Below are 286,974 nucleotides of genomic sequence, written 5' to 3' on the forward strand. Positions count from 1 at the left end.
GAGTTTAATAGAATAATGAATTGCGCTACGGCAAAGGAAATTTGGGATAACTTGGAAGTAACTTATGAAAGAACTTCGCAAGTCAAGGAATCAAAAATTTATATTTTTACTCATGAATATGAAATGTTTAAGATGAATGATGATGAATCTATTTCTAGTATGCACACTCGTTTTACTAACATCATAAACAGTTTGACAGCTCTTAGCAAAGTTTATTCCAAGGTGGAGATAGTAAGAAAAATTCTTAACTCTTTACCAAAACGTTGGGAATCAAAAGTTACGGCGATTCTTGAAGCTAGAGACCTCAAGAAGCTCGAAATCAATGAACTCATCGGGTCACTTATCACCCATGAGTACACATTGAAAAGAGGAGAAGAAGAAGGAAAGCCAAAGAAGAGTTTAGCACTTAAAGCTATTCCTCATGAAAGTGAAAGTGATGAAGATGAGGAAAATGACGATAAAGATGAAGAAGTTGTGATGATAACAAGAAGAATTCATAGGTTCTTGAAGAAAAATAGAACTCCTCCGAGGAAATCCTTCAAAAAGTTTTCCAAAAAAAGATTCAGGTAAAAATGACACTTTAATTTGTTATAAATGCAATAAACCTGGTCATATCAAGCCAGATTGTCCTCTGCTAAAGAAAGATCGAAACAAGGGCAAGAAAGCAATGAAAGCTACATGGGATGATGATTCAAGTAGCTCAGATAGTGAAGCAAGTAATGAAGAATCAACAAATCTTTGTCTTATGGCTAAATATGACATTGAGGTAACAAATCTTGATAATATTGAAAATCTTTCATATGAAGAATTGCAAAATGTTTTAGAAGAGATTTATGAGGAATTTGAAAAATTGGGTATCAAATATACTGCTTTGAAAAAAAAAATCTTCTTTAACAAACGAAATTGAAATTTTAAGAAAAGAAAGTATCATTTTGAAAGATGAAAATCTTGAATTAAATAAGAAGAAAACCGATTTAGAAAATATTGTTGAAAACTTTACGAATGGAAAAATAAATTTTGAAAAACTTCTTGGTAGTCAAAGATGTGTTTTTGACAAGGCAGGTTTGGGATATATGCCAAAACAAAAATACAAACCTTATAAAAATTTCTTTGATAATCATTCTACATCAAAGACTAATATTCAAAATTTTTTTCATAAAAATAATTTTGTCAAAAACGGATATTATTATAATTATTCAAGTTTTTTATATATGTCACATGCTATTTATAATTTTTGTAATAGAAATGGTCATAATTATCATACTTGTCCTATTAGAAGAAATCATACAATGACTATTAGGGCCATATGGGTACCTAAAAATCTTGTTTTTTCTAATACTAATAAATAAAGGACCCAAAGAACTTAAGTACTAAGAAAAATTATTTTAATTGTTTTTATAGGTATGCATTAAGTCATCCACAAACAAAAATAAATGGTTTTTAGATAGTGGATGTTCAAGACACATGACGGGAGATAAGACTAAGTTCTTTGATTTTAGATCTAAAGAAGAAGGACACGTGACATTTGGAGACAACTCGAAAAGGAAGATCGTGGGAATAGATAAAATTGGTAATGAATCTTCTCTCATAATTGAAGATGTTCTACTTGTTGAAGGTTTAAAACATAATCTTTTGAGTATAAGTCAATTATGTGATAAAGGATTTACAGTTACTTTCAAAATGGATAAATGCGTTATTTTGAATGATCATGATTGTAATATTTGTTTTATTGCTTTTAGAAACAATAATGTTTATACAATCGATTTTGAAGAGACTACCTCACAAGATGCTATTTGTTTTTCAGCTCAAAATGAAACTAGTTGGCTATGGCATAGAAGATTAGGTCATACCAATATGAAACTTATTTCCAAACTTTCAAAAAATGATCTTATGAGAGGTTTACCAAAAACAAATTTTCTTAAAGACAAAATTTGTGATGCATGTCAATTTGGTAAATAAACAAAAACTTCTTTTAAAACTAAGAAACATATTTTCACTACTAGACCATTGCAACTGATACACATAGATCTTTTTGGACCACATATAGTTGCAAGTCTAGGAGGAAAATATTATGCATTTGTTATTGTTGATGATTTCTCTATATATACTTGGGTCATCTTTCTTGCTCATAAAGATGAGGCACATAATGCCTTTACCAAGTTATGCAAGAGAATTCAAAATGAAAAGGGTTATACTATTCCAAGTATTCGAAGTGATAGGGGAAAAGAGTTTGTTAATAAAAATATTGAAACATTTTGTGATGAAAACGGTTTTGTGCATAATTTTTTCTGCTCCTCGAACTCCTCAACAAAATGGGGTAATAGAGAGGAAAAATAGATCTTTTCAAGAGATGGCAAGAACAATACTCAATGAGAACAACTTACCTACTTATTTTTGGGCCGAAGCGGTAAGTACTGCATGTTATGTTATAAATAGAGTTATGCTAAGGTCTAAATTAAATAAAACCCCCTATGAGCTTTGGAATGAGAAAAAGCTCAACATTGGTTACTTTCATGTATTTGGATGCAAATGTTTTATTTTGAATGACAGGGATAATTTAGGCAAGTTTGATGCAAAATCTGATGAAGGTATCTTTCTCGGGTATTCTACTAATAGTAAAGCTTATAGAGTATTCAATAAAAAGACTTTGACTGTACAAGAATCTATGCATGTAGTATTTGATAAATCTGATTCTCCACTCTCCAATAAATCTATTGATGAAGAAACAGGAGGTATAAATAACACAGAAAGTCTCAATCTCAACAAAGAGAAAACAATAGAGGAAGTTCAACATGGAGCCATCAGGAAAGATCATCAAAATTTAATACAAGATGCAACCAAACAGTGAAAATTTGTGAAAGATCATCCAGTGGAACAAATTTTGGGAGAACCTTCACAAGGTGTAAGTACTCGATCATCTCTTAGAAATATTTGCAATCATACTACTTTTCTATCTCAAATTGAACCCAAAAATATTGATGATGCACTTCTTGATGAATCTTGGATTCTAGCTAGCTATGCAAGAATAGTTGAATCAATTTGAAAGAAATGATGTTTAGACACTTGTTCCTAGACCCAAAAATCATACTATTATTGGAACAAAATGAGTTTTTAGAAACAAGAAAGATGAATCTGGAGTCATTACTAGAAATAAGGCTCGACTTGTAGCCCAAGGTTTTAATCAAGAAGAAGGAATTGATTATGATGAGACATATGCACGTGTCGCAAGATTAGAAGCTATTCGAATGCTACTTGTATATGCTTGTTATAAAGATTTTAAACTTTTTCAAATGGATGTTAAAAGTGCTTTCTTAAATGGTTTTATAAATGAAGAGGTATATGTTGAGCAACCTCCAGGTTTTGAAAATCATATTTCCCCAAATCATGTTTTCAAACTCACAAAAGCACTATATGGACTTAAATAAGCTCCTATAGCTTGGTACGAGAGTCTCAGTGGTTTCTTGATTGAAAAAAATTTTTCAAGAGGAAAAATCGACACAACTCTTTTCATTAAATATGAAAATGATGATATTCTTTTGATTCAGATTTATGTTGATGATATAATATTCGGTGCTACTAATGAAAATATGTGTCAAGTTTTTGCTAAGATTATGCAGGAAGAATTTGAGATGAGCATGATGGGAGAACTTACATTCTTTCTCGGATTGCAAATTAAGCAAGAAAAAAGTGGGACATTCATCAATCAATCAAAATATATTAAGAAATTACTGAAAAAGTTTGGGATGGAAAATGCTAAGGAAATTGGAACACCAATGAGCCCATCAACTAAACTTGATAAAGATGAATCCGGTAAGCCAGTTGACTCGAAAATATATCGAGGTATGATTGGTAGCTTATTATATTTAACAGTCAGTAGACCAGATATTATGTTTAGTGTGTGCTTATGTGCACGCTTTCAATCATCTCCAAAAAAATCACATTTAATTGCAGTTAAGCGTATTTTTAGATATTTTAGTGGTACAATTAACCTAGGGTTATGGTACCCTAAGCACATATCTTTCGATCTAATCAGTTACACAGATGCAGATTATGCTGGCTGTAAAATAGATCGAAAAAGTACTAGTGAAGCATGTCATTTCTTAGGTCATGCACTAGTTTCCTGGTTTAGTAAAAAATAAAATTCTGTTGCACTATCTACTGCTGAAGCAGAATATGTTGCTGCGGGTAGTTGTTGTGCTCAAGTTCTCTACATGAAGCAATAACTTGAAGATTTTAAACTCATGTATAATCACATTCCAATCAAATGTGATAATACAAGTGCTATAAATCTTTCAAAGAACCCAATACAACATTCTAGAACTAAGCATATTGAAATAATGTATCATTTTCTTCGAGATCATGTGCAAAAAGGCGATATAATATTAGAGTTCACAAACACACACGATCAGTTAACAGATATTTTCACAAAACCTTTACCAGAAGATAGATTATGTATGATCAGAAGAGAAATAGGTATGATGCATGTTATGAATATCTCTTAAAAGATAGACCAGAGTCAATAAAAATAGAGATAGATTTTTTCAATACTTTTACATAAACTTGAGATTCTTAACCTCATGTTTGAGACGCTCATTCTCTTCATATAATATCATGTCTTTCTTATCCATGGGAACCAGCAAGCGGAATGAAGAATCTAATAAAGATTTCAACTGTTTATTCTTCTGCCGAATGATTCCTTCCCTTGTGTGAGACTCTTGAACAATTCGTTGAAGTACAACAATTTGTTCTTTAAGCTTTTTAATTTCGTGATTTTTGACTTGTAGCCGCTGAGAAAAAGTAACAATAGAGGAAGAGTAGCGAGTCCCAAGACTCACCAAGTCATAAATAGCATCAGAATCTGACTTATTAGTCAGATTATTATTTTCTTGCTGCAACATGGCACCAATGGTAGCTGCAGAAAAAACAGGAGGTTGAGATGCAGAATGCCTCATGGATGGATCTAGAGAAATGTTAGAAGAATGAGCCATTGAGAAAAGAATAGAAGGCTTAAAACGAGAATGTTGAAGGAATGCAGATGAGTTATAGAGATGAGAAGAAAACTTGATGCGGATTGGATGAACTTCAGGACTGATTTTATAGAGATAGCATAAAGAATAAGACAAGCTATCATCCAAGTCAAAGAGCAATGTATTTTTTTCCTGATCGGTGAAAATGACATTTTTTAGAAACTCGGAGCCTTCAATCTCGTTTGTCAACAACATCAGGCAATTTTTTTCAAATCTCCAGCCGCATTTGTCGGGTCACGGACGGATAAAATTTATTTATTTATTTATTTTAACTATCTACAGTGTCTACTAACGCACCGTTTTCTTCAGGTCCATTTACTTGCTGCCGATCCTTTTTAATGATGCCAAAAGGGGGAGAAGTTTTAGACTAGAACATTAACGTTGTTTAAATTACTAAACTTGTTATATATGCTTGGAATTATATTTATACTTTTGTTTGAAAAACTAACGCATATTTTCAGGGGGAGCTTAAGTATTAATACAGGTTTCAAGTTCTATCAAGTATTTGTCATCATCAAAAAGAGGGAGATTGTTGAATCCAAGGTTTCAAGTTTCATGTGATTATAAATCTACACATGGATTTTGATGATAACAAATGAATTCAAAGAATAAAGGAGTTTCAAGCTCAAGTTGTTCACACAATAGAATCGAGCACATCAAAGAACCAAGTATGAGCAAGAAGGAAACAAGTTCACATTAAAGTCATAGAGTAATGTTGTAAATCTCTTAAAATTCAAAATTAGGATTAATGCTCAAAATTAATATTTTATCATAAAGCATTAAAATACATTTTCCACATGTGCATGAATTTTTTTGAAAATTAAATTTAAAAATTTTGAAAGATGATTGATTGTCATCTTTTGCATGTGCATGCCTTGATTAAAGGGTTGAATTTTGAAAATATTAAAGATGATTGATTGTCATCTTTCACATGTGCATGTTTTATTTGAATATTTTCAAAAGTGATTGATGCTTTTTTAGACTTATACAAAAGGTAAATGATTTTGTTTGAAAAATTTGAAAAGTAAAGTGTGCTCATTTTGTCATATGCAAAAAGTAAAAGATTAGATTTGAATTTTTTGAAAATGAAAGTGTGCTCATTTTGTCATATGCCAAAAGTAAAAGATTAGGTTTGATTTTTTTAAAAAAGTAAATGATGTTGTCTTTGACAATTGAAAAAGAAGAATCTTTTATTTGAATTTTTTGAAAAAATGAATAATGTTGTCTTTGACATGTGAATCTTTTTAAATTTGAATATGAAGTCTCATATGCGTATAAATAGATTATTTGAGAGCTTCACATTTACAATACCAAGAGCATACAACATTCATTCAAAACTTTCATTCTCTCTTCTCTAAGTATTGAGCATTAATCATTGTTCATTTTGAGAGATATAGTTTGCGCTGTATTGTTCTTATTTCACTAATTGAGGAGTGTTTTCTGATAATCTACCCACTATCAGCTTTTGTATCAGAAAAATGGTGTGTATAACCCTTGTGCGTGTAGAAAGTATTCTACACGGGGAATAGTTGAATCACCACGTGTAAGGTGATTGCAAGTGTAGATGGTGTTCTACACGGATCCTTTGTAGCGGTGTTGTTGAAAGGTGTAATAGGTTTCTATCTCCACCTGAATGAGGTTGAATAGTGAATTTGGGAATCCTCAAGGGGTAGCTTGAGGCGAGAACGTAGGCAGTGGGGTCGACCCTCGTTAACATACTGAGTTTGCTTCTCTCTTACCCTTACTCTTTATATTTATTGTTATTTCATATTTTGTTTATATTTTATATTATATATTTGATTTATAATTGTTATTTTTTTAATACAACTCAATTCACTCCCCCTCTTGTGTTAGTCATCTGGGCAACAATGAGTTAATTAAAAAAATTGGATTTTTTTTATTAATTATGTAAAGTTATTCAAAATTTATTTTGTAGGAAAATCGACTATATGTTAAAAGCGTTGCGGAGAAATTATCAAAAAAATTTTGAAGATTCAAGTTTATGTAGATTCAAAGAAACTGAAGGAGAAAAAATATAGACATTTTAATGTCCTCTCTATTGAAGCAGTGCAAGATAAGGAAAATGATGGATCGTCATCTTAGAATCAAAATTATCTCAAACAGTTTTCATAAAACTATGAGCGATATTTATTTATAGGACCATGCTATAGATTCTATTAATGCTTTTTTTTTTAATATATCACAATGTATAATTAGTTAGCAATTATATAAACATTACATCATTAGTTATTTAATTAACCAAAAATATTACATGTTTATTAATAAAAAATTAATTCTTAACCAAAAAAATTAAATATAAACTAAGCAAACGTGCATTGCATGTTGCTTTCATCTAGTATATATGATAAATAACTATATTATCAAAAAGTCAAAATTGTTCGTTAAAATTTATACATAAAATTATAACATTTAATATAAATAATTTATTTTATCAACTTGTGAATAATTTAAATTTTCTCAAATATTAAATCAACTTTTTATAAATATAAAACTCAACTCCGTAATCAATTGGGGTCTTGAAATAGTGCTTTTATCTCTCACTATTTGCCCCATTGCTTTTGAGTAAAGGTGGCTATTCGTATTTTTGAATTATGTCCGTATCGTTTATGAATGTTTCGATTTGAACTTGATTTATTAAGTTGAATATGTGAAACTTTTAAATTATAACCCAATTGTTGAAGATGTGTCAAGTTTTTTTTTTTTTTTAAAGTGAATGAGTGTATATGAAGATGCTCTTTATGGAGCCTGACATTGCCGTTTTCATTATATTTGTATTTCAATAATGACACTTTTGTAAATATTTGATTAATGGCAAACTTGTGAATATGTATTTGTATATAAGGCAAGTGTTTGAAATAAAATATGAAATAAGGGAATTACAAGCCATGTCTAAAATAAAATCTGAAGCTGGGAAGGGCTTGATTGTGAGAGGGAGAGTTAAAAAAAGAGATCAAAAGGAAAAAAATAGTAAAAACAATTTGAGGGGTCGGTCTAAGTTTAAAAGGAATCAATTAAAATGCTTCATGTGTCACAAAGAGGGGCATTTCAAAGGAGATTGTCCTAATAAGATATCTAACACAAGAAATGAGTCTAAGGAGGAGGGGGATGCCTTGGTTGTGAGTGATGGGTATGAGAGTGCCGAGGTTCCAAATGTATCCGATGATGATTCAGGAAAAGAATGGATCCTTGATTTAGGATGTTCTTTTAACATGTGTCATAATAAAACATGGTTTGAAACTTTCATTAGTTTAGATGGGGGGTTTGTGATGCTTGGCAACAATAAGTCTTATAAAATCCAGGGTATAGGGCCGGTGAGACTAAGGTTCCATGATGGTATTGAAAGATTCTTAATTGAGGTTAGATACATACATGAATTAAAAAGGAACCTAATCTCACTAAATGTGTTAGACCAATCCAGGTACACTTTTAAATATGAATCTGGATCTTTGAGGGTTGCTAAGGGTTCACTTATCGTCACAAAAGGAGTTATTAAAAATGGCTTGTATACCCTCATTGGGAGAACTGTTATAGGTGAGGTTTCTTCTATCCTAGAGAAGGGTGAGAATATGATTGTTCTATGGCACAAAAGGTTAGGTTACGTGAGTCACAATGGACTTTTATAACTTCATAAACAAGGGTTGCTAGTTAAAAAAAAAAAAGAAAATTTACCTTTTTGTTAGGATTGCATCATTGGGAAAGCAAAAAGGGTAAGTTTTAAAACAGTCACTCATACTACAAAACAAACCCTGGACTATGTGCACTCAGATGGAATGAGAAGTTATTTTCTCTTTATAATTGATGACTATTCCAGAAAAAATGTGGCTGTACATTCTTAAAAATAAGAATGACACTTTTGAGAAATTTAAGAAATGGAAGAAATTTGTAGAAACTCAAGTAGGAAGGAAGGTTAAGAAATTAAGAACTGATAATAGGATTGAGTATCTCTTAAGTGAATTCAATCAATTCTATCAGAAGGAGGGTATGGCTAGGCATAAAACAGTAAGGGAAATCCCTCAACAGAATCGTCTAGTCGAAAGGATGAATAGGACCATATTGGAGAGGGTTAGATGCTCTTAAACTGGGGACTTCCTAAGTCTTTTTGGGCTAAAGCTGCCACAACTGCAATCCATTTAATTAATAGGAGTTCTTCTTTAGTCATAAGGTCCTCAAGAAATATGGACTAGAAAACCTTCTAACTATGACTACTTGAGGGTGTTTGGGGTGTTTGGGTGTGTTGCGTATGCTCATACCCAAATTGACAAACTGAAACCAAGGGCTATGAAATGTATCTTTGTAGGATACCTTGAGGGAGTAAAAGGGTACAAGTTATGGATTGATGAGCCAGAGATACAAAAATATATCATTAGTGGAGATGTGGTCTTTAATGAATATGAAATGGCTCGGGTTAAAACTAAAAGACTTGAACCCGCTCAGGATACTAACCCTAAGAAGATACATCTTGAGGTGGAGCAACCTGACAATAATTTGAGAAAATTAGAAGGTCAGGATGTCGAGACTCAAACTTCGACTTTAGGCGATGAGAACCAAGGTGGAGTTAGTTCATACAACTTAGTCAGGGATAGAAAAGGAAGGGTTATAAAACCCCCCAAGAGGTATAGTCAAGCTGAACTAACTGCTTTTGCTTTGACCATATTAGATAAAGTTGTAGAAATGGATCCTAGATCTTACAAGGAAGCCATGGAAAGTATTAAGTCTCATAAATGGGTACAGGTCATGGATGAAGAAATGGATTCTTTGAAAAGAATAGTACTTAAAAAATGGTTGTTAAGTTGGAAAATGCTAAGTTGGTTGGGTCTAAATGGATCTACAAAATGAAATAGGGCATTCCAGGAGTTAAGGGTCCTAGGTATAAGGCTAGACTAGTAGCAAAGAGATTCACTCAAAGGGAAGGGGTAGATTTTAATGAAATTTTTTCACCTGTTGCTAAATACATTTCAATAAGGTTAATTTTATCATATACTGTTTATGAAGATTTACACTTGGAGCAATTAGATGTAAAAATAGTTTTCTTGCACGGTGAACTAGATGAGACTATTTACATGCAACCCTATGAGGGTTATGTAAATGAGTCTAACATTGATCATGTTTGTTTACTTAAAAAATCATTGTATGGACTTAAATAGTCCCCAAGGCAATGGTACAAAAGATTTGACTCTCATATGTTAGAGAATGGATTTAAAATGAGTCATTATGATAGTTGTGTGCATTTTAGGCATTCCGAGAACCACATTATCTACCTACTCTTATATGTAGATGACATGCTTATAGCATGTTGGGATGCCGATCTAACTGAAGTCAAGTGTATACTGAAAACAGAATTTGAGATGAAGGAACTTGGGCCAGCTAAAATGATATTAGGTATGGAAATAGTTAGAGATAGGAAAAAAAGACATATCTATCTATCTCAGAAAAACTATATCACCAAGATCCTCAATAGGTTTGGTATGTCTAATTTAAAACCTATTAACACATCAATAGGATAACATTCAAAATTGTCCGTAAATCAAGCCCCTAAAACAAATAAAGACATTAGATTTATGCAAAGTATATCCTATGCAAGCATGGTGGGAAGCATCATGTATGCTATGGTGTGCTCTAGACCTGACTTAACCTATGCTATTAGCATGGTAAGTAGGTTTATGAGTAACCCTAGGAAGCCACATTGACATGCTATGAAGTGGGCATTACAGTACTTAATTAGAACACAGTGTCTAGGTTTAAGGTTTGGAGGGGATGTGCAACAGGGGAGTGAGTTGGATACTAGAAAGTCATTGTCTGGGTAAGTATTTACAACATTTGGAGGGGCTATTAGTTGGAAAGCTAATTTACAATCTGTAGTTGCTTTATCAATAATTAAAACTATAGTTGCTTTATCAACAACTGAAACTGTAGTTGCTTTGTCAACAACTGAAACTAAATATATTGTTATGACATAAACAATAAAGAAGGCTATATGGTTAAATGGTTTTTCACATGAGTTAGGCACATTTAAAAGGGTTATCACACTGTGATAACCAAAGCACTATACATCTTACCAAGAATTTAATATATCACGAAAGGTCTATACACATAGACATTCAACTTCATTTTGTGAGGGATGTAATAGCATCTGGAGAGGTTTAAGTAGAAAAAGTTTCAACTGAAGAAAACCCTTTTGGTATGATGACAAAATCCTTGCCAGCTACCAAGTTTAGACATTGCCCAAATTTAATTAATATAAGGCACTATTAGAGCTCGGATTACTTTGCAAGAACAGTTTAGAAGAAGAAGAAGATCACTTTGTAAGAATAACAACTTGTTAAGATGGAGTTTGTTTTTTTTTTTTTTTTTGAAATGGAGCACTACTTCATTGATCATTAAACCATAACACGAGATACATCATACAAGACAGAAGCTTTGACCACAGGAGGGCCATCTTCTAGCCAGACTTTTTCACAAGAGTCCCTAATAGCTACCTTAGCTGCAGCGTGGGCAGCTTGGTTTGCCGATCTATATACAAAAACAAGAGTCCAAAACGGATGAGCCACCATCCATTGCTGAAGGTCCTCAGACTCTTGGCCATGCCACGAACTATCCACCTCCCTTGAATTGATTGCATTGATAACAACTTTGGCATCCCCCTCAAAAACGACTTGCTGCATACCCATCTCAGAACGCAAAAACATAGCCCTCTGCAATGCTGCTCTTTCTGCTTGTGCAGCTGAGTAGACTCGCTCTTTAGGAGCTATTAAACATGCTTGGACCTTACCTTCACTGTCCCTCACAATGATGCCTATCCCCATCCTGTTTAAGGACTTGTCGAAAGCTGCATCAACGTTAACTTTAAGCATAGGCCACTTAGGAGGCTGCCAAACTTGGTTTGATGTTGCTGCAGCTGTTCTTCCTTCAGTTCTGCTGCTGTTTTGCTGGTTAACTTCCCTCTGCATATCAATCTCGGTTTGAGCCCTTGCTAAAATAGATTCTGGGCTACTGAATTGGTCTTTAAATACGAAGCCATTCCTTCTACTCCATATATGATAGCAAATGACTGCGGCCAAATGTAAATCTTCACTTTTTAACCTGTTTGTCATCTCTTCCCATAACTTCAGAAAATCAGGGAAAGAACTACTCCATTTTTTGAGCTTACTACCATCACTTCCCCACACATCCCTTGCTGCTGGGCAATCCCAAAGAGAATGTAAGGAAGTTTCGGCCTCCCTCATACAAATGGGGCATAAGTTGCAATCCACAATGTTTCTTCTGTATAAATTGCCTTTTGTTGGAAGGATGTCTGAGAGGCTTTTCCAGATTAGCATTTTAACCTTGCCCGGTACCTCAAGTTGCCATAGCTCCTTCCATATCCCTTTGTTCATTCCACCTGAAGATGACTCAGCTAACCTTCTACTAGCCAGCTTTGTATCCATAAAGTATGCACTTTTGACAGAAAATATGCCTTTGTCAGTCCCCACCCATATCCTTTTATCTCTGGCCCCTGTACTACTAATATGAATCGAGAGTATGGACTCTCTTTCCTCTTCATTGAAGATAGTACTTACCAGGTTTGCCTTCCAAGTCCTAGAATCTTCATCAATTAAGGCTTCCACTTTGCTATCCGGATCAAGAGAATTAACATGGGTCTGAATCTGAAAAGTTACTGGTTTAGGTACCCATTTATCCTTCCATATTTTTATGTTCCTCCCATTTCCAACTCTCCAAACTAGCCCCTCCTTTACCAAATCCATGCTGGACCAGAGGCTCCTCCAAATGTACGATGGTGACCCTTTTAACTCAGCCTCCATTACATCACAGTGCTGAAAATATTTCTGTTTGTACACCCTCGAGACTAGGGACAGGGGTTCCTTTACCATTCTCCATATTTGCTTGGCTAAGAGTGCTTTATTAAAACTGTTAAGATCCCTGAAACCTAAACCTCCTTGGTTCTTCACTTCCCCCATTTGCTTCCAGGATTTCCAGTGTATGCCCTTCCCTCCCTCTTTATGCTTCCACCAGAAACTGGCCATCATTGCTTCAATCTCTTTAAGAAGTTTTCCAGGCAGCTTGAAGACACTCATAGAATATGCAGGTATTGCTTGCAGCACACTTTTAATTAAGATTTCCTTTCCAGCTATTGATAGGAACTTTGATTTCCAATTGTTTATCCTCTTCCATATCTTTTCTTTAAGGCTACTGAAGGTGTTGTATTTAGATCTTCCCACTAGGGTAGGAAGCCCGAGATATCTATTGTAATTATTACACCTTGCTCCATTAATCTGCTGCATAATGAACTCTTTTGCTTCCTTCTTTGTATTAGAGCTAAAGAACACACTGGTTTTCTCTTTGTTTAAAGTTTGGCCTGAAGCTTCCTCATAAACAGCCAGTAGACTCTTGATTTGATACCACTCAACCAACTTGGCTCTGCAAAAGATCACACAGTCGTCAGCGAAAATGAGGTGGTTTATCCTCAGACCATTCCTCTTCACAGCTATCCCTTCAATAAGGCTACTGTTTTCTGCATTATTCATGAGGGTACTGAGGGCTTCAGCACAAAGTAAGAACAGATAAGGCGACAGAGGGTCACCTTGTCTTAGCCCTCGGGTGGGGAAAATTGTTTCTCCCGGTATCCCATTCACAAGAGTAGAATAGGTTACTGACCTGACACAAGCCATAACAATTTTGGTCCACTTCAAACCGAAACCCATCTTCATCAGAATAGCCTCCAGAAAATTCCACTCTACTCTATCATAGGCTTTTGACATATCCAACTTGATGGCCATTGACCCCTCTCTACCTCTCTTCTTTGAGTGCATAGTATGAAGAAGTTCATAGGCAACCATAATATTGTCAGTTATGAGCCTATTTGGAAGGAAAGCACTTTGGTTCCAGGATATCACCTTTTCCAGCACCCCTTTCATTCTATTTGCAATCACCTTAGATATGAGCTTGTAACCAACGTTGCATAAAGAGATTGGTCTAAAGTCGTGGACCGTGGATGGGGTATTTACCTTAGGGATTAAAACAATATGTGTATGGTTCATGGGCCCTATCATACTCCCTGAGTTTAGAAAAAACAAAACAGCTTCTGAAACTTCCTTTCCCACAGTCTTCCAATGCTCTTGGTAGAATCCTGCACTAAAACCATCAGGGCCAGGTGATTTATAGGGGGACATCTGCTTCAATGCTGTTTCTATTTCCTTGACAGAAAAATCCCTTTCCAGATTAACTCTCATGTCTTCTGTTACCCTTTGCACAACTCCCTGTAAGCATAAACTGATGCACTCTGGGTTAGCTTGAGTTGACTGGTACACTGACTTGAAATATTCTTTAAAACCCGCAGCTATGGCTTCCCTCTCCACTAACTCAGTGCCATGCATGCCAATCACTCTTTTTATGGTATTTTTCTTTTTTCGTTGGTTTACACAAGAGTGGTAAAACTTTGTGTTTCTGTCACCTTTCTCCAGCCAGTGTTTTTTTGCTCTCTGCTTCCACTTTATATCTTCTTGGTTCAACAGGTGATCAATTTCTACTTGGAGCTGTTTTTGTTCTCTTACATTACCAGGCCTTGCATCCCTTTGTAGTAAGTTCAACTTGTTGTATTTACCTTTCAAAGCTTCGAGTCTCTCCCTCTGCAGGTTTCTACTCCAGTGGCTAAGTTTCCTTTGTGTATATTCCAATTTTCTCATCAACCTCTCTAGACAATTACCCCATCCCACCTGTTTACTCCAAGCCTCAATGACTGTCTCGCTGCAGCCTATCTCCTTGTTCCAACTGACCTCATACTTGAAAGAGAAGGATCCTCTTTGACCTGGGCCCCTCTTTGAACTGCAGTACAACAAAATAGGACTGTGGTCTGAGCAAACTGCTGGAAGTGTTTCAACTGAGTGCTCCGGATACATGGATTTCCACCCCTCATTTGCAATTGTTCTGTCAAGTCTCTCTCTTGTAAAAGTCTCATCTTCATGTTGGTTACTCCATGTGTATTTACTGCCTTTCCAACCCAGATCAAACAAATTCCCATCCTCCATCGTGTTTCTAAACTGGCTCATAAGATTTTCACATCTGGGATTACCCCCCTCTTTCTCATCACAGAAGAGTACCTCATTAAAATCACCTATTACTCCCCAACCACCACTAACAGGTTTAAAAGATGATAACAACTCCCAGGTTTTGCTTCTCAAGTGTGAAACTGGGTGACCATAAAAGCACGTCAAAAGCCACTGTTTATTAGTTAAAACATCATTTATCCTCACATTGATATGGTGTTGGGAATAATTTACTAAATCAATCAGACTATCCTACTTCCATAGCAACATAAGACCACCACTTCTTCCTATTGCTCCCACGGCCACACAACCATTAAACTGACATCTTTTTGCGACTCTTTGAGCATTAAAGTATGAAAGTTTGGTTTCCATTAAGAAAACCACATCCGGGTTCTTTTCCTTTACCATAAGGTAAAGGCTTTGGACTGTTCGGGGGTTCCCAAGCCCCCGACAGTTCCAACTTAGGATCTTCATACCCCCTGGTGGGGCTGCCTCGCAGCCTCCACCATATCCAAAGTGATGCTATCCTCCACCCGTAATTCATACAAATGATTCTTTTTAACTCTTTTCGAAAGACTAGAGTTTTCGGAACTTACCTCCACTGGCCGCTTCTCTCCTTGGGAACGGGTTACCATAGATGAAGAAGCTGGTTTCGTTTGGTCCCGGGCTTGCCGTTTCCATCTTCGACCTTCCCTTTGACAGGGGTAGGCCTGTATGGGGTGAATGCCTCTACCATCCTCTGCTGTACACGAGTTAGCCGTTGGAGGGGCTGACCCCGAGTCCTTTGGTTTGAAGCCAAAAAAGTATGGATCCTGTATTTTGCTTTGCTCAGGCCCATCTAAGTTCTCTGGCCCATCCATATCCTCTATCCGTTTTTCCGGCCCATCTGCATTCTCTGGCCCAGTTTTGTTCGTCTCTTTCAGATTACCTTCCCGCTCTTTTTTCCCCCTCTGGTTTCGTACTGTCTCGACTCCCTCCCATCCGGGTTGGTGCACAGCATCCAATACAGCCATCCCCTCCTCTAAATCTGCTGAGCCTTGTACCTTTTCCTTATAGGCTAAGGGACTTCCTACTATGACGGTTGTTGGGGCCTGTGCATGAGGCGAATGGGGTGTTAGAGATCTGATTCTGCCCCTGCCTTGCCGTACACCTTCATCGTTGCCTTCGTCTTCACCCGACTCTGCCTGATTAATGTTTTCCCCTGAACCATGCTCCTTTCTTCCATTGTTTGCATTATAGGAAAACATATATCTTCTATAAACATTTTCCGCCCTGAGCCAAGACCCAAACTGGGCCTCTGTTCCCGCGTCTCCTTTTTCCTCACCATATTGAGCCTGGCATCCCATTTCTTTATGAAGGATCCACCCACATCTGAAGCAAATTTTGGGTAGATTCTCATAACGGAAATGGACCCACTGCTTTGACTGATCTGTATTGATGAATCGACCCCGTGGGATAGCCTTGTACAATGGTAGCTCAACTTTCACTCGGAGACTCCTTCCCCATCCTATGCCGTCCTCTTCTACGTCCACCTCGATAACTTTGCCCACTGACTTACCTATTTGAGTCCCCCAATCCAGCGACATACATCCCAGTGGAAGGTTGTGAATTTGCATCCAGAAAGTTTCCTTATCGAAGACAAAGTTACCTGGCCGTTTCTTCCCTTCATACCGACTCAGAAGGAACAGAGCGGAGTCGAAAGTCCACGGTTTCCCATCTAGGATTCTATACATATCTGCATGTGTTTCAAAAGTGATAACGAAAGTATTTTTCTCCACTTCTAGAAATGTTGCCCTTTTGCTTATTCTCCAAATCTTTGCCATAGTATTGCTTATCAGAGTTTTGCTCACTGATCTGTCAGAGCAGACCTTTCCTATTAAGCTTCTTTCCCCTTTACGATCTATCTCCTCGTCTCCTTTCCAGCTCACCTCCACTATCTCTTCTTCCTCCTCTGTTAACCTAAACTTTTTCCATTGTTCCTCTAACCCCTTTGTGCTATGGACGTTCTCTCTCGACATGGTTTATCCACGGTTGCGAGTGGAAAACCAGGAAGACTGTTATTCACCACCTCAGAGCGTTAACTCACTCTAGAGAGGAGACTCGTTATGAACTATTAGCGTTAACTCAGAGCGTTGACTTCGATTTGTTAAGATGGAGTTTGTTGAAGATGTGTCAATTTTTTTTTTTTTTAATTGAATAGGTATATATGAAGATGCCATTTATGGAGCCCAATATTGTCGTTTTCATTATATTTGTATTTCTGTATTGGCACTTTTGTAAATATTTGATTAATGACAAACTTGTAAATATGTATTTGTATATAAGGCAAGTGTGCATTCGGGAATCAATGAGCGCAAGTCATTTTACCAAATTGAAGCTGCGATTCTGAAAAGAAATAGAAGGGGTTTTCAAACCGTAGTCTTACCAAGATCAAATTGGAGTTTGAGGAAATGATCAATTGTGTTTTATGATATGGTTTTGTTAGAAGATAATAGGAGGAAGCCAATCTATATTTTGTGCGTTGATCAATAGTTGTAAATGATTGTAAACTCAAGTTTTGATGCATTCTTCAATAATAAAGACTCCTAGACTGTTCCTGCCGTGGATATAGACCATTAGGGTCGAGCCACATAATTTCTTGTCATGATTTTGCATTTCTTTTATTATTCTTATTGCATGAGTATATATTGTGATTTCGGGTTTCTAACGTGTTTAAAATAGAAAATTAAATCGGACACGTTACTCATATATTTTCTTAGTGTTTTGGTTGTCTATTGTTCAATATTAATTGCATATTATAACGAGTTACGTTAATTTAATTTTTTGAGTATTTGTTTGTGAGAGATCTTAAATTATATCACCAATTAATTTAGATAATAGATATTGTCGTGTCATTCATTTTAACCCGTTTATTAATTAATTAGAAAAATGTCAACACGAAACGATTTGTTGAACCCAAAGTTTCAAGTTTTGTGTAATTATATATTTACACATGAATTTTGATGATAACAAATAAATTCAAAGAATAAAAAAGTCTCAAGCTCAAGTTGTCTACACAATGGAGTCAAGCATATCAAGGAAACAAGTATGAGCAAGAAGGGAACAAGTTCACATTAAAGTTATAGAGTAATGTTGTAAATCTCTTCAAAATTCAAAATTAGGATTAATGCTCAAAATTAATATTTTATTATAAAGTATTAAAATACATTTTCCACATGTGCATAAATATTTTTGAAAATTAAATTTGAAAATTTGGAAAGATGATTAATTGTCATCTTTTACATGTGCATGTCTTGATTAAAAGGTTGAATTTTGAAAATATTAAAAATGATTGATTGTCATCTTTCACATGTGCATGTTTTATTTGAATATTTTCAAAAGTGATTGATACTTTTTTAGACTTATACAAAAGGTAGATGATTTTGTTTGAAAAATTTGAAAAGTAAGTGTGCTCCTTTTGTCATATACAAAAAGTAAAAGATTAGGTTTGAATTTTTTGAAAAGGAAAGTGTGCTCTTTTTGTCATATGCAAAAAGTAAAAGATTAGGTTTGAATTTTTTGAAAAGGAAAGTGTGATACTTTTGTCATATGCCAAAAGTAAAAGATTATGTTTGATTTTTTTGAAAAAGTGAATGATGTTGTCTTTGACATGTAAATCTTTTTAAATTTGAATATGAAGTCTCATATGCCTATAAATAGATCATTTGAGAGTTTCACATTCACAACATCAAGAGCATATAACATTCATTCAAAACTTTCATTCTCTCTTCTCTAAGTATTGAACCTTAATCCTTGTTCATTTTGAGAGATATAGTTTGCGCTGTATTGTTCTTATTTCACTCATTGAGGAGTATTTTCTAATAATCTACCCACTATCAGCTCTTGTATCAGTAAAAGAGTGTGTATAACCCTTGTACGTGTAGAAAGTGTTCTACACAGGGAATAGTTAAATCACCACGTGTAAGGTGATTGCAAGTGTAGAGAGTGTTCTACATAGATCATTTGTAGCGGTGTTGTTCAAAGGTGTAATAGGTTTCTATCTCTACCTGAAGGAGGTTGAATAGTGAATTTGGGGATTCTCAAGGGGTAGCTTGAGGTAAGAACGTAGGCAGTGGGGCCGAACTTCGTTAACATATTGAGTTTGCTTTTCTCTTACCCTTACTCTTTATATTTATTACTGTTTCGTATTTTGTTTATATTTTATATTGTATATTTGATTTATAATTGTTAATTTTTTTAAATACAACTCAATTCACCTCCCTTCTTGTGTTAGTCATCTGGGCAACACGATTCATTTAAATTCGTTTTATATAAATGAGTTGAATTAATACGCATAATCTATTTGACATGACTAATATAATTTTACATAAAAGTTAAAATTTATATTTATTAATAGTCATATATCTTTAAAAAATATATAAATATTTTTAAAATTTTGACTTATAATAAAATTAATATTACAAATCTGATAATAATAAATATAAGCATAGGTCTAGAATTACAATCCAATAATAAAAATACAAGCATATTAGAAATTACTAATATTACATCTTAACAATAATATCATTTTTTGAAATAAAAATTTAAATTAGTCAAAATTTGTTGATTTTAGATTAAAAAAATTAATCCGTTATTAAATTATATCTTAACGAATTAATCTATTTTAATCTCAATTCATTAATATCAAATCTAAACACACTAATTTTATCTCGTATTCGTATTAAATTCGCATGTAGTGTCACGTGTTCCTACAACTAGTTTCAGCGCCACCCGAATTATTTACACCCGTTTCAGATCCAGCCGAATCCGATACAAATCGATTCGGTTCAAATTGCCATCTCGTACTCTCTCAGTTTCGCTAGGCGTGGGTTTATCTGCTGTCCTTTCAAATCCAAAGCTACCGTCTTAAAACCCTAGGCCTCCGAATGAGCTTCTGCTGGGATCATTAACGAGCTTCACCTTTTTCACTTAAATTCTTTTCCAGTCGCTCTCTGATCAATAACGATGCGGCAAAACGACAACGTGCGGTTCACTTCATCTTCTCTCAAAATTCCTCTTCCTCCACAGCCATCGCCCTTCAATTTCCCATTCCGTTCCCTAGCACTAGCTTCTCAAATGGAAAATACCAGAAACTCGCTCGCTCAGCTCATCGACGCTGTCAAGGCTCGCTCCGATTTCAGAAAATTCAGTCCCGGATTATCTCTTTTCTGGAGTCGGTCAACTGGGTCGACTCAGTTCGCGTCGGTAACTCGGAATGGGCGCTCCGACAGTCGACTGAAGAATGTGGGTGGCGTTGGGGGGTTATCGATCGGAAAATCTTCTCTTCTTTGTTCGGCCTCATTGTCGCTGATTGGGTCTGACGAGTCGACCCGGGAAGATTCCTTGGGAACTCATACATCGCCGTCTACAAGTCAAAAAGGGACGAAGAAGAAAGGATTTTTGATACCAAAATCTCCGCTTCTCTGTTCGGCTTCGTTGGCTCTTACTCGGCCCGAAGAGTCGACGACTCAGGCCGCTGACACGTCAGGGAGGGAGACCTTGCAGAAGGGGCACTCTGCGGGTCGAGCGTATGACGAGGAGAGAGTGCTGATCAGTGAAGTGCTGGTGAGGAACAAGGATGGTGAGGAACTTGAGAGGAAGGACTTGGAAATGGAGGCATTGCAGGCGCTGAAGGCAAGCCGAGCCAACTCGGCGTTGACGGTGCGTGAGGTTCAAGAGGATGTGCATAGGATCATCCATAGTGGGTACTTTTCCTCTTGCATGCCTGTTGCTGTCGACACGCGGGACGGCATCAGATTAATGTTTCAGGTATAATTATTGGTTCAGCATAATGTTCAATGTGATATAGAGAGAGTTATTTATTTATTTTTATAAGTGATGTAGAAAGAGTTTGTTTTTATGAATTAATATTAAATGATGTGGCAATCGAGGCTTTCCTGTTAATGCAGTGCTTGCGAAGTTTGTAAGGCAGAATTTTGTGGTATTTTTGGAAGCAAATAAAAGACTACATAAAGTTAGATGATGCATGTGATGAAGGAATGTATATCCAAAGAATGAACCGTCGCTTTTAGGAGATTGATCTTGTCTTTCAAATGCACTGGCTTATTAGCTTCTATTTTTATCTTGTCCATCTCCATCTTTCTTGAAAGAAGAAAATTAAATCCCACTTTATGTGGGGAGTGTTCCTCTAAGACTTTGGGTTGCTTGATATAGTTGTGGAGTTGAACTCATTTGCTAGTCCTTACGCCCCTATGTTAGAAGCTCGTACATATCCCCACTTCATTAAGAAAATTATTAATTTTCGCTTTTATTTTTACGATGCTTGCTTACTTTAGGTTGCTGGAGATTATCAAAAGGATGTGTTTCGTTTTTACCTCCTCGGTGGAGGTGGGATATGTAAAATCCAACATTATGAAAATATTGCCTTTTATAGGTAAAATGTAGGCGTAGCCTAAGTACGCATGAAGTCTGCGAAATAGAACACCTAATTATAAGTTAGGAGGAAAAGGTGTAGAATATGTATTATGCAGATGCCTTATGATGCAGGACACCTCAAAAATTTGATGCAAAAAAGAAAGAACCAGAATAGCTTTTACATATCCAAAAATAGATACGGGAGAGATTTTACCTATTCAGAAGTATGTACAATCTAGTTTCAGCATCCTAATTTTAACTATTTAGGGTGCTGTGTACTTATTGAAACCCAGAGCTTGCAAGAAGGTTATAAAACTTGGAGAGAGATAGGCTCACTTTAATCAAGAGCAATAGGTGAAGAGAAGGGAATAAGAAACGTAGGCATCATAGCTATGGATCCTAGGCATCTACCTGAGAGACGACGTGTATTGCTACCCATATATTATATTAAGATAATACTTTTAGGGATATTTGTAGTCTTGTAGACATTTGAAGCAACCTTGTTATTGAAGCATAAGACCTAGTAGATATTATGGTGATAGGCTTAGTCAATGACCGGGATGCCATTCATGATATGCATTCAGAAGGTGTTGGGAAGATTGTGAATTGACATCCATTTCGCATTCACGTGTTGAAATTTTCTCCAAATCTGTCTTATTATTTGTAAATTGGTAAGAAACATTTTGATATTTTTTGGGTAATTCCTGTGCAAAATTCGAAAAGAGTATCAGTTTTTGTCAGTGATTAAATAGAAAGGGAGATCATCGGGCCTTCTCTTGAAAAACTCATGCGAGGCATTTTTAGCAAGAAGTGTTTTGTTTGGTTTTGCATGAAATAGAATTTAATATTGATTTTTATTCTGGCATAAGGTAGAACCAAACCAGGAATTCCAGGGATTGGTTTGTGAAGGAGCTAATGTTCTTCCTGCAAAGTTTCTAGAGGATTCTTTCCGTGATGGATATGGTAGGTTTTCTTTGGTCTTTTTATGCATATAGGTCTTTGCATATGCTTACATTTATGCAATACTACTTTTCTTCTTAGGTTAGCCAGTTTTGAAAAGTGCTCATGGGACACCTTTATTGTTTTTGAATTTTGGTGTCAAGTTGTGCAGGAAAAGTGATTAATCTCAGGCGTTTAGATGAAGCTATATCTTCCATCAATGGATGGTACATGGAACGGGGCCTTTTTGCCTTGGTTAGTGCTTGAGCTGTGAGAATTGATCATGTTTACACTCTGTGGAAATAGAAAATTATTTTTCTATGGTCTGATCGCCATGCCAATTTATTATTATAACTTGAGGTTAGCCTTGGTCTGCGAGGACAGTTATGCATATTAATGATTTTTTTTTCTTTTCTTAATCATTCTCAAAGGTTTCAGCTGTTGAGATTCTCTCAGGGGGTATTCTCAGGTTGCAAGTTTCTGAAGCTGAGGTCAATAACATCTCCATTCGATTCCTTGACAGAAAGACGTAAGAGTTGCCTATTTGATTTACATGCATGCATGACTACCACACTCAAAATATGCAATAAAAAGCTTCTAGCAACAACAATAGTGGTAGGACTTCATGGGCTATGCCTGTTATCCTCATCAACATAATCCTTTGTTACCTATAAAAAAAACAGTAGTGGTAGGATTTCATGACTAATTTATTCTTTATTGCTATATCTTCAGTGGTGAGCCAACTACAGGGAAGACAAAACCTGAAACAATACTTCGGCAACTTACAACCAAGAAGGGACAGGTAGTTCATCTATCAATATTTTACTTTTTGCTTGTAGGCTCAAATCCCTCTTCTAGCTGTCCTCCTTGTAACCATTCTGATTTATCCGCCACTTCCTTTGTGCAAATGCCTGGTTTGACTAGTAGATAATTTGACAAGCCAATAATAATAATAATAATAATTTGACAAGCCAATGAATTCTATTATGCTTATTATTTACAAGAAAATAATATTTCTATTGTTATCATTATTATTATTATTATTATTAGAATTATTATTATTAGAACTACTACTACTACTATTATTATTATTATTATTATTGTGTTTTCTGTACTTTTATAGATAATTTTACTCGTTGTAACTTTGTGGAACATGTGTTTTTACTTTTAGAGGAACCAATGATTGGTTGTGTATCAGCTAAAGAAAAATGCTTAGCTGTATTTTTGTCTATTCTTTCCTGTTTTTTACTATTATCATTTCTTAGGAGGAAAATATATCCTTGTTTTCTGTTCATTATTCAATGTTTTTTGAGTGACAAACATTGACCAAATTGGAATATGAACTTAATAATTTCCCTTTGCCATAAATGGGTCTTGCTTACAGATATGCACGAGATTTAGTTACACATAAACTGATCACTTTGAATGATCCTTCTTTAGGTCTACAGTATGCTTCAGGGAAAAAGAGATGTGGAGACTGTATTAACTATGGGAGTCATGGAAGATGTTAGCATTATTCCCCAACCTGCTGGTGGTGAGTAAAATATTTTTCTTACAAATGGATCTCCACTGAAATGTATTTATTGTTAAGAGTGTTATATAAAAGTTATACTATTTGGAATTGGCTTTCTTATGAGTTAACAAATCACTGTTAAACAATTGTCAATTACTACTACTACAAACCATATTTTGATGAAATAGGATGTTACACTAGTACATAGGAAGTATACGAGAGACTTTTTTTTTTTTTTTTGATAAATAAACAAATTGTATTGATCAATGGCAAAGCCAGTATTACAACACTAATGCCCTAACTAGGTAGGCACATTAGAGATAAGAAAATCATGCATGGCCATGCCATTAAAATCCACAGCAATGGCTCAGCTACAAAGTGTTCTAAAAAATAACAGTTTAAGCTCCTCCACTGATCTTTCTTGATCCTCAAAGGTCCTCTCATTTCGCTCCTGCCATACGCACCACATAATGCATAGAGGGATTATCTTCCAAATATATTTGATTGGTTTTCTGCCCCTTATATTTGACCAGCTGGCCAGTGCCGCCTCCACTGTTTTAGGCATCACCCAAACCATATCCAATCGCGAGAATACCTCATTCCAGAGTACCCTTACCGTATCACAGTGTAAAAGGAGATGGTCTACCGACTCTCCCCCTCTTCTGCAAATGCAACACTAGTCGGCTATAATGAACCTCCTTTTCCACAGATTATCTGTAGTGAGTATCTTCCCCAGGGAAGCAGTCCAAACAAAGAATAATACTTTAGGAGGAGCCTTATTTCTCCAGATTTTTCTCCAAAGACATATAGAAGCGGGCTCATTGGTGAGGGCCTTATAGAAAGATCGAACTGAAAAATTACCTTTGTCTGTTAGAGTCCACCACAACATATCCTCTTGTTGGCTACTTGGTCTTATAGAGTATAAGAGGCTATAGAATTCTGCGAAGATACTTAATTCCCAATCTTGTGCAGCCATACTAAAATTAATATCCCAAAGAATCTAGCCCCCCTCTAACTCCATAACATCTTCCACTGAAGCTTCCTTATCTCTGGCCAACTGGAACAAGGGAGGGTACATTTCTTTCAAAGCCCTACTGGCACACCATACATCGCTCCAGAATTTGATCCTTGATCTCGTGCCCATACAAAGCTTAACATGTCGGTTAAAGACTCCCCATCCTCTTCTTATATGTTTCCATAACCCCACTCCATAAGCTCCCCTTACTTCTCTAGTACACCACTCCCCCCATAGACCACCATACTTCTTCTCAACCACCAATTTCCATAGAGAATCATGTTCCTTGGCAAATCTCCACATCCATTTGCCTAATAGCGCACGATTGAAAGTCCTTAGGTTTCGAACCCCTAAGCCTCCCCCTGATAAAGGACGACACACCTGCTCCCACTTAACCAAGTGGAACTTGAACTCCTCCCCCAAGCCCCCCCATAAGAAATCACGTTGGAGCTTCTCAATACGTACCGCCACACTTGCTGGAATTGGGAAAAGAGATAAGAAATAAGTAGGTAAGTTAGAGAGTGCGCTCTTTATCAATGTAATCCTTCCACCTTTTGACAAGTACAACCTCTTCCACCCCGCCAATCTCCGTTCTATTTTTTTGATTACTGAATCCCAGACCGCGGACGTCCTCGAGGTACTCCCTAAAGGAAGTTCCAAGTAAGTCATAGGGAATGAAGATATCTTACATCCCATTGTTCTCACTAGGTGGCGGATATTAGAGACTTTCCCAATCGGCACCAATTCTGATTTTTCCAAATTCACCTTTAGCCCAGAGACGGCCTCGAAGCAGAATAGTACAGTCTTTAACACTTGCATCTGATTTTGTTCGGCTTCGCACAGAATGAGTGTATCATCTGCAAATAGTAGATGAGAAATAATAATTGTATCCCTGTCCGGATTACCGATCTGAAACCCTTTTAAGAGTCCATGTTCAACCAAGACCGAGAGCATCCTACTTAGGGCCTCCATGACTATCACAAACAGTAGAGGTGACAATGGGTCCCCTTGTCGCAATCCACGTGAGCTCTGGAAGAAACCAACTGGAACTCCATTTATCAACACAGAATACTTTACCGTAGATATACACCAGTGTATCCATGCCCTCCACCGTTCCCCAAAACCACATCTTCTTAGCAAATGTAAAAGGAAGTTCCAGTTCACATGATCATAAGCCTTTTCCATGTCGAGTTTACACATGATCCCTGACTTTCCGTCCTTCAGTCTACCATCAAGGCATTCATTGGCAATTAGCACCGCATCCAAGATCTGTCTGCCTTTTACAAAGGCATTCTGGGGTTTTGTAATAAGCTGCCCCATAACCTCACTCAGTCTGTTTGCAAGAACTTTCGAAATTATTTTATATAACCCATTCACTAAACTGATAGGCCGGAACTCCTTTAAATCCATCGCCCCCACCTTCTTGGGTATTAGTGCAAGAAAAGTGGTATTTAGACTCTTCTCAAATTTTCCAGCCATGAAAAACTCCTGAAAAACCTTCATAAGATCCTCCTTTATTACTTCCCAACAATCTTGAAAAAAGCCCATAGAGAAACCATCCGGTCCTGGTGGTTTATCCCTGGCCATCTTCCTTACTACCTCAAAAACCTCCGACTCCTCGAACTCCCTTTCCAAGCGAGAAGCATCATATAACCCAACGGTGTCAAATTCCATCCCGTTTAGGGGAGGCTGCCAACCCTCCTGCTCTGTCATTAGGTTCTCATAAAAATCAACTACATGGTTGTGGAGTACCTGCTCATCGCTGCACTCCACATCGTCCACTATCAGCTTCTCAATATTATTATTTCTCCTATGGAAAGTTGCAATTCTGTGAAAGAAACTTGTGCTTCGATCTCCTTCCCGCAGCCATAGTGCCTTGGACTTTTGCCGCCACGACATCTCTTCTAACAGAATCAACCTCTCAATCTCAGTGACCAACTCTGATCTCCTGTCTTGTTCTTCCTGCGTGAGTGGTTGTACCTCTTCTAGCCTCTCAAACTCTTGGAGTTCCAACAACTTGGCTTTCTTGTTTACTCCAACGTTGCCAAAAGACTCCAAGTTCCATTCTTTTAGGTCTCTTTTTAGGGCTTTCAATTTACCTGCAAAAATGAAACTAGGAGTACCTTGAAATTGATAAGAAGACCACCACTGATTAACCCTCTCCACGAACCCTTCTGATTTTAACCACATGTTCTCAAATTTAAACGGCCGATGACCATTATGAACTCCTCTGCAATCGATCAGAATAGGCCAATGGTCTGAGCCAATACGGGGCAATCGTTTTTGCCAAACATCCTGGAAGTGACTTTCCGAATCTGGCGAGATTAAGAACCGATCCAATCTGGACCAGGACTGACTGTTTGACCAAGTCGCGATGCCCCCAGCAAGTGGCAAATCCACCAAGTTCAGATCAAAAACAAACTCTGAAAAATCCTCCATGGCTGGTCTCAATCTTCTAGTGCCCGAGACTTCGCTCGGGAATCTTACCACGCTGAAATCTCCCCCTATACACCATGGAAGTCCCCATCAGGAGTGAATCCCTGCTAGTTCCTCCCACATAAGTTTTCTTGCTGAATCTAGATTAGGGCCATAAACACCTGCAAAAGCTCATAAGAAATTATCAGAGACACACTTAAATGAGCATGCTACCGAATACTGCCTAATGCAATCCTCCACTTTCTCTACTACCCGTCGATCCCACATTACCACAACCCCTCTTGATGCCCCGTTTGATGCCAAGAAAGACCAATCCACATGAATACCCCTCCATAGGCTCCTCACAATTTTCCTATCAATCGACTTTAGTTTCGTCTCTTGTAAACACACAATATCCGCCTTCCACTCCGGAAGCAAATTCCTAACCTGTAGACGCTTATTTGCCTCATTTAGCCCACGGACATTCCAAGACACAATTTTAGGCTTCATTGAGGAACAGACAGCCCCTTCCTTTTCACACTTCCCCTACTAGCACTACTCTCCGTGTTCATCGACCAATTCAATCTTTTAAGCTCCATATGCTTCTTCGTTTCGCCTTTAGATTTTTGTTTGTGGCCCTCTTCGATTGCTGTAAATAGAGCCATAAATTGCCCCTCATACCCTTCACATTCAATCCTCACAAGTTTTTGAATTTCCCTCACCTTGTGGAAGACCCAATCTGAAATTCCTGGTTGCACTGGTAATTGATAGTTCAATGGCACCGGTTCCTCCATCCTACTGATCTGAAGGCCCAGTAAATCTCCTTCTGCTGGTAAGTCCTCTAGCCCTAACTGTCGACACCCATCTGGGGAGGTGAGATCTTCATACTCTTCTTCCACCGATAGCTCTAAGTCCTCCAAACCTTCCCCCTCTTCTTCCACAGCCACCAGATGAGTGATAGAAGCCTCCATCGAGCCCAAGTACGGTGCTTCTGAGCCTATCGGACTCCTCTGTCCTTCCTGCACCAGAAAAGAGCCATCCCGATGTAAGCTCGGGCTCGATGCTAGGCTTGGTGACGTTGTCTTCTCTCTCTGGGCCTCTGGGATCTCGTCGACGGTCTCCGATATCACCGTCGGCGAGTTCTGTGACATCGCCGTGGCCATAACAGCCGATGGTTGCCTCGGTGAAGCCTCTGTGTCCTCAGAGGAGTCGCGTGATACTGGGTTGAGGAGACCTGACAACGGACCCGGATCTGGGTCTTTAGCAAGTGACCTGGGCTGAGGGGGCCCAGGCCCAAAACGGGGAGCATAGGGTACCGGGTTGAGGAAACCCGGCCGTGTATCCGGGTCTGAGTCTTCCACAAAAGATCTGGGTTGAGAGGGCCCAGGCCCAATACGTGGACCTCCACTTGTGGAGGCCTTGTTCCCTTTTGTTAATGAAAGAACTTGGTTCATGGACCCCAGGCCCTTCTCCAAGCCCGTATCTTGTAATGGCTCCAGCCCTAAAAGAGGCCCAACCTTGATGATTTCATTAAACCCCTCACCCTGAAACGCCACCGTATCAGACTCCTCCTTTTCATCCTCCCCTCTCCTTCCTTTTTCCTTAACCATCCCGACATGCCTTCTGACTTCCTCCAACTCCTTCTGCAACTTCCTCAACTGCCCCTGTAGCTCCAGCAGGCGTTTACTGGACACCCACGTCTCCTGGCCAACTAGCCTGCCAGTCTCTACTTTCTGAAATGGCGTGGGGCTCTAAATTCCCCCCCAGCAACATGACCTGCAGCACCGGCATGCCCCCTCTGCTCCATCGAACCCATCGTGAGGACCTCCTTGAAGGTTCTGGCCGCTGTATTTGAAGGCCTTTCCCCTCTATATCTCTGCCCTCCTTCCCCTGTTCCATGCCCATTTCTAGTTGTCTGAACCATCTCTAAAGCCATATTCTTCACTTTCCTCCATCCCTATCCATCTTCACCTTCTGGAAAACAGAGCAACCTGGTTCTACCTTCCTTTCCGTATTCGGCAATCGACAAATATCGCCCACGTCTATTCGAGCAATGTTGAGCAACAAAACTGCGATAACCCTCTCTGATTACCGAATACACCTCCTTCCTTCCCCCCCTTCAAGCAATCCTCCAACACTTTTACTATCCACAGTGTTGTGTTTCGACCCACCTGCAGATCATACCTCTCCTTCCATCCATATTCTGAAAAACGTAGGTTATTGCCTTCCTTAGTGAGGGTAATCAACTTGGACTCAACTACTACTTCACGTGAAACTACCATATCACCACCCAGAAAACTGCTAAAAACTACAACGGAAAACACCCTCACCACCATGAAAAGTTACATGTGTACGGAGAGAAAAAGAACACCCTCACCAGAAACTTACTCCTTTTTGCATCTCTAAACTTTTAACAAGAGAACGTGCTAGTTCCGTTAAGATCATATAGAGAGAGACATTATTCCACCACCACCACCACTAAATTCTACCTGTTTCAGATCATGATTAACCACTCATCACACATCTGCATCCAGAAAAACCACATAACATTTTTACTGATTTCACTAAGATTCTCTAACTTGGCTTATTGTCAAGTACTTACGAGTGAGCAACTTCTGTCGCCCTCTTCTTGCCAAATATATAGCTGTATACAAGAGACTTAAAAATTAATAATTATAATGAATGTAGAAGAGATAGGATGTAATTAGGTGTCTCATTTTGTATATTTCCTGTGTACATGGGCTTCGCCTAGTTTCATTCATTTCAATAAAGTTTCTTACTTATCACAAAAAGAAATAATGAATAGGAGATTTACCTATTAAAAAATAATGGATAGGAGATTTTGAAGGGTTGGTATTTGTTAGATCAGATGCCTTTTCAAGTGATTCTTTGTTACCTATGTAGCATCTTCCACTCGAGCCATGCCTTTCCTCACCTTACTCTTTACTATATCTTGTAGAAGTGTTCTTGCATTTGGACCCCTTCCTTCACTGCCAAACCACAATATTTGGCCCCTAGTGTTGCTTACTAACCTACACAAGGTTATCTCCCTTCATATAATGCACATATAGCTCATTTATGATGTAATGACTAAGGAAGGCCCGAACCACACCTAGGCTTATATTCCAGAAGGATTTAATCAAGGTTATAAGTGGAGCCCATGGAATCAATATAAAGGGCTTATAATTCTCTCTCTCACACTTCCGGTTGGGATTGGCTCTTATACCGCTTGTAACAATTCAAGGAATGTGTAAGTCACATCTAGGCCCATACTCCAAAAGGACTAGTTAAGGTCACAATTGGAGCCCCTTGGAATCATTATAAAGGACTTGAGCTCATCCCTCTCAGAAATTGGTAGCTGTCACTCTTGTATATGTGTCATGTTGGTGCAAGTGGTTCAGGCCTTGATCATAGTGGTATGCTCCCTCCAAGTCTAAGGTTTGAATCCTCTTGGGTGCAAACAATTTCTAGGGGGTCATCGGATTGGGGGAACTTCTGCTTAAACGACCTGAGGCGTACTTGCGGGTAACTCCTTGTTGAGAGCTTGTGCACCCCTAGAATTAGTCGGGACTTTGTTCTTGGACACCTTGTGCAAATAAAAAAAAAAGTACTTGGGCTATGCCTATAACTATAAAAAAATTTCTTATTTACTGATAAAAAAAAAAAAAGCCCTTGATCATGTTACTTGCCCATATGATGCATTGCCCCCTTCCCTCTAAAAGTAAATGCACATCACCAACATCCATATTGTACAACCTATTGATCTGATATTTTTTCAGTGAACTTTTTTTTTTATCAGGAAAACAACTTTTTTGGATTGTATTTCTTCGATTTTTTTCAGGTTGAAAGCTGACAATTATTGACACTCACCTCCTAATAATGTTGCTTTGTTGATTCTATTTTTATGTCCAATATAATTTCTTATTATTGCTATTTTTTGTTTTTATTATGTTAGATACTGGTAAGGTTGATATGGTAATGAATGTTGTCGAGCGTCCAAGTGGTGGTTTTTCTGCTGGTGGCGGAATATCAAGTGGGTAAGTGTGTTAGTTTGAAGGACAATATCACGCATACAATATAACTAAAAATGGACATTTTTCTGGATGATATCTACTTAGTGATATAAAAATATGATATTTACTTGGTGATATTTCAATTTATAGGATTACAAGTGGCACTCTATCAGGACTCATTGGAAGGTATGGTTACAGACAACATTATCTGTTCGGTATATTTTCCAGTTCTAATTATTCTTTCTTCTTTATCACACATGATAATGTAGATTTTATTTTTTTTAAGTAACCTTTCCTATATCTAAAGGAGCAATGCAGTGTTTTTTTGTGAGGCAATGGGTTGTTTCCATGCATCCATGACTCAAAATGGAAATGACCAGTTTTAAATAGTCTATCTTTAAACCAGAAAAGACTCCTGAGATTATGTTTGGATCACTTTCCTTTAATGTTGGATGGGGGTGGCATTCAAGGGGGTAGAAGGCTGTTCAAGTTTGAGAATATGTGGCTAAAAACGGAGGGGTTTGTGGACTTGATCAGGCAACGGTGGATTTCATACTCTTTTGAGGGCAACCCGAGCAACGTGTTGGCTGGAAAGTAGAAAGCTTTGAAGAAGGATTTGAATGCATGGAATGAACAGGTTTTTGGTGATGTAAGCTTCCAGAAGAAGAGTTTGTTTCAAGAGTTACAAAGATTGGAGGCTGTAGGGGATAGAACAACCGTAAAGACCAAGTAGTTTCTGAACTAGAAAGATTGACTTTAATGGGAGAGATATCGTGGAGGCAAAAGTCAAGGGTTTTGTGGCTTCGGGAGGGGGATAAATGCACAAAGTTCTTCCACTGCGTGGCTAATGCTCATAGGAGGTTTAATTTTATAGAGTTCATGAATATTGATGGTGAAACTTCAACAGATCAGGTTGTGATAAAGGAACGTGACTGGGCACTTCCAACATATGTTGTCGGAATAGCATGCACAGATACCTACTGTAGATGGTTTAGCCTTTGAGGCCATTGACCAAAATAGTAGGGTTTGGTTGGAGAGACCATTTAAAGAGGAAGAGGTACATCAAGTACTCAGGAAAATGAACAAAGATAAAGCTTTAGGCCCGAATGGATTCACTATGGCTTTTTTTAGACTTGCTAGGAGGTGGTGAGAGAGGATGTAATGCTGATTTTTCAGGAATTTTTCACTCATGGCAAATTGAAAAAAGTCAATTGCTACTTTTATTGCTCTCGTTCCTAAAAAGGTTGGGGCAATGGAGGTACTTGACTCCAGACCGATTAGTCTTGTGGGCAGTGTGTATAAGTTACTTTCAAAAGTTCTTGCCAATAGGATGAGCACGGTCATGGAGAAGATCATCTCTAAATCTTAAAATGCCATTGTGAAGGGGAGACAAATTTTAGACTCGGTTCTGATAGCCAATGAATGCCTGGATAGTAGAATCAAGTTGGGAGTCCCAGGTATTTTATGCAAACTTGATATGGAGAAGGCATATGACCACGTGAATTGGGAATTTTTGATATATATGCTGAGTATATGTGGTTTTGGGGAAAGATGGAGGAAGTGGATAAGGCATTGTGTGTAAACGGTGAGATTCTTGGCTTTGGTAAATGTGACCTAGTGGGATTCTTTAATAGCTCGCAGGGCGTTAAGTAGATCCATTATCACCTCTCTTATTTGTTCTGGTAATGGAGGTCCTAAGTAGAATGGTGTCGGCGGCAGTAGGGGGAGGACTTTTTTTCAGGCTTTTCTGTGTGGGATACCCATGGCTTCACCATTATTTCCCATCTTTTGTTTGCAGATGACACTGTTATTTTGTGAGACAGATGTAGGACATATCCAATCTTTGAAGGCTATCTTGCTATGCTTTGAAGCAGTGTTCGGGTTGAAGATTAATCTTGCTAAGATAGAGATGGTTGCGGTTGGTGAAGTAAGCTATATTAGAGGGTTGGCTAATATCTTGGGTTGTTTGGTTTCTCCTTTGCCTTTAAGTATCTTGGTCTCTCACTGGGGGCTTCTTTCAAAGCTAAGGCAATTTGGTAGGGGGTGCTGGAAAAATTTGAGTGTAGGTTGGCTGGGTGAAAAAGGGTGTATTTATTAAAAGGGGGGTAGATCACTTTTATCAAAAGTACCTTATCCAATCTTCCCACATACTACTTATCCTTATTTCCCCTCCCCGCTAGTATTGCAAGGAGGATGGAGAAACTCCAGCGAGATTTTTTATAGAGTGGTATAGGAGATGAGTCTAAGTTTCATTTGGTGGGGTGTGATAAAGTATGTTCTACTCTGAGAGATGGTGGTTTGGGGGTGGGGAATGTGAGGGCTTTTAATAAGGCTCTATTGGGTAAATGGATGTGGTGTTATAATTATGAGAGGGAAGCCTTATGGAATGGGGTGATTGACATGAAGTATGGTGGTGAATGAGGGGTTTGGTGCTCCAAAGAGGGTAGGGGGACATATGGAGTGGGGTTATGGAAGTATATTAAGAAGGGGTAGGGCTCCTTTTTCAGTAATATCCGGTTGTGTTTGGGGGATGGTAGTAGAATTAGTTATTGGACGGATAGGTGGGCGGGGACACGGCCATAAAAGATGCTTATCCTACAATTCTTAGTATTGCTCGGGAAAAAGAAGCTATGGTGGCTGATTTGAGGATAATCAATCAAGGCTCTCAGGAGTGGAATATTAGCCTTGTGAGGGATGCTCTGGTGGATTTTTTAACTTGCTATATAATGTCCCTATTGCTGCCACAACTGAAGATGTGCTAGTATGGAGTCCTTCTAGAAAAGGGAAATTCTCGGTTCGCGCTTTTTATGAAAGTTATTACCTTGCAACAAAGGCACAATTTCCCTTGGAAGAATATTTGGAGAAGTAAACCAAGGCTGCATTCTTTGTATGGACAGCAGCTCTAGGGTAGATTCTAACCATTGGTAATCTTAGAAGAGGTGGCCTCATAATTATGGACTGTTGCTGTTTGTGTAGAAATAGTGGTGAAACAGTGGACCACTTACTCCTACATTGTGAGTTTGCTCGAGATATGGAATTACTTTTTCAGCAAAATGGGAATAGAGTGGTTGATTTTCTAGCAAGCTGGAGAGGGATCTCTGGGACACCACAGATCGAAACGGTGTGGAAGATGGCTCCAATATGTATTTTTTGGTGTATTTGGAACGAAAGAAACGAGGGACTTTTTGAGGATCATGAAAATTCCTCGGAAGAGTTTCGGAGTTTTTTTCTGGAAGACTTTATTCTTGTGGGCTATTGCTCTAGATTTTAATGGCCACAGCTTCCATGATTTCCTTGTAACTATTTCTAGCTCTTAAATAGGTGTATGTACTTGTATACTTCCAGTGTACCAGGGCTATGCCCATCCTTATATCAATAAAATAACTTATTACCTATTAAAAAAAAAAAAAATCTTTAAACCAAGAAATGAATCAGTTGTTGAATTGATTTGAGCCAGAAGTGTTACCTGCACATTTTACTCTTAGAGTGCTTATCTTGACAAGACAACATGGTGACGCCAGTTCTCATACTTGTGTGAATGCAAACTCCTGCATGGGTTCATGTAACACAGGAGCCAACATAAGTTGAAGTTTGGTGGGTTAAGTCTATTCTTAGTTAAGAGATTATGATAAACACATCAATTTGTCAGTCTTGGTTTTATTATGTGCCAATGATGGATACGAACAGAGTGTAGCATGTTTGGATTTTGCAATTTATATCACAGATTGCCAGGGGACTAGTACCATGGAATTATTGAAATAATTATGATTATGGTTATTTTTGAGAAGGGGGTTGATTTCATTATTGTAAAAGAGCTATGTCCTGGATTTTTGCTTCACATTTTAATATTATGTATTCTTAGTTTATGGGTAGATGGGGGTTTCTCTCAAGTACGCCCAGTGTACTTGGGTTTTGCCTTTTTTTTTTTCAATTAATTAAACTTTTTCTTTTGTTACAAAAAAAGGTTTATTAAATGAAAACAATAGGCATAACCCTAGTACAAGGGATGCTTTCAATTAGTAAAAAACATTGATTACTTTTCCATTAATATAAATTTTTTGTGTTATAAAAAAGAAATTTTTTAATTGAAAACAATAGGCATAACCCAAGTACAGGGGACACTTTCAATTAATAAAACTTGTTGATTACTTTTGAGTGTTTTCTTAGTTTATAATTTTTTTTTTTGGTTTGGTTGCATATTTTCTGATCTTGTAAAAACTTCATTGTTTGATTATTTGCATTGGCGGGAAGCTAAAAATGCTTATGTATCCAAACCTTGGTTTGATGTGGATTAGTGCTATTTTGGAGAAACACATGCAATTTCTGGTCATGGTAACTAGTGCACACTAGATTCTTGTGACTTTTCCTAATTATGCCGTCTCTCTTATTGTAATTTTATATGAATTGCAGCTTTGCATACTCTCATAGAAATGTTTTCGGAAGAAACCAGAAGCTCAATATCTCCTTAGAGCGAGGCCAAATTGACTCGATATTCCGCATAAACTACACGGACCCATGGATTGAAGGAGATGACAAACGGACTTCCAGGACAATAATGGTTCAGGTAATCTCATTTTTTTAATGCCCGAGTATGATGAATACCTGTTTTGATAAGTGAGTATGAAGAATATCTTGATGATGGGAAGCTGATTACTGCACATTCTTTTTGGTATTTTTGTTTTTAGAATTCAAGAACCCCTGGAACATTGGTTCATGCTCAAGGTGGAAATGATGGTAGCCTGACCATTGGCCGCGTGACGGCAGGTATTGAATTCAGCCAACCATTTAGGCCGAAGTGGAGTGGAACGGCAGGACTTATTTTTCAGGTACTTACACTAAAAATCACCATCAGCGATGCCTAGCTTATACCAAGTAGAATGAGTTTCCTTTTCAAAGAAAACCTGGCTGACACCAGTGATGGCTGACGCCAGTGATGTTTTGATATTGAAATGGGATTGCTGTTTTTATTCTGTCAGAAATCCATGGTGAAAAGACTAGTATTTATTTCTTGTCTGTATAATTGTCTTTTCTTTTTGCTACTTCCATTTATTAATCTGCATTGTTACTTATCAAAATTAATCCTCACTGTTTTAGCATGCTGGTGTTTGTGGTGATAAAGGAGATCCTGTTATCAAGGACTGTTTTGGCAGTCCTCTTACTGCAAGGTATCCATTTAGAAGTGGATACTTCCAATCTCTTACGAGTTTGTTTCCCAGGTGTTAGGTGTTAATTTATAAAGGGAGGTCCAGTACACTTGGTTTGGATCTAATGTTCTTCTTGTTTTTATTCGGTTGTGCAGTGGACAAAGCCATGACGATATGCTACTTGCTAAGTTTGAGATTGTCTACACTGGTTCTGGGGACCAAGGCTCCTCGATGGTTAGACCTATGACAGTGTTTATAAAGCTATAATTTTTCTTACATCTATGACACTCGTACCTGTTTCCCTTGCAGTTTGTAGTTAACACAGAACAGGGACTTCCTGTTTTACCTGAGTGGTTGTCTTTCAACAGAGTGAATGCTCGTGCTAGGAAGGGTGTAGAAATTGGTCCTGCTCGCGTTCTTTTAAGGCATGGTGCCCACACCGCTCTCTTTCTCTCTCTTCCCTGTATTCATCGTAATAGAAGCAAATGTTGATCTGTTTAGTTTGCTGACATGCTTTGTTTTTCATTGCTAGTTTGTCTGGTGGCCATGTGGTTGGTAATTTCCCTCCGCATGAAGCATTTGCCATTGGTGGAACAAACAGTGTGAGAGGTTATGAAGAAGGTGCAGTGGGATCTGGCCGATCTTATGCTGTTGGTTCTGGAGAAATCTCTTTCCCCTTGGTAAGGGCTACTCTTTTTTTTATTTTTTTGGTTTTTGGGGGGGGGGGGGGGGGGGGGGGGGGTGGGGGTCCGAAGCTCCTAGTGATTGGCATTTTGCAACATTTTAAACTTGAAGGACCTACTTGGAACTTTTTTGTACATTTAAAGAACTAAAATAGGCCTTTAACACAAAATGTAAAATTTTAAGAGTACATTGTTTTGTTGGCAGAATTTGGGAAAGGGGGTGGGGTTCACTTTTAGAACCATAACATTATCGAAATGATAAGAAATTGTTACACACAAGATTCATTTATATGTTTGATATAATCCGTGCATACACCAATAGTTATTACTGTCCCTGGTATTTCCGGTCATTTCTTGTAGGGTTGGGGGTACTTCAAAATGTTTCAGATATATTTTGGTCATTGCATTTGTCCTTATTCATGTATTAAGATCACCAACAAGGCAAACTTCTTCACTTTGACCAACACGACTCTGCTAATGCTAGGAGTATCTGAGAGATTTGACCCTTTGATTGCAGCTTTACTTGGAAACTGTAATTTTGATTTGCCTACATGTTTTGCAGTTGGGCCCAGTAGAGGGAGCCATTTTTGCTGACTATGGAACTGATCTTGCATCAGGCCCTACTGTGCTTGGTACGTATTTTTGTCTCTCATATACTCTTGTAAAATTTTTTTTTCCTTCTCTCATATACTCTTGTAAAATTTTTTTTTCCTTCTTGGTGATTGTCAGATTTCTGGTCATTGTTTGGGGTTGTATTTGCTATTATATACATAATGTTGGTGGGTATGAGATGACTGGTTGTGAAGGTTAGAAAAGGACAGTTTCTAGAAGAGCCAGCTGATTTTCTGTACGCTCAACAGGCTCAGCCGTTCTGCGAGATCTCATGTCTTTAAAGCTTAATGATCTGGCATAAAGCCTCACCATCGAGCAGAAAACAATGGTTGTCTTCTATGCAGGGATCTTTGAACAATAATTTAGGCAATGAAGCTTTTAACATTCTGGCAGATGGTTGGTTAAACATTTTACCTGGAAAGGAATACAACTTGGCAGCAATCTAGACATGCTCCAGTTTCTGAATAAGTGCTGCTAGATCAATTTCTCTGTAGAACTCAATTTTATTTGGACATTTTTAATTGCTCAGATGGTTTCTTCTTAATGCATTTTTAGTTCCCGTTTCTTCTCATCTTTCAGCTTGTGCTACATTTTCAAAATATTTGTGCTTCTTTATCAGGTGATCCGGCTGGAGCAAGGCTGAAGCCTGGAAGTGGATATGGATACGGGTTTGGCATCCGGGTCGACTCACCATTGGGCCCTTTGCGTCTCGAATATGCATTCAGTGATAAGCATGCCAAGAGGTTTCATTTTGGGATCGGTCATCGGAACTGAAGTTCTTTTTATACCCTAATACACCATGGATGCTAGTTGTTATGGTCCTTATAATCTGTACCATTACTTTTTTTTTTTTGTTTTTCTTTTTTGCCAGAGGTCTAGCATTTCTAGGGAATTTATTTATATATTTATTTCAGGTTTTTGGCTGTATAATTGTGGCTATTACCAGATTCAGTGATTCTATAAGTTTTATATATAGCCTCCCCCAATCTTGGCAATCACAAAGATCTCATTTGCGTTTTGTAGAATATAAATTGCTTCTATTTCAACCAAACTGTTCTGGAAATCTTGGTCGTGTGTTCCATTTTTCCTTGTGTGGCATAAGGTCGGTTAGGCTCTCACTTTCCTTGTAACCCAAATTTGGTACTTGAAGATTGTGTTTTCCCATTTTGCCAAGCTTTACCAATAATTGATGCTTATTCCCATGCATGCAATTCTATGTGCATCAATGCGTATATCCACAGCAATGCTCGGTGAATTTCGAAAGGATGAACAGAAAATATATAAGGTTGCTTAAAAGGCATATACGACTCAATTCTTGAGTTATTGGCCTAATAATCATATAATCATAGCTAGGCTTATCTCAAGACTACGACGTTATATTCTCAAAATTGCTTATCTTTAAGTACTACTAGTTCTTAATTATATGACATAATTGCATAGAACCTCCATGTTACTGATCAAGCCCACCATTTACTACTATTTGACCGCTACATCCTTTATATATATATATATTTTCTATTTTTTCAACTTTTCAAGTTGTTTATGAATCAAAATCCATGTGATATTTTTCTTCATAAACAAACAATATGAAAAGTAAAAATCAAGAAAAGAAAAAAAAGAAAAGAAAAGAAATTGGACTGTCAAAATTAGGCGGTTCTAACATTTTCCTAATTGATATAATGAATATCATGTATCCTATTGAGATAGATATTATTTAATATTTACTGATCTCGAAGTATTGCAAGGGGTGTGATTCATAATATATATTTTTCCTAAAGCTGTTTGTAAAATATATTTCTCATCCCCTCACTGATTATAAGTCATGTTTACACTCTAATTCAATACTAACATTGCATTCTCAAATCATGAAAAAAATCATAATGTTCACCATTTGTTAAAATTTGACAATAAAGAAGGTGATACAATATCACTTATTTTAATTTATTTTTCACTCATCTTAACCATCCGAAATATTGGCTGATAGATACTATATTTATAGAGAAATGATACTTGCAATTGTGAGTATGCAAATACCGTGTAATCACTTTGAAAAAAGTGAATAAATATAGGGTTTAAATGAAAAAAATTAATTTTTTTTTATAGTAGACTCTACTCTTTTTCAAAGCTAATGCACGACGTTTGCTCACTCCATGACTCTATGTAATATTTCTCATATTTATTTTTAAGTATTTTTGGAGTTGAAGGATGCAAAATGTTTTATTTTTAAAAAGAAATACGGTACTTCTACTTTTATTATAATAACATCGCTTTCGGCGGAGAAATATCATATACAAAACAAGAACTTTGAGATTACAGAACATTAGTGGTGATACTTTTATCTAATTAATTAGAGGCATTATTTCTGTAAACACAATCTAATCAATCTTTTCTTCATTAAAAGAAAGTGACAACCTAATCCATGATCGATACCTAATTTGCTCGAAAGAAGAAAAAGAGGCAGTAATTTCTTTTTTACTTCTGAAATATTATTTCATTCTTATTTATGCTCATAAATTCTCAGCAAGTACAACCCGAATTGTAGTTTGAACGTTGGATTTTAGGAAGCTCTTATCACACACGCACACACATCGTCTTTAATTTCAAATGTACCTTTCATACACTTTTGAAAGACTGGTTTTAATGTTAAGGTATCCTTAATCTTTTGTAATTATTTTCTCTGTGGATCCGAAATTGATACTGACAGATCAACATCGGATTCGAACTTCGGAGCTGTCAAGATTTGTGCAAATAAAATGTGTTTCGAATTATTGAGTCAAAATTTACGCATGTCAAGGAGAAGAACTGGCTAGGCTGTAATTCCAAATGAAAAAAATAAAATAGAAGTCTGAAACTGAAAGGGATATATAATAAAGATAGGGATATCATAAAGATCAGGGCAGAGTGCAGAGACGTTTATCATTTATTATTTGGAAGCAACAGACAAATTAAAAGAAGTTTTAAAATGTTGCAGAAAGACTAGGTTAATTTCAGCCATTGGCACGCATAGGAGAGGAAGATGGATGCAGCAGATCAGGGAGAAGAATGACAACAATTTCTGTAAATCACTCAGAACTGCACGCATGTACTGTACGTGTGCGAGGGACGACAGAGATGATGGAGATCACCACTGCGAAAACTTTGAAAATGATGTAATCCCTGCAGCCTCAAACAGTGGCTCTAAATTTCCTTTGTTCTCTGAACACAGCTAGCTAGCTGCCCTTTACCATGCATGCTTTTTCCTTTCTTTGTTTTCTTTTTCCTCTGGCATTCCCTTGCGTGTCGAACTCAAAGGACACCCACGTGGTACACTCACATGTTTGATGATCAGCTGCATACTCATCAGCGTGCATGCAACTCGACATGATTTTTGTAGCTTTACCCTAATATTCAACTGCTTTTTCTAACTTGTGATTTCTTGGTCCAGTACGTGGCATGGATTCCTTCTGCAATTTGCAGGCTACATCCATCATTGTCTTACTAAAGCGATTCGCTGTCTGCAATCTCTGTTTTAAAACCTTTTAACCGGGAGTCAACTAACTAGTAGGTAATGGACCATTTTGTTTTTGCATTTCAATCTATACAAACCATATATATATATATATATATATATAGTACTTCCTTTCATTATCGCATTTAGAGTTACATTGTTTAGTTATTTCTCTTGAATCTGGTACGTACTGATCCATTATTGGGTCAATCGACTGCATCATTATAAAAGCAAGCATATTTTCTGATCTTGAAAAGGGGCATATTGTAATTGTTTGCATGGTAGTTTGGGGCCAGGTGCCATAGCTTGAAAGTATGAAAGAAAATTGTAAATTGCATGGTATTTTGTATTTTTCCTTCTTTTAAAAAAAGGACTAACAATTGATGATCATTGAAATATGGACTTATAAACAAGTGCCTAGCCTTCTCAACAATAGGGCAAAAAATGGGCTGGAACAACTATGACCGAAACTAGCTCATGAAAGCAATAGGTTTAAATGAGATCATTGATAGGCTTGCGTACAAGTCTTGAAAGAAAAGAAACGTTATTATTCATTCTAAAAGCATATTCCCAATGCAAAAGGGCTTATAACCATTTGTTAAAAATGTGGTTCCAATGGATCATGCATGCATTTCATCTTCAATTTTCATTTTGCAACAATGATCCCGCTACAATATCTAATGTAAACTATTCGTTAATGTAAGACATTTTTTATTTGTTTCTATGTCGACCTATTCGTCGTCCTTCCCTTCTAATGCCTCTATTTTACTTCCAACCCCAACTAGCTAGCTAGTTGTCGCCATCGTTGATAGAGTTTGGCCGTTGGCGCCTTATTGTGCCTCGAAAATCATCTCTTCCTGCTGCCACCAACCACCATGGTTCATCGCATATCGATGGCTCCAGCTCCAGCTCCACTCAAAGTGGGTTTTTTATATAGTATATATGTTTATTTCTCTACTTCATTGTCTTGTAGAGTATCATGAGTATGATGAGCTCCTGATCATTTTCTTTGTGCCAAAATGATCTTCGTGCTCAGACTGGGGTACTGATCCGTGAAAGAATTAACTTTATCACATGATGCAAAAAAAGATCAATAGCACGTTGTACACAATGAATATGAGCAGTAAATTTGGGAAAAGAGTAAATACACAGAGAAAGAGATCAAATCATCATAAAAAATACATAGAGATCGTAATTAGAAACACAACACTAGCACGGAGCACAAGTAGATTTGTTGGATTGAAAAGCCTAATCGATTGATGGTTGAAGGAGTCGATCCAATATATCTGCTCCCATGAAGCTTCCTCTGCTGGTTGTCCCTGCCAACGGACGATAAGCTCGACTACAGGTAAATTTTTTACCTTTCTCAACCTCCTGCTTATAATTTCTGCTGGTTTCGGTTTGAAAACACCCTTAGAATTTACTGGGGGTAACGTGGGAAGAGGGTTTATATGCTGGCCGATTTTTTGCTTGAGTTGAGAAATGTGAAAAACATTGTGGATCTGTGCTGTCGGTGGTAGATGGAGTTTGTAAGCAACCTCCCCAACTCTCTCTATGATTCGGAAAGGGCCATAGTAACGGGGAGACAGTTTAAAGTTCTGATGTTTATGGATGGAGGATTGCCGATATGGCTGTAGCCGTAGATAGACCCAGTCCCCCACTTGGAATTGATGCTCTTTACGTCTTTGATCTGCATATTTTTTCATCCTGTCCTGAGCTTTGGTGAGATTTTGTTTCAGTAAATGCCAAATGTGGTCTCTTTGTTGCAACGTGATTTCTACCTCTGCTACCCTTGCTATGTTGGGAAGATAACTAGTCAGTTTTGGGGGTTTGTATCCATAGAGGGCCTCAAATGGAGTAATCTTAGTTGAGGCATGTTGGGATGAATTGTAACACCATTCTGCCAAGGCAACCCCGTTAGACCAATCCTTAGGATTATCACTGACATAACTTCTAAGATAGTTCTCAACCCATTTATTCACTGCCTCCGTCTGACCGTCGGTTTGAGGGTGGTAGGCAGTGCTGAAAGCCAGTTGAACACCCTGTAATGAGAATAGTTCTCTCCAGAATTTGCTAGTGAAAGTAGGGTCTCGATCTGAAACAATGGATTGAGGCATTCCATGTAGCTTGAAAATGTGCTTAACAAATAATTGGGCTACCACCTTAGCTGTGTAAGGATGGGAGAGGGGTATGAAGTGGGCATACTTTGTGAATCGATTTACCACGACCCACAAGGCATTAAATCTTTGAGAGGTAGGTAACCCTTCCACAAAGTCCATTGATATATCTGTCCAAGGGCTGGAAGGAATCGGGAGAGGCTGTAGAAGACCACTAGGAAGTGTATTGTCCACCTTAACAGTTTGACACGTGTCACAGCCCTTTAAAAAAACTTTCAAGTCCTTTTTGAATCTAGGCCAGAAAAAATCTTTCATGAGCCTGTGCAGTGTTTTATCAAAACCCAAATGACCCCCTAAAGGGCTGCTATGTACCAAGTGCAAGACTTTGTCAACAAGAACTGAGTTGGCTGGAATGTAAACTCAGTTCTTATAGAATAAAACCCCATCCTTGATCTCATAGGGAGGTGGAAGTTGGTTGTCTTGGTGTTTACGGAATAAGGATTTAACTACTGAATCCAAGTCATATAGACTTTTAATTTCTGTGAGCCAATCCCAAGTATGAAGTGTAAGTAGAGCCAAGGTTACTTCATGATCCAAACCTTATCTAGATAGAGCATCCGCTACCAAGTTTTCTCGCCCTTTTTTGTACTCCACCACAAAATCATATCCCATGAGCTTCAATATCCACTTTTGCTGCATTGGAGTGCCCACTCGCTGGTCCAGCAAAAATTTTAGACTTTGGTGGTCAGTTTTGACGACAAATGAGTGTCCCAACAAATAGGGGCGCCATTTCTGCGCCGCTGAAACCAAGGCCATTAGCTCTTTCTCATAGGTTGACATAGCTAGGGCTCGGCCCTTGAGAGCTTGACTGAAAAAAGCTAGGGGTCTCCCTTCCTGCATCAGCACAGCCCTAATTGCTGCCCCCGAAGCATCACACTCAACTACAAACGGTAATTGAAAGTTAGGTAAGGCCAAGACTGGTGGCTGAGTCATGGCGTTTTTAAGCTGTTCAAAGGCTGTTTGGGCTGTTTCAGTCCAGTTAAAGCTGTCTTTCTTCAGTAGTTTAGTGAGCTTGGATGCAATGGCTCCATAGCCTTTCACAAAACGACGATAATACCCAGTGAGACCCAGAAAACCTCTCAAGGCTTTAATAGATTTGGGCACCGGCCGCTTGGTCATAGCTTGCAGTTTATCCGGGTCAGCTCTAATGCCCTGACCAGAGATAAGATGGCCCAAATATGCAATTTCTTCTTGACCAAAACAACACTTACTTAGCTTGGCAAACAGTTGATGTTGTCTCAACAATGCAAAGGTGATTTTTAAGTGAGCTATGTGTGTCTCAACATCAGAACTGTAGATCAGTATGTCATCAAAAAATACCAAAATAAAGCGACGTAAATAAGGTTTAAAAACCTGATTCACGAGGCTTTGAAATGTTGAGGGCGCGTTAGTTAAACCAAAAGGCATAACTAAAAATTCGTAGTGGCCTTCATGTGTGCGAAAGGCAGTTTTAGGGACATCTTCTGGTCGCACCCTGATTTGATGGTAGCCTGACCTCAAATCAAGCTTCGAAAAAATTTTGGCTCCATGGAGCTCATCCATCAACTCATCTACAACTGGAATAGGATATTTATCCTTAATAGTAACACTGTTCAGCGCCCTGTAATCCACACATAATCGCCAAGATCCATCAGCCTTTCTTACCAACAGGCATGGGGAAGAGTAGGGGCTTTGAGAGGGGCGAATAACTCCTGATTCTAGGAGTTCTTTAACAATCTTCTCAATTTCTTCCTTCTGAAAATAAGGATAACGGTATGGCCGGACAGAAATGGGTTTGGTACAGGGTTGTAGGGTGATAGAATGGTCATGGTTACGGGTAGGAGGAAGGCCTTTTGGAGTGGAGAAGATGTCTTGGAAACCGTCTAGGAGGGTTTGTATAGATGGAGGGATAAGGTGAGGTTTGTGAGAAGGTGAGTCTTCAATTAATTGCAACAACAGCCCTTTAGTCTCCATACTGTTAGCCCCATGTAGCACCCCATTCTCAAGTAAGTGATGAGCATTCAGCCCTTTGAGGGTGACAACACTATTATTGTGTTGGAATTGCATTGTTAATTCCTGGAAGTTCCAAAGAATAGAGCCCAATCCTTGCAACCAGTGGACTCCTAAGACCATGTCACAGCCAGCTAGTTCCAGTAAATACATGTCAACTGGAAAAACAGCACCCTGAATACTAACTTTGACACCCATTACCTTCCCTGCACTTTCAAGTTTATCACCATTAACAACTTGAACCTTCACTTTCTGGTCAGATAAAACTGACAAGGGTAACCTTGATATCAAGGTAGCATCTAAGAAATTGTGTGTACTGCCGGAGTCAATAAGGATAGTGACGCCATGGTTGCCAATTCTACCTTTCACCCTCATTGTTTTAGGATTAATGGAGCCAATAATAGCATGGAGTGAAATTTTGGGTTCTTTATCAGGTTGGGAAATGGTTTTGAGTGGTGCTTTTTCAGTTTGGGATAAATCTAGCCAACATTCAGCCGTGTCTGTAAAGGAATCAGGGGGTTCCTCTATGAAGGTGTTATCCTCAATCACCTCCTCAATGAGATAGAGCTTTGGGTTTTGGCACCTATGGCCTGGGTGCCATTTAGAATCACAGCTGAAACAGAGGCCCTTAGCACGTCTATCCTTCATTTGTGTGGGACTAATCTTGTGGACAGGTACAATAGCTTTTGGGTTGAAGTCAGGTGGGGTGGGCTGAACTGGGAAGTTGGAAGTAAGTTTTAAGGGGTTGGGTTCATATGGGTGGGAATTATGGAACTTGGGAGTAAATTTCTTTCTGAGGGAGGTCTTTTCTTCTTGGATCTTGGCAAGGCCAAATGCAGAGATTAGGTTGGTGGGATTGAACATGCGAACCGTCAGCCTTATTTCATCTCGCAACCCACTTAAAAAACAGCTTAGTTTATACTGTTCAGATAGTGCCCGTAACCTGTTTGATAAGGACTCAAACTGAGCCTTGTAATCCTCAACCGAACCTGTTTGTCTGAGTCGAGTAAGCTGTTCCATTGGATCATCATAGCTACTTGGTCCAAAACGCAACAGCAAAATTTTAACAAACACGTCCCAAGATGTTAATGCTCCAGACTCATCAAGGTCTTGGAACCAAACTAGGGCCTTGCCCTCCATATGGAATGAAGTTAGCCTCAAACGGTGTTGAGGTAGTGTATTATGAAAGGAGAAAAACTGAGTTACCTTATACAACCAGTCATGTGGGTTCTCACCATTGAAGGAAGGAAAATTCAACCGTATAGCTCTTGTGTGTACTTCACCAGTGTGTAACACCATGCCATTGTTGTTATTAGAGCTTTCACCATTAAATGCATCCACTGACTTGTGAGTAACCATTTTTTGCAGATCTGAAGCCATAGTTGCAAACTGGGAATTCATATTTTGGATCATAGCCTCCATTTGCCGTCTAAGAGCTTGCATTTCGACTCCCATAGCTGTGAACTGAGAATCAGTTTGCTGCATATGAGTTTCGGATAGGTGCTTGAAGGAATGGAATTCCTTGTGTAACTCCTGGGAGCGAGTACCTTCAGCCATTGTTTAATAGAGCAGGAAAGGGGCTCTGGATACCACTTGTAACAGATTGATAGAAATAGAAGTAATGTAACTAAGAAGATGAATGAGAAATTGATAGAAGTTTGTATTAAATCTGTAAAATTCAAGGAACTACAGATGCCTTCTTCGAGGGAGGCTCCTCCGATTGTAAGAAAAGAGAATTCTGGAATTGTTTTTGCATAACCGTTCTGTCTGAGATAGATGCTATATACTATGGAAATTGAAAAGACTAAAGTGCCCCTTAACAGTTTATGGGCTTATTACATCATAGAATTGCTATCAAGAAAATAAAGGCCAGCTGTGTTGAGCCCGTGACCCACTTCTTCTCCTACGGCCCATGAGGGCTCAATTCCAATTAAGCTTCAGCTCTCCCGTATACCCCTTTCTCGTAACACACTTCTGCACTTTAACACTTCTGCACTTTAACACTCAGCCACACTGCACTTTAACATTCAGCCGCACGCATGCCCTAAGTCTTCTTCCCCTTACTTCACTCACTACCCAGTTGTGTAACACAAACACATGATCGATCGGTTGAAATTAGAGAACGAGAAGAAGGAGCAAATGATCAGGCCTTGAGTGCTGAACATAGCTAATAAAATATTGCCATTCTGAGATGGAGGAAAATATAGTCGATCAGAGGTCGGGGAGAGAGACGCAGATGGAGAAGGGGGTGGCAGATGAAAATGATGGGGTCGAAGCGTGAGAAAAATAAAGAGATGATATTAGTTTAGGGTTTCGTCAAACGCGTTGTTGTTTAAAGTTGCTTTTTAACCAAACAAGTATTCGGCCTGTTTAGGATTATGGTGGGAGATTAAAACGTGCGATAAAATGGTCTAAGTGCTTAAGTGATAAAATTTGACCGTTTGGTAGTTTTACATCAAAATATTTTTAAATTAAAAAAAAAAACAGAAAATTATGTTTTAACAAAAGCATCAAAGTGTGATACTTTTTGTCGGAAGCACTTCTAAAAAAGTAATCCCTATTTTACTGTACTAAAAATGACCCTCATCATTTTAACATAATGACAAAATGACCCTAAGAAGCACTAAAAGTCATATGCCAAAAAAAGTTGAAGATTCATAACTCTCTGCTTCGAAAAAGCAGCACTAAAAGTCCATTTATATTTTTTATTCTTCTCATATCATTTATTGAAGACTTTGCTTATCAATATTTTTCATTTTTCTCGTATTATAATATTTGATTTCTTTCAAGGATATGGCCTTTTATGTCATTTTTACCTTAGAAAGTGTTTTTTTTTTTTTTAATTTGTTTCCAAACAAATCTAATATGTTTGAAACTACTTTAATTGGACATACAGATCCCAAACAGTAAATAGCTTTCTAAAAATATTTTATTCAATTTTTAATTTTTATTCCAGCTCATTTGATTATCTTAACTCACTATCCAAATATCATCGTAGTGTTTAAAAAAAAACTTTGTTTCTTAGAGTTAAAGCCTGAAAATCAACCATTTTACATAAAAATATAGACAAGCTGCCGTGCGCACTTATGAGTACTTATAAGTGCGCTTTAAATCTTATTATCTTTAATCATGTTTATTGATATGATACATTTTTAAATAATTTTACATGTCAATTATTTAAAGGACAACCAATTAAAATATGTAATACATAGATGATAAGTGTAACCAATTAAGATAAAAAAATAAATAAATAAAACCATGAAAAGGAATTAGATCAGGTCATGACCTCTGTCATTGAATGCATTAATGGCGAAGTGGAATAGTCTAACATAAATATATATATATATATATATATTTATAAATAATTATAATATGATGTTGAGATACTCCATAATCCTTTCCTGATATTCAGCAATCATTTCAAGGATATGTTAAATATGGTGTTTATAAAACCAAAGGTCATATTGTTGATAAATGCAGGTATTGCTACAAACGTTCAGATCCTTCGGCACAACTTGTTGAAGCTTTTCAAAGTTCTTCTCTGTCCGATGGTCCCTCCTCTAATTGGTACCTTGACACTAGTGCCTCTGCTCACATGACACCAGATTTGAAATCTCTGGACTCCTCTAAGCAATATATTGGTAAGGATAGTGTTGTTGTGGGCAATGGGGCTCTTTACCTATCACCCGTGTTGGTACCTCTTAATCCTTTCCCGACTTGCCTTTGCTTGATGTTTTAGTTGTTTCTCACCTTACCAAAAATCTTTTATCCATTAGTAAGTTAACCTCTGATTTTCATTTCCAAGTTACCTTTACTAATTCTTCCTTTGTTGTTCAGAATCGCAACACAAGAAAGGTGGTGGTAATCGAAAAACGTGATGGTGGTCTCTACATACAGGAGTGCGGCAATGCTGCTTTTATTTCTGTCCTCAATAAATCTGCTCTTAAGGTGTCGTATGATTTATGGCATGCACATCTTGGGCATGTTAACCCTTCTGTTATTTCTTTATTGAATAAAAAAGGATAGCTTTCTCTTATATATATATTGCCTAATCCATCTCTTTGTTCTACATGTCAACTTGCCAAGAGCTACAAGCTCCCTTTTTCCACAAATGATACTCGATCTAATGTTATTCTGGGCCTTGTTCATTGTGATATTTGGGGCCCTGCCCCAGTCAAATCAATAATGGGTTTTTCATATTATGTTATTTTTATTAATGATCATTTTCGGTTTACTTCGCTTTATCTTATGAGGTTGAAGTCTGATTTCTATGAAATTTTTCTTCAATTTTAGAAATTTGTGGAAAATCAACTCTCTTGCAAAATTAAAATTTTTTAAAGTGATGGTGGTGTTGAATTTCATAGTCTACGTTTTAAGTCTCATCTTCGCTCTACCGGGATCCATCACCAAATGTCATGTCCTTATACACCATCCCAAAAAGGTCGTGCCGAACGTAAGCACCGTCACGTGACTGAGATGAGTCTTGCTCTTTTATTCCATTCACATGTTCCCACCTCTTATTAAGTTGACGTTTTCAGTATTGCGACATACATCATTAACCGGTTGCCTGCACCGCTTCTTGGAAGTATTTATCCATTTGAACTTTTGTATGGCCCCTCATTACATAAATTTTCATCCATTTGGTTGTCGAGTTTTTCCTTGTTTACGTGACTATACTTCTCACAAATTCTGGCCCCCCCCCCTCTCGTAGTATTTCTTGCATTTTTTTAGGGTATAGTCCTTCCAACAAAGGTTTCTGTTACTTAGATCCGACCACCACGAAAATTTATGTTACTCACCATGCCCGTTTTGATGAAACTCATTTTTCCCTTATTCCCAACTCTCCTGTCTGACCCATAACTGCCTTGGATTATTCCTCCTTCAGTGAGCACAGCCAAGCTCAAACCTCATTTACGCACACTGTCCCACTGCCATACCACATTGTCTGACCTTGTTGCTCAGCCTAGGCCCACTCACTGTTGTTTATGTGCTGATTCTTTTGTTGAGCCTATGCAGGTTTCTCAGGTTGACCTCACTTATGACTGTGAGTCTCCAGCTCCGCAGGATCTTGTTGTTCTACCTGGTCAGCTTGCCAGCCCAGCGCCTCAAGCCCTTGCCAATCCCACACCCGTGGCCCCTCTTTCCTCCCATCCGATGGTCACCCGTGCCAAAGCAGGTGTCTTCTATCCACGCCATCCTGCCTATCTTAGTCAACATGTTTCTGGCCTTCTTCATGCCTTACTCTCCTCTTCAGAATCTCGTAGTTTCAAATCTGCTGCCAAGAATCCTACCTAGCTTGCTGCCATGGATGATGAGATCAAAGCTCTCTGTGCCAATTGCACTTGGGACCTAGTGCCACATCCCCCCAACATGAATATTGTGGGCTCCAAGTGAGTTTTCCGGACCAAATATCTCTCTGATGACTCCATTGATCGTCTCAAGGCTCGCCTTGTAGCAAAGTGTTATACTCAGCTTCCTAGACTTGACTATACTGATACCTTTAGTACGGTAGTCAAGGCATCCACCGTTCGTGTTGTTCTCTCTCTTATTGTCACTCATGGTTGGCCTCTTCGCCAACTTGATATCAAAAATGCATTTCTTAACGGTATTTTGCAAGAAATTGTCTATATGGAGCAGCCCCTGGTTATGTTGACCCTCGCTTCCCTAGTCATGTCTGCAAGCTCAAGAAAGCTCTCTACGGTTTAAAATAGGCTCCTCGTGCCTGGTTTCAGCGCTTCAGCTCTTTTTTGCTGAAGCTTGGATTTTCTTGCAGCTGTGCTGACACTTCTCTGTTTGTTCTTCATCGCCAGTAGCATCTCATTTATCTTCTCTTATATGTTGATGATATTATTGTCATTGGCAATGATTTCTCTCTTCTTGGTGCCTTTATTCACCAGCTTCATGCCGAGTTTGCCACTAAGGACTTGGGCCCTTTCAACTACTTTTTGGGTCTTGAGGTCACCTCTGTTTCTGATAGCCTTTCTCAGTCAAATCAAGTATGCCCGTGACATTCTTGTTCGGGCTCAGCTCTTGGATTGCAAACCTGTCACCACTCCCATGGTTGTTGGATAGTGCCTCTCCTCTAATGGTCCTCCCTTCTCTGATGTTACTCTTTATCGCTCTCTTGTTGGTGCCTTGCAATATCTGACTATCACCAGGCCTGATCTCGCTCACTCCATCAACTTCGTCAGTCAGTTTTTGCATGCTCCCATCGAGGATCATTTTCAGGCTGTCAAATGCATTCTTCATTATGTCAAGGGCACTCTCCACTTTGGTCTCACATTTTCAACCTCTGCTTCTGCCACTATTACTGTATATTTTGATGCTGATTGGGCTGGTTGCCCAGATACTCGCCGCTCCACGTCAGGTTATTCCATCTATCTTGGTGCCAACCTTGTCTCTTGGAGTGAGAAGAAACAGCCCATTGTCTCTCGGTCCAGCGGTGAATCTGAGTACCGTGCTCTTGCTGTCACTGCTACTGAGGTTCTTTGGTTGCAGCATCTCCTTCATGATCTGTGTATCACTACCCCTGCTCCACCACTTCTACTTTGTGATAACAAAAGTTCCCTCTTCCTCATCTCTAATCCCGTCTCTCACAAGCGCTCGAAGCACATTGCTTTGGATTATCATTTTCTTCGTGAACATGTGGTTGCCGACACTATTCGCACTCAGCATGTTCCATCTTCCTTACAGATTGTGACGTTTTCACCAAAAGTGTCTCTCGGCCACTTTTTGTTCTCTTTCGTTCCAAGTTTCGTGTCTGCTCTAATCCCACGCTTAGCTTGCCACTGGGTGGGGGGGGGGGGGGGGTTTGTTGAGGATACTCCAAAATCCTCTCCTGATATTTAGCAATCCTCTCCATGATAGAGTATATGTGTCATTTAATTCCATTTGTATTTTATTCACTGTATGATATATTTCCATTTGTATTTTGTTTCCATGTATAGCTGTACGTATACTCCTCTATAAATACAAATATTTCTCCACCTCTCAGAGTGTGGTGGTCTACAAAACCTTCTCATATGATATATAATAATTGGTAATAACTTTGCATGCTTCGTTAGTTTTATATTCTTTTGGTTGGTCGTGTTGTATAGTATTTACTGGCCCGGAGTGGCATGCAAATGCTATGTTTCGATTCTTTTCTCCCATGCACTTTAAAGCACTGATCATCAACCCCATATATAGCTAGGCTTATCTGCACGCATGCAGTTAGCAATCCCAAAGCATTAATGGTAATAGATATTGCTGGTAATTTACGGGAATAGAGGTAGATGTTTCGATATTTTAGAACAAAACATATATATATAATATGCATGGGCTGGCTGGCCGGGGGCTCCAAGATCTTGCGCAAGATGTACACACTCGATCGTGCTCCTTAGGGTAAGCAAAAAACAAAAAACCAAGCTGCTAAGATCGAAGCCTCATGAGCAGCCTAATTAATATTATATTAATCTTACGTAGACTTTTACACTACTGTATTTAACATTACTTTTTTCTAGTTAGTTCAAGTACTACTAGTAATTAATTGCATGCTAGTATATATATATGAGATCGATGTGGGCACTACAACACATGCTTTTTTGACCGCGAGCTCAATTGTGAGATGGATGTGGTTAATTAATTTGATGTGTTTTGGCTTGGCCATTTATGGGTGGCAAACTAAATGGCCAAAGTCATTTGCCAAAAATGATTTTCATATGGGATGCTAAACATCATTTTTATAATTATATATATATATATATATATAAAGTACTACATGTCCCTTCTCTAATGAATCGAGTTCCAATTGGATCTAAATCAAATCCATTTCATTCATGCCGGCGGACAAATAGATATATTTTGTATAGTTTCGATGTAAAAAAGTGGACCTTACTATAAAAAATGTTAAAAATATATTCTTCTTTAATGGGACTTAATTTTTTATAAAGTGCTTGCACACTATAAGAAAATAAGCAATTTCTGGCGATTTTAAATTAGTTGCAAAATAAATCGCAGCAAATAGCTAGGCCTTATAATTTGCAATTTTTATTTTTTATTTTTTTTTATTTCGTCACTTAATTCCAGCTAGCTCCAAGTTTAGAAAGGCTGGGGGCCGGGAGAACTTGCTGCAGCGTTGCAATAAGCATCACTTATTGCAAATCACTGTTAAAAAGATATCGCAACCGTTTTTTGGCAACCAACCCGCAGCGAAGATGAATTTGTTGAAATAAATTATTTGCAGCAAAATCTGGAGTTATAGCGGCGAATTTGTAGTGTTGAGAAAGAACAAATTCCTTGTAATGAATTGCGAAACTTGTCTAACTTAATTTGAACTGGTCGATCTTAATTTAATTAGTACTATATATTTCTTGTACTGTTAACTTTTTTAATATCTCATTTGAAGATATAAATATATATATATATATAATAAGAAAAATTTTACAAACACTACACACCTGTTGAGAAACAGTCCTACACTATATTCAGGAAGAGATCAGGGAGCTAGCTTTGGTACTGATCTTTTTCGTACTGTTATACAAATTAAGAAAAATTTGATGGTCCCGTCGACTTTGTGCTGACTTATTTGAAATTATATATATACATATATATATATATATATATATATATGAATGTATCTATATATCTACTGTTGCAGGTGTGCAATCACTTTATAAAAAGCATTTGATCTTGTTCTTTTTCTTTTTTCTTTTTCTCAACTAGCTGATGATCAGTAAAGCCTAATTTAATGGTACGTACAATTGTTTTTCACCTGCTAACAATTTCTGAAACTATGCAAATCCTCCAATTAAAATGTTAATTCCCATCCCATGAATCCATAATACTGCATCCATCCTTTTTTTTTTTTTTTTTTTTTTTGTGGTATGCATATATTTCTCTCATTTTCAGCATATTAATTAATTAAATATTTTAATTTGTAGAACACTTTTTTTTTTAATAAAGAGAAGATGGACTCTTGGTGGATTAGAACCATGCAACAACATACATTAATGCATGTCCTTCATTTCTTACTGCAAAGAGAGAATATACGTACCAATTAAGTTACAATTAAATTAACCGATTCTCCCTCCAACTATTTGACATATTACACACACACACGCACATAGCATATAGCATATACATGAGATCGAGCAGGAAAAAGACCTAATTTGGTTCTAGCATTAATAATAGGTTAATTAAAGGGAGTAACGTGGGCAGCCATGCATGCTGGTGATCAGCAGTTGCAGCAAGCTAGTTTCTATTATATATATATATATATATATATATATATATTAACATTTTATGTTGCCTGGCTTCTGTAACATCTCACACCATCCATGTTATGCTTCTGTGATAGCTCCAAGTGCTGCAAAGAAAAAAACAGCTGTATATAGTCGGGCAGGGATCATATAAAACTAAATGCATACATACATACATGCATGCATACTGATCAGGATGATTAGTTCACCTCATATCAATGCAGGCATGTCTGCTATTCTGCCTTTGGCTCTAAAGCCTGCAAAGCATTTTAAACTGTCAGCAATCGAATCCATCCAACTTACTGCTTCTTTTTGTCAAAGATCGATAATCAGATGATCATATCCTCAAAAGACCCATTTACTGGAAGGCAGTTATAACATTAATCACGAAACTTTCTTCTCTGTTTTTTGTTTGTTTGTTTTTTTAAGTTTTTAATTCCAAGGTAGACAAGCGCTCAATATCATTGAGAATTTCCCGTGAAAGATAGATTATAAATATGTATAATATGGTTCCATCATACTATGATCTTAATTTTCTTCTGTTATCATGTTTTCCCACATTTCACTTATTCGAATGATAATTCGATTACGTAAAGCTAAGGATTGTACGTGGTAATATATTTTCGACTTAAATCACAGTCTGATCATAATATGTAACCTAAGGTAGAGACAGGCCTTTTGGACCTTCAACATGCAGAACAAACGAGTTAATTAAAGCCAGATCGGCGGCCCTTGGAGACTTGAAGCATTCAGCCAAGACACGAGAGAGAGAGAGAGAGAGAGAGAGAGAGAGAGATGAAAACATGAAACAGTTTTAGAGCTCAGAACAGTGTGGGGTCAGGTTGGAACAGTATCTCTGCTGGTAAGGAGATAGCTAAGCCGACCAGGGCGCGCCCACCAAAGCAAATGCTGGGTTGGATTGGAACTATTTGTTTCCGAACGAGGAGATCAAAATCACTAGGGGAAAAGATGAACTACAAACGAATGCTGCCAAGCTAGCTTGTACGTACGGTTAACTTAACTAGTCTTATACGAAGTAAAAATGTTCTCTCTCTCTCTCGCATGCCAATGGGATTGCTAATTCGATTTTGGGGGACAACCTCCAATCCAACTTACAACTTTGTCTTTGGCCTTTTTGCTCATTCTTTGAATTGAACTCCATTAATCCTTGGGTGGTCGAGGTAACTTTCTTTTTTAAAAATAAAATAAAATAAAATTTCCGTTATTTTCACACTGTCCCATAAAAATAGCTTGTTCTTTCAAGTCCCAAGATCTTTTATATATTATTCTCTCCCCTTCCACAGTCACACTTTCCACGACTCTCTCTCTCTCTCTCTCTCTCTCTCTCTATAGATATAATGTGTCCATTGTTTAGTCATATAGACCTCACAAGTGATTTCTTGTCTCTCCTTTATGCTCAATTCGCACTTTATCAATCTTGATTTTGTAATTTTTCTTCCTTCTTCTTGTTTTTTTTCCCAGCCCGTTCAGTACCCTTACAATTTACATACAGTTCTTTTGATTTGGATATTTTGTTCCATCTCTACCTTAAAAACTTTTCGTCACCTGTATCTGATCTCTCTCTCTGTCTAACCCATCTACCTGAACTCTTCTCTGATCGATCCCACCTCTCATCATGACCGATCCCTCTTCCAATTACTTCACCGGATGGTTCAACCTCAATTCTCTCCAACACTTCTCATCCTCCGCATCTTCCAATCCATCTCTTTATTATTCTTATAATTATTTGTCAAACAACATCAACAAGACCTCTTTCACTAACTCTGAATCCTCTCCTCCTTCTCCTCCTCTCAAAGAAGCTCTTCCCCTCCTCAGTTTAAGTCCCACTAGATATGAAGAACCAGAATCTTCCTTCAGTGCCATGGAAGTGGACAAGAATATCAAGGAGAAAGAAGAAAGCTTGTTCTCTAGTACATCTGCTGATCATGAAGACACTGTCGCATTGGCTCTTCATTTAGGGCTTCCAAGCCCTACTTCTGCTGATTTGATCTCAAGGTTGTCCTCCACAGAGATCTCTGATAAAGATGAAGTCGCTCTTGCTTCTGGGTATCACTCAAACAGACTCAACAAGGGACAGTATTGGATTCCTACCCCAGCTCACATTCTGATCGGTCCAACACAGTTCTCATGCCCCCTTTGCTTCAAGACCTTCAACAGATATAACAACATGCAGGTTTGTAACTTTAATTATCCGAATCCTCATCCTTCAAAAGGAAAAAATAAATAAATAACCTAAAAGGAAAATGAGTCCATTTCCCTTTTTATTTGATCTCAAGTAAAAGAGAAAACCCATCTTACCCGGAAGGATTAAAGAGGGGGAAAAAAAAAAAACACAAAACCCATTCCTATCTTTGCTTGGACACTTCTTTTCTGGCTTGATTTGAACCTTTTACTTTTATTTTGAGCAGACTGATGGAGTAGATGGGTCCTTAGGGTTTCCTTCCCTTTATTGCTGCTTTATATTCCCTTACTGCTGCTTGATATATGTCTATACACACTCACGCCACACACGTGCGTGAATAAACACCTGGCTAATTTGTAGGTTCATATTTTTTTCTCATCCTCTTCTACAGTTTCGTCCATCCCACTCTCCTTTCATCTTTTTGCATGATTATGTATGGTTTTCGAAGAATAAATCAACCCGGACTGGTCCAACCGAGAATAAGATCTCCTTTATGTGATTGCACTGCACAACCTTATGCTTTTTGCACTTAGAAGTTTGCACATTACACGTAGGCAGGAGTAAAAAACCGAAGATATATATCCTAGTTCTTCCAGGGCTCAGACGATCATGACCTCAGCAAAGTCCAAGAACAAAATCTCAATCAGAATACACAATCTGAAGAGCAAAATTAGTGCATGGAAACCCCAAGCATAGTATTGCTTCATCTGTAAATAAATAAAAGCATCTCTTTCTTTAATCATGCCCCATTTTTGTTCGTTTTGATCTTTTATTGCAGACAATTTGAAAAGTAAGATACCTGTTCGAAAGTAGTATGTAAAACGGGTACTTGATATGAGAATATGAAACAGAAACCATCCAAATTCAGCACGCATGCAGATGGAAAAAAAAAAAAGAACTGCCAAACCCTTTGACCCATGAATGCTCTAGAAAACTAGAATATTCTCTATCTTTCGTATAAGTCCTGATTTGACTCGGGGGAAAAACAGTACTGGAATCTCGATCCTATTTGATTCAGTGGGATATATAGTTTCACTCTTTTATTTTTTATTTTTTAAATTCTGAAGATTTTATAAGCAAAATGATTTTACGATCTAATTAAACAAGGAAACCATCTCCATCTACCCTTCACTACTCCAGATGCCAGTGACATATTATCAATATATAACCCTAAGACATTTTTCTTCTCTCACTTATACTTGATTGTTGCTGCTTATATATATAGATGCATATGTGGGGGCATGGATCTCAATACAGAAAAGGCCCGGAGTCTCTAAGGGGCACACAACCAACAGCTATGCTTAGGCTTCCTTGCTATTGCTGTGCACCAGGGTGCAGGAACAACATTGACCACCCAAGATCCAAGCCACTCAAAGACTTCAGGACCCTCCAAACCCATTACAAGAGAAAGCATGGGATCAAGCCTTTCATGTGTAGAAAATGTGGCAAGGCCTTTGCTGTAAGAGGTGATTGGAGAACCCATGAAAAGAATTGTGGGAAACTTTGGTATTGCACTTGTGGATCTGATTTCAAACACAAAAGATCTCTCAAAGATCATATCAAGGCATTTGGACATGGCCATGCAGCTTATGGAATTGACTGTTTCGAAGAGGAAGATGAAGCAGCCTCTGAATTCGAGCTAGATAATAATGAATCCTCCCAGTGAGACAGATGGAATCAAATTAATGGATATCAAGCTCGATAGATTTTTGATATTTCTAGGCGCTGATGCTTAACACCAGAACATATTATATGTCTGCATTATTCCGAGAGCCGTCTTCGTTCTTTATTCCATCTCTCATTATCACTCCTTTTTCTTTTTAATTAAGTTTACATATATTCCTAGAATTTGCTTGCTTGGTGTTGCAGACTCCTTATAAATGTTAGCTAGGCCCAGGTCGTACAAGCATTTTGACTCTCGATCTCTCTCTTCCAAATTCAAGCTTAAAGTTTAATAGATAGCTCACCTCCCAAGAAAATGAATGAATAGTATGCTGGCCTAAATTCATCAAATATTTCGAATTTAGCAGCTGTTCCATATATGTACACACATATACACGTATATATGTATGTATGTATGTACGTATATTGTGTTGCCTCATTAAGTTATAATATAAACATAATTAACTACTTGTAGAGTCAATATCGTTCATATATACTTGATTAAACGGGATATATAAAGTATGGAGTCAGATATGTTTAAAGTCAAGATGTCTGCTCTTATACTATTTTAATCACCCACCTCTCTCATAAGCTTATAAACAACTAATTATAATTTAACCCATTACATTTCACAAATTTACTGTAATTACTAATGTGGTCCTGATCATCCATATATAAAAGGTTGAAACTGAGATATGAACTTGGGTTTAGTTGATGAGTTAAATTTTTATAAGGAATCTTTCATTCACAAGTACAATAAGAATAATAACAACATCAAAAGGACACGAAGGAGAAGCCAATATTTTCTACTTTTAGAGGGGGATGGTTAATGCGAGGCTGCAGTTTATAACCCCTATCTCAATATTGATCTTAACGTTTTCTCCTTCGATTCTTCCTCTTGTAAAGTCTACACCAGTTATAAATAGGAGGTCTCGGATGCTGATCAAGCATGTTACGTACGTTGGTGCTAGGGTACGTACGCGTTTAATATTATGTATATATACCATATCTGGTCCACATTATATATTATGCAGTTATTGCCATGCATGAGTACTGGCTTTTCAACATGATGTAATTGCATCAGCTTTAATTACGAGTGCATTTGATGATACATTATATATTTTCCCTTTAATTTAGTGGTGGAAACATAGTAGCTATGTTCATGAATTTTGAGGGAGAGAGAGAGAGAGTAAAGAAGCCCATATTGTGTATTATTTTCGTACTACAAAGGTTGGGAGGGATAGAATAATGGATCTTTATGGCAGTTCGGTGAGTTGAGAGAGAGAGAGAGAACAGTCAAAGGGCTTCTTGAAATGTCATTTCAAACCATGACACAATCAGGTATGTACTGTAGCTTCCGTGTGTCACAGATCGATGAACCCAACCAACAGAAGTAGGGCTCTACATTTGATGTCTGATCCGATCCGGCCCTTCGGTCTCTCTCTCACTCTCTCTCTCTGTACGTGTGTCTTCCACTCGGTGATGAGGTAAGTGTGGCAGTCTTTTTTGACAGTTTGGGTTTCATTGTACGTTCAAGAATTAACAGAACAGTGAAAACTGGTGATGAAAACGAGCATTAATTTTATTATTTTATATATGCTTTAACTCTTTTCTTGAATTTTTTTTTTTTAAAGAATTCTTTTCTTGTATTGATCTTTCTTGCCCAGTGTTCTGTCACACGGCCTATTGACCAGTAATGTCTCCCATGTCTCCCCTAAGGCACAAGCTGGGATCACTCATGAGGTGACTAATATCTATCTTCCAAGCACGTATCATGCATGGATCGTATCACTTTTATTATTAGAATTTAGATCTTTTGAAATTTGAGCTCAAACTTTGAGGTTTAAAATAAAAGACAGAAAAACACTCAACCTTAAAGATAACCGTATTTATAATTATTTAAGTAAATTTTATTAGACAATATTAAATATTTAATAAATATAGTCAAATTCATTTTATGTATTTATATCTCTCCGAGAGTTATTCTCAAAACCAGGCGAGTCTAAAGTTCTGTTTGGCCACTGAGAATTCTCAGATGAGAATTTTGAGCTTTAAGATTAAATATTAAAATATTATATTTTAATATTATTATTGTATTGGGATTTGAAAAAGTTAAGAAAAAGTTAAATTGTTTATTATATTTTATATAGGGATTTGAGAAAGTTGTAATGATGAGATGAGAATTTTATATTTGAGATAAAAATTCCTTAAGGCCAAGCAGAACCTTGCCAAACAAGCTCAACTTATGAGGCCCAAAGAGGCCTAAAAACTCGAGAGGATAGGATGGATCAGACTAGGAAGTGAAAGAAGTAGCTAGGCAACACATATTAGTCAAAAGTTGGAAGGAAGATTGTCTGACACCATTATTAGCCGATAGCCCCAGCTCACAAGATCAAAAACAATTTCTGTTCCTAAACCTTGGCGGCTAGATAGACTTTAGGAGTGAGTGCACCTAGATAATCGAGGCCATACCGCATTTAATGGAACACATAGATGAGCACGTCATGACAAAGGAGCCATGCCGCATTTAATGAAGTCTAGGAGTGGACACGCCACGATATGCCTCCTGGGTTGTCAGTAGTAGCCATAATTGGGTCTAGCAGGTCTATTGCACAGCAAAAAGCTAGCAAGGAGACGTAACCCGAGTATGAAGCAACACTCCCATGATTCCCTTTCCAGGAATCGTCTTGACTAGGTATATATATTCCCTCCCTTAGTAAGAGGAGGGTTAAAAAACACTTTCCACACGTAAGTTCATACAATTCCTACACAGTGAACCCACATTAATTTAAGTATTGGAAATTTCCCCCACCACTCTGGAGCTCCTATTTCTCCATAGCTATAGGTATGAGTTTGGTCTTTGTAAGTTGCTCAGGTTGCAAAGCACGATATTAACATCTCACACTTTCATCCTAGAGTTCAAACCATATGTAACTTTTACTTTTATTTCTTGAGAAATGCTGTTTTCTGCTATGGGATGATTATTGGCACAAGTAGCTAGGACCATTTATTAGTGAGTACCTTCTCTGAAAGCACATTAATAATCCAACGGCCGGTTAGGATTCTGAGTACGCAAGCTAGCTAGTGTATCCGCACCTGGCCTCTTGGAGCGCCTTGTTTGTGAGTAATTTCTAAGGAACAACACACTCACTTAGCTTTATTAATTTGAAAGTTTAGACCATCTCAGACTACTTTATTATTATTTATAAACAGTTAATTAATATTTATAAATTATTTATTATTATTTATAAATTATTTTATTATTATTTATAAATAATTTGAAATATTCTTAATATCCAGATGACCCTTAAAGTTCTAACATTTGGATCGCTCAAAGACAAAAATGATCAGGGGCTTTCCATATCTACAAAACATGCATATGTGAATGCTTAATTGGGAGATCAGTATACATATTACCACGAGGCCATGCAATAGTTAGTTTTAAAAATCATGCGTGGGTACTGTTTTGTGATAATTTAACACTGTATTTTCGATTAATATTTGTATGTTGCCGGGGTAGTACTACTGCTGAGTCAACACGAACGTACGGCCTGCTGTTCTGCCCATATTTCATGTATTGTCCTAGTATTACTGCTTTCTTTTAATTATTTACTAGTACTGTCTGCATTAGTGCCCAATTAATTATTTACTTGTTTCCTGTCGATCAGTTTGTTTGTTGGTTTTTTTACATGTTAATGCTGTCTCTGCGGTGTTGCTACGTGTGTATATATGTGTGTGCATATATATATATATATGAGCAAATATATGTGCTTTGCTCATTTTGCTGTTGGTTCTCACTAGTGTACGTAGTAGTACTGTATCAGTTCTTGTAAAACTAATTAAAGATTGACCTATCTAGCTAGCTAGCTAGCTAGGGCTTGATTAAAGTTCATGAGGGATCAGTTGTAAAATGTGAATAATTATAAAGTTTAAGCTGAAAGTTTTCTTTATTTAATTGATCTTTAAAATGAATAAAGCGGCTAGCAGCTTGTTGTACAAAGTACTAGATCAGGTGGCCTGGATGATCAGTAGTAGTACTACTACTGCATGCATATATCTGAAGCATTCTGTTTGCATGCATGTATGCTTTTTGACGAAACGAGAAGAATAGTACCCACAAAAAGCTCATTCCTTTGGATTACATGAACACTAGTACATGAGTACTACTGTCTTGGCTCAGCTCAGGCCTCAGGGTAAGAAATTTTTAACCAACAAAGAAAAAAGAGTAAACTCTCTTTTTAGACAACTAGTTCATATATGGTATATACAGTACTGTACGTAAAATTAGATCATAGCTTGAGGCCTTGGATCTTGTCCCAATCAATCTATTTTGGAATTAGAATAATAATGCATGTTAGAATATAAAAATTATAAAATAAATATAACATTTTACGTCAAATCACGTTAATTTGAATTTTTTTTTTATAATTTTTTTATACACTTTGCATTTCTCATCCGAATTAATCAACTAAAAATCTAAAAGGCCATGCATCTTTACATAAAGTTTTGGACAATTTTAAGGAGCAATTCCAAATAAACCACCTAATATGTGAACTCGACAAATCCATATATGACTCCATGATTAGGTTTGTTTGTTTGTTTTTCTTTCTTTCCTTTTTTTTTCTTTTGAAGGAATTAGACGTTGTCCCTCTCCCAATAAAGCATTTGGGAAAAAATTAAAAAGAGAAAAGAGAAAACTTGGCTTTATTTTTCTTTTTTTCCTTTTTTTCACTCCTTTTGTTGGTGAATCACTTTTTCTTCTCTGTTATTATTATTATTATTATTATTATTATTTTGCTTCCTCCCATTCTCTCTCATTCAAGTTTTAAGAATCCAATCAAAATCTCACTTTTTCCGTATGAGGGAAAGGTGGGACTAGACAGCTTTAACCCATGAATCTCTTTGATGAGATTTTTGTCCCAGCTCCTATTACTTTGCTCGGAGATTTTGTATTGCCCTGAAATTATAAATACTTCAATTGATGGAAATCAGGAAGACACAAGTCAATTAATGAGGTAGAAACGTTCATACCCATAAATTTTAGACGTGTCAATGCATTTCTCTGAAATCCAGAAAAGGGCTCAAAAAGTTATAATCCATATATGCTGTAGTAATTTTCTTTCTTTTCATTTTCGCTTTCCCCACTTTACTTTTTGGTTTACATGTCTCAATCCGTCCTTGCTAGATGCCATAAAGAACAATCTGGAGCCCTTGAAGTGTGAAATTGCTAAATGCTAAGGGGGTTGGTAAGAAATAGACTGGGGGATATGCAAATGAATGTACTTGCTCTAGCACATCTAAAGAAGTGTTTTCTTCCATTGTGGTGCCGGAGCCCCATTGTGCATGATGATCCATAAACCTAGTTTTTTAGCATGCATTTTTGGATGTCTGATAGTTGGATTTTTCATTGGGAATTCTGCAATTCTTTTATGAAACACGTAATATATTACACCTTATTGCATTGATGGATAATGCCACGTCTATGCAATGGGAAGAGGATGCAGTATATATCATTTCCCATTACACAAATTACTGATATAAGATGTGGGGATTCACTATGAAATCCAGTCCTATCAGTTGCCTAAACCTGCCATCCCTTTTAGAACAACAGGCAATAGGAGTCACTGTCATGATGGCACTCATGGCTATGCCTGTTCTTATAAAATCGCCAAGAATGAAAACTACAGGCTTACCTATACCTCCAAATTGGGCTTACTTTTTTTATTTTTATGTGCCAACAAAATTGGGGTAGCTAACAGTCCACTGGGGAATACTTGGGTGACAAATAATTTATTCTTCAATCCAGGGGATAAGAGAAAGTAAAGCGCCAAAATAAGCCTACATATGATCTGAGATTGTGTACACATGCACACAAGCATGAACGATGGATGACAGAAGATATGAAAAGAAAAGAATTTTCATAGAATCTTAATTTTTTTCCCCAATCCAATAATGCAATAACAGTGAAGTACATGTCTCCTATATTAATGATACCAACTGGGATCAGTACAAGGACAGGGCTACCTGGTGGCGGAGATCAAAGTAAGCCAACCTTTAGTGCAGGTCTTCAATGCGAGTTGACAAAAGCAGGCACTATTTGAAAACCCATCATGACAGTTCAGGTATGTACAGCACTGGGAATTATAACAATTGGCTGATCCATGACTACAGGCTCATCTCCTCGGGTAAGCTGATTTCAAGAAAATATAGGCTGCAAAGATGCAGAGAGATATGTATTAGATAAAACAAGGGCAAAGGAGCTAGATGAAAACTAATCGATGCTCCTTAATGTTTGATTTCATAGTTTAATGTGTAACTTTGATGCCACCAGTTCTAGAATGGCAGATGGCAAGAGCAAACTTAAAGAGAATTGTACACAAACAACATATAAAGAGCTGTGTTTTTCTTTAGTCCGGTGGAAGAAAACCCCAGAACAAAAGCTAACGGTAGTACATTCCCAAGACAATTTAAGGTAGTATGTTGGTAATTTATTTTTCTCTATTCTTTTATATACCGTAGGATTATGCCAATGATAATCACCAAGTGCCATCTGGACAAGGCAGCCGAGACATTTTCCCACTGTTGATGATACTTTTTCCACAACAGTAAGTACAACTACTAATTTCCATCACAAACTACGTCCTAACAGACATGAATATGAAGCTTTAAGCTAGTGGTAGTCACTCACCTCCAATCAAATAGAGCACATTAAGATGTGGAATCACCAGTTTCATGTTACACGCTATACAGGATAGGTCTGAGTTCTTATTAGTGGCATGATTTCACTTCAGTGAGCAAAATTTCCTATTCTAGAGCTGCCAGTAGAACTCTCTCTCTCTCTCTCTCTCTCTCTCTCTCTCTCTCTCTCTCTCCATTTTCTAGTAAAACAAAATACTTTTGCTATTTTCATTTGATTCATGAAGAAAGGCTTCCAATTGGCTTCTGAAATGGAATTTCTACTCCATTAATTCTATTAATGTTGAAATAAAAATTTGAGCTGATGAAGAAAATGTGTATTTAATAATATAATTAATATTCTAACAACTACCTTGCAGACATGAAAGCCATTCCAAAAAACACAGCTTTGACAGCTTGCTTCTGCCCTGCATAATCAAATGCCAGCGGCAGCATTTCATGCAGGGTTAGAAAAGCCATCACACCTCCAACTGAAAACAAAGAAACAAATAATCATTATGAGTATCAAGTATATGTTTTTGATCAGCTGGGATGACGAGGAAATGATCATATTGCTAACCTGATCCAAGCAGGCCTTCAAGAATTTCAGGACTCAAGCTGCTTGGGAATAGATAGGCTACAAATAAAACATCTAAGGGTTTAGTTTTCAAGGCCAAATAATAAAATATATATATATATATTAAACAATTTTGCAAATGAGCAATGCACACTGTATCTGGTTCATAACCTTACTTCTACACCGAGATTTAAACCTCACAAACATCTATTAGTTAAAATAAGGCTTTCACTCAAATTTATGTTTTCAATTCTTTCAGAAGCAGAAAGAAAGGCCTTCTTTAGCTTTTATACAATAGAAAGCAGTTGACATACCTACAACTATAACACCCAGGGGCTCAGCAAAACCCGAAAGTGTAGCCAATTTGAATGCTTGCCATTTGCTGCGATTTGTAGAAGAAACAACCATTTTATGATTTAACCACAAAGGTGATTTCTATTAGTTTCCCATAGCTTCATAAATTATTCTTCAATATGCACCAAAAGAATTTAAAAGAAAAAGTGGGACATTGTTAAATCTAGAAACTGTAATGTCCATGGCGTGATCAAGAGAAAATTCTCTCATCACATACTACAAATCCAATTTCTACAACCAATAAGATCCTGTTGGAGCCATATTGAAGCCCTGGATTTATTAGCATGCTTTAGGCAGCATCTCAGAAGCTCTTATTTTACTTTGAAAAGCGAAAAACAATGAACATGTGTTCAGAAGGGGTTACAAATTCCAGAGGCACTTTTTCTTTCTTAATGGAGAAAAAATATAAACAGCAGCAAGTTCTGCCCTTGAAGGGTTACCACTTGTGAAGGAAATACTTTCCCTCCAAAGTGCTAGCACACGCAACCATTGGTACCACAAACAGTACTGCAAATACTGACATTCCAATGAAGTCACTGCTAAAAGGTTCACAACCATAGAGCTAATCTCCTCCAACACCACCAGCAGCCTTACACTTCACAACCAGACTTTACAATAACAGCCAACTATGTGATCACCTCTTGACAACTAACAATTCTGTAACCACATGAAACCAATTTTCACACCATGCTTCCAGCTATGCAATGATCTGCACCTCTGACACTATACAACTTCTGTTACCATCAGTGCTACTCTTTTAAACACTTTTCATATTTCTGATAAAGTATCAAATTTTGCATATGGGATGACCAACCATGGTTTAGTTTATGCATTGCAACATGGGCAAAAAAATAAATATTCAAAAAGAAAAAAGAAAATATATGGCATTCCTGACAAGTTATAAATAGTTTAAAAAGGCTGAACTAAAGGTGCCTTCAAAGATTCTCACCTCTGTGTTGCAAAATAAATAGGAAGTGCAACAGCAACACCCTGTAAAGCCAAAAAAGGGCAAAATGAAATGTATCAGACAAAAATGGTAATTATTCGATGGAAGACAGGTTCGGTTTCCAAAACCAAGGGAAAATGATAATCGATTTTATTGATTTTAGCTTAATATCATGTGTTATCAAATAGTTACTATTGTTAATGTAAATAATTACTACTGTTAGCTGCCTGAGACACTATCAGTTAGAGCTCAAAAATTGAAGCAAATTGTTAATTTTGTGATTTCCGAAATCTTGATCACACAATGAAGTTTTGAATTGCCAGAGATAGGAAGATATGACAACATTGGCCAGTGGATTGAACCTTGTAAGTGACATTCCAATAACTCTACCAAGCTCAGTACCATGATACTACTTTTCATTGACCAATCTAATTACCATTCTAATTCTATATCATAACCGAGAGCACTAACAGACCACACCAATCATAAATGCTTTCTGATAGAGGTTTTTAGGAAGTAAACAATCTTAAAACAGCCCTTTCACGGACCAATCAAATTACAATTATATTCCATAACATAATTGAAGTTTCATCGAGATACCCAAATAGAGGGAATTTAAGAACGATTGAGAACAGTTTACACCTACAGTCCAGAAGAATGTTTTCTAGACAGTGATGAAGAACCTTTAGAAAAAAACTGGTACAATCAAACACATCAAATATAAGCAACTGAGATAGACAATTAGATTGATGTACAGGATCACCACATTCTTAACTTCGTTTGGCTCTTTTTAAAGTTGTTCAAATTATAATATTCTTCCAAAATCTAGTTCTGTGTATCTAGATATAAGTTAAAAATTGTTTCAGTACCTCATATAGGTATTGGAAAAATATTTATCTGAAACAGAATAGAATCGCTGAACTTTTTATATAAGCCGTATTTTTCCTATCCAAAAATAAATGCCAAAGCCATATATGCATGTACTTTAGACTTTTTGATACTGCAGGCCCCTAAAAGGTTACAGAAGGATCTCTATTTTGCCTTGTTCTACTCAGTAATGTTAAAGGAAACTTTTAGCCAATGGACAACCTCATGAAAAAGCTTCTCTTTATTTTTTTTATTTTTATTTTTATTTTTATTTTCCCGCTAAAACTTATCTCATGGAGTTTCTTTGATTAATTTACATAGTCTGATTAATTAGTTTCACAAATTTTAATAATCACGTTGATGTTACATTTCCTTGCAAAAGTTCTCCAGAACCCCAGATATACAGAAGCCCAACTTTAGCCTAAAAATACTTACCCTATTTCAAGTTAAAACCTAATTTCTGAAGCCTAGCTTTAAGCACTGTATCTCACCCATGGCCCAAACAGTAAACCTTTCTTCTCCACTAAAATAAACTTACTATATTGATGAAAGAAGTCGAATGCATTTTAGATTTTTTGAGGTAACCCTTTGCAAGTAATACTTGAAATCTTACTGCAGAAAGTTAATTCTAGTACATGCATGAAAAGGTATGTGAATAAAGATATTCTAAGAGAATTGCATGGCAAATTGGCTACTTATGAAGCCAGAATATAGGCTCAATCAGCTCTTATTCATCTGGTGGGAAGTAAAGGACTGATCCCTTAAGTTATCAATATAACAATACAGAATTTGTGAGCAGTTGGAAATAAGAAATTCCTGTTATTCATGGCAAGTGCAAGCATCCGAAAGAACTAATATCACTTTATGCAATATAAAAAACCTAAAGAAACAGAGAATACACACCTCCGGAATGTTGTGCAGAGCAATGGCCAAGGCCAAGTTGACACCAACACGAAGACCCTAACAAAGAAGCATGGCTATGTTCATAAAAACTAGATTCTGTGAAACTATGCAGTATTAATTCAATGAAATTTGGGAGCACACATTCAAAGTCTTAGCATACTTGCAGATCAGGTTATATACGCATCCAATCAATTCAAACTATTTTACGAACCACAAATGAGCATAGTCTCTAAAGTTGCCCAAATTCAACTAGTCTGAAGTATCAAAAGATAGAAAATCAGGAACAAATGGAAAGATCACAGAAGATTGATTAGTTTCATTTTTTAGTTGGAGGCTTATTGGCTCAAAGAAAGGCCACAATGTCAAAAAATGTAAAGCAAGGATGTCAAAAAATAATAATAATAATAATAATACAGCAACCAACTTGATGGTAGTTCTTAACTTAATCACCTGCCTGCTTGGTTATGCAGAATGAAACACAACATAATACTTCCTAAACAGCTGCTGTGCAATAAGTTAATCCATTTGTAATTGACTTAATTATTTTGCCTTCAATATGTTAACATGAAGGATGAATACATAAGTCTCCCCAGCCTCCGCACCCCTGCTGCCATGCACGTGCAATAGCATAGAATGAAAAGCGGATTCATATAATTCAACATGAAATGCATAAGCACAATGATAAGTGAAAGAACATTCTTTCCCAAAAATAATGTTTTTTTTTATAAGTAAATAAATTATATTATCAAAGAATAGGCAAAAGCCTGATACAATGTTTAGTTGCATGGAACTTCTGATTTACATGGAACTTCTGATTCGAGTAAAAGAAGTACATTCATAATGAAGGCCATAAAATATCACATAAAATTTATCTCAACACTCCCACAACAATTTAAAAAAAATTGCTGGCAATACCTTCATTGACCCAAGGAACACTGCCATTCCTTCAGGAAAATTGTGCAAGCTTATGCCTGCAACTTGTAGGACACAAATTTTTCGTTACACACGACCAAAACAAGCACTTCGTTTACATAGAAATATGGAGTAAATCATAAAGATTGAAGTTTTCAATTTCTCAGTGCCTTGAATTATGAGTTTCTTGGTCTGCAAAGCATCCAAGTCATAAATGTTTAGTTTCATCATCAGGAGTAGTTTTGGCAGCCAGATCTGTCTACTAGTTTATTGGAGTAGCTACTCAGACTAAGTTCTTAGTCTGCCAAGCATCCAAGTCACGAATTCTTAAAACTTCCAAATACGATAATATAAATTCACAAAATCATTTATTCATGAGCGCTGTATTTACATTTGTAATGACCAACATACCTTTGGATACTTTGCTCAGAAAATTATAAACGCTGATAATTTTATTGGATAACATCTCTATCAAGAACATTTGCTACCCTATATGTGCACATTATGGTAAATATCATATAAGCATAACACACAAAGTGTTGGGTTATGAAGCCTGGTTTTGTAAGCTGAGAAGCACTAGGCAGATTATTCGCTCGACCTATAGTCAGACAGATTGTTTGATCAAGGTGCGTGTGACAGTGGACTAGAGTGAAGCACAACCACCCTAGTGTCCGCTCAAGGTGTGCGCGATGGTTGGCTTGAGCCAATGTTGGACAAACTGTTCGCTTGAGGGGCGCTCGACACTCCGCTCAAGCAAATAACCCTGTTTTGCCAGATTAGGATTTTTGACGATGTTTCCTATAAATATGTAACATTTATGTTCAATATGTACGGGATTGAACAGAGAGAGGAATATAAACGGCGTGTAGAGCATTCTTATGAGAGAAAGAAGCCCATCTTTTCTATTTTTTGGGGGGTTAAAGATAAAGAAACGAAAGTGGGAACTCCTTTCTTTATCTTTATTTGATGAGAGAGAGTTGAGATTTTGAGTAGAGGGAAGCTCTTGTAAGTCACTGTGGGATTGTAATCTCCTCTAGCATAGAATTCCCTGCAGCTCTATGGACATAGGCACGTTGCCGAACCACGTTAAATTCTGTATGTCGTGTGTGTGCTTGATTCTTGTGTTTCCATAGTTATTTCACTATTTGTCTCATTATCAATGTTTGTGGGTGTGGTATTATTATCCATAACACAAAGTGGCACTCAATGCATCATCCAAGTTGTAAATGGTCTGGTCATGGAATGCCACCCAGCCACAATATGGCTCAAGTCTCATTCCAGGCTGGAGTGTACCTTCTAATTCTTAAAAATAATAATAAATAATCTTAAGGATATTTGTTCTTGTTAGCCTAATAGGTGATGAAAGAACGTATATTACAATCGGATTCGGCATATTAGCCCAAAAAACATGCCATACCTTACTTCTCTCAAAGAAATTAAATAAAATTTCCAAAAATAGAAAATTTCCATTATCAGGGAAAAAAAAAAAAAAAAACTTTTGAAAGATTGAGCTCCATAAATTCAGGCCTTTAAACCTATGTGTCCTACGTCTTTATTCATAGCCATATCGCTTAAAGAGGGAATAAATCAATCGACTACAGTTTCCAGTTTAACCAGACATATACAATCAATTTTGGAATGATTCACTGCACAATCCATGAGGAACTTAACCATGTCAATGAGGTTACCTATAGCTGTAACAACCCCACTGTATAAGAGTTGGCGGCGATGCTTTTTCACAATGTCCTTGCCACCTTCATCTCCAGATTTCTATGCCCAGGTGAACAAATTTCAACGATTTTAATTTGGTGATCCATGATAGAAATATTCCATCATATAGTACATTGATAAAAGAAATACAAAGTAGGAAACTAAAGCATTCGTACCTTTTTAGTTTTCTCATCTGAAACAGAAGCAAGTGTTGGCTCTGGGATAAAATTGGCAATAACAGCAAAGAACATGACGCCTGCAAAAAACTGCCTTGCCAAAATCTTAGAATTTAATCACAATAATGGACATGAATAAATCATGTAATAAAACTTGATTCATATGAAAGTTAATTGGATTATATAGTTCACCCAAAGATTGCCTTTCAAGAAGCCAATAGAATTCATAGCGTTGTGAGCCAAATCCAGGAATGATATGCTCAGCATCAGACCTGCAGCAAATCCCTGCAAGGAAGAGATAATCATAATACACAAAATATCTATCTCCCAACATTATATTAATTGGGAAAGTCAATATGGAATCAAACCAAAGATAATCGTTCCACAATTCTATGAAAATCTGGAAAATATCTAAATATATAAACTTTATCTAGAAAGCTAAATGACAGTAATTAAGGAAATGAGGGGTATCACATGGCCCAGGCAAGCTATCCAGAGTTTAGGATTAAGAAATGAAGAGGCTCATTACTGATAATTACCTGTAAAAGCCCAAGCATCTTCAAATTGGGAGCCTGATTAACAATCACAAACAGTGCTCCTGTTCAACATTCCAGAACTTAAAATTAGACTAGGAAACAAAAGCAAATGTGTAACTACATATATTTATCACCAAGGCCACAAAGTAACCAGAAAAAAGAACCAGATCCACTGTAAATCACAAACTTTCGAATAAAGATGCTTTAAACATTTGCAGGAATTATGTATGATGTTTGAGCTTGCTAGAGTTGGATAAGTCAAGGAAGAAAGCTATATTACTACTAAAACTTGTATGACTCAGATATCCACACAGACCATGAGTGTTAAAACTTCTCAAATGCGTTTATGAAATCCAGGAAACCTTTATGTAGAATGTATAACGAAAGACTAAACAAATGCTTGCATTAGAACACCTTCTTCTACTGCACTAAGATGCCCTTGACCAGAGGGGCATGTCGATTATGAAAGGTAAGACTATAAATTGAAATGATGTATTATCCCACAATGCATTAGCAAATCGGGTTGGAGATAATATCAAATCAAGAAATATAAATATAAAAGAAATTGAAACAAAGAAGAGAGAAGGAGGAGCATGAGGGAGAGCGACTTTGAAGGCTACATCTTTCTTATTCTCAAGTGTGTTTGAGTACAAAGCATTGGTCCCAATTTATAGGGAAATTACATGGAAATGAAATGAGGTAAATATCTTAATCATTATGAAAATAAAATACAGATAATATCAAAGAGAAATTCTATTCTAAGGCCACTACACCACACTCCATTCACATATCATAATTTGATTTGTAAGATTTAAATTTTAAAAGTTATCTTTCAAATAAATTATGCCATGTGGTGTAAAGGCCTTCAAATAGAATTATTCAATATCAAATCAAATTCTTGATTTGATTTTATCTTCAACATCCCCCCCCCCCCCCCCCCCCCCCCAAACTCAAGGTTGAAAACTTTGAAATCTTGAGTTTGAAATTTAAGTGTAACCTTCATATCCATTGATTGATTGCCAGTCAAATGATAAAAGTGGCATTAGTAACGAAGTGGCTGACTGTTGGAAAATAAAATTTGGAGCTATGGCCAATCATAGGTTGATAATGTGCCAAAGTCAACAAAGGGATAATAATAGGTCGAAAGATTGAGTCGACAATGGGCTACATATGGCCTTGGTCAACAATAGGACCAAAATTTAGGAAAAAAAAAAAAAGAAAAAAAAAAGACTCACAACTAATAAAGATACTCCAAATGTGTGAATTTGAGATGAAACATAGTTAAAATGCAATCAAGATTTTTAGAGAGGTAAAGCTAACAAAATAACTTTAAAATAAATATCCATAGTGTTGAGTCTGGCGTTAACTAAGGGCTCTAATACCACGATATAAAATATAAAAGAAATTGAAATAAAGAGAAGGGGAAGAAACTTTGAAGGCTACATCTTTACTATTCTGAATTGTGATTGAATACAAAGCCTTGGTCCCTATTTATATAAAAATTATGGGAAGATAAAATAAAGTAAATATCTTAATCATTATGAAAATCAAATTATAGTCATTTAATGTTTATGAAAATCAAATGGAGTTGATATCAAATAAAATTCTTGATTTGATATTCTCTCCAACAAATCATAGGAAGGCATGGCCAAAACATGTGGACTTCGATAAGCATCCAACTACTAAACTCCACTCAGCAAGGTCTTGGTCGCAAAGAAGAGCATTAATCACAGATAAGTACTAAAGTAAATGAGCCTAAAATTCAAATTTCTGAACTTAAAAGCCAATTTAAAACAATCCATCAACCAATTCCTTCAATATATATACTAGGTATACACATTCAAATCCCAGAAAAGAGTACAACAAAGAAAGCAAATTCCGTAGTTAACCATACCCAAAAGCACAATTGAATAATCAAATGTAGTAAACAAACAAACCAAAGAATTAAATCGGCGAAATGTTCCTTCACTGGGATAAAAGATTTGAATTTGAAACTCTGGAGGCTTTACCCACCTACAGAATTACTCAGTCCGCCAACAAGTGAGAGTGCAAGGGCCACCAAGAGCTGGGAATCCATAGCGGGTTTTTTCTTGTACACAATAAATTAAATTCAGTAACCTCAAAAATAGAAAGCGAAATAGCGGGAACAGTGGGGGCTTTGATTCGGCGAGATAGAGAAAAAGAGTTGGTCGGTGGGCACTCCATCGACATGAAAGCTATTTAAAAGGCCGTGGGAGAAAGATTTGGGATCTCTACGGAAGAAGAAAGAGATGATTTGCTCGGGTAGTTCAAGAAACGTTTAAGAAAAATGATCTTTTATCAGCTAAAATGGTGGAGTGGAGTCTCCACATTTTCTTCTGCAAGAGTCTATACCAAACTTTGCATTGTTATTCCCGGTTGGTATGACTTTGTTGGGAGTTGGCGGTTAGAAACATTGGGACTGTTAAGAGGGATTGACCCGAGCCCAGACAACAGAGGCCCATATAAGTGGAATCACTGAAATACCCCTAACGTTACTCGACTCGAACGCAAGAGGAAGACGACTCGTAGTGTTAAGATTCGATCCTAACCTCAACCTCTCTTTCGAAAGGAAAAATTTTATTATAAGTATAATTGTATATTAATATATTAATTAAATATGATTGGTTAAAAAATAAATTTTATTAAAAATAATATTAATTTAAATTTTAAATATAAAATAATCAGAATTTATATATAGATTAATATATGACTTTGTTTATAAACAATAAAATTAAGAGAAAAAGGTAAAAAAAAAAAAAATATAAAACCCTCTCGCTTGTGGATGATTATTATATCGCTTGAAGATGCTACAACACCTTGATTGCACAATCTCATCCTATCTTCCAATGTCATCACATTTTAAAAAAATAAATAATGGTGCATTTGTCTAATCAAATTAAAAATTAAAATTAAAAGAAATAATATATAAAATTTTAATCCTCATTTTTTTTATATTAGAAGTAAAAATTTTATTTTATAAAAGATAATAAATATATTTGTAATAAAAATTGTTGAACTCAAGATTTCAAGTTTTGTGTAATTATATATTTACACATAGATTTTGATGATAACAAATGAATTCAAAGAATGAAGAAATCTCAAACTCAAGTTGTCAACACAATGGAGTCAAGCACATCAAGGAAATAAGTATGAACAAGAAGGGAATAAGTTCACATTAAAATTATAGAGTAATGTTGTAAATCTCTTCAAAATTCGAAATTAGGATTAATGCTCAAAATTAATATTTTATCATAAAGCATTAAAATACATTTTTCACATGTGCATGAATATTTTTGAAAATTAAATTTGAAAATTTTGAAAGATGATTGATTGTCATCTTTTACATGTGCATGCCTTGATTAAAGGGTTGAACTTTGAAAATATTAAAGATGATTGATTGTCATCTTTCACATGTGCATGTTTTATTTGAATATTTTCAAAAGTGATTGATGTTTTTTTAGACTTATACAAAAGGTAGATGATTTTGTTTGAAAAATTTGAAAAGTAAAGTGTGCTCATTTTGTCATATACAAAAAGTAAAAGATTAGGTTTGAATTTTTTAAAAAGGAAAGTGTGCTCATTTTGTCATATGCCAAAAGTAAAAGATTAGGTTTGATTTTTTTGAAAAAGTGAATGATGTTGTCTTTGACAATTGAAAAAGAAGAACCTTTTATTTGAATTTTTTGAAAAAGTGAATGATGTTGTCTTTGACATGTGAATCTTTTTAAATTTGAATATGAAGTCTCATATGCCTATAAATAGATCATTTGAGAGCTTCACATTCACAACACCAAGAGCATACAACATTCATTCAAAGCTTTCATTCTCTCTTCTCTAAGCATTGAGCCTTAATCCTTGTTCATTTTGAGAGATATAGTTTGCACTGTATTGTTCTTATTTCACTCATTGATGAGTGTTTTCTGATAACCTACCCACTATCAGCTCTTGTATCAGAAAAAGGGTGTGTATAACCCTTGTGTGTGTAGAAAGTATTCTACACGAGGAATAGTTGAATCAACACGTGTAAGGTGATTGCAAGTGTAGAGGGTGTTCTACACGGATCCTTTGTAGCGGTGTTGTTCAAAGGTGTAATAGGTTTCTATCTCCACTTGAAGGAGGTTGAATAGTGAATTTGGGAATCCTCAAGGGGTAGCTTGAGGCGAGGACGTAGGCAGTGGGGCCGAACCTCGTTAACATACTGAGTTTGCTTCTTTCTTACCCTTACTCTTTATATTTATTGTTATTTCATATTTTGTTTATATTTTATATTATATATTTGATTTATAATTGTTATTTTTTTTAATACAACTCAATTCACCCCCCTCTTGTATTAGTCATCTGGGCAACAAAAATAATTTTACAGTCTAACTTATCATATCAAGTTATTTAAATTTATAAATTTACTTATATAAAAATAATGTGTGACTAAAATATTTATCTTGTTGAACCAAAAGTTTCAAAATTTGTATAATTATATATCTACACATGGATTTGATGATAACAACTGAATTCAAAGAATAAAAGAGTTTCAAATTCAAATTGTCTACACAATGGAGTCAAGTACATCAAGGAAACAAGCATGAGCAAGAAGGGAACAAGTTCACATTAAAGTCATAGAGTAATGTTGTAAATCTCTTAAAAATTCAAAATTAAGATTAAGGCTCAAAATTAATATTTTATCATAAAGCATTAAAATACATTTTCCACATGTGCATGAATATTTTAAAAATTAAATTTGAAAATTTTGAAAGATGATTGATTGTCATCTTTCACATGTACATTACATGATTAAATGTTTGAACTTTGAAAATATTAAAGATGATTGATTGTCATATTTCACATGTGCATGTTTTATTTGAATATTTTCAAAAGTAATTGATATTTTTTTTTACTTATGCAAAATGTTGATGATTTTGTTTGAAAAATTTGAAAAGTAAAATGTGCTCCTTTTGTCATATACAAAAAGTAAAAAGATTATGTTTGAAATATTTGAAAAGTAAAGTGTGCTCCTTTTATCATATGTAAAAAGTAAAAAAATTAGGTTTGAATTTTTTGAAAAGTAAAGTGTGCTCTTTTTGTCATATGCCAAAAATAAAATATTAGATTTGAAATTTTTGAAAAATGAATGATGTTGTCTTTAACAATTGAAAAATAAGAACCTTTTATTTGAATTTTTTGAAAAAATGAATGATGTTGTCTTTGACATGTGAATCTTTTTAAATTTATATATGAAGTCTCATATGCCTATAAATAGATCATTTGAGAGCTTCACATTTCAACATCAAGAGCATACAACATTCATTCAAAGCTTTCATTCTCTCTTCTCTAAGCATTGAACCTTAATTTTTATTCATTTTGAGATAAATATAGTTTGTGCTATATTATTTTTATTTCACTTATTGATGAGTGTTTTCTGATAACTTATCCACTATCAGCTCTTGTATCAGTAAAAAGGTGTGATAATCCTTGTGCGTGTAGAAAGTGTTATATACTGGGAATAGTTGAATCACCATGTATAAGATGATTGCAAGTGTAGAGAGTATTCTACACGAATCTTTTGTAGCAGTGTTATTCAAAGGTGTAATAGGTTTCTATCTCCACCTAAAAGAGGTTGAATAGTGAATTTGAGAATTTTCAATGGGTAGCTTGAGGCGAGACTGTAGGTAGTGGGGCCGAACCTTATTAACATACTGAGTTTGCTTCTCTCTTAACCTTATTCTTTATATTTATTGTTGTTTTGTATTTTGTTTATATTTTATATTATATATTTGATTTATAATTGTTATTTTTTTAAATATAACTCAATTCACCTCCCTCTTGTGTTAGTCATCTGGGCAATATATCTTATTATGTGTTAGTAAAATCATGACTTGACCAAAATCATAAGCTTCCATAAATGTATTGGTTCGATTATGCCACTTCATTAATCACAGTTATTAAACTTTACAAATATTATCTAAGTTTTATATTAAGCAATTATATAATATGAAATTTATAATCTATGTAGGTATATTAATTTAAATAATGCTAACAAATATATCATATCAAACCACTTAAATTTATAAATTTACTTATATAAATTACTATGTGACTAAAATATTTATCTTCCCACGTATTAGTGAAATAGAAGTTCATTCCTTTTAGAGTTTCTCGACTAGTCCAATAAAAAAAACTCCGAATATTCTTGTGCGGAATAATAATAATAATAATTTTAAAAAAAAATGCCTGAAACTTAAATTTCCTCTGAAATAGACATTTTCGCATTTGGCTGCTAGGGAACGGGGTTTCCCAGTTCTCTTTCTCTGCCGACCCTTCCCGACCCTTTGACTCTCTCCTTTCCCCCACCATTTTTCTTTTTCGTTTCCTCCGCTTAGCCGCCCCGCTCTCTTTCTCCCACCCCAAATCCCTCCCACAAAACCCTTTGCGTAAACCCCTATCATCTTACTTTTTCTCACACATTTTTATATCACTTCCCGAAGAAAGTATCCCGCAAAATCCCCCTCAATGGCCGCACGCTTCTCTCTCCGCCTCAGATCCCACCTCCTCCGAGCCACCACCACCTCCACCACCCTTTTCATGTCCCCCATCAAACCCCCATCGTCTTTTTCCTCCAACGATCTTTCCCTCTCCACCCTCCGCTTTCTCTCTACCGCTACCCGGCGCCACCCGACCCGTCCCAAGACCGTGGATATCGGTGCCCGGGCCCGGCAGCTACAGACCCGTCGCCTCTGGACCTACGCCCTCACCTTCAGCTGCGTCGCTGGCTTCGTCGTCATCGTCCTCAACAACTTCCAAGACCAGCTCGTCTTCTACGTCACTCCCACCGACGCACTCCAGAAGTACGCCGAGAACCCTTCGAAGACCAAGTTTCGACTGGGCGGCTTGGTCCTCGAGGGAAGCGTAGTACATCCCGCCTCGTCAGCCGAGATGGAGTTCGTGATCACGGACTTGATCACCGACATTCTGGTCAAGTACCAGGGCTCACTGCCGGACCTTTTCCGAGAGGGCCATTCTGTGGTGGTGGAAGGGTTCGTGAAGCCATTCACGGAGGAGACTAAGAAGGAGGTCTCTGCAAAGAGCGTCTCCGGGAAGGCGAGGAGCGGCGACTGCTATTTCTCCGCTACGGAGGTGTTGGCCAAGCATGACGAGAAGTATATGCCCCAAGAGGTCGCGTCACAGATTGAGAAGAACAGGAAGAAGATCGCGGAAGCGGACCCGAAGGGATTGAAAGCATCGTAGTACGAGTAATGGGTATGGTTCAGATTTCTATTTTTGTTTAATGATATTCAACATTTTTGGCTTGGATATATAGGAATCAGGATATAGTTCGAAAAGAGGGTGCTGGGTTTTATATAATTGGATAGCTGAGATATTGTTCGACTAATTCATAGCTGAGGGACTACTCACATGAGTTGAGAGATGGTTTTGATTATTAATCAAGGCTTTTGAGATTTCGATACTTCATTTGTTGTAGTGCTAAAAACTCATTGGTGATCATTACAGCGTTTTGTCTTCAACGGAAGAATGAATAAACTTTGATATGATGTAATAAATTTTCTGTCCGCAATACCTGGATGACATTGTTGTGTATTTTGCTTTTGTGATATCTCTGAGATGATTCTGATGATGTTGCCAAAACTTCGTTTGTTGTAATGCCCTTTGTTTTTAACAAGTACTTTTTTTTTTTATACATAAACAAATTTTATTGATCAATGGCAAAGCCAGTGTTACAACTCTAACGCCCTAACTAGGTAGGCACATTAGAGACAAGAAAATCACGCATGGCCTTGCCATCAAAATCCACTTTAACAAGTACTTGATTTGTTGTAATGCTAAAAACTCATTGGTGATCAGTACAGCACTTTGTCTTCAACGGAATGATGAATAAACTTTGATATGAAGGTGTAAATTTTCTGTCCACAATAACTGGATGACATTGTTGTGTGATTTTGTTTTTGGGAGATCTCTGAGATGCTTCTGATGATGTTGGAAAAGTTGCAGTTAATGGGATGAAAATGCACCTAGCCTACCAGCTAAATGGCTGGCCTGTTAGCATTTGCCTAAGTTAGAGATTCAGCTTTAGCGAGTAATCTCTTACAAGAGCTTTCCATAGTTGTAGTTCCACGAGGATGTTCTAAGATTTGCTAGGGGATATGACAGAAATGGATTGTAGGACTGCTGGCAAAAAAATGTAGATGAGGATATGATTTTGTGGCCATATGAACATAATGGATTTTATCAGATAACTGAACACATGTAGTTCCCAGGTATGTGTTCTAATCTTTGCTAGAAGTGACAACTGATTGAAACTTCAAAATTTTTTTATGCCCACTTTAATGCTGTGGTTTTCAGCCATTATACTTGATGGAAACAATGTCCATGATTTTCTTTCCTTAGCTAGATGTAATTAGGTGTTTCTTTTGTATACTTCCTGTGTACACGGGCTGTGCCTACTTCATTCGTATGAATAAAATTCTCTTATTAGTAATCAAAAAAAAAAAAAAAAAAGTGACAACTGATTGAAAAATGTAAATGTGGACCTCTATCTTGTACTTTTGTTGGCCTTGTTCGGTCTTTCAGATCATCAAACAGAGTCCTTGATGTGTGTCTGATAGTTTGAAGTATCGGAACATTTGTACTTGTATTGATCATGTAGAGACTAGAGACAAGATGGAGAGAGGGAGAATATTGTTATATTTTTCCTTGTTGCCACATATCTCTACCAATCTTAACTGGATGCTTGTCCAACTGTTCAAATGCTTCTCGAATGCCCCATATTCTACTCAATATGATTTATGACAATCATTCAGGGAATATTCTTCATGCTCTTAAACCACCATAGGTTGGTTTTGATTACTTGTGGGAAATTGTCCCAATCTCCAAAGGCTTTTGTTATCTTTAGCAACACCAACAATTTTCAAGTGTTCTCGAACTGGTTAGGTTTACTATGTAATGTAGTGCATTTACATCATGTCTGTTAACGTTGTGTTTCGCACACCTTTGAGCTGGGTTCCATCAGCATTTCACTTGCACACTTAAAGAAAATATAGAGAGTTGGGGGGCTCTGGTGGAGCTTGGGGAGTCTTCGATGCTTAAGTTAATATCTCCCTAGTAGTTCGTGTGAGAGTGTAAAGGAATCAGAGAGAGTTCTTTGTACTTAGGAATTGGCTTTTATACTAGGTTTTTGGGGGAAATTGCCCATACCCTGTGTCAAGGGTGTATGTCTCTTCAACTGTTCTTTTAGTCAGATTCCTTTAATGCGGCGTGGCTCTTCGGGTGGCACAATTAATGCGTTGTGGTCCTGGGATCAACACCATTAATGCGGCGTGGCTTCCTGTTCCTTTTATCCTACAGGTGCATGTCGTCGGGCTCTTCCTCAATTGCTGTCTAAAGATCAAAGGCTTCCTGCATTTCCTGTCCACCTGTTTGCGCAGGTTCTCTAAGGCTCGATGTCGTAGCGGAGTGCCTGGGTGATGTGTCTCCTCTTTTCTTGCATTGTGGGATTTCCCACATGATTATGACCATGGGTCAACCTCAGCTTTGAGATCGGGGGCCCTCAATGGGCTGAGGGGCTGTCCAGTCGAGTTGGGCTCCCTGTACTTGGGCTTGTCTTTTGGGCCCTCAGCCCGAGGGGAAAAATCCCCTACAATGTCCTTCCAAAATGAGACTTTTTTTAGCATTAGGATGCACTCGAATTAAAATCTTCAAATACAATATAACTTGTGCTTGATGATTGAAGAATGTTTTTAATTGAATTCATTCACTAAAGCCATAACATGCGTTAGGCATGATCAATTTGTTTCGGCTGCTCAAGATTGGGAAATGGACACTTTTGAAGCCTTTTTCAGCCTCTTGTACTCAACCAAACCAAGTGTTCAGCTTCTAGATTCGTTGTGGTGGGTACTGTCGGGAAAAGGTATGTTTTCAGTCCGTGTTTTCTACAAGGCTCTAACACAAGGGCAACCCTCACAGTTTCCTTGGAAAAAGCTTTGGAAACACAAGGCGCCCCTCAAAGCGGCTTTCTTTGTGTGGTCCGCTTCTTTGGGCAAGATCCTCACAACGGATAATTTGAGAAAACGAAGGGTGATCATCGTAGATTGGTGTTGCATGTGCAAGAAGGGGGGAGAATCTGTTGACCATCTTTTATTACACTGTGAGGTAGCTCGAGGGTTATGGAACGAGGTTTTCTGTGGACTAGACTTGGGTTGGGTTATGCCGGAATCAGTTGTGGCGGTTCTTGCTAGCTGGACAGGTCTGAGGGGCAACAACCAGATTAAGACAATTTGGAAGATGATCCCGATATGCATTATGTGGTGCGTGTGGCAAGAGCGCAATGATCGGACTTTCGAGGATAAAGAGAGATCAATGGAGGAGCTGAAAGTCTTCTTTTTTAGAACTCTCTGTACTTGGGCTATTGCTGTTAGTTTTAATGGCCAGAATTTACATGAGTTTCTTATTTCTTTCGATCCTACGTAGTGTAGGACATTCTTTGTTCTGAACGTGGCATTTTGCCTATTCTTTTGAATATATCTTCTTACTTTTCTCAAAAAAAAAAATTTGTTTCGTGCATGTGTCTTGCAGAACAAAATCTATTGGATTTTACATTTTTTTTTTAATATAATGATAAGCGAATGACATAAAAAGGTGGTGAGGGGAAGATTCAAACTGATTTGCTACTTCAATTCTTAATCAAGTGATTGAATTTACATTTTAAGCTCGAATTTTTAGACATTTAACATGAGAGAGCAGTTAAATATTTGCAATTAAATTTCTCCCGTGTTGAAACTTGAGTCTTATTTTAATCTTCACTGGAGTACATTTCCATATGTGCAACCTAATCTAAAACTGAAAAATACAACAAATAAAATTCCCAGGAAAGGGCATGAGCAACATTGTTAATTCAATTTCTATTCAAACACAGTTAAAAGTAATTTCCTGGGAAAAAAGTCTGAAAACTAAACAACATTCTGGAAATGATTTACAATGCGAGTGCAATATGACTTTGGATTTCTTCCTATCAAAGTGTATATAGATGGTTCTTATCAACAAATAAAACTGGCTGAAAAGCCCCACCAGGAAATTTATCACTAACTAGGCTATATTACATAGACTCTTTTCCACTAACAGGTTTGCAGATATTCATTAGGGTCTGAGTCAGCCAAATTGCTGTTTCTCTTGATGACACAGCTTCTTCACCAAAAGGTCTCAACACTCCTGCAAGTTCCTCAAACCTTTCTTGTTTCAGTAACTTTGAACAAATCTCTAGTAGTGACTCTAGACCTTCAGCTCTTTGCCTGATTGGAGGATCCCACCCATGTCTTGTCTCATCACCATGCACCAAAGTCGGCGTAGTCATTGAAGTGAAGTTGCTAGCAACTCCATTCGAGTTGGAAATATCCTCTTTCTGTGTCTTCTTACAAGAGACGAGACTATCTTCTCTTCCTTTGAATTCATTTTCACAAAGATCTGCAATTTTACTTGCTAGTGATTCACTTACTGTGAAAGAATGTGTTGGGATCATTATAGTTTGTGAACAGCTTCTCGGCACCACACCACGCTCACATTTGTTATTTTTATTTGACTGGGATGCCATTTCACAACAGTTGCAATTTGCATATGTTGTTGCCATTATCTTGTGAAGTTTTTCACTAGCATTCCCAACCTTTGTGTTGGCTTCTCTGGCAACTTGCTGTCCTTCATGCATTATTTGGGAGTCCATAGAGGCAGATCCTTGCTTCCTATTTTCATGATAATCTGTTGACACATGCACCGAGGCAGTTTCTGAGTTGGCATTTCCAATTTGTTCAACAAAATCGGAGGTAACTCTAAAACCCTTTTCTACTTTATATGTTGGCTCAGAATTGCCCGTGGTATCAACCACATTTGCCTCAACTTTAGTTTCAATAGAACCAGAGGTGTCAGTTTCACTTGCTGCTTGTTTAATGAATGCATATGTTTTTCCAACCCCAACGCTTTGCAACTCCTTTGATGACCTTGCCTTTCCATCTTTGGTGTCTTTTCCAACACTCAATTTGTTAGACAGTTGGTTTCCTTTTGATCGAATCTTGTTGCTGTGATCAGACTTCACGGGTAAGAAAACAGGGGATATACTGTGGCATTGAGCAAGGTATGGTTGTAAGTGGGGGTGCCTCAGCAGCTCTGCAGCCTAAAGTGTGGAAAAGTGAGAGTTTCAGGACAAATCCGTTACTTTGAGAAAGATAGGACATAGAGTTAGGTCATTTGTACTCACTGTTGGCCTGTGGTCTGGGCTCTTTCTTAGCATGCTCTTGATCATTTGTTTCCTGCATTCCATCTTACATTAGTTGTCAAATATTCGTATTGAATATGTACTCGGTACTTGCTGCAAAATCACAACTTCCACTCACAATGTAGAGGAATACACAACTGGTAGTGGGGACACGGATGAGCGGATTATTTTGTTAACAAGTCTAGCCATATCCTGTTTCATTAAGTTATCAATAATCCCATTCACTGTTTAGCCAGAAATTAAAATATAGTTCAATTTTTAACTCCACTTGAAAATATGGTTACCATAGGTAAAAAAAACAACACTTACGGGAGCTCTAAATGGAGGTTGATGTGCTGCTATTTCAAACATGCAGCAACCTGTGATATTAGGAATTGTTATTTCTGGAGTTGTAATACAAGTGGTTCGTTAGATGAATAAAATGACATATCACCGGATGTTTACAAGTTTACAACCTAATGACCATATGTCCGACTTGTATCCATAGGGTATATCAGCGAGAAGCTCTGGACACATGTAGATGGGAGTGCCCACAACCTACATTCCATATGAAGTACAATCAATAGTTTAATATGAGCATTCAGATTTCACCAAGAACATTTGAACATAGAAAATTACTACATTGAAAACCGTTCTAAAAGGGTAAGGACAAAATCATTAGTGAATTCAGTAGAGGCTCTGCTAGATAGATAGCTAAAAACACCACACCACTTAAAGAAGTTCAGCAATGTGGTGTCTTTCCACATTTGACAATTGCGCAAGGACTTAAGCCTATTTCTCTTGGAAAGCAACCAAGAACTCGATTTAAATGGCTGGCCACCATTATGCAATATGTTATTATGTTTCCTGCTATTGTTGGCTCTTTAACCCAAAAACCAATCCTTTCAGCTATCCACCAGACCCAAGAAAGCCTTCATATGCTACTAAGCACATGAAAGAATAGAACAATCAAATATAATGGTGGTGCCTCAAAAGTGAGACGTTGCAGTAAATTAAATGGTTTTAAATATTACTGGCGTTTATCCTCGATCTATATAGGTGTTGGCTCTAAGAGGAGTGAAAGGAGTAGCCCAAAGCCTCGATCCATCTAGGTTATGATCTCCTATCGGACAAAGTATATTCTTTTAGAGCATATTTCTTCTTGTGATGCGGTAATTGCCAATGCAACCAGTACTTTAATATAGAAGATTGCAGCCAATGCACTAATGCCATTGGATCAAAGAGGCAATTCGACCACTACCGAGGAAGCAAGGTCTTCTTTGTTAAGCAATCTAGCAAGCCCGAAGTCACCTGCAAATATAATGTGAGATGAATATTCTTCGAATATAAGTGACATCATATCCGGTATAGAGAAGATCTACATATATGCCTTCTCACCAAGCCTGGCGTCATTGCTTTTTGTGAGGAATATGTTGGAGCACTGAAAACAGATGATGAAGTTATTTACTGCAGGAAGATATTCTGCTCTCAACAACTGATACTAGCTAGAGGTATGTACCTTTAAATCCCTGTGAAGAACACGGTTGGAATGGAGGTAGTCCACAGCTAGCAATAGCTGGGTCAGCCATTTACAGAGCTTCTGGATGAAGTTGAAGATTGTGAGTATCAAGTGCAAATTATCATACATGCATTAGGGGACTTCCTTTTTCATGCAGTTATTTATGTTCCTTACCTCTTCTGGAAAAAATGTTCCCCTAGCTTTCCTTATCATCTCAGCCCTGTATGATAAGCTTTGCTTTAGATTGTCAAGAGAAACGATTTCAAGAAAGAAGGCAAGAGTAAAAGAAACGCTGGAATGGAATGAAATTCCATGTCAAAGTTCTATCACCAACGAGAAATGGTCCTCAACTTTCTTAGAATCCAGAAATTTAGATAGCTATATTCAAAGTTCTAAATGGTGCTGACTTACATATCTCCTCCCTCACAGTAACTAGTCACAATGCAGATAAAACATTCCTGTGATACAAAAATCATAAAAATCAGCATGACAAACATTCATGGTGTGGTTTAGGTCATGATTTTTCCTTTATACTGTTTCATTAGATTCCAGCATATAACGCAAAAATATGCTTTCAAGTTTTTGGTATAATATTATAGAAGTTGCAAATTGGTAATAGACTACCTTTTCCACCCATGCATCTTTGTACTCCACAATATAAGGGTTACTTAGCTTTGCAATCATATTCATCTGCAGCAGACCAAAGGTTAGAAGTTACTCGGCTTCTCCTCTATCTATCTGTCTAGGATTTCAGTAACCTACCAAAGGAAGTCTTGGATTTTAGTATGCAAGCAGATATTCTTCTGCGATATTTTTATATCTGTCAGATATTCTGTTGCATGGAAATGCCAGATGGAAATGATTGAATCTCAACCTTACTTGAACAGGATCTCTTTTATAAGATCCTACAGGATGGTGGTAGAGGCAGGTGAGCCTCTCCCCATCCTCAATAGGTGTAGTTTTCATGATGCAGGATTATTCACATGCGTATTGGTGGTATAGCAAAACGTATAAACACTTTTGCCATAAATTAAAATGTAAACATTACACAAAGTGTAAAAAGCATGATAAAAAAACTAAATATGGCACAAAGGGTACTATAAAGGATAACCTCTTGATGTGCTGCACGCTTGAATTTTTCTGTTTGTCTAGACAAACGAATCTTCTTCAAAACATACCTAAAAATGCCAATATAAAAGTAAGGATAATGGTTAAGACCTAAACGGAAGTTTAGACTGAAGTATAGAATTTATGTTAGATAGTAGAATAGCTTTCTTTGAGAGACAGAGAGAGAGAGAGAGAGGACGAGGAGGAGGAGGAGGAGGAGAAGAAGATGGAAGAGACCAAAGCAAAACTACACAGGTGCTTATAAAAAGTTTTTGCCTAACTTTCAGGCTTATTCATCAGCAAACAACTAGTGTGACATTTCTTATGCAGACAACTAAACGCAGCTTCCCCATATAATGTTTAATTTCTGAACTCTTCGAAGTTTTTTCAAGTTGTAACCGTATAATATGAGAACTCTAATTTATTCCAAATAACTGTATTATAACCGAAAACATTAACTCTATTTCCAATAACGGTCATTATTTTCATCACCTAGGACACGTCTTTTTAAGTACAAATTGATAACGAAAACAACGAACAGAAGTTTTGAAAGTAATATTCTTACTTTTTTTTCTCCAGCCTGTGTAGAACGAGAAATGCTGCTCCGGATGTTCCTCTCCTAATCTGTTCTATTACTTCGTAAACATCCATCTTGGACACTGTTTCCTTGTTATCCATCTCCATTAGCACCTTTAAAGCTCAAGAAAGTTGCAGAATTCCATGCTATTTACATTGGCTACTCGATACCATGCACAACGAATAAATGTCTACAAGGCCACCATGTTATTAAATTGACTTTAATACCATTTCAGAGTTCCCAACTTCTTGCAGGAAAAGAAGTCACGGTAAAAGTTGAGGGGTACAGAAATCATAAAAGGGATTCATGTAATAACCATGAAAATGATAGAACACTGTATTCTCGATTAAAATATCAGACAGCACTCTTTAAAAAGGTCACCTGGAAAAACATCTGCCAAAAGGATTCTTGATATTGTCCACGCTCAAAAAAACTATATATGATGGTAGGAACTTGGGGAAGACATGGATCGAAGAAAAACAACCAAAAGTAAATGCGATTTAAAATCTGAATGGGAGAGAAGATTTAGAGACAAAGCAAAGGGGAAAAGAAAGAAAGGGTCCAGCGGCAGGTATGGAAACCATTGTCTAAAATTTAAAGGCAAGGATCGGTTTCGTTTTCAGATTTCTGGGATATCATTACTGCAATAGCTGGTATGTCATTGTCTCTCAACCGAAAATCTCCGTTCATATTTATTTTTTATTTTTTGGACTTTTCAACAACCAGAGAGATCTTTAGAATATATCTAGAATATATCGAATGTTGCTGGAAATTGACTAAAGTCCAGTCTGTGGGTAATGAATTATCAAGTACTGTTGCATTAATAATATTGTTAGCTTCTGAGGTGTAACATCATTGTTAGCTCCGATTTGATGGACATTTATAGTGCAACGATTTGATGGACATTAGCTCCAATTCTTTTCAAGGGTTCACATCCAAAATATACCCACAAATCTTGTGACTAGAAGAAGCTTAAAAGATCAATGAATTTGCTTGCTTCGAAGGAAGGGGACTGTTAGCAGAAGACGCTGGTGAATTTCCTTCCCTTCTTTTTTTTTTTTTCTTTTTCCTTCTCTACTTTCTTCTCCGGGACCCATGGCAAGGGACTCACGACGCAACCATAGGTCACCTTCTTCTCACAAACCCATCATGGCCACGATGAGACTGCGGGTTTTAGTCTTAGGTTTGATATGCATATTATCCCCCAATTAAGGTGACATATAGTTGAAATACTATAGTTATTCTCATCCTATTAATCATCATTTTTTATACATCAGTATTAAGTGATTCACATATAAGTAAAGGATAATAAATAATTTTTTTACGCATTTAATGTACCATTAGAAGATGTGTTACGTGTAGATGATAATTAAAAGGATAATAAATAGTATTTCTATGTTTTCAAGGATTGAATCAATAAAAACTACGTCAAAATCAACTGAATCCCAAAGAATTAGGGACATTAATAAACTTACTTATTGAATAATCGATGGAGAGAATAAGAAAATTATTTAAGTAGTATCAATTTTTTTAAAGAACTGCTATAAATACAAAGAGATTATACAAATTAAACCCACAAATTGATGTGGGTTGATGGAATCCATTAAATCTATTTTATAATGAAAGAAATTTTACAATCTGACATAACATATCAAATCATATCAGTTTGTAGATTTAATTTTGTGTAATCGTTTTATGACTAAATTATTTTCTATTTTTCTAGGAAAAATGATATTTAGTCCCATGAATTTGTCTCCTCAAAATTATCATTAGGGTATTTTATTTTTTATTTCATATTTTTTTTAATGATTAAATAAGTAACTATTAGTTAAGTGATATATTTTTTATTTTAAAAAAGTGTTTAAAGATATTTAAAAAATATCTAAAAGAAAAAGTACAATTTGCGAATGGTAAATTTAAGAGGGCAAATTCATATAGTCAAGTAGGAACACCCTTTTTCTAAAAAGAGTGATCCTTCAAATCTCAGAAATAAAACTGATCTATTGGAAGTCAACTCAGTGGAGCCAAAGACCATCTGTGTGCAGCCATCCTTCAGTTTCGACTCAGGGGAGAGTAGTGAGGCAAAGCCAAAGGAGAGTCCAAAGCGTTGTAACAGCTGCAACAAGAGGGTTGGTTTAACGGGGTTCAACTCAGTGGAGCCAAAGACCACCTCTGTCCAGCCATCCTTCAGTTTCGGCTCAGGGGAGAGTAGTGAGGCAAAGCCATCGTCCATCAGTTTTGGCTCAGAGGAGAATGCTGAGGCAAAGCCAAAGGAGGGTCCAAAACGTTGTAGCAACTGCAACAAACGGGTTGGTTTAACAGGGTTCAATTGTCGGTGTGGTGATCTTTTTTTTGTGCAATACATCGCTATTAGGAAAATTTGAGATCATCTTTCATATGAGATCATCCTTCAATTTGAGAATCTTTAATCGGTTATTATTAGGAAAATGATTGTGAAGATACCTTAAAGAACCTGACGCCCTATAGAAGTTGGTGATTGAGAGTAAATACGGCGGTATATGGAGGGGATGGTGTACCAGTGAGGTGAGAGGGGCTAATGGAGTAGGGTTGTGGAAACATATAAGAAAAGGATTGGGGGTTTTCTTTCGCCACACAAGATTTCTTCTAGGAAATGGGTTCAGGATCAAATTCTGGTATGATATGGGGTTTTTTTCAGCCTTTTGTACTCACTCAAACTGAGCAACCAACATGCTGATATTTTGTGGTGAATTCTTACAGGTAAAGACTTGTTATCGATTCGCTAGTTTTATAAAGTTCTTTTACAAGATACTCCTATTCAGTTTCCCTGGAAAAGACTTTGGAGACATAAGGGGCCTAAAAAAGCAACGTTTTTTATGTAGATCGTCTCCTTGGATAAAATCCTCACAACGGATAATTTGAGAAAAAAATGGATGATTATCACAGACTGGTGCTGCATGTATAGGAAGGGGGTGAATCTGTGGACCATCTTCTACTACACTGTGAGGTAGCTCAAGGGTTATAATATGAGGTATTTAGTAGACTAGACTTGGATTGGGTTTTGCTTGAGACAGTAATGACAGTCCTGGCTAGTTGGACAGATCTAAGTGGCAATTAACAGATTCAGGCTGTATGGAAGATGATCCCTATTTGCATCATGTGGTGTGTGTGGCAGGAGTATAATGAACGGACGTTCGAAAACAAAGAGAGATCAATAGAAGAACTAAAAGCTTTCTTTTTTGAGTTTTGCTATATACAAGCAAAGTTGTGTACTAATCTGCATACCAATATTGATTCATTCATATTTAAAATTTAAATTAACACTGTTTTTTATAAAATCTACTTTTTGACCAATCATATTAGATTAATGCACAATTATGCTTACAACTAGATTTTTCCTTCTTTTTTAGAACTCTTTGTACTTGTGTCATTGCCGTTAATTTTAATGGCCAAAATTTTCATAATTTTCTTGTATCTATTGCTCCTACGTAGTTTAGGACATTCTTTGTACTGAATATGGCTTTGCCTATTCTTTTAATTAATATACTATGTTTACTTAAAAAAAAAGTTCTTGTAGGAAGATTTCACCTTTGGTCATGGCATGGATACGGAAGCAGTTCTCAATTTTGTTTCAAGACCAAAGGTTGTGTTTTTCTCTCCTGGGAGTCCGGATACATCCATGGGAAGAATTACGACTGTAGTTTTTAAGTCAAGCCAATTGTAAAAATAGCATAGACAAAGTTGAAATAATTGATTCTGAGTCAAGCTTGGTCAATTTAATAAACAAAATGAATCGGGTTTGAATCTTGTTGAGTTGATCCCATATGACTTGTCTGTGTGTTGTTTTATTTACATAGCCAATTCAGGTCCAAGCTATCACTAATGCCCCTGGACGGTGCTCTGGCACAGCATCCTACGACAATTTCACAGCAACCTTGCTTTATATGAAGTCTCTTCTACTTCATTGTAACAGTAACTTTAAGAGATAAATATCATATTTGTACACGTCTCAAATAGATGAGCCTTATAAGCCCTCATAAAAAGTGGATTCCACCTTAAAAAAGTGTCTTAAATATACAAACCTCGTACAACCCTTATAAAAAGTAGGTTCCGCCTGTGTAAAAAAAACTATTTTTTATTAATAAAACTCACTTTTTTACAAAATACTTGTACGAAACTTATCTATTTTTGGATCCGTACTTTGCTTTACTTGATAAGATTGAAGAGATTTCAGCTGGCATAAAATCCTTAAATCATTCAGATTTAAAGATGTTAACTTTAATCGCATCCACATATACCTCACTTCTTAAGAGATACTTCCACAGTCAAGAAGAGAATTTTAGCTTCAAGGTTCGGATTGGGATTAGAGAGCAATCAGTGCAGATTCAGCTTCAAGATATCTACAGATCCTCTCCATAACCTCTCTACCCGTAGCACTATACTTCACAACCTTCTCTACATATCGTTGCTCTGCCTTTTCCGCAATTGATGCCAGTGCTGGTAATGGCTTTATATGAATATTAGTCTCCTGCCTACAAGTTGTCCATATTTTTGGATTATCTGGGTGGGGGTCATATTGAATCTTTTCCTCCACTTCGATGAACTTCTGAAGACTGACATTTCGGGAAGTGAGTTGCATCGACCGTGATTTGGCATCGACGATTGTTGTTTCAATACAGTGACAGACATCCTGACCGACAATTTTGCGTATGAACCATGGTCCAGGGAAATGGGCAGTGACTGCACGAGCGGTGTAAAGCTTCTTAGATGTAGGGTCAACCTTACAGCTTAATGTGTCAACTTCGAGGATATGGGTTAATATGTGCCTGTTCTCATGGTCAGTAAACTTGCGATAAGATGCAGAAGTTACCCGCTCCCATGGGTGCTTGTAAATGTACTCTTGTGCGTATGCTTTGACCATCACGTTTTTATTTTGGCTTCAACCTGATAACGAAACGCCACATTAGATTACAACTGGAAAATGAATACCACATATTCAGGCATAGCCCGGTTTCCCCCTTACTAGAAAGGAAGAATGAGGGAAAACGACAAACCAAGAAATTATACCAAAGGAATGCATGTTTAAGAAGATGAGGACATTGCTCATTGAAGGATGCGCACAAAATTAAAAGTTCTCAGATACACACAAATTGGAACATCACAATTGTACGCGACATAAGATTACTGCACTAGTCACTCCAATCACAAACCTCACAAAATGTGGGAAATAATACACTTTACAACCTCCAACTAGTAGGTGTTCTACGCTTTGTACCCCAAACTACCAAAACTGACGCATTGCTCCTTCCAAGGACCAAAACTGAAAATACCCTCGTACAATCCCAAGTTAGTATGGATGAAATATAGGTGACAAGGTAAGATCTTGATTGTCAGATCTTAACTTATGGTGCACATTGAAATTTCTTTGATAATTTAATGGTGCAATGAGTCAGCTTTGGATGCAAAGTGTAAAACATCGAATGGTTGGACAGTGAGTGTATTTTTCTCAAAAACTATCTGTTGCTTCTTAACCAAAAGGGGTTGCCATGATATTAAAAGTCCTTGAGCATATTTTTCTCCACCTTATTCCGTTCTACTGAATAGCCTACAAGAAAGATGCTAATCTGCTAGAAAAGCTGTACACATTCCAACCTAGTTTGTCTTTTTCAATCATTGCAGACCCACAAGACAAAGAAACTGACATTCGAAACCTTCCCGAGCACCTCCAAGAAAAAGTAAAATGGCCAAATTTCTAATAAACAGCAACAGTTGGAAGGCAATCCGAATCTAATATAATCTTCACATAAACATAAAGTCCCACCGACGCATCAGATAAAGAGACGTGGAAGTTGTTAAAATCTCTCCAAATCAGGAATTAAGTCATGCAGGATCCTGGAACCCCTCATTTAGCTTTGGTCTTTACCAAATTACAGCAAGCTTTTATCTTGTAAATCATTCCTACTTATTGTATAACCCATCCAATCCAACGAAAAAACAAAAATGGCAACACTTTTAAACCTCCAACAGTTCTAAAGATAGCTAAAGATCCCTTTTTTCCGTGTTCTTTCTTACTGCAAAAGAAGGTGAAGTATGGACTAGGATCAATTTCATTGCAGGTTGTTCATGCGACAATACCTTCTGAGTTATTTGCATGATGATTTCCACATTATGTTCAAAGAATTCAAAAACAATACACACTTTTGTTTGGTCTTCTAACACATACAAGTACAGTTCAACAAAAGCAGCCCAAAAAATATAGTAAATAGAGAGAAAAGAACGAAAAACCAAAGCAGAGGAGGAATGAAGGAAATGTATATAGCGAAAGGAGCATACCTCAAGGATTGCCTGCTGTTATGAAGAGCGAATGGCAGTCCAGGACGAAGATCTGATCAGAGAGAGAGAGAAGGTCAGAGGAAAAGTAGAGAGAATAAGCAAGAATATGCCAAAGGCATGCCTCCTTCCAGGCAAAATAAGATGAGTAATTGAAGAATATACAAAATTCGAATATTCGTAGTTGTGTATGCATAGACCATAGCGGTTTTTTTTTTTTTTTTTTTTAAAGAAAGTGGATAAATATATAATTGATATGAAAAAATTATTTTTGTGATTATAAATTTTATTTTTTTGAAATAAAATATGCATGACTTACACACTATTTAATTGTCTTGTTATACCGCACGAAATGTTTATCATTTTGTTGGCGAGAAGTTGAGAACACGTTAAGAAATTACCTCAAGTCGTAACGTACGGAAGAAGATGAAGTCAGCAAAAAGAAAGAAAGAAAAAGGCAGCATAGTAGAAGATGAATGAGGGTAGAGCTGCAGAATTTGTGAACACGTCAAATGGCATACGACGGTTCAATAGGCGTGGAAAAAGATAAATGTTTTGACTTACAATTATTTTATAAAAATAAATTTTATGATATGGCTTGATGACTTGGCGTAACGGCTCATGCCATTTTCATATTAATTATTTTATAATTTATTTTAAATTTTGTTCTCTTTAGAAATAATCATAACTTTATCTAATTCCAAAAAAAAAAAAAAAATCTTGAGTAAAATTTTTAATCTAATTTGTAATTGAGTTTATCTTGACAAACTTTATTGAAGTTTGTGTTTAGAATGATAGGGTCAGCCCGCCCATGCGCGGAGTAGAGGGTGCGGCCCCTGCTGCCCAACCATATTAAGATTAAAGGAGGCCTACTTAATCAAGTTGTTAATGCTGTAGGGAAGTTCTCGCTTTTGCAACTCAACATTGAAACTTAATACAAGAAATTGAGAAAGGAAACATTGCAACGGTTGATAACAGCCACCATGCAGCCTTGTTTCTTATCCAATAATTCATCAATTCTTTCAAGGAGAACAGCTTCCAGTTGAGTCATGAGCAGTAAATAGGTATTATACAGCTCCTGGCTAATCTTTCAGTAGAAAGTGGCATCATCTGCTGGATTATGGGGTCACAGATTAATCAATCATATACTTATCTCTATAGTATAAAGCATCAGATAGCTCCAACCTCCAAAGCAAATGGAAAATGCAGGAGAACAAAATGTCCCAAAGTTACATCAGTTCATACACATTCAGCCAATCGACGGGAAATTCAAGGCTGAGCTTCTATGATGTTACACTTTCACATTCTTCTGTTACTTTATACATCAAATGAGCTTACATACCTTTGACCTACAACTATAAATGACCAAGATTGAATTGAAGCAGCTGAATTAGAGGGAAATCCCGCCAGATTCAGCTTCAAGATACTTACAGATCCTCTCCATAACTTCTCTACCCTTAGCACTGTTCTGCAAAAATTTTTCAGCGCATCGTTGCTCTATCTTTTCTGCCATTGATGCCAATGCTGACAATGGCTTAATCTGAATGCTAGTCTCCTGCCGACAGACAGTCCACCCATCTGGATTATCCGGGTGAGGAACATACTGAATCTTCTCTACCACTTCTACAAACTTCTGGAGACTGATATTGCGTGTATTGAGTTGCATCGACCGTAATTGGGCATCCACAACTGTTGATTCAACACAATGGCAGATATCCTGACCGATGATTTTGCGAACGAACCATGGTCCTGGGGCATGGATAGTGATTGCTCGAGTGGTGTAAAGCTTCCCAGATTGAGAATCAAGCTTTCTGTTCAATGTGTCAACTTCAAGTATGTGAGATAGTGTACGCTTATTCTCAGGGTCAGCAAACTTGCGCCAAGATGCAGAAGTAACCCGCTCCCACGGGTGCTTGTAAACGTACTCCTGAGAATATGCTTTAACCATTATGTTTTTCTGTCACTACTCACCCAGAGAAGGAAACAACAAGTTAGTTTGCTAATGAAGTCATAGCTGCGAAGCTTTGGGTTAGGTTGATTTCTAGTTGAACAAAAGCGATTACCAAAACATATTCATCAAAGAAAAGGGGCTCTATAATCTTAGGAAAACACTGACCACCCCCCCCCCCCCCCCCCCCCCCCTCTCTTTCTCCTCTCTTTCTCTTCTCTCCTTTTTCCTCCTATTGTGTGTGTAATTCATAAACCTAAGGCCCAGAAGCCAACACATATGGTTCTCTAGTTTCAAATCTTTTAGTGCCCATTTTTCTTATTAACTATCAAAAAATAAAAAATCTTTTAGTGCCCATGAAGATACTAAGAAAAAAGAAAGGAAAAAAAAAAAGCTTAAAAGAAGAAGCAAGCAAAGGAACACAGAAACTTGTTAAATCAGATGCATTTAAAGAACACAGAACACCTCATAGCTATACCGCTTATCAAATCAGAGCCATAAACACTATTGTATACCTTTGATCAATAATCAATTACCCTATCAAATGACATGTCAGAAAGAATTTTGTAAGACCTGGACTTAATATGAGATGGTGGTGAATGAGATGCACATTGTTTATGGGGGAGAAGTTCTTTTTTGGTAAGTAAGATAAAATTTTATTGATTGAAAAGTAGCCGTAGTGCAAGGTACACAAGAAGTATACACAAAGTACACCTAGCAACAACTGGTGCCAGAAATGGATACAAGCAAATTATGAAAACTAGCCCTGTTACAATCAATGAGATTGTAACCTTAATCCATCATTCTTGGAGTATAAGTCCACATGTGAATTGAGTTTTCCTTAAATCGTTGCAAATGATATCAGAGCTGAGTTAGCCAAAAGTCTCTTTCTCCTCCTCCTCCTCCTTGTTGTTGTTGTTGTCCTCCTCCTCCTCCTCCTCCTCCTCCTCAATCAATGACAGATTGTAACCTTAATCCATCATATTTTGGAGAATCCATCATATTTTGGAGTATAAGTCCACATGTGACTAGAGTTTTCCTTAAATCATTACATATGGTGTCAGAGTTGAGTTAGCCAAAAGTCTCTTTCTCCTCCTCCTCCTCCTCCTTCTTGTTGTTGTTGTTGTTGTTCTCCTCCTCCTCCTCCTCCTCCTCCTCAATCAATGACAGATTGTAACCTTAATCCATCATATTTTGGAGTATAAGTCCACATGTGACTTGAGTTTTCCTTAAATCATTACTAATGGTGTCAGAGCTGAGTTAGCCAAAAGTCTCTTTCTCCTCCTCCTCCTCCTCCTCCTCTCTGAATTTTCCTTAAATCGTTACAAAAGAATTCCAAAGGATTCCGTTTGTAGCATTGACTAGTCTTTGTATAAGTCCTTATGTGATTTGGCCCATTAGCTCTTACATTGGTCTATTCATCACGAAGTCACTTTCACAAATTGAAATATCAAAATGACGCAGAAAAGCAGCCATCATTCTAAACAAAAACTTCAATAAATTTTTAATCAACAACTACGTTTTCATAGTGAGCCATCGCCCCTGCTCATCATTATGATAAGTATTATGCTTTATTCTTTTTTTTCTTTTTCTTTTTTATTTGCCAGCTGAAAAATGCAACACTATTAGGGAAATCTGATCGTTGTAGTCACTGCAAAATCATTCAACTCCATGCTCAATCACATTGCATATGGAATCCGACAAGAAATCTATTACTTCGTGCCAAAGCTAATCAAAACTTAGTTCTAGCTGATTCTTTTTTATTGTTTTGGGTGGGATAGTTCTTTTTTTAACGGCACAACTCAGTACCTCAGAAAATAGAAATGGAAAATAATAAAAAGTACAAAATTCAAACCCAATATGGACCCAAGACAAATATTAGAAACGCATCATTTAATTATTAGTTCGTATTGAAATGAATTTATTAAAGCAAGCACCTTGTTTCAAAATAGCTTCTAACTTGTATTTCGCTCTTACAGTAACCCCAATGAACACTAATATCCTACCCAATAACCAATCAAAGAAGAAAATACTGTAATTAAATAGCACTATAAACCGTTTTTCTTCGATTTTTTTTTACTAAATGGACGAATTATTCAGGTCAAAAGGGAAACCCCAATTAAGATTAAAAAAAATTAGAGCAGATAATTATAGATCCGAGAGGGAGTACCTTGGAGAGTTTAGTGGTTTCAGGGGTCGCAGTCACGCAGTCGAAGGAATAAAACGTCCTCCCCCGAGGATTGACTGCAGGGAGACAGAGATGATGGATTTATAGATCTCTCGTCGTCCAAAACATACAACCATGGACTTAGCTAGTGTATATATCTAGGCCCAGATGTTGGGCCACCGCCAGCTCATGAAGCCCATCATGTGTACAAATTAAAAGCGTTTCTTGGGATGGGGTTGAGGCCCAGATATGCTATATTTCAAGGGTAATCTGCCTAAAAGTGAGATACTCTGTTCATTTTGCTCATGTAATATACGAGATATCCTTAATCTGATCAAATTTGACTTGGTTAGTTGATTGAGTCCCTCGGGTTTTTGCTCTTGCTAACCCCAACCTCAATTAATTCCTTAACTTCAGAGATAAACTGCAAGCCATCATGCTCACTAAATTTGCTCCAAAATGATCAATAAATGTTGTAAGTATAACTCATTTCACGTGTCTATCTCTCTCTCGCGCTTGAGACATTAAAATTAGAGCAAGAACTTGAAAATATATTTTTCATAATCATGATGAGTCAGAGACATATAGATTTGAATCCCAATTAGGAACACCGAAACTTTCGATGCAAGCAATTCCCCCATATCAAAGAGCAACCTCAAAAACATCCTAAGAAGTTTCGCATCGATGCATCAAAGATCAAACTGATATGTATACTCAGCTTAGATTCCATGAATATCATTACTATATAGTCCATAATACAGACTAAAGAGTTGGAATTGAAAAGGCAGGCCACCCAACACAGGTTTTCAAGTTTGTGAATTTGGATTAGCCTCGATCGATTCTCTCCTACCGTGTACATACCAACCCTATATTAATGGGCTTGAATTGGAACATCAATGGATACCCACTCTTGTAATGAAATTGCTATCGCGGCTTGTGAATAATATAACAGCAGTATCATTTTTCAAAATCAATGTAGCAGTCAAGTACTCACATTTTTTTTTTTTTTTTGGGCACCTGGATGTCTGTCTAATCTCAGAAGTACACAAGTCCTCGACAAGAAGTTCAATAGTCTTTAAAGACTGTCTGCACCCAGTAGGATTCAAACCTTAGAACTTGAAGGGGACATACCACCAAACAAAAGTTTTTACCACTCGAGCCAAGCCCTAGGAGTTGAAGTACTCCTTCTTAAAGTCATAGAATATTCTATATGAATTGTGTTCCTTAAAAATGTACAAATTTTAAACAAAAATGAAGGATATCACACTCACACGTACAGTTGTAATGCCATTGGTTTCAAATTTCAAGACCATTTCAGCCTTTTCAACACACAATACTTGATTTGGCGGGGAAAATAGATATAAAGCCCTCAAAATATAAGGCCCAATGTTAGAGTAATGAAAAGTAATAGTAGTGATTATGCCATCATCATAATAATACATATATACGGCCTTATCATTATATGCATTACTACTACTACTGGCAATGTTTGTAATCTTTTGCAATGATATTATACTTGAATTCCTTTGGGCCATCAATGTCCAAAGCAACAATCAATAATAATTAAAAGATCAACAGAAAAATATAATATATATAATTAAAAGGAAAATTCCACCCTTTTTTCTCCTAGTGTGTTCATGTGAAGAGTCTTTTCAGAATTATTTACATATATATGAAAAGACTGGTACATAATAAAAAATACAAAGATATGACACATGCATGTTATCTTTGTTCTAGCTAACTACGAAAAGGACTGATCATCATCTCTAGATAAATATATTTGGAAATCTTTTAGATATATATTGGCCTTAATATAAAATGTTGAGAAACATGAATTAATTCAACCCAAAAGGTTGAGTATACATTTTGGATTTAGGCCCTGCTTGCATAGTGAAAATGTTTCATCACATCTTTTTATTATAATTTTTTCAAATTTTCACAAAATATATAATATATCCCGTTTGGATTTAGGCCCCACTTGGATACTTAAAGGGTATATATACATGATTCATCTTATTCATGTCTTACTATGTTGATGATGCGATATTATTTACCAGTAATATCTAATGACTGGGGTAATTCTAACTACATTAATATAGTGAGTGTGATGAGAATAAGATAAGAGTGTGGTAATATAAGAAACAATTTGTAAGCTCCTCTTCACAAACTTAAAACATTGGATATTAGCAATACCGTTCGGTGGTAGAACACGCCATTTACAGGTACTATATATAAAAAACAATTTACAAATTAATTTCAATAGAATATATACAAATGATAAATATTATATATAAATATAATTAAAGAGAAAAATTATTAAAACTGAAAAGAAAAAAAAAGAAAATTGAAAAAAAAAAAAGGAAAAAAGTCATGATGGATAATAATATATGCTATCATTTTCCTGTAAATAAGCGCATAAGTGGAATTTTACAGGTATGTGGTAGGGTCCCCTTGGTGATTCCTGACAACATGGTGCACCAATTTGAGCACAAAGAAATAAAGAAAAATAAATAAAGTAATGTAAATATGAGTAGTAGTGATGGCTACTTTAACCATCATTGGAGGAGCCTTCAAGTAATCAATCCTGCAAAGAAATGGAAGTTATTATATAAAAATAATTCATCCCAAGATATAGATCATGCGCATGGATGGATGGATATATATTGATCGAATCATCATGTATTTTGATCTGCAATTTCTTCTTGATCATTAAAGACACAAAGATCAGATCATTCATGCATTCATGGTGCATGGCCGGGGAGGCAGCTAGCTAAGCTAGCTAGCTTTATATAATAATTAAAATTATTTATTTACTTATGTAGATGTACAAAAATTGAAGGATTTTGTGGGTTTGTGCTCCTTTCGGTTTCCACCATATATATATATAGATATATATATAATATAAAATTTGGAGGTATCTTTCTACCGCGCGCGCACAATCACACCAAGTGATCGGACACAGTACGTGGTTCCCACTTCGATTTGCCTCACCAAATTGCACCCAACGTTTCTTTGAATCAAAGAACACTATGGGGCCTCTTCTGTCTCCTTTGTGACTGTCACTACTGTTAAATTAATATATATACAACAAATATATCATAAAATCGTGGAGTATATATGAGAAAGAAATGACACTAAAATTGAATAATCTGAGTAAATATTAATTAATCTACTAATATTCTAATAAGAGCATGCATGATTGATTAAGGTTTATCAAGATTTGGACTCGATCAATTGAGACCGATTCTAGCAGCTTTAAGTTGAACATGATTATTTCAGCTGATCATATAATATATTAATTCCATGTAGAATACCAAAACTATATATTAATTATTAATTAGAAGAATCTTTGAAAAACTCCAACATTAAGTTGGATCCATATCTCTTCGACCTGAGTATATTTAAAGAGAAATGATATTTGCAATCGTGGTTATACAAGCACCGCTCAATCTCTTTGAAAAAAGTGAATTAATACCAGACTCACATGAAAAAACTAATTTTTTAATCGTGGACTCCACTCTTTTTCAAAACAATTGCGCGATGTTTGCACACTCCACAATTATATATAGCATTACTCATATTTAAAATATCAAAAATTTTATTTATAATCATTTTTGTGTATTCTATATATGTGCACTTCAATATATATACGTATATACAAAATGTGGTGCTCTCGATCGATCTGAGTTAAAGGCCAGCGACTTCCACATGAACACGCACTCACATAATGACCCTAGTTCTGATCTTAATTTTGTAGATCATCATGTTCATATTGATATTAAGAAATAGTGTTTTGCCCCTTTAGATACCCAAAGCTGAAATTAAATCTCAAGAATTATATAAAAAATAAAGGGAAATCTTTTAGATGGTGGAATCATGGCCGACAAAGCCATCATCATGAAAGCATTCACAGCTTTTTTTTTCCTTTAAAGTACATACGTTCCAAACTTTGACATGGGTGGAGGAATATAATTAGTATATTTTTTTTCTTTCCTTTTTCTTTGATCTTAGGTGGAAGCTTACATTTTCTCCAACCTAATGATGGCCGACAGGAACACATTTTATGAAACTTCAAAAGTAAATTTTAAAAAATAAATCCATGGTGGGGTTATTATGTCTCCAACAGATAGAGTCTCAAAAGATTGCCAAAAAGAAAATAGTTTACAAGATTTTGTGTAACCTAAAGTTGGAAGATATGGGGTTTTATGTATATATATATGGATCCTTTTCCAAAGTATCCATTCAATATGGTTGGTGAGGCTGCCTTCCCTATTAGCTAGTATTAACACGCTCAAGCTAGCTATATGCAATTTATACATGACATGCATGCCACCATGTATATATGACTTTGTCTCCCATCATGTCATGATATATATCATCATGTGTTGTATCCTCTAATTTGCGGAGAAGTTGGAAAGCCGATGAGGGAAATCTATATATATATATATATGCAACCCAGCTAAAGAGATTCATACTGAGAACATGAAATCTATATATGCTGCATGATGCATGGTTGTCTGTTTGCAAGAGCTGTGAAGCACTGATTAACCAGCAGCTAGCTTGATTAATTAGAGCTAATTATTTATTAAAGCTCAGTACTAGTACTAGTAGTAGTACTACTAGCATCATTTTAAAAGCCTCAAAAAGTCGAAAATCATTGATTCACACCGGCTAACATCCTATAAGGTCAACTTGTTGTTCAATCTTGCTCAGTTTTTAGTGCGTTATTATATATTTATAAACATATATATATATAACAGTACTATATATATGTGTGTGTATCAGTATTTCATTGATCACCATGCATGCAGAAAGTTTCGTTTTGAGTTAAAATAATAATGTTTTAGCGGGGGGGCACATCGCTGGTTAATTAGGAGCAACGTACGTAGTGTGGGTAATCATCCAGCTATCAAAATAATTGGAGAAGGTAGGAAAGATCGATCATCAGTGATAATTGATTGACGATGAATTCGAAGGCCTTTTATAAGGCTACGGACCGGAAACTGAGACTCCCTGCATCTGACCAATTGGGACGGACGTGTGTACTTACTAATTCATCATGTATTATCAAAACTATTCATGTTAAACTCACAAAAAACATGATAAATAGTGTAAAAACTAGCTAGAATATCCGCACGTTACATTATTAATCTAATGTGTTGAAAAACTACGCACGCAATTAATCTCTTGACCACCACGCAGCAAACATCAACTCATCACCATGATTGTTCTCGATCGAGCGTATTATATCATGTAGTAGATATTATATATATTTATATATATAAAATGAAGCAGATAATTAATATTGGGATGGTGATTGTTTGACAATATTGCCAATTGAGTCATGATCATTCGACAAGCAGTAGGGCTGTGGGAATAGGGGCGCCACACACTTTAAATATCCATGCTTGTGAATTGTAACAATCAACACGACTTGAATCTGTATGTATGATGGAAATGTCTATATAATGGTCCAACGTCCTAGCTAATAGTAGTACTACCTTTATATATACCATGATCTGTCTTGCTCATTGTTGTCGATCCTAATATTATCTATGTATATATGTTCACACACAGCGCCCGCCTAAAGCATAAATGCCTGGGTACAAGTTCACATGCATGCTACTTGGCTTGATCATGATCGTACTCGAAACCGACAATATTGCATGCATCGATTCCATTTGGTTTTATTCTCCGTTTATAGATTAACGTTGCAAATTAAAGGGAAAGAAAATTTGAAAACAGATCATCATCAATCTCTTCAAATCGAAAATATTCGAAGACAAGTTTTAGATTAATATTAATGTTCTTTTCTAGGATTTTTTTTTTTTTTTCCTGCAAAATGGGATCAAAGCATAAATAATATCTCAGAGAATATCCAAAGATCTATAGTAAAGGATGCATGCAACTGATCAATTGGATGTACGTATAATATGGTGTCCCCTAAATTTAAAGCTAGAGCATATATTTCAAACGTCACATATATTACATGAAATTAGTTCATAGATTGGCGAACCATTAAAAAAGAATTAGATACCAACCATAATTCTATATATATATATATATATATATAAAGTGTACCTAGAGGAATATTAGTTTCGAGTTAAATTAAGGCATAATGCATGATTCCTTCACACACACACACACACACACACACACACATATATATATATAGTTAATGTAGATCACGCAATGTTATGGATCGAGGGTTTGATCCACCAGCACCCACCTAACATGCACCCAAACCACCAGTCTTACGCATATCAAGAACATCATGAATGTTTTTTTGTGTTTAATTAAATTAAAGCTATCTAGCTACCTAGCTAAGTGCAAGTTAAATGTGTTTCCCCAAAAATACTATTTTGTTTTTATATATGTTAATATAAAAATGAAACAAATTGTTAAAAAGAATTATAAATATATTTATCGTTTCCAAAATGGACACCAAAAACAAGTAATTTATAATTTTTCTTCTTTTTTTATCTACTTTTTTTTCCCCAGCTTTTAAGTACGGCCGGCCCATCATTTTCTTTTAATATTTCTTTATTAATTTTTTTAAATTCGTAGAGGTTAACCAATGTTAATTCAACTGTTACATTATCTTCATGTTACATGAGTTTCCACTTTTAACGACGATGGTAAAAAACATTTCAGTTGTAGATGCAGTTAAATGTCGCTAATGCGGCCTCTGATGATCATGATCATGCATTCATAAACATGTAGATCGATCATGACTTTGCATATATGCAATATGCATCGATCAGCACCTTTATTTTTTCACCGAATGCAGGTAAAATCAAATCCTCACATTAATGCCCAACATAACTCATAAGTAGTCAAACAAAACTACTTCAACTTTGAAAAGGTAGAAAAAGAAAAGAAAAAAAAAGGGTGAGACTAACTAGCTGATAGGCTAAGCTAAAACGAGTCGTGTTATCGGATCCCCTAATCACTAGGATGCATATACAAGTACGATATATATTATTTAATTTTAAGCCATTATTACTTTGTATTTGGCAATAGTGATGATCTCGTATTTGGAGGAACCCTAATTTATAAAAATTGATTTTCATAAATTATTCATTGAGTACAAGAAAATAAGTATTTATAACGAGTTATTTGAGACAAGAATGACTATTTGTGATCATAATAAACTTATTAATTTGGTAAAAAATAATCATTTCAATAAAAAAATGAAGAATTTACATGATTTTTCGATTAATATGTAATTAAGAATTTTCCTAGGAATAATGCCCAATTAAGTGACTATTATATTTACATGAATTGTTAGTCATAATTTAAAAAAATATATATCTTTTAGATATGTTGGTTAAGCACGGATCTATATCTATATATATATATATATATATATATGAACTATTTTTTAATCGGTCATAAAAACCACATTATCATAATTAATTATTTTACAATCAAGATCTAAGTGAATTGGGTCATCTGCTTCTTCCTTGCTTGTTCCTTAATTCATGATCAGCCAAAACTTGGCCAATTGATTAATTAGATGCTTTCCTGAATTTCATAGACTTGCTCAAACCAAATCAATTATTGAGAGTTAGCTAACCCAACGTCAATATTTCCTTATAGTTTAGGTCCAAGTGCATTACACATGAAATCTTAATTAAGAGTAAAAAATACTAATGTTCTAAATCAAGGGGGGGGATATATCCTTTCCTCCATTTCAAATAAAATATGAGTTATTTTGCTTATTTTATATTATATTAAAAAATAAAATGACCAAAATAATTCATATTTTACATTAAATAGATATATACCGTCTATTTTATTTAAAATGAATAAAACAAATAAAATGATTAAAATACATAATATTTAATGTTTAATGGATAATTTATGTTATATACATAAACAAAAAAATGAAAGAAACAAGGAATTGACAAGAAGTGACAACATTCCAACGACAACCCCCCAAGTGCACGTTCGCATTGGCCTTAGATCATGGGAGCTAGCATGTAAGAACCGTACAAGAAAATTGTTTTTCCGCCATTGTGTTTGGCTCTATGCTATCTTTTCTTTTATGTCATACACGTGTGCCCACCCATTTCTTTACTTTGTAGACAAATATATATGTATAGCCTATACTTCTAGCCCAAAATCATTGCATATGGCTGGCACTACCTCTAATTAAATCACGTCTCTCCTAGTACACCCATCCCCCTCAATTGTACACAGCTGAAATCCCATTGGCCTACTTTATTTTTACATATCTATATATCTTACATATATATTTTTTATATGAATTATGGAAGCATTGTAAAATTTATTTAATGTCCCAATCTTTTATTTATTTAAATCTTATAATCTACACAAATTTAATGAGTTGTAATTTAATTGTTAAAATAAAGAGCATTTGGATCAAAAGCAAAAAATCATATACATCTCGAGTAATGTAGAATATATTATGTATAATCTATGAAATTTTTTATTTATAAGTCATCGTAGATAATATATCTATTAAATTGTAGTCTAGATTGGTTACACAAAATTAAAAATCTCATCTCATCTCATTTTAATTTATTATTACAGCTTTTTCAAATTTTCATACAAAATATAATAAACAATTTAACTTCAAATCTCAATAAAAAATTAATGTTAAAAAATTTTATTATAATAATATTTTATTCATTACTATTTAAAACATTTTATCTCATCTCATATTATATTATCTGTGTAACCAAACGAGATATAAATGATTGATTTAGAATATAAATTTTAAACTTTAATCTTATCGTTTAAATTATCTGAATGATGTGTTATATAGACTGATTTAATAATAGAATAACTTATAATATTTATATTCTTTGAAAAATCAATTGACATCTTTTAAATTTCATGTTCCAATTGTATGGTTCAATATAAAGGGACAGAAACATTATTATGGGGTACTCTAAATTAATTACTTGAAAATTCATACTAAATGTTATAAACTTCACATAATTTTCTCTATAATCAAATCGTGTAGTTTTATAAAGTGATTTATTCTTGAAAAATTAAAGTTGTGGAAAAAAATAAAATTTGAATCTTGAAATTAGGCCCGTACTTTTCACCAAAAATGAATCAAGACACGTCGCGCACAGTATCCCCACCTATTAAAAAGGTGAAGATAAAGGTCGTTTAATGCAATAATAGTTCCGTCTGTTACTTTAAAAAGAAAATAAAAACAAAGAAAAGAAAAGAGAAGACATTGCTCAGAGATGGAGACAAAAGACAAAAAGAAAAAGAAAAAACTTCGTTGAGTTTAACAACTGTTGATTGATAAATATTCAAAAGTAAAGCAAAACAAACGGAAATATATATTTAGTACAGCAACTAAAACGACAATAACGAGGAAAAAAAAAAACTAAAACGACAATAAATCACTCTTACAAAAACATAAACTACTTCGTCAAAAATAAAAATAAAAACAAAAACAAATACCAGACAACAGAGAGAGAAAGGGTAGAGAAGACTGAACCCGGATAGAGAAAGAAAAAGAGAAAGCGGCCTATAAAAGCCAAAAACCAACGCTCAAAACCATCTCTCTGTTTCGCTCTCTCTCTTTCTTTCTCTGAAGTTGTCTCTTTTCTTTCTCGTTCTCTCTGTACAATGGATTTACCACCGCAAACCTCACCGGAACTTCACTTAGATAACCTTAAAGCTATCAAAGTCCTCGGTAAAGGCGCCATGGGCACCGTCTTCCTCGTCCATGACAAGACGTCAGACCCTTCTGCCTGCTCTCCCTTCGCCCTCAAGGTCGTCGAGAAAGCTTCCCTCCATACCAAGCTCGACGCTGCGCGCCGCGCCCGATGGGAAATCCGGGTCCTTTCCCGCCTCTCCGAATCCTCCCATCCATTCCTACCTTCCCTTCTCGGTTACCTCGACACACAAGATTTCCTCGCCTGGGCTGTCCCTTACTGCCCCGGTGGCGACCTCAACGTTCTCCGCTACCGACAAAACGATCGCGTTTTCTCCCAAGCCGTCATTCGCTTCTACTTGGCCGAGATCGTCTGCGCTCTCGATCACCTCCATCGCATGGGCATCGTCTACCGCGACCTCAAGCCCGAGAACGTTCTCATCCAACAGTCAGGTCACGTAACCCTTACGGACTTCGACCTCTCCAGGAGCTTATCACCGAGGACGGTATCGGTCAATACCTTCATTTCCACCGAGGCCGCCGAGGAACCACCGGATATTCGCCGGAAACACCGGAGGAATCTGTCACGGTGGATAACAATATTACCCGATAATAACGGCAAGAACAAGAAGGGCCTGAAGAAGGCCAAGTCGGCACGAGTCAGCCCGGTCAGTCGACGCAAGCCAAGTTTCTCCGACGGTGAACGTTCCAAATCCTTCGTGGGAACGGAGGAGTATGTGGCGCCGGAGGTGGTACGGGGCGACGGTCACGAGTTCGCCGTCGATTGGTGGGCCCTGGGGGTACTAACCTTCGAGATGCTGTACGGTACGACGCCGTTCAAGGGGAAGAACCGGAAGGAAACGTTTCGGAACGTTTTGGTGAAAGCGCCCGAATTTATCGGCCAAGGCACGGCCTTAACGGATTTGATCGGACGGTTGTTAGAGAAGGACCCCACCAGAAGATTGGGGTACCTGAGAGGAGCGAGCGAGATCAAGGGACACGCGTTCTTTCGTGGTGTCAGGTGGGACCTATTGACGGATATCTTACGACCGCCGTTTATCCCGTCCAGAGACGAAGGGGACTTGACGGACCAGATAACGACGGGAGGGCTGGACATAAATGACTACTTCCAGAAATTGAGATCACCGCCGTCGTTTCCACCATCACCGTTATCAGAGCGTCACGATACCGCTTCGTTACCTGAGTTCTGATCCAATGTGCTCGCTCGCACGTGTAAGATTTTTTTTTTTTATCCCACAAAATTCTGTGTATTTTTGTGTATATAAAATAACTGTAGAACGTGAAAAGGGCATTAGCAGAGAAGATTAGTTGTCGCTTAGCAATGATTAGTTGAAAAACTGTATTATACGTTGTTGATACGGTTATACTTCCTGGGTTCCAATTCCCACGCGCCATATGTTCATGCTTTTTTTTAAAAAATTGTATTAAGCAGCTCTGCATCTCACATTTATTTTTATATTTTATTTTTTTTTAATTTTTTTTCTTTCAACAAGTATATGGTATAGCGTTGTTAAATAGAATAATTATTTCTACAATTTTCACTGCAAGAGATCTAAGAATATACCATTTTTATTTTTTTAATTTTTATTTTTTTAATAAAAAGGATAACGGGTTTCGAACTCAAATTTTCTATTTGAAAAATCGAGTCATATGCATTGAGTCTCTTTAAGCCTTTTAACTTGTGGCATAAAACTGAGTTCTTATATTTCTTGTGCCATTGATCTTGAAAGATTCTTATTTTTTGAGGTTCATATTGAGTATAATGTAAGAAGATCTGAGGGAAAGGTATTTGGTAGGGTCAAGAATTTGAATTAACATCATTTTACTGGCTAAAAATATATTATTAATAATAATAATAATAATAAACACTGTTGGATCCGTGAAGTGTGGTAATACATCAAGTAGCTATTACTAAAAATAATTACAAGCTAAAGTTGGTGGTCCAATGACACGTGCTCTTGCTTAATGGCTTCTAGTGTTTAAGCTTCTATTCTCATTTTGAGTTTAAAAAATGAACCAACTGGAAATATATCACGATTTTTTAATCTAAATATTTTTTATAATAAAATTTTTACATACAATCAATTTTATGTATTCTTTTATACATTTTATTGATGTATTTGATTGTGAATTAAAAAATAATTAATACAAATAATTATATCAATAATATACGTAAAGAGTACATAAAAGTGACTGTATATAATATTTTAAGATATATATATATATATAATTTATAGATCTTATTCATGCTATGTCTATATTTTTCTAAATTATAAAAATATTTTTTGATTCAAATAAAATATTTATTTAATTTAATTAATGGTGATGATAATTTTTACGGATTTCTAGAGAAAGAGATGGGTGGGTTAATATGATTACGGGACAAGTGTTCTTAAATTACGGGATATGATGGCAGATTATTGGCCCAAGTTTTTAGCTTTACCTTCATCTTTGTTGTGAAAAGAGGATATGTTACTAATTATTAAATATCTTTTTAAAAATATACTTAAAAAAAAAAAAAACAATTAATATTATACAACTTTTCAAGAAGGGAAAAGATCGTGTAGGTTATGGTGCATGTTCCAGATCATGTTATTCAGTGCCACAATTACAAACAAACAATGATCTTACCATTGTCCCCATCCCCTCCTCCCAAGCCATCCCAAAGGTTTGCTTTCACACGTGAGATAATCGAAAATGAAAGCTACGTAATGCATGTCAGAACAAAAGGAGTTTTTATGATTTTATTTCACCAAATTATAAAGGGAAATGATTTTTGCAGTCAGTAAATGCAGTTAACGTGTAGTCATTTTGAAAAAAAGTAAATTAATATTAGACTTACATGAAAAAAAATTATTTTTATAACTTTTTTTTATTCATTCCGTATAACCATGAAAAAAAAATTATTTTTATAATTTTTTTTATTTATTCCGTACAGCCGTTTGCATCCCGACTGTATTTACCAACTGCATTTAGCAAAGTCCAATTATAAATATATATATATGACAAATTATGAATTCATTTCAATATTTTGCACGATAAAATATTGATAATGACGTATTATATCTTTAAACCATCAAAAACTTATAATTTATATCTTGATCTGACTGGTTATAATTAAAAAAAAAATTGATATTTACAGTTATAGTTATGCAAGTATTGCATAGTCTTTTTTAAAAAAATAAATTAATACGAGACTCACATGAAAAAAAATTAACTTTTTAATTGTAAATCTCACTTTTTTTCAAAGCGATTGCATAACATTTACATATTTCACGACTATATGTAACATTAAAATTAAATTTTTAATAATAGATTTTATTCCTTTTTAAAATGAATATGTGTGCATATCTCATGACTGTTTGTAGCATTAATCAATTAATTATACTAGTATATCTAGTTATATTATTTAACGGTTAGAATTTATTGAGCATGTTATATATTAGTTATTGGTAGAATGAAGATGCAATGTGTCAATCTTGATAATTTGACAGTGTGAAAATAATATAATGGTAACAAAAAAAATATAATATTTTGCCATGGAAATAAAGGTATAAAAAATAGGGTCTAGGTTTTGAATAAAAGCAAGGTGTTTTACCAAAAGTTCCTGCCTTTAAAGTGAAAAGGCCAAGGATTATAAGAAGTGAGGCCTTCCTCCTCCTTTTTAGGAAAAGTATTTTCTTTTCCTTCATAAAATAGATTAGGATGTTTGATTTTGAGACATTAATGTACATTTATATATATATATATATATATATATATATATATATTTTGAAGTTTTTGAAAAATGATCTTATGGATTAAGTTTAAACACATATAACATATCTTTAAAGAGTTTTGCTATATACAAATAAAGTTCGGCATTAATTTACGTATTAATACTGATTTTTTTATATTTAAAATTTAAATTAGTAATGTTTTCAATAAAATCTACTTTTTGATCAATTACGTTAGATTGATATATATATTAATATATAATTATATTTGTAATTAAAATTTTCTATCTTTAAATTCATTTGTGAAAAAATGAGAGGGAGAAAAATAATAAAAAAATAAAACCCAATATTTGATTTGAAAAAAACCAAACACATGGGCCGCCCTCCCTTTTGCCAAAAGCAATAAATAAAGTCTACAAACGTTGGCAACTGTGCAAACTTGCTTTTAAGAAAAAGAGGATGTAAAGATTTCTTAATTAAGATAAGGTTTGGATATTAAATTAATTCTTGTTCCTCTTATAAATATATATTAGTTTTAAACTTTTTACTTCAAATACTTTTCATTTTGATAATTTTAGTCGTTGTGTTAATATTTTACTAAAAGCTCCACGCCAGCACCAATTATGTGTCCCACGTGTCTTTTCACATAGCTTATAAAAAAATTAATTAATATTAAAAAGAAGACAAAAATCAATTAAAAGCTAAAAATAAAAAAATGCCTGAGTCGCCCTAGTTGTAGGGTTGTCTCTTCGATCCATCGCCTGTTAGTTCTGTGTTGGGTTTATGCACTTTGGTTTTTTCTCGTGGAGTTTTGATTTTATCATTCCATTCAACAATAATTTGTTATGATTTTGCTTTTAATTTTTAATTTTTATAGAATTTTAATGGAATTTGGGCCGACAGGTCAAGTTGAAGTGAATATGTTCAAGTCGTGTGGAGGTTTAGGTGCTTCACCCTCGGAAAAATATTTTGACTAGTTTTTTTATTATTAAAAAAACGTCTAACAGAAAGTTTAAACGGTAAGTTTGCTTGATATTCGCTCGAACAAATATTTAACAAATAGTTTACTCAAGACTCATTTAATATTTCGTTCAAATGAGTAACGCGATAATTGAAAAATTAAAACTTCTATCATAACCATATATATATATATATTTATATATGTTTATTATGAATAGTATGACCGGTTCTAAAATAGTATAAATTGTGTCATTCTTTAAGATGATATAATCTTCTATAACTCCATAAATATAAACATATTATCGAAGCATGTAAATTTTTTATATCATATGATTGATTTTTTGTTTTATTTTACTTTCTTACAACGTTTTCACAACAATCTACCCAACCTAATCAATGATTTTCAAAGAATATCAACAACGCATTAATAAAGAAAACAACATGAACACATCAAAGCAAAATTAAACTCGTGGATCAAAGCAATTTTGCCTCCTTTCTAAATTTAAATTTTTTAATAATTTTCATTATTCTTAACATTTTAATATATTTTTAACGAGTGACATGTGCAAGGACACATGCATTAGTAGTCATTGGTGCTAACTTGGTTTTTTTTAACAGATTACTTACTAAACTACTAAAATGATCACATTTAAAATTTCGAGAATACAAATCTGAAAAGTGATGTATAAAACAAGTCTATCCAAAAAAGGCAAATCATAGAGATTATTGTAATAATTTAACCATTAAAATAATTGAGGTTACATCTTTCGAATAACTACACTACTATTCAGATCAGTGCTGTTTTTATTCTTGTGAATGTGGTTATTTTATTTGGAAGATGTTTTTATTGGTGTTTGAACAAATGGTGTGGCCCTTAAGATATGTTAATTTTTTCTTTTTGGTAACAAAGGATTTCAGAGATTGTTCTTGTTAAGATATCAAGTAAAATATAAAATCTATCACTTTCTATCAGCTTAATCTTTTAGAACAAGAGGAGATATCAAATCTTGATTCTACTCTCTATTCTATTTAATTAAATATTTCACATGTTGGGTCATAGGCTATTTATTGAGAAAAAGTCTAGTCCACACGTGAGGGGAAGCAATAAGAATAAAATAAATAATAAAATTGATTAATTCCTATCTACTTAAATTTTTAGGTCAAGTGGTGATTTCACAATTCTAATACAAAAATGTTTGGATTGGGAGTAAGAAAATTTGGAGAGAATTTTCGAAAAAAAAAAGGGAAAAAAATTATTACATAGATTTGGTGTGAGTTTGTGTTGTTGGGGAAATGAAAATGGCATAGAATAGAAACAAAAAAATGTAGATGCTGTGAATGTATCCATAGAATCAGGTACTGCAGAAAACTCAAGCTAGCTGTAACAAAAGCAGCAGGAAGATGTTCCCTGGCAGTGCCCCTTAAGTTGATGAGAATTTATGCCATTTGTCAGCGAATTTAAGGCTACATGTTAGCTGTTCTTCTCGTGACTGTGACTTCACTACAATCCAAATGCAACCCTTGTCTTCTTCCTTCCTCTTCACAAATACAACACGTACGCAAGCCTCTGCATGCATGCCCTTTCATTAATTTGGATAGGAATCGATCGAGAGACTGATGGCCATGGCCATGGCCATGAAGGGTGGCCCTTACTTCCCCCCCATCTTGAAGAAACAGCAAAAGCTATCTTTCCCTTTCTTCTGTTCTCTTTTTTCCATGCTAAGATATTTTCTCTTGCTTGCCCATGACTTCTATTTCCTTACTTTTTTGTTTTTTACGACGTTATTTGTCTCTAAACGTCTTACTCATTGTTCCCAATGGGTATTACAACAGTGACCTCAAAAGAACACCGTGTGGGTCTCTTGATCATGTTTTTTGTTTTTTTGGACCAAAAGAGCTGTGAGGAGCTTAGACCGGAAGAAATGTGTCGGTGCCTCCTTGAGCAAGTTTAGCTATGTTAGTGTTCCATAAATACTTTAAAATTACATATTTCTAATAATATTATTGATACTACCTTTCAAATTAAATTATTAAATTCATAATCGTCATTTTTAATACTGAACTAGATGACGTGACATGACATAACTTAATATAACGAAAGTACTCCGGTTTCTAAAATTATGTATTTTATATATAATGTTTTCCTCACCCTATTATAGTCAATAAAACTTGAACCCCATTGGTCAACTTGTTCAAGGGATTACTTTAAGAAAGAGCAAGATAAAAGAAGAATGTAATGTCTTGAACGACCGATCTCGAGACCTTGGACTCAAATGTGATCGATAGACGAGAGTTTTCTATTGCTTAGATTGGAACAATAATTGATGTCAAAGTGATCTCATTATCTCTGAAGGGGGTTCCCATGATCATTTTGAGCCAAAACCCCTTTTTAAGGATATGAATATATGCTCCCCTTCCCCTCCTAACACGACCAAGCATCGAATTCCTTCCTCTGCAATTATGCTATTTGTTAATTTTTAGGGTTTTTGACGTTCAACATGGCATCTTTCATTACCGATGAAGGCTCTTTTTTGTTTTTCATTTTCCTATGTTGTGCATGGTCTAACAACAGGAGATGTCCTTGACTAGTCAAGGAGGGAACTCTTGCGGAATTTAGGCTTTAATGAATATCCTTTGGGATTCCAACGTTTCCGGGTTTGAAACAACTTTTTGAAGATACCTTCCATTCGGTTTCTACTTCCTGATCTATGTGGGGATTATTTTATTAGGGTCGGTTATAAAGGTATTACTTTAAGGTTGAAGTCATCATATATGGTTAAACCACCTAGTTGAATACTTCCTCTTCCAAGTCCAACCTAAAAAATGGTTCTCTTTTCAACTCAAAAGAAGCAGACACAACCCATCTGTAGAGTAGCTCATAATCAATACCTAGCAAAAATCACAACAAAAATGGGGACTAGGGTACATTATGGACCTTCCAACTTGGGAAAGAGAAGTTGTAAAGTTCTTAGTTAATGTTAATGTGAAAATGTACTTATCTAAAATAAACAGTAATGCTATTCAACCTCCTAAACCTCCACACACTACATTTTTTTTTAAATTTTAATTTTATAATTTTTTTGAGTTTATTCTTCTTAAACTAATTTAATTCTTCCATTCATTATCCTTATATTAAATATTTGATAAAAGAAAAAAAAATAATAATTAAAAAAAATGGTGCGGAGGTTGTGTTGCTTTTTTTCTTTAGTAAATACAAAATATTGAAATTGATTCTAAAGTTTAATCAGATGATCAGACAAGCCATCCCTAGAGGAGATGCAGTAATTGTTAGCGGCGGGTTTTTGAGACTCACGACTGGCATGGGTCTTGTGGATATCCATGATGTGGGTTTATCGTGGGACTTGATCTCGATGTAAACTTTGTAAAGACTCATGATTTTTATAGCATAATTGAAATAATTAAATTTGTTTATTTATTTCTATCAGCTCAAGTTTTTTGAACAATAATTGTTTTAACATAATATCATAGCAAAGATCTTGAATTTAAATCCCGACTCTACATTTTAGCTCAATTTAATTAAATATATGAACCTATTTATTAAGAGAATATTGTTTGATATGTAATTTCTTCTAAAACTCAAATCCTTGAAAACCCGTCCTATGATTCGAGACCCACAATGGTGAATCGTCTCATCACCAAATTATTGCAAAGTTGTATGGCAGCTTTCCCTAACTGGTGGCTAGCCCTCACTCTTAAGGGGTAAACACCCATCCAAGAGGCAGCTCCAACCCTAAATATTGGTATGTATTTTTTTTTTTTTTAAGTAGTTATTCTATTATCAAATAATTGTGTAAAACACATCATTTACGAAACTTAAATTCTAAGATTTAAATTTTAAAATTTATTTTTTAAATTAAATTATGACATGTAAGTGGATGTGCTCTACAAACCGACTTGAAAATATAATTTCCTTTTAAAAAAAGTGCTCAAGACGGGAGGATATGCTTTAGTACATGCAGCATTTTCCTAATGCAAAGTTGCTAAACACATTAGTATAGGTTTGGATCTACATCTGATAGGCAAGCCAGGCTACAGCAAGGACAAGTTGCAAAAGACAAGAAAGCAGTTGAAGCTTTCATGATGCCTATCTCAAAGAAACGGCCTACTCGTACATCTTACAGCAGCCATCAACAGAAAGTTGGAGAGCCAACAAAGAACAGTACAAATAATATGATCTTGAATGATAAGGCTGGTTTGTCATCATGTGTAGATTTATATATACCAGCCAATCCTCCTTTCCTTTAAGTTCAAGTACAAGTTGAGCCTTGGATTATACTCGCTACCAAACAATATTTCTGGAAGCTTGGGCCAAACCATGCTCTCCAATACAGACAGACAACTTGGCATCAAGTGCTCAAATAATTTCAAGCTTTAAGAAATAGACAACTCTTGCATACTACACCAAGTTATCATTCAGATACAACAGTATATACTTCACACGGTCTTTTTCATGTCCCCAATAAACCAAACGTACATTCCAAAAATAAGAGTGGGATGCAACTATCTAAGGTAATCGGGCATTTTGAAAGGAACTATCTGTTTATTTAGCAAACAGTACTTTTGAGGGATTAAAATGACATCAACTACACCCCATCCCCTTGGATGAAGGGGTTTGCAATTTCATCAGTACCATCAGTTGGGGAAACAAGCATCACAGCAGTGCCCCTACATACCTGCAATAGCATACCCGTGTAAAAGAAAATTACATTGTTTGTAACGTCAATCATAATTTCTTGCAACTCGTCACTCCCCTACTTCCAAGGAAAGTGGACACAGAGATCAATGGGAGTTCTAAAGTGATGATTACTCCTAATGTATAATGAAAACTCCTAATGTATAATGAAAATGAAAGAACATAACACTTGGTCTAGAAATTCAATTTTATAAACATGACCCATCTCACTTTTCATGTATTTGGTTAGGGTATCCTAACAATATCCATATTAACTGTAGTTGCCCTACACCAAACCCTTCTTTGTTGAATTCAAATCTACCCAAGCTCCACTTTATCCCTTTACAACCTGAGTCATGCCCAAGAAGCAATCACCATTAATGGATTAGTAGTCTAACCAAACATGTTATCTACGTTCAGCGTCATAGACCTGCAATTTCGACTCAATATCCAAAACTGCACTCTCCTATCATATTACATTTGCATTATCAACTTCCAAATAAAATTAAGTTCCATTAAGGTGCGTATGAAATGCAGAGGTTATAGCACGGATTACTTCAACTGGCACTATAACTGGGCATGCCCTTCATACCTACAATTAAGGGAAAAAATGCTGTAGGAGAAAGTGGTAACAGTAAACAGTAATCTTATCCAAACCTTCGAATACTTAAACTAATTGCAAAAGCTAATTACAAATGAATTTAAAAGTTCCGTCAAAATTTGCTTCAGAAAATAAAGTTAAAAGACATACTATTAGGCCAAGGCGTCTAGTTTGATCGGTAGTCTTCAGAGGATCATCTGGATCTGCAGTAGCAGAAATGGGAATAAATTTGCTAGCAAACCAGTTGGCTGAGAATTTAAATTTTTTAAAAGAAATATGTAGCAATCTATTACAGATAATTCCCACCAGCAGAGATATGGTAAAAAGTATTTACTTCTTCACAACTTCAGAAACCGAAGCCATAGAGGAGCTTGAATGGGTTAGGCCCTAAAGTCACTGAAAAATTTCTAAAGCGTTAGTTTATCTACATTTTTCAGGATTAATTTCTCATTATTTTGCTTATGTAACAGCCCATATTTTCTCAATTTAAGCGAGGGTGGGAATCCCACCAAGAAGGCTGCATAATATGCAACATCAGTATTACATCCATTGTCAAGCTCTAATCTAATTTTCCAATTTCCTCTTTGTGTGTGCAAACTACACATGCATTTTTTACTTCCAAATGAGCCAGTCCTTTTATCTAGTTTTTCAGAATGCCCAACCCTACACAACATAAGCAAGTAGTTGTTGTAACCACATATAAAAAAGTAGTCATACCCGCATCTGCCACATATATTATAGGATACAATGAGATAGATATCAAATAATAAGAACATACATGAATGGATTGGGCATGACATCAATATATCTTTGGGAGAGGTTCAATTTTCTTGAGAATAAAAGAAAAGTGACTTGAATGGAAAATACAAGTCTGTGATTTAGAAAGTAATAGTCCTTCAAATTTACAAATTCCTAAGTGAAACATGGATTCTGGAACATATTTATGTATAAAACATATTTTTTGTTATTTAATATTTATCTTCTAACAATCAGTATATTATATATCTCTAGATATATTTATTTATGCATTGATTAATTAAATATCCCCCACCCTCTTGTATAAAGAAATTTCAAAAATTGACATATCATATCATATCCAGTCACATAATCATTACCTGGCTTTCATAGACCATTAGCAGTAAGCATAAGACAAAATTCAGTTGAAGTCTCAAAAGCATGCCCTCTGTACTTTGGGCTTATACTATCTGATTTCATGAATCCCGAGACAAAAATGGGGGTCACTATTATTACCAAAATTTAAATCTGTTTTTTGCACACTAACCAGCATTCTGCAATTTAAAGATGCTGTTGGAAAAAACTCAATTGATTTATTCTCGACAATATACAAGGAGAAAAGAAAAAACTTGTTTCAATTGAAGAATAGCTAACTGATTGTTCTGCTGACAAGAGACTAAACAGAGATTGTTTGTTTTCACCCTGGAGAAAATATTACAGGGAAAAGGAAAAAAAAAAAAAAAAAAAGGCAAGCCATTGGCAATGAAGTGCAAAGGAGTTTATACCTCTCAAGAATTCTACAGCTTCATCAAGGACAAGGTTCAGCAACTGGTCATAACCTTTCAAGGTTCCTGTGACTGTGAGAGGCCATAAATAGCTCAATGAGATCACTTATTATGAAATCAAGGTTGAACTGAAGAAACCAAAGGCTGAAAGCACATAAGCATCACGTAAATACTTGAAGATTCCAGAAAATACATATAGATTGAAGAATACTAACTTAAATAAAGAGTAACACAATAAAAGTTTGTTTCTCTAATCTTTCAACCTATGCCATGTCTCTCATTCCCCTCCCTATTGGTGTGGCTCTGTGTCTCAATAAGATTCAGAGAGACTTCTTGTGGGGGAGAAAATAGGCCACCTAGTCAAGTGGTCAAAGGTTTGCATCCCAGTCTTGACGGGATGTTAGGGAATAGACATTTATTTTCATTCAATAAAGCTTTGTCAGGGAAATAGTAATTGCATTATGCTAAGAAGAGGGAGGCTCAATGGCACTTGGTTGTGGATGCAAAATATGGTAGCATGTGGGTGTGCATGGTGTTCTTATGAGATCAACAGACCATATGGGGGCGCTCGATTGTAGAACATTAGGAGAGGGTGGGAAGACTTCTCTTGGTTCATTAGATATGAGGTGGGTGATGTATCTAAAATCAGATTTTGGTGCGATGTGTGGTGCAGGGACCAGCCCCTAAAGACTTCTTTTCTGGATTTCTTCTACCTATCCCAATGCAAGGAGGCTTCGGTAGTAGAGAACGTGTAGGTTTATGATAATATGCTCCATCAGAATATTAACTTTATTCGTAACAGCCCATGATTAGGACATAAAGTTGTTCCAACTCGGTCAAGAAATTGGAGATTATCTCAATTGGTTTTCCTCATTCTTTGACAAATTGTACTTCTCAAATGAAGAAGATGCAGCGATGATCATATATGTTGGCTCCCATCCAAAAGGCAATCATCAAGATTATATCTTTCGTTAAAGGCTTGTCCCTCCAGCTAACTCTCCATTTCCTCCGAAATGAATTTGGAGAAATATCCCTTTTTACAAATTAGAGACCTATGTGCGACCAAATTGGGAAAGCATTGATAACATTTATTGCATTGTGGGTGGGCTAGAGAATTATGGAAGTGATGTTCACCAAATTAGGAACCGAGTGGTGTTTTTTATTTGTTTTCTTTTATTAAAAAAAAAAAGGAAATAAAGAGGGAGGGATCTTAGACCCCAAAGCTAATCGAAGATGAAAAATATTTTCCTCAAGCATCATTAAAAAACATCTGCCGTGTCAATTAAGCAGTCCCAAAAAATCTATTCAGCAATTTTCTTGGGGGCTATGTTACCCAATTTTTGTGCAGCATAAATGTTTTTGAACTAGCTCACGAAACATAATGACATAAGCTCTATCTCATTTTTAAAAGCCAGCTGTTTTCTTCTTTATTTATTTATTTTTTTTTTTTGGGGGGGGGGGGGGGGGGGGGGGAGTTTGTACCTCTATGTGTGCAATGTGGCTAATCAATGCTTGTGAAAGTATAATAATAATGATGATGACACTGACTTAATCAAACAAATTTCAGTACATCAATACTGGTTTCAGAAACCCAACAAGTTTTAAGATATAAAATATTAAAGACTCCTATTATTTATTTTTTAACAATTAATGCATTTTATTAAGAGCAAAAGGGGAGAAGCCCAATACACATGAAATATACAAAAGGAAGCACCCAACTAACAAGAAAGGGACTCCTATTATTCATTAAACCAGATGGTATGAAATGAAAACGACAAAAGATTTTCAGCCTCAATTACATTTTCTAAATTAGTAAAGCATGAATGAATATAACTCAATTTGACATATCTATAAGTTAATAACTTAAAAGAGATCGCCATTAACCTTGTCTACCACCAGTAAGCTTGACCTGGACACCCTTATCAACAAACTTGGCAAGATCTAAAACTGTTTCTTTGCGGCCTGACTGCAGTAAAAAGATATAGCATTTTGTTTAGAGCAGTACACAGTAAAATACAATATCCAGTGAATGCTCAGGTTAACAACTCATTGTCAGTCACTGAAACTATGAAAGAAACCATCACTTTCTACTTTCAAGTCATGCATTTAGTAAAGGAAGCAATGATAGTGCCAGTAAGTTGGCTACTGAAACTCACACAGTTAAAAACTTGACTAAGGATGCAACTTTATAGGCTCACAAGCGAAGACAGATGTGATTTAAGGGCCTAGCTATGCACCAAAACTTAGATACATGAGCCCCATGTCTTAGGCCAAAACAAGCCCAGTACTCAGTTAGCATATCTACAATTGTTTACAGCTTAGCTGACTGTTAGGAGGTTTGTGTGATTTCTAAAGTTTAAATGTCAGTATTTATATTTATGGTATCTAAAAATGGACCACAGCAAGCAGTGCTGAAGTTGGGCAATAATATGTTAACACTCAAGTGCTCCATTCTCTCAACAAAAATAGCCATTATAAAAAATGTGATTTTTATACGGTGCTGGTTCTAAAATATTCATGGAAGAAACGCAACTTCACTCTTCCTTTTCCCTTATTGGTGTGGTACATGCATCCAATGGGACTTGAACTCATGACTTTACCCTCCATCATATTCTTACACGGAGATGAGATTCCATTTGAGGTAGAGCTCAGTGGCCGAAATCTAATCACACACATTTAGCCTGACAGTAATAAACTTTGGATTACCAGGGATATCTTATATTTTCGTCTATTTACAGAACCTTTAGGATTTTCAGGTTCGATCCTTACTCATGACCCACATGCTTTGTCATTTCATGCTCAAATAATTACTATATTTCAAATAATTATTCACCATTCTGCTACATAGATCAGTTGTTTGAACAAGACACAGTTGCTTAATGTTATTCACAAATCCACACCATACAATATGCACGGTGCTTTCAATTTCAAACTCACCTTACCACCATTTATCAGGCCCAATGGCATGCAGTGACCAAACCAGAGTAGATTATAATGGATTCAGATGTATCTCAAACAAAAAAGCACAGGAAGCCTTTTAAATGCACAAGAATGGTCTAAACTTACCACTTAAACCACAATTTATATCTCGATCAATTTTTTTTATAAGCAAAACGGTTTGACAACTTTCCAGGTGCAAAGACAATGGCAACTTTGTATCTCATTCATGAATATTTTTTTATTAGTATCTTGATCCTAAATATATATCCAGATTCCACACCTTAAAATTTCACACATACAGTCTAAAAGGACATGTTCAATAAGATAATAAACAAGGGCACTGAAATTTAAACTTACCATACTATGTTCTTTGAGGAATTCCTCTCAGTTCTTCTGGTAAATGAAGCTAAAGTTAGATGAGACGAATTCTAAAACCAAGATAGTCAATGCAAAACCTGTGACCACAAGACCATTTCCAAATAAGCATAACAAAGACATACTAATATCTTTCTGGTGGTTTCTGCACTGGTTTTTTTTTTTTTTTTTTTTTTTTTTTTTTTTTTTTTTTTTTTTTTTTTTTTTTTTATAATGCATGAAGCAAATATGATGATCTCAGCTCTGTTTAGTAAGTAAGAGAGATGCAACCAATCACTTGCATTGAAAAATTTTCTCTATGTTTCTGTAGTATACCATCAAAGACACATTCATTAAGAACCGAAGTTGTTTTTCCCTTCCTTTTGTTCTAAACCAAATAATCAAACCCTAACCATTGATTTCCAAGCAAAAGACTTATCAAACGCCGACCAAGAAAATATCAAGATAAAACACGAGATACTGAAAATCCATTGATCACCAAGCACCAAACAGAATTAAGAACTCAAAATCATTCAATTTTTTAATTCTAAAAAACAGAATTGAGCTGAAATTTATATATTAAAAAAATCATTCAATTTATCTTCTATTAATAATTTGTCTACGAAATAAAAATTTCCCAAGGAAAATATTCTTCGCTATTTTGAGAGAAAAAATTTCTAGGATTTGATACATTCTATTTCAACGGCAAAATATATAAGTGAATCCTTTTCATTAAGCTTAGATATATTGATTCAACTCCCATCTCTTTTTCTATTTAGCATCCATCGACCATAACCAAATATACGCGAAGCTTCAACGGTTACATATGAAACCGCAAATTCCAAGAAACAGAAGCTTCTTCCAAACAACTTTAATATGAAGATTCTTTTTCTCTCTATTTCAGTTGCTATTTAAACAAGCAGAGGGTTTGGTACGTGCATAAACAAAAAAAAAAAAAAAAATTATATAACCATAACCAAGAGACATAAAAACCTTCCCGTATAGAACCTCTTCGATCAAGGTCACGAAATGCTGTGGGCAAAATCGTTAGAATTATAGCCATTCAGGGAACCGTAGAGAAACAAAAAATTTCAATTTTCAACCATTTTTACCTCGCTTTCTCAGCGACCAACAGGGCATAATTCTAATTTCTAACGACCAAATATGAGTTGACGGAAATACCTCAACGTTGAGAGTGCTGCGGGTGCTCGGCTTCAACAGCAACAGCAAAACGCAGTGGAAGCCTTAGGTCTTATACTTTCGATACTCCGATTTTAGATATGATTGGCAAAGTAAAAACAAGAAATAAAGATATTTGGCATGATTTTGATGATTCAATTATTTATTAGTAATTTAATAACCTATTTTAAATCTTTTCGTAAATTTACGATAAATTTAGGAATCGGTTTACAAAAATTTATATATATTTATTTTTATACATATAATTAACTGTATTAATTATTTTAATCAATTAAATAAGTGATTTGAAAATTTGATTAAAAAAATAAAAAGAAAAGATAGGTATGCTACACCATTTAAGTTGTAGGCCGATGAATTCTTTCAAAAAGCTAAAATGTTTTTTTATATATATTTTTATATTTTAAAATATTTATAATATCATTAAAAATTATTTTTAAAAACTTTATCGAAACCCATCCGCTAGAGAACTAGCATTTAGTTAGGAAGTTGTAAAATATAATTATTTGTTTAAAAAAAATAAGTAATTGAACTGTTAATTAAATTTGAAGATAATGATTCCGACTCCTGAGTGGTATAAATAAATCGCTAAAATTTTTAAATATTCTTGATAAAATGTTAATAGAAAAATGGGAGAGTAAGAAAAAATATAAGAATTTAATGTGTAATAATTAATTCCCAGGAGTTGCCATCCTCTATATTCTTTTTTCAAAAATGTTTATTTAAAAAAATAATAATTGTTATAAATTATCTTGAATTGTATGACCACATTTATCTAGTCGTCAAGTGCATAGTACTAGTATAGTGCCAGCATAGTGCCAGCATAGTACTACATAGTAACTGGCATAGTAAATGGCTGACATAGCACAGTGCGTATAGTGCCAGCATAGTACTGCATAGTAACTGACATAGTAAATGGCCGACATAGCACAGTGCCAGCATAGTACTGCATAATAACTGGCCGACATAGCACAGTGCGAATAGTGCCAGCATAGTACTGCATAGTAACTGGCATAGTTCCCTTTGTACGCCTATATATATCGTTGAATTCCTTAAGAAATTCATAAGTTTCATAACTTCTCTGAGTTCTATCTCTCTCTCTCCTTTTAGAAAGTTTTATAATAAATCTATCTCTCTCTTTCCTTTTCGATAGTTCTATAACACGTTATCAGCACGAAAGTTCTGACGATCTTGAAGCTAATAGTCCTCTACTTCAAGTAAGTTTTTCAATATATTTTTATATTCTTGATTTATATATGTAAAAAATGTCAAATCTTACAAAATTGGAATTCGTTGCTCTTGACATTTCTGGGAAAAATTATTTATCTTGGATCCTTGATGCTGAGATCCATCTGGATGCGATGAACCTGGGAGATACAATTAAAGAAGGAAATCAAGGGTCCCTGCAGGACCGTGCTAAGGCAATGATTTTCCTTCGGCACCATCTTCATGAAGAATTAAAAACTGAGTATCTAACGGTGAAAGATCCACTTATTTTGTGGAATGATTTAAGGGAGAGATATGAACACCAAAAAACTGTAATCCTCCCAAAAGCTCGTCATGATTGGATGCACCTGAGGTTGCAAGACTTCAAGAGTGTTAGTGAGTATAACTCTGCACTCTTTACAATTAGCTCGCTATTGAAATTATGTGGTGAAAAAGTCATTGATGATGACTTGTTAGAGAAGACATATACTACTTTTCATGCCTCGAATGTGCTCCTGCAGCAGCAGTATCGAGAGCAAAAGTTCAAAAAAATATTCTGAACTTATATCTTGTCTTCTATTAGCTGAGCAAAATAATGAGCTTTTGTTAAGAAATCACCAGTCACGTCCTACTGGTTCTATATCATTTCCTGAAGTGAATGGTACTAGATTTACATCATTCCCAGAAGCGAATGGTGCATCTTTTCAAAGAAAACGAGGGCGTGGACGTGGTAGGAAAAACTATGGAAGTGGAGGTCCTAGAAATGACCACACTAAAAGGGACAATAATAGATATACACCGTATCACCAGAAGTGGTTCAACTCAGAGAAGGGCAAAGGTCCCCAAAACAAATTTTTAAAGAAAGATGAAAATGGATGCCATAGATGTGGTATGACTGGACATTGGGCTCGTATCTGTCATACAGATAAGCACTTGGTTGAGTTATATCAATCTTCTATAAAAGAAAAAATAAAGAAATTTGAAACAAATTTTACTGAACCATCATATGCTTTAGATTCTATAAATGGAGAAGATATTACAAGTCTTGATTTTTCTGATTTCTTTGAGGATTCTAGTGGTAGAGTTGATCATGAAAGTGTTCCTTTTTAATTAATATATTTCCTTTATCTTATTATAAAATATTTTTATATTCTATAATGTTTTGTAGTAATGAAAGTTTATTTATTTATACTTGTTATAAATTATTGATGATATGATTTATCTGAGAATGGAAATGGAGCATCCCTGAAAGATCGCCCTAAATCAATAATTTTATTGAGTATCTCATATGAGTGATACTTATACCAAAAGCTCATTATGATTTATGCACCTGAAGTTGCATAATTGAAATTGTGGAAAGAATATATATTTGAATGAACGTCTCGAATGTGCTCCTGAAGTAGCAATATCGAGTATGCTCCTGAAGTAACAATATAAAATGTAAACGTTCACAATATATTATAAATTTGTATCAGGTCTTTCAGTGACTGAACAAAATAATGAGCTTTTAATAAGAATCATTATTCACGTCTTACTAGATCTACATCATTCCCTGAAGTGAATAATAATGAATTTATATCATTCTATTCCCTGAAGTGAAAAGAATAATGCGTTTCATTCAAAGAAACTAAGAGATTGGACATGATAATGAATATCTTTTCGGGCCAGAAGCTCATATTGGAAAAGCTGTAAGCTTTCTCTTTGAGATGATATTATACAAATTATTGAATCAAATATTATGATGCATCAAAAGGTGATATGATTCAAAATGTTTATATCTTTTCATGGTTATCTTGATCATCCAAAATCAATTACGATAAGTCGAATGATTTTCATATGGACGTCCATAAAAGAACCAAAAAATTCTTTTACTATAAAGTCTTACCACCAGAAGTGGAAAGAAAAATTTGCTTGAAGCAAATAAGATGAAATTATTCAACGTTATCTTGATTATCATATGTGAACCAGAAGTTCAGATGATAACTAAATTTTGGATGCAATAAGATAAAAATGTCTCATATTCTAGCTGCTAAAATTCCAGCGAGGATTGAAGTCCCTGTAGGACAATTAAGAAATTCAGCAGTCTAAAAACATGTATAAAGGCATGTGAGACTTATCGATACAAAAGATAGAGAATCTCAAAAGAGAAAGGCACAAATAATTTGGTGCTCCTGAAGAGGCCATACCCACAAAACAAGCAATAAAGTCCATCCAAATTCTTTGTATAAAATTCTCCTATATAAACTCTTGAAGAGTGACTCCTGAAGAGGTTTTTCATGAAAATGTCTTCCCTTGAAGAGGGACAGGTACCTGAAAATAACGAGATCTCGTTACATTTCATGAATAATGGAGAAATTATGGATAGAAATAAAATTGTTGTCGACAACGTATTTCCATATGAGATGGCAATTGACATTACCAGAAGTAATGGAGAAAGTGAATCAAGAACCGTCGAAGAATACCGACGTAAAATATTGGCCAATATTTGAAAGAAACAATTCCTGCAGAATTGATTCACTAGTAAAATATGATGCATCGGGACTTATAGTCCAAACACCTAAAGAGGTGATGCTTGTTGAATGTCAGTGGGTATTTATGGAAAGAAAATAAAAATATGATATATAAATCACGAGTCAGTTTCTCAATTCCTGCAGAATTGATATCACTAAGTAAAATGTGATAAATATGGACTTGAAATCCAAACACCTAAAGATGTGATTTTTGTTAAATATCAGTGGATATTTATATACATGATATAAAAAAGCCTGAACCTTTTAATATGAAAATGTGATATAGAAATCACAAGTTAGTTTCTCGAAGAAACAATATTGATATGATTTTAAAGTGGTTGAAATCATATTAAGATTTTTATTAGCTTGAAAGTTATCGAGAGTTTGGATATGCATGATTAACTGCATATTTATATGGATCATGATATATATATGAAAATCCCTGAAGGATAGAAAATGTCTGAAGCTTCTAATATGAATACATCTGGAAATATGTATTCTATCAAGTTTCAAAGATCCTTATATAATCTAAAGCAATCCAAACGCAAATGAAAACAAGCTATTATTGCAGTTTATATATATGATTTAATTGTCATTGAGGCTCCAGAAGAGCTCATAAAAACTGCACATATTTGAAATATAAATCTGAAACCCTTGCGGCTTCAAGGGGAAGATGGATGATGTTATTAGTCATGAAATACCATCTTTTAATACAATTAGTATTTCAGATTCATATTATGGGTTTGATATGAAGTGTGCATTATTAAAGAAGAAATAAAAGGGAGCACACAGAACATCTACCAAAAGATAGAAACACAAATATGAATATTTGTGAAATATTATTTTATTATCTTGAAGCAAGAATTACAAAAATTTGAGACACTTTGCCTCATTCTTCAAACGCTCTTGTTCTTCAAGAATCTGCATAGCATCCCTATCTAAAGGGGTGGGCAATCGAAAATAAGATTTAAGTAAGGATTTTAAATTCCTATTCTCTTTCTTTATTGATTCTATCTTCATGTTAGACTCCAGAATAAGTCGCTGAAGTATAGCAATATTCTCGTGGAGATCGTCAACTCCACAAGTTCTGGATTGCAGTCGCTGAGAAAATGCGACAATGGATGATGAGTATCGGGTACCGAGACTCACAAGCTCATAGATAGCTTCATTATCTGCCCTACGAGTCAGATCATTATATTGCATGGTAGCACCTGTGGTAGAAGCAGGAACAGCTGATGAACGAGGTGCCGAATACCTCATATATTGACCCTGAGAAGATTGCTGAGCCATTGCAGAGAGAGATTGCAGGATAACAATGCAGAAAGAAATTGCAGAGTAAAAATGCAGTATGATTACAGAAAAGTGAAGAAGATGAGATGCGAATGAAGATGAGCTGAATATCTCTTTTATAGAAAAAATTATGATACAACATCTCTCGTGAAGCAAGAGAAAAGAGATGGAATATAGCTTCATAGCTCTGCGGCGCCTGACAACACCCCTGACAGCTGCGGTGCCTGACAGCACGCCTAACACCTACAGAAGAGTTGAAAATCCGCGGTGCTTGTCTGATCTTAAAAGGCTGGCCACCGTTTTTATTAAAAAATGAGGTTAGCGGTTTAATGTTGATGAATTCTCCACTAACTGTGTTATTTACAAGAACTCCAGAAGAGTACAACTCCAGAAGAGTAGTGATGAGCAGAAAGATCCAGTTGAGATTATTTTATCAACATGGATTCCACAGTTAGTTGGATGTACAGATGCGAGTTATTTTTCAGATACACACAAGAATATCATTGCAATTCATGAGAAGAAAGTTGAAATTGATATCAAGAAGGTACGGTCAAGTAAAAATCTGGCAGATTTATTCACTAAAGCATTACCAACTTCAACATTTAAGAAGATTATGCAGAACATTGGAATGCGGAGGTTTGAAGACCTATTATCATGCACTACCAACTCAACATTTAAGAAGATTATGCAGAACATTGGAATGCGGAGGTTTGAAGACCTGTTATCATGCACTTTTCAGGGGAAGTAATGTCTTGAAGACTTGTGCTGATTGTACTCTTTTTCCTTCGCTAAGGTTTTATCCCACTGGGTTTTCCTTTGCAAGGTTTTAATGAGGCAATCCTAAAGCACTTGGCGATACACATGAATACTGTACTCTTTTTCCTTCGCCATTGGTTTTTTCCCACAGGGTTTTTCCTTGGCAAGGTTTTAACGAGGCATATTTTTTAAATATGGTCATCCAAAGGGGAAGTGTTATAAACTATCTTGAATTGTATGACCACATTTATCTAGTCTTCAAGTGCATAGTACTAGCATAGTGCCAGCATAGTACTACATAGTAACTGGCATAGTAAATGGCCGACATAGCACAGTGCGCATAGTGCCAGCATAGTACTGCATAGTAACTGACATAGTAAATGGCCGACATAGCACAGTGCGCATAGTGCCAGCATGGTACTGCATAGTAACTGGCCGACATAGCACAGTACACATAGTGCCAGCATAGTACTGCATAGTAACTGGCATAGTTCCCTTTGTACGCCTATATATATCGTTGAATTCCTTAAGAAATTCATAAGTTTCATAACTTCTCTGAGTTCTATCTCTCTCTCTCCTTTTAGAAAGTTTTATAATAAATCTATCTCTCTCTTTCCTTTTCGATAGTTCTATAACAATAATAATAATAATAAACTATAAGTTTAGTGGGCTGATAGGTTTACCATAGTGGGCCCTATTGGAAAAATAAACCAGCTTAAGTGGGCTTCTGCTGCTCTTAACAGCGCACGACAGCGTTTTGCGGAAATCTTCCGAATTCCTAAAACCTCCGAACTCAGTTCTAATCGAGTACCGATTCTAACGGATATCCGCGAAACGCGGAGCGGCGGAAGCGTGTTGCTCAAAATATTTCCCGTAGCCGGAACGCCGCCTCTCTCCCTCTTGTTGGATTTTTGTCAACGTGAACCCGAGCTACTATATTTAATTGATTACCCTTGGGTATGTAATCTAATCTGATAATTCGCTTCTTCTTTTTTCATGTTCGTTTTCCTTGATTATTGTCGACAATTTTGATGAGATAATGAGCCAGTCTCTATGTTTTTGACGTTCTCCAACTTGTATACTGGGTTTCACTAGTTTCTAATCCGATTCGGCTACTGCTTGGTTTATTTTATTTTTGTTTTCGATAAATTTTTCTTGGGCTTCAGTTTTAGGGTTTAAGTTCCTAAGAAGCTAATTTAGTTTTGGTAGTTAATGTGCGATTTAATTTTCATTGCAGACGCGTAGGTTGCAGTATCGTGTGTGCACTGGTGGTGTTGCTTAGGTCTTAAATTGATATGGTTAGAAAGTACAGTAGTGAGTCCTCGGATTCTGAGAAAAGAAATAGACGCAAACGCAATGAGAGGCGAGGTGAGCGTCCACACGATGATAAACATAGGGAAAGAGGCAGTGGGAAGGATTTGTTGGATTCTGATAAAAGAAGTAGAAAACGGCACGGGAGACTAGATGAGCGTAGTGGTGATGATAAGGATAGGGAAAGAGTGGATGAGAAGGATATTAGGGATAAAGATGGAAGGTTACAAAGCAAACATGTAGAGCAGAAGCAATCTCGGCAAAGTTCTGATGAAGAGGGTGAGTGGGTAGATACAGAAAGGGTCAGGCGAGAAAGAGAGAGAAACCATCGACATGAGGAGGGGCATAGACATCAAGAAACTGGGGAGCTTGATAAGGTGAAAGAATCTCGGCAAAGTTCTGATGAAGAGGGTGAGTGGGTAGATAGAGAAAGGGGCAGGCGAAAAAGAGAAAGAAACAATCGACATGAGGGGCATAGACATCGAGAAACTGGGGAGCTTGATAAGGTGAAAGAATCTTATCAAAGTTCTGATGAATATGACAATCGAATTGAGAGAGAGAAGCGAGAAAGAGAGAGATCTCGCTGGCATGGGGATGCTCATAGACAGCAGGAAACTGATGATAGTGGTAGAAAAAAGGACCGGCATGCGCGTCAAAATTCAGGAGACGATGATGACCGGAAAACGCACAGAAAATCAGAGCAACGAAAACATCGTACTGAACAACAAAAGCAGGGTTTGAGTTCCAAGGGGGAAGATGATAGAGACAGTAAGGCCCTGGAAGATGCGAAACCTCATAGACAGCCAAGATTACAAGAAGGAAATTTAAATGGGGATGCATCAAATTTGGGTAAGAGTGGTGGAATTTATATTCCACCATTTAAGTTGGCTAGAATGATGAAAGAGGTCGAGGATAAAAGCAGTGTTGAGTATCAGCGGTTGACATGGGATGCCCTTCGGAAGAGTATAAACGGGCTTGTGAACAAGGTTAATGCCGCTAATATAAAGAATATTATTCCTGAGCTCTTCTCGGAGAATCTGATCCGGGGTAGAGGTCTATTCTGCCGGTCATGTATGAAGTCACAGATGTCATCTCCAGGGTTCACAGATGTGTTTGCTGCACTGGTTGCTGTTGTCAACACCAAGTTTCCTGAGGTGGGAGATCTTCTATTGAGAAGGATTATTTTGCAGCTCAAGAGAGCATATAAGCGTAACGACAAGGTGTGTATTTGCTCTTTTCTATAATTTTATTTGGACTTACTGTGGGCTGAGTGGAACATTTTTTCACTTTGATATCATCCTAACTTGTCTTTTTCTACTGCTTTACTTTCTTTACAGCCACAATTACTAGCTGCTGTTAAATTTATCGCACATCTAGTGAATCAGCAAGTGGCTCATGAGATCATTGCGTTAGAGTTGCTCACGGTGCTGCTTGAGAATCCAACCGATGACAGCGTTGAGGTAGCCGTTGGCTTTGTCACAGAGTGTGGATCGATTTTGCAAGATCTCTCTCCCAAAGGCCTGCACGGTGGGTAGGCAGTTGGATTAAGTCCTGTATACTTCTTATATTAGCTTGTTTTGTTCTTAATTATCCCTATATTAGTTCTTAAATTTATTTTCCATTTTCTAGAGTATTTCAATTTGGTTCGAAACTTAAAATCATTAACATTTGAAAAGAAAATTGACAAACTCTACAACTATTTAAGACAAAAAATTCCTCGGGGTATTCAAACAGTCGTTATGTCAATTATCATCACCGCCCTAACCACCTTGAACACTTAATCTATCAAGTATCCCGGTCATTTGAAGTCTTCTCTTTGAGTGCTCTAAATGCAGTTTTATCTCAAACCTTATGTTTGTAACAACAACAAAATAAGCCACAATTTAGATTATATACCAGAAGGATATGTCAAGGTTACAATTGGAGTCCCTTAGAATCATAATAAAGGTCAAAATATTTTCCCTCCCAATGTAGATCCCATTCATCTCCCTCACTCCCATAGATGTGGGGTATTACAATATTATGTCAAAGATCAGATCTTAAATTTTCTATTTTACAACAGAGATCCTCTCATCTTGTCTAAACCTAAATTAGTTTTAGTTACTGTTCTCATGGTTTGCAATTTAACAGGAATATTTGAGAGGTTTCGTGGAATTCTTCATGAAGGGGAAATAGATAAACGGGTACAATTTCTTATTGAAGGGCTATTTGCCATAAGAAAAGCAAAGTTTCAGGTTAGTATATTTTGTTATCATTTTTTTAATTGTGAGTTACGCCATGATGTATTAGAGCCAAAAGCCTGAATAAAGATGCTCTCTGTGATGTATTTGACTGCAGGGGTACCCCGCTGTTCGTCCAGAACTGGACCTTGTAGAGCAGGAAGATCAGTTAACCCATGAGGCATCTCTCCAAGATGAAATAGATCCAGAGATTACGCTTGGTATGCCTTGTGCTCTCAGTTGTCTTCGGCTTCTTGATTGTTCTGCCTACATGTACTATTTTGATTCATGTTCTTATTCTTCCTTGTTCAGATATATTCAAGGCAGATCCTAATTTTATCGAGAATGAGAGACGCTATGAAGAGGTTAGGAAAACTATTTTGGGTGAGGAGTCTGATGATGAAGACGGTTCAGATGCTGGTTCAGATGATGACGAGGATGATGAAGATGAATCTGAGGAAGAGGACGAGGAGCAGATGAAAATAAAGGATGAAACAGAGACAAACCTTGTAAATCTTCGGAGGACAATCTACTTAACCATCATGTCTAGTGTAGATTTTGAGGAGGCTGGTCATAAGCTCCTGAAAATCAAACTAGAACCAGGTCAAGAGGTAAGTGATGCTAGCTTTTTCTGCTGTATAAACAAAGTTACCTTATTTGGTTAATTGCTTATTTGTGACAGGTTGGACATGAATAAATGAAGAGTGAATGTTTGGTTACAGTTGATGAGTTTCTGCAAATTACTTGTAGTTGTCTAGTAATCACAATTATGTAGAAGAACTACAAGGTCCCCTTCAGGTCCCCTTTTTTTCAGCATGAACGTCTCCTCCACTACGGTTGCATATCAAATGAATAAATGAACAACAATTGATTAATCAAGTTTTGTAGCATTACATACTCTTTAGCCTTTCAAGATGCTAAATAATATTGCATATCAGGATTACGAATCTTTCCTTATTCTTGGCTTCATTGTATGTCCCCTGCTCTGCCCAAACAGTTGGATTTATTAGCAGTTTCATGCACCAACTTGCATGGTGCTTGGAATAATATGGCCTTTGGTGCTTGAGTTGCTGTTAGGGGTGTAAACAAAGCAAGCTGTGCCAAGCTCAAGCCCAGCTTCTTGCTGCTTCGACTCAGCTTATCTCTTCGCTCATTGATAATTACTAGGGCTTGATCTCTGATTAGGCTTACATATGAACCTTAGGACTGTTGCTTGAGCTTGGCTTGCATGGTGCTCAGTATGGCTTACGAGTGGCTCTAGCTTATCAAACCTAGACCCAGCAGCATCTTTCACAATATTTTTTAAAGATGTTGGACTAAAATCTGTTAAGCAGCAACTTTCAGTCAAAAAGACAAGTCCAACAGACCTGCATTTATTGCAAGGTCAGAACATGCAAATTAACAATCTCATAAATTGGAAACAATATATCAACAGTAATAAATTGCCATATATGTTAACCTATAATTGTCTGGTTAAGTACAAGAAAGTGATATTTGTGGTGTTACCAACATTGTCTTATTCAAATGCGGTACCAGGTGATTTTTTTGCAGTTTTCGTTTTTCTATTATCTTGGACCTGGCAATATATTACTGGCTGACTTACTGTTATTTTGATATGGCTTATGCAGATGGAGTTGTGCATTATGCTCTTGGAATGCTGCAGTCAGGAGAGAACTTACCTCCGCTATTATGGTCTTTTGGGCCAGCGATTCTGTATGATCAATAAAGTGCACCAGGAAAACTTTGAGAAGTGCTTTGTCCAGCAATATTCCATGATTCATCGGCTTGAAACAAATAAGCTGCGTAATGTGGGGAAATTTTTTGCACATCTACTCGGCACAGATGCTCTGCCTTGGCATGTTTTAGCCTATATACGCTTAACAGAGGAGGATACTACTTCTTCTTCTCGAATATTCATTAAGATTCTATTTCAGGTAACAAATTAGAAATTTTTTAAATTTTTGACACACTCGTCTGTTTTTTTCCGTAGGCATCCTTGTTATAATTTATTGCCATTCTTATTTCCCTTCTGAAGCTTGGAAATCTTAATTTCTTTTAACATGAACTGAGAAATTAAACATTGTACATTTGCCTAAATTGAGATTGTTTAAACAATTATCATCATCTTAGAAGAGGATTTCTGTTTTCAACCAGATCTAAGTAGTCCTGTTTTCATGTTGGCATCAGTTGGTTTGATAACCAATCCATTTGCCACATAGTTGAGTAACAAAAAAACTAGGGACATGTGAATTCTAATTGTACGATGTATGGAAAGTGGGAATAATTTGAAGCTTTCTCTTGTATGGCATATATGGTCTCATGACAGAACAACCATCAGGATTATGAATACAGCAAGTCCATGCAGTGATGTCTCTTATATAGTACTTTGTCATCTTCTTGTGACCTTGTAAAGGGCCTGCAAACAGATATGTAATTAACCCTTATTTTATTTTGGTCTGTTAGTTGTGCTATATTTTCTGCTGAATTGTAATCCGTTGGGATTTATCCAATCATACTGGTTATTACAATACATGTCCCTTTTTGGTTCATGCTGTCCTCCTAGAATGTAATACGTGAAATTACCACCATTTCTTCTGGAAGCTGTTAAATTTATTGTGGCATGATATCTGGCGCAGGAATTGTCAGAGCATTTGGGCATCCGGTTGCTGAATGAACGGCTTACGGATCCTATGATGCTGGACTCCTTTGAATCTATATTCCCAAGGGATAATCCCAAGAACACACGTTTTTCTATTAACTTCTTCACATCCATTGGGCTTGGTGGCATCACAGAGAATTTACGTGAGTACTTGAAGAATATGCCACGCCTAATCATGCAACAAGAGCAAGCAGTGTCAGAATCTGAATCAGATGATGAATCTGGTAGTTCTGATAGTTCTGACACGAAGACAGCTAGTTCTGAGAGACAGTCTTCTGATTCCTCAGGCTCGGATGAGAGTGGAAGGGATGATAGACGGAGGAAGAGGAGGAGAGAATAAGGGAATGTCAACAAAGACAACACCACAGGAAACATTTGATTACGATGTATTTTTATTGTCATGCGATTCAAGTGCTGCCAATTTTTGTTCATCTTGTACTTTTATTCTCTTTTTCTGTTACTTTTTAGTTAAGCTGAAATGCCAAAATAGAGGTAGAATGTTTTTAATGTTTTTTCAAGGCTTCATTCCGCTATTTAAGATTGAGATGATGATGTGTGTGTTTTTTTTTTCCCTTTTTTGGGTGTGTTCTACTAGATGATGATGTATTTGTTCATTTGCATCAATCTTCAACTCTTTGGACTGTTCGGTTAATGCAATAAGCAGGTATCCTGCCTTGTGGTGTCAGGTGTGGGGAATCCTACTCGCCCATTGGTTTTACTTTATCAGGTGTTAATTGTTTTGTACAACGTCCAATTTGCAGAGATATCTTTGAAATCGTAGCGTTGTTGACATCTAAAGTTTGCTTTCTTAGAAGTGAAGGCAACGTGGGTTTTGTGACTGATGTGAAACTAACCTTTGCGAGGATTTGTTAGCAGCTTAATCCATTTAGACGATACATGGGTCTATCTATATCTTCTCTTGAAAAGTAAAGTCGATTTCCTTCCTTACATTTTCTAAATTGTTATAGTTCACTAGGCTAACAATTTTGACGTTTAAAAAAAATAAAGATTTTGTATCGTATTTTTATAACAAAAATTTTATGTGCACATAAAATTAGGTAACACAGTTGATTGTAGTTCACATAAAATTAAAATTGGATCTATAGTCAAGACCCGACCCAATAGTAGTCTAAACAAAAGTGACCTGTTGAGTCAAAGTTCTGGGCTGCTGAAATAGTGTCGGCCCAAGGTTATTACTGTAGTTTTACTCGGTATTTCCGAGGGCATTTTAGGCCACAAATTAACCACGATAAATATCTCGCTTCATTGCTCTTCAGGCTAAGGTTTGTAAGTCTACCTATTAGGGTTTTGGGTTTCTTGCAGCGGCGGAGTTTCAGATCCCATAACAATGGTGGAAAAGGCGACCAGGGGAAGGAAAGAAGAGGTTGTTACCAGAGAGTACACCATCAATCTCCACAAGCGCCTTCATGGATGGTATATGTGCACCTGCTTGATTTGCATTCCATTTTTCCGTTTTATATTCCTCGTTAATTACTTACATTTGAAGCTGTGGGAAATCCCACGTGCTAGAGTCGGGATTAACGTTTATTTTTAGGCTACAAAGGAAATGGTTGGGACTTTGGGATTGGTTTAGATCTAGATTGGATTGACCGAATGAAGGAAAGGAAAATGGTTAAAATGATCATTTTTTTAAAGTAAGGATATTCAGATATTCATTTTCTTTCTGCCTCAAGCTTTTCAGATATCTGGGAGCCCTTGCAGTCAGTATTGCACAGTGAACCTTAGTTGCTTAAATAAACTGGTCTTCGGTCATGTTTAGAAGTATATATATCTGTGTGTGTATTTGACATGAGTATATTGGAGACTGCAACCTTGGCCACACTTTAGTCTAAGGGTTCTTTTTGGCCAAATTTCTTCATCTGGTTTGATAATCCCGATATTGTTTGTGGCACCTTTTTCAAGCTAATAGCTGCATGTGGCTGTTGTATTGCTATCTTGTATTTTTTGGAGCGGCTTGTTATAATTTAGTTAATTCTTACTTACAAGAGGATATACGTATATGTTTGCTTTCAAATTTATTGTGAACGCTTGGATGCCACACCAAAATTGATGGGACTCCATTACTTTCTATGTTAAACTCTAGTTTTTTAATAAGTCAAGTCTGTGGTAAATGGGGCCATTACATTATTTGCGGAACTACTACAGTTTTGTTTGGTCGCCATTTTAAATATGGATTTGTGCTTTTCTAAAGTTGTGTACACTGAGTGACGATTGTTGGCGTGATTTGAATTCTATCACACGGGTTCAAAAGTTTCCAAGTGAAAAATATTCTCTTCTATGAAGGAATGAGAATTTAGTTGCATTGGAGACTAGGGCTTGAGCATTTCCCACCTATATACTCGGCTTTCTATTATCAAGCTTTTTTGTTAACATATAATCCTTTGTGTCCAACCTCATGAATATTTTCGCTTGTGTTTGATCGAGTAATTTCATTTTTCATCGCATGTTTTTCGTTTGAACTTTTGGTTTGGATAGCAAAATCCTCCCAACTCATCTCAATATCCAAACACCACAAACAAAAATACTTTTCAATTTCAAATATTCAATTTTTTCGTCTAATCATTACCTAATCGTTACAACTTCCCCAAATTTCCAAACAAAACATAAAAAAAAATTCAATTTTTTCAAATAGTAAGACAAAAATGATATTAAAAATTATTTATAATAATATTTTAATTTTATAATATTTTTATTCTACTATTTCTCTCTCCTTTCTCAAAATCCCCGTAAAACATATTAACTCAAATCATTTCACTATTATTCACAGATCATCTCATCTCACTATCCAAACCAGCACGTAATTTTTCTTAATGATTTTACACATTACTGACTGAATCCATTTTGTCCTACAAATGGAAAGATTGCCCCTGATTTTTTAAAAATTTTGAAGCGTCAGTTTTATTTTGTCCGCTGAGATTTAAGTCTTTGATGTCAAAACGTACAGTGAAGGAAGAATGACCAGGTTTTCATTCAGTGGTATCTAAGTCCTTTTTATGACCCTACTCAAGGGCATTTTGATACCACTCGCTGAAAAAGGGGCATTTTGGTACCTCTATCCTCTGTGAGTTCAAATCTTTATTTTCACACATTTACTTGCACCATGGTAGCCATGAGTTCTTTCTCATTGTTTATGATTTCAGGTAGCAATTCTCTGATTATATCTTGTTTTTAATTTCTTTTGATGTCCTCAAAGTGTGGTATTGCTTTAGCCTTGAGACGTGTGTGGTACGTGCGTTTTTTTCTTTTGTAGCACATTCAAAAAGAAAGCTCCAAATGCCATAAAAGAGATTAGGAAGTTTGCCCAAAAGGCCATGGGAACAACGGATGTCAGAGTGGATGTGAAGCTGAACAAGCATATATGGAGCCGCGGAATCCGAAGTGTGCCAAGGAGGGTTCGTGTACGCATTGCCCGGAAAAGAAATGATGAGGAAGATGCAAAGGAAGAGCTTTATTCCCTAGTCACCGTCACTGAGATTCCACCAGAGGGTTTGAAGGGATTGGGAACCAAAGTCATCGATGGAGATGATTGAGTAGTATGATACTCTTGGTAATTTTGTTTTAATCCATAAACAATTTACTTCCAAGTTCTGATCTGTTTTTTGTAAGGATGATTAACTATTGCTCAGCAGAGAGTTGACGTAATGGATCGTAAGCCAGCCTATGGTTTTTCGTTTTTGCTCCTTAAAAAACTATTGATTTTTCAGCATTGCTATTATGCCATTCTTTTTCTAATCTTTTAATGAGCATTTCCTGCATGGATGTGGTTCCTTGGCGACCACGTTGGACGTTTTTGCCTGTCCGAAAGTTTTGAAATGAAAATGAGAGTCCTATAAGGAGTGTTAACGGCATGATGACCTATGAACAAGGCAACGTGCTTAAAATTATATACAATGTTTTTCCAAACTGTTTCCTGCGTTACTCGTGCACCTATTGAGTAGTTTACACAATTTTTTGTTATCCTTCGGCCTCAAGCATTCGACATTCGATGCTACCAAACTAGAAAGTAGACACCTTGAAGGTTACATTGGCTGCTACCAAACTGATACTACTTTGGCATCTTTAGATTGGAATGAGATCACTTATGCTTTTGTGACCTAAACGTACATTGGTTACAAATCTGAGACATAATCTATGAGCATCACAATGTGAAATATTGTTCGTGATAGTGTAGATTTCAACGTTAAATACAATTGGATCTAAACGGTGTATGTGTATCTTTCAAAATTATAGAAAGTGATGAAATACTGATCCGCGCGCACATGGCGGGGCTCTTCATTCCACCGTTGCAGGAACTTTGAATCCACCGTTGGACCCCTCTTCTTTAATGCACAGTGCTCATTCACGTGTGCTGTCCCGCTGTTTTTGAGAGACAAGAACCGTAATCTCAGCCTGTGATTTTGTCGAATGTATCCAACTTGTAGAGAATGCTTAATTTGCTCTACAAATTCAAGTAACGCCAATAATCAATGATCATCATAATCATGTCGGCGATGAACCTAAAATTATATGATACGTAGATGTTGCTGCCTCCCTTGTAATCTTCTTTGAACATTAACGTTAGATTGTCAAAATCTTCCTTGATGTGACGAGCTTTGTCACTTGTCACCAGCTGTTTCGGATTCTCAGAACTTGTTTATTTTTCAAAATTAGATGAAACGGCCTCTAAATTCTGTGAAATTGATTTGAAAGAAATTTTAGCGATGGACTGACTTATTGCAACCCTCCAAATCTATTTCATGTTCTTTTGATAGACGCCTACGACAAAAGATGACTGGTACACCGACAATAATAGTGACCATGATAGTGCAGCAGCCTTAGTTGATAATTTAGGGCTTTTATGTCTAAAAATATATCTTCTTATTATTATAATTTTTATAAATTTTTTTTATAAAATATAATAAATAATTTAATTTTTTTAATTTTTAAAATAAAATTAATTTTAAAAATTTATATTATAATAATATTTATTTAACTTTTAAAAAAATATTTCACCTATAAAAATAATTTCATTTTATTTAATTTTATTTTATCTAATTAATATAATTTTTTTAAATTTTTTGTATAAAATATATTAAATAGTTTAAATTTTATAAATTTTAAAGTAAAAATTCTATTTTAATAATATTTTATTTAAATTTAATAATCTCATCTGTATAAATATTCTTACATAATCATTTTGGAGGGATCTGACTCGTCGAGCTACTAACTAGAAAGTTTATTCCTTCCATAAAAATCTAAGAAAATGCTCTCATTGTTGTCGGCATACAATGATATCATATTATTCATTAATTCTTAAATTTATTATTTAAAAGAAAATTATTTTATTAGTTGATAGACATTAATGTTACATTATTAAGCACTAATATTGACTTCATCAAAAATTAATATATTTTTAAATTTTAATAAATTTACTTAAAATGAATCTATATTAAATTCATCAAAAATGTATTTAAAAAGTTTTGAACTACAATAATTATTATTCTTTATTTAAATTTAAAGGTCTATTATTTTACATTTAAACTAATATTTTATTCTAATTTTAATAGCCAATAGTTTTATTTTATATTATTTTAAATTAGTTGGGAATCAATTATTTAAGCACTAAATTAAATTATTAATGTCCATATAGTTAATATAATTACAAAATATAAAGAAAAATAAATAAAAATATTATTATTAAAAAAATAATATTATATTATTATTTTAATTAATCTAATGACTAATCTAATATTGAATTATAGATATAAAAATTTTAAATTTATAAAAAATATATACTTTTCATCAAATTTTAAAGATAAATTCGATAAATCCAATACTAGTGCTCCAATACAATAACAGTTAGATGAGTAACGTAGTGCATGCCATCAATTTTTTTTTTTTTTAAAATACTTATTCTCATCTAATGAAGGTCGGACCCCCCCCCCCAAAAAGAGCATGTAGATTAACGTGGCGTAATTATATAACAAGATAGTAGCATGTAGATTAATGTGGCTAATTATATATATAAAATATATAAAAATTTTTGAGAAATGTATGATCAGTTGGCATCATGAATACAGCTAAATTTTTTATCCTGCATGCAAATGACGCGCACGAGACATTTATGTTCCCTAATTACAATGTAATTAATTATATACAATTATTTTTATATATTTTTTATATATTTTATTAATATGATTAACTGTATTAATTTTTTTAATATATAATCAATCATATCAATATAATACATAAGAAGAGTAATTAAAAATAATTGTACGTAAAATTTTTATATAATAAAACTAATAATTATTAGAAAAGAGATGCAGGTATGCTATTACGTACTAATTAATTTTGTCTTACACAACACAAACATATTATGCATATATTTCTATTGATAACTGATCATCAGGCAACCCTTCGTCTTCGTCTTCATGTGTACGTGATATATGTATCGGCAGGAATGTGTTCGTCTAGCAGGCTTTTAGCGGCTTCCCACAGAGACAATCATTGTAAACGAACGACGATGCTTCCAGATGATCAAACGGAGACCCGGCCGGTATTCGCCCACACAGGTGGTTGTGACTCAAATCCATGTGTCCGATATACGAAGCCGAAGCTACCGATTTTGGTATCGAACCCCGAAGATTATTGTACGATAAGTCGAGCACAGTGAAGTATGATCTCGGGCCGAATACATCCGGTATCGCGCCCTCAAGTGCATTTCGGCTCAGGTTTAAGTTGCTGATACCAGAGGAAAACAAGGAAGGTGGTATGGTACCCGATATTTTGTTGAAATCCAGATTCAACGTCGCCAGAACCGCCATTTTACCGAGTGATTCCGGGATTGTACCTGAGAGCCGATTCAGAGAAAGATCCAGATCGGCGAGGCGGTATATCCGGGAAATCGCACCTGGGATTGGGCCAGTGAGCTGGTTCCGACTCAGCAGAGCCCGGCTTAGCATCCCGAGTCTGTGGAAATCTCCGGGAAGCTCGCCGGAGAGTCGATTGTTCCTGAGATCAAGGTGCATCAAACTCTTGAGGTTAGTGATGGACGGCGGGATTCTCCCCGAGATGAGATTATCGGCGACGTTAAGAACTGTGAGCCGTTGGAGTCGGCCTATATCGGCCGGGATCACGCCAGAGATCCGATTTCCAATGAGATCCACGATTCGGAGAAAAGGAAGGTATGTGATGCACCGTGGGATCTCGCCGGAGATTCCCTTCCAATCGGCAATGATAATGGAGGAGAGGCGCGTGAGCCTGCAGATGGAGGGGGAGATGTAGCCGGTCATGTAACCGGTTCGGTGGGCCCGCTCGAAGATGGGGTCCTCGGACTCTCCACGAAGGGTGATGTCGGCGACCCGTCGGGTCTCGGGGTCACAGCTGACGCCATACCAGTTGTGGCAACAGTCGGTGCCCGTCCACGAGTTGAAGATGCCCAAGTAGGGCTCGTGGAGAGCTGCCTTGAAGGCCAGCAGTGCTGCCCGGTCCGAAGGCGGGCACCCATTAACGACAGCCGAAGTAACGGCTAGTAGTGCCAACGTGAAATACCAACCCACACCCATTTCAACTCTCTCTCTCTCTCTCTCTCTCTCTCTCTACTGTGTGAGCTCAGAGCTTCTGAATTCAAGTATAAATAGTAATAAAGGAGATGTCAGAGATCACGTTGGGGAGTGAAGCATAGGTATGAAGACAGCAGACTACGTGTGTGTATATATAGACCGATGGTCAAATTGTTCCTTCTTACGATTTTGCCCCTAACGTGATTTGCATGATTGGCATGATTTCTTTATTTTTTATTTTTTAAAATATTTTATTTTTTTAGATGTTGGAATTTATGTTAATTTTTGTATCTCCTACTGTGCAAATATTTATCGATTTAACATCAGTATTAATTTTTTTAAAAATATATAAAATTAAAATATTTCACATTAATAAATATCATGAGAAAAATGATTAAACTTAAAACAAAAAAGATTATTTTAAAATCTTTTATAATTTTGGTGGTTTAGCAATGAACTCTACAAGAAAATTAATGTTTATGATGAGTTGTTAACGATAAAAATGATTATATAGTATAATAATATAATAATTTTGACATAAAATAGTTATTTTTATAAAAAATAGCTGTAGTAAATAACTTTTTTTATAATAATATATATATTGATTGGCATGGAGACTCATCGATCTGTAACATCTGTTATATATGCTTCCCGGAATTTTCGTCGTGCCTGTTTGTAAAATTAAATATTTTTTATAAGTAAAAAATAATTGGAGTGGATGTAAAAAAAATATATATATACTTTTTTTAAGTTAAATAATTGGAGGCAGGGGAAGCTTTTTTGAAGGATAAAAGGATAAGGATCCTACATATGTTTTTCATGTACGGAGAAGCATATGGCTCAGGATGTTCACAATATATCTTACACGTGGAATTTCTTTATTACTTTTATATGTTATTTTTTTTAAGCATATTACTTTTATATATTAGTTGGTGAGATTTAATTATACTAGTAATTTTAAGGCATCTACTTGGCTTTTATTTTAACATGAGTTGTATAAGAAACAAAAATTAAAATAAATGGTGTGTGGTGTGTAGCCAATATAATGAGTAGTAAAATCCTATATATTTATGAGAAATATTTTTATTTATGACAAATATTTTAGTCACAAAGTGATTATATAAACATAATCTTACAAATTGACGTAATTTAATATAGTTCATCAAATTATAAAATTATTTTTATTATAAAATAAATCTAACGGATTAGATAAAACTACGGTAGTTTGTGGAATCATTTTTACATAATTAATTTGTGAATGTATGTGTATTGGAAAAACTAGAATTTTAATTTTCCCCAACCGTAAAAAAACTAGAATTTACTTTTTACAACATTATGAAACTACTTATAATTCATACTAAATAGCGATTAACTTCATGCTTAATTTCATGATATTGTCCAAAAAGTGGAAACCAAAAAATGTTTTACACATGATTGATTATCTTAAAAAAAAAGTGTTTAATTAAGAATATGGATAAATTAAGTTGAAAAAAAAAAAAAACAAATATCGACTACGTTTTGAGAATTTCCTCTTTATTATAATTAAGCTTTTTATAAATGTTTAGATTTGTCATTAAAAAAAAAAAATGAACTAAATGATATGAGACATGGGATGTTCAAGATGATTTAATTTTAGAGTCGAGGTTCAATATTACAGATATCTCAAAAGCTTTAACTTTAATTTGACCAACCTAATTACCTTTCTTAGCCGACCGATTTTTGTTTTTAGAAAGAGAAGCTCTGACTTTTCTCTAGGAAAACAAATCTTTCTGTTTGTTCTTGCCGGAGAGGAAGGTGTGAGTTTCGACTCCACCTTCCTCTCCATCTCGTTTTTATTTTCTTTTTCCGTTCATTTTCTACTACCTATATGTGAATATGTTTATATGGTAGTGTTTTTCTACCGGTTCGGATTTTCTCAAATCTGCAGCTTTCTAGCCATGAATAGTCGACACGCACCCTACCATCACGTTCGCCATCCGCCGATCTTCTGGAGCGACGCGGAACCGCGCCAATATTGTCTGCGCGTGGCCCTCAAGCGCGGCTCATTTCCGCGCGTGGCTCTCACACGCTGCCGCTCTCCGACAGCTCCGCCGGCTACACGCGCCGTACCAGTAGATTCTCCGCCCTCCGATCCTTCAGATCGGCTTGTCCTCTCATCTTTTCAACCAGCGCGTGGCCTTCACGCACCACTCCAGAGGCGCTGCTCGATTTTTCGGCGACTGCTTTTCTGCCCTTCCGATACCAGTCTATCCGGAGTTTATCCTTCCCTAACCGGTGATCTTGTGAAAGAGACTAAGGACCTCACCAACAAATACTTCAAGACTTTCAACCATGGTGCTTCCGCTTGCACCGCCTTTGGCGGTGGCTTACCTTCAAATCATTTTTTAAGACAATACCCTCTTTGTAGGGTTTGGGTAGAGACTAAGAAATTAGTCTCAAAACTCCTTTTTTTTCTGTTTTACCACCTCTTTTATATTGTGGTTGTTTGTTTTGAAAAATTTATTGGGGAACCCCACCCTCTTTAACTTGTATTATCTTTTGTTTCAATGCAATATGCTTGTTTAAAAAAAAAAAAAAAAAAAAAAAAAAAAAAACCTAATTACCTTTCTTATCTTATCTTTTTTAATAAATTTCACCGCATGATATGAGAATTTTTTTTTTTTTTTTTTGACCATATAAAGGAAAACCAAAGAAATTTTTAAATATCTTTAAAAGCACTCCTTTGTCGGATTTTCTTTCTTCCGGGGCAGGACCCTACGTGCATATAATTGAGGAATAACAGCTAGCTTGACCTGGGGAAAGGATAAGCTTTTAGTGGGAATTACGATGTGGAGAGAGAGAGAGAGAGAGAGAGAGAGATGCATAAAGATTGCACAAGTGGCAGTTTTAGATCCTTTGATTATGTTTTTATTTTTCCCCACCATATACCTTAATTTCTGGGTCACACTCACATCAAATTATTTATAAAATAAAGAAAGTTTACCTGAAATTTTTGGGGAATAGTAATAGATGTACGTGTTCAAGTTCCAGTTCCGAGTTAGTTCCATTATTCTACCTTTATTTAGGCCAATTTCCGGGAGAGATTGTCGGTGAGATCAACCACTAGTGATCGTCTGGTCTCTACATCGTCCAAACTCGAAATCAATTTGTGATTCCGATGCAATTTAAATGGATATATATTTATATGTTAATCATTTAAATTGATATTAATTACTTAAAATATACTGTAATAACAAGATTATAAATGACAAAACTTAAAGAAACAAAAAACAAAAAAAAATGTAGATTTCTCCTATATATTGGGATAGTAACAAAAACAGGAGTCTTGATGGATCAAAAGTCTTTATGAAGAGCCATGTTCTGCGTGCTTGCAATAATAAACACATTAATTAGGTTTTTGTCCATTTCAATCAGTACCCCATGTACCTGAATCTTTGTCTCCCTTAATAGAGTCACCAGATTGCACTGATCTATTATATAAATAAATATATGTATATATAATTAATTAATGCTCAACCTTATCCAGAGTAATTTGACCATTTGGCTGTTTATGTATGTGGGGCTATATATCCCACATGATATCATGAGTTATGGTCTGGATGGTCCAGCTAGCTCCTCCGCCACCCTATCATCACACTGCCCTGTACATGAAAGTATAACCTGACCCACTTCACTCATGCATGCATCAACACTCACTCATTCTGCGCTCTGGATCATCATGAACATCTCGATCTTAGTACTCATCGTCGTCATCAACGTCATTATAAACAAACAAAGCTTATCTTAATAATTTATAGCAGATCTCTGAGTGAGATATGTTCCATTCCTAATTAATGTGATCTTTGACATTAATTTTATCTACAGTACTTCCAAGCTGGAGAATGCTTGATAAAGACAAATTAACATTTTCATATTGTACGTTAATATGTCAATATTTGATTTGATAAAAAAAAAAAATTAATTTTAAACTTCTTTTACAAATCAAATCATTTACCCCGATTTATAACTAAGAAGTTCATATGTGAATAGCCCACAACTCAGTTTCAAGTCAATTGGTTTCAGTTTCAAACAGGATACATGACCAGAATGCACTTTTCTTTAGCTAGAGGTACGTATTTTGCAATCATATATGTCTTTTACACTGCACGTTTTTTTGGGGTGGGGGGCAAAAGATTGCGAGTATTATTATGTTATGTCTATCCAGAAGAAGGGTTTGAATCATGCATGCCTATCGGCTCTTATCATAAAACTGTAACAAGCTAGCTAGCTGACCCTTGATTTTGAAGGGTCACCAAGACAAGGATCATGCATGCATGTAAGTAGCTAGAGTACTGCCCTAGATTTTGTGAAGTCGGTCGAACAAGTCCTTGGGATCCTGTATTTATGACATTCAGCAATCTGACAAAATATGTCATTGTCATTGTAGGTTCAAAACTTTTTGGCTTTTCCGCCCAAAATAATTCATTATTTTAATTAAAAAATGAATTTATGACAATTTTCCGCAAAAAAATAGAAAGAGAAAGGTCTTTAGTTTTCCTTGGTAATGTTACATATGATTACAATTTTTTTCGTTTGAATTTAAAGTTTATCTCAATTTATTTAATTATTATAATTTTTTTAAAATTTTTATATAAATTATAATAAATAATTTAATTTTTTAATATTTTAAAATAATAATAATATTAAAAAAATAATATTTTAATAAAATTTTATTTAACTTTTAATTTTTATCTCAATACCTAAAACTCAACCGAGCATTTTCTTTTTCTTTCTTTAATAATAAGTCCAAACAACTAAAAAAAAAAACACATATATGTGACAGAGAAGCCATTTGATGATCACTTGCAACTTCAAAATCAAATTAAAACCAAAATATTGGAAATAAGATCGTGATCCTTAACCCGTTTGCAAGAAAGAAATATTTCGTCTCATTCTTTTTTATTTTATTATAATAATTTTTTAACATTTTTAAATAAAATATAATAAATAATTTAATTATTTTAATTTTAAAATAATAATAATATTATTAAATAATATTTTAATAATATTTTTTTATTTAATTTCAACTTTCACCTCACACCCATCTTATCTCAACTCCCATCCCTAATTCATATCTTGGTCTGACAAGTGATAATCAGTTTACAACACGAGTCATCATTACCAAATAGAAAGATTAACTCAATTGAAACAAAAAGGACAGTTTCAAGAACCTCGTGACCCTCAACAATGTTTTTATTTTTCAATTTTGAAAAGAGAATATGAATAAACAAATGTGAAATGAGAGTGTTTCATGTATAATTAATATATATCTGGTAACAAGCTGGCACTTGCATGTAAAATAATAAGTCTCATACAGAAATGAAATTAAGCTGGCCGACTCATGTATATGAATGATATGTACGAGATTTTTTAGACTTGCAAGAGAAATTTTAGATGTAAAAGGAGATAGATATAAAAATACGAGGTGGATACTAATTATTGGATACCTCACCAATAAATATTGTGAGTACATACTTTATGTATAATAAGCTCCTTAATTTTGAATAATTAATAGATAATTCTAGAATATAATTAATACACTATACTTTCGTTTTATTAAGAGATTTCATATCAATTAAAACTAATATGTAATTATATATGTAAAATTTTTAATTATATGGTATATTATGATTACATGGTAGATTACCACGAATTTGCGACGAAAATAGATTAATTTTAGCTAAAAATAATATTTTTATTAAAAATAATTGATTTGTAGTGTCGCTGGCAACGGCTTAATTTAGTTTATGGCATTCAGATGACACAAAAAACTTTTGAATTAATTGTGATTGACCGAGGTTTTATTTCCTAGTGAAAATGATAATTAATTAGAATCTAGCGCGCATTATATAATCGGTCTCATGTGGTGTACATGTGCTAGAGATCTGATAAACTCCCAAAAGGTGGCTCTTAGAAGATGGGTTTCCATAATTTAGTCGTTTCAAACTAACAAAACCGCATTTTGAGATGTGTATATATGTATATGTAAGTATGTATATGTCACGACAGATTTAATATAAAAGATTTTTGGTTTTAGCCGACCATGCACAATCTCAAACTGTCTTCGATCTTGCACGTGAAGTCAGTTCGAGTCTCAGTCAAAAGTCAGAACCACCATCTTGGCCAAAATTATGGGATCCTATTATTTTCAATCTTTTGAATTTTTTAAGGTAAGTAGCTAGGGCGGAAATAAATAAGACTGCTCGACAATCCGACGTTTGAGATATATCGATAAACCATTTAAAGAAAGTGCCCGACCGATCGGTAAAACTTGACATCGAAAACCGTTTAAAGAAAGCCAGCTCGTTAGTCCAAGAAATTTACAAGTTCAACTTATACATTAATGCGTAGCCAATGAGGTCGATCGGAAACAAATTATATATATAGTACTACATAAAACATGAACTACTAATTAATATTATGCAAGTGTTTGATTAATTAGGTGATAACTAGGGTAGTCATGAACAACAGCTAGGACTCGGAAAATTGACCATCAATTTAATCCACAGGTCGACCCATGTTAATTAAGAATGCAGCCGAAACTAGGATGTTGATCATCATGAGAATCATGCATGTGCGCATGACTGCGTGCGACGTGCCATTAATTAATTAAGAATGACCATTAGCTTTTTACTAATTTTCTCTCCAAATAATATTGGTATTATTATATTAGACATTGAACCCCTAAATCACGCTAATATTGGTGTTTTCTTTATCCTGAATTTTGACGCAAAATAATGTTTGGTACTGCATGTCTAGCTAGCTTCTATGAGCAGCTTCGAGGAAATGCATGGTGCATGGAAGTGTTTTTTTTTATATGAGAGACCATTTTGAGGAACTGATCATGGAAAAAGGTTTGCTGTTACAGCTAGGTACTTTCCCCCATAAACAATTAAGGAACAAGTTCTAGTCTAGCCTATATATGGAATCAAGTGCTTGGTTTCTGCTCTACGCATCTTAATTTGAGAAGACTAAATAAACAATACAAGTTTTCTTTATTAATATATATATATATATATATTTAAATGAAGGTAAGATCAAATTCTAGCATATTTTTTCGATCTTTTTTTTGGCGCTTAGTCCTTGCGTATATAGAATTCATGCGCATTACATGAAACATTTTTCTCATTGGAAATGAAGAATTTGGACTCTCATCATCATCATCATGTGCATCCACTGGGATGGCTTTAATTAACTAATTAAATGACCATAGTGATTAGACGACATGAATGGTATCATGAAAACTTGGAGGATTTTGTTCTTATCATGCGCGCCATGCTAATATATATATATATTTATATTGTATGTATACATTATCAAATATATTTTGTTTTTGAAAACTAGTTCAGCATTGAAAAGCCTTTTGCTGTATACCTTATTCTTATAAATTTAAGTGGGCACAAGAGTCAAGATTTCACTAATTATCTGGATGGACAACATACACTTTTTCATAGTTTGGACAAGTGTTAGAGCTAGCAACTTCTGCAAAAATGTTCGAAGTGCTAGCTGTTGTTAAAGTAGTGATCCTTAGACAGTTAATGTGCAGTCTTTACAAAAGAAGCTAACACGTCTAAAGTCTATTCTCCTGCATTGTGGGCAGTGGGCACAAAGCTGGCATGTAACAGAGCGGGCCTCACGTCAGACATGTCCAGCCACAAGTTATAGGAACATCAAAATTTATTTTATAAAATGCATATATGCCTTCGATGAAGTAACTAATTAAGCTTTGTAGCTAAATATATCAGGGAAAAAAAAAACATTGGAGATGTCACGACTATGCAGACTAGTTGGTGATGATTTGGAGGACGATGATTAGGAGGTACGGTATGAGTACTCTTTACTGTTTCTAGCACTACAAAAGCAGCTCGAACGTTAGAATCTTCTGATCATCGATCTTAAGCAAGCTGCTAATTAAGTAGTACCACTGTAAGATAATGATTTTATTATTTGATATTGCATCCCAATATATAAATACACGCCTGTAAGCGACGTCATGTAACACTTGTAAAAAAAAAACAAAATACAGGCCAGTATTAATCGGCCGGTGTGATCAAGGTACCTGGTACATGTACAAAAAGTTAAACTCTTAAGTTACGTATGTATGTACTAGTGAAAGTCACCTCACATTTATCATTAATTAGGGTTGTGAAAGTTAAATATTTTTCCGGCCGATGCATTTAAGCATGTCACGAGGAGTCTCATCCCCTGCACATTCTTAAATCGAAAATGTCAAGCTAGCATTGCCAGCCAAATTCTAGCTTATACTAGCATAGTCACAGACTCACACATGCACAATCGCTATCAGCTCTCGGACAGTACATTCATGATCTAATCATGCTAGCTGTACCCAATTCATAAAAGTAACAAAATCTTCACAAACCATCGGCATCAGCTTTCCAACAGTGCGCGCGTGAGAGAGAGAGAGAGAGAGAGAGAGAGAGCCTAAAGTGAAATATCCAAGTACCCTAAGAAAGTTTTCCATAAAATTAAAGTTTAATTGAACCGAAAAAATAAAGAACTTACTTTTTTTTCTTGAAAAAATATAATTATAAATATAATTATATAATAATCTGTGTATTAATATAATGTAATTGATCAAAAAATAGATTTTATTAAAAATAGTATTAATTTAAATTTTAAGTAAGAATAAATCAATATTGATACACAAATTAGTACACGACTATGCTTGTATATAACAAAACTCTTTTTTCTTGCCTACTAAATATAATGGCGTACCATGGAACCCCTAAGTTGGATTTTCCATTAGTTTGAAAAATTTCAGGAACTTCCATGGCATACCAGTTGAAAAATATTGGTTTGGTTATAGAAAACTAAACTATCTTATTTTATTTTATATAATTATTATAATTTTTTTTAAATTTTTATATAAAATATGATAAATAATTCAATTTCATGAATTTTTAAAAGAAAATTAATATTAAAAAATTATATTATAATAATATTTTATTCAACTTTCAATAAAATATTTTATTCCATTTTATATGAGCTATATAATCAAAGGACGCTAGTCTAGAAGGAAATAACAAGCTGTATCTAGCTAGACTTATTTCTACTGGCCAAATTTGTCAATTAACTTCAGTTGGCTAAATCATTTTCTCAAGTATTTTATTCAGTATTTAGGTGCCAGTCCCTCCCCCCTCTCTGTCTCTCTTAATTCTTCAACACTGTGCTTGGCTATTTCTAAAATTCCCTTAGGGAGCAAAGTGATCAATATTTGCGTGTTTATCTATCCTAGAACGGGTTCTTGATAGGAGAAGTACCAAAAAACCACTGAAAGCTTCGAATAACTGTGTGTTCTCTTCCTCACTCTTCACATAATCCCATGCATTTTATATCTTATCTTTATAGCTTTCCTTTCTCTTTCCATACTCAGTAATTTTCATTTACTTTGTTTTCTATCTACTCGTACTGCAGTCTCTGTCAGATGCAATCTCTTGAATTTTTAGTTTGAATGAAATCTTTATCATGGATTCATGGTTATTGTATTTAATGGGGAAATTAAGAATCATGATACAAAAATAGTTCTTGTTTGATTGAGACTTGCCTGCCAACTATTTTTGCATGTTACCCGACAAGAGCCCCATATACGTAATTACCAATAACACTTAGATAGGTAGCAAAATATGAATTCTTTAGTTTTAATTGGCAACATAAGACAGGTGACTAGCTTTAAATTTATTTGGGCAGCGAAACATATATACTACACGCATGTACGTGAATTCTTTGAAGAGATTATACTGCATTAATTTTTCTATTAATGCAAGTGTCATGTCGATCTTCATTAATGCTACAAGAATGCTATCTTTAATAACAAATGAAATTTCTTGAAATTTTTTCTACTTATAGTGGATAGCATCAATATATACTCCCTAACATACTTGGAAACTCATGTTTCTCATCAACTGCTAGCAATCTAGTAATATCATCATTGTTGGGTTTCCTTAATTACTCTTTAGGAAAAATTGAAATTATTGGTTTAACAAACAATTTTAGACCTTTTAATGTGGCTTCCTCAATTTTTAAGTATTCATCCATTAAATCAGTTGTGACACTACATGCAAGCATCTTAAGAGCAGCTATAATCTTTTGAAGAAAAGAAAAATCAAGCATTCATGAAACATCCATTCTTTGGACAAAGTAAGGTTTCTGGGTTTTTAGGATATGAAAAAAAAAAATAGAGTGACTCATTTGAAAATTTTTTTAAAAATATTTATGATAATAGATTGGCGGATTAGTAAAATAGTCACTAAAATTATTTTTGGTGGGCTTGAAATTGATCGCACCTAATGAATCTGTATATTTATTAGAACAACCATATAAGCTTGATCGTTCTTCTTTTATAGCAACTTGTCCTGCCATTTCGAATTTTTTATCAGAATCTAAATCAAGAAATATCATTTTGAAAAAAAAAAATTGGTCCATTAGGAGAGAAAAAATAATAATAATTTAACAAAGAAACTTGTATCAACGTGAATAATATTTTATAGTGAAAAGAATATACTATTAGAGAAATATAGTTGTTGGAAGAATAAAACGGCTGAAAGAGTACGATTGTTAGAAAAATATGAGCGTTGAAAAATTATGTCTGTTGAAAATAAATATATAACCCTTGGAATAATATAAAAGTTAGAAGAATATATTTGTCGGAAAATATCGTGTTTTAATGCATGCATGCTTTTTTAATAGGAAATAAATATTCTAATTACTATTAAAATTAAAAAGTATAAATTAAGATTAAAAATAAATATTTTAATAAAATAGATATAAATTTAGAGAATTGATGTTAAAGCTAAAATGAAAAAAATTGGATTTTCTAACATTTCACTGCCAATGCTCTGAATTTTTCACTGTTTACATTAACCCAAACGGCAAGAGAGCCACCCACCAATACCGAACCCACCGGCGAACCCTAGAACCTTCTTCTCTCCAGCAGCCAGCTAACCACCACTCTAAACTCTCAAGCTTGAAATCTCCTTGTCTCTGCCGCTGTGCCGACTGCCTACTCCGAGCTTCCAGGCCTCCGTTCCACTGCTTCGTGTCAAGGTTCTCTCTCTGTCTCTCTCTCATCTCTGTCTCTCGGCTCTCTCTGTTCGGTTTTTCTAAGACTAGTTTTTCTCTCTCTGTTTTTTAATTTTTCAGTCACTCAAGTAGACAGTAAAGTGTGCTTTCGTTATTTCTGGCTCGGGATAACTGAATATTGCTGCCTTCTCAGAGGTACATGGGTCTTGGGATTTTGTTTTTTTTTTTTTGGTTAAATTTATTTCTAGGGCTCCTCATTCAGTCTTAGAGCTTGCAAATTGTATGTGACTTGTATGTGATTTGGTCGAAGAGCTTGCAAATTGTTCATATTCTGTACCTTGATTGTGTGTCTATGGCTTGCTAATTTAGTCCGCTGATGATGGGCTGGTCTAAAGAATAAATCTTAATATGTCTCATTGTGTTTTTGGTTGCATTGTATCACTGTAATTTGATGTGTCTGTGGCTGCGCTATACCTCACACACAAATACACTATACAGTCCCTAGTTTAGTTGGATTTTGAATTAAACAATAATCTGGGCATCGGGTTTCTGTTTTTCAGAGGCAAGATCTTGGTGCAATCACCCTTTCTTGAGATACACAGTTGAATTAAAGATTCAAAATATACCTAAAAAGGCAATGATAAAAAAATGCACACGAATTGTTTGTATTGAGTTCTATGCTAACATAAGTAATAAAGTGAAATTCTTAAGTGTCAAAATTTACGTATTGACCACATAAAAAAGGTCCAGATGAGTAATAATGTTAACCCAGATAGTTTATATGTTTTTCCACGAAGTAAAAAGTGCTGCTTTTGTGCTCTAAGCTCACTAAAAAAGCACGGCTTTAATGTGCTTAGCAGCTTTGGTCTTGGGACTTTGTGCTTATGTGCGCCTTTGCCAACATTGAGCATGGTTTGGTGCAATCATCCTTTCCTAAAGTTTCAGCCTTTTGGCCTGAGTTACTCTGTATTTTGAACTTAGAGAAAATGCAGTATTTAAAATACTTACATCACCAGAGAGACTTGTAAATATAGTTATACCGTCACTTCTGGTCTGGCCTTTGCATCCGTGGGTATATAAAGGTTTAAATTTTGTATGAATTGACTTTTTCGTTTTTGCAATTGGATGTGTCATGATAATTTTAAGACTTCACTATGCTTTAAAGAGATCTTAAAATGACAGATAAGTGATTATTCTATACAGATGGTAATCTTATTCAGTTTTATTTTTTTACCCCTTTGTAGTTGATGTGAGATGATTTTCATGTTTTTATTTATTAAACAAATATATCTTGTGCTTATTTGTGACTTACTTGATTGTCTTGTTTTTGCCATTTTGAATCTCACCCTCGCTCTCCTCTGGTCCCCTAATGCTTTGTTTGTGAAGTCATAAAAGAATAATAAGGAGGAATGTATAAAGTACCAAGAAATGTCCTTGTATATGAATTTTTGATAGGTTTTTTATTTTATTTTTTATAAAACTGTCCTCGTAAATAAATCAATAAAACAAAATGTTTACCATATATCAGGTTTCCTTACTTCTCTGTATATTGCCCTTGAAGAACTCATGTCCTTTCTATTTTGGCAGAAAATTTGGTTCATAACCAATCTTTTGTACGGATCTCTGATATATCCATTTGGGAACTCAAATATGTCAAGTGGTGGCCCTGGACTTGAATCACTTGTAGATCGTATGCAAATACTTGGCAAACCCTCTCCATTCTTTTATGTTTCATGTATTTATTAACCTGTAGGCACGGTGTTTTGTTGCTCTTTGTACGAGGCACAAGCCTAGGTGCATTGAGTTGTAAGCTTTTCAAATGACGACTTTTTCTTTTCTTTTTACTGATAAAAAAAAAAAAAGTTTTGTGTAACTATGGAGTAGAAGATTTTGTGAAAACTTCTTCTGCAAAAAAAAATGTCTATAGCAGTTTGAGGTCTCCATATGCATCTCTTATCCACATATATGATTGATTACAAAAGAGTAATAGTCAGAGTGTTTTCCTTTTGTTTGTTTAGAAATAGTGGAGGTGAGGGAATTCAAAGAGTAAATTGTAGAATGTATTAATGTGTTAAACGTTGTACTCTAATTAAAGATTTACTGTGAGAAGGAAAAAAATTTAAATCCCATCAAGATTGCTCGATGATGTACCCGAGTATGTGGAGCATACTTTGTTCCAGTATTATTGGTTATACATTAACAACATGACACCAATTAAATAAAAGAAACAGAAATAAACATGATGATTACTTCTGGTTCAAATTTTAACATTTTGCGCCATGTTTGGTAAGAAAAGACATTATTTAAATGACTTTAAGATTGTTCAAAGATTTAGTAGACTATGCAATGCATTCAATCTAGTAACTACTAACTTTGGTTGACTGAGTTACAAAAAAATAAGCTAAATATAAACGATACAGAAATTATAGTAGTGTTCCATCCAGTTCATCTCTCAAGAGTCAATGCACATCAATCATGGCAGGTGGTGCACCTTGACTTGTTAAGTTTATGCCTATTAAGACTCAAGCATAAACTTCTATGGATCGAAGCATCATTTGAATCCCTCTTCCCCCTATAGGTATATGATTCAAAGCAAGCCTGAAAACTTTGGTTTATATTTATGGTGGGAAAAAGTGATTTTAACGCTGGGGGTGTTAGTTCTCAGTGTTTCTTTGTCTTACTCCTTTTTTTCTTTAAAAATTTACTCTCTAATCATCTTGTCTGTGCAGAAACTATATCAATTATCACAAATGATGGACGCAATATAGTGGTATGTTACATGAGATTAGCCCAATGGACCAGCTAGATCTTATGAATGAGGCAATAATTGTATTAACAAGTTTGGTTTTCAATTCAGGGAGTTCTTAAAGGCTTTGACCAGGCTACAAATATTATCCTTGATGAATCTCACGAACGTGTCTACTCCACAAAGGTTTGTACCCTTAGCTTGGCATGACTCAGGTTCTTTCTCTCTTTTGGTGCATGTGCAAATGGAGGTGAATTGAGAACCAATATATTTGTTAGTTTGACTTCTCCCGACTCTATCCACATTTGGCCTATTAAATGGAGCATTTATTAGCTTCCCCAGGAAGATTTCAGCGTCTTTCTGTGAGATCACCCTTGTCTTGATGCTGCCATATATATATATATATATATTTTTTTTTTTTTTTGGGGGTGGGGGGTTTGTGGTAAGAGTGCTGAATGATTTAATTTTTGGTTATTTTGCTAGTGATAGTGGACTTTCACTCCGCTTAGTAACTTGACTCTGGCTTCTTCTGATCCACAGGAAGGTGTTCAACAGCTTGTGCTGGGTTTGTACATAATAAGGGGTGACAACATGTAATACCTTTTAACTTTGTTTCATCCGGCAGGGAAAAGTGTGAGGATTTATGTCCTTTGACATTTTTAGTACATGCAATATCATAACCTATATGCCTTGATTCTTGCAGAAGCATTGTTGGGGAGCTGGACGAAGAGCTTGATTCTAGTCTTGATTTATCAAAACTGAGGGCTCATCCCCTTAAGCCTGTTATCCATTGATCGATTAGGAAAGGTGTAGAGCAGTTAGAGCTACTATTCTATCGTGAGCGATTAATACCTACAAAGAAATGTCAGAACATTTAGGTATAATGATGACAATTCTATGTGCTATAAGCTTTTGAAAGTGCTGAATGTTCTGTCTGTTCTTATTTTGTGTTACTTTTTCCTTTGGTTAGGGATTAGTTGCAGTACTAATAGCTTTCAGTCGAGTGCTAATATAAATGAACATTTCCTAAGCTCTTATCAGCTATTAGCCATGATCTAGTGATAAGCAAATGTTGCGGATTGCCTTGGTATATTTCTATTCTGGTTAGACTAATTGCTGTTCTGCTACTTCTTGTTTTGATCGAAAGTGACACAATTTAAATGAATTGAATAGATGTGATTTCTACTGCACGGGTGTTCTGTCCTTAAAGCCTGATACAGTGCTTCGCTTGAGTTTTTAGTCTAAGATAGTCAATCTATTGGTATATTGGGGTGAATCTGAAATCAGTTTCCTCTTGAGCTCAAAGGCTAAAAAAAAAAAATCTAATCAAATATTTAGATCTTTTGCAGCCAAGAGATATGAGAAGTCTAATAACTCAGGCAGACTGGCTATTGTAAGTTTGTAACCAGTGGCTTATAAAGAGTAGATGATCCACTTGAATTAGGCTCCTTTTAATACCTTTTCACTTGCACAGAACAGAAATGTAGAACACTATGAACTTGTACACGTGAACACCTAACTTTGGAACTTCTTGTATGCTTATGGCACCTAATTTAGACCCGCTTTTGTTGAAAAGTTGCATAAAGGAGGTGGGACAAAAAACGAAAAAACAGAAAAAATAAGAAGGCCCCGCACGACACCGTGTGGACATAAAACTTCCGTGGGGGTCCATGTCATGTTTATATAATTCAACAATCTCTTCTTGAGGAGTTTAGGGTAAGTTTGCGATGGATGCGTGTTCCCTTTTTCCATTTCCTCAAATGTAGGGTGCTGTTAAGGAACGCATGATAGGATACAATTCAAGTATCAAAATAAGAATAATGTTAAGTATAAGTCAGATAGACAAGTCTCCACAGACCCTTTGTAAAAAGATGAGTCTTATTATAAAAATAATTTTTTTATACTTTTTCGAAAATTGGTTAGGACGAGCTCAATTCCCCCATGTTATGGGGTATCTCATGACAACATCTCATTATCTCAAAAGCCATATTTAGAAGGATGCATCCCAATTCAATCATGGAGGAAGATCATGATTTTTTTTTGGCATTTTTTTGTGGACCCTAACACCGAAATAATTGAATTTTACAAAGTCAATACCTAAAAAGGTTTTGCATTAAAAGTTCAACTTCCGTACTCCTCAGGGAAAATTACTATTTCTCATTAATGCGGCTAAAGTCTTTTTCAGCCTATAATGTGTAAAGGTTCTAGATCAAGGTATAAACCATTATATACATTTAATTAATATCTATGAGTTTTCTAAAACTCTAAAATATGGTTTAAAAGATAAGTTTAAAATTCATGAAGTCTTTGTAATCATGCACAAAAGTCAATATAGATGCTAATGTAGAAAGAAAATAATGTATAAGCCAATATCATGTACTTTAATGTGATGATATAGCTGTCATTAGTGTAAGAAAATTAGATAAAGCTTAATTATAATTAGGTCGTGAGATCGACTGCATGAATATGCCGCATCTAATAAAAAGAAAGAAAGGGATCCATCCAGATCAATGACATCCAAATCGACCGAGAGCCACCCCCCCCCCCCCCCCCCCCAAAAAAAAGAAATAGTTTAATAACAACTAAGATCTTCCTGAGATTGCTAGCGCTTTATTTTAATTATTTATTGGTAGTAAAGATTCGTAACATGACCATTAGAATATGGCACGATGCCTTGCAAATCATATATAATCTTTTATAACAATTTAAAATTTTCATTAATATGTGTTTTAAATGTTTGGATGAATGCAAGAAGTATTGTGGTTGGAGCTCACCTCCAGTCTTTTTGGGTTGAGGGAAAAAGAAAATTGTGGGTGTTGTCCTTCCTAACTTTATTATAATGTCATTGTCAGGTCAATTCCAACCAGGCAATGGACAGTTGAAGTGCTTCAATCCTAAAGTCTGGCTTGGTTTTCTAAAACTTCAATGGTGTGGGGTTAGTGAGGTCCCAGTGGTAGAGAATTTGATATTTCATTTATTCCCATCTATAAGGGAGAGGATGTGTGTCACATGGAAAATGTAAGTTTACGATATTCTTTTATTATAAATGAGACTATCAATAAATCTCACGAAATAATATCAAGAAAAACTAAGTCATTTAAATTAAAATAAAATGAATACAGGAGTGGTAAATTGGTCCCTAACCTATCGCCTATAATTCCACCCCCAAAAATATAAGAAATGACTTCCTTACTAGAATATGATTATAGCAGCACCCAATCCACTGGAAAGCCAGACAAAAGGGGTCTACATGACAAGAACTGCAGACACTCCCTACATTTTATACTTGAGCCATAGCCTGACCCCGACTCTAAGAGGGCATCAATGGTCATGAGCAATGAGTCACCAATAATTATGAACGCTTTCCATTGAAAAATTCTATCCTAAGACCTAATGCTCACTGACCAAGTCATGGACCACTTAGCCACTACCCTAGAGGTATACTTGCACCATTCTGATACTAGATGTTTTACACTTTCACCGCAAATTAACAAAGTCAATATATCCAAATTTCCAACTATATAAAAAATTTGAGAAAAAGTAATCTTGTCAAATTCTGACTTCTAAGATTAATAGAATATAAGTGACGTGTCACAATCATGATGTTAGATTTTAAAAGGGAGTGAATATTATAAATTTCTAATAATTTGGAGGTGACATGTGTCAAATTTTAATAGTTTAAAGTGCCAATATATATATATAACCCATGAAAAAAAGCTAGTGTGTCCCTCAGTATATACTGCTTTAAGTGTACCACTCGGTAAATTGCTTTTTATTTTGTGATTAAAAATGTGATTTTTAGTATATATTAATATATATTTCTATTTTTTAAAAATATTTAAAAATCATTAGCAAACATTAGCATATGCTTAAAATGGATTGTTTTGGCAAACATCAGCATATGATATTCCTAGTTAGATGATTAATTATTGGTAAATTATCAATTGAAATACGGTAAAAATTGAAGTTAGATTTGAACTGATTATCAAGAATCTAATAACCTGATGATATATAATTCAGTTCTCTATATGAAAATTCCAAATTCGAAACCACCCACTCTGTATCAAAAAAATAAAAAAAGATTTGAACTGATTAATCGATACCAAATTAAAACAAAAAATATGAGAAGCCTAAATGGTTTGACACGAAGTGAAAGGGTATTTTTGCATGCACTCCCTCAAATAGTGTTGAATCTAGCCTCACCCGGTCTCATTGAAGACATTGTGATAACAAAAATAAAATAAAAATATATATGTGAAAAAACCATATGAGAAATTACTTGGTATGGACTTCACCTCATTTTTTCAAAACTAGAGAAAAATGGATTTTCCTATAAAAGAAGGTTGTTGACTTTGTTTCCATCTCGACGATGAAGTTTATACCCCTTTTGTCTCACTAGCTGACCTTGATTTTTGTTATTTTAAGATCATATCTAATATTTAAACTTTGCCTTGATTTGGTTTTCCTCTCGCAACCCGCACCGAAACAATACTTTATTCTTAGATGTTCAACACATTTTGAGAAGAACCAGCTAATTTTGGGTTCGAGATACGCCTAAAACAAATCATATTATAATTGAAATTCGGAAATCTCACCATGAAAGGGTCCCTAGTTAGCTAATTAACCAATAAGGGGAGGACAAGTGCCCCTCATGGTATGTTTGATATGTTCACATCATTAAGAGTTAAGACTAGGAATAGTGAGTTAAATATTTGTCATAAGCTAGAATATGTATTATTGCTAATTACTTTTGTTGCAACCTTTTGTGAAAACTATATTTCACCTAACAAAAGTGATAAGAGAATGGAGATCACTAAATCTTATCAGATAAAAAAGGGAGAGGGACTTAAGAAAATGACACATTTTGTATATAATAAAATAGTGAATGGGGGGCCCAAACTTCATCACATTTCAAAATGTGGCATAACGAGAATAAAGCAAGAAGAAACTTATACATCATTATCTCCAATTTTATATGGAAGTGCTTGACATCCACTCAATGGTGTTGTCATTTTGTGATAATTAATTAATGAAAAGGGTCTAAAAACTTAGTTAATTAAGATGTCAATCACATCTAGAGATTCTAATTGGTTAAGTTTCTGCCATTTCGATCCCCCCAACCCCTCCCTCCTCTTTTTACGGTCAACTTAAGCTATGATTTAATTTTGATTACACGTGCATTACCACTTTTTTAGGCTATTAATCACTTTTAAGAAACCTCAAAAGTTAAAAGAGTTTTGGAAAAAAAAGAATTAAAATAAAAGTACATGATTTTGTATACCACTTTCATTCAAATTACGTTCCATTATTCAGGTTAGGTTTAGATATAAAAATAATTTTAATTCATCTTATTTTATCATTATAATTTTTTTAAATTTTTATATAAAATCTAATAAACAATTCAAGTTTTTTAAATTCTAAAATAATAATAATATTAAAAAAATATTTTAATAATATTTTATTCAACTTTTATCTAAAACCATCTTATCTCATTTTTACTATCCAAACCTCACCTTAATTTTTCCACCCTTTAGGCCACATGCATATTGTCATTTAGCTACTTAGTTTTTACTCAGAGGAATGAAAAACTTTATATTGAACTAACAATCTTATTTATACAACAAAGAAGATTATATTTAGCGTTTTTTTAGATTAATATTGACTTATGTATATATTTATATATAAATAATCTTGACTAATGATTTATATAAAAATTTCTTTGGTGGGGAAGTAATGAAGATGATATATTAAAAAAATTTAGATATTAATGATAATAATAAGACAAATTAGCCCTTAAAATTATATTTTTTAACATGATTAGAAAAAAAAGGATGGTTTTTGTATTTTAGTAGAAGAGTGTCTATCTGTATCATTTACCAAAAAAATATAATAATCCAAAACGCCGGTAGACCTCCACGTGTATCATAGGTCCACCAATAGGGTAGCAAAAGAAATTAATCTTTTTTTTTTCCTTAGCTCATCAAATTAAATTCCAAGCATATGTATAGCAAAAAGAAATAAATAGATAAATTCACTCCAATGTTTACAATATTCCAATAAAAAAAAATATTTTTGTCTCCTACCTATCTCCAAGACTGATGGAGTTGATTTATTTATCTATTTTTGCAGGCAGTGTGTTGAAAGTCCAGTTTGTCCCCACGAAATAATTATTGTGTGGTTTAATTGATTTTGCTTTAAGCCAAAGGTGTTCATAAAAATACTTAAATACTCACATGTAGAATGGCCGTGAAGGGCACTCCTGTATATCAAGATATAAATATAAATATAAATAATAAAACTTAACTCTTTTTATCGGCTTAATTTTTTAATATAAATAATAATTTTATATAGTATTAGAGCAGAGTCGGAATTTAAATCCTAACTCTACACGGTAAGAAAAAGTGTTGAGATTATAAATAAATGATTAAATCTATTTTTTCTTATATGTTTAAATTTTTAAGATAAGTAAGAATTTTATATTATTATCAATAACTTGGACTATCCATATAAAATAAATTGCATTGAACACAAAAATAATATCTATAATATCAAAACATGAACTTAGGCTTATTCACAATAAAAAACAATATAATTGTTGCAACACTGAGGGCTAAAGTCTTTCATTAGCATGATCATGCACAAATAAAAGACCATTCAAACTTCATTAGCATTATCATGAACAATGAAAAATCTTATACATCAACAACCAAACAAACAAATAAATCAATAATCAAAACCATAACAGATAAAAGAGATAAAAATAACTAAAACAGATAAAATGATGAAAAATAATATTTACTGTTTCACGATGTGTAAATGTCGTGTACTTATTTTAAAAAATAGATAAATTTAAGATTTATGTAAAAATATTATTATTTTTTAATGATAAACTCTATTTTTTATAAAAAGAATATAAAATTTATATATTTTAAGACTATATATATAATATTATTAAAATAAATAAAAAAAATTAGAGAGAAAGTCAGAGGGAGAGAGAGTAGTTCTTTAATTACAAGCAAGCAAATGAATACGTTCGAAGAAAAAAAACCGGAAGTACAGCGGCATACCCAAAGAGCAGCCTCAGACCGTCGGTTTCGGATGGGTGTCGGCCGGCAATGTCGGTTTCTAAAAGTCATTGCGGAACGTGGTTGCCCCATTTATCAAAACGTAGCATTACTTTCTAAAAGTAGGATTAATTTATGTTGACACAACCCCATTCACATGTTGCTGACGTGTAAATAATCTAGCCATTCTCTCTCTCTCTCTACCTATAGCTAGAAGCTAGTAAGAAATAATGTTCAACTACGAAGGACATTATTGTCAAACCTAAACAAACATAGCAAATCTAGGATTTCTGTCATCTGTTCACTTCTCATTGGCCCAACTCACGGAAGAGGTAAGAAAATGTTTTTTTGTGGTTTTCACTCTCTCTGTCTCTCTCTCTCTCCTCACTCACAGGCATCACCACCACCACCACGACGTCCACTCCCAGCAGCAATTCATCACTTCTGTACAGAGAGATTTTAGAGAGAAAGGAAAGAGATTTTGCCTTTTCTTCTTGGCCTTTGTTCCAATCTGATATTTTTTTCTTTTCAGTGATTGCTGCTTTTATTGTTAACGTTATTTTCTTCAGCTGAGTGGTTCAGATTCACAAATGGAAAACTGGGTTGTCATCAGATTTAATGGCGGTTGGTGTTTATGAGGAAAAAATTAGTAACTTTATTTTCCTGTTTCCTCTATTTTGAAACGTACTTTAATACCAGTGTGTTCTCAGTCCGAGCAGATTATATTGATTTGGGTTTAATATTTGTTGTTAGATCCACCCGAATTAGCAGCAATTTTTTCGGAAAGCTGATGGGAAGTACTTCTTGTTAGGAACAAAACGGATCCAAACTTTGTTCTTGTTGGTGGTTTATGGGAGTATTTCTGGTTTCCTAAGCTTCTTGTTTGATTTCATCAGAAGGGTCATAGAGAAATCTTCAAGAACTAGACTATTTTTTTCTTTAGCTTCAGCTTCGAGCTTTTATGGAAGAAAATTGAAGAAAAATTTAGAGAAGCAGATGGAGTCAGATCTTCAACGACACCACCACCAAAACCAACATCACCAAAACCAGATGAACTCCGGCTTGACGAGGTACCGTTCGGCCCCAAGCTCTTATTTCTCAAACGTCATTGACAGGGAATTTTGCGAACAATTCTTCAACCGGCCTTCGAGCCCCGAAACAGAGCGAATTTTCGCTCGTTTCATGACCAGTGGTGGCACAGATGACGATGCATCAGAAGTGGAGGCAAAAGAGGCTAATAGGCAGCAGTTGCCACAGTTTATGGCACCAGTGAGCGACGAAGCAGCAGGGGTTCTCCAGCAGCAGAACAATTATGTTTCTGCTTCTCAGAATTTTTACCAATGCCCATCACGGCAGCCTTTGCCGAATCAAGGCTTGAATTCAAGTGTAGAAGCTGGGTCTTATCCCATGGGGATGGATCGAATTTTGCCGCAGATGAAGACGGGTGTTGGTAATAATTCAAGTCTTGTCCGGCATAGTAGCTTGCCGGTCGGATCGTTCTCCCACATCAATGTTGAAAACAGTACGTATCTGTTGTATATTCCTATTTATGGTTTGGTTCTTGGGAAATAAGAGAGGACATAAAAGAAAATACTTGCAGCAAGTCATTACTAACCATTTTTTCTTTTCTTTTCTTTTTGTTTTTTTATGTACTTATATTTTGCTTTGCATAGCTTGAAATGATTTTGAACAGTTTTTTTAGTGACATGTTTAGTTTTATAAACGTTTTTGGTTTAGTTGTTGCTTTTGGGTAAAAAGATGAGAAAAATAGCAGTTCAGCTTTGTCTTGGGAAAAAAAACTTATTAGATAATAGATCATGTTGCTTACGCTTGATTTCTGATGCAAAAATGCTCTTGGTTTTTCTGATGTAAAAGTTTTCTGCATAGGCTCCTAGTGGTTACAATTTCAGAAAGGTGCTAAACAATTGTTGGCAATTGGCAGGCTTTGCTGCAATGAGAGGGACGGGAAATTTTGGAACAACTAGGAGCACTAATGAAGAAGCATCTTTTTCTTCTGCTAGCCGGTTGAAGAATTACTCATCAGGGCCACCTTCTTCAGCTGGGATAATGAGTCCTATTGCCGAAATTGATGACAAAAATATGGTGGCACATAATCCAGACACTGGAAATTTTGGTGAAGGTCGTGGGGACGACTATGTCACAGGTTTCCCAATTGGTTCTTGGGATGACTCTGCCATGATGTCTGATAACATCACTGGCCTAAAACGAGTTAGAGATGATGATGCAAAGACATTTTCTAACCTGAAAGTGTCCGAAACTCAGGTAGTGTGTATATATATATATATATCTGAGCTATTGTTTTGCCATCTTTAATATTCCTAATTAATCGAAGTTTTTGATTGTTGGTCAGAATATGGAGTCTGGAAATCGTCCTCCCACCGGTTTGGCTCATCACTTGAGCTTGCCAAAAACTGCAGCAGAGATGGCTGCCATTGAAAAGTTCTTGCAATTCCAAGATTCTGTTCCTTGTAAAATTCGAGCTAAGCGTGGCTTTGCCACTCACCCACGAAGCATCGCCGAGAGGGTAATGTTTTAGTCCCCATCAGATTCATGTTTTTATTTCATTATATATGGTTCAATCCCTGTACGTTTATTCGATTAACAAAATGGAACTGCTTGGTCCTTTCATTTGAAAAAAGGGATGATTTAGACAAATACATGATGCTAAACTTCTTTACATCTTCATTTTCTTGTCAAATTTCAGGTGAGAAGAACCCGAATCAGCGAACGGATGAGGAAGCTACAAGATCTTGTCCCTAACATGGACAAGGTACAAACTTATCTTGAATTTCTTCCTTGAAGATTGCCTTAGAGGGGGACTCATGTATTTCACTTTTTCTTTGCAGCAAACAAACACATCAGACATGTTAGAATTAGCTGTCGAGTACATTAAAGACCTTCAAAAACAAGTGCAGGTATATTCCAACAAAGATTCTTGAATGAGTATCACCAAAAATAAAAAAAAAAAAAAAAAAATCAACCCAACATTTAATCTTATATTGTAAATTTAACCTTCTCATTCATTCCTGTGTTATTATATCAGACACTTTCTGATAGCCGCTCAAGGTGTACGTGTTCAAACAAGCAGCAGCCATAGTGCAAGAAGAACGTGGAAAAGAAGATAGAAAGCAAAGCGAGCTTCGATCTCTTTTGTAGTACTGAAAGAGAATAAAATAATGAGCCATGAATTGTGTGGGTGTACAGGAGAAAAAAGGGTGCTCGTAGTGTTGAACTGTAAGATCTATACCCAATTGATGCCACTATTGGAAGAAAAGCTGTGCAGTGCATGATCTTCTAATTGCATGCTAATGTATTGTTAGTTGTGGAGCTCAGCCGAAACAATGAATTTTATCCTCTAGAGAGTGAGAAATTATGGTTTTAACTCCACTGTCCGCTTCCCCACCATCTTAAAAGTAAAGAGAAATGCCATCGATGGCTGTTGAAAGAAATGGTACGGGTAACGTATACGTGGGCGTTAACATGTGTATTTTTTTTTTTTTTCCTCTTTTTATTGTTTCTTTGGACATATTTGACAAAGAAGAATCAACTATTTTTCATGTCAATAAAGCGTGTTTTCTTCCTCACGTCTTGGTTTTTAGTGCAATCTGTAGTTTCCCCTTTTTGGACATGATACCATGTGCTACTCTATATGCTTTTCTATTCCAGGGTTGGTTGTTTGTTTTTTTAAAAGTGTGTGAAGTTCGATGCATGCAGGTCTATGTGCTTTGACTGACACCAACTAGCTTTTCATTATCTTTACCTTTTTGGTAATGGAGAATGGGGTTGGCTTGTATGTCCAAATTGGTACCTGCCTATAATTAGTTGCCTAAAAGAACTACTCTATCCCACAACCCCATTAATTCATGGTCCGATTCAACTTGCCTAACAGAGTAACAAGCTTCTATCTTTTACACATATCCATTCTGAATTGGCTTTAGTAAGTTTAAAAATGGAGAAATATAACCAAAAAGACAGAAGAGCTTAGAAATTGAGCTGCATACTGTCAGTAACTGATGCACCAACCTAGTCATCACAATCTTGCCAAGTGCGTTCTTTTAAATTTCTTTATTCGAAAGATGGATTCCATTGCCCTATATTATTTTCGAAAAAGGATTCTTTACATTTTATCTGAAATAAATAGCATCCATTTAGTTAAAAATATAGTGGGGACCTTCAAAGTTACGTGAAGCTTCTCTGACAGTAGACCATTGTTCTTGGATGAGCTCACTGAAAATGACATTGCCAGAAAGGATACACTCCCATCAACATTTTTCATGTTGCTTTACAACTTTGGAAATTGTCCATCTCCAACGCTCTAAATTAATAATGTCTACACGTACGCGTCTCGTGCATCTCTGGATTTTTCGACTGTTTCATCTCTCTATTCCGGCCATCACCTAACATTTTTCGACTACTTGTTTTATAATCACTCATTGTACCCCTCAAAGTCACATCCTTTGGTTTCCCACCGTCCCGTTACATTATTATTGCTTTTCCGAAAACGAGTAGTTTTCATATTTCTTTGACAGCGAACGACGAGGAAAATGAGTTTTTTCCTACAATTTTCCTGTTATGAGGGACGACAGTGAGCTTCTTGTCTCGTTTTCATGGTCCTTTGAGATAATGCCGAATTGATTATATTCGGCCCATCAAATAATCATGGCCCTTTATCAGGAACATGATTGGGCTGAGTTTACCTTCATTTGGGCCGAAAGAAAGTTTGTATTTTATATAAACAATCATGGGCCATGTTGTTAGGGATGTAGCTCTCTATTCTGAATAATGTTCTGTTTGTTGTAACTTCTATGGCAAAAAACCAAAACGGAACATAAATTCATAAATCCCAAAAGTTTTCTGCTTGCTATCCTGTTTGAGATACGCGGTTTGTGTTAACTTCAAAGTCACTTATAAGGATTATCGAATTTACCATTTTCATTCGGATTTTATATTCTTATTATAAGAGTAATTCAACATAATATCAGAAGTAAACTCTTTATTTCTCATAAATGAAACAAAAAAACGATCAAAATTGTGTGAATAAATATGAAATTTGAGGAAACCAACCTGTAGCTTCTTTAACATTATATCATTAATATATGCAGTGCTCGACACCACAAATATGAGAGCCCTGCAAACTTCATTAATATATTCATCATACTCTGCAAACTTCATTATGAGAGCCCTGACACCACAAATATCATTAATATATGCAGTGGTAGACAGACCTGAACCCACTACGCCTAAACCACAAACTGGGTTTCTTCTAATTGTTAGGAAGTCAAGTTTGGTAGGCTGTAAAGTAACATTAAAAACAAATAAAGAAAGATATAATTGGCCCTTCCCTTTTGTCGTAGTTATGATTTCTCTACTTTCTTTCTTGTTTGATTCCTCTGTTCAGTCACATGGTAAGGGCCACACAGAGAAATGAGATGCTCTCCACTGACACAACGCCCAAGTAATATCTTTAGCCGTGTAGGTCCATCACTTCCCTGTATGCGCTCTCCTGTATGACCAATATAGACCAGTATTTTAGCACACCGTATAAGCAAAGAAGAAACCATACCATCTCACTCTGCTCTGCTGTTTACAATCTCTTCCTTCTTTCATTTTCATTGATTTCTGCTATTTCAACCCAGAAAACATGGCCGAGGTTGCAGGCCTACTTCTCTCCCCCTTCCTCCAAGTATTCTTCGAAAAAGTTGCTTCTGGTGAGTTTGTTGACTTCTTTCGAAGTCGAAAACTTGACGGTGGACTCTTAAAAAAGCTGGAAATAGTATTGCTGTTTGCGAATGCAGTGCTCGAAGATGCAGAGGAAATGCAATTTACAAAGCCTACGGTGAAAAAGTGGCTTCATGAGCTGAAAGATGCCGTCTATGATGCAGAAGATATCTTGGACGAGATTCATACCGAAGTCTTGCGATGCAAGTTGGATGATGAATTTCAGACTTTTGCAACTAAGGTACGAAAAACCTTCTCTACTTCTCTTAATCCTTTTGTTAGAGAGATAGAACCAAAGATAAACGATGTGGTCGAGACATTGGATCATCTAGTAAAACGGAAGGATGCTATAGGTTTGAAAGAAGGCGTTGGAGTGAAATCATCCGGAAGATCGTCCACTACTTCTTTGGTTAAAGAATCTGATATTTTTGGTAGGACTGATGACAAGGAGGCAATAATTAATTTGTTGCTGTCAGATAATGTAAGTGGCAATGAGTTGTGTGTGATTGCTATTGTTGGCATGGGGGGACTTGGGAAGACAACACTTGCTCAACTTGTATACAACGATGACAAGATGGAAAAGCATTTTGATCTTAAAGCTTGGGTTTGTGTTTCGGATGATTTTGATGTGTTGAAGATGACGAAAACAATGTTAGAGAAATTTGGATTGTCAGCTGACAGTACTGATGGTAAAAGTCTAGATTGGCTTCAAGTTACACTACAGCAGAAACTGACTGGAAAGAAATTTCTTCTTGTTTTAGATGATGTTTGGAATGAGAATTATTCTGAATGGGAGGCCTTCAGCAACCCCTTTAGATTTGGGGTAGAAGGGAGTAGGGTGATTGTAACCACACGGGAGAAGCATGTTGCATCAATCATGCGCTCTACTGAAATTCACGATCTAAAGACATTACAAGAAGGATATTGCTGGTCACTATTTTCAAAACATGCGTTTTGTTCTGGAAACTCTGATGCTCATCCGGAGTTGGAAGTAATTGGTAGACAGATTGTGAAAAGGTGTGAAGGCCTACCCTTGGCAGTCAAGACAATTGGAGCTCTCTTGTGGTCTGAAGTGGATGTTAGCGAGTGGAATAAGATAATGAGGAGCGAAATATGGGACTTGCGGAATGATCATGTTATTCCTGCTCTAAGATTAAGTTACAAATATTTGCCATTACATTTAAAGCGTTGCTTTGCTTATTGTTCAATATTTTCTAAAGACTATGATTTCAAAAAAGGAGATGTAATCTTATTGTGGATGGCCGAAGGTTTGTTGCCACAAGTGAAAGACAAAACAATGGAACAAATTGGTGATGATTACTTCGTTGATCTTGTATCAAGATCATTGTTCGAACAATCAAGTATAAAATATTTCGAAATGAGGTTCGGAATGCATGATCTTATCAACGACTTAGCAAGGTTTGTGTCTGGACAATTTACCTTTAGGTTGGAGGGTGAAAATTCTCTCGACATTGTCAACAAGACACGCCATGTTTCATTTTTCAATAAACTTGGTGGTAATAGTGAAAAGCTTAGGGCGCTCTACGAGGCCAAGAGATTGCGTACTTTCCTACCAATTTATGATAATAATCCAATGCCAGTTAGAGAACTCGTGCATTATTTGTTGCCTACGCTAAGTTGCTTGCGAGTTTTCTGTCCATTTGATCGTTACAATTTGATCGAGCTGCCAGATTCAGTTGGCAAAATCAAAAGTCTACGATATTTGGATCTTTCTGGAACTTCAATTAAAAAGATACCTGATTCCATATGTAAGTTGTGCAATTTGCAGACCTTGAAATTACGGTATTGTGATAATCTTACTGTATTGCCAAGAGACACACATAAACTCATCAATTTGCGCCATCTTGATTTTATTGGTACTCCCATAAAGGAGATGCCAGTACAATTGGGAAGACTATGTTGTCTTCAGACATTGACTAAGTTTATTGTCGGTAAACAAAGTGGAGCGGGCATAGAAGAGTTGGGAAGACTTGCAAATCTTGGGGGAAAGCTCCCTATTTCGGATCTCCAAAATGTTGTATCTCCTATAGATGCTTTGGTTGCCAGCATGAACGATAAAAAGTATCTGGAGGAGTTGGAACTAAAATGGAATGACGAAGATAATATTTCAGAGAGTCAAATGGTTGTACTGGATAATCTCAAACCCCATGCAAACTTGAAAAGTCTCTCTATCATCGGCTATGGTGGTAAAATTTTTCCAGATTGGATCGGACATCACTCATTTTCTAATATAGCATCTCTCCGTCTAATTAACTGCAAGTATAACTCTGTTTTGCCACCCCTTGGGCAGCTACCTTCTCTGCAGTTCCTTTCTATTGTTCAGTTTGATGGAATCGATGAAGTGGGGCGAGACTTTTATGGCAATTGTTCTTCTTCAAAGAAACCGTTTGGAGCCTTGAAAGTTTTGAATTTTAGAGACTTGCCGAAGCTGGAGAAATGGTTTGATTTTGGTGCCGAAAATGAAGGTGGAGCTTTTACTTATCTTGAAGAGCTTGAGATTGTTAACTGCCCCAAGTTAACAGGAGAGTTGCCCATCCATCCTTCTTCTTTATCTAGACTTGTGATAAAAAAATGTCCGTTGTTGGTGACTTCACTTCCAAGTGCTGCTACTCTATGTCAATTGGAGCTAAGAGATTGTAATGAGTTTCTCTTCATGGAATTTCCAAAGGGATTACAGAAACTCGAGATTGGAGGATTTGATGCGCTAGAGTCCATACCGGAGAGATTGATGGACTTCAACAGTTCTTGTCTTGAGAAGTTAAAAATTAAGGGTTGCCACTCGCTCACATCTCTGTCCAGTGGTGGTGGTGGTTTACCTTCTACATTAAAAATCCTTGAGATCAAAGATTGTAGCAAGTTAGAGCTTCCAATGCACTGGAACTATTCTTCCCTTGAGAACTTGTGGTTAAAAAATAGTTGTGATTCTCTACTGTCCTTTCCATTAAACTTATTCCCAAATTTGAAATCCATCGAACTAAATGGATGTAGGAATCTGGTGTCTGTTGATCTTCCGCAACAACTTGAACTTGATTTAGTGGCATTGTCCTCAGTAGAAATAAATAATTGCCCTAATTTCATATCATTTCCGAATGGAGGATTGCGTGCCCCAAAACTTTTGGAATTTAAAGTCTTCAATTGTCAAAGTCTGACGTCACTACCTGACAAGATGCACATACTCTGTCCGTCTCTTTTGTTGTTGTATTTAAAGAATTGCCCAGAAATTGAGTCATTCCCTGAAGGAGGCTTGCCTTCCAAACTGAGTTCTATTTACATCATAGACTGTGACAAACTCGTCACCAATAGAAGGGGATGGGGATTGCAGAATCTCCCCTCCATTCGATCCCTTGTAATCGAAGGCAATTGTAAAGACGTGGAGTCCTTTCCGGAGGCGGGGTTACCTCCCACTAGTTTGCGTTATCTTCAAATCGGTAAATTTCCAAATATGAAATCTTTGGACTATAAGGCCCTTCGACACCTCAACTCTCTTGAATCATTGAGGATCAAGTCCTGCCCTAAGTTGAAGTTTATGCAAGAAGGGTTGCCTGCCTCCATTTCTAATCTACAAATCAGCGGATGTGCCTTGTTGGAGAAACAGTTGCAAAGCAGAAAAGGAAAAGCATGGCGCAAGATTGCTCACATCCCCCGCATTTATATTAATGATAAATTGATTTGACCAAGCTACAAGTCTGGCAAGAGTGCCCAATTTCAGTTATATGATCTACACCACAGATGGACGACGACAAAGGTATGTGCAGCTTTAACTATATTAACTAATTCCCCAATATGATTTTCCATTCCTGTTTAAGGTTTGCTTTAAAACTATCTCCAGTGAAACATAAAGCTTTGCTGATTGCTCCTTCTCCCTCGAATTGATTATTTCAGAAACAATTACTGATGTTTGTTGAGTCTCTGTCATGCCACCGCAAGATATTGATGTGAAATTCGTATTAAACTGCAGGTTTGTGCCGGTGATACATTTTTCTACACATCTCCTTTTAAATGTTCTTCCTTAATACCTGGCGGGGTTTTTAACACGGTCAACTTCCATTGGCAATAACGGCCGTCATGTGCTTCGAATCAAATTGTCTATCGCCATGGGGATTCTCTCTCAAGAAGAGTCCTTTCCTTTTGTCATTGGACAAGGATTCGCACAGTAAATTCCCCAGAACTTGAACCATTTGCTGGAATAGAAAGACAACCACAAGCAATTGAATGATTGGCCTCAGGTAGTAACTTCTTTCCAATATTCTTTTTACGACTCGCAGAATTTTTATTTTTATTTTTATTTTTAAATAATCAATGCTTCATAATTTTTAGAATTCCTAACATATATATGAAGCATAAATTCCCATCCTATTAACTTTTAAGCTAAGATCTTTGCTACCATTGGCTTTAGAAATGTGAAGTGCTGTTGTCTGACATATTCAAGGCATTTTAAAGCTATATAAATAGGTAGCATAAGTAACTCTTCACTTATTTATGTGATTGGAATCTTGCATCTACATGAAATATTTATCACATTATGCATCAGCACTGCCCTGAACGCGTGTTTTTGTAAAGGTGTGATAGGATGGGCAAAAAAGGCTAAGTTATCAATGACAGCGTAGCTGTTGAATGAACCTTGTTATGATAGTTGATGATATGTGTCGACAAGTGGCAAGCTACCTACTGTCCTAAAGGCACTTCACAATTGGAAGCCACTGAGATGAGAAACTAAAATTGATTTTTGATGGTGACATTATCTATTGATTACACTATGCTGGTAAGTTTTCGTTGGTTCTGTAGTTTTCTCCAAGTTTCTATTTTCCTGGGACTCCTATTATATGTTGTATATATTTATAACAAGCTCTCTCTCTCTCTCTCTCTCTCATTTTGGAGCAGGCCTTTATTGTAGTCATTCTCTTCTTGGACTAAATGGAATAGAGTAAAGAAATATGCATTGCTGATTCGCTGATGCAAAATTTTCAGATGAGGATCTGGTAATTGTTTTGTTTTGATTGTTCAATTGTAAAGGACAATGTGAGAAGGAAATTTGGTCAATCTTTCCTTCTATGCCCACGACAGAAAGCTACTTTGTCTTGAATGATCTTTTTAGGCAATTGGGTGAGTCTATGTTTCAGTCTAATTCTGTACATAATGTCGTAGCCGCTTAGACGCTACATCCCGGCAAGTTTAGTTGTTCCATTTCCGTATTACCTTTCATTTTTCCTTTTAGGTTCTCGGTTTCTTCTTCTTCTTCTTCTTCTTTTTTTTTTAATTAATTAATTTATTTTTTTTGAAGGGTGTTTCTTCTCTTTAAATTCTGAAACGAGGGTACAACTGATGTAGATGTGCTGAACGAACTAGCTCCGTGGAGGATGTAGTAATAATGCTAAGGCTAAGAATGGCAAGACGTCAGTCACCATATGGCAATAGGAAGGCGTTAGTCTGTGAGAATGGGTTGTCGTTGAGCATCCAGTTTATTCAAGTCAAAAGAGAACACTATATCATATGTATGCCCATTCAGCGAGACATTGCCTCTTAAATTTAGGAGTACGATGTGCAGTAGTCTTTTGCTTCTATGATGATTATGTTTATAGTTTTCTTACTACTGTTATAGCTAAGCATACTTAGTTCCTTTTTGTGCTTGTTTTGGGTCTGTGCTCTGCAGGACAATAATGCTCCATTCCAAGTGAAGGATCCCCTCTGTTAAACCTGCAGTGCTCTCCTGTGCATCAGCTGTACTTGAAGCTTTGGCTCGTAGTTGCAACATCTTAGAAAGGTATAAAGATCGTGCAGGTTTTCAAGCCTCTCTTGTTTTTATACAACAGATGTGTTTGATACTTGTTCCAATCAAGAATTGTGCCATTTGTACTGGATCTATCTATGCATGCCAAGAAACAGGACTAATTTCATTTCTTGCAGGGTGAACAGTAACATCAGTTAATACTTTTACCCCCCTTTTTTTGCTTTAGTCATTTTGGGAATTTCTCGTATGATTTTACATCTAACATTGAACATCACCATTCAGGCTTCTCCAAAACAAGAAATTAAATCATAAACTGAGTTATGAGGAAAAGCAAGGCAAGTTGCAATATTATCCATCATTCTTCAGTATAATTATGGAAACAGTTTTAAATTTTGCTTTTTCAATGCTTTCCTTAAATTATAGCATCTCTACCAATTGGATCACATTTACTAACAAATTTTGTTTTCTCTGTGGTTGATTAAATGAGTTATTAACTTAGTACCCGGTATTTGGTTGGAGCTAATAATTTAGTGGATCTTGCAGCAAACAATGAAAGAAAGGAGGCTTCCATCAAGATGGTTTGGTTATCGAAATGATGACAACTTTAGGAGTCATGGAAACATTATTGTTGGGAAAGTTGGTGGGGTCGTGGCTCTTGTTAGCCTCTTGGGGAGATGATTAATGTGAGAAACAACATGATTTCCAAAGTTGGACACGTGTGGTAATGCTTAAGAACCAGTGCTGCTATTGTTGGTCCCATCCCATCTTGTTCAGGCTTGCATGCTCGTGGACATGGCTAGCAATCTTGCATCAGCTGCTTGTATACCATTCCCATTATTACTCAGTTGATATTTGTAATCTCTGATAAGTAGAGACTAGATTTCTCTCACTTTTTCATACTAGATTCCTTCCATTACCTTCTAAAAATGATATTTTAGACGGGTTTTGAAAATCCCTCTTAATTGAGAGTTTTTGAACCATAAATGTTTGGTGAAAAATAAATAAAAAATTGTCTGAAATGCTCAAAATTTTTAACACACAAATATGCATGCCCTTTTTTTTTAAAAAAAAAAATGATAGTACTATAATTTTATTAATAATAGCTTTAACTTATAGTTGAGGAATACGGTCATGTTGACAAAATTCAATATGTTGGAATTACAACATGTAATCTTTTTAAATCCCGAAACCAATACGTCAAAAAATTAAAAGCAATAACATGATCCCCTACAAGTTTAAATGCATGTTGTTCACTGAGAGGGATATAATATTGAAAGTTAGGAAACCCCCAACGTTCCCTCAGTAGTACTATTTCTTTCTGTTCTTTCTTATTTTAGTGTAAATAAGACACCATGCATAGACAAAACTAGAAAGTAAATAAGAAGATAATCCTTTCATGATATATACGAAAATATAACCGATATCTTTTTGATGTGCTTCATCTTACAAATTGGTGATGATTATTTCGTTGATCTTGTATCAAGATCATTGTTTGAACAAGGACAATCAAGTATAGAATATGAGAAAATGAGGTTCGGAATGCATGATCTTATCAACGACTTAGCAAGATTTGTGTCTGGACAATTTACCTTTAGGTTGGAGGGTGAAAGTTCTCTCCACCTTGTCAATAAGACACGCCATTTTTCATTTTTCATAGAACGAGGGGATAATACCAAAAAGCTTCCACTGGCCCTCTACGAGGTCAAGAGATTGCGTACTTTTCTACCAATATGTTTTTATTATAATGCAGTGCCAGTTAGCGAACTTGTGCATGATTTGTTGCCAACGCTAAGATGCTTGCGAGTTCTCAGTCTATTTAATTATAGAAATTTGATCGAGCTGTCGGATTCAATTGGCAAAATCAAACATCTACGATATTTGGATCTTTCTGAAACTCCAATTAGAAAGATACCTGATTCCATATGTAAGTTGTGCAATTTGCAGACCTTGAAAGTACAGCATTGTGAGAATCTTACTGTATTTCCAAGAGATACTCACAAACTCATCAATTTGCGCCATCTTGATTTTAGTTATACTCCCATAAAGGAGATGCCAGTACAATTGGGAAGACTACGTTGTCTTCAGACATTGACTAAATTTATTGTCGGTAAAAAAAGTAGAGCGGGCATAGAAGAGTTGGGAAGACTTGTAAATCTTGAGGGAAAGCTCCCTATTTCGGATCTCCAAAATGTTTTATCTCCTATAGATGCTTTGATTGCCAGCATGAACGATAAAAAGTATTTGAAGGAGTTGAAACTAGAATGGAATGACGAAAATAATATTTCAGAAAGTCAAAGGGCTGTACTGGACAATCTCAAACCCCATGCAAACTTGGAAAGTCTCTCTATCATCGGCTATGGTGGTAAAAGTTTTCCGGATTGGATCGCACATGATTCATTTTCTAATATAACATCTCTTTATCTATTCAAGTGCAAGTATTGCTCTATCTTACCACCACTTGGAAAGCTAGTCACTTTCTATTGATCAATTTGATGGAATTGATGCAGTGGATCCAAACTTTTATGGCAATTCTTCTTCTTCAACAGAACCATTTGGAGCCTTGAAAGTTTTGAAGTTTAGAAACATGCCGAAGCTGGAGAAATGGTTTGCTTTTGGTGCTGAAAATGAAGGTGTAGCATTTACTCATCTTGAAGAGCTTGAGATTGTTAACTGCCCTAAGTTAACAGGAGAGTTGCCCATCCATCCTCCTCTAACTAGACTTATGATAGAAGAATGTCCGATGTTGGTAACTTCACTTCTAAAAGAAGAATTTCCAACGGGATTGCAGAAACTTTCAATTGGAGGATTTGATGCGTTAGAGTTCATACCAGAGAGATTGATGGACTTCAACACTCGTCTTGAGGAGTTAAAAATTAGTGATTGCAACTCGCTTATATCTCTGTCCAGTGGTGGCCTGCCTTCTCCGTTAAAAGTCCTTGAGATAAAAGATTGTAGCAAGTTAGAGTTTCCAATGCACTGGAACTATTCATCCCTTGAAGAATTGCGGCTTGAAAATAGTTGTGATTCTCTACAGTCAATTTCATTCAATTTATTCCGAAATCTGAAATCCATCAAACTAAATGGATGTAGGAATCTGGTGTCTGTCGATGTTCCGCAACAACTTCAACTTGATTTAGTGGCCTTGTCATCAATAGAAATAAATAATTGCCCTAATTTCGTTTCATTTCCGAATGGAGGATTGCGTGCCCCAAAACTTATGTGGTTTCGCATCATCGATTGTCGGAATCTGACGTCACTTCCTGATAAGATGCACATACTCCTTCCGTCTCTTCGGAATTTGCATTTAGAGAACTGCCCAGAAATTGAGTCATTCCCTGGAGGAGGCTTGCCTTCCAAACTAGTTGGTATTTCCATCATAGACTGTGACAAACTCGTCGTCAATAGAAGGGGTTGGGAATTGCAAAATCTGCCCTCCATTCGAGGCGTTACTATCAAAGGCAATTGTAAAGATGTGGATTCCTTTCCGGAGGTGGGGTTACTTCCCACTAGTTTGTTATGTATTTCCATCGAAAATTTTCCAAATATGAAATCTTTGGACTGTAAGGCACTTCGACACCTCACCCGTCTTGCTAAATTGTCAATCTGTTCCTGCCCTAAGTTGAAGTTTATGCAAGAAGAAGGGTTGCCTACCTCCATTTCTATTCTACTGATCAGCAAATGTGCTTTGTTGGAGAAACAACTGGAAAGCAAAAAAGGAAAAGCATGGCGCAAGATTGCTCACATCCCCAGCATTTATATTAATGGTACATTGATTTGACCAAACTACAAGTCCAGCAGGAATTCCCAATTCAGTTATATTATCTACACCACAGTTGGACGACGTCAATGGTATGTGCAGCTTTAATTACGTTATCCCTTCCCAACCACCTAATTCCTCTATATGATTTACCATTCCTTTTCAAGGTTTGCTTTAAAACTATCTTGAGTGATACAGAACGCTTTGTCGATTTCTCCTTTTCCCTCGAATTGATTATTTCAAAAACAATTATTGAAATTTGTTGAGTCTCTCTCTTGCCATTGCTAGATACTGATGTGAAGTTTGCGTAAAGCTGCAGGTTTGTTCCGGTGATGCGTGTTTCTACAGATTTCCTTTTGGATGTTCGTCCTTAATACCGTACGGTTTTTTTTTTTGAACGTGGTCGGTTTCCTTTCTCAATAACTGGCGTCATGCGCTTCGAATCAAACTGTTTATCTCTGCGAAAATTTTGAAGTCCAAATTTCCGATCCAGATGCAGTCTTCAAAGCAAGGACGTGGCACTGTAAATTCACTAGAATGTGAGCCTTTTGGGAGAACAGAAAGGCGACCACAAGTAATTGAATGATTAGCCTCAGGTAGTAACTTATTTGCAATATTTTTTGAGGACTCACTGATTGTTCGAGCAATGTTTGACTTGATTTTTATTGCAACTTTGCATAGGTTCACTCTGTATTCCCCGAAAACCCTTCAAATTCAGTATTCCTGACATAGTATGAAGCATAAATCCCTATCCTTTTAACTTTTGAGCCAAGAGTTTTGCTACAATTGACTTCAGAAATTTTCAGTGTTGTTGTCCTACTTTAGACTTTGCTGATATGTATTGGCGAGCAACTTGAAAAGAAATTTATATATTACCTGTGAAATCAAATCATTCCAATTTATTTTTATTTATCTATGTTGTTTCCTGGGATGGGAACTAGAAGGCAGGTGAAGCTAAACTATTTCGTTGTATGTTTATAAATGTATAAAGAAATATATGTTATTTATTGGATTATAGTATTGCATATTCATGGAATATTTTATCACATTATGTACTAGGCCTGCCCTAAACACGGATTTTTATAAGAGTGTGTGATCGGATTGGCAAAAAGGACCAAGTTATCTTTGGTCATGGACTTTCTGTTTCAGTATGCTCTGGTTATGTTGTTATTTATTTGCTAACTTATTTAAGTAATTATTTTCTTTTAAATTTTAGGGATGAGCTGTGGGACTTTCATGTCGGGTTTTGCCATATCGAGAGAATGGGGAAGAAGTATTGAAGTGCCAATCAAAATTTCCTCTCAGTACGTTTCTCTTGAAAGCTGCCTCTCTGTAAGGGTAATCAATGGCAGCCTAAGATCTGTGGCTGTTGAATGATCCTTCTTGTATGGTTGATGAATCATGTTGTCAAGCTTCCTACTCTCCAGAAGGCACTTTACAATTGCAAGCGACTGAACTTTTGGCCAACTCCAGCCTTTAGGATTTTGAGATGAGAAACTGAAATTGGGTTTTAGATGGTGACATTTTCTATTGATTAGACAATGCCAGTAAGTTTCGTTGGTTCTTCATTTAATAACCTTAGTGTCATTCCTTACCATTATAGATGAATGTTGGATATGCAGAGAAAGTGACTGTCTCAGTGTTGCTATTCTCTTTTTCCGTAGATTTCTCCAAGTTTCTAACTTCATGGGACTCCTATTATGGTCGCATGAAGCCGGTTCAAGACCGCACACCTAATTATGGTCTCAAGATAAAATCAATAGATCGGGCGGTTTGGCTTAGCTCAGAAAAGGGGCAAAAGGTTTGTCACTCTGTTCTCTCTCCCCCTGCGAGTCCGTCTCTCTCTCTCTCTCTCCACCCTTCCCCCCCCCCCCCCCCCCCCCTTCTTCTTCTTCCATCTGCAAATCTTGAAGTCAAATCCGGGTCATCGTCTGTAGTTTGAAAAAAAGTCTTTGGGTCACTCTATTATTTCTCCCCCAGTCAAGTCTGATTCTCTCTCCCCTTTTGTTCTTCCGTCTGCATATTACCCTGGGTTGAATATTGCTTTCTACGGACTTTCTCTTGCAAAAAAGAGTATGGCTGGATCATAAAAGGGGAGAAAAGGGTTGGTTCTGGTTTCTTCTTATTTATGTTCTCTTTTCATTAAAACAAACTCAAGATCAGTCAGAATTTCCGTTGTTTTGTGGAAATGTGTAAGAGGATTAATGGTTTAAAGGTGAGATTTCAATGTTACGGCATTCACTGGGATTTTCTCTAAATCCATGTCGACTCAAGTCACTGATTAGAACACCATACTACGTTGCAACTGGGGTTGCTGGAACTAACTACCTTGAAATGTGAACTACTAGCATATGTTTGGCAGTGGCTTCCTAGAATTTCATAATCCATTGGGTGAAAACTTGATCTGCGTGAAATGAGAGTGAAAAGTTGGATCTGTGTAAGATGGGGCGCGAGTTTGGCTTTGCAAAAAAATTACACGCTGGCAGATGGGACCGCTTCAGAGTAGACTTTCTCTTATGAGTAATGCTACATACAGTCGTGGAGTGTATAAATACTGTCCAATCGCTTTGAAAAAAAATAGAATCCACGATTAAAAAAGTTAATATTTTTTTATGTGGGTTCCATATTAATTCATTTTTTTCAAAAAAATTACACGGCACTTACACAACCACAATTACAAATATTATTTCTCTTCTCTTATATGTTTGTATATATTATAACAGACTCTCTCTCTCTCTGTATATATTATAACAGACTCTCTCTCTCTCTCACACACACACACATTTTGGAGCAGGCCTTTATTGTCAACATGCTCGCCTTGGACTAAATGGGCTAAACTAAACAAATATGTGCTGCCGATGCAAAGATTTCAGAAGAGGATATGGTAATTGTTTCGGTTTGGTTATTGAATTGTAAAGGACAATGTGATTATGTGAGAAGGAAATTTGGTCAATCTTTCTTTCTATGCACACAAGAGATAGCTACCATCTTCAATGATGTTTTTAGGTACATGGGCCGAGTCTGAATGTTTCAGGCTAATTCTATCATTAATGTCATATCAATGAAGTTACTTAAGAGTCTACATCCCGGCAAGTTCAGTTTTTCCATTAGCATGTTACTTTTTATTTTTCCCTTTAGGTTCCGGGTTTTTTTAGGGGTGTTTTGTCTCTTTGAACTAGCCCTAAGGAGGATGTAATGCTAACAATAAGAATGACAAAGGACATCAATCACAATATGGCAATACGAAGGTGTTAGTCTGTGAGAAGGGGTTGTGTTGAAAATCCAGTGTATTCAAGTCAGAAGACAACGCTATATCATGAAGGCCCATTCGCCAAAACAATCTCCTATTAAATTTAGGACTACGATTTGAAGAAGTCTTTTGCATCTATGATGACTAAATTTATAATTTTCTTACTACTGTTATCACCAAGCACACTTATTTCTTTTTGTGTTTGTTTGTGCTCCATTCCATGGGAAGGATTCCCTCTGTTAAACCCCCACTGCTCTCCTGTTACCTAAAGCTTTGGCTTGTAGTTGCAACAACATCTCAGAAAGGCTTATGATCATGCAGGTTTTCAGAGCTTCTCTTGTTTTTATACTTCCCTATTTTTTGTCAACCAACGTATTTGATTCTTACCTCTTCTAATCAAGACTTGTGCCATTTGTACAGAATCTGCCTATGCATACCAAGAAACGGGGCTAGTTTCATTCTTTACAGGGTGATCAGGTACATTAATTGTACCTTTTTCTGCCTTCGTTATTTTTTGAAGTTCACATATGGTTTGATATCTAACATTGAACATCACCATTCAAGCTTCTGCAAAATTTGAAATTCAATCATAAGCGAAGTTTTGAGGAAAAGCAAGGCAAAGTTGGAATATTATCCATCATTATTTTCTATAATTTATTGAAACAGTTTAAAATTGTGTTTTTACACTGCTTTCCCAAAATTTTAGCATCTCTACCAAGTGGATCACATTTACTCTTCCTCCTACCAAGCATCAAAGCAAAAGTGTGTTCATGTTTTCTTTATGAGTTATGAAATTAACACTCAATATTTGGTTGGAGCTAATGATTTAGTAGCACGTGCAGCAAAACAATGAAAGAAAGAAGGTTTCCATAAAGGCAATTTGGTTATCGAAATGATAACTTTAGTGGGTGGTTGAAACATGAGAGCCGGGAAGTTTGGTGGAGGCCTTGGCTCTTGGGGAAACAATTGCGAGAACCAATACTATGTCATCTTCTTCAGGCTAGCTTGGCATGCTCGTGGATGTGGCTAACAGTATTAATGCATCAGCTGTTCTCCTATATACAGTTCCCATTATTTTGTTTCTCTCTGTAATCTCTGACTAGGAGAGACTAGATTTGGGTGAAATTGTCAAATTGAGACCAGGGAAACGTTTAATTCCATGTATATAAGCATTAGAGACTTGATTCTACGTAGGATGTCCCATGGAACTTGGCACTTTGATGGTCAATTTGATCCTCTCAACATCATCATCCCTTGTGATATTTCTGCCATATTTGGCCACAAACAAAGAGATAAAAAGCTAGAGAAAAGAATGATTTTATTTTGGGACCAGTACTTTTGGTAAAAGATTGAATCATTGAATACATGGTATTAAACTGCTTTTTTCTGGAACTTTCAGAAGCTGAGATAATCACTTTGGAGCCAATAGCCAATCGACACAACTAAAATACCAGTTAACGATATTGGTTAACAAAATTGAGCTTCATTAATACATGTTACGAAAAATAGGGAAAAAAAAGGACTCTTTGTCTGGTTACCACGAAAGTCAAGGTCAAGTACCACGTTTTAAGAACCACATCGTACATTATTTCTAAAGAAAGTGCCACCTTAAGATAACAATGATGTCTTTGTTGACTATTATGTTCGACATTTTTGTGTATTTAGATGGAAGTTTCATCTTCTTCTACTTTAATTACATAACTTGTTCAATTTTGCTCCCTCTTTCCGAGTCCTTTCTCTGTAAATGAGTTTGATTTCGATCGAAGTTTTAAGTGAAAGTGGGCTGTAGAGCTTAATGCCTATGGAACGAGTCCAGCCCATATCGGACCCAAGATCCTCCTCAACGGTCCTCTCCATCGAGTGCCTCAAAGGCAGCTCCAAAGCCGACGAGTGGACCGGCGATTTCCTCCAAACCGGCGACATAGTCGAGGAGCTCCGCATCGGTAACCCCGGCTCCCGCAGAGTCGGCAGCTCCGGTTCGACCCTCATATTCACGGCGCCGTTCAAGAACGGCAGGAGCGGCGTCCAGAAGGTTCTCCACGACGCGTTCAAGAAGAAGGAGACCTCGATTCTCGTCCGGGTTCGCAGGGGAGCGGATGAGCTCGCCGAGTTGCAGGCTTGCATCGTGCCCAATGAATCGGCCGGGAAGAAACAGTACATGCTCAGGTCGATTGCTGATCCGAATTACACCGTTGGGTTCTTGGATCGAACGGAGTCTGATTGCCTCGAGCTTCAAGGTGCGCCATGTTTGTCTTTTCAATTCTGTGCGTTCCTCGCACAAAAAGTACTGCTTTCATGTTCATGCGGGGAATTACTATTTCAATTTCAACTAATAATAATAATAATAATAGTTCAACGCGTATCGTCACCACTGATGAATCTAATTTGTTTAATAAATTAAGTATTTAATTACAAACATGGCTTGTAAATTTAGAAATTCGTAGTGAAATTCTGTAGGAAACGTAAAACTGTTGATGACGAAATTCCAAAATTGAAGCAAGACTTTATGAAATGCCGAAATGGTCATTAGCCCCACCATGTTACCAACCCCACTTTGTCCAATTGACATCAGCCTCACTTTGAGTCGGTGGCATTTGTTTCATTTCATTCACAATATTTTTATAATTTAGACTTTATACAAATATATATATATAATTTAGACTTGCATGTTTTATTTTTATAGGAAAAAGTTACTATTTTTTTGCTGAATGTAAATGATTATTTATTAAAAAGCACAACAGTGTAACTCATTTACACAGAAAATATACAAAAGAGATTTGTAACTTCTAATAGAAAAAATCTAATTGCAAGCACAATTATATACTAATATGTATACCAATCTATTGTGATTTGACAAAAAGTAAATTTTATTGAAAACAGTGTTAATTTAAAATTTAAGTATGAATGAATCAGTATTAGTACGCAGATTAGTACGCGACTTTGATTGTATATAACAAAACTCCTTTTAATATAGTCCCCAAGTATTGGTCATGTTGGCCTGTCAGTTGTATTCTTCCTAAATGACACCCATACTCCAACATTTTTTTTCTCATGGATATGTGTGTGTATATATGTAATGAACATTTGGTGATTATTTTATTTTTTGGAATTGCTTTTGAACAGTCATGGAAAACTGATTTGGATTTGGCCCACTTGGCATGCTAATGACTTGGAACACTATTTTCAAATTTCAATATTCGGATTATCGTCTTGTCTGAAAGCAAAGATCTTTATCGCCCAAACATGCCTGATTCTCGTGACAAACTTTTTTTTTGGTTTTATTTAAAAAATTGACCTTAATGATGGCTTTGCTGTTTGAGTGTTTTCAAACTTTTTATAGTTGACCTACTGTCATTTATCACGCGTCAACTGTTGAAGATCAGGGTTTACCTTTCACACAATCAATTGAGTCTGAATGTCGGATTCCTATTCCGGCGTTCATACTCTTAGAGCATTGGCAATGGTGCTCAATGCAAGTCCAAAATTTTGAAGTTGAAGCTTATTTCCTTCTGTATTGGACTAGCCATACATAAAAAGTATTAGATTTTATCTGCAGTAAATTTCAGCTCCTCACCATATCTGGCTAGCTCTTGTGCAAAGATCGAAACCATATTTTATTATTTTATCTTTAAGTCCCACACTCACACTCACGCTTCCCTCCTGTACAAAGACCAAAACTACATAAAAACTTTCCTTCCCTAGTTTACAATCACATGCAGGGATATTTCAATTTTTTTTTTTTTTTACAATTTTCTAATATAGTAGGGATATATTAATTGTAAAAATGTCTACTATTTTTTACAATTTTCTAATATAGCAGGGATATATTTATTGTAAAAACTTGGATATTCTATGAAAAAATATTTCCAAAATAATAATTTTATTTTTTAATAAAGTTATTAATTAATATATGAAGTGTATTTGTAAAATATTAGACAAAAATTATCAAATATTATTAAAATATATAATATTATATTATTATTTGAAATTTAAGATAGCTAGTCCAATGTGGACTAGTCTAGCTAAAAGTTCATATTATAGCCAAAAGACCACATTGGAGTTCCATTTTAGACTTGGCAGCTAGCCATTGCCAATGCTTGTGGTTTTGCTATTTTGGGTTTAATTTTGCTTCCATTCATTCATTGTATTGCCAACAAATTCATTGGTGATGGAGTTATGATAAGCTCAAGATATTATCTAAAACAACATGTACATGGATTGAATATGTTTATAAACCTTTCAGCCATTCTTTGAATTATATTTCCCTAGTTTGATAGAGTTACTTTCTTTGCAGCTTTTAGTTCTATCCTTGTGTATGATGGTCCTTTATTGTTTTTAAACTGATTGTGAGTGTTCCATCTTTTCCTTCTAGTCATTGCCACAAATCACTTATGATAAGAGGGTGATACCTTTACGTGGTTTGTAATAGTGGTTTCAATTTAGTTTCATATGTAAAATTATGGCTCTGATTCAATCTGACAAGTGACATGATTTCAAAGTTACCCTTTGGGTAGTTTATAAAGCATAATGCAACTTATATTTATCCGAACAAAGGATAAGATTGGAAAAAATGGTTTGGTCTTTTGGAGCTAAGACGTATATATAATGACCCTGCCGAAAAACAAAAAGCAAAAAAGTATAGAAACTGTAAACGGGTAAATGCACATCCACCCAAAGCGGGTGAAAGTTGTTCATTTCCATGGGACGCCCAAACTTTACCCAACAATCTTGCTAGTTCATATGGTTGTGCCTTGTTTCCATCCTAACCTTACACCTCAATACGTGTCACTCAAGGTGCGAGTCACAGAAAGCAACTCCTTGATGGCTTTACATCTGTTCCTGTAGTGCTTCCTGCACTTCTCAGCCCATCTTCTCTCACCTTTACCTTTGAATGAATAATATATGTATTTGGTATTTGGTATTTGATTGTAGATGTAAACTCAAAATGTTAGCGATAGGTATCTAGAGAAATTAGTTACAAGATCTCTCTTGATCCAGGAGCATTTTCCCAAACCCCGATCATGTATTGTTAATATGCTGCCATTTTCGAGGATTATGATGACATAACTGCAATCCAAAATATTCATCCCTGATAACAAACAAACTGCACAAAACTGCTTGCTACTCTTTGATGCTTTACGGCAAAGGTACGTACATGTGAATCTAGACACGGCATTCTTCAAGTCTAGATTTAGTAAGAGAGAAAGAAAACCCTTTCCTCTGTCTCTCTCTCTGCATGCACATTAATAACAATCTTAGCAAGCATTCAATGAGCATTTGGTGCTGCAGTCTTAAGAGCCAATTTGTGTTCTCTCAAGGGAATTTATGCTTGATCCCTAGAACTATCTCTAATTTTTGGTTTTCTATGAGATATGTGTTTGTAGTAATATCAAAGAAAATAAGATGTAGAGGGCTGCAATATTATCTGCTGGAAATAAAGTTTATAAAGTAAAACTTTGCATATATTTTTTTTATCTGTTTTGAGATTCTCCATTCAATGTGGAATAATGAGCTCTAGCTTGCAGCTTCAAGGAGTGCCAGGATGGTAACTGCACTATCCAGCAGTCGCCTTCAAGATGGATATGTTGCATATCCGTGGGAGAGGAGGATGCAGGAGTGCCTATCAGTTCCATTTTCAAGCTGCTTTCTTTCTGTACTTCTCCTTCCAAAAGCTTCAGATCAAGTTGCTTCTCGCTACAATGATTTGGAAGATACCCTTGCTAGGGCAAATGCATGGCTTAATGCATCTCAGGCCAATGGGGTTCCTATTGTCTTCATGAACATTCAGACTGAGTCTCTGCTTACCAAGGTAAACTGCCTAATGTCAACACAGAGATATGATTGAAACTTTATGGTCCTTGTAGTGAGAGATATAAGCACTTTGCACTAATTAGCTTGCATGTAATGATAAATGTCATGTCTTTAGTACCATGTCTTTAGTTATGGCATACCTTTATGTTTACCAGTGAACTCTGAAGGATAAGTGATGGAACAAACTTTCCAAAATCTTATATCAAGTTTATAAGCAGCAATCAAGGGTGATGTCAAAACCAGTTCTGGAATAGATTATTAAAAATAAGTGATCTTTATTAATTAATGAAGTCCTGTCTTGAGATCCAAATATTCTGTAGGAGTCACAGCATGGTTAAGCATTATTCTTCCTCCTTCCTGGCCACCATTTATTTACGCATATGCTTGATAGTTTCGGTTAACATGATTGTCTAAACATGTAGATTTGGTTAATAACATAATTGTCTAATGTTGCATCTCAAAGTGAGTTTACCCATATTCCTTTCACAGATCTCTGGAGAAACAGCTTCTTCCACAGTGAATGCTGGATCCTTATCTGATTTGTCTAATCTTGCAAATGCAAGTCTATATGGTTTTGAGGATTACCATGGGGTTGACATTGGTGTAGTTAAAGCAGTTCGTCTCTGGTATGCACCTCTTGGAGGAGAGTTTGCAATTGAGATCAAGCTAAAAGAAGGCGACACAAAGCTTGGGTTTGCCATTAGCCGCACAGAAGAGGTTTCCTAACTTGTGTGTCCGGCCTATTTTATGGTCAGTTAGGTTTATGAAGCCTCTCGGAATTGACTCATTGTTTGTTTGTAATTGACAGGGATTTATCTTCATCTCATCGGTTATTGATGGTGATGAAAATGCTCCTTCAACCCGGTCAGGGCTGGCTAATTTGTACAAAGAAGCTACAAATGCATCTAAGCTGCTGGTGGTCTCAAGAGTTGGCAATCAGAAGGTCCTTCCATGGATGGTTTCTTCCACAGGAGCAATTCGATGCTTTGACACTGTTTCAGTCAGCCAAAAGCTTTCATTGCACCGGCACGCCAAGGTTCCCATTCTCTTGCATGTTTTACTGTGGGACCGAGCATTGTCTATTCCAAGTGGGGGCAATAGATTTAGGGCTCCAACACCGGTTGCCCTACCCTTACCACCTGAAGTTCAGTTAGCATCCCGTCCAAATGATAATCAAATACAGCCATTGACACCTGAAGTTCCTACTGGGAGTCGAGAAGTTAGTGATGTAGCTGAGGTGAGGCTTGAGCGAGACACGGCTGGGGAGCTCTCCTTTAGATTCCATGAATTTTCACTTTCAAGTAATTGGGTATGAATTTTGTTCTTCATTCACGTTTCTCATTTCTTAAATTGTTGTAAATAGAGAAATCTCAAGATTAGGCATGTCATTTGATTGCTCTTTCACTACCAACTCAATTTAGAACAGAATAGAAAGTAGGGGCCCCCTACTAGGGGGAACTACCCGCAAGACAGAACTGCAAATTGAAAGCATGCAAGTCATCGACTTCTTGGGTGGAATGTGTAAAAGTAAGAACAAATATGTGATAGCAAGTGGCATAGTTTGTTTGTTTGTGTTTTTTTTTTACTCTTTTCAATTGAATAATTGGTTGCCCCTAAATCCCTCCCTATTTGTTTTTAATACTAACCCAACTCCCCCTCTCCCTACTTTTAAAAAAAAAGAAAAAAAGAAAAAAAGAAAATATGGTTTGAAGTCTAGTGCCCCCTTTTCTTTTGTACCCTTGCCAGTGGCTGCAGTCTTAAAAGCATGCAGATATTGAATTGTAGCCTGTTCATCCTGTGGAAGATTGGAACTTGTTTCTTACTGGTGGGATTGGCAGAGTTCATGAAGTTATGCGATTTAAGCTGCTGTTTTGCTGCTTGTTCCATTTGTAAGATTTCAAAACTGCAATGAATTGGGAGCTTGAAATGTCAGCTGCTCAGATATGGTATTACTATACTATATTTATTTACAACGCACATAACTGGACTTCATTTGTACATATTGGAATCGGGAATTTAAATTTAACATAACACAATAGATTTCAAATATTTAAAATGTCATTGAACATGATCATAAATTTATCTTCTTTAATTCCAACTTGAACTTCCCGTGGCATTATCCTTAAAAAAAAGCTACTTTGCCCTCCCACAATGACTGCTGACCGCTTTGCCAAATTTTTTATTTATTTAATGATTAAAGAAGTAATTTTAAGTGTATTGGGATATTTTTTTTTAAAAAAATATATATTTAAATATATTTAAAAAATGTAAAAAGAAAAATAAAAATCAAAAATCAAAAAGTAGCTAACGGTAAGGTTGAGTGGTGCTACTAGGGGTGTACATAAACCGACGCCACCGACCGCCACAGACGGGAACCGACCGGCGTACGATAGAATTTCTTCAAAACCGTTGAATGTCGGTTCGGCAGGAACCGGCCGACTTAATAAGGTATATATTTTTTGATTTATACTTTACTTAAACGATGTTGTTTCACTTAAATAAGTGAAACGGCGTTGTTTAATATCTGAAGTTAAAAAAAAAACAAAAAAAAAAAACTAAATGAAATGGTGCCGTTTGGCTTAAGCCAAATGGCGCCGTTTTCATTATAGGGTTTAAAGTACCTCAGGGGGACCCTTCTTCTTCCTTGTTTCCTTCTTCTCTCGTTTTTTCATCTGAGTCTTAGACGCCACCTCTCTCTCTCTCTCTCTCTGAGCATATGCAGCCATGGCAGGGCAAAGGGCCTCTCTCTCTCACTCTCAAATCGCACCTCTCGACGTCATCTCTCACCCAGTCGGCAATTATTGTGGCGTCCCTGAAAATAGTCTCCATCGACATCTTCCAACCGGAGTGACGCCGAGATCGATGTAGACATTTTTCTCCCCTTTAAATGGCCGATTTCGGTCGAGATTTATCTACTTTTGAAGATGTTGGTTCGGTTTCGGTTTTGGACCAGTTTCGATTTTGTCCAAAACCAAAACTAAATGATCGGTTTTCATCCCTAGGTGCTACTCATAACTCAAGCAGCAGAGTAGTATCATTCTTATCCTTATAGAAGCCAAAGTATTTGAAGTTTAAGCATGTTTGGACACTATTATAATTCTCAAAATTCTTGAAATTGTCATAACTTTTCATAATTCTCAAACATAAAATAATTTTTAATTTTTTCCATCTAATAATTACTTAATTATTATTTAAACACAAAAATCAATACAACTTTAATAAGTTTCAAAATAAAATTAATATTAAAAAATATATTTAAACAAATTTTGATTAGAAATGAAGAAATATATATTTTTTTTTTTAAAAAGATGAAAAAAAAAAGAAAAAGAAAAAACTTATGCTAATGGGTTGAGCCGTTGAGATATGTAATAGGCCGTGAAGCCCATTTGCCCAACCTTGGGTCGTAGTTTTTACGTCAAAACCAGTTGCGTCTGGCAGCTCGTCAAAACCATTTGCCACAGATCACGATCCGTGTCATACTACTTCGAAAGATCCTAAGCCGTCGATCATCCAACTTATCAACGGTCCATTATCCCTAATTTCAAAGAAACCCAAAAAATTTCAAAGCTCCCGCTTTCCTCTCCCTCCAATCTTTCCCTAATATAAATACCCCCAAAAGTCCCTTCGTTTTCCCATCACTCAGATTCATTTCCTTTCCAACACTTCTACGAGAAACAAACGTTTCATTCTCCAAGCTCTTCATCTATTTCCCAATGGCGCGTACCAAGCAGACTGCTCGTAAGTCCACTGGCGGGAAAGCTCCGAGGAAGCAGCTGGCTACTAAAGCAGCTCGGAAGTCCGCTCCAGCCACCGGAGGAGTCAAGAAGCCCCATAGGTTTAGGCCCGGAACGGTTGCCCTGAGAGAGATCAGGAAATATCAGAAGAGCACGGAGTTATTGATCCGGAAGCTTCCATTCCAGAGGCTGGTGAGAGAAATTGCGCAGGACTTCAAGACCGATCTTCGCTTCCAGAGCAGCGCCGTCGCAGCTCTACAGGAGGCGGCCGAAGCGTACCTGGTGGGTCTCTTCGAAGACACTAACCTCTGCGCCATTCACGCCAAAAGAGTCACTATCATGCCCAAGGATATCCAGCTCGCTCGTCGGATTAGGGGGGAGAGAGCATAAGTAGGGAAAAAAATCTCGGAAAAAAATTGCTGTAGTAGTATCGCTGGATTTCTTTTAGGTTTCTTTTTTAGATCAATGTTATTCTATCTTCGTTGCAATAGATCTGGTTGTTTGATTTGCTGAATGATTGAGGAAAGTCGAAGCCATGGTTTTCTAATCTTCTGTTTTCGAAGTGCTGGATCTGTAAAATGGATGTGTTTTTAGCAACAAGCTTTTAAGAATTCCAAGGAAATGTGTAATAGCCAATCCCGATTTGGTTTGCATTGCGAGTTCGGTGTCTTTGTTTAGATGATTTTCCTCTCGAGGCGTATGTATTTTGGTTCCTATCCTCAAACCCCTACAGGAGGTTTATGTATTTCTTGAAATGAACATAGGTACGTTGCAATTGCTTACCCAATCTTCACTGACCATGGAGTTGCCGCTTGGTGAAAATCATCTAAAATATACTGAATTTTTTGAGGGAATCTAGGGAAGTATATGATGCAGCTGCTAGTTTTATTTCATTTTGATCTAATTGCACATCTTGATGGTAAATTTTTCAGTTTCCTTCGAAACCATTGTTGCTTTTAAGGAGCTGGATAAGGCTTATTTTCCAGTAATTTGGTTCCCAACAACATGCATCATAGACACTTCTCTGTTCTCAATACTGGTATTTTTTAAAATTCTTTTATTTCTTCCGAAGATTGTATTTTTAAAAAAATTTTGTTTGCTCTCAAATGGTCACATTTTAAAAATTTTAACTATTTTATAAAATAACAATTATTAAAGGTGAATATCAGAAACAAAATTATGAGATATTTAAATTTAGAATTAAAAAACAAGTATTTAGTATTCTGTTACATTGCCATCCAGTACTATATCATTTGTGGGAAAGCTAAAGTTGGTCTCCATTCTAAAACAGAATGTTTGATAAGTGGGAAAGTGGCCCATTCAACCCATATATGGGTTGAGTGGGCTTTGAGGCCCATCTGATTACATATCCAATAACGGCTCTTCTCGATGAATACTCTTGTCGACATTCTTTTTTCGTAACGAACATTAACAAAATAATGTGTTAATATTGGAAACTTCCACATGGATTTTACACTGGTTTTTCTGAAAAATATGAGAAAAACTTCCCAAAGAGAAGTGGTATGGGTGCTCAAGGTGATTTGAAAATAGTAACCTTATTGGTGTTGGGTTTATAGGTTATATGTCAAAGATTTCCAACACCTAAAAATGACGTAAGTGTTGGAGGATGTATTAAGATTTTATATATATATATATCACTAATGTTGAATTGATCATTATTGCAAAAGAAAAGTTTAATAATTCTAAAATTCAGAGGGTTCATATAAAGCCACACGATTGGAGACATTTTTGTTAGTGATGGAGGTGAATAATTAATTGCCAATAACGTTCTTGCGGTCCAATGTTAACTAAGATTAAACCATTCCTCCCACGATGAACGTAATTCTCTCAAGCAGTTGACATGACGACTTAACATTTAAATAAAAAAAAAAAAAAGAGAACGAAAGAAAGAAAAGGAATCCCAGAGGACTTTTGGAGGGCTAGTGCATGGGAGGAAATGTAAACATGATGTGGAGGTGCAAAAGATAAGTAGCAATATATGTAACAGCCCGCTAGAAATTCAATTGTGAAATTTCTATTAACTTTAGGAATCTCGTGAAGACTCTATAAGCTTTCACGAATCAATTAATCATATAGGTTTTTGTCTAACTACATAGTTAGTGTTATTATTTATTATGGTATCAGAAGTGTGTTTTTGATTATTGGAGATAGTTAGAAGTGTCAAAATGTATTATGGTTTGTACTATTAAACTCGGAGGGTTATTTAAGGTCTTATGGCGCAATAACACTTTTTCATAATTTCGGACGAAATGTCTGTTCAAAACTGTAGATATTATTGGATAAAAATATTTTAAGCTAATTTCGTGGATATTATTGGGTAAAAATATCTTGAGTTGATTTTTGTAGATATTATTAGGTAAGAGAGTCCTACACTCCACTATTACTCCGGGTAAGAGAGTCCTACACTTAACTCTCACTTCGGGTAAGAGAGTCCTACACTTAACTCTCACTCCAGCCTCATCTCTTTCATATTTCATCCATAAGTATCTCCAGCCACCCCTCCCCACGAAATTATCTTCATTTACACTTTCTATTAAAAGAATATCAAACACTCTCTCTCGGACAGCTTTTAGGAGTTCTTTTGCACGCCTATTTCGAAGTTTTTGTAAGTGTTTTATCATAAAATCTCCTTCATATAAGTTGTTCCTTTTTTAATCTAGTTTACGTGAATATCTTATTTGTCCCATTTGAAGATCATTTGGTCAGTCAAATATTATGTAAACTATAGAAAGGTCATTCTGGGAGATAAACTGGAAAATATGTTATAGTTTGGAGTTTTTGACCAAGCTAATGGATAGATATGGGTCCGAAATTTTTATAGAGTATTGTTAACATGTGTATATGATTATTGGTTGAGGAGTTTTGCATGATTAAAGGTTTTGATGAAAGATTTTCTTAGATTTAGAAACTTAGAAACTGGAAGAGGAAAAATAGTTTCTGTTTTGAGAAAGTTTAACTCTTTGGCGGTCTAAACCTATTCAAATGACTTTGATAATTTTATTGGAGGATCCTAAGCATATTATATACATGTTATATTATTATTTTGAAGACATTTGATGTTAGTTTCAAAGATATGAAATTTTATGCAAAGAGATATTCAAATAAGCCAAAGTGTGGATGTTCTTGGCTAAATTTATGTTTTGGTTAATTTTTAACCATGTGATCTTGAATTAGAAGTTTATATATCTTTTAGGGCATCTTTTTAAACCATATAATGGTTTGGTTTGAAGATTATATATTTATAAGTCATAGATCAAAAGGTTGATCAAAACAAGTTGGAAACAAAAATCAATGGAAATAGCATATGAGAATTTCGGCCCTATGGAGTTTTAATAGTTGTGATTAGTTTTAAATTTTTCTAAATTGATATTTGAGTTGAGGATAAAATTTATATGAGGCATGTAAATTTTGGTGACTTTTGGAGTTAGTATGCAAAATCCTTAAGTTATGGGTAAAACGGTCATTTTCCTATATGTAGAGCGTAAAATGGAAATTTTATTCTTTAAATTAGTATTTTCCATATTTCAAGTTATTAGTGATTTAGTGCTACATTTTAGAATCACTAATTACAGTTCCTCGTGATCGCGATTGAGGTTTTATAAGAAATGCGGAGATTGAGGTAAGTTAGCTTTTAACTTACTAGCAGTCTACTGTATATATGTGCTAAGTAAAGGAACTACAGTGTATGTATGTATGTTATCATATATGTCATGCCATGCCAAGTTATCACGTAATTGTCTATTATACAGAATTTATTCAGTCATCAATTTTTATCTGTTACATAATATATTCCGTCATGTATTACTGTACATTACAAGTATGTCATGTTAAATATGTTGTCTATTATATGTTATGCCATGTTACGAAATATTTCTATCTCAAGTTGGTCATGTATTTCAAGTTATGTTCAAGTCACGTTATGTTACGTTAGGGCTTCAGTCCTTTCGTATTCCAGTCACGTTTCATCTTGATTACTTATGTATGGGATCAAAGCAATTGTGATGCATACATTACGTGAGACACAACAATTGTGACACGCAGAATACATGGGGCCACAACAACTGTGGAGTATGTATTTAAGCAGTTAAAGAATAAGTTTCCGCAGAATACATAGGGCCACAACAACTGTGGAGTATGTATTTACACGTAAAATACATGGGGCCACAACAACTATGGAGTATGTATTTACACGTAAAATACATGGGGCCACAACAACTGTGGAGTATGTATTTTTTATGTTAAGTCAAGTTTCAGAACAAGTTCATGATAAGTTAAGTTTCATATCATGTTCATGTTAATTCAAGTTTCAGAGCAAGTTCATGCTAAGTCAAGTTTCAGATCAAGTTCATGTTAAGTCAAGTTCAGTTCATGTTTCAATTTAAGTTATGTCAATTATGCTATATTGTACGCCAAGTTATGCTTTAATTACTTATGAATTTGATTATGCATTTATGCTTTTACTGTCATCCATGCATCATTAGCTTGTGTGGAAGTTTTTTTGTTAACTTACTGAGATTTGTAATCAATCTCACTTTGGTAGTCCCAACTACCATTCCCGCCGAATGGTAAATCTTGTTACAGGACCTGAAGGAGAATCAAGAGCTGATCAACTAGACACAATTGACTAAACGACGGTGCGACATCAATGTTAATATAGTAATTAACGTAAATTACTACTTGTACGATTGAGTTGCATCTCTAGTACTTTTTGGATCATAACCATTTTGGACTAGTGTTGTGATCTTAGTCGTTCAATGGGTTTTTATGTATGAAATATGTTTTAAGTATTTGAGATATTTTCAATTTGGTGCATAGTATTGCTAAAGAAAAAATTTATCCGCTGCGAATATTGCATATTGTTAGATGCATGTTAGGAACATTGCATCTTATATGTCATGAACGGGGGCAGGTAACCTTGTGTTGCATGTCTCGACGCTTCAAATGTTCGTCTGATTCCAAACGGAATTTGAGGGCGTCACAATATATATATATATATATATGTATATATATGAGCCTACACCACGCCACTGAAGAGGAGTGCTACCCTAATTTGCGGGTCAAGAATATATATATGGTTCCTAATTTTGATATAATTAGGCTTAAAATATTTTAGCAGGATTCCAAGATGGATTGAGAAGACCATTATACTCACGTTGATGAACCTTAATTGGATTATTTGGGTTTCAACCGAATAGATAATTTGCTATTGAGACAATAATAAAGTATGGTGAAATTACCAAAGTATCCTTGTGTATACATGAAATTATCTACCAATTTATTTGAAGAAATTGGTTAGATCTTAATTTTGCAATTATTTAATCAATCAAATGTATAAAGTAAATAATTAAATTTGCATGATATAATGATTGGTGAGGAAGAGAAACATTTTAAAGAATTCTTTAAAAGTAAAATCTTATAGGGCAGCCAAACTCAGAAAAGTTAATTTTATTATTTGAAAATCACTTTTTAAGCAAGTTTTCAATTACAAAATCTTTTTTAATTAATTTTCTTACTTGATCTGACAAACGACTCATTTGCCTCGTAGTTAAAACCTCTGGAGATTTTCAAATATTGATTTTTTTTCTAAAACTCCAGTGGTTGAAACTCAACCAATTAATTCTTCACATGGAGCACGATTACACTTTTTGAGCGAAATAATATGAAAATTCTTCAAGAAGTTTTCTCACCAAAATATGCAATGGAAAATGCTCTAGAAAATATTCAAATCTAAATCTCTACAGATCATAACCAATAGGATTCTTTAAATAAAGAATCTGAAAAAAGTTTTAGTTTTAGTAGGACTCTTTTGACGAAGCAAATCTGTCGTGAAGAACTCTCTTGATGGGACGTTGATACTTTGCGATAAATCCTCTCTGCAGTAACAGATCTCAATTCAACATCTTCTCTGGATAAGTGTATATTCTTTGGATAAGTATAAATTAATAACTTCTAGATAAATTCAATATTGTTATAAATAAAAGTCAATAAATAATTTACATTCATCTAAAATTACAAATTTAATAATAAGATAAACTCTATCATTTTAGTCACCTAGTCCTTACCAAATTCTTGTATTTACATAAGGTATAAGAAAACAATTTAATTAGTAGGGCATTTAAAAAAGAAATGCCTAAGATCATGTAGGCCAGTCAGATACATGTCTAGGAATCACAAAAACCTAATGTAATAATGGTGTTAAGAATATGTTCAAAAGGCATTGTTCTGGTTATATATTAATGCTGTGCGGCAAAAAGAGACTTCTTAGTACTTTTTTTTACAGAACATTCGGAATCCTCTTTCCCGCGGATGAAACAACCAAAACAGGACAAACTTACAAACGTTATACGAGGAAGCCAGCAAAGAAATGCTTTATCTTTCTACTTTAAACATCGTAAAGTATACTTAGTCATTTGTACCAGAGAGCGACTTTGAGCGAGCGAGCGAGCGAGGGAGACAGAGTTGTTGTTGTCGTTTCGCAAAAGAAAAGGAGAAGCATGATGCATGCAAATGTACTTAATCACCACTGTTGTATGTACTTGCATATTATATATATATGGTTCTGTAATATTATTCCTTAACTTACGACTGGCCTGTTTTATTCCCTATGGTTCATTCTGGCCGGCCGGCCGGCATGGCCAAGGGTGAAAATGAAAGGAGTGCTGCACCTTTACAAACACAAAGATACAATCATGCAGATGCACATTTTTTCTATTCCGGTGTTTCCAAAGTGAGAATATTAAAACAACGTTACTGAACATATATACACAGATCATGTTTGGATCCATGTAAATTGTAAGGGGTATCAGTCATTTTGCTCATGTGCATTATCATGCAGCATGTCTATTGCCAAATAGACAAAAATCAAATGACGTTGGTTTGCGTTGAAGGAAAGCCAGGATTGCGTAAAGAACTGAACATGGTAATAAAAATTATATATTGCATATTTTTGAACTGTCATTCTTGAAGAAGAAAAAAAATAGAGTAAAGGTTACATCATGGTAAAGGTATTAGTGGCTAGAAATACTTGCAAGCTCATTCGAAATGGAGAGGCAAATTTTTGGCTCGATAACTGGCTGGGGTTCGAGCACTTGCTGATTCACAGGAGATGGTGGGCAACACAAAATTGCAGGTTGCTGATATGAGAACACCGTTGGGCTAGGATATGCAGAAGTTAACCGCCCTGTTACCTGTGCCGCTGGTTAAAAAAATTGTAGCTTGGTCGGGAACGTTACGAAATGGTAAGGATATTCTGGTTTGGCAGCCTTTTTCAGATGGAGTGTTTTCAACATAATCTGCTTAGCATATTATCAGGCTGCATGGAGATACTTGTCATTGGTGTAAATGGCTATGGCACAAGTATATACCTTAGAAAATGTCCTTCATTTGTTGGCGAGCAAGAAAAGAGGCCTTGCCGGTGGATGACTTAATTGCTAATCTTGGGATCCCTTTGGTCTCAAAATGTAACTGTTGTGTGTCTCCGAAATTAGAAATAATTGATCATGTTTTAAGTGATAGGGAGCCAGCCACCAAAAGCTAGAATTATTTTGCAAGTATTTTGGGCATTCAGCTACCTCATATTCGAACTTGGAAGGGGATTATTAATATATGTTGGTTACGTGCTTCATTGGCTTCACAAACATGTGTGTGCCGAGGGCTTTTACCTATTATTATCACTTGGGCGCTGTGGCAAGCACGGTGTGCTGCATGAATGGATGATAAAATTACTAATTGGCAAGGGGTGGTTCGGTGGGGGAAGACAACCTTGTTAGATTTGTTCCTTCGAGATCGTAAATTCACACAGATGCATCCTCAAGATCTAACAATTCTTAAGGAATTAAATGTTCCCTTTGTTCCAGTTAAAAAGAAAAGTACAAAGGCTATTGCTTGGAAGAAATCGAGAAGGGGCGGTGTCAAGCTAAATATTGATGGGAGTTCTCTTAGTAATCCTGGGATGGCTGGCGGGGGAGGCATTCTCTGGGGGTTTTGCAACCCAATATGGCATGGTATCCAATAACGTGGATGAGAGACGTGCTCTTTTGGATGGCCTCAACATGGCTCACCATATGGGACTTAGAAATGTTATGGTAGAATCGGATTCGGTAGTTCTAGTGGGATGGATCCAATCCAGAGAGTGTAACATATGGTATTTGTGGAATTTTTGGGAAGAAATTAAAATGTTTTTTGATGCCTTGAATTGCAGTATTTGTCATATTTTTAGAGAAACTAACATAGTTGCAGATTTTCTTGCCAAACAAGGTGCTCTTAATAATTGTTGGTCGTTTACTGGAGTAGAGATAGGAAGCAGGATACTTAGAGGTTTGTTGTGAACGGATTGTTGGGAGCTTCTTTATTTACGTTTAAAATAATTTTTTATTGGTTTTGGCTTTGAAAATTGTTGGCATCTGAGATGTAATATCGCAGGTGTGTTGGATTGTTATCAAGGTATTCCTCTGCCACAAGTGAGGGTTTTTAATAAAATCGGGAGGAGGTCACTCATGGACATGTAATCTTCGATCTTCTTTAAAAAAAAAGAAAAAGAAAAAGATATCAGTGATCTCCATGTGCTGCATGATATATTTATTTTAAGACTATGGCGTTGGCATTTGGGTCGATCGTTTACCTCATCCTGGCATGGGGGTGAAAGTACGTACACAAATAATGATAGGCAGCTTATTTTGGGGCCAGATGACATGTTTGCAGTATAATTATATACCAGCATGCAGAAAAAGCTCTTAACAATTTTGGAGATTGGCCGTGGGGGTGATTATTCTTGAACATGATCAGCGTGTGTATCACTTTCCCACCATTTTGATTTTAAAATGATCCTCGGGTTAGCTAAACATCTTTGCATGCTACAAGGCAAATGGGATGGACGACAGACTTATAATGCCGCCTACACGTGCCGTTAAATACTATAGGGGTCCATATGTTGTGTCCGCTTTTCTCCTAATTGCAGAGTCTATTTGAGTTTGATAATTGTAGATAGATCATCTTAAAGATCTATGGCCAGCTATCTAATTAAGATACTCAAGCAATAAAAGCACTTAAACTCTCGGGCTCCATTAATGCAACAAATGTTTCTGTATTAATACAATACAAGAATAGAAAAGGTGATAATGATTCCTTGTTTCAACAAACAATAAGAAAAACTTCAGAAGTGCCCAAATTACTCAATAGATGGGTTTTTTTTTTAAATCTTTCGCCAAAGATCCAAGGGAAACAAATCTGAAAGAAATTGCAAAAAGAGACCAAAGTTGGCTTATGGTAAGCAATCTTCCGTGAAGTTAGTGGAAGGAGATTGGACCATCCCAAAGTTGCCATCTTTTAGTTCAAAAGTTCAACTGCTAATTGAAAAAAAAAAAGTTGCTGGTTCTTAAGGTTAATTGAGGCCTAATGCAATGAACCTTTCTTATCAAATTAAGAAGAAGGAGCACTTTATGCATGTGGAGCAGGTTGACAAATTCTACTAACTTTTCTGTGGGGGTGGTTGGTCCAGAAAGTTAATTTCAATATGATATGATTTTTCTAACACAAAGCAGTTCTTGGAAACAGCGAACCCCATCTCAAACGATTCCCAGAATCCAACGTGGAATTCCATTCTCATATGAAAACTATTATTTTGTGTTTCTATAAAATAAACTTACCTTTCTTTTTTTAAAAAAAGAAAAAAAGAAAAAACAAGTTCTTCTTTGGAAATTTGGAATACTTCCTCAAGCCCCCCAAAATATTATTCTCTTCCTTTGGAACTGGCATATCACATATAGTAATGTGTGGGCATTTCTATAATTTCATATCAGGTGGTGGTTCCCAGTTCCAGTTGGTCCCCATTCTGCCGACTCTACCACCATACCTTACAACATTCACTGTTTGGATGCTGGGAAAAGAACTGTTCTTTCATTTTTCTTATATGGAATTGTGAATGGCTTTATAAGAGTTTGATTACATGTATCAAGTAGTTATTAGATTACCCAATAATCGGATTATTGCAAAAGTGAATTCCATTTTTAATTTGGTCCCCTTGGGGCCACTGTGCCAGCAAGCTAGACTTTACAAGATTCACTATTGGGAGAAAAGGGAAAGGTACTTACCGAAGGAAAAAGGAAGAGAAAGACAACCACTGTAAAGAGTGTTTGGAAGGTTTTGGATATTTCTGTCCCCCCCACCACCTCAGTCCCTTTCGGCAAGCACAGCACTAGGACAGCTCAGTATCATTTTACTGACGAATTTGCCCTACACGTACACCTTGAATTCCATACTTACATTGTAGGAGCTGCAAAGAAAAATGGTAATTTCTCATAACCCTGATCATCGTTTGGTTTAATTTATAAGATTTAAACAACTTGAGCTGCAGTTGTTTTGTTTCTGCACTTCAAGGTCAACCCTCATCAACAGTAATACATAGGTTTCACGTTTTCTTTGCTTGTAAGGAAAATATACAAAAAGATTAAAAAAAAGTAAAGCACATTTTCTTCAATTGGATATGAATTTCAACTAACCTTTAGGATGTAGTTTACGGACAGTATAGCATCTCATCCTTCTTAGCAAAGGTCACCACATTCGCATGGTGAATATAATTTGCAGGCCACCACAACCACGGCCGGGCATGATGCTAATTGCGAAACCTATATACATCCATCAAGAAAGACAAATTTGATCTAGTCTGCAGTAGGAAAGATTTTTGTTCCTTTGTGATGCAGCAGGGAGCATATACAAGAACATTGAACTGTACCTTTTATTAGTTAATGGCTGAGATTAATATTATATATGTGTTGTTAGAATAATCAAATCCATAAATTTGGGCTTTCAAAGTTTAGCGATTTGCCAATATGTCATATCAAGAAACAACCAAATTGTCCTAATTGCCTAATATAAAAGTTCTTAAACAAGTCATGGGCCCAAGATAAATAGTTCTTGTTTGAAGAAGAATAATATGGGTAGAAGGCAACATCGATGCTGAGAGCAGAGGGGGGAACTCTTGGAGAAGAAGACGAAAGGTGTTATTCTTTTGTCAGTGTTTCTGCATCTAAAATATATTCTTAATTTTCTTGCTGACCTAACCTTAATTCGATATTATTAGATTAAACAACACACCTTCCAAGATCAAGAATCATAAGTCTCAACTGTAATAACCCTGATAAAAAAAGGGTCCCAATTCTCATCCTCAGCCATATATTAATAGCAGCAAGAATGTAATTCCATGCATGATTGCATATTTTGCTGGTTTGTTTTGTTAAGACCTTAAACTGTTATTATTATTATTATTATTATTTGAAGTATTGATAGGAAAGGATTCACATCGTACAAAAAGAAAACAGTATGATAATCAAATGGAAGTTGAAAGCCCGGGAAACCTATAAATTATTACATGCCATGACTTTACATAATGGGATCCAAAATGATGCATGTTTGAAAAGGCTACTAGAAGGCAACCCACCAAAATGATTGCCTGTGACATGAAAACACAATGCATTCTTAAAAGAGAATATAAGCAATAATTTGGAGGATACCTATTGGCATTGGTAGTGGAATATAGTGGAACTACTTATGATAGTACTAAAAAGTAATTGTGTTGACATTTGTACCATTATTTCATCTTGCTGTCACAGTTATTTTTGGTAACCTTGGGCATTTTGGTAAATTCATATTATTGCAGACCAAACCTTGGCTACAAGGAGTCACAACTACTCTTATCACACTCTGTCTCTTTCTGCTTCACATGCTCTCCATCTATTAATCCTTGGAGAAAAGAGACAAAAACCCATTGGTTTTAGATACCCTCTTTGCATCTCTCTCTCTCTCTCTCTCTTTCTCTCTCTCTCTCTCAAATTCTCTCACCCTATTTTCTGGTTCTCCTAGAATCTGGTCTGGATATGGTCTTCCTCTCTAGAAATGAAATCCAACCGTTGGATATACATGTTAATCATCTTTGTTCCAAGTGGATTCTCATGTTCTGAACTATATCTAGCATAGGTGTTATTTTCTTTTTGGGTTCATATATGTTCTGCTCTGTTCTGTCTTCTGTTCATGGCTACTGCTACTATTGCCAAACAAAATTTTGAGAACCATAAAAACAACCGCAACAATACCAACCATGATATTAGCAGGCAAGAAATCCAGGCTGCCATTGCCAAAGCAGTGGAGCTGAGAGCTCTCCACGCCGCTTTAATGCAAGGGAATAGCCCCGCCAATGTCAGATTCCCGTCTCCTTCCCCTGCTTCACGGCATGGTTCTCAGTTTTCTGCTAAAGATTACCCTGTTTTCACACCTGTGAGTATAAATTTTCTTAATCTTCTCCTTCATTTTGCTCTGTTCACCGTATTCCATGGGATTATGTACTGGGTATTTTCTTTGGTGTTGAAGTTAGGCAAATTTTTGAAATTTCAACAATTTACATTCGCTGCTTGCAATGATGATCTATATTCTTCAGTGATCCCTTAATTTTTTTAGCATATGTTATTTAATTGACTAGTGAATGAACTATTTGATGGGGGCTTACCTACATTTTCAATGAGCTGTTATAAAATCAAGTAAAAAATATTAACCTCATCACGCGGAAGATTATACTCCGCGTTTTCACACCAGCACCCACCCACCCACCCACCCATCCACATACTCGCACAACATTGTATAAACCTGTTTCTTACGTTTTTTATTTTCCTTAATGCTCTATGCGCTTTTGACCTTTTTTTCTTTTTGAAACGGAATCCAGAGAATTATTGCAATCCTTGTATTGTTGATATATTTTCAAGATTTTCTGTTGTCTATTCTTTTTCTACTTTTGCTTTGATTTCTAGGCTGTTGCAGTGTGTGTATGTTTTTACTTTGAATTTTGTATTTACTCTTCTTATTACAGATACTTAGCTATTAAACCTGTTCGTACTCGTAAAAGAGTCTCTCTATCTTCATGAAATTTTCTTCTTTCATTAATTTTGGAGTTTCTGAATTTGGAAATATGGACAGAGCTATGAAGATGAACCGCTTCCAGGGTATCATCAGATTCCACCAAAAGATGGAACATTATCAGAAAGTTGGGATGAATACGGTCTTGGAGATATTGGCAATGAAACTGTTCTATCAGATTATAAGGAGAATTCATCCTCGAGAAAGGGATTGCCTTCTGGTTTGGCCAGCGTAGAATCTCATATTTGTCCAGCTGAGGATAACAAATCTGCCACTGGTTCTTGTGCAAACCACATTACTGTGCTTCAAACATCACCTGTGAATGAATACTTCAAGCTAAGTAGAAGAAACAGTTTGGCGGAATTCAAATCAGTATCATCCTGCAATAGATGCAGGCCTGCAACTATAACTACCGAATCTGAAAATGTGCCAAGGAACAGCAAGAATTCTAATATTGTTGTTCCATTGACGGATTCTCACTCATCTATTCAATCACAGCCGAAGAACCGGGGAGTGATTTCATGGCTGTTTCCTCGGTTAAAGAAGAAGAATAAGAACGAGAGTTCCCCAAACAGAACAGAATCCGAGGAAGTTTCTCAAATCTTCAAAGAGTTGGGGATCATGTCTACTGAAACATTGAAGAAAGAGCTCATAGAAGCAAATGAGAATAGAGACGCAGCCTTAATGGAAGTTGCTGAGATGAAATCCTCATTGGGGGAGCTTAAACAGAAGCTGGAATACTTGGAGACCTACTGTGAAGAGCTGAAGAAAGCTCTGAGACAAGCTATGCAGGCAAAGGATTCCCAATGTCCTGAAAATTTTGAAGCTTTTCCCAAGAGAGGGAAATCCTTAGATGGAAATGGAGAAAATTCGATACCTGTCAGTGAGGACGTAATGGTGGAAGGTTTCTTGCAGATAGTATCAGAAGCAAGATTGTCGGTAAAGCAATTCTGCAAGACCCTTGTTGTCCAGATTGAAGAAACCGATAACACTTTAATGGACAACTTAAATTTACTTCTCCAACCATACAAACTGTCATTGAACTCCAAATACTCAAAGGCAGTGTTATACCATTTGGAAGCTTTCATAAACCAGTCACTCTACCAAGACTTTGAGAACTGCGTGTTTCAGAAGAACGGCTCACCAAAGCTCTTAGATCCCCAACAAGATCGCCAGGCGCAATTCTCTTCGTTTGTTTCCCTGAGGAACTTGAGCTGGAATGAGGTATTGAGGAAGGGGACTAAATATTACAGTGAAGAATTCAGTAAATTTTGTGACCAGAAAATGAGTTGCATTATTACCACGCTGAATTGGACAAGACCATGGCCTGAACAGCTACTTCAAGCATTCTTTGTTGCAGCCAAGTGTGTATGGTTGCTTCATTTGCTTGCCTTTTCGTTCAACCCACCATTGGTGATTTTGAGGGTTGAAGAGAACAGAAGCTTTGAGCCAAAATACATGGAGGATATGTTCATGGAAAGGCAGAGATCACATGGTCCTAGCCGAGTGAAGGTCATGGTAATGCCAGGGTTTTATGTTCAGGACAGGGTTTTGAGGTGTAAGGTTCTTTGTAGGTATAAATCTGTAGCTTAAAGTTGTTTGGACTGATTTTATGATCTTTAGCTTTCCTCCCCTTCTTCCTAATTTCTTCTCTCTTTCTCTAAGTTAGTCTCACTTAGAGATGCTTGTAACTACTAAATTGATGTGTGAATAAATGTTCAAATGGTTACCTAAATTGTTGACCAACCAACATTGGTTTTCTACTTGGGTTGATTATTTGTTAGAGCTCTGGAAGGGAAAGTGAGGAATTGAAATCTATGTTACCATGATGTTTTTCTATTTTGTTTCTGACTTTGCGTGTCGTTTTTGTTGTTTCTGCCATACCCTTTGCTGCATTCTCGCTTTCTTTGCCACGACAGATATTCTTGCTACTCTGTTGTTTTGCCGAGTAAGAGAGAAATACACATGGGTATGGGACACGGAATCTGCAACTCCAGCAAATAGACAGAACGGTTGTTTTCATGAACGAAAAAGAAAAAAACCAGACTGAATGATTGTGACTACAAGTGGTAAAATCTGTTCTGTGTCGTTCAAATCGAATTGAGCAAATAATGCTAGCTTCTGCTCCATCTGATACATGAACGACATATAATACTGACACAAAAAAATACATGGGAAGGAAGGAGATCGATGATGGTATGAGCCGGGAGCCATGGCCCAGCCATTTATGCCTCTACTCTATTTCTTTTACGAGGAAATTATTCAAATTTTACTGATTGCTTTCACTTTTGACCGGGAATATAATAACTATTATAGGAAAAATATAGTTGCAAGCATAGTTGTGCACTACTCTGTGCACCAATGTGATGTGATTGGTCAAAAAGTAGATTTTATTGAAAACAGTGTTAATTTAAATTTTAAGTATCAATAAATCAGTGTTGGTACACAGATTAGTGCACAACTATACTTGTATGTAGCAAAACTCTTTCATATAGATTTTAGATTTATTCACTTTTTCAAAATGATATTCCAAGATTTGGGTTCTAGTCCGAAATTGCGTACTGTAAGTATCATTTTTCAAATTACAAAGATTATACCCGAAACAAAAAATCCCAGTTTTATCTAAAAAAAAGTGACCAATTAAATTGTGAGGGAGTTGATCTAGAAAATAAAAAATAATAAGAAACCAGATGCACCAAGATTAGCCTACCCATCATCCAATTTGTTTCCTTCGATCCAAACATGTCCAATGCTACAATCCATATATGAGAAAGGAATTAGCACCTCATCCCATAAATCACAGTACTCTAGATACATTTTTTTAGCTAATAACAACCGTCAACGAGCCTAATCCTATCTAAAAAGAAGTCAGATTCTATCTCAATAGAATGCAAACTCAATTGGTAGCATAACAAGAACCATGTTTGAGAGCATATACGTTAGCACAGATGTTAATCCCATGGCCTAGCTAGAAGCATTGCAAGCCTCTGAAGAAAAGAGTAATCATGAGAGCGAAGAATCCCACCACACAGAGAGGTGTTTAATTTGACTTTACCCAATAGGAGAGAGATCATTTTATCACGAAGGCCGAATCACTTTGACAATCAAGAGGAGTGTCATGAAGCAAGCATATTTACTGTTTAGAATATGCGAACCTACGATCAAGAGTTGCTGGTTGGTAAGAATCTTATTCTATAAATTTTTTTTTAATATTATAGTTTTTCCTTTTCCTTTTAATTATTTTCATTTTTTTTATTTTTAATTAATGTGACATGTGGCATAATCTAGGCGTTAGGAGTCACGTGGTAGGGACTCTGTTCATAAGTCGAAAGTAGGTCTATGTAAAATGGCCTGGATCTGATCCGAACCAAAAGACCCGATTGAGCCTGTCCAAAGAAAATCGGGTTGATCAGGTTGGACAACAAGTCTAGCTTAACAGCTCTCAAAGTCAATTGAAACCGATCACCCATTTTTCCTTCTCCTCAAACCATAACCGCCATTCTTCCTCTTCTTCTTCTTCTTCGCTGCTATACCACCACCCACCATCTGGGTTTCTCCTCATTTTTCCAAATGAATCCGAGTGTCCTTTCCCAACAAGCATAAGGTGAGGAATTTAGAAAATACCCCCAACTTTCCAAACCGCAAGCAAATTCCGATACCAGAACCAAAAACGCAAGGAATCTTAGTTTCTTCAAGATAAACCCTAGAGATCCATACTAGATCAAAAAACACACCAAATAATCACAAGGAAAGCAAAACTCAGATCGAATTTTAGATAATAAAAAAAATATACACAATAAATTTAAGAAGTTGAAGCTCGCAAAGTGGTATTTAGTACTTGAGAGGATTGACAAGAAGAAGATAACAAAGTTGATAAAAAAGTTAATAAAAATTAAAAACAAAGTTGATAAGAACAAGGATTCTCCATAAACGAATTGGTACAAGTGGAAATTAAAGAGTTGTGATTTCCCATTCTTTTCTATTTTACCTTGGGGAGGCTACGGCAAAAGAAAAGGTGAAAACGTGAAGAAATCGAATCCGAGTATGTAGCGCTTTCGTACTCCTCTACAAGATAGCAATCTATGGAATGGGGAAGAGCATAGTACTCTGAGAGAGAGAGAGAGAGAGAGAGAGAGAGAGAGAGAGAGAGAGGTCAAAGCTGTAGAAAAATAAATATACAATACAAGCATGCGAGTAAAAATAACAGGTTTGACCCGATCTGAAGTTTACGGGTCGGGTTGAGTGTGAGGCCTTCCATGCACGTCGGGCCAAAATATGATTCGGCCGGGTCGACTCTAAAGGATATGTAATGGCTGAAATTGAGAGTACACGTGATCAAAAAGTTCAGTTATAAAAGTTATGAAGTAATCTATGTAAAAGACCAAAGATTCACGAAACTATTTTAGTATTGAATCCTTTTTTCAATTCATCTTTAATCCAGAGTGGACTCTATACCACCCAATGAAATGCTAACACATGATCGATCCCTATTTTTCGAATAAACCATATAAATTAATAACCTACAACCATTTTACAATTCATTTATAATTCTATTTAAATAGATGGTCGATTATGCAAATTTTAAAAATTCAAGTCAAGAAAATCTTAATTTTTTTTAAGAGATGGTACTATTACATTAATTGGTTCGTTCAAAGAGATGTAAAATGGCTCCAAGTGTATCAATTGTGGCGAAAATTTGCATGGGAAGATGGTTAACGATAAAGTACATACTTCAAAGTACGAAGACTGGCAATGAGATTGCCCAACACTCAGTGGTAGAAAAGTAGAAGCCCTTTGGACCACGTAATTCGTCTTAACACACAAGTGACTCGCCGTCTCGACCAAAAAACTGAACATCAAATGAACTCTTTAGCGGAAAAGGAGTACCAAAAAAGAAAAGAAACTACAATGTAAATCATAATAGATAGTCAAATGTAATCACTGGATCCAGATCCCTTCATATCTAGCATCCAAGAAGTTGATAGCCCTCCTCCTAATAGAGATATTTATTTTAAACAAGCTCTAATCAGGACATGGTTCAATTTTTGCAGTCACTCCACCAAAAGCTAACCGATAAACTCGGTGTTAAAGATCGCACATAGTGCCACCACTTGGGCGGGATATAAAGCATCTCACCTTCCTCTAAAATGCAGTCCTCAAATCCTAAGTCATGCACCTTTGGAAACCGTATCTCGTCAATATTGTCTAGATCAACCTGCATTCAACATTATCATTGATCAGCTGAGCAGGGCAATTTCATTAACTATACAATGCACATCGATCAGCACTTGTCTCTCAGGAAAGTAACTACCACCAGAAAGGCTGGATGGAAAATATAAGTACCAGCATAGGAGGTTGACAGGATATGATGTCCATGCCAAAGGAGAAAAGGCGGAGACCAGATATGCGTGCTTAACTCACCAAGTTAAAAATAAGAGACCGGCATAAGAACCCAGTGGGGCCTTACTTGTTAGCCCCACAGGATTGCCCCACTGGCTCGTGCAGTATCACATGGCTGCTAGCATGTAAAGTGTTCCACACACGTACGCACGCGCATGTGTGTGTGTGTGTGTGAGAGAGAATTAGAATCATGACTATGTGGAATGCCGCTACCTGGCTTGAGTTTTTAAGCATGGTTTCTGTGTATGGGTAAAGTTCCTCTGACAATGAAGCATGATAAAGCCTTACATACTTTCTTCCAACAACCTGAGAATAAAGAGCCAGAGGGCTAATGTGAGTATATTTTCGATATCATTATTAATGACACAACAGACCATAAAAAATTGCACACAAGTGTGGTAGGGTGTCCAAGTTGGTGTTTTTGGTCATCAAAAGGGTAAATAATAAGAGAAATGCTAAACTTAAAAAGAGAATTCCAATAGAGTCATTTACAAACTAACACAGTTTGATGTGGTAATAGTAGTAGTATCTCGGTTCACAAATCTTTTTTTTTCAATTGCAGAGTGTACATGACATTTCATGTCAATTCACAAGCTTCCTTGTAATTCTTTGTAGGCCATTGCTCAAATGATAAATGTCAGGCATGCGCTTCTAGGTAAATATTGATCAAGAAAATCCAGAGGAAGCTTCAAATTTACAATTACTGAAAATCCATCATACATCTAAACTACCTGAGCAAGTATATTATGATGTGGATCATGGTGCAATGGTGTTACTGTCCCAGCTGGACCAAACCAGGCATTAAGAGACCTCAGCTCCCCGCCCCCAGCAAAACAGTAGTCAGGAATACATATGTCATTCCGTAGCTCGCTTATCTGTCATTAAAATTTCATATTATTATTTGAAAAGAAACATCATTTACTTCTACTATCATCTATCATGCTAACACAACATAGCACTCCCAGAGAATGACATAAATACCTGATCAAACAACGGATGCTGAGCAAGATATGTAGGGGCATCAGAAGAAAAGTCATTTGCTTCAATCCTTGCAAGAAATTGGGAAAATGTAATAAGCTCTTGCTTCCACTCTGGGCACAAATAGTTTTTACCAACCTGCAAAAAAGTTTTAACTTTACCATTTTTCAGTTATTGACCTGGTTTGCTCGACGGGTTAGGAAAAGCAAAACTAAATATCTTGTGTGAACTGGTAAACTAAAAGTTGATAGAAAGTCAGAAGAAATGTTTTATTTTATATATATAAGGATAATTAGGACCACCTACTTTCTATATCTAACATTAGATACAGGCAAAACTGACTTCAGGTAACTGGAACAAGCTCATAGCTAGTAATTAAGATGACGGCAAGAAAGAAATATTCTCAATGATATCTTCAAAACTGGGATCTATCCATGCAATTTCTAGTTGGATGTTGTGGGTCCTATCACAGGTAAACAACCCTCCTCCCCCCTTTTTCTCTTCATCCCTTTCTTCTTTTGTAGTAGTGGGATGGCAGGCGGGTTAGGCAGGTAGGCAGGACTTGTCCATCGATTGTTCAGAGACTGATCCTACGTGATACGTGTTTTATGTGTCAGATAACATCCGAATTACCAAACTGTTTATATAGTTAAGACCAAGATCAATTGAAACAGTTGCAACAGATTGCGAGGAATTTATCTGTGACAGTAACAATAAATGTAAAATAACATTAAAAAATAACACTCAATTTAACAAAACCAAAAAACAAAAAAAAAACAAAAACTGAAGCAAATAAAGCAACTTGAAGTAACAATATCCTTGGCTACTGTTCATAACATTTAAAATTAATCACCTCAACTGGAACTGTGCGGTCTCCAGCAACCCTTCTTAGGTAATCCATGTCATTCCACTTTGTCCTTGCTGGCCAATGTGCCATACTGTCACTAATAATGACCGGAGAACCTGATAAGAAATATTCACGAAGAAATCCCTCCAAAGATAGAGAAGGTCTCCTTCCCACAAGTTTCAAAGACAGAGACTTAAATGGCAAAGACTGAAGTACCTGCAAGTTTAAAAGCCATGCATTTTCAAAAGAGCTGAAAAAACACCCTTCATTTGTTCTATGTGACATACTAACAAAACCATAAGGTACAAAGAAGGCTAAAAGAACGAATGGAAAAGAAATGGGATATACACTGCAATCATACCCTTTTCTTTTTTAAAGAAGAGAAAATCATACCCCTTATTTGAGGCTCAACAAACTCTTCATTACCCTGTGAAAAAAATCATACAGATTGCCCAGTATTTTAACGTAAACCACTCTCAGCAAGAGGTTTTTCCTACATTTTCAACTGTTTATGTAAACATGAAAAGTTCAAAATGTTATCAGCTCACAAGATTACACCCAATATCATAACTACAAAAAAAAAATTGTTAGATTTCAATCTTTATAAGTTGCTATATGAATCAACATTCACACTTGAGTTTCAGGCTTCTCAAAAGTAAACTAGTTTTTACAAACCTAAAAAACATGTAAACCTGAGTACAAATTATCTCACTAGTATAAAAGCAAAAGAAATATAAATCCAATATAACTTAGGATTATCCAAAACAAACAAGTTTCATTATGAGGCTCAAAAAACCAACTGAGATTTAATCTCAATACTGTATTAAATAAGTACTGAAAATCCTTGGCCCTAAAGCAGGTGACGACCAGATAGGTTGGGGAAGGACAAAGGTTAACATCTTACCAATCAAAATAATAAACAATTAAATAACGGCCTTCTTTGTATTCCCAAAAGTTTCAACAAAGTATCGGAAAAGTATATAGCTTACAGCTTTTTGCACATTGATGGAAATGGAATCAAAGCCTCCTCTGATTTTAAGAAATGTTCAATTCACAGCATGACGTGTGAGCAGGAAGGATGCAAAATCAACAACCTTGAAGACCAGACTTGCATGGTAATTGATCAAATTACCACTTAGATGGGACAAATTTACTTTCATATCTTCTACTTCATGTTAGAGAACTACTATTATATCACTAACTTAGATCAAATCATCCATTGACACGCTGAAAGGTCTCGAGGTGAAACAAGTTAATATCATAAGTGACCATTGAACCTTCCTAGCATGGGGTCTAAAGGACACATCGCAGTCTTTTATCCAATTTAAAGGATTAAATTTTCTCGCACTTTCTTTTGACTCAAGTTTGGACATTACAACTAAAACCCAAAATTCTTGGATTCGTAACTAAGCCCTTAGTTCAATTGCTGCATTAGCTTTATGTAGGGAACTCTCCATTGTACATAAATTCACTCTATTATAGGTCAATAGACCAGAAACCATTATATGCAGACTGGGTTCAAAACAGCATCCGAGTTGTCTTAGAGAGAATATAAATAAGGGGTGTAAGCCTATAGCAGGAAAGAAGAAGAATCAACAAAATCTTAAGGTTCCGTGCATCAATGAAATCCAGAACAGAGCTCCAATTCAAAAAACAAAAAAGAAAGAAACAAGAAATCAAAATCCACTAGAAGAACTTCCAGCAAGTGTTCGAACAGGATAAGAATTTCTTTTTTTGAAATTATAAGGAGTGCTACATTCACAAACATTTCTATCAGAATCAGTAGATGGGCTTTAATATGCCTATAAGAAACTTCTTCACCAAATCAAATCCAACTAATACATCCATCGGCTTCATTCTCACCATGAAAACCAAGTGCCATCCCGCGCTCTCCCCCTGTTCTTTAAAATCTCTAAGGTAACATTTCGACAAATAATGGCCAGGGCCCCGAGAATAATCAGAATCTAGTCAGAACATACACTGATGAGCCAGAAAATTGGACAAAAGGCTTTACTCGGTCAAGTGAAGATGAAAAGTCAGTCTTTGCATACATATTGAAATTGACTTTCCCATCGGTTAGAAAAACCAGAAATTCCAACAATCTACAATTTTTTAATCTTTTCTGTCCTTCACAAATCTCAAGAATCTACAAATATAGAAGATCTACCACTTCAGCAGGTTATGCAATATTCAAAATAGAATTAGATTAATTCAAATAAGAAGGACGAACCTCACCTCTGCGTCACGGAGCCCGTCCTGGCGGACAAGTTTTCGCTTTGCGAGTTGTTCTGAAACCGCACCTGCGTCCCTGGCCTTGGCCGAGACCTTGTCGACCGCCGAGTCGAGGTCCTTCCTGAGGAGCATCCCGCCCATGATCAATCCCATGTCCAAAACCCTAAGGGACTCGCTAAGCTCACCCTTGGAAAAATGGAGTCTGGCCACGTGGAGGCAGGCCATGGAGTAGGCGTCGCGCCAGACGGGCAACACCGAGTGCCATGGACCCGAGTGAAGCTGCTCCCAAGCCATCTCACGCGCCGCCTCCGCCGCTCGGGAGTCTCCAGCGGCGGCCAGCGTTGCCATGCTGACGTATGCGTAACCGCCTTGCTCCGTGATGTCCTGGAGGAGAGTGGGGGCCTCCAAGTCCATCGTTGGGGTCTCGAAGTGGTCCGAAGACTCCGTGAAGGCGGTGGACGACGACATTGAGGGAGGAGGATGAGCTCCAGCGACGCGGCCAGTACAGTCGGTGTGAGTTGCCGATGTACAGGAGTGAGAACTGAGAACTGATAAATAAAAAGAGACGGCTGAGAGATTTTTTGCCGAAGAAGATATTTTTCCCTTTTTCTTGACGAACTTTTTCGAGAGATATTTCTCTTACGTGCACTTTTTCTGGATTTTTCTGGAAAAATCTGTTTGTATTTATTAATATATAATAATAATAATAATTATACTAAAAATAGATTCATTATTATATTTTTATATAACTGAAGTGATTTTCATTTTTCACAGAAAGTGTCGAGTTTACTTACCCATGATAGAGATTTTTCTTGGTTGGTGACCTAAAGAATTTGACCAGTTCAACATATTGCCTGAGACTGAGGATTTTCCTATCCGATCTCTTTGTATTTTGTTTTCTATTTTCTTCAAGGCCAAACAGAACATTGCATTTGCATTTGCATTTGCATGAAAGTCATGGTCCTAGTCTTGTCTCTGCAGATAAAGTGTTTAATCATTTTCCCCGTTCTAAAGACAAGTTTGAAAGGGTCAGTTCAAGGTTACAGAGATAGGAATTAGAAGAGCATGTTTATACGTAAAAAAGTTTTATAAACAGCGTAAAGGTACCTGTAAAATATTTTTCAGAGGATGTTTTGCTAGGTTTTTAGGAATTAAGCTCAATAAGGATTTTTTTCCATGCTAATTTCGGTAGACAAGTATCAATTTCAAAATTTACTAAGTATATATAAGTTTTAGAAAGACATGCGCTTCTAACCGGTTGGGCTATTAATTTAATTCAATAATAACAATCCTCTTTTCACCAGCTGCCACGTTAGTAAATACACAATAATCTTAATAACTCCACCATAGAGAATCTTATTTTTGCAAGAGACGCATTTCCGATTTTGCACAAGCTTGTCATCTCTTTCGTCCTCATTTGCTTGCTACCCCTCTTCCGTCACTTTGCACTACTGCCCAAGAGGCTTCAGCGATGAAGAAGAAGCTCAGAGGTTGAGCTAGAACATATCGGAGGCACTCGCCTCCCTTAAGAACTCTCTAAATCTTGACTCGGCACGTGACTCACCGTCTCCCTCCTCATCTTCCTCCTTGCCAAAGATCGAGTGTTGTAGGAAGGTCATGTGGGGCAGCATTGTGTGGAACATTAAGTAGCTCTATCCCAATAGCTAGCTCCCAAAGAAGCTTTTCTCCAACCTCCGCAAGCATTATGATTCATTGCCGCTCAGGTTGACTCATTTTCTAAGCCCGGGCTTTGTTTGGTGTGACGCTCCCAAATTCCGTTTGGGATTGGACGGACATTTGAAGTGTCGAGACATGTAACACAAGGTTACCTGCCCCTGTTCATGACATATAAGATGCAATGTTCCTAACATGCATCTAACATTATGCAATATTCGCAGCGGATAAATTATTTCTTTAGCAATACTATGCACCAAATTGAAAATATCCCAAATGCTTAAAACATACTTGATATATAAAGACTCATTGAACAACTAAGATCATAACACTAGTCCAAAATGATTATTATTCAAAAAGTACTGGAGATGCAACTCCATCGTACAAGTAGTAATTTACGTTAACTACTATATTAACATTGACGTCGCATCGTCGCTCAGTCAACTGTGTCTAGTTGGTCAGCTCCTGATTCTCCTTCAGATCCTGTAACAAGATCTACCTTTCGGGGGGAATGGTAGTTGGGACTACCACAATGAGATTTGATTACAAATCTCAGCAAGTTAACGAAAAACTTCCACACAGGCTAATGATGCATGGATGACAGTAAAAGTATAAATGCATAATCAAATTCATAAGTAATTAAAGCATAACTTGGCATACAACATAGCATAATTGATATAACTTAAATTGAAACATGAACTGAATTTGACTTGACATGAACTTGATCTGAAACTTGACTTATCATGAACTTGTTCTGAAACTTGACTTAACATGAAAAATACATACTCCACAGTTGTTGTGGCCCCATGTATTCTACACAAACTTGACTTAACATGAAAAATACATACTCCACAGTTGTTGTGGCTCCATGTATTCTACGTGTAAATACATACTCTACAGTTGTTGTGACCCCATGTATTTTACGGAAACTTATTCTTTAACTGCTTAAATACATACTCCACAGTTGTTGTGGCCGCATGTATTCTACGTGACACAATTGCTGTGTCTCGCGTAGTGTATGCGTCACAATTGCTGTGACCCCATACATAAGTAATCAAGATGAAACGTGACTGGAATACGAAATGACTGAAGCCCTGACGTAACATAATGTGACTTGTATATAACTTGAAATACATGACCAACTTGAGATAGAAACATTTCGTAACATGGCATAACATATAATAGACAACATATTTAATATGACATACTTGCAATGTACAGTAATACATGACAGAATATATTATGTAACAGATAAAAATTGATGACAGAATAAATTCTGTATAATAGATAATTACGTGATAACTTGGCATGGCATGACATATATGATAACATACATACATACACTGTAGTTCCTTTACTTAGCACACATACACAGGAGACTGCTAGTAAGTTAAAAGCTAACTTACCTCGATCTCCGCGTTTCTTATAAAACCTTAAGCGCGATCACGAGGAACTGTAATTAGTGATTCTAAAAGTTAGCACTAAATCACTAATAAATTGAAATATGGAAAATACTAACTTAAAGAGTAAAATTTCTATTTTACTCTCTGCATGTAGGAAAATGATAGTTTTACCCATAACTTAAGGATTTTGCATACTAACTCCAAAAGTCACCAAAATTTACATGCCTCATGTAAATATTATCCTCAATTCATATATCAATTTATAAAAATTTAAAACTAATCACAACTATTAAAACTCCATAGGGCCGAAATTCTCATATGCTATTTCTATTGATTTTTGTTTCCAACTTGTTTTGATCAACCTTTTGATCTATGACTTATAAATATGTGATCTTCAAACCAAACCATCACATGGTTTAAAAAGATGTCCTAAAACATATATAAGCTTCTAATTCAAGATCACATGGTTAAAAATTAACCAAAACATAAATTTAGCCAAGAACATTCACACTTTGGCTTATTTGAATATCTCTTTACATAAAATTTCATATCTTTAAAACTAACATCAAATATATTCAAAATAATAATATAACATGTATATAAGATGCTTAGGATCCTCCAATAAAATTATCAAAGTCATTGGAATAGGTTTAGACCACCAAAGAGTTAAACTTTCTCAAAACAGAAACTGTTTTTCCTCTTCCAGTTTCTAAGTTTCTAAATCTAAGAAATTATTTCATCAAAACATTTAATCATGCAAAAATCCTCAACCAATAGTCATATATATATGTTAACAATACTCCATAAAAATTTCGGACCAATATCTATCCATTAGCTTGGTCAAAAACTCCAAACTATAACATATTCTCCAGTTTATCTCCCAGAATGACCTTTCTATAGTTTTCATAATATTTGACTGACCAAATGATCTTCAAATGGGACAAATAATATATCCATGTAAACTAGACTAAAAAAAGAACAACTTATATGATGAGACTTTATGATAAAATACTTACAAAAGCTTCGAAATGGGCGTGCAAAAGAACTCCTAAAAGCTGTCCGAGAGAAAGTGTTTGATATTCTTTTAAAGGAACGTGTAAATGAAGATAAGTTCGTGGGTGATGACTGGAGATGCTTATGGACGAGATAAGGAAGATGATAAGGCTGGAGTTGAGAGTTGAGTGTAGTTTTCTCCTACCCAAAATATCTATAAAAGATTATCTCAAAATATTCCATCCAATAATATCTACAAAAATTAGTTTAAGATATTTTCCAAATGTGGAGTAGACTTGGAAGAGTAAGGTGGCTAAAATCTTTCCATGTGTATTTTAAATCTCTATTCTTAAGATATTTTCCAAATGTATATTTTGCTTAGGTGTCATGATATCACACCTTGATTTCCTTCAGAATTCCATCTAATGGTTTCTCTTTGTGCCAAATATCTAATACTATTCATTATGTGTGGTTAAGATCTTGCCAAGTATCCAAATAAAATTTCGCTAACCTAATTTGGACATTTCACATTGTGATTTTGAAAACACTGCGCTTAGTTGTTTACCGAGGTTACTATTCACTCCAAAAATAAACGTAATAAACTTAGTACTGAAAAATCCTAAATATTCAATTAAGCCTAGTGGTGTAGACTATAATGTGTTCTGACACTTCTAACTATTTCAAATAATTAAAATCACATTTCTGGCACCATAGTGAGTGATAACACTAACTATATTGACAGGTTAAAACCTATGCGATTAGTGGATTCGTGAAAGCTTATAGAGTCTTCACGAGGTTCCTAAAGTCAATAGAAATTCCATAATTGAATTTCTAGCTGGCTGTTACATTTGGTTACTGAGAAAATGTTAGAAAATAAGTGACAATCAGGCTCTAAGTATAACAAAAAATGAAAAAAAAAAAAAAACTAAATTCTCTCGATCTATAAGTTCAGTGGAGGAATGGATTTTGTTTCTTAAGAGCCGAACAAAGCATCTAGGTGTCTCTTTGATCCTTTCTTCAATTATAGAGAAGTGATCTAAATTAATCCATTTGACGAACAAATTTTAAGGGAAAAAAAAATGAACTTTGGGTGTGTATAAGACTTTTGAGGTTGAAGTGCGCATCATAATAGAAATTTTTTAGATATTAAACTCAATGTTCAAGACAGATATTAAACTCAATGTTCAAGAGAGCTAACCTCGTCTTTATGATCAAACCCACAATAGAAATCGAAATTTCAACAAATTCGTGAAACAAAATCCATGAAATTCGACATGCTTACCTCTAGACAACAATTTTCCTTTGAAGTTGAAAACTTTTTTCCACAAAAAACATAAAATTCTGGCAAAACAACAGAGTTTGCAGGCATTGGAGGATTCAACAATGAAATTAGATTTTTCTTTCCATCATACAAAATGATCCTACCTCAAATATTCCTGAAAAACTCTATTTCAAATGCTACCAATTATCTCTCTCCCTTAAAAACTCTCTCGCTCTATCTCTCTTGTGATCACCAAAACCCTCTAAAATTTTTGATGAAAGACATGAAAGGGATAGAAGAGAGGGACAGCCAGGAAGATGGAAGAGATGAAAGGCTCTTAGGCGAAATCAAATACGTCTCTTGCTTAGAAGCGTTTTTGTGCAATGGAGCCTATTTTCGTTGTTGTGTATTTCCTTACGTGGCAACCACTGAAAGGAGGGCTACTCTTTGGGGATTAATAGCCCGACCGCTTAGAAGCTTTTCTCTTTTAGAAAAGGTTTGTATACATTGGATTATGTAAATTTAAAGTCATAATTTGCATAATATTAAATGATCTTACATTTGATTATTCCATTCAAAATCTATTTCCACATTAGATTATTCATCTATTAGTTAAAATAATAATAATAATAATAATAATAATAATAATAATAATAATAAATATTGTTAATTTAATAATAGTATTTTTCTAATTTATTTGTCATATTTTACAATTCTACCAATCATTTTAATTAATAATTAAATTATAATTAACATATGATTGGTAGAGACAAACTATAAATTCTTAATAAAACAACTCTTCTACACCAGAGACAATAAAATTACAACATTTAATTGAACAAATTAGTAAAACATTACAACATTCCACAACATCTAATTCCACAATTCATAGCAAAATTCCAGAATTAAATACACTACCAAACAATTCCTCAATAGCAATAGGTTATTAAAACACTTAGATGCACTAATAGGTAATTAAATAACTTCCCAATTCCACAATTTATAACATCATTCCACAACTAAAACATCGCTAAACAATTCTACAAAAGCAGCAGCATGTAATTAAAACACTCGGATGTAGTAGCAATGTTACAATTCCACAATTCATAACAGTACTACAATTCACTGCCCAATTCCACAATTATAGTAGTGTTATAATTCATAGCAGATAATTAAAACACTGCCATCGCCAAAAATTAAAAACAAATAAAATGGATAGAGACTATGAACTATAGGCAATGGATCCTGAACATTTTGTTCATAACATTTCAGCCCATCACAAAATCAGCAAAATCACAAAAAATAGTCATTCAATAAAAATTAAAACAATGCCCAATCACAAACCTATCTTCACAAAACCACATCTAGTCACGTAGTTACTGCTTAACCATATGTATTTCTATCACATATAGCTAGACAACCACTAAAATCATATAAGGTGTACATTAAACATATACGACTATTAATTACAACCCAATAATGGCTGGACGAAAAATTACACATCTCTAAAAGCTGTGGATGGATCGACGTAGTTGCAGAATTATTTTTTGAAGCCTCATACATTTCATTTTGAAGATTTTGGAAATAATCTTGTTGCATTGCATTCATGCCAGCAAGATTTAATTTCATAATTTCAACTTTAAACTTCTTCTCAAGTGTAAGTTGTTCACTTCTATCATGTTCTCTCTCGATGACTTCTTCTTTTCTCTCCACCATGCACATCTTTCTGTCATCGATCATGCGAGCTAAGACAGTTAAATTTAGCATTTGAACCTTCTCTAAACTTCCTCTTTCTTTCCTTTAGTTTCTTAGTCGTCTTACTTGGAAGTCTCTCATGGATGATCTCAACGTTGTCATCCAAAATATCGTCTCTGTCTATAGTTGAGTTTGGCACTAGCTGAACGATTCCTAGATGGTTTCCTTCTCATTGACAACGTCGAAATATATTGTTACTATTTTGTTTAGTGTCTTAATAAACACCAAAAGTCTTCCATGGTGTAGGTTGCTTTCTCAATCTCTTTGTACATAAGTTTCACCTTCTTAATCTTAAATGAACTAAGTAATAAATTCAAATTCAAATTTTAAATTTTAAATTTCAAATTTCAAATTTCAAATTTTATAATGTTTAATATAATCAATAGCTGACACAGTAGCACGTATTATTATATAAGTAAAAATTGTAAGTATAAAAAGAATTTTCCTATAAATAAATTGTGTAAAAATAAAACTCGTAAATTGATATAACTAAATGTGATTCATGGAAAAAGCTCCTGGCTGGGAGGGTGGAAAACTTGACATCACACCAGCCAATAACATTTCAACAAGTAGAAGACTTAGGTGATTTATTTTGTCCTAATATATAGAATCCACCCTCTCATATATCTCCCCACTCCCCCATATAGTGCACTCTCTCCTTTCCTTTTCCCTCTCCCCCTTACACACAAAGCACTCTCCCCTCTACCTAACGCACAATTTCTCATTTGGATAAACAGCAATTTGATACAAATGGGTTTCTGATATCTTTCTCACTTGTCTTTAAATTACTTATTCTGCAATTTTGATATGTTTAATGTGAATGAAGTGTTTGTGATCAATTTATTTGGTAACAATCTATCGAAAACTTGACATACAAAGACTATTTTTCATATCAGCAGTTTATCAAAGAAGTGATGAATCATTAGATCTACTTTGCATTATAAAGAGTTTTGCAATATGATATACAACAATAAGACACATCAATTAACAAACTTTATTTTTATGAAACATCTTAACATGAAATCAAACATTTCTCTTTTTACTCATAGGCATCAATTGCAGCTACATTGTTTTGATCCTATTTGGACAAGGAAAGTCCAATTGATTCGTGTTTCATAAGACTAATAAGAGAGACAATTTGGGTGCATGCGGATACAAAACCGACTAGTCCACGTGTGTGGAATGAAAATCCAAATTTGCATTTTCATGTGGCCACATCTCCCCATAAGTATTTGTCCATTAAAATCACTCTTCTAGTTCTAGCGAAGCTATTTATATATATAATTGCGATAATGAAATATTGCTGAAAAAGATAAACCCAAATAAAAATTAGAATAAAAGACATAATTCAATCATGACTTTGTATTTGTTTTTAAGAATAATTTCTATCTAGGCCATGTTTGGAACTTGGACTTAACTAAAATCAACTTAGTTTAGTTTAATTTTAAATTGAATCTAACATCAAAACACCAAATTCTCAAATTACTAAACTTATCTCAATTCAAAATCTCTTTACACGTAGAACTCATACACAACTTTTTTCAACTTCCTATAAATACATCTAAACTCATTTTAGACGAGTTTACAAAACTCACTCCATTATCTCAACTTATTAGTACTATTTATAAAAACTCAATTCGTCTCAACTCAAGAGTTCAACATTAGAATGGTCTCCGTCAATTTTGATATATATAACGAACTATATATAATATGTTCTGATGGCATTGTGGCAACTTTTAGTAGGGAAGAGAAGACCAGCCTCCCATGCATCCAAAAAAGAATCACAAACTTTCTTTACACTCTCTTCGGCTTTCCTCTATTCTTTATTATTCATTTTACGCCTTAATTATCTTGAAATATTAGGAAAACAAGCCAACCCAAAACAAAAATAACTATCTTGGGCCAAACTTACCTGAGCATTTCAGGAAAGAGAAGTGATTAGTTCATTAAAAATAAATTATTAAAGCATGACTCGTAATTTAGATATAATATTTTCGATCTATTTAACAAAAAGAAATATTTTATAACTTGATGTAACACAACAAGTCACATTAATATATGAACGTATTTATTTAAAATCTCTTTGTAAACTGAACATTTTTCTTCAAGGAATACAAATAAAACGAATGAAAAAGGCTAAAAAGTTACATTATTATCTTAATTAGCATTTATCTCGCTTTATTCTTTATTAATGTGATAGGGTTTAGTACTCTTAGATAAATCATTGTTAAAAAGGATTAAAATCCAGAGCTCAGTGATGATTAAATGTTGCCAATTCAGTAAAGTTAGATGATAATGAAATAATAAAAATTTTATATGCAGTTATTTTTACCTGTTCTTTATGCATTCTACTAATATAATTAGTTACATTATTTTTTTAATATAAAATAACTATTTAAATTTGGCTAATCATATATTATTAAAGTTTATAAAAAATAAGTAAAAGTAATTGTACATAACATAACTCATATATATATATTTTCTTGTTTATCTTATATATACAACACCAAAACCAAAACCAAAACCAAAAAATAAAAAATAAAAAAATCAAGTGATTTTAGATATATATAAATCAAACTAAATGCAATACCTAATTAGACGAAATAACCATACAGACTCCTTTTTCTCGTTACTACCAAAACGGTAAAAAAATATAGGAATAAGACTATATAATCTTGAACTGTTCCCTTCTGTGAAAAGCTATATTAATTATCAATACAGGAACATCAATAACCAAGAAGTACTCCACGTACGGCTAAATAAGGACAAATGAAAGGGGGGAAAACTGGCTAGATATGCCACATTAATAATCGAAACCTTTGGCTGAATAGAGCTCCATGGAGATGGAATATCGCTTAAGGTCTTGTTGGGTTGTTGTGGTGGTGAAGAGGATCAGGTCCCGTTGGAACTTGCCTTGCTGAGTCTTCTACAGTAAGAACTAAAGCTGATCCATTGCTATTTATCTCAGCCTGGGTTTGAAATCCCTTTTCCAAACAAACAGTAGAAAAAGGAGAAAAAGAAAGAAAAAAAAATGAAACTTTCTGTAAAGAAAGATGTTGTAAAGAAAGATATTTTTGGTGAAGAAAACAAACTAAAGCATAAAAAAGAAGAAAGATGTACACATTTGAAGAATGTGGAAATAAAAGAAACAAGCAAAAATGGCGTCTTTCCACCCTTTTTCTTTGACATGGTTTTGATGGTAAAAAATAGTACCTGTACTGTTATTGTAGCTGTGTTTTCTGCCATCGCTGTTCCAGCTTGGAGACCTGTACATTGTATATATGCAGAGTACATTAAGAAAAGTAGCAAGAAGGGGAGATATATAGAGACAGGAAGCTTAATAGAGTGAAGGGATTAAACTCACGGATACGAGAAGATAGGACATATGGCATCAAAAGCACCATTAAAATGACCACGAAGGTTGGAAACAAGGTGAGAGCTTTCCTAAACGCCATTTCTGATGCGCTCAGGAAACAAACCAGCCAGCTTTAAGAGAGAGGGAGAACAGACAAAGTTTACATGTATTCTTAATTTCTTAGACCTTTTGAAAACCCACTTGTGTAGCACATGCATGCATGATACGCAAGTAATGAGGCTGATTGATTGCGATTCAAAATAATTGGAAATGTTGGATCAAATATCAATATCGGCAATACCTCTGCAGAAAAAAACATCCGCGAAGTTTTGTTTTGGGTTTTGAAATTTCCAGATTCTGGATTTACTTGCGACAAAGGTAACGTGATCGTATATATATAGTAAGACACTTTTGACCCCTGAGCATACGATACAATCACGGTTGAAAGAGAGCAAAGCAGCAGAAGTGGACAAAGGGTGAGGTTGTCTTTTCGAGGCGACGATCATGAAAAAGCCTTTGACAGGCTGGCACGTGTCGGGCCCAGACATCCTTGTAGCGAGATAGTGGCGGCGTGATAGAAGGCAAGCCACGCTTGAGAGAGAGAGAGAGAGAGAAGCTTGAGGTTAAGGCTGTGCCTAGGCGACAAAAGGAGTTCCTTTGAGTACAGTTGTTGTCCAATCATTTGTAGTGGGTCCAAGGGATCACACTGGCGTCGTGCCAAATGCCTCGGAGTCGGAGACCATTTGGCACTGATGCTAGATGTTGCAGGAATCTGATGCCACGCTTCTCGCTCATTGCATTTTGGGTGACAGCATTTTCAGCCATTTTATCCAGAAGCCTCTGCTGCAACTGCGTAATATTTATAGGTCTGAAAGGCTCAGTTAAGACAAGAAAAGAAAAGAAAAAAAAAAGGAAAAAAAAATGTTCACTGACTCATTGATTATGTTCAATTATGAACATGATACTCTGATAGAGGGAGGTCATGTTATTTACTAATTAAATTACATTTGCCAAACAAATTAACCTATATATACATGGGATCATCAGTAACATTTTCAAGGACTGCGCCCAACATCACTTGCATTTTTTCATAAGAAAAATTACTTATGTTGATGAACCTGTATAGTCCATTCTTTCGAATCTTCGATTGATCCTCTTCTTGATCTAGTGATTGGCATCCTCACTAAGAAGGATTGATCTCGATTATGAACCTATTCCTAATGAATACTTCCTGAGCACATCCATAAGCAAGACCTTAATTATTGCTTTCATGAGAAAATTGCTCTCAAATCACATAATAGCACATACTGATCATGATTCTGCATCTCCAAATTATATGTGCATATATTTTATGTTCAGGACATTAAGAGCAATCCCAAATGATATTAAAACTCACATGATATTAACGAATGATGAGTCAGCTGCCACACAAAAAGAGCAAAACCCAGAGAGCAACACCACTACATGCCCGACAAATTCTCAACAGATTTGATCGTGATATTTTGGGCTGTATACATGCATGGGGGCAATATTGTATATTTATTTGTTTTTCATGTATAGTTTATTTCATTTCTCTTGTATAAATAGGCTACTGTACAAATTACACATTTTAATTTTTGGGAATGAAATTACAGAGTAATTCTTCATCACTCTCGTTGCTCTGCTTCTTTTTCTCCCAGTAAACCAGACCTTTACTGACTCTTATCACCTGATGTCTACAATAGAAGGAACTTGTGTAGGCTAGTTGGACCAGTAGTGCAGTTGACTCATCATGAAGTCAACTTCGATCTTTTGCTAGAGATCAGGAAGAGAGAGAAATCGGATTGCACACTTAATTAGTTGCATTAACTTAAAAAAAATAAAGGAGGAATTGTATCAGCTAGCTTCGAGATTTCCTAGGAGTCTTATCATGAGCAAGGCATACAACTATGGTATAAATCATCTTCTGCCGACAAAAGGTGTGAATTTTCAGTTTGTCCCAACCTAAGCCCCTAGATATTGGACATATGGGTTTTTAGAATGGCTGTCATACAGCCACCACAGTCACTCATAAGCTCCATAATCGGACTCAACATCCATCAATTAACAGCCTTTCATTGGCGGGCATCATGTATATCTCATCATGTGCCGCCCTCTTTGTCAGCATTCTAGTTAGCTCCTCGATGATGATCTTCTCCATCATCAGAGTGATCATGATCAGTAGTACCCCTATCTTCGATCTGCATTAATTTGTGGGATTAGTTTTTTCGTTTGCTGGGAGTTGATCATGTGGTACTACTCGATCGAACTATGCTTCTCTAGATCTATTTGAGAATTTGAAAGAAGCATATAAATAAATGGCGATCATCTCTATCCCATATCTGATCAATGCAATCAGAAGCATTAATATTGCATGTTCCAAAGCAATCCACAGCTCAATGAATGCTCCAACAACCGTCTCAAGGGCATGCAACTCTTTCCTTGGTCTTTGAACTAAGAAACTATAGGACCAAACCATTCATTTGGTAAATTCCCAAATTTTTTATTTATTTTTATTTTTTATTTTATTTTTTTGTAATTTTTATTGTATTGGGCCTACATGATCTCCTTTCTCATTTTTATTTTTTTTGGGTAGTGTTAGATAAAATAATATTTGAGCTAGAGTACTCTAGATCACCCGGCATTAATTATTTACAAATATTATATACCAATAAATTAAATTAACGTGTTAGCTAGCTAGCTGGATAATCATCACTTTTTGCATTTCATCACCTTCGGCTAACGATCGAAACATTAACAAACCTCCAAATATATATATCTCAATCTTTCTTAATGTGCTGATGCATGCAGAGTACGAGGCACGTACAGCTCTCATGCATTGTCATGCATATTTTTCAGTTGACTGAAGCATTAATTCCTTATTAATTAGAGATATCATTGCTGTAATTTTATAACAGTACTCAAGGTTTCACTTTCACAGTTTCTAATATATCATACTGAAAAAAATGTATATTTAAAACTCGATCGTATCAGAGTTACATGTTTGGCTGAATTCCATAGTGATTTTGTATTGTATTGATAGTAATATTTATGCACAGCTTGTACAGGACTGAGAGAATAAAATCTATTACAAACTTGCGAAAAAAACTAACAAGGTTAATTTCCTACGGTTCCACTACAATGGCCCTACGGTTCTACAGCAACGGCCTTTGATGATGTAGCAACATTCTCTATGTTAATACGCCTCCTCGAGTCCAAAGGGGTGTCAACAACATTGAGACTCCTCCTGAGTTTAAAGAATTTGCCAGCTATCAATGGTTTAGTAAATATATTAGCTACTTGGTCCTTTGAGCTAATGAAGGATGTATTTAATGTCGTGGCCACAACTTGATCTCTAACAAAGTGGAAGTCAATATCAATATGCTTTGCTCTTGAGTGGTAAACAGGATTGGCTGCCAAGTAGGTGGCACAAATGTTGTCACACCAGAGTGGTGGGGCCTGAGTTAGAGGTAAACCAAGTTCAGAGATAAGGTTTTGAAGCCAAATAATTTCAGCTGCTGGAGGCTACAGATTTATACTTTGCTTCCATGCTTGATCTTGGAACAGTCTTTTGTTTCTTTGAACTCCGTGAAATAAGGTGTTTACTCAAATAGATGCAAAAATCACTAGTTGATCTTCTATCATCTGGGCAGCCAATCCAATCCGCATCAGAGTAAGCTTGCAATTCGAAGGAGGATTGAGATGAGAAAAATAGACAATGGTTGATGGTGCCTTTTAAATAACGCATTATTCTCTTTAATGCAATCCAGTGTGGCAACTTGGGTGTGTGCATGAATTGACACACCTTATTGACAGCAAAAGAGATGTCAGGTCCTATGAGTAACAAATACTGCAGACCTCCAACAATACTTCGAAAAAGTGTAGTATCATCAAAAGGTGGTGAGCCAAATTGTGACGCTTTCAATGAAGCTGCCATAGGAGAGGTTATCAGTTTTGCTTGCAACATCTGACTCGTAGATAGTAAGTCCTTAATATACTTCTTTTGAGAAAGCAAAAGGCCACCATTCAATTGACTTATTTTCAGGCCAAGAAAATACGACAGAGGCCCTAAGTCTTTAATAGGAAAGGCCAAACTTAAGTCATGAATTAAAGTATCAATTGCAGAGGCTTTAGAGGCAGTTATGATAAAATCATCAACGTAAACTAGAAGGTATATGCGTAAATCACCATGACTAAAGATGAACAAAGAGTCATAAGCTTGAGAAGCTTTAAACCGCAAATGAACAACCATGAACTCAACTGGGCAAGCCGCAAGCCATGCCCTAGGGGCCTACTTGAGGCTGTAAATTGCTTTATGCAGTTTACACACATAGGTAGGATATAGAGGGTTTGTAAACCCTTGAGGTTGTTGCATGTATACCTAATCATTGAGGGTTTCATGAAGGAACACATTTTGGATGTCAATTTGGCGCAGAGGCCATCCACGAGCAGCTACAAATGATAAGATGAGTCGGATTGTTGGAGCTTTGACCATTGGACTAAAGGTCTCATGGAAATCAATGCTAGGCTACTGATGATAGCCTTTGGCTAGCTACAAGTCTCGTCTTCCTTCTCTTAATGGACCCATCGACATGAAGTTTGGTTCTATACACCCATTTGCAACCAAGGACATTAGCAGAAGGGTTAGGAGGGACTAAGGTCCAAGTATTATTGTGGAGCAAGGCATTGTACTCCTGTTGCATCACATCACGCCACTCCAAAAGTTTTGAAACTTCCGAGTAGCTAGAGGGGGATTTCAGAGATATGTATAGTGATAGTTAGACAAGTTCGTGAAGGAAAAGGGATGGTGCCATTTAGATGGACACGAGGACGAGATAAAGTGTGTGGGTTCTTGTGATGATTAGGGAATGAGGTGGAGTTAAGATAGGGGGAATAGAGGGAATTGGGAAGGAAGAATTAGAGATTTGAGGTTTTGATTTTGGTAAGGAGAGGAATTCAAAGAGGAAGATGCATGTGGACCTGGGCCTAGGATAGATGGAGGTAGGATGGGTAAATGGGCTTATGAGGAATGAGTAGGTAACGAGTTTTCTAGTGAGGATAGAGAGGAATCTGAAATGGGCCGATTATTTGAGAAGGGAAATGCATCTCATGGAAGACTAAATCACGAGAGATATAGAGCCTTTGGGTGTTTAAGTCCAAACACTTATATCCCTTGTGCATAGAGCTATAACCAAGGAAAAGGCACTGAGTGGATCCTAAATTAATATTGTGTTGGTTGTAAGACGTAAATTAGGAAAATACTGACAACGAAAAACTTAAAAAAAATGATAATCAGGATTATGGTTAGAAACATGAAAAAATGGTTATTTATTTTGAACATTTGATAATTGTAAGAGATTAATAAGTTAAACAACCATTTCGAAGCTTTGGCCCAATAATGGAAAGGAAGAGAGGCATGGGCTATAAGAGCAAGCCTGGTTTCAACATTGTGTCTTAGTTTTCTTTCAACAAGCCCTTTTTGTTGATGGGTGTGTGCGTAGGAAAAATGATGATAAAGAATAAGTTTTTGACATAATGGGGTTTAAATTCACTATCCCCATCTATTTGTAAGGTAACAAGTTTGATATTAAAAAGACGTTCAACAGAGGATAAAAAATTAGAAAAGACAAGGAGAACATCTGATTTTAATTTTAAGGGATAGAACCAGGTGAATCTGGTAAATTAATCTACAAAATAAATATAATACTTGTATCTTAGTCTAGAAACATAAGGGGTTGAGCCCCAGACATATGCACACACTAGTTCTAAAGGCCTTGTAGAAGAGGCCCACTTAGTTGAAAAGGAGAGAGTTGATAGCTTTTGGCAAGAGGGCAGTCGGAGTAGGTGTATTTTGAAGTAGAGGGAGAAATCTTCAAACAGTTGGTGCGCAGAATGTTGGAGACCACAGAGTAATGAGGATGGCCCAGCCGACAGTGCCACTGAGCCATGGAGGTTCTTACGCCAAGATGAGCAGAAGGAGAGGAGGGAGATAGAGAAGCAGTCGCTGAAGTGGAAGGAAGAACATAAAATCCATCACAGATTGGTCCTGTGAGGATGTCCCTATTGAGATGTCCTTCATAGAAAAGAAATTTTCATGAAATTCAAAATAGCAAAAATTATTACGACAAAATTGTGAAACTGAGATCAAATTTTTGGTTATACTAGGAACATGAAGTAGATTGCGAAGTAAGAAAGAGGAGGAGGGAGAAGATAAAGAAGAATCATCAGTGTTTTGTATAGAGAAGCCTGATCCATCTTCAACCCGAGTTTGTTCATTACGACTATAAGGCTTAGATGAGAGATTGAGGTTGGTAAAATCATGAGTGATGTGCTGGGTTGCTGCCGAGTTTGGGTACCATGTGGAATCAGAGAGACTGGTGGGACTTGTGAAATTCACAAAGAAGGAAGTAGGAGCAGCATACTGGTAGTTGTGATCGAAACGATGTCAATACTGTAAAACCACGTCTTGCTTTGACGCAAACTTGACAGGTAGGTCACTGATTGTAGGAAGTTTTTTATTGGGCAGTAGGATAGAAATGACGACCACCACGATTGGAGTAGGGTGGCCTGCCTCTGCCATTTCAACCATTATGACCACCATGAGAAGAGCCTCGTGCACGTCCACCAGTGTTAGTAAAATTAACATAAGGTTCAAGGGAGGTAGAACTCCTTGCCATATGAGAGAGTCTACTTTCATGAACAAGTAATAATTGGTAAAGCTCGTTAGATGAAATGGGATTAGCCCATGTAGTTACAGAAGTAACAAAAGATTCATATGTGGAACCAAGTCCTATGAGAAGATAAGTAACAAACTCTTGATCAAGTAAGGGATTACCAATGGCAACAAGTGAGCGAACCTTACCAAAAAATTTGTAATGTTTTGCTCTCCTCGAGTGAGATTAACAAGTTGAAATTTCACTTGAAACTATTTGGCTTGAGAATGAGATGCAAAAAGAGAAGTAAGGGAGCCAAAGCTCCCGAGAGGTGTTTGATGACAATACATGACCAATAACAGACTCTAAGAGGGAAGAAAATAAGATGTTGAGTGTTGTGCCTCTAGCCTGTCCGAAAATCACAAAAAATAATTTTAAAGTGGTTCAGCAAATTGCCTACGTCCACTGGAGCCTCTTTTATAGAATTTGTACAAGATTTACAAAAAATCTACAAATTCTCATCTCTCCCTCACTCCCTCTTTCTTTCTCTTCTCCCACTGCCCTTGATCTCTCACCGCAGTGAGGATGAATTTTTCTGCACACTTAAGCTCTCCTATTTATAGGAGAGCAGATCACTACGTTGCAGCAATCTGCTGCATGATGCTTGGGGAGGTGCCTAACAATACAAAAGCACCAAACGATGCCTAACATGCCAAATTTGAGAACGGTGCATGTGCAGCAACTATACACCACCTGCACTCACACTTGGGTTGACTCAACAATCACCCTCTCCACCCAAGTGTGCCACACCAGGCTGCTTGCAAACTGATTCATTTTTCAAATGAATGCACCTCTTTCTTTGACATGAGAGATTTCTGCTATCGAATACGCTCCAATACATCTGCAGGTACGTCTTCAAATGGATGTCCAAATGCTTCTCCAAATACATCTTCAAATGCATTAGTATCGTCTACATTCACGGAGCTTGCAAGAGATTTTTTTCAGAGGAGATTTACAAGTGCTTTACTGCACAATCTCAACTCTCTAGGATTCTTCTTTCGCTCGAGTCCATGAGTCCACACTCATGCACACCTTGAGCGAACTGAGTTTGACTCGAGCCACATCCGAGCAAACAATCTGCCTGGTGCCTTTACAGCTTTCAAACTAGACTCCATAATCCTACAATCACACCAATCTCCAACTTGGAGACTGATTCTTAACATGCTAGCCTCTATCTCTAGCATGATCCCTTATCATCTATACAATTTTACAGCTCATGTCTTTAAGTCAGACGGCTAACTAAAGTGATGCATAACTTTAGTTCATCACGTACAGTGCCCTTAATCAACACATACATACAGGGCAACACATCTCCTACTGTACTAGGAATCAATGGTCTCGCACGGACCTTGACACATATCAGAGAACCTGTTGCTGAGGTCTCCATCTCTGACTTGATTGACTCATCATCCTGCTGCTGTCTTCAGTCGCATGTGCCAATCTTGTGTGCAGTCTCCGACTTGCATAATCTTCCTTCTTGCAAGATTTTTCTTCATACCGTAGTTCACTACCTTCATTCAGCAGGATATAGTTTAAGGTAGTAACCACCATGGAAGTCTGATCGTCTTGGCAGCCATGTGATCATCAACTTTAGGTGTTATTCCCATCTCTCACACCTTTACTTCATGTCGTGGTCTAGGGAGATTTCTTCATGTCCTTATCTAATTCACACGACTATTACCACAAGCCATGACCAATGAATCATTCGTGACCTTCCATATCTTTTTGAGAAAACACTACTGAATGACTATTGTCTTCAAGCTGTCTTTAACAGCATTGTGCACTGCAAGAAATGCAACGCCATGTATTTCTTCAGTCACCATATTCACAGCATCATTCATAATTTCTCCTGATTTTAGCAGTCTCTTGTGGCCTGTCTTGCCACAATTTCTAGCGAGTCATCTGTTGTCTAGATTTTGACTTGCCTCTGTCCTTACTATCAACATTCAGGACCAACAACTTGAGATCTTGCCAGAATCTCTTCTGCGCACCTCCTCATCTAGGATAAGATCTCTTACATTGAGAAACTTCAACTTCGACTTCTTTGCAGAATTACTCATAGTCATTCTCATGACCTCCCAACCTTTTGACCATAACGTCAAATGCTATTGGGCAACAATAGTACCTTCTGCCTTTTCTGAAGTTGAACAATTTCTTCATCAGCACTTTGTTATTTGCAACTGACTTTTCAAAGAAAGCCACAATGAGATCCGTTGCGCTTCTCCTCTTAATAACATTATGCTCCATGAGTTGTCTTACTGCTAAAATTTGCTGATATAACAAGTTAATCAGCATCGTCCAATGATCAGAAGTTTGCTCCTCAAACTTCACGATCCCACATGGCTTAAATCAAGCCCTAAAACCAATGAGTCTAGCCCTACTCCAACTGGCTGCGATCAAGCCCAAAACAAATGAGTCCGTCACGACTCCAACTGGCTGCGATCAAGCCCTAAACACATGAGTCCATCATGACTCCAACTGGCTGCGATCAAGCCCAAAACAATTGAGTCCATCATGACTCCGACTAGCTACGATCAAGCCCACAACTGATCTGTAACTATGAATGGTTCAGATCGAAAATACCGATGGTGAATCTCAACATTTCCACCGTACCTATGAGTCCAGAATAATCCAAATAGTTTGTCAGCACTATTTGATCATCGCAATGGAACTCCAACTGGCGTGGATCTAGCCCAAAATGATCTGCAACACATCGACAGTTCAGATCGACAGTACCGATGGCGAATCTCAACATTCCCACCGTACGAATGAGTCCGGAATGATCCAAATAGTTTGACATCACCATTTGATCATCGCAATTAGACTCCAACTGGCGTAGATCTAGCCCACAATGATCTGCAACACATCGACAGTTCAGATCGACAGTAACGATGGAGAATCTCAATATTTTAACCGTACGGATGAGTCCGGAATGATCAAAATAGTTGGAAAGCACTATTTGATCGTTGAAATCGGACTTCAGATGGCTTAGATCTAGCCCAAAATGGATTTGAAAAATGGACGGTTCAGATCTGTCTGGCGCGTGGGATGCACGTGCGCGGGTAGGCCGTCTGGGGGCGCGTTGGCGCATGGACAACACGTGCTACAGTAGCCGTTTGCGCGTGGGGAGTGCATGAGGCGCGTGTCATTCAAGCGCTGAACCTTTGTAGGGTGAGTGGGGGCGCATGAGCGCGTGTCCGTCACACGTCTTCTTCCTCTGGAGCGCATGGGGGCGCGTGTGGCTCAGTTGTCTTCCTCCTCCGATGCGCGTGGGGGGGCATGAGTTGCAGCAGATGCACGCGCCGATCTTCTAGGGGCGCGTGTGGGCTCCTCCGACCTCCGTTTTCGATTCCGTTTGTACCAACGAATTCGTCTCGACGCGAGGAACACCCTGAAGTTGTCAAAAATTGATTTTGAGCAACTTGAATTTTTGGACAGCTCGAACCAGAGCTCTGATACCAATTGTTGTGCCTCTAGCCTGTCCGAAAATCACACAAAACAATTTTAAAGTGGTTCAGCAAATTGCCTACGTCCACTGGAGCCTCTTTTATAGAATTTGTACAAGATTTACAAAAAATCTACAAATTCTCATCTCTCCCTCACGTCTCTCTTTCTTTCTATTCTCCCATTTTCCTTGATTTCTCACTGCAGTGAAGATGACTTTTTCTGCACACTTAAGCTCTCATATTTATAGGAGAGCAGATCATTACGTTGCAGTAATCTGCTGCATGATGCTTGGGGAGGTGCCTAACAATACAAAAGCACCAAACGGTACCTAACATGCCAAATTTGAGAACGGTGCATGTATAACAACTATACACCACCTGCACTCACACTTGGGTTGACTCAACAGTTGAATACCAGTTGGTCATTGCGTTTCCAAGAGGCAAAGTTTGGGTTGGCTTGCACAAGGGAGGTGGATTGATTGAGTAGCGTTTTAGAGGGAGGGACAAGGCTTCCGTCAATGTATTGATAGAGATCTTGGCCTCGTAAATAAGCAGTAATCTGCACTTTCCACATAGGGTAATCATTTGTATTCAGCTTGATTGTGACGATATGAGAAAAGGAAGACATGATGGAAGAATTTTGGGAGGGAAAGGAAGAAGATAATGCCATGGATAAGAGATTGAGTCAAATGCTCTGATACCATATCAGAGTCACATGTTTGGCTGAATTCCGTAATGATTTTGTATTGTATTGATAGTAATATTTATACACAGTTTGTACAGGACTAAGAGAATAAAATCTGTTACAGAACTTGAGAGAAAAACTAACAAGGTTTCCTACGGTTCTACAGCAATTGCCGTCGATGATGCAGCAACATTCTCTATGTTAATAAATCGGATTTCTAAACCTATAAATAGAACGACTTACAGAGAAATTGAATCTTGAATCTTCTTCTTAGGCCATCACGAATTCATTGATCATGCAATTACGTACTCACATTTACAGATGGTATTCGAAAAGGTGTTAAAACCTTTCTGCCTCAGGAAGAAGAGGAAAAAAAAAAATGTATTTAAAAAAAATAGTAAAGTATAATTAAATCATCATTAACACAAGGGAATAAATGCTAATACTAAATATGCATCGTCTTAACTTAGAAAATAATATTAATTTTTATTTCCATACTTTGAAATTGCACAATTAATGTCTAGATTACAGGTATTAATTTAGCCTCAAGGCAAAATAAAGTAACATGAATGAATAAATATCTATGTTAGTTTATAATATTATATCATTATCAAGGAATTAAAAAGCCGATTTGTTTAAGTGCAGGTTTGAGGGACAAAATTTTCATATCATCTTATTTTATTATTATAATTTTTTTAAATTTTTACATAAAATATAATAAATAATTCAACTATTTAAAATCTCAATTTAATTTTTTTAAATCTTAAAATAATAATAATATTAAAAAATAATATTTTAAACTTTTATTTAAAATTAAAAATTTTAATCTCACTATTTAAATCCACGAGGATTCTTTTGTTTTTTTTTTTTTTAATTATATATATTTATAATAATATAATAATATATAATGTTTTTTTTTTTAAGGCAATAATATATAATGTTAAGTACGTTATCAAAGTTCAAAGAATGGGGGGGCGGTAGAAAGGCCGGTCTCATTCATCGAATATGGACCTTTTTTGAAAAAACATGATGGGGTCATTTTTAAATGGTAATGTGATAAGGAATGCTTCCGTGTGAGCAGTTGTATGATATATAATATAGGCCCATGCTGCATGCATCCTTCGTCAGCATTTTGGATGATCTAGTACGTTCAAACATGCGCATGCCATGCAATTACCTACAACAACATACATATATACAAAATTAAGGATAAATATGTTTTTGGGTCCAGCCGACCGGAGTTGATGTATATTATATTCGAGAATTCTTCCCTTAACCCCAGTCAATGAAAGACTCGTTGGATTACATCTGGGAAAATTAAGGAAAATGGTATGGAAATATATCAGTTTCTTCCTAGAAAATTGCTATCATTTTCTCGAATTAGATGGGATTTTAAAAGATAATAAGTTAACAAAACAACTTTAATTTAGTGTTTCTATTTTCTCTCCAACACCCATGTTTGTTTGTACAGTTAAAAATTAAATAAAATATTATTAGAATGTAATTTTTTTAATATTATTTTATTTTAAAATTAAAAAATTAAATTATTTATTTTATTTTATATAAAAATTTTAAAAAATTATAATAACAATAATAGATGAGATGAAATGATTACTTAACAAAAACATCCCTTAACCTTTTCAAATCAACAAGAAGGTTGGATATATATTTTTAATTTTTGAGAAATATTTATCCCGGTCATGGATAAATTGAGTTTTATTTTTTTGTTAATTTTTTTACTTAATAGTTAAGTAAATATTTTTTAATAAATTTAAAATTTTTATTTTGTTTTTTTTTTAAAATGTTTAATAAATTTTTAAAAAAATTAAAAAAATACAAAAAACAAGAAGATAAAAGTATTTTACCAATTCGGTGACTCGCGCTATGTGGGAGTAACACCATAATTGAGTAGCATTACTCTAATTTTTTCTCTCGAGTCTTTTATGTAAGAAAAATCAACAGAACCACAGAGGGCCCCTTTACGCAAAGACGATGCAGGAGATTACGTCTCGAGAATGGCTGCCTCTGACTCTGAGGTGGTTTTATCCCTTTGTGACACCATAGGCCGCCTACCATCTCTCTCTATCTCTCTAAATTTTGATTTTCTCATTAAATGTTCAGCTGTTTTCTCTGGCCATAATTCACATCCTTTTAGGGATCATCTGTTATCTTCCTCTCTTTTTATATAATCGGCTCGACCAAAGGTCAGCTTCTAAGGGTTTTGCAAATTTCACATTCAAATCTGGGATTTTCCTCCAAAGGATTAAATGATTGAAGTTGAAGAGACGGGCTGAGATTTGGTAAGAAACACGCATCTTATTTTTTTTAACCCAATACCCAGAAATTCAATGGCATGGGTTTTATGTCTATTATTATTTTTCCTACTGAACCATTTTAGTGGTCGAATATCATATGGTTCTATTTTGGGACTTCGCGGGTGTAATTTTGTAGAATTTGAGGTGAATTATTGTATTTCCCTATTAGAAAGATTCAATTTTTGGAAAACTTGAGAGGAGGGGTTTTTCAACAACCAAGTATAGGATTTTGGGTTTTTGCGTATTCATTTCATTTGTTATATTTTGAAGCCCTTCTAGAATTTTTTAACAGGTAGTAGCTGTTTTATTTTACTTTTTTTCCCGGACGAAAGTTAGTCGCTGTTTGAGATAATCAGAAAGATGGGTTTTGGATTTTGTAAAGAAAGGGGGTTATTTTCCAGAATATCTGGGTGTTGTTTGAATTTTATCAATATTTATGCCTGTTTGGTTGCAGAGAAACGGTACGAATAGAGAAGTCAAAATTGGGTATTGATTGCGGGTCGATTTTCATATCCAGTAATATTGAACCTTGGGCTCTTACGGCCAGCTTGATACACCCGTTTGTTTTAGACGAAGAGGGGGGGTTTCATATACTAAGGACTAAAACGACAGAAGTCGTAAGATTGAAAATCTGGTTTTGTTATCTTCCAATAATTTTTTCTTGGTCACCAAGCGGGGGTTATTGTAAGTTGATTCAATGGATCACCTTATGATGGTTGATGACCCATTAGGTGACAGTTCGGATCTAGAAGTTGACGACATAAGGTGTGAAAACATTGCGGAGAAAGATGTGAGTGAGGAAGAGATTGAAGCAGAAGAATTGGAGAGACGAATGTGGAAAGACCGTATCAGACTCAAAAGGATTAAGGAAAGACAGAAGCTTGTAGCGCAACAAGCAGCAGACAAGCAGAAGCCCAAGCAGACCTCTGATCAGGCTCGGAGGAAGAAAATGTCTAGAGCACAAGATGGGATTCTAAAATACATGCTGAAGCTGATGGAAGTGTGCAAAGCTCGTGGATTTGTGTATGGTATCATTCCTGAGAAGGGTAAGCCGGTGAGTGGTGCTTCTGATAACATCAGAGCTTGGTGGAAAGAAAAAGTGAAGTTTGATAAGAATGGGCCAGCAGCCATAGCCAAGCACGAAGCCGAGTGTCTTGCCATGGGGGAGGCAGATAATGTTCGAACTGGGAACTCTCAAAGCAGTCTCCAAGATCTGCAAGATGCAACTCTGGGGTCGCTTTTGTCTTCTTTGATGCAACATTGTGACCCCCCTCAAAGGAGGTTCCCGCTAGAAAGGGGACTTCCGCCACCTTGGTGGCCAACTGGGAATGAAGATTGGTGGGCAAGTTTAGGGCTGTCCCATGGTCAAAGTCCTCCTTATAAGAAGCCACATGATTTGAAGAAGATGTGGAAAGTTGGAGTATTAACAGCTGTGATAAAGCATATGTCTCCTGATATTGCAAAGATAAGGAGGCATATCCGCCAGTCAAAGTGCTTACAGGATAAAATGACAGCAAAAGAGAGTGCAATCTGGTTGGGAGTTTTAAGCCGAGAGGAAGCTCTAATTCGGCAACCTAGTAGTGATAATGGGGCATCTGGTGTAACTGATATGCCACGACGTGGCCGTGGTGAAAATAAGCAAGCTGCAATTAGTAGTGACAGTGACTATGATGTAGATGGTGTTGACGATGGTGTAGGTTCTGTTTCATCTAAAGATGATCGGCGGAATCAACCGACAGATGTAGAAACTTCAGAAAATCTACGGAATGGCATTCCTCCTGTGCAGGATAAAGATCCGGGGGAAAAGCAACCAAGGAGAAAAAGAGCTCGTGTCAGATCTAACCCTTCTGATCAAGTGCCTGCAACAACTCACAATGAACATCTACATTCTGAGCCAAGAATCACTGTGCCTGATGTAAACGATGTCAACGGGCAGTTAGTTGAATTCCAGATCCATGGAGATAGAGAAGAAAATGGTACAGTCAGTGCTTTGAGGCCCCTGGAGAAAGATACTGGTGACCAGCTCCAGCTACCTGCATCTGAATGTAATCGTTTCTCTGATCTACCTTCTGACAATGTAATTTCCACACAGAGCATGTATGTGGACGGGAGGCCGTTGCTTTATCCTGTGGTGCAAAATACTGAGATGCATCATGATGATGCTGGCAACTTTTATAATGACTGGCAGCAGTCTCAGATTGTAATCAATGAACCTCAAATTAGGCCGGAGGAAGTTGGAGTCATACCAATGCTGGATACAAGTGCAAATGAGATTCCTGGAGGAGACCTGCGCTACTATGTAAAAGACACATTTACAAATGAGCAACATCGACCTGTTGATTCACAGTATGGTTCTGGAATTGATAACCTTCCATTAGATTTTGGAGAATTGAACAGCCCCTTCCATCTTGGATTTGATAGCTTGAGTCAATTTGATGACTTTTTACCTGACGAGGACTTGATCCAATACTTTGGTGCATAAAAAATTAGTGCAGCTGATACTTCAGAGCTTAGATTGTAAGTGATCTTTATTGCTAAAGTGGTTCTGAATTTGTTACTCTTTTTTAAGAATTTTGCGTTAACACTTGTTTTGATGTTATTTCTGTCCAGGGACTGCAAAACTTGCTGCATCCATTACTGACCTAGCTTAAGATCTTTCTGCCGACTCATTGGACATGCTTCCAGTTTTGGTGTTTTCATTTATGCATTGGATGAGGGTAAGAACTTATCTGCATGACTCAACATTTGAAATTGAAATGATTAGAGGCATGATCTTTCGCGTTAATACTTTGCCCCACTTCTCTCATTCGGAATGGCAGTTGCAGGGTTCTTGTAAATAATTCAATTTGTTGGACTGGCTAAATTGGGGAAGTCATGATGTGCCCCTCGTTTTCTTTCATGCTATGGATCTGTGTGATTACTTTTGATTTATTCTTGACCCTTCAGTTACCTGAGCAACTTCATTTGGCAATTTATTTAATGTACAAAGTGAGATTGCTTTTTTGGAGTGATCTAATTCATTATTCATTGAAAGGCATAAACTGTCTTTTATGTATTGCTTCTGGCCCTTTCGTGCTTGCGAATCTGTTTTTAGTGCTTTACTAAGGGGGGCAAAAAAAGAATTGGCATAACTGATTTTTTTTTTTAAATTATTATTATTATTTTTTCTTTTGTTTGGAGGGGAGGAGACCTGATCCATGGTTTTAAAGGACTATGCCACTATCTTTAGTAAGGTGTATCCTCTCCCCCAAAACAACACCCCCCCCCCCCCCCCCCCCCCCCCCCCCAAAAAAAAAAAAAAAAAACCCTCTCTCTAAGTGGGGTATGCACCCTTGGTCGAAGACTCGAATCTATAGACTTAATTATGGCAATGACCCCAAGTTCTGGGTCAGTCATGTTTGGCAGTAAGTCCACGCTATGTAAATTTTAGTCTTCCTCCCCACACTCTTCCTCACTTCCACCAGTCAGGAGACTACATTCAGAAAGTAATGAAGGCATTGTAGGGGTCATTAGGCAAAGAAATTTGAATGCTGCCTCTATTTTGAGATAAATGACAAAGTTGAGACTTGCTATGCATGCCTACATTGCATTCATGTCTAACTGGCCTTATATGACAAATATAAGGGCAGTTCCAATTTGAGGAATATTTAATCATTCTTGTGTCATATAAGGCGAGTTCCGATTTGAGGAATATTCACCTGAGGACGAGTCATAATCTTCTAACCATAGCAATCCCTTGATCCATACAAGTGGCCAAATCACTTGCTGGAGCTTGGAGACTTTTAGGCAGCTGATAGTGGCAAAATCAAGCAACAGCTGAATGGAAATAGAACCAAACGAATGAAAGTGAAATGGAGTTGAGAGTTTGGAATTCTTACACACCCCCAATTTTTATTTTGAAGTTCTTTTTTATCCAATTGACAATGTGAGTCTAAGGTTGAGAATACCATGAACAATGTTTGGTATACCTTGGGCTTAGGGTATGCTCCTCCTAGGTCTAAGGTTCATTTTTCTTTGGGTGCAAACAATCTTTAGTGGCTATCGGATTGGGAAATTTTTCCTTGAATTACCCAAGATGCACTTGTGGGAAACACCTTGCCAGGGTCTGTGCAGTCCAAGATTAGTCGGCACGTTGTTCCTGGACATTCGGTTCCAATAAAATAAAAAAAAAAAAAACAAGTTTGTATTAATTTAACTATTTGTGGACATTGTATTGCTTTAGCACTAGTTTTATATGAACTTTGAGTATAAATCCATGTATATAGAATTAGTCTCTTTCCTGATAAAGAAAAAAAAAAAAAAGTGAATACAAAATGTCAGAAATAATACTTTTCTTATACATTGTTGATCAAATGTAGTTATTTTGGCAGTCCAACTGCAGAGAGGGAGCTAGAGAGAGAGAGTTTCCATATCTAGTCTAATAATCTCTATAATATTGGTATTTTATTGAAAGGACCAACCAGACATCTATATTGTTTCATTCAAGATGATACTCACGAGCAACGAGCCCTTCACCTTGACTTAATAATTTCTTCTTTCATGGCGAGGGAGAGAGCGGGAAGGCTGCCCCCATTCTCCACTATCACCCCGGGCATGGTAACAGATCTACTCCCTACAAATCCACCTTCTCCGATCTTGATTTTCCCAAACTTTACTTTCCCTCCTTCACCTTCATATATATGTCCAAATAATAAAGCTTCTTTTCCCACGCATCCACCTCCCTGAATCTCCACCATTTCAGGATTCAATAGAGCTCCCATGCTATCAACATAAGTGCCTTGGTCTAAATCAATATGTGAACCCATGAACTTCATCCATAGGGAAAAGAAGATAGAACCACTTGTCATTTCCATGAAGTAATCGCCGACTAAAGTTCTGAAGGCTTGCCATATGGTGTCCATAAAGACCCGTTTACTCCAAATCAGTATTGTTTCATCTTCTTTCTTCTTTCCCACGAGAACCCATTTTGCAACAACACACGCTAATGCAGCCAAAAGCCCTGAAGATACCCAAAAGAAAGGAAGCAACCAATGCAGTGGAATTTTCTTGGCATCCTTCAAGTTCATAACCCAGCTCAGAGGAGCAAAGATTACCATCCCCATCATGAAATAAGGAAGACCAATCTGTAGTAATGGTTGACCGAAAATAGCCCACAAAGTTTGATACCAAGTCCTAGCAAGGGTTACTGTTTTTGTTTCTTTCTTCTCCAATGTTGCTGCCATTGGACAACCAGAGAGATCTACTTTGACATCGGATTGTTCTAGGAAGATCCTCCAAGACTCTGGAAGAGGTTCACTATTTCGCAAATGCTGACAAATTTCATAGATCAGTGAACGACCATGGTCAATTGAAGCACTCTGGGAGCATGATGAGGCCCTGATGACATCCACCTCATGGCATCGAATAAATGGGTTGAACTCCAGCTCTTCTGACTCCTTCGTGGAGAGATTTTGATCAATATGAATCTCCCCAACATCAATATATGGGAACACGGCCTCATCCCATGGTGTAGTGCAGTCAAGTGCAATGTCACGAGTGGCTTCATCTTGTGGAACCGGTCGGACTTGTAGTTGGAAAATGTAACGGACTCCATCAGGCGAACTCACACGGCGATGGAAATCTTCAGCAAGGAAAAGTAAAGGGTGAGTGTCATTATCGTCTCTAGGAATTGCACCCGTTTCAGGAGGGAGAATTCCAATAGGCTCCACCTTACCAGAGTCTTCATCAATAGTTACATCGTAAGGCCGTATCTTGAATTTTACATACATTTCTTGTCCATCTGTGAATCGGAAGAGCTTACAGATATTTGAGTAGTAATGTAGCTCTACAAATGAATCAGCTTGACGGAGGGAATTCCAGATTGCATCACGCACATGTGGGACTCGCTTAACATGCTCCTCCTTGGCAGCAAGCCCACAAACTAGCCATGTTGCAAAATCAGCTATTGTGCGGGCATAAAATGCCTTGCCCGTTTTTAATGTTAGGTCAAGGAGTGGGGCATCAATGCCTAATTTATCTGGAAGTATTCGCACTGCTGCACCACGTGCATCAATCCTTGCATCATCATCAGCACTTAAACTATTGCTATGTCGAATGATAACAGGATAGCTTTTTCCAGGGCAGAAGATCTTGTGATTAGGTAAACCTTTAATATTGTCGTAGAATTTCAAAAATCCCTTCCCACCCACACCAATTCGATGGAAGTATCTTGTTTTAACCTTCAGAGTTGTGGCAGCCAAATTAGCAGCTAGATTACCAACTATTTTCTTGTATTTCATGTCCATCTCTTCTATCCTTTCATCCAAACCATGCACATTGTTCTTAATCATGATTGGAGTTTGAGATCCAATGTAAACACCACCCTTTTGGAGTAGTGTATTCATTGGAGCAATTGAAAGTGCACCAAGAATAACATCATTTTGAACAATTGAACCAGGGAGGATCAGGCTTTGACTCCCAATAACTGAGTTATCCTGCACCTCAATCTTCCCACGAGTGAACCCCCTGGAGGAGTAAAAGCCAGTAATGATTCGACTAAAGTCACCAAGATGGACGCCTGCGCCTATTGAAATCAGTTGCGGTTCTGAAACTGGGTTGATGGCCCTGATGGAACAATGCTTGCCTATTTTTGCACCCAAAAAGCGCAAGTATATGCAGAATGCTTCCGTTCCAGAGAGGAGCTTTGTAAATCTAAGGTGGCAGGCAATGGTAATTCGATGACGAAGCCATGCTTTCAAGTGGGACTGCTTTGTTTCTTGTTTGATATTGAGAAACCGAGTCAAAGCACATGTGAAGAGACTGAGTATCACGCCATGAGCCAAGTAAGCACAGGTAACTGAGACAGCAAAGTTACTTGAGTTTGAGGGGACTTGGGAAAACGCTATGGTATATGCAATGATGGTGAATGGAATCCAGTGGAAGCTTCCAGATATGCAAAAAAATGTGAAGTGTTGAAGAGAATATGGCTTTCGTGATAGCCAAATGTAGATGAAGTATAAGACAGCTGCTGAGAGAGAACTGAGTAAACCCACTATATAGATACCGATGAATTGGTAAATGACCTCAATTTGAGTCTGACTGGTATCTAGTGGCACTGTACCCTGAAATCAAGTTGAAAGAAAATTAGTTGAGATCATTTTTTATTTGCTTGAAAATGTGATTCTCTTTCTAGGTTGTACATGTAAAGGTATGAAATAGCAAAATATAAACATTTGTAAACATGCTGAGTCTTGAGATAGCAACACATTTAAGGTAGACACAAACTTAAGATTTATTAAGAGGTCGAACTTAAATTGTTTAAGGGCATTGTAAAATGAGAAATAGAAGAATGAACTAACATTGTTGCTATAGCATTTTATTTTCTTCACCTAAGATGATCACCAAAATGGTGAATTGGACAATCTTCTATTTTGCTAAGTGGGTTATTTCTATGGATTCTTTACTTTCAGGAAGTCTGATTATTGATGGAAAAACTATATAGATACAATGATTATAGTTCCTTATACAAGTATTGCTATATAGGAGAATTTTACTAGATAGAGATTTGAATTAGAAAATAATTATGAATAAGGACACATGTAGCTAACTAATATTCAAATGAAGAGACCAAATTACGAAGGCAATGCTTAAGTGTTATTTATGGAGTGGATTGTTTATGTTTCTCTTGTGGGATAAAACGAGTTTACATAGATGGTACATGCCCTCAGCCTTTTTTAATTATTCATAATAGTTGATTAATATTTTTCATGTTTGATGCTAATGCCAAGAAAGGGGATAAAAAATAGTACTTACCTTTTGAACATTGTTGACCATAGTTGATTTAAATAAAGGCTTGCCTTCCTCAACTTTTTGCAATGGTGAGACCTCAACATCTCCTTCCAAAAAACTTCCTTTTTGAATAACAGCATAGGGGCCGATGGAAGAACTTCGGCCAATTCTAATTGGTTGGAAGCTCACGACTCCATTCTTTACCTCATGACTTTGAACCAAGGCACCTTCTGCAATAACAACTCCATCTCCGATAGAAACCAAAGATGGGTCTGTGATGTCAATAGTATCAAGCATAACCGATGATCCAATTCTCGCTCCAAGCATCTCAAACCAATACTTGAGAAACACTGTTCCTCTAAGATGTACGGCAAGAACTTTGGAAGAGACTTCTTGGGCCTTATATAATGCCCACCACTTGACAAAATCTATTGACCAGATAGAAATTTCAGGGGTCAAGGTGTAGTTTGGTCTTAAGAAAGGACCCCCAAATAAGGCAATACAAATACAAGTTGAAAATATGCAAAAGATCCAAGCTAGAGGAGCCAAAGCCATAGAAATCAAATAATCCAACCCAAGAATCCCATCAATTCCAATATCGATGGTTGAGATGAAATTTATAAAGATAGATATGGATAAATAAGCAGGGAAGATCAGCAGACTAGAAACGTATATAAGAGCTAGAAGTTGGAACAATGATATACCCAGTTGTCGGGTTTTTGATACTTCCATCACAAACTCAGCAGACTCAATCTCAATTTCTGGAGTATGATGAGATGGAGAGCTTATGACTTGAGGTTGAGATTTTGTAAGAAGATTTATTGAGAATTTTGCCAAGTCAGAAATGCAAGTTGCAGTGAAGATATCTATAGCCCCAACTGGTACCCCTAGAAAGTCTGAAAGTTTTTTAGCAGCTCTAACCACGCCAATTGAATCAATTCCAAACGACACTAGGTTCTCGGTGCAAGAGATGTTTTGGATTGCAATACCAGTTTGTTCAGAGACTAAAACTCTCAGGAACTCCACAATTTCCTTGTTACTCAGTTTAGGAGAGCTTTCTAGAGAACTTCTTACCAGCCGAGGCCATGGTGTTTTCCCCTCCCCACACGTTCCTGTAGTGAAGGACTGCATCAACGCCCTTTTTTGCAATAATGGTTCTGGTACTATGTTTAGAGTGCCATCAACAAACTGCTTGAGACATTCAAACCTTTTAATCTTTCCCGAGGTAGTTTTACTAATTGTTCTGGGCTTAATCAGCTTGACTGTAGCAACACTAATCCCATGCTCCTCTGCAACTCGAGTTTGAATATGTTCAATAACGTCCTTACCAACATGTTTACCATCCCTAACCTCTGCTACCACAACCAAACCAACCTCATCAGAGCCGTCTGGAACTAAAATCCCTTTTGCCGATAGGATTTCCTCAGGAACGCCAATGACAGCACAACAACCTGGGCGTAGAAGTTCAGATGAGGTCTCAACTGTTTTCTCTACATCTGCTGAGTAAATATTTCTTCCAGCTACAATGATAAGATCCTTGATTCTTCCAGTGATGAATAGCTTTCTGTCAATTATACGTCCTAAGTCTCCAGTTCTTGTATATTTACGTGCAGGATGAGTTTGAAGCTCATTTTCAAAAGTTTTGTGGCTCAGTTCTTCCCTTCCCCAATATCCAATTCCCGCGCTTGGACTACTAATCCAAATCTCTCCTTCCTTCCCACCTTCTTTGATTTCCTCACCAGTGTCAGGATTGACTATTCTAATGTCGACATCCGTATTATTTGGATCCGCATACCCACAACACACTCTTCCTTGCCAGTCCACTAAAATAGGATTCTCTTCTCCAAATGCACAGCTGACAAAAACACAATTTTCTGCCAAGCCATACCCCGGAGCCATTACCTCTTCAGAGAGGCCAAAAGGATGAGTAAGTTCAACAAACCTTTTCAGAGTTTTTTGCCTAACTGGTTCAGCAGCAATCATGAGAAAAACCATAGAAGAAAGGTCATATTTATGAGCCTTCTCTTTGTCTGACTCTAGTCTACGGATCATTAGTTCAAAAGCAAAATTTGGGCCAGCACTGTGTGTAGCATGATACTTGCTCATGGTTTGAAGCCATAGGAGTGGGTTCTTGATAAATGTCAATGGTGAAAATAGAATTGCAGATCCACCACTAACAAGAGCTGTAAATATTCCTCCAATCAATCCCATATCATGGTATTGGGGAAGCCAACTTACTAGTACAGTCTTTGAGGTGCTCTTATATCTCCTTCGCATCAATTTCACATTATGAATGAGCCCACCATGAGTTATCATGACTCCTTTGGCATCCCCAGTTGAACCAGAAGTGAATTGTAGAAAACATATATCACTTGGCCGAGATTCAGATTGATTAGCTAGATATTCTGAAATCAAGTTCTTGGAGGTTTTAACCCAAGAATCTGTATGCAACCATGGAAGATTTGGCCAATGTGCTGAGCATTTTCCCTTCTTTCCTGTCAAGGAGATCAAATTCTTCATAGCACCTGCCCGAACTGCTGAGTGATAACCAATAGTTGATAGAATCGCCACTGCACCACATGATTTGGCAATGTTTTCAATCTTCAAAAGTGCTTGCCCACCTCTTTGCATAGGGTCTGGGGGAAGAACTGGGACTGGTATGATTTTAGCTCTTAGGCATCCAAAGAAGGCATCGATGAAGTCCAGACCGGGGACATGGACTAGGAGAACTCTGTCACCAAGCTTGATAATTGGTTTTCGACTTGTCAAGAGCTTCTGGGAAATACAAGAAGCGTTAGCATGAAGTTCTTGGTAAGTCCTTTGGCACACCACTGTGCCTTCTTCATTAATCCAAGTATAGAGAGTTTTGTTTTGAGTGACTCCATGCGTTCCCCAATGCTTCAAATAGCCGTTAAGGGAAGACAAATCTGGAAACTCCACTCTTGGAAATTCTTCTAATACATTGGGGCTCTTTTTCCATGATTTTTCTCTCAAGGGAAATAGACTCTGTAAGGGAAAAAAAGAATTTGTCAATCATAGTATTTCTTATTTTTATATTGATCAATTAGAATATTAAAATGTCAAACTACCTTGACATAAGGGAACATTGGCATAGAATTGTTATTTGCAAAATGCTTGCAAACTAAAGCCATTGCATATGAAGAATTTCTCTCCGTAAGCTCAAATGCCATGAGCCCACCTACATAGTATGTGTTCCTTCGCCCCTGAAGTTTAGACTCCAATTTGTCATAAAACCCATCCTTCATATCTGCATTTAAATTTTGAATTTAAATTTCAGAAATGCTTCCTCTATTGGGAAGGCCGGATACAAAAAAACACGTCATTCTCATACCTTGGCTACAAACATGAGGAAAGTATTTAAATCTCCTTTGTAGAACCACCTCTTCTACTTCTCCCCCCATAGTTTTAACTGCATTGATTGCAAGCTCAGTGACAGTCGGCCCCATAATATTAGCGGAGTTGCCATAGGACCAAAACAAGAAAATATTCGTGTTAGCATAGAATCTCTGCATTGCAACTGGATTGCCAATTGTTGTAGGATCATCCATATATTCACCAAAGTAATAAAACCCCAAGGGCAAATGTTCTAGCCCTTTTATCTTCAAAACAGTGGTGTAGTAGTCAATTGTTTGTACTTTACTGAATAACTCCTTTTCGAGATCACCCATGTCTATTACTTCTGTTTCATGTTCTGCCATAAGACAACTTAATTAGGCATCTCCCCACCGTAAGAGAAAGAGGAAAAAAGAATGAAGAGCAATATATCTACTAACCTGCAACATTTGAGATTGGAGCTTTGTAAATTTTTCCTTTCTTTAAAGGAAAAGAACCAGAGATGATAATCTTGTCAAACTCCATACTTTTGGCTTCCCCACAACTTATAGCATTAACTGTGACACTAATAGAGTCACGTCTGACTTGTAGTACTTCAGTATTGCAGAGAACTTCTATTGGAAGAGACTCACTGATCTTCTCCCAGAGACTTGTATATCCTTCTCTAAATCGCCGAATCTTCCCAGCCATGGAAGTACGGGTGAACTCATGAATGTAGGCATAAGGCATGTCTTGAACAAAGCCATACCCAGAAGCAGTATATCCATAAGCCACAGATTTAGGAATAGATTTGAATCCATGTTCCTCAAGATATGCAGGGGTTAAGTTTGAAGCAAATTCACTTACAGCATGGACACCAATCCGTCCTGAATCCTTTGCCTTTTCCTATTAGCATAAAAAATGGACAATTGATGATTGCTAAATTATAAAATCGAGAAGTAATTGTTGTGCAAATAGTGGACACTAACTTGAAGTTCCAATGTCAATGAGATCACCGATACATAATCATCTGCAACTTTAATATCTTTAAACTCCCCTGTAGAACTGTCAATTAGGGCAAGCTTGTGGGAGTCCATTTCCTCTAGTTCAGATCCCGTCTCTTTTGCTAAGTGAAAAATGACAGGGGAGCTATTTGCAGCAAGAACTTGACCACCCAGATCATATATCTTTCCTGTAAGAATTCTATTTGTAAAAATATAATCTTGGTATGCATAATAGACTATGTTTAGATATGGTAGGTACCACTCTTAGTTTGTACCTTCAATTTTGACTGATTCACATAGGCCACCAACAGTGTGGTACTTCTCTAACACAATCACATTATTGTAGCCGAGTTTGGCCAGGGCATAAGCTGCTGATAAGCCACTTGGACCAGCACCTATAATCCCAATTCTTGTTTCCGGAGGATGGCATGGATGCATCTTGAAGAATTGATCTTCTATGGGATTTTTTGGGTCCATCTTCTCTGTAGTTCAAGATTTCCTCTAGAAGCACCTTCTGAGATCACTAACAAAGTGAATTCAAGATCTACTTGGTTCTAAATTCAGTCAAGGGTGTCTTTTGGTAATAAGGCCTTGAACTCAATATTCAAAACCAAAATCAAGTTTAAGATTACAAAAGCAAGCTCTTATATTTATTCTTTTCTGTTAATGAATATTAAAAACTGATAAGTTTATTCAGGACAAGAAGAACAACAAAAGGAGAAACAGACATTAGATGGAAGTAAACCTAAGCTCCTAATCATTTAGTAGCAGGCATAGGGGGAAGTCATCCATTAAAGATAAGCTTTTCATTACCAACGATGCATATAGGCTACTCATAAGTACACAACCTTCACCAAGTAAAATTATTTTCTTATATCATCAATTAGTTCATAAACACAAATGCACACACACAAAGCAAAAAGATTTGGAAGACAAAAAGCCACCCATTAAAGATAAAGCTCTTCAGAGCCAAAGATGTAGATGGACTGTTCATCAATACACAACCATCACCAAATAAAATTTTCTTCTTATATCACCAATCAATTCACAGATACATGCACGCATGAAGCAAAAAGATCTGGAAGATAGATAATGTAGAAAGTTCTTTGTAGATCTAATCATGTAGATACGCAAGCCTTAGATCAAAACTTAAAAATTGTCAGTAGTTCAATGCAGAGGAAGAAAAGAAGAGGAGGAGCAGATGTAGCCTCTCAAAAGTATGTTAAGAGACTTTGGAGGAAATGGTTCAAGTACATGTTAGAGACCAAGAGGAAGAACTAAGCTTAGAAATAAATTATTGAAGAACTAATATTCAACTTAAGAACATAACACAAAGATACCTCACAGATGAAACGAATGTAGAAATCCACTCCTTTCAAAGCTGGCTATTTCAATTCGATATGATATATGTATCCCTCGTTGTAGTTCCTTTTTCATTAGAGATTTGAAAACCGGATATGAACTACACATCAAAGCAATGGCACACAATTGGCATATACCCATTTATGATCACAAACGCAGTATGTTCTCACCCTGCAAATTTCATGGCTCGTTTTCCATTCTCTAGGAATATGTTCTTTTCTTTCCTGGCAATACTCTCTCTTGACCAAAGATCATATATATGAAATAAAATGATTTCCACCTTCCTACGAACAAAAACTGCTAACACATTCTGTCTCCCTTTCTATGTATATATGCACATACACATTTAGACATATGACATATACAAGAAGCAATTAGAAGACTAACCTGTGAGCTGAAATGGGCAAAAGTGTGCCAAAATTCGATGCCAAATGGCAAAAGAGAAAAGTGAGGGGGCGTCAGAGAGGTACTCGTTCCTCCACGTACTGAGCTAGACGCTTTTGAGCTCATTCCATATTCAAACAGCTGCTACACGACAACTTCACTGTTCCTTATTATCATAAAACACTTATAACCTCGGCCTATTTCCTTGGTGACTCCGGGAATTCCCAATGCAATATTCCAAATATACTTTTTGATTCATTCTCCTAGATATCTCTGTCATTGTACCGACAACTTCGGCTTCTGGCAGATACTACATATATATAAAGTGTACATTCTCAAAAGAGAGAGACTTGTCGATCAACAAGAACGAGAAAACGAAAAAAAAAACACAAGAATTATGTTTTTAGGCACATGGATCTACCAATTACAATGGTGAGGGGAGCAATGGTGGTAGGAATATTGTTTTGGGATAACATGATGGTGTTATGGCGGACATAACAAACTCACATATATAAATGTTTGTGCCGGTTTTTGTTTTGTTTTAGTTTGTAGCATTTGGAGCTGTACTTTAAAATAATAATGATCAAAGAAGTATGCGGGATAACTCAAGGCCATCATGAAATCATTCTCCCTAATGAAAGGACAAGAAAATGTGTAGAAAATAATTTGGCTAACTTGAATATATGTATACATATAAAACTAACAATATTATATATATATATATATATATATATCTCAATATACAATTTGAGTGATGGAATTGAAAAGAATGCTAGAGTACGTAATGTAAAAACTTGTAAACAAGTCAAATATATAACAAAGTATTAGCTTTTAGGACATATCTGTTGCGACTGCCTCAACATATATATACATATATATAACATATATATATATATATATATATATGTTTGACCAAATTTATTGGTCTAATCTTAGTTGTCCATTTTTTGTATTTAATTTCATATAGCATGGGAAAAAATGACATGATCTCTCACGAAAATGACATTCTAAATGAATTAGTATGGAATTTAATTTGTTAAAAAGTCGTGCATGCATGCTTTGTGACATTATAATTGCAGCAAGTAGTTTTGGATATTGTGCATGCCGTCACGTACAAAGAGGGATTATGTGGGGTTAGGAGAGATTGATTATGCTTTGACAATTAGTACTTACCTTTCCCGATCGAAATATTTCAATTTTAATTCATTGGAGCGTCTTTAGAACTTTGTGATCAAAACAATTTAACGTTTCTTTTAATTCCAACTCTAAGGCTCCGTTTAGATGTTGAGTTGAGTTGAGTTGAGTGAGTTTTGTGAAATTCATTTAAGATAAGTTTATATATATTTAGATGTTAAAATGAGTTTAAATATATTTATGAGAAGTTGAAAAATGTTATGGTCTCACATGGTAAATAGGTATTGAGTTAAAAAATATTATCAGTCTTATATGTAAAGATATTTTGACACTACAACAGAATGGCCTTTTCCCGGCGACATAAAATCGCCGGTAAAAATATCAAAATCCCCGCTATATCTATATTCCAGCGATTCTCAAATCGCCGAACCTTCGCCGCTATTATTCTTCCACTTTATAAATACCACGGCGAAACCAAAAACTCGCCGTGGAAAGAGGCCTCTTTGACAGCGATTTTTACATCACTGCCATCCAGATTCAAAACCGTTAATTAATATTCCAGAGATAATAAATCGCTGCTATATCATGAGTTGAGTGATATTTTGTAATTTAGAATATATGTGTTTAGATGTTGGAATATGTTTAAAACAGAATCCAACTAAGATGAATTGAACTCGAATTCCAAATGAAGCATGAAAGAGTATTATATCAAATTTTAATCCATGAAATAGATACATATAAAAGTCACGTTGGATTTGCAACGAAATCATGATTTTTTTTTTCATTTAAAAAAATAATAATAAAGCATATATATCCCAAATAAAATAGGGTTTGTCAATAAGCCATGCAAGAGTTAATTATGGGAGCAGGAACCATGAACGTAGGTAGGACACTCGGGGAAATTTAATAAGGGTGGCTTGTGGTCTAGTACTTGCCAAAATTAATTGTTTATCATAGCCAATTTAAATTATATATAAAAAAAATAATAATACAACTTTTGAATGAAAACGATATTTCATATACAAAAAAATTATGTTATTTACAGTAACCACGTCTTGCCAAGTGTCAATATGCTCATGAGCTAGTTTCCTACGTTTTGAAGAAATGAGGTCGACATTTATATATGGTACCATGTTAGAACAACTAATTCCTAAGACTTCATTTTTATTTTTTAATGAGTTGGTTAAAGTAAAAAGATCGATTATATTTCTCCGACATCCTTTCAAGTAATGGGCATAATTTTAAGCTTTTATTGAAACATCGACATGCTTTGGATGTTGTCTCGCCCGGTCCATCATCATGATCAGAAAATACTATTTTATTTTGTTGACAATAATTAAAGGTGTCAAATCGTGTTAACGGATTATATTTGTATCATGTCAAAATATATATTATATTATATAATTCAATCCTAACCCGACCCGTTAAACTTATCATGTCAAAATTTAAAACCCTAACACGACCCATTAATATAACGGGTTGTATTGTGTCAACTCGTTTTGACCTATTAGTGAATATTACGAAATAGATTAACACGACACAATACGACTTGTTTCAAACTGTTTATGTAAATGGATTGAATAGACCCGAAATTAATCAATTTGACATGATTAAATTTAGCATAATTTTATATAAATTTTAAAATCATAATATTTATAAAATTATAAAACTAATTACAAGTTCAAAATTACAATCCAAATAATAAAAATATTAAAATTAAAATTCTAACAATTTTACTTTTAAGTATAATGGCATAATTATAGTTTTAACTTTCTTAGCGTGTCATAACAGTTAATAACGGATCAATCATAACTTGTCATAATAGATTGATCCGTTATTAACCCGTTAATCAATCCTGTCTTAACGGGTCAACTAGTTTTTATCCGAACCCGTTAAGACTAAGCCCTAATCCGCTATCATCATGTCGTATTCGTGTTAGGTTAACGGGTCGTGTAACATATTGTCACTCATAATAATAATATCAAGAATTATATATCATTATTTAAAAAAATTATATTCATAGTTATTTTTTAAAAAATGAATAAATATAAAATTTATATATAAAAATTAATTTTTTAATAATAAATATCATTTCTTTTCAAAATAAATACGTAATATTTATATAATCTATAATTATATCGAATATTACTCGTACAACTAGATTTTCAAATCCGGATTCAAATCAACAGTCCAAATGCGAACCCAGTGAGATTTCGAAAGCTTTTAAGGGCTTTTCCCATAACTTCTATAGCAATTTGAAAGTCTTTTCCACTGGTCATCATTTCATCATTGAATCATCATCTCATATGTTCAAGAGAGGTAGGGTTTGGATGCATTCCATCAAGTTGACACGTGTATCATGCAATCTCCTTATTGAAGACAATCTTGAGAAGATCATACTACGCTCCTTACTGATTAAGAAAACAATACGAATTTTTGAATGTTCAAAAGAGGTAGGGGTGGCAATATGTTATACGATCCATTAATCTAATACGAATACGATACAATAATAGCGGGTTAGGGTTTGGTCTTAACGGGTTCGGATCAAAACGGATTGACCCATTAAGACACGATTGCTTAACGGGTTGATAACGGGTCAACCCATTATGACACGTTATAACCCGTTATGACACGTTAAGAAAGTTAAAGTTACAATTATACTCTTATACTTTTTTTTTTATAAGTTATACTCTTATACTTAAAAGTAAAATTGTTAGAATTTGAATTTCGATATTTTTATTGTTTGAATTATAATTTTAGACTTGTAGTTAGTTTTATAATTTTTATAAATATTGTGATTTTAAAATATATATAAAATTATGCTATATTTAATTAGGTCAAACTGGTTAATTTTGGGTCTATTCAACTAATTTACATAAATAGTTTTAAATAGGTCGTATTGTATCATGTTAATCTATTTCGTAATATTTACTAATAGGTCAAAACGGGTTGACACGACACGACCCGTTATATTAATGGGTCATGTTAGGGTTTGAGATTTTAACATGATAAGCTTAACGGGTCGGGTTAGAGTTGAGCAATATAGTATAATATACATGCTTTGACACGACACGAACACGACCCGTTAACACGATTTGACACCCCTAAAAAGAGGTAGAGTGGTACCCGGCAGGGCCGGCTCAATATGAATGGGGCCTGAGGTTAAAATTTTTATTGGAATTTTTTTTATTTTAAAAAGTAAAATTAAATAAAATTATTTTAATTTTTATATTATATTTTTATTTACAAATAATTCCAATTTTTTGTTAATTAAAATTATTGTTTAAGATTTTATACTACATTTTCAACTAATAACTCACTTAATTTTTATTAAAAAATTTCTAATTTAGAGATGATTTTATTAAATCTAGTTTAACAAGACGTGCTTTAAACTTGTAGAGACTGTTTGGGAACACAATTGCTTTTAGATATAAACAATCCCTAAAAGTAATTATAATTATAAGTGTCAATAACGTTCTATAAATAACCTATACATTTGGAAAAAATTAAGTCATTGCCTTTTCAAAGATCATACTAAATTTTTTTATCAACACTCAAAAATTAAATTTTGCTATTTATAATTTTTACATTATATATTAAACTAATAATAACAAAAAAGAAGTGTATTCTTAGAAGAAGAATACTTAAAATAATTATTATATAAAATACTTTTAAAATTAATAATGACATAACATCTATTTAATATTTTTAATGTTATCTTATTAGATTAATTAATTTTTTAATTGAATAAATTTTTTTAAAAAAAAACCTACTTTAGACTTTTTTGAAAGTGAGGCTTTTCTTCCACTGGGCAAGTACCTAATTCGTCTTGGGGAAGGGTCGCCTTGGTACTAGGACCACAGATTTGTCTACTAAAGTTTTCTATCGATTAGGGTAATTTTTATTTTATTTTTTAAACTCCTTTAAACGGTTTTTTTAATATATCTAAGTCTACTTTATAATACAAAATTTTAATACCACTCAAATCAGATCTACGTGCAAATTTTATATACAAAAGTTTAGTACCGCATAGGAAAGGAAAAATTTAGAGAAATATTAGACCGAAATGCAAATTTTATATATAAAAGTTTAGTACCACTCAAATCAGATCTACGTATAAATTTTATACACAAAAGTTGAGTACCACTCAGAAAATGAAAAATTTAGAGAAATATTAGACCGAAATACAAATTTTATATATAAAAGTTTAGTACCACTCAAATCAGATCTACGTACAAATTTTAAACACAAAAGTTGAGTACCACTCAGGAAAGGAAACATTTAGAGAAATATTAGACTGAAATGTAAATTTTATATACAAAAGTTTAGTACCACTCAAATCAGATCTACGTATAAATTTTATACACAAAAGTTGAGTACTACTCAGGAAAGGAAAAATTTAGAGAAATATTAGACCAAAATGCAAATTTTATATACAAAAGTTTAGTACCACTCAAATTAGATCTACATATAAATTTTATATACAAAAGTTTAGTACCACTCAGGAAAGGAAAAGTTTAGAGAAATATTAGACCGGAATACAAATTTTATATACAAAATTTTAGTACCACTCAAATCAGATCTACGTACAAATTTTATACACAAAAGTTGAGTACCACACAGGAAAGGAAAAATTTAGAGAAATATTAGACCAAAATTCAAATTTTATATACAAAAATTTAGTACCACTCAAATCAGATCTATGTACAAATTTTATAAACAAAAGTTGAGTACCACTCAGGAAAGGAAAAATTTAGAGAAATATTAGACCGAAATGCAAATTTTGTATACAAAAGTTTAGTACCACTCAAATCAGATCTACGTATAAATTTTATACACAAAAGTTGAGCACTACTCAAGAAAGGAAAAATTTAGAGAAATATTAGACCTAAATGAAAATTTTATATACAAAAGTTTAGTACCACTCAAATCAGATCTACGTACAAATTTTATACACAAAAGTTGAGTACCACTCAGGAAAGGAAAAATTTAGAGAAATATTAGACTGAAATGCAAATTTTATATACAAAAATTAACATACTAATGTGACTTAATATAATATATCAAATCTATTTTATAATAAAAAGAGTTTTACAATATGATCATCACATTAAACAATTTCAATATATAATTTTTTTTTAGTCTTTGTGTGTGAATCAGATATTTCTCCAGAATTTAAGGCGTGTGAGTTCTATAGGTAGGCTTAAAAGATGTTCGATCCCCTAAAAAAAAAAAAGAAAAAAAAAAGCAATACTACTTTAAAGTTTGGGAAAACCAAAAGAAATGTGTTACGAAAACTAAATTTCTTAAATAGAAATCAAATATATTCTTTTTATTTAATAGACTAGATTTAGTTGGAGTTGGAGTACATGATGTGGCTAAGACGGGAGCAACAACTCTCTTCAAAGAACTATTGATCTTAGTTTTCTTTTATTTCTTATTTTCAACAGAATCGAGAATTGTAGGAATTTTACTTTTTATGTAAAGACCGGGTTCGAAGATTTAATATCTTTCATTTAAAATCATATCTCAAAATACAGATATAGATTTCGATTTCTCAATTAGACGTAGATATTACTATTTTTACTTAACTATTCCAAATAATTAATTAGGAATACCACAAAATCTTTATATAAACATCAACCTCTCAATATACCATATTATCATAACATAATAAATTTATTGAATAAAATTCTCTAATAACCATGGCATCATTTTGTGCTTAATCCATTGTGCTTAACTAATTTTGTCCATGTTCCCTAATCTTGATCCTCGACTAAAATATTCAAATTATCTAAAAACAAATTATGAAGATAAGATGTGAGTTATTAACAACTCAGTAAGTAAAGAACATATGAACATTTATAGAGTTCAAAATGTAGAATAAAAATATTTTTAGTTTCAGAATACAGAACCAAAACATGTTATCAAAATATCAGAACGACGGTTCAAAATATTTATATTCAAAAGTTCTTTGGCTTAGTATACTGAAACATCACACCAGAACATAATTTCATGTTTAACTCACGTGGTAAGATTGTGCAAATCTTGCCAGCCAATTGAGTAGAAATAAAATGTAAAATCTTCCCATTATTATTCTTAGAGTCTCGACTATGTACATGGAAAAAACCACGTAGAAGGCCACTTTATTTCCAAAGTGGGTGCATCAAAAATAGAAAAGTTGGTACCAACCATAACAAAGGTCATAGTTTTACACCTAAGGTAAGTCAAAACAAAAAAGAAACAAAATGTCATGTCAGAAGTTTTGGGAGGTCACATCATATCATAACAGAGTACAAAATAGATTCCGATCATCATATAATCATGCACTAATTTTCATATTCGCTCTTTTGTATAATTCAGAACATTAACACAAAAAATAACCAATATCTACACTAGTCATGACTAGGGGAGAGCACAGTTCGGTCTGGGTGATAGATCAGAATTTCAATCCATCATTTTCTCAGACCAGACATCCCTAGGGACTAGACCAGTAGCTATCGGTTCGGTCGGTCCAACCCTTTTTTTTAAATCTATTAATAAAAAAATTATTTAAAATATTAAATTAAAATTAGTGACTTATTAAATGAGAATTACATAATAAATTGTTCAATTATTAATATATTTACAAATACTATATATTATAGTTATACTTTAAAGAATATAAGAATACATTGATCTAAATATATATAATTATAGATTTGGTACCAATATTATAACTAATAACTATATTAGTAGTATTACTAATATACTATATGTTAGCGATAAATTAGTAATACTGTATTATTTAATATTCTATATAGTTATAGTGATTTAATACTAACATATTAAGTTAACTATGCTAATACTATTATAAATTTATACATATACTATAATTTATAGTATAACTCTTTTAATATGTTAATATATTAATATATATTAGTACTATATATTATAGTTATATATTAAAGAATATAATACTTATGTAATATTGTGATATATATATAATTAATTTATTCAATTATTTATATAAATAATATATATAATTTTTTTTTTTTAATTTTTCATTCAGTCCGGTTCGATCTGGAGTAAAAAATCCCTAGACCATGGACTAGAACAAATGAATTTGGTCCTCCCATTTTTGAACTGGACTGGTCCAATCCTGTCCAAACCAGCCGATGCTCTCCCCTAGACATGACAGAAAAATATTTTTCTCTTTTTACACGCATTTCATAAGTAATGCAGATAAATGACTAAGGTTGTTTTTAAGTATTTTTTTCATAACAAAATATGCATATTTTTCATAAAAGCAATCATAGTCCATTCGTTTTATACAAAGTCTAGCATACCCCGCTTTTCTTGACCTTTTAACTTCTCTGCATTTTTTTACAATTGTGCCAAATAAATATCAATCTTCACCTATAAAATAGATATGCAACTTACTTAAATCTCTAGTTAAACATGTATTTTGATATTTAAGTCTGAAATATTAAAATAACCTTTTTTTTTTTAATAAAAATTTAAAATTCTTGTAACCCTATAATATCATCACTTTTCAAATTAATTGATATCGACTTAATTTCTCTTACTAATGTATTAAACTCTAAATTATTTCTGTTTAAATAAACTTGTGCGCTAATATAAAGTGAGACTAAGCTCACTTAAAATACTTAGTAGTTTTCTGCAGTCAACTAAGGCCAATTGTAAAATTAAGCCCAACAAAAATGCAAGTTCAAAACACATGACGCTTTGGCTTAACGCAAAGGGCATTAATGTTTTATCATCTCAAAAAGTTTTCTCCACTTTATGCGTAAGAAGCTTTGCGGGAGACTTAGGAATGGTTTGGACAGTGATATTAGATGAGATAATTTAAGATGAAAGTTAAATATTATTAAAATATTATTTTTTAGTATTATTATTATTTTAGAATTTTACAATTATGTAAAAATTTAAAAATTTTATAATAATGAGATGAGATGAAATGAAATATTTTTACTTTTCTATTTTGAAAACAAAGCAAACGCTCGTTACGGGTAGTAAAGGGGTTACACAGTAGAGGCTTACCAAGAGAAGGGGACACGCAATGGAGCAAGGAGCTAGATGGAGGTCGAAGGTGGTTAGCGCGGTGGCAGAGCACAAGAGAAAGGAATCGTGCAATGAGAAAAGGAAAAAATGGCATAGGGAAAACATAGGCTTTTTTATTTGGTTTACGGTGGGTGGTGCAATGGCAATGACTAGGTTGTGCAGGGCGATTACCAGCGTGGTTGACGTACAGTGTAGTTGTGTGGTTTTTCGTGGGATGAGGTGGTGGCGTTGAGGAGGTGCACTAGCTCACGGTTGCGTTGAGACGACTTGTCTAGGTGCTTCCTTGATGTGGAAAGGTGGGGTACGACTGTGGTGGTTTAGGGTTCATGATGGAGACAGCGTAAGCTTCCTATGGTGGTTTTGTTTGCTCTTGCTAATAGAAGGGAAAAATAATGTGATACCTCGTTTCTACATATATTTTTATTGAATGAGTATTTTAATTTAATTAAAATATTGATTCTTTTATTTTAAATTCTCTAATTTTAATTAGATTTATTTAGTTGTGAAATTTATTTCAAGATGCTTTCTTAATTAGTAATTATTATTTTGTGTTTAAATTTCTGTTTAATTTAATTTAGTTTATTTTTAGATTTAAAATTTTGTTATTAGTTTTTACTAGTTATTTATTATATTTTAGATAGATATTGTGTTTAGATTATTTTATTCGATTTATAGCTTTTAAAGTTGTTTTCGTTGGATCAATTTCTGGACCTTAGAGGTGAGGACTGGATTTCATTTCTTTTCCTTCATCTTTTCTTTTCCTCTTTTTATTTTCTTTTTCTTTTTTCTTTCTTTTTCCCCACTTTTCCTCCCCGGTTTGTCTCTCCCTGTGCTCTCTTTCTTCCTCCCTATCACCGTCCATTTTGTCCTCCCAAAACCACCTCCTGCCGCCACCGTGAGCTATACCACCCCCACCATTTTCTTCCCCTCCGGCTAGTGAACATCCCCACCAAATTTCAGCCACATCCGAGCTGCTATTAACCATTATGAGCTCCTCCAAGCCGCGCCATCATTTTGCACCAGTGCCACCGTTATTCCACCTCCAACCACCACTTCTTCACCAACCTCTTGCCGACCTAAACCACCTATTTCTAGCTCCGATCCGTCGCCGGAGCAGCCCCTACGAGCTCAACTCCGTTTTGGATTTTTTTGGCCTTCCACCACTGTTTTCGCCGCCACCCACAGCCAACCCCCACTTTCACTAGCTTCATAAATACCTCTAAATCATTTCCTATCAATCCCAAGCCTTACTTCGTCCCCATTCCAAAAGTGGATATTTTACAACCAACGGTCACAGTGTTTTTACACTGTTACGTTGCTTTTCCTTTACCTTTTTGCAGCCTATTGATCCTTTAAAAATTTTTATATAGCACTGTAAGTATTTTTCAAACTTCATTTTATATTTAAATATATTATTACTTTTACAATAAATTGTGACTAGTTGATTTTTCCGGATTGAGTTCGAGAAGTCGGGGGCCGGATGGATTTGAGGATAGAGTTAATTATGTTTGGATGATTTGAATTGTTGGATATTTTGTGTCTTATTATTTGCATTGCATGATGCATGCATATACATGTGAAAACTGGGTTTTCATACACAAATGGATTTATGGGTGCATGTGTATCATGATCCCAAGCCAAGATGAGGGATTATCTTGGTGGAGATCTTCTGGTCACTCGGGAACGAATAATACTGAGTGACAATCCCCAGCGACAACCGGATCGCACAATACGGTAACGCTGTCGTGTCGACTCCGTGGTTCCTCAGCTGGTGGGGACTAGAGGATGCCTGGTCATAGTACGCGTTGGGCGCAGAGCTAGGTATCACTCGTGTAGATGTCACATGCGTAATCGTTACCTGCTGTGTAGCATAGGAGCCAGGGTGTGCGGATGATTCCTAGGGGAGATCATGGTGCATGTAATAATTGGAAATTGGTTTTGGATTTCGGATATGAGCCATTTTCTAGGAAAATGGCGAGGTTTTATATGTGGACTTAGTGAACCATTTTTTTGAAAAAATTGTGATTTTCTAGTTTTGGGCCATTATCTAGGATAATGGCGAGGAAAATGTTTTAAAGGGATGTTTTAAAGGAATATTTTGGAAATGTGATTTTCAGACCCTTGCATATGACATTTTTTCATGCATATTGTTGAGTTTAATATATTTTTATCTTGTAGTGTTTGGATTATTATTTACCTGCGACACCATTTTTGGTATCGTAAATTTTGATGCAGAGGTTGAAGAGGAGGAGGCTGAGCCTAAGGAGGCAGCTCTGCCAGATTATTGATTTGGAGTTGTTTTACTTCTAAAAATTATTTTACTTGTTTTTATGTTATGTAATTTGGATTTGAAACAATGTTGAAACTTGTAATATTTTGGTACATTGGTGTTTTAAACGAATTTGTATTTAAACAAAATTCTGGTACTCAGTAGAAAAACTTTTTATTACCGCTGCGTTATTTTTATGTACACGTGTTGCATTTACACACACTTAGCACTTGATGATGAGATGTGTGACCTATGTTGTCATCATCCCAACACCTCGATTTCCACGTGTCCATACGTGAGAGTTGGAGATATCACAAACAAAGCCCCAGTGGTGGTCATCTCGTGATGCAGCGGCTTGCCCCCTAGGGAGTTTGTTGTTCTGTGTATAGGTGTAAAAAAAACCGGTGAATTGGTAAATTGGTCTGGACCGGACCAAACCGATGGGATCAGTCTGATCCCTAGTTTGGTTCGGTTCGGTATCGATTTTATTTTTCTTAAAACCGGTCAAAATCTGTCAATTTCTGATTTTTCTTTTTTTAAAATCGGACTGGACCGGTTTATATATACATTTTAATTTTTTCTATTGTATATAATTTATATATATAATATATAATTATATGTATATAAATTATATATAAAATATTTTTGTATTATATGATAAATTACTAATTAATATAATATTAAAATTTTAAAATCTTATGTCATTTTATTTATTGTATTAATAGTTATACTAATATTATATTGTGCATATTAATAGTTATGCTAATACTATATCACTATATATTATAATATACTATAATATATCACTATAGTCTATAATATAATTATAATATATATTATAATATACTACAATATATTATCACTATAGTATTATATGTTATAATATACTATATTATATAATTATAGTACATTAAAACCTAAAAAGGGGTTGAACCAGACCGGAAATCGGTAAAACTGAAGTATCGATTTAGGAAGGTAATTGGTGCGTAATAGGTTTTAAAAAATGTAAAACCGGTACATACCGGTTCATTCCTAAATTTTGTCCAAAACCGGATCGGACCGGACCCGTTACACTCCTAGTTCCATGTGATAGGAGCTAAGGGGAGGAGGCGGCATCCACATGGAGGAGGATTTTCACAGAGAAAAAATAATTCAAGGTTGCAACAGCCCTAGGGACTAGAGGAGGAAGTTGAGGATTGCCGTGTGATCACTGTACTAGGTCGGAGGAAATCTCTATGGGTTGTGCATGACTAAGGTGCGTTTACGTGTATATTTATAGGATAATGCTTAGTCTATTATTTGTTTTTTTACTTAATATTTAAGGAATTATTTTTTAATAATGTAGTGATTTTTTTTAGATATTTAAAGAAATAAAAAAATGTATGAAAAAAATTTTAAAAAAAAAAATATTTGGACTTGTTGGTAGCTTCTCTCGTGCTACACTATTCATATTTATTTGTAGGCTGAAAACCTAGTGAAAGAGGAAATTCCGAGTGCGTGGTCTGTACATGGGTTGGCGTCACATTTGGGCCTAAGCCTTGACCTTCTGCATGAGTTCTGGTTCTTTGGGCGCTTCCTAAAATACTAGCCCATTAATACCATTCCAAAAATAATTTATTAACAGGCTTTAAAAATAATAATTGAGCTTATTACCGATTAAAAATGGCTCACTTGATCCGTAAATATTAAATAGTTTTAAATTAATTATAAAATATAATAAAAATTCATATTCCACCAAAATAAATTTTTGAGCCCGCGGACTTTTCAAAATTACTCGTTAATTTTCAATTAGGCTTCTCATAAATATTAATTTCAATAAATTAATAGTTGGTGGGTTTTGGTGCTTCCTGGCGTTACATTTTATTTCCAACTGAAGAGAGAACTACTTGATTCATTTTTGGATATGATAGAGATTTAAAGGTCTGTCCCTAAATATTTCTGCACCTTTTTGAGCAGATTCTGAATATGGATCAAATTCGAATCTGAACTTGGAATGGCTATTATTTATACACCAAAAAAATCTACCCGAGGTTAGCTCAAATTGAGAACTACATGAAGTGACACTGGCATGCATTTGAGCCGATTATTCTACATGGATCACATTCCAATTTAAACCTATAAATCAACACTCACTAAACCCAATATGCAAATTTTGATGAAAATACATGTTATTAGGAACATACATATATATATATATATATGGCATATTCACAACCAACTAAATTTCATGGAGAGGAAAGATCCACTGGTTGTAGCTCTTGCTGCTGCGACGTCTGCATAACTTTGACATATAGGGAAATAATGATGGAGAAGAGATATTAATGGCTATGGAGGACGTGTGCTTGCTTATAACATGCTGTCCGATCTTGCAGGCAGCCTTCTAAAGAAGTTGAGTGGAACTGAAGGAAGCTTGGTGCGGAACCTGGGATGCCTTAACACATAAATTCCGGTTAGCAGGGCCACAACTTGGAATGGAGTAACGTAAAGAACAATGGCAGCAATGAGACAGAAGGTGACAAACAGAGTGGTCGCTCTTGGGTCTCTCCAACTTAGTAGAGACTGAAACCTTTCCCCTTGAGTTGCTAGGTCTCCAACCACGGTCTGAACTCTTCCTCCAATACTTCTCAGCCTGTCATATCTCATCCTAACAATATCTGACGACCGAGAAGTAGGGAATGTATCAAACTCTTCATCTAGCTCATCTGGGTGAACAGCATCAGCATGGGACAGCCGGGTGTCCATGTGAGGAGGGTGTTGTGGTCTGCGCCTGAAGTTCCAAATTCCAATCAGGAAAAGGTACAGAAAGACAGTAGGAAGTACAAGCTCTGGATAAAGGACCAATATAATGAAAAGGATGTGAATTAAAATGGTGGTAAGAGGGTTCTTCCAGTGGCAGATGGAATCAAACCATTTTCCAACTGCAATCAACCCACTTAGAACTCCCATTATTCTGAAGAAGTTTGCTTTGCTCCTCCTCATACTCCACATATGTGAATCCACATCTAGCATATATTCCACCACCTCTTTTCTCAATGGGGGTTCAGCACGGCTCAGCCTTGTGGAGACAATTTGCATAGCCTGGTGCCTCAGGCTGTCAAGCTGAATTACAGACAAGGGATGAATGTAGTGCATTTTTGGCAACAATGGGTGTGAATACATATGCAACATGTTAATCAAAGATGAGCATGTAAATCTCACAGCCAACTGAACTTCGCCCGTCTTCTTCACCCCTGAAGATTGTAGGGCTAGAAGTGGATATGAGTGCGTGTAAACCCTATCAGATTGAAGGGTTGATAGCCGAATTCTCACCTTTCCAATTCTTGAATCCTTCCCCCCTCCATCTTTATCTCCCCCATGTATATGACCATTGTCGAAAACCCCTATTGTAATGACGGTACATGGGTCGAAGACCTCCCAAATGTATTGTTCATTCCACTTTGGAGAGAAGCTTTCTATAATTGTCCTTGTTCGGACCCATTTCTGCCCATACTTGGCTACACAATAAGCATCTGTGGCTCCTCGACCATCTTTCGTCTTCATTGGCATCAAACCCTGAGCACTTATAATCCCCAATTCAAAGATCCCAATGCTGGGCCTCCACAATTGCTTTGCTGTTGGTCTCAGATCACTACTATAGTGTGTAGATTCATCCAAAACATGGTACCCACCGTCCAAGCAAATCCTCATATGAATCCTACTGGCAAATTTAAACTCTTTCTTCTGCTCCCCATCTACAACCACATGCTTCTCTAGATTAAACCACCTAGTGTTTACAGGCTTATGATCTAACCTCCTCTGCACATTCTGTAAACGAATCACGCACTTTCCCAAGATTTCATCTTTGTTTGGTGCCACCCTATCTTCCACAGTCAGAATCAAGGGTTCCTCAAACGGCTCAGCAACAACAAACATCAAGTCCTCGTTCCACACAGGATTTATAGTTTTGCTTGGAGATGTTCTTGTCCTCACTGCCTGCTTTCCAAGGACAACCTTAACAAAAACTTCAGGGTACCTACTTTTATCACCAGGTACCAAGTCCTGAGCTTCAATCACATTGACTCTTACATACCAAAGCTTTGGGGAAAGATACACCTTCGATCGAATGTTTGCAACACCCTCAGGGCCAACAGCTGCGGCATCTGAATGCCATGCATCCGGAAACGCCTCATCAGCTTGAGTTCCCATCCAAACAGCCAGCATCAGCTCTCCCTTGGTTATCTTATCCCCCTTCCTGTCCTCAAGTCTGTACCACTGAGGTGCCAACGGGCTATCTGGTGGAATACGTTTTGGGATGTCATTGAGTTCAAACATAATCCTACCGATTAAATCATCAAGCACAACATCCTTATCTTTTACCGACACTTCCAAAACTGAAGCTTGAAGACGATCTTTTGAGAAGGCAAAAACCTGATTCCATTGAGGGTTGGACTTCTTTTCAAAATGTTTAGTAACTCCCTTGTAATTTCCAAGCTTCACTTCAACATAGGGATCACAACTACCAGTAACATCTTTTCCAGGTAATTCCTTGGCTTTGACAACGCGGACATAAAGGTACTGCATTTGCTCAACAAGGTCATAGGCGCAAGAAAGCTTATCACCAGTGATTGAACCAGCACCAATATTGGGTGAGGTCTCCTTAAGAGCAAAGTCTTGAGGTTGCGGAGGCTTCTGCATCTTTCTAGTTCACACTAAAGAACCAGGGGAAAGATGCAAAAAAACTTGAGTGTAGATCGAAGACACAGAGATACAGAAAGTAGTCTTACGAAACCAAACTTTCAAAGCAATTTAAGGATTCGCAGAAATGAGATACATATGAGAGATATGAGGATCGAAGAGGAATGGAAGGACGACCAAATCAATTATAGCACAAAACAAAGTAATAGAGTCACAGTAAGAGCGCTTCCGTGAAAGATTTAAACCAGGAAGGGGAACCAGCCTGCAAAATCAAAGCAAGAGATCATAAGTCACTATTTCTTCACATCCCTCACTTCGGTTACAAGAGGGCCCTAAAAAAGGTTGATATTTAATGCTTCTTTTCCCTTGAAGTTTCAACTTTTGGATTCCCCAAAAATGAAAAAAAAAAAATGAAAAGAAAAAGAAAGAAAGAAAGTCGAGGCTGCTTGGTATTGGAACATTAGGCTCAGCCGAAGCGGGGTTTAAGAGATATTAAGTAGAAATAGAGTATTACAACAGATGCCCATTTCCAGGTTTGCATTTACAAAGAGTAGGAGAAAAGAAATCGCTACAGTTGTTATAATAAGCTGGGGCGAGGACTATTATTTGACAACTAGCAGATCTAGTGCAAAAAACCAGCATGAGCAAGACAAACATCTACAAGTAATCTTAAAATACATTTAAAAATGCCCATTAGCTTCAACAACTACCACTTACTTTGAGAGAAACAAAGCTTTTCAACAACTACTCAAACCAACTTAAAAAATATCTATTACGTGCACTGCGGAATAAGTCAAAGAAATGCAGAGTACCTCTGTTCATACATGCAGACACACTCAAACTCACATAACAGTTTTAGATACTAACCAGTGGCACAGTTGGAGACGGGGTTTCTGCAATGTGTGTGTACCAATGGAAAATCTAAATCCTTTTGTTACGTGCAAAGAAAAATGAAAAGTGAAGCCCGGGAAGCTGTAAACTGGACTAATATAGGAAGTGGACGCATAGAATCTCTATAATTAGAGAGAGCGAGAGAGAGAGAGAGAGAGAGAGAGAGACCCACACGTACCAGCCTTTTCTCCCTATTTTAGTTGCATTTGGTTATTTTCCAAACCCTTTGCGCACGGGAAAACCGAGGCACATGCACGAGGATCGTGGTCGTTTTTAACATATCCAGGGACGGTTGGTTTTGGTTGGAGACTAGCTTATTATTATTACAGTTTGGAAAAATCTTCTTGCAAATAAGTTTAGTGTATTAATTCACGTACTGACATTAATATATAAGGTATATACTTAATGAAATAATGTGAATTGAAGATAGAAATAATTTTCATGATATAAGAGATCATATTTTCTTCTTCTCTCATTTTTTTTTTTTTTAAATTGATACACAACCTAAGCAAAACTCTATTATTATTATTTTTTTATCTTCTTCCTCCGAATCATATATTTTGGGGTTAAATAGGGGTTTTTGGATTTGGAATTTGGAAGTACTTTTGTGTTTTCTTTTCCTTCAACTTCAAGCATGATAGAGAAATAGGTTGATATTATTTATACGAAAATGACAAAAGTATCTAATCTATGAGAAGTTAAAAACTCTTGTGACAAAGCCATGAAAACTAACCTTATTTTTTAACAATATTTAAAACTTATAAACTCGAGTCTAATCCACTTGAACAGTTTTAATAATTTGGTTTCCCTTTAATTTTAATTTCCAACAAATATGGTCTACAAGCAAACCCAAGAAGGACCATGATTGGGTTGGGGATAGCCGATTGGCGACTGAAAGTGATATATAAGAGAGAAGAGACTTGTGGTACAGCAATTCTTTCAGTGCAGTTAAGGGTATTTTCTACCCACTCCCCCCCCCCCCCCCCACCCAAAAAAAAAACAAAACAAAATTATTGGGTGTGGTGCGGACATTGGCAGAAACTCCAAGCTGGTAGAAGCAATATTACTGAATCATTAGGTGGTCAAGTACTCCATCATCTGGACCATACCCTTAAATTACAATATTCATACGAATTGTGCTACATGGGTGGCCAATATATATGGAAAGCAACAGGTACCGTCTTGAGCATGTATTGGATTAATGGTATTTATTCTTTGATGGGAAAATTGCAACACCCAGGCCCGTCTGCTTTCAATAGCTGTTGAGAAAAATAATGAGAAAATTGGTGTTAGGTGTGGTTGGTTTGGGACCAATTCAACCTCATATCCTCCACCAAACCATACGACCATTTAGCTTGAGGGTACGTAGCATCCATGGCTTATAAATACAAATTCAATGGCTTAAAAAGAAGTGTTAATTAATTGGCTTGCATTAATCACTTCTATTAATGTCTTGTAGTTTTGAAGTAGAACTGATTACACTCCACTTGAGCATGACAATTCTTAATGATCCACCCCTCGACGTGACAGTTGTGTTAGTTGATAGCTATGCACCAGACATGCACGCACATGCACTGCATTGCCCATGGAAAGTGAATGAGTCCCAATTTTGCGTCACTTAAAACGGCCTCTCATATATTGTACGGTTGAAACATTTCAGAACATGTTTGGCAGACAGTACGCATTTTAAACTACTGCTGGTAATGTTTTATGAAGTTCATTGACGAATAGCCTAATCAATGCATTAAAATGCAGTTTTGAGGCTTTTTATACGTAGTTCCAGTGATAATCACCCAAAAAACAAAAAAAAAAAAAAAAAAAAAAACCCCCGTGACAAAGATCACTAAAGGGTGAGCATCAACCCCTCCGGTTGTCAATGGCAGGATTCTGATAACCAAAGGATGGAATTATATGATAGACGGTGGGATCCAGCCACCGACACCGATACAATCGATCTCAAAAGTCAAAACCAACCAATTACAGAGGCAGATACTACTTCATCAAGCACGGGCTCACAACATCTTGTGCATGTTCCTTAATTTGAGATTTGCGTTGGGTCAGAATTAGGTCACCTAGAAGAAATACATGGTTCCACGCGCGTACATCGATGTCAATGTGCAACACATTAGCCTTGAAACCGCGTCTTTCCTCTGCCATTTGTATGGCAGTGGAACTGGAACTCCCTAGATTGCTAGTCTCATAGCAAAAATTGTACACTAGCTAGGCTCCTGCATGTTGATGGTTGAGACTAAATATAAACTCAAGTCAAGTGTAGATTTTTACTACTCCAAAGTATTTAGACGAAGTTACAACTTATATATATAACTAGTCATGGACCAGTACAGTATGCAAGAATAATATGAGATATTTAATTAAAAACAATATATATATACTTGATTCAATTTCATGGACGCTTGCAACGCTCCCAAACAGAGAGAGAGCCTCAAGGACTGTTATGAAACCAATGACGACAAACGAAATAAAAGTAAACACTATCAAACAATCATACGATATAAAATTAACGTGATTCGGCAATTTACCTATATCTACAAAGCTGCAAAAGAATTTTATTATGCTACGGAATCATAAAATACACTTTAGAGCAAAATCTCATTGTTCAAAAAACTTAGAACCCTCATTAAGTACATATTTATAGTGTCACACAACAGAAATCCTAATTTTACTTTTCTACATTATTTACTCGAACGGTATGTCGAGCGCGCACCGAACAAACTCTTTGTTTGAGCTTCACTCCAGCACGCGTCTAGCGAACTCTTTATTAAAGCTTCGCTCTAACTAACTTTCTACCTGACACTTTTTCTGATCGCAAACATTGTCAAAAATTTGCTTCGGTTTGGGCCAAGCTTGCGTTCCATGGCATAAGTCTCATTGAAAATCCATCAAAAAACCACAATGCATTCTTGTCTTGTTAGGTTGGGTCATCAAATCGGGTAGAATAAAACTAGACTCCACAAACCCAATACAGACCTAGTGGGATATGCCTCCAATGGTTAAGTGACATAGGGGTTTCTTACTCTAAAACGAATGAAACTCAAATTTGTAACACATACCTAGAGGCATATTTATAAGGACTGGGGTGTTCTTCATGGTTCTATTCACTTCAGAAGCATGATTATGCAGTTTATAATGTCTTTCCAGTGAGAGTTTCTCATCACGATTTATCATCATAGACCCCTCGCCCCCCCCCCCCCCCCCCCCCCCCCCACCCCCAAAAAAAAAAAAAAAAAAATCTTTGATAAACTTTGTTGGTTGGTATTCCTCACTGAGTATGTCCCTAAGTCCTAACAATGCATTTTGTTCAACCTTACACTTTAATTGCATTACATCACGTGGATTCCTCATGATTAGCCCATTATTCTTTGCTCGCCCACCGCAAGTATTTATGCTTAACAATTTTCTCACAAATTCTCACCACACGTATTTTGGCTAAAATTTCTTGTTTTGAAACTTTACCCTTTTGTGACGTCCCCAATTCTTACGTACGGACACGTGGAAATTGAGGCGTCGGAATGATAACAACACGGGTCACACATCCCATCGTCAGGTGTCAAGTGTGTGTATAAACAACACATGTATAACAAAATTAACGCAGCGAGTAATAAAGTCTTTTAACTAAGTATCAGAATTTTGTTTAAATACAAATTCACTTAAAACACAAGCATACCAAAATATTACAAGTTTAACATCGTTTCAAATCTAAATTTATATAACATAAAAACAAGTAGAATAATTTTTGAAATGTAAAACAACTCCAAGTCAATACTCTGGCGAAGCGGCCTCCTCGAGCTCAGCCTCCTCCTCTTCAAACTCTGCATCAAAATCTACGGTACCAAAATAATGCCGTAGGTAAGTAATAAACCAAACAAACCTCAAGATAAAAATATATCCATGCCACAACAATATGCATGAATATAATGCCATATGCATATGTCCCAAAAATCTACATTTTCCACGCACGCCAAAAATCTCATTTTGGTCCAAAACATTTCTTTTAAACATATCCTCACCATTATCCCAGAAAATGACCCATTAACCAAACCATCAGAGCACTGTAGGCTAGAATCGTAGGCGGAACTCTACCACTATTCCTACTTACCACCATCCCTATGCCGCGTGCATCGTAGGCGGGAATCGCAGGCGGGACCCTACCACCATCCCTACACGTGCCTCTAACTCAAACCAGTCAATCCAATCATTCTCATATACCAAAAATCATTTCCGCTTGAAAGTCCAATTTTCAAGTTCTAACACATGTACATGCATGCAATTATACGAAAACCCAATTTTCCTTTTTGAACATGAACATGCATGTACTATGCAATGCAAACATTAAGACACAAAATATCCAATAAATCTCATAATCAACCAAACATAATTAACTCCATACTCATATCTATCTAATCTCCGACTCCTCGGACTTAGTCCGGAATAACACACCAGTCAAAATTTATTGTTAAAGTAAAAATATATTTTAATCTAAAAGAAAGTTTGAAAAATACTTACAGTACTATATAATAATTTTTGGAGAATCAAAAAGCTGCAAAAGGCTGAAGAAAAGCAACGTAACAGTGCAAAAGCACTGTGGCCGTGGGTTGTAAAATACCCACTTTTAAATTGGGACGATCCAAGGCTTGAGATTGATAGGGAATAACTTAGAAATATTTATGAAGTTAGTGAAAGTGAAGGTTGGCCATGGGTGGCGGCGAAAATGGTGGTGGAAAGTCAAAAGGCCCAAAAAGGAAAGTGAAGTCATGGGGGCTGCTCTGGCGACGGATCGAAGCTGAAAATTGGTGTTTTAGGACGATAAGAGGTCGATGATGAAGATGTGAAGAGATGGTGGCCGGTGGTGGAACGACGACGGCGCTGGAGGGAAAAGACACTGCGGCTTGAAGGAGCTCGTGGGTTAACGGTGGATCGGATGGAGGTGAAATTTTGTGGGGATGATCACCGACTAGAGGGGAAGAAATCTATGTGGGTGGTGCACCGCATGGCGACGGTTCTGGGCGGACGAAAAAAACTGACAGTGAGGGAGAGGGGAGACGTCGCATGGGCTGGGGGAAATAAGGGAGGAAGAAGGAAAAAGAAAGAAAAAAAAGAGGAAAAAGAAAAAGAAAAAAAGAAAAAGGAAGGAAAAGAAATAAGATTTAAATCTCATATCTGGAGTTCAGAAATTGATCCAACTAAAACAATTTAAAAAGCTATAAATTGAATAAAATAATTTAAATACCACATATAGCTAAAATATAATAAATAACTAGTAAATACTAACAAAATTTTAAATCCAAAAACTAACTAAAATAAATTGAACAGCAATTTAAACTCAACAATAATTAATATTAAAAAAGCTCTACAAATTAATTTTCACAGCTAAATAAATTCAATTAAAATACGATAATTTAAAATAAAAGAATCAATATTTTAATTAAATTAAAATACTCTTTCAGTGAAAATACATGTAAAAATAGGATATCACACCTTTTGTACTCACTACAATCTTTCCTGGGCACGTGTCCTTTCCCTAGTGCGTGTTTCCACTTTGCCTTACACATTCACCTGTTCGACGGTTCCTTTGATGCCTTTTCCCCCTATCATATAATGTAGTGCAAAATTTGATTATTCATCTGGCATCTTTTATACCCTTCGCTCTTTCCAACTCGTGGTGTCTCCTTCTTGGTTTGGCTTTTCTGCGCCTTGCCATTTCATTTTCCTGTAATCATCACTCTTCTTCTTTCTTCACCTTTCATTCTTTCTTTAACTCCTTCCTTTTACACTTAACTACTCTTATCCATTCCTTTCTCTCTCCATCTTCAAGCTTTTCTCACCTCATTATTTTGATGGCTCTAAAAAATACTTCCATAAATGCTTCTCTTCACATCAATCACAAGATGACCCTTGCAGAGATAAACTTCTCTCTTTCCTTTACTTTTGAAGGGACTTGATAGATTGCAACCACCACCCAAGTAGAGATAAAATTTGTAAGGGGAATGGTTCAATATTCTAGATGCAATGAGGTTGAGCCTTCCTAACTGTCATAGCAGCATATTCAACGGCTGCTGAGCATGTCAAGCTCTACATCGGCATGTTCTAGATGGGGCTGAGGCTTCCATTCTGTCGCTCCATCTTTGATACTTTGGATTAGCCCATGGCTCTCGCCCATCTCTTACCTAATGCCTGGAGGATCTTACTATCCTGTTACTTATTATGAAGGCAAGCCCTTAAAATGGTTGGGGTTGAGAACCCTGACCCAACTACCTGCAAATTCTTCCACGTCCACAGTGTGAGAAGGCATAATAGGAACCAATGTAGGTCTCGCTCACTAGGCTTGGTTAGTGAGGCCCTGAAATTTGTTTGGTCATAGAGGCAACAGGCGAAAAATCAATCCATTACCCCAGGTGGGAGGACTTGTTTCATTATAAATTTAATGAAAGTAGATGAGGGGTGGGTTGGGCTTTAGCCTACCCGTGTTCTACTCACTCGGCTTGGAGGAGATGGTGTAGTCTTCCTAATCATTCATGGAAGGGGTTCTTCAGGCAGTGTCAGAGGCGATGGAGGAAAAGAAGTGATAGGAAGAAGCTTACTCCAGCTTGGGTGGCCACTCACATGTGCAGATGGTTGAGATCACCAAGCTAAAAGTAGAGATATTAGAGCTTCTTCATGCTTTAGTCTTAGAGAGATCTTGTTTGGAGAAGACCTAGTGTGGACTGGATTAGACTGTGGAGCATGAGTGGAAGGCCACTTAGGCCATATCATTTCTGTAGAATGAGTTGGCCATCGAGAACCAACATAACTGTGAGATGTGGGCTGAATTAGAAGAGGCAGTGGAAGCTACATAGGTTGAGAAGGACCATTACTTTGTCTATGCGGAGAGGGTTGTTGCATTGCGGCTAAGATATCACGTGGGAAACTCTGCTTGGTGCTCAACACTGCGTAGGGCGAGTTGATAGATCTCATAGCCCATGAGAAGTTCCACAAAGCCAACAACGTGTATGCCTGGGGAATCAAGTACAACCTCCGTCTTAGGATGTTGAGAAAGTTCCTATTAGCCAATCCCAGGGTAGACTTGAAGACTTTAGACATGTGAAGTGTTCTTCTTGATGCAACAGTTCTAGCCATCTTGGATTCTCTCAAGGTGACGTGATGCCTAATACCTTTGTCCAATTACTTCCTCCCCTCCTAATGGTGGACTAGGGACTTAGTTATGAGTCTAACTCTTCCTTTTTTTGTAGGGTTGTCCCTTGTTTTTTCGTACTAGGTTGTTGTTTTAATATCAGTTAACAACTACTATGGTGGCTGAAGTTAACCCCAATCACATGCGCATGCATTTGCCTTGGTCGCCAATTCTTGGTGTGAGTGTTAACCTCAATCGCATGCACGTGCATTAACAGTTCTCACTAGGTCACCTTTTGCAAGCTGGGGAGCCTGAGACTTGCTCGATCGCTATGGTGGCGGAGGCTAACCTCGATCAAATGCGTGCGCGCTAGCCTTGGTCACCAATTCTGAGTGTGATTATTTACGCTAGTAGCATGTGTGTGCGTTAACAATTATCGCTAGCTCACCTTTAGCATGTTGGGGGAGTGAAAGACTTGCTCCTTGGTTTGTGTAGTCAATTAGGAATCTTCTTTGTTTATCTTGTGACTTAGTTATGTGTTGTTTGCAAACGGAACATTTTCTTAGCTACTTTGAGTTCTTTGGGTAAGGTAGCTTCTTCCCGTTCATGTCCTCCAAGTGGTAGGAGTCGGGTCTGCTGGTTGTTATGATGACGTATGGTCTTTTCGAACTTGGCCTGAGCTTCCCCTCTTCCTATCTTCTCAAAGTGGTATCGACTTCCCTTGGCACGAAGTCTCTCATATTTGACTATCTTATTAAAGTATTCTACCATCCTCTTCCTGTAGGCTACAACTCTTACCTCTTCCTCTTCTCTCTTTTCTTCTAACAAGTCGAGGTTCCCTTCCAAGCCCTTAGTATTTGCTTACTAGCTTGTAGTGGTGTTGGATTCGGTGACTTGGTACGCCAATTTCCATGGACATCACTGCCTCACTGCCATATGTCATCGCTAAGGGGGTCTCTACCATTGGAATTCTTATGGTGGTTTTGTATTACCACAACACTCCCAAGAGCTCTTCAGCCTACGGTCCATTTCAATCATTGAGCCTCTTTTTTGCCATGCGGAACACATTTATATTCATCACTTCTACTTGTTCGTTTCTGATCTGTGGATGGTTGAGGGACAAATACCTGACTTTTATTCCTAATTTTGAGCACCACTCTCTATATTGGTCGTAGTCGAACTACTACCCGTTGTCTAAGACTAGGATTGTGTTATGCCGAATCGACACATGATAGATTTCTAGAGAAATTCAACTATGTCGCTCGCCCTAATTGTTGGCATAAATCTTGCGATGGCTGAGAAAAGAATGATGGGTGACCAATGATCTGATCACAAGGGATCCACATGATGTGAGGAGACTAAAGGGTAAGGTTTAACAAAACGCACCGTTAGGACTTTGGGATGTACTCAACGAGGAATCTCAACCAACATAGTTTATTTAAGACTGGGGTATATGACAATAAGTCCTGAAAAGATATGGTCTATGATGATATATAGTACCGTGAAGAACACCTCAGTCCTCGTAAATACACCCCCAGTTATATATTACAGATTTGAGTTTCATCAGTTTCGAGTAAGTAACCTCTCTAATTTCACCATCGAAGGCATCTCCCATTGGGTCTCTCGAGGCTCTCTCTTTGGTTTCAGGTTGTTTGGGAGCGTTGCAGGTCTATTGGAAAATTGCATCAATATATATTTTGAAATGATTTTTATTTTAAACTTCTCTAAATATGTTTAGAGTTTTAAAGTCGTATAAAAAGTTGTAGTTTCATTTTATACTACCTATCGTCATCGCTAAATTTACATCTTATATTAGGTGCGTGCTCTCATCTCAACATAAGTACTCGGTTTTTGAGGTATTTAAATTGTTAAAAATTATTAGGTACTAATTATGAATTAGATGTCATCCTGTTCTATAACGGGAACGCTACGTATTTATACTCCAAGACCACCTAGTAATTACTCTTGCGTTTGTATCAGGTTAATTCTTTTTGCAAATGCTTTCTTCATACGAAGAGATTAATTAGATGATGCAGATTTACATATAATGTGTGTGTGTGTGTGTGTGTGTGTGTGTGTGTGTGTATACATACATGTTAGAATATTACCATACTTAGAATTTATTCATGATAATATTCTAACACATACATATATAGATCAATATTCCTTTCAATGAAGTTCCATACCAAAATTAATGCTACATTTGAGTTAATCATCAAAATGATCCATACAGTACTGTAATTGGTAGTGTCAGAATATTCAATAGAGGGTTTCATTTGTAGATTAATGGTAAAGCAATTTTTCAAACATAGCCCCAAGCAGGAAACTGTCATGGCAGAAAACATTAGGGGTCAGTTTGCACACCACATTTCTCCTCAGTTTTGATAATCCAAAAGCTATTAGGGAAAATTTGTGGTGGTTCAGAAGTTTAGATGTGTTTATTCTAATTATTATGATTTATGTCATTGTCATTATTCATATTATTTTTAGCATTAATATCGTCCTCGATTCAAAAATAAGCACGAAAGTTCAATATCTGAGCAGTTTTTATTGATTTGATTCAAAGTTACAGAGAAGCCAATTGCCCCTTAAATACTTGAACAACACTACTACCCCATGGATATCATAGACTCTTTTATTTTAAGTTGATTTGTTTATATTGGAAGTGTGAAAACACAAAGAATCTCAGTATTCAAATATATAACTAGTCCTCACGATCATGTTGGTGAAGAAGATATCCCATCGGAAGGCTAAAACTTCTTCACCTGAACTAGTGCCCCTTGCCTGGCTCCAGATTCAAGCATCGCTTCTAGAACAGCAACATCTCTGGCACCTTCCACAAAGGACAGGCGGGGCTCAGCTTCATAGGCACTGCCGTTCTGCAACATAATATGTAGGATTAGTGGATCAGTCCCAGCAAGGCAATCTTTTTATAGAGATTACCAAATTATATTGTGAAAGCCATATTAAGCTGTCCAACAGCTGAGTTCTCCAGAAAAGTCCTCATAATTGAAAGAAAGATGTAAAATGAGAAAATCAATAGAATTAAGAAAAACAAAGCCACAAATATTCCGCCTAGATAGAATAATTTAGAAGTCTGCTACATCATCACACTGACGAGTAAAGTTAACCAATCAGAAGATATACAAATTGAATGCTGTCGAAATGACTAGACTCATCTTCTTTGAAGGAACCGGTATTACACACCCTCAAGTGGAGAAAACCCTCGCAGTCAATACTCAAAATGCAAATATCACTATGCATATAATAGAAATGCAAATACCTTAACTGTGGCCTGTGATATGTCGTGTATAAAAGCTTTTAATTCATCGGTCACTCCACTGAAGGAAAAGAAGGAGCTTTTGTTTTGCCCATCAGAACCATAAAATGAAACCTGTGATGCATCATGATATGTCATTGAGAGATTGCATTTTATTACTAGTAATCTGGAAGACAAATTTCCAGTCAAGAAAAAAATGAGTTTTTTTTTTTTCAAATACAATGAAAAAATGAAACTCTAGGCTTCATATAAAATATACGAGTACCATTACATGAATAGCAAAATGATTCTCAATATACCAGGTAGCCATGTCTTCCATCTAGATTTCCACGCTCAATTTGCAGCGTTCCCTTTAAGCCAACAATGCGCCAGACTATCTAAACACAGCCAATTTTGTAGTTAAATAGTCTGTGTATGCGTGTAGATAATAAAGTAAATCCATCATTTACCACATGCCTTGGGCAATCTTGCGGAGACAACCATCACAAAAACTCCAGAACATCCATTCTCAAGTTGACTAAGGCAAGGAAAGTGTAAATAATCAACCTTCAGTCTTTCAATTGTGTTGGGAAAGAAAAGGGAAAATAAAGAAAAAGGACTTCACATTCCTGTAAAGTAAACTCCACACAATCAAACCTTACAATAGAGAGGATATGTTATCTGGTGGGGGTAAGGTTGTATCCACATGAGAAGTCATGGCCGAAACTGAGACTATCTCACAACCTACAAGCTGTTCATATGAAATTGGGAAAATAACATGTATAATCACAATATGGCTTAAATAGTTTACCAGAAAACCTTATTCCATGTTAATACTAAACAGCCTCCAAAGTGGTAAGATCTTATGCTAACCACCAACTTAGCAAAAGTGCTACAGTGTAGAGAAAGTTCTTAACTTCCAAACTTTATACTCTCTATCATATTTTTTTCCTCAATCCAATCTAATTGGACTTGAAAAGTCTGAGATTACCATCCTCAATCCTGCAATGAAATGAACCCCCATATCCAGAATGAAACCCCCCTGCCATATAAAGATAAACTTGTCACAATATAACTTCAAAGGACTACTTCAAGCATGATATATGGAAAGGGAACGTCGCTATGCTAACAATCAAGCATGGCATCCGTGAGAATCCGGAATGCATTAATTACGTAAATAATTTAGACATGATATACAGAATGAGAAGAATGAAATCTTCTTGTTGCTTGACATTGCATCTTGGTGTAAGGTGCCAGACAATCTTTTGGTCTCGAATGTTATCAGAGAATATAGTTATGAACCTCTCTGTATGGGGTACATATTGAATGCTCATCACTCTGACAACTAGCTTATAGTAAAAAGAGTAATGCTAGAGGTACCAAAAGATTTACAACATAAACTTTACAAACTGATGTGTGACCAAACAGAAGCTCAAATAAAAAAGGTAAGTCAAACCGATATTTATTACGTTGGTGATTCGTTACCAAGCACTTGAACTGTCAACTCAGTTTGTAAAACTTCTGTAGTAAAATTTGTTGCAAATTTAGTATTCTCATATCCAAAGAATATGTTTGATGGCAAGGGCTTTTTTGCGATGTTTGTTATTCAGGATTATTATGAAATACGTACTGTGAAGTTACGCCTCCAAGAGCTTGAGAAGTATGGATTTGAACTGGACATGGATCCTTCAATGATAACTTGGACACTCATCATATCCCCAATGTCAGCCATCAGTTTCTTGCACTGTAGAAGTAACAATGAGTTTCTAGCAAGTCAGAGCAATAGGAACCATTTCAAATATGACAGAAACAAGTACCTCAGCAAAAGCAGGTTCAAATCGATAGTTTTCTGCCACGGCCCAAATTGGGTGGCCAGGGAGATTGGCACAAATAGATTCATAGCTTGAAAGTGCAGTTTCCAACTCACTTATAGCTGCAACATCAAAATCTTAACATTTAACAAACACATCGTAGAGATCAAGTTCTGTTAACATCAGATTGAAAGCTTCCACATGATTTCAGTCAAAAGGGAAAAAAAAGGCACCAGAAGAGTAGGAATTTCGAGTTATAATTGGTTCACAGAATACTGGCTTAAATAATAAAAAGTTAATTAAATCTATATAAGAAACTAATTCATTAAAATAAAGTTTGTTTTGTGGCCAATCAAGTATTGGAAGATTAAAACGAAGGGCTAAATAAGAGTCTTGACGCCTAAGCTGAGATAGGATTGGATGCTGAAATAAAGAGATAGGATTGTTCCCTACTGCTTAAAGCTGACTCAGTAATGAAGATTGATAATTGATAAACGTACATGGCATTGGCACATCACCTTCACCTTGCGTGAAAAAGGGGGGCCAGAAATTTTGGGGAATTAATTATTATAATTGTTAATCATTAAACTTAAGGAAGGAAGAAAAGAACACGTGTTTGAGGATGCTGAAACTTGGGGCAGTCACATAAGACGTGGGGAAGCCCCTTAAGATATGCAGAAGAGATACCATACTTTTCAGCTTCATTTTGGTATTCTTCAATCAAGGGCATTTCTGGACTCTGCACTTGATTACATTGAAAGTCAGACTTATTCTTTATATGCAACATTGGGCATATGAATATGGCTCAGATACACTTTTACTCGAGTCCCTTTCTGCACATTCAACTTTGTTGTTTCTTGTTACCTATCTAAAAAACTTTCATTGTAGCAACTGTCTGAGTTCAAAAGTGAACAAATTGAACTCTATAAAGTGCCTTTAAGTAACAGATAAACTATAAGGGGACATTCACTAATGAATTTTCTGCAGATACACAAACTCCGGGCATCATTTGATTAGAGGGATAATTGTAATGTGTTAATGCAACATACTTACAAGCTGCTGCCGGTTTCTCTTCAGATCCCACAAGTCGGCGAATCAGCACATGTGGCATGTCCAAAGGGTAAATTTTTAGTACATGGTACAGAATGAAAAGCAGCTTTTTTTTTTTTATCATAATGTATTCAGTTAGTTGGAATGCAATGCATTGGCTTCAGAAGTGCCCAATTTTCTTTTTCCTGGCTATATACAGCCATCAGTTTTAGATTATTTTGGAACATAAACTACCTTGAAGGACATGCTTCCCTGCCTTGAGCAGCCTCAGTGAAAAATCAACCTGGAAAATTGGTTCACACGTTAGAGACATCTAACCAATAATTATGAAGGTTAAAGCCACATTCACATCCTGGACAATAAAATAACTGAACATGGACAAGCAACATAGTTTGATGGAATTTTCTCTAAGAGAAGTCAGATTAATCAATTGGACAGGTTCTGATGTCTATATAGAAGTTGATTTGTTGACCTTTTCCTGATTCAACTGACTTTGACTCTTTAATAGATATGAAGTCTAATTGATACAAATCCAGTGTTAACAAAAGCGCTAGGCTCACTTATGTGCTTTGGCACAAGGTGTAAGCACGTGACTGATTGAAGTAAAGGGAACATTTTTAAAGGAAGATATATGATAAAAAAAATCAGTAAAATACAATAAAACGTGGGTTTGAAAAGCAAGATGGTAATATGTTATCATACCTCTTTTATTGTTTGTTATAATGTGAAATCATTAAAATCATTAAATGATTTTCAGGATGCTAAATACTCTAATAATTTATGTAATAGGCTAAATAGATTACCATCTTGCTTTTTGAACCTGTTTATTGTATTTTAAGGACTTTTTGTTATTGAACATCATCCTTAAAAATGTGTGCTTGAATTCAATCAGGCATGCGGTTTTGCTTGTGTTTTGTGCCTAGGCTCTAGACAGCATTTGCACTTAACTCTTAAGTACGCCTAGTGCTTTCACCAACACTGTCTTGAACTGATATTTTAATATTTAAAAAAAAAAATTATAAAAGCACGCTTCTCTCTGCTTTAAGCTCACACAAGAAGCACCAAAAATGTGCACTATGGTAAATTCGCTTCACTTTTGGTAAGCAAAGCCCTTTGGCCTTGGAACTTTGCGCTGAAGATCTTTTTAGGGTATAAGCCCGAATGTGGTTTGAACTTTCCTTTGTTTGTCACACTAATGCTCAAGAGCAAAGATGCAACTTATATGAAAACTCATGAGCACATTTGAAGAGATGAAAGCGAGAAATAAAGAATCGGATACCTGTGTTTGTCCAGCCAAAACAACCGCAACCCCAATTATTGAATGATCATGGATGATCTCATCAAGACCATTGTCACCCCACTTGCATTCCACTTCTGGAAAATGTTTGCGAGCTATCTCAACAGCACCTCTCGCCGATTCCTGTGTATGAACATACAAGAAAGGATAGAATACCCCATAATAATCTCTCTTTTTCCTAAAAACCTGTTTGTTCATATACAAAAACAACAAAAATGAAAGACCTTTAACCCTATACACACAAAGAATAAACATCCACAGAAAAGAAAAAGAAAAGGTTTCACATTGGGATAGCTTGAAAACATTTGTTTATCAACAAATGAAAAAAAAAAAAAAAAAATCTCAAGAACTTTAAAGTTATATACATAAAAAAGAGAGAAATTACTTTAAAAAAAAAAAAAAAAAGGAAGAAGAAGAAAAAAAAAAAAAAAGAAAGAAAGAAAGAGAGAAACAGACACACACACACACACAACAAAACATAGGTATTACATTGTTGCCTTCGTTCTCCCCAAGTTCCTCTTTTACTTTCAAGATTTTAAAAATGAAAAACAAAATAAAATGAAACCTTCCAGACTTCCCAATTAGTCATAAGATGCTTCCTACGACAAGGAAACACAGAACCAATCTTAATTTGAACATTCAGATCCTAATAAGACTAACAAATTGAATTCAAAGACCTTGAATTTCAATTCACATAACGATTTCCTTATCAGATAGATCCTTTACTACAGAATGTAATTAAACTTGGGCATACACACACACACACACACATATATGTATAAAAGAAAATAAAATAAAGCACAATGAGAAAGAAACAGAAAATTGCAAAGCACCTCAGAACGGCTCCAAATGGCTTTGAGATTGAAGAGATGAGAGATCTCGGAGAGTCGGGGAATGTACTGAGTCCTCACGAAGATCCCAGCTCCAATTATAGCTATCTGAGCTGCCCCCTTTTCCATTTCTGTGGTTCTTGCAATTGGGTTCCTCGACCTCCCTGCAGTAACTCGACCTCAATTGTTTTTGAAGTACTACAATAAATAAATGTTAAACCTTGAGGTTTGGAAATGGCGATTGTTGTCTATGTGCCATGCGCGGTGCGCATAACTGGAGGATGGGGACATGGGTGTACTTCGCGGAGCTAGGCTAGCAATGTTATTTTATTTTGTTTTTAATTTATTTGTGAGAAATAGAAGAGATATCTTATAGGTGAGAAATGAGATATATCTCAAAGAAAAATTCAGTTGCAAGTACTAATATATTTATTTGTGAGAAATAGAAGAGATATCTGATAGGTGAGAAATGAGATATATCTCAAAGAAAAATTTAGTTGTAAGTACTAATATCTATATCAATAGAATGTGATTAGTCAAAAAGTTGATTTGATTAAAAATAATATTAATTTAAATTTAAAATATAAAAGAATCAGTATTAATATGTAAATTAGTATGCGATTTTGTTTGTATGCAATAAAATTCAAATCTCAAATGCATAATTTTCTTGTATATTTTCTATAAAAATATAGATTTTATTATGAAAAAGTTTAAAAAAATATTATTTTTTATGATTCCACATTTTCACAAAACATTTATACAAAATTTATATATCTAGACTTATAGCTAATATTACTTCAATGTTATTATTATCTAACCTTTTAATTTTAAAGGATTTATCGAAAAGTTAAGTCGACAAAGGCTGACGTAATGAATGTATTGAAATGATATTTGTAATTTTAAAAAATATTGAGAATCTTTTTTAAAAAAATGAATGCGTAACACTTATACAACTCATAATTATATCTAACAACTTTTATTTTCAAAATTGCTCTCATTAGTAATATTCTTCTTTTATCTTATTATTATGTCACATTTAGCAATGCGACCTAAGTTAAGTGGGTACCCTTTTGGGGGTGAATGGCCGCCCGTACGTCCCAATACATTGGATTCCTAAAGCTAACGAAACATTAAGAGTTAGTTTAGTATTTAATAAATAAAGGTGAGTACGTACGTAGGCCGAGGGAGCATTTACTAATTTATTTCTAGTATATATGTAGCTAGGTCGACTGTTATTCATTGCTGTTATTAATTATGCAGCTAGCTAGGCTAGATATCACTAATGTTATCTACCCAAAGTCCCAAGCAACCTTATGAAATCCTGTAAAAGAAGAAAAGTATGCTGTATATACTTTATGAAACTTTGAAAGGGATTTGGAGAAATATAACCAATATATATATATATATATATAAAATTTCTAGCTAATAGCATCTTCATTACATTAGTCAAATCTAAATAATTTTGATTTTGAGCTACAGTAACTCACAATCGAGAGAGCGATATTTGGCGAGTTACTGTACCTCGATAATATGATTATTTTATTCTGTTTTTTCTTCCTACCAACAATGAGACACTCTCTACTATGGAGTTACCCTCTTTTTTCCTCTTGATTTCTCCTGTTCCCATCATTTGTGGTTGTTGGTATAAAGGATTGTAAAATAAAAAGATATTGAGAAGATGGTTTGCTTCAAAACACGTTACAATGTTACTTTTCTTAAAATAACAGTCGTCTCCACTAGTAATGGCATATACATGAGTTGCAAGCGAATTTATCCCTAACATATAATGAAATTTAAAATAAGTCTGTTTGTCTAACTGCATTATGCACATAAGAAATTTAGTTTAAATACCTTCAAATTTAACTATATAACCAAGAGATTAGAAATCTGTTCTCTGTGAAATAAATAAATCCTAATTACAAATTTTGAAAAAATGAAAATATTTAGGAAAGAGAATTCTAAGGGTGGGTTTGGGTGTTGAGAAGTGTTGAGGAGAGTTGTGAATAGTAATAAAAAGTAGGTGAAAAGTAATAATAAAGTAATGAATAGTAATAAAAAGTAGGTAAAAAGTAATGAATAGTAAAAAAAGTAGGTGAAAAGTAATAATAAAATAATGAATAGTAGTGAGAAGTGTTGAGAAGTGTTGAAGAGATTTCAACACCCAAACACACCCTTAAAAGAAATGAGAACCTTTGGCAGAGATAATTTCGAAATTTCCTACTAGAACTATTTAATTTACAAGTCAATGAATCTATTTATAAAGAGCAAGATGCAAATGAAAAGTTACACCTTTTCATTTTTGCGAAATCTGTTTTGAACAGGTATATATGTTAGAAAAATATAGTTATAAATATAATTGTGCACTAATCTGTTCACTAATGTGATGTGATTGGTTAAAAAGTAAATTTTATTGAAAACAATATTAATTTAAATTTTAAATATGAATAAATCAGTATTGATACATAAATTAATGCACAACAATACTT

At 35.9% G+C, this 286,974-nt stretch overlaps 24 protein-coding genes across 49 annotated transcripts; 14 read left to right on the forward strand and 10 right to left on the reverse strand.

The window, feature by feature from the left end:
• The first annotated feature begins 19,914 nt into the window (after positions 1–19,914).
• On the forward strand, positions 19,915–38,899 carry LOC122291811 (outer envelope protein 80, chloroplastic). 3 transcript variants are annotated; one of them, XR_006236765.1, is made up of 17 exons: positions 19,915–20,896; positions 22,372–22,465; positions 22,614–22,696; positions 22,873–22,970; positions 23,174–23,243; positions 23,882–23,975; positions 31,340–31,421; positions 31,548–31,583; positions 35,808–35,961; positions 36,083–36,223; positions 36,492–36,562; positions 36,697–36,775; positions 36,851–36,966; positions 37,074–37,221; positions 37,787–37,856; positions 37,954–38,164; positions 38,456–38,598. XR_006236765.1 is itself a non-coding variant. In XM_043099795.1 (16 exons), the coding sequence occupies exons 1-16, from the start codon at positions 20,093–20,095 to the stop codon at positions 38,016–38,018; spliced, it is 2,205 nt and encodes a 734-aa protein (XP_042955729.1). In that variant the 5' UTR covers positions 19,915–20,092; the 3' UTR covers positions 38,019–38,449. The 3 variants fall into 3 exon arrangements, 2 of the variants coding, with proteins under 2 accessions (XP_042955729.1, XP_042955727.1); XM_043099795.1 differs by lacking the exon at positions 38,456–38,598 and having other exon boundaries at positions 37,954–38,449; XM_043099793.1 differs by lacking the exon at positions 37,954–38,164 and having other exon boundaries at positions 19,916–20,896; positions 38,456–38,899.
• A 17,151-nt stretch (positions 38,900–56,050) lies between these two features.
• On the forward strand, positions 56,051–58,741 carry LOC122291567 (zinc finger protein WIP2-like). Its single transcript, XM_043099355.1, has 2 exons — positions 56,051–56,922; positions 58,157–58,741. Exons 1-2 carry the CDS (start codon positions 56,365–56,367, stop codon positions 58,595–58,597), a joined length of 999 nt encoding a protein of 332 aa, XP_042955289.1. The 5' UTR covers positions 56,051–56,364; the 3' UTR covers positions 58,598–58,741.
• A 5,753-nt stretch (positions 58,742–64,494) lies between these two features.
• LOC122292565 (zinc transporter ZTP29-like) lies at positions 64,495–74,667 on the reverse strand. Of its 3 annotated transcripts, none has more exons than XM_043100976.1 (12): positions 74,263–74,667; positions 72,253–72,311; positions 71,917–71,998; positions 71,714–71,793; positions 71,516–71,597; positions 69,831–69,892; positions 68,916–68,972; positions 67,149–67,189; positions 66,160–66,227; positions 65,849–65,905; positions 65,642–65,759; positions 64,495–64,804 (listed from the first exon to the last, which is right to left on the reverse strand). In XM_043100976.1, exons 1-12 carry the CDS (start codon positions 74,324–74,326, stop codon positions 64,759–64,761), a joined length of 816 nt encoding a protein of 271 aa, XP_042956910.1. In that variant the 5' UTR covers positions 74,327–74,667; the 3' UTR covers positions 64,495–64,758. The 3 variants fall into 3 exon arrangements, with proteins under 3 accessions (XP_042956910.1, XP_042956908.1, XP_042956909.1); XM_043100974.1 differs by having other exon boundaries at positions 71,714–71,803; positions 71,906–71,998; XM_043100975.1 differs by having other exon boundaries at positions 69,831–69,886; positions 71,714–71,803; positions 71,906–71,998; positions 74,263–74,665.
• A 3,857-nt stretch (positions 74,668–78,524) lies between these two features.
• Positions 78,525–79,860, forward strand: LOC122291950 (cytochrome c-type biogenesis protein CcmE homolog, mitochondrial). The gene has a single exon (XM_043100017.1). It carries the CDS (start codon positions 78,775–78,777, stop codon positions 79,507–79,509), a length of 735 nt encoding a protein of 244 aa, XP_042955951.1. The 5' UTR covers positions 78,525–78,774; the 3' UTR covers positions 79,510–79,860.
• Positions 79,861–83,153: 3,293 nt separating this feature from the next.
• LOC122291948 (serine/threonine-protein kinase Nek6-like) lies at positions 83,154–88,308 on the reverse strand. Of its 3 annotated transcripts, none has more exons than XM_043100016.1 (14): positions 88,102–88,308; positions 87,709–87,910; positions 87,148–87,214; positions 86,661–86,726; positions 86,448–86,494; positions 86,211–86,256; positions 86,037–86,114; positions 85,916–85,958; positions 85,779–85,828; positions 84,994–85,075; positions 84,848–84,897; positions 84,657–84,730; positions 84,521–84,572; positions 83,154–84,436 (listed from the first exon to the last, which is right to left on the reverse strand). In XM_043100016.1, the coding sequence occupies exons 2-14, from the start codon at positions 87,825–87,827 to the stop codon at positions 83,372–83,374; spliced, it is 1,839 nt and encodes a 612-aa protein (XP_042955950.1). In that variant the 5' UTR covers positions 87,828–87,910; positions 88,102–88,308; the 3' UTR covers positions 83,154–83,371. The 3 variants fall into 3 exon arrangements, with proteins under 3 accessions (XP_042955950.1, XP_042955948.1, XP_042955949.1); XM_043100014.1 differs by having other exon boundaries at positions 86,037–86,117; positions 88,102–88,307; XM_043100015.1 differs by having other exon boundaries at positions 86,037–86,117; positions 87,709–88,307.
• A 3,626-nt stretch (positions 88,309–91,934) lies between these two features.
• LOC122291547 (protein slowmo homolog) lies at positions 91,935–94,189 on the reverse strand. The gene is made up of 2 exons (XM_043099322.1): positions 94,033–94,189; positions 91,935–92,643 (listed from the first exon to the last, which is right to left on the reverse strand). The coding sequence occupies exon 2, from the start codon at positions 92,618–92,620 to the stop codon at positions 92,063–92,065; it is 558 nt and encodes a 185-aa protein (XP_042955256.1). The 5' UTR covers positions 92,621–92,643; positions 94,033–94,189; the 3' UTR covers positions 91,935–92,062.
• A 973-nt stretch (positions 94,190–95,162) lies between these two features.
• Positions 95,163–98,266, reverse strand: LOC122290723 (PRELI domain containing protein 3B-like). 2 transcript variants are annotated; one of them, XM_043098332.1, is made up of 2 exons: positions 98,148–98,266; positions 95,163–95,992 (listed from the first exon to the last, which is right to left on the reverse strand). In XM_043098332.1, exon 2 carries the CDS (start codon positions 95,975–95,977, stop codon positions 95,420–95,422), a length of 558 nt encoding a protein of 185 aa, XP_042954266.1. In that variant the 5' UTR covers positions 95,978–95,992; positions 98,148–98,266; the 3' UTR covers positions 95,163–95,419. The 2 variants fall into 2 exon arrangements, with proteins under 2 accessions (XP_042954266.1, XP_042954267.1); XM_043098333.1 differs by having other exon boundaries at positions 95,163–95,986; positions 98,148–98,263.
• Positions 98,267–107,670: 9,404 nt separating this feature from the next.
• On the forward strand, positions 107,671–109,242 carry LOC122292890 (serine/threonine-protein kinase UCNL-like). Its single transcript, XM_043101436.1, has one exon. It carries the CDS (start codon positions 107,763–107,765, stop codon positions 108,999–109,001), a length of 1,239 nt encoding a protein of 412 aa, XP_042957370.1. The 5' UTR covers positions 107,671–107,762; the 3' UTR covers positions 109,002–109,242.
• Positions 109,243–116,870: 7,628 nt separating this feature from the next.
• LOC122292675 (sm-like protein LSM7) lies at positions 116,871–123,927 on the reverse strand. Of its 2 annotated transcripts, none has more exons than XM_043101141.1 (6): positions 123,778–123,927; positions 122,599–122,696; positions 121,186–121,267; positions 119,302–119,373; positions 117,932–117,984; positions 116,871–117,181 (listed from the first exon to the last, which is right to left on the reverse strand). In XM_043101141.1, exons 2-6 carry the CDS (start codon positions 122,599–122,601, stop codon positions 117,092–117,094), a joined length of 300 nt encoding a protein of 99 aa, XP_042957075.1. In that variant the 5' UTR covers positions 122,602–122,696; positions 123,778–123,927; the 3' UTR covers positions 116,871–117,091. The 2 variants fall into 2 exon arrangements, with proteins under 2 accessions (XP_042957075.1, XP_042957077.1); XM_043101143.1 differs by having other exon boundaries at positions 122,599–122,634; positions 123,778–123,899.
• A 6,387-nt stretch (positions 123,928–130,314) lies between these two features.
• LOC122291466 (pre-mRNA-splicing factor CWC22 homolog) lies at positions 130,315–136,428 on the forward strand. Of its 2 annotated transcripts, none has more exons than XM_043099191.1 (8): positions 130,315–130,511; positions 130,792–132,085; positions 132,203–132,392; positions 132,996–133,099; positions 133,203–133,305; positions 133,397–133,695; positions 134,713–135,018; positions 135,411–135,688. In XM_043099191.1, exons 2-8 carry the CDS (start codon positions 130,850–130,852, stop codon positions 135,450–135,452), a joined length of 2,280 nt encoding a protein of 759 aa, XP_042955125.1. In that variant the 5' UTR covers positions 130,315–130,511; positions 130,792–130,849; the 3' UTR covers positions 135,453–135,688. The 2 variants fall into 2 exon arrangements, with proteins under 2 accessions (XP_042955125.1, XP_042955124.1); XM_043099190.1 differs by lacking the exon at positions 135,411–135,688 and adding an exon at positions 135,721–136,428 and having other exon boundaries at positions 130,317–130,511.
• A 584-nt stretch (positions 136,429–137,012) lies between these two features.
• LOC122291467 (60S ribosomal protein L31-like) lies at positions 137,013–139,437 on the forward strand. Its single transcript, XM_043099192.1, has 2 exons — positions 137,013–137,177; positions 139,015–139,437. The coding sequence occupies exons 1-2, from the start codon at positions 137,092–137,094 to the stop codon at positions 139,292–139,294; spliced, it is 366 nt and encodes a 121-aa protein (XP_042955126.1). The 5' UTR covers positions 137,013–137,091; the 3' UTR covers positions 139,295–139,437.
• A 2,567-nt stretch (positions 139,438–142,004) lies between these two features.
• On the reverse strand, positions 142,005–143,431 carry LOC122292904 (DNA damage-repair/toleration protein DRT100). Its single transcript, XM_043101463.1, has one exon. It carries the CDS (start codon positions 143,306–143,308, stop codon positions 142,214–142,216), a length of 1,095 nt encoding a protein of 364 aa, XP_042957397.1. The 5' UTR covers positions 143,309–143,431; the 3' UTR covers positions 142,005–142,213.
• A 10,727-nt stretch (positions 143,432–154,158) lies between these two features.
• LOC122292756 (sm-like protein LSM8) lies at positions 154,159–158,167 on the forward strand. Of its 2 annotated transcripts, XM_043101245.1 has the most exons (7): positions 154,161–154,408; positions 154,505–154,579; positions 155,972–156,074; positions 157,114–157,154; positions 157,242–157,316; positions 157,671–157,723; positions 157,834–158,167. In XM_043101245.1, exons 3-7 carry the CDS (start codon positions 156,035–156,037, stop codon positions 157,922–157,924), a joined length of 300 nt encoding a protein of 99 aa, XP_042957179.1. In that variant the 5' UTR covers positions 154,161–154,408; positions 154,505–154,579; positions 155,972–156,034; the 3' UTR covers positions 157,925–158,167. The 2 variants fall into 2 exon arrangements, with proteins under 2 accessions (XP_042957180.1, XP_042957179.1); XM_043101246.1 differs by lacking the exon at positions 154,505–154,579 and having other exon boundaries at positions 154,159–154,408.
• Positions 158,168–164,491: 6,324 nt separating this feature from the next.
• Positions 164,492–167,799, forward strand: LOC122292387 (transcription factor bHLH130-like). Of its 2 annotated transcripts, none has more exons than XM_043100723.1 (7): positions 164,492–164,843; positions 164,948–165,716; positions 166,137–166,477; positions 166,566–166,739; positions 166,920–166,985; positions 167,062–167,130; positions 167,259–167,799. In XM_043100723.1, exons 2-7 carry the CDS (start codon positions 165,191–165,193, stop codon positions 167,310–167,312), a joined length of 1,230 nt encoding a protein of 409 aa, XP_042956657.1. In that variant the 5' UTR covers positions 164,492–164,843; positions 164,948–165,190; the 3' UTR covers positions 167,313–167,799. The 2 variants fall into 2 exon arrangements, with proteins under 2 accessions (XP_042956657.1, XP_042956656.1); XM_043100722.1 differs by having other exon boundaries at positions 164,492–164,818.
• A 1,813-nt stretch (positions 167,800–169,612) lies between these two features.
• Positions 169,613–176,719, forward strand: LOC122292250 (putative disease resistance RPP13-like protein 1). 5 transcript variants are annotated; one of them, XM_043100490.1, is made up of 7 exons: positions 169,613–173,699; positions 173,913–174,180; positions 174,515–174,716; positions 174,836–175,057; positions 175,236–175,486; positions 175,605–175,715; positions 176,226–176,719. In XM_043100490.1, the coding sequence occupies exon 1, from the start codon at positions 169,857–169,859 to the stop codon at positions 173,625–173,627; it is 3,771 nt and encodes a 1,256-aa protein (XP_042956424.1). In that variant the 5' UTR covers positions 169,613–169,856; the 3' UTR covers positions 173,628–173,699; positions 173,913–174,180; positions 174,515–174,716; positions 174,836–175,057; positions 175,236–175,486; positions 175,605–175,715; positions 176,226–176,719. The 5 variants fall into 5 exon arrangements, with proteins under 5 accessions (XP_042956424.1, XP_042956423.1, XP_042956425.1 ...); XM_043100489.1 differs by having other exon boundaries at positions 175,236–175,446; XM_043100491.1 differs by having other exon boundaries at positions 175,283–175,446.
• A 1,454-nt stretch (positions 176,720–178,173) lies between these two features.
• LOC122292253 (putative disease resistance protein At3g14460) lies at positions 178,174–184,036 on the forward strand. Of its 2 annotated transcripts, none has more exons than XM_043100496.1 (8): positions 178,174–179,531; positions 179,753–180,035; positions 180,656–180,986; positions 181,104–181,240; positions 182,234–182,323; positions 182,918–183,010; positions 183,110–183,166; positions 183,532–184,036. In XM_043100496.1, exon 1 carries the CDS (start codon positions 178,267–178,269, stop codon positions 179,458–179,460), a length of 1,194 nt encoding a protein of 397 aa, XP_042956430.1. In that variant the 5' UTR covers positions 178,174–178,266; the 3' UTR covers positions 179,461–179,531; positions 179,753–180,035; positions 180,656–180,986; positions 181,104–181,240; positions 182,234–182,323; positions 182,918–183,010; positions 183,110–183,166; positions 183,532–184,036. The 2 variants fall into 2 exon arrangements, with proteins under 2 accessions (XP_042956430.1, XP_042956429.1); XM_043100495.1 differs by having other exon boundaries at positions 179,759–180,035.
• A 253-nt stretch (positions 184,037–184,289) lies between these two features.
• Positions 184,290–190,549, forward strand: LOC122292252. The gene is made up of 5 exons (XM_043100494.1): positions 184,290–184,926; positions 188,215–188,498; positions 188,990–189,217; positions 189,309–189,809; positions 190,247–190,549. The coding sequence occupies exons 1-5, from the start codon at positions 184,485–184,487 to the stop codon at positions 190,259–190,261; spliced, it is 1,470 nt and encodes a 489-aa protein (XP_042956428.1). The 5' UTR covers positions 184,290–184,484; the 3' UTR covers positions 190,262–190,549.
• Positions 190,550–192,122: 1,573 nt separating this feature from the next.
• LOC122292254 (histone H3.2) lies at positions 192,123–192,893 on the forward strand. The gene has a single exon (XM_043100497.1). It carries the CDS (start codon positions 192,214–192,216, stop codon positions 192,622–192,624), a length of 411 nt encoding a protein of 136 aa, XP_042956431.1. The 5' UTR covers positions 192,123–192,213; the 3' UTR covers positions 192,625–192,893.
• An 11,169-nt stretch (positions 192,894–204,062) lies between these two features.
• LOC122291584 (IRK-interacting protein-like) lies at positions 204,063–206,994 on the forward strand. Its single transcript, XM_043099372.1, has 2 exons — positions 204,063–204,522; positions 205,216–206,994. Exons 1-2 carry the CDS (start codon positions 204,280–204,282, stop codon positions 206,746–206,748), a joined length of 1,776 nt encoding a protein of 591 aa, XP_042955306.1. The 5' UTR covers positions 204,063–204,279; the 3' UTR covers positions 206,749–206,994.
• Positions 206,995–209,025: 2,031 nt separating this feature from the next.
• LOC122291585 (lysine-specific demethylase JMJ30) lies at positions 209,026–215,238 on the reverse strand. Of its 6 annotated transcripts, none has more exons than XM_043099375.1 (9): positions 214,611–215,238; positions 212,387–212,477; positions 211,537–211,671; positions 211,287–211,430; positions 210,769–210,861; positions 210,292–210,370; positions 210,098–210,148; positions 209,887–210,004; positions 209,026–209,468 (listed from the first exon to the last, which is right to left on the reverse strand). In XM_043099375.1, exons 1-8 carry the CDS (start codon positions 215,078–215,080, stop codon positions 209,925–209,927), a joined length of 1,143 nt encoding a protein of 380 aa, XP_042955309.1. In that variant the 5' UTR covers positions 215,081–215,238; the 3' UTR covers positions 209,026–209,468; positions 209,887–209,924. The 6 variants fall into 6 exon arrangements, 3 of the variants coding, with proteins under 3 accessions (XP_042955309.1, XP_042955307.1, XP_042955308.1); XM_043099373.1 differs by having other exon boundaries at positions 212,387–212,596; positions 214,616–215,234; XM_043099374.1 differs by lacking the exon at positions 210,098–210,148 and having other exon boundaries at positions 212,387–212,596; positions 214,616–215,230.
• Positions 215,239–237,823: 22,585 nt separating this feature from the next.
• Positions 237,824–241,285, forward strand: LOC122292067 (ETHYLENE INSENSITIVE 3-like 3 protein). Its single transcript, XM_043100267.1, has 3 exons — positions 237,824–238,215; positions 238,685–240,747; positions 240,841–241,285. The coding sequence occupies exon 2, from the start codon at positions 238,928–238,930 to the stop codon at positions 240,710–240,712; it is 1,785 nt and encodes a 594-aa protein (XP_042956201.1). The 5' UTR covers positions 237,824–238,215; positions 238,685–238,927; the 3' UTR covers positions 240,713–240,747; positions 240,841–241,285.
• A 596-nt stretch (positions 241,286–241,881) lies between these two features.
• Positions 241,882–244,559, reverse strand: LOC122291163 (linolenate 9R-lipoxygenase-like). The gene is made up of 3 exons (XM_043098805.1): positions 243,396–244,559; positions 242,746–242,870; positions 241,882–242,020 (listed from the first exon to the last, which is right to left on the reverse strand). The coding sequence occupies exons 1-3, from the start codon at positions 244,557–244,559 to the stop codon at positions 241,882–241,884; spliced, it is 1,428 nt and encodes a 475-aa protein (XP_042954739.1).
• A 20,963-nt stretch (positions 244,560–265,522) lies between these two features.
• Positions 265,523–269,309, reverse strand: LOC122292729 (FT-interacting protein 3-like). Of its 3 annotated transcripts, none has more exons than XM_043101215.1 (2): positions 269,291–269,309; positions 265,523–268,483 (listed from the first exon to the last, which is right to left on the reverse strand). In XM_043101215.1, the coding sequence occupies exon 2, from the start codon at positions 268,219–268,221 to the stop codon at positions 265,894–265,896; it is 2,328 nt and encodes a 775-aa protein (XP_042957149.1). In that variant the 5' UTR covers positions 268,222–268,483; positions 269,291–269,309; the 3' UTR covers positions 265,523–265,893. The 3 variants fall into 3 exon arrangements, with proteins under 3 accessions (XP_042957149.1, XP_042957146.1, XP_042957148.1); XM_043101212.1 differs by lacking the exon at positions 269,291–269,309 and adding an exon at positions 269,089–269,255; XM_043101214.1 differs by lacking the exon at positions 269,291–269,309 and adding an exon at positions 269,034–269,049.
• A 9,448-nt stretch (positions 269,310–278,757) lies between these two features.
• On the reverse strand, positions 278,758–284,837 carry LOC122292774 (uncharacterized protein YMR315W). Of its 3 annotated transcripts, none has more exons than XM_043101269.1 (12): positions 284,492–284,835; positions 283,641–283,781; positions 282,596–282,644; positions 282,365–282,424; positions 281,318–281,433; positions 281,131–281,244; positions 280,492–280,542; positions 280,163–280,251; positions 279,978–280,038; positions 279,821–279,898; positions 279,525–279,635; positions 278,758–279,120 (listed from the first exon to the last, which is right to left on the reverse strand). In XM_043101269.1, exons 1-12 carry the CDS (start codon positions 284,615–284,617, stop codon positions 278,992–278,994), a joined length of 1,125 nt encoding a protein of 374 aa, XP_042957203.1. In that variant the 5' UTR covers positions 284,618–284,835; the 3' UTR covers positions 278,758–278,991. The 3 variants fall into 3 exon arrangements, with proteins under 3 accessions (XP_042957203.1, XP_042957204.1, XP_042957205.1); XM_043101270.1 differs by having other exon boundaries at positions 282,365–282,382; positions 284,492–284,833; XM_043101271.1 differs by lacking the exon at positions 278,758–279,120 and having other exon boundaries at positions 279,793–279,898; positions 284,492–284,837.
• Positions 284,838–286,974: the final 2,137 nt, after the last annotated feature.

Source organism: Carya illinoinensis, chromosome 13, assembly GCF_018687715.1.
Source record: "Carya illinoinensis cultivar Pawnee chromosome 13, C.illinoinensisPawnee_v1, whole genome shotgun sequence".
NCBI lineage: Eukaryota > Viridiplantae > Streptophyta > Magnoliopsida > Fagales > Juglandaceae > Carya > Carya illinoinensis.

What these genes read in the sequence shown, in the direction of transcription:
- LOC122292729 (XM_043101215.1), bottom strand. Translation starts at nt 268,221, where the DNA reads ATGCAGAAGCCTCCGCAACCTCAAGACTTTGCTCTTAAGGAGACCTCA.
- LOC122292067 (XM_043100267.1), top strand. Translation starts at nt 238,928, where the DNA reads ATGGATCACCTTATGATGGTTGATGACCCATTAGGTGACAGTTCGGAT.
- LOC122291567 (XM_043099355.1), top strand. Translation starts at nt 56,365, where the DNA reads ATGACCGATCCCTCTTCCAATTACTTCACCGGATGGTTCAACCTCAAT. An exon ending in ACAGATATAACAACATGCAG is followed by an intron (nt 56,923 to 58,156) that starts GTTTGTAACTTT and finishes TTATATATATAG; the next exon opens with ATGCATATGTGGGGGCATGG.
- LOC122291163 (XM_043098805.1), bottom strand. Translation starts at nt 244,559, where the DNA reads ATGATTAAGAACAATGTGCATGGTTTGGATGAAAGGATAGAAGAGATG. An exon ending in TAACCCTTGCTAGGACTTGG is followed by an intron (nt 242,871 to 243,395) that starts TATCAAACTTTG and finishes AAGTTTGGGAAA; the next exon opens with ATCAAGATCGGAGAAGGTGG. An exon ending in GAAGAAATTATTAAGTCAAG is followed by an intron (nt 242,021 to 242,745) that starts GTGAAGGGCTCG and finishes TGCCACTATCAG; the next exon opens with CTGCCTAAAAGTCTCCAAGC.
- LOC122292252 (XM_043100494.1), top strand. Translation starts at nt 184,485, where the DNA reads ATGCCTATGGAACGAGTCCAGCCCATATCGGACCCAAGATCCTCCTCA. An exon ending in TGATTGCCTCGAGCTTCAAG is followed by an intron (nt 184,927 to 188,214) that starts GTGCGCCATGTT and finishes TCTAGCTTGCAG; the next exon opens with CTTCAAGGAGTGCCAGGATG. An exon ending in CCATTAGCCGCACAGAAGAG is followed by an intron (nt 189,218 to 189,308) that starts GTTTCCTAACTT and finishes TGTAATTGACAG; the next exon opens with GGATTTATCTTCATCTCATC.
- LOC122292254 (XM_043100497.1), top strand. Translation starts at nt 192,214, where the DNA reads ATGGCGCGTACCAAGCAGACTGCTCGTAAGTCCACTGGCGGGAAAGCT.
- LOC122291466 (XM_043099190.1), top strand. Translation starts at nt 130,850, where the DNA reads ATGGTTAGAAAGTACAGTAGTGAGTCCTCGGATTCTGAGAAAAGAAAT. An exon ending in CTCTCCCAAAGGCCTGCACG is followed by an intron (nt 132,393 to 132,995) that starts GTGGGTAGGCAG and finishes GCAATTTAACAG; the next exon opens with GAATATTTGAGAGGTTTCGT. An exon ending in AGATCCAGAGATTACGCTTG is followed by an intron (nt 133,306 to 133,396) that starts GTATGCCTTGTG and finishes TTCCTTGTTCAG; the next exon opens with ATATATTCAAGGCAGATCCT.
- LOC122291811 (XM_043099793.1), top strand. Translation starts at nt 20,093, where the DNA reads ATGCGGCAAAACGACAACGTGCGGTTCACTTCATCTTCTCTCAAAATT. An exon ending in CCAGGACAATAATGGTTCAG is followed by an intron (nt 35,962 to 36,082) that starts GTAATCTCATTT and finishes TTTTGTTTTTAG; the next exon opens with AATTCAAGAACCCCTGGAAC. An exon ending in ATCAGGCCCTACTGTGCTTG is followed by an intron (nt 37,857 to 38,455) that starts GTACGTATTTTT and finishes CTTCTTTATCAG; the next exon opens with GTGATCCGGCTGGAGCAAGG.
- LOC122292890 (XM_043101436.1), top strand. Translation starts at nt 107,763, where the DNA reads ATGGATTTACCACCGCAAACCTCACCGGAACTTCACTTAGATAACCTT.
- LOC122292904 (XM_043101463.1), bottom strand. Translation starts at nt 143,308, where the DNA reads ATGGGTGTGGGTTGGTATTTCACGTTGGCACTACTAGCCGTTACTTCG.
- LOC122292774 (XM_043101269.1), bottom strand. Translation starts at nt 284,617, where the DNA reads ATGGAAAAGGGGGCAGCTCAGATAGCTATAATTGGAGCTGGGATCTTC. An exon ending in TTGAACCTGCTTTTGCTGAG is followed by an intron (nt 281,245 to 281,317) that starts GTACTTGTTTCT and finishes TTACTTCTACAG; the next exon opens with TGCAAGAAACTGATGGCTGA. An exon ending in ATGGAAGACATGGCTACCTG is followed by an intron (nt 279,636 to 279,820) that starts GTATATTGAGAA and finishes GATGCATCACAG; the next exon opens with GTTTCATTTTATGGTTCTGA.
- LOC122292250 (XM_043100490.1), top strand. Translation starts at nt 169,857, where the DNA reads ATGGCCGAGGTTGCAGGCCTACTTCTCTCCCCCTTCCTCCAAGTATTC.
- LOC122290723 (XM_043098332.1), bottom strand. Translation starts at nt 95,977, where the DNA reads ATGGTTAAAGCATATTCTCAGGAGTACGTTTACAAGCACCCGTGGGAG.
- LOC122291584 (XM_043099372.1), top strand. Translation starts at nt 204,280, where the DNA reads ATGGCTACTGCTACTATTGCCAAACAAAATTTTGAGAACCATAAAAAC. An exon ending in ATTACCCTGTTTTCACACCT is followed by an intron (nt 204,523 to 205,215) that starts GTGAGTATAAAT and finishes AAATATGGACAG; the next exon opens with AGCTATGAAGATGAACCGCT.
- LOC122291950 (XM_043100017.1), top strand. Translation starts at nt 78,775, where the DNA reads ATGGCCGCACGCTTCTCTCTCCGCCTCAGATCCCACCTCCTCCGAGCC.
- LOC122292253 (XM_043100496.1), top strand. Translation starts at nt 178,267, where the DNA reads ATGCCGAAGCTGGAGAAATGGTTTGCTTTTGGTGCTGAAAATGAAGGT.
- LOC122292675 (XM_043101141.1), bottom strand. An exon ending in GCTTACTGGTGGTAGACAAG is followed by an intron (nt 119,374 to 121,185) that starts GTTAATGGCGAT and finishes GGCCTCTCACAG; the next exon opens with TCACAGGAACCTTGAAAGGT. An exon ending in AGCTGTAGAATTCTTGAGAG is followed by an intron (nt 117,985 to 119,301) that starts GTATAAACTCCT and finishes CTGCTACTGCAG; the next exon opens with ATCCAGATGATCCTCTGAAG.
- LOC122292565 (XM_043100974.1), bottom strand. Translation starts at nt 74,326, where the DNA reads ATGGATTCCCAGCTCTTGGTGGCCCTTGCACTCTCACTTGTTGGCGGA. An exon ending in TGAAGGCCTGCTTGGATCAG is followed by an intron (nt 65,760 to 65,848) that starts GTTAGCAATATG and finishes CTTTGTTTTCAG; the next exon opens with TTGGAGGTGTGATGGCTTTT. An exon ending in ATGGCTTTCATGTCTGCAAG is followed by an intron (nt 64,805 to 65,641) that starts GTAGTTGTTAGA and finishes GCATCTTTGCAG; the next exon opens with CCTATATTTTCTTGAAATCA.
- LOC122291547 (XM_043099322.1), bottom strand. Translation starts at nt 92,620, where the DNA reads ATGGTCAAAGCATACGCACAAGAGTACATTTACAAGCACCCATGGGAG.
- LOC122291585 (XM_043099373.1), bottom strand. Translation starts at nt 215,080, where the DNA reads ATGTCGTCGTCCACCGCCTTCACGGAGTCTTCGGACCACTTCGAGACC. An exon ending in ACCGCACAGTTCCAGTTGAG is followed by an intron (nt 211,672 to 212,386) that starts GTGATTAATTTT and finishes ACTTTTTTGCAG; the next exon opens with GTTGGTAAAAACTATTTGTG. An exon ending in TGCTTAAAAACTCAAGCCAG is followed by an intron (nt 210,371 to 210,768) that starts GTAGCGGCATTC and finishes TGTTGAATGCAG; the next exon opens with GTTGATCTAGACAATATTGA.
- LOC122291948 (XM_043100014.1), bottom strand. Translation starts at nt 87,827, where the DNA reads ATGGAGATGGATAACAAGGAAACAGTGTCCAAGATGGATGTTTACGAA. An exon ending in CACAGGCTGGAGAAAAAAAA is followed by an intron (nt 87,215 to 87,708) that starts GTAAGAATATTA and finishes TGGCATTTTTAG; the next exon opens with GTATGTTTTGAAGAAGATTC. An exon ending in GCCCAGACCACAGGCCAACA is followed by an intron (nt 84,437 to 84,520) that starts GTGAGTACAAAT and finishes TCCACACTTTAG; the next exon opens with GCTGCAGAGCTGCTGAGGCA.
- LOC122291467 (XM_043099192.1), top strand. Translation starts at nt 137,092, where the DNA reads ATGGTGGAAAAGGCGACCAGGGGAAGGAAAGAAGAGGTTGTTACCAGA. An exon ending in CACAAGCGCCTTCATGGATG is followed by an intron (nt 137,178 to 139,014) that starts GTATATGTGCAC and finishes TTTCTTTTGTAG; the next exon opens with CACATTCAAAAAGAAAGCTC.
- LOC122292756 (XM_043101246.1), top strand. Translation starts at nt 156,035, where the DNA reads ATGTCAAGTGGTGGCCCTGGACTTGAATCACTTGTAGATC. An exon ending in ATGATGGACGCAATATAGTG is followed by an intron (nt 157,155 to 157,241) that starts GTATGTTACATG and finishes TTTTCAATTCAG; the next exon opens with GGAGTTCTTAAAGGCTTTGA. An exon ending in AACGTGTCTACTCCACAAAG is followed by an intron (nt 157,317 to 157,670) that starts GTTTGTACCCTT and finishes TCTGATCCACAG; the next exon opens with GAAGGTGTTCAACAGCTTGT.
- LOC122292387 (XM_043100723.1), top strand. Translation starts at nt 165,191, where the DNA reads ATGGAGTCAGATCTTCAACGACACCACCACCAAAACCAACATCACCAA. An exon ending in CCACATCAATGTTGAAAACA is followed by an intron (nt 165,717 to 166,136) that starts GTACGTATCTGT and finishes GGCAATTGGCAG; the next exon opens with GCTTTGCTGCAATGAGAGGG. An exon ending in TGAAAGTGTCCGAAACTCAG is followed by an intron (nt 166,478 to 166,565) that starts GTAGTGTGTATA and finishes ATTGTTGGTCAG; the next exon opens with AATATGGAGTCTGGAAATCG.